The sequence below is a fragment of the Lepus europaeus genome, chromosome 18 (assembly GCF_033115175.1).
Source record: "Lepus europaeus isolate LE1 chromosome 18, mLepTim1.pri, whole genome shotgun sequence".
Classification (NCBI taxonomy): Eukaryota; Metazoa; Chordata; class Mammalia; order Lagomorpha; family Leporidae; genus Lepus; species Lepus europaeus.
The window spans coordinates 61,962,671-62,241,379 of record NC_084844.1 but is presented as its reverse complement, the minus strand read 5'-3'; the positions used below and the strand labels follow the sequence as shown (position 1 = coordinate 62,241,379).

General features: G+C 57.9%; 5 protein-coding genes and 2 pseudogenes across 14 annotated transcripts; 5 read left to right on the top strand and 2 right to left on the bottom strand.

Moving 5' to 3' along the window:
- Window positions 1-61,725: 61,725 nt before the first annotated feature.
- NT5M (5',3'-nucleotidase, mitochondrial) lies at window positions 61,726-74,273 on the bottom strand. The gene is made up of 5 exons (XM_062216656.1): window positions 74,025-74,273; window positions 70,688-70,788; window positions 65,193-65,253; window positions 62,387-62,501; window positions 61,726-62,286 (listed from the first exon to the last, which is right to left on the bottom strand). The coding sequence occupies exons 1-5, from the start codon at window positions 74,271-74,273 to the stop codon at window positions 62,144-62,146; spliced, it is 669 nt and encodes a 222-aa protein (XP_062072640.1). The 3' UTR covers window positions 61,726-62,143.
- Window positions 74,274-85,682: 11,409 nt separating this feature from the next.
- Window positions 85,683-111,847, top strand: COPS3 (COP9 signalosome subunit 3). The gene is made up of 12 exons (XM_062216639.1): window positions 85,683-85,818; window positions 89,228-89,357; window positions 91,945-92,057; window positions 92,163-92,212; window positions 94,552-94,644; window positions 96,938-97,117; window positions 100,824-100,964; window positions 103,081-103,254; window positions 106,243-106,329; window positions 109,796-109,909; window positions 110,483-110,563; window positions 111,550-111,847. The coding sequence occupies exons 1-12, from the start codon at window positions 85,764-85,766 to the stop codon at window positions 111,601-111,603; spliced, it is 1,272 nt and encodes a 423-aa protein (XP_062072623.1). The 5' UTR covers window positions 85,683-85,763; the 3' UTR covers window positions 111,604-111,847.
- Window positions 111,848-115,824: 3,977 nt separating this feature from the next.
- On the top strand, window positions 115,825-134,343 carry FLCN (folliculin). 5 transcript variants are annotated; one of them, XM_062216629.1, is made up of 13 exons: window positions 115,825-115,855; window positions 118,066-118,256; window positions 119,643-119,897; window positions 121,314-121,460; window positions 123,358-123,579; window positions 124,057-124,217; window positions 126,539-126,630; window positions 128,107-128,297; window positions 130,505-130,618; window positions 130,888-131,011; window positions 131,967-132,098; window positions 132,202-132,307; window positions 133,534-134,343. In XM_062216629.1, exons 3-13 carry the CDS (start codon window positions 119,649-119,651, stop codon window positions 133,733-133,735), a joined length of 1,740 nt encoding a protein of 579 aa, XP_062072613.1. In that variant the 5' UTR covers window positions 115,825-115,855; window positions 118,066-118,256; window positions 119,643-119,648; the 3' UTR covers window positions 133,736-134,343. The 5 variants fall into 5 exon arrangements, with proteins under 5 accessions (XP_062072613.1, XP_062072615.1, XP_062072614.1 ...); XM_062216630.1 differs by lacking the exon at window positions 115,825-115,855 and adding an exon at window positions 115,899-116,444 and having other exon boundaries at window positions 118,066-118,240; XM_062216628.1 differs by lacking the exon at window positions 115,825-115,855 and adding an exon at window positions 115,900-116,444.
- Window positions 134,344-136,702: 2,359 nt separating this feature from the next.
- PLD6 (phospholipase D family member 6) lies at window positions 136,703-137,475 on the top strand. The gene is made up of 2 exons (XM_062216657.1): window positions 136,703-137,126; window positions 137,231-137,475. The coding sequence occupies exons 1-2, from the start codon at window positions 136,703-136,705 to the stop codon at window positions 137,473-137,475; spliced, it is 669 nt and encodes a 222-aa protein (XP_062072641.1).
- Window positions 137,476-144,887: 7,412 nt separating this feature from the next.
- Window positions 144,888-259,377, bottom strand: MPRIP (myosin phosphatase Rho interacting protein). 6 transcript variants are annotated; one of them, XM_062216611.1, is made up of 25 exons: window positions 259,208-259,377; window positions 226,265-226,342; window positions 223,953-224,018; window positions 189,526-189,677; window positions 186,055-186,139; window positions 181,248-181,467; window positions 179,404-179,917; window positions 175,737-175,878; window positions 174,914-175,027; window positions 173,207-173,263; window positions 172,132-172,200; window positions 169,260-169,349; window positions 167,132-167,241; window positions 164,069-164,636; window positions 161,925-162,041; window positions 155,960-159,658; window positions 153,116-153,263; window positions 152,341-152,458; window positions 151,869-152,028; window positions 150,872-150,991; window positions 149,845-149,931; window positions 149,445-149,607; window positions 148,070-148,155; window positions 147,758-147,819; window positions 144,888-145,403 (listed from the first exon to the last, which is right to left on the bottom strand). In XM_062216611.1, exons 1-24 carry the CDS (start codon window positions 259,328-259,330, stop codon window positions 147,787-147,789), a joined length of 7,119 nt encoding a protein of 2,372 aa, XP_062072595.1. In that variant the 5' UTR covers window positions 259,331-259,377; the 3' UTR covers window positions 144,888-145,403; window positions 147,758-147,786. The 6 variants fall into 6 exon arrangements, with proteins under 6 accessions (XP_062072595.1, XP_062072594.1, XP_062072597.1 ...); XM_062216612.1 differs by having other exon boundaries at window positions 145,315-145,403; window positions 147,754-147,819; XM_062216610.1 differs by lacking the exon at window positions 147,758-147,819.
- On the top strand, window positions 196,267-196,442 carry LOC133747438 (U2 spliceosomal RNA; annotated as a pseudogene).
- LOC133777182 (large ribosomal subunit protein P1-like) lies at window positions 210,983-211,446 on the top strand (annotated as a pseudogene).
- Window positions 259,378-278,709: the final 19,332 nt, after the last annotated feature.

Sequence of the window (278,709 nt, the reverse complement as noted above, 5' to 3'; positions counted from 1 at the left end):
CTCCCCAGATGACTGCAACAGCCAGGGCTGGGCCAGGTTGAAGCCAGGAGCTTCTTCTGGGTCTCCCACATGGGTGCAGAGGCCCAGGAACTTGGGCCATCTTCCACTGCTTTCCCAGGCGCATTAGCAAGGAGCAGGATGGGAAGTAGAGCAGCTGGGAGTTGAACCGGCGGCCATATAGGATGCTGGCATTGCAGGCAATGGCTGAACCCGCTGTGCCACTGCGCCGGGCCCCATCTCTCCTGGTTTTACAGTCACAGGAAATGTACTCTGCAGCTTTGGCCCCTGGCTTTGGAAAAGTTCAGGGCCAGAAATGAGCCCTGCTACGAGTTGCAAGGGGCACCCCCGGGGGCGGGGTCAGGACCGCAGCCAGCGTGGGTCTCATTGCTGGCTTCTTAATTTTCCAGGTGGCCTTGATGACAGCTAGCAGCGGGGACTGTTGAGGTGAGTTCCCCAGCAAGGATCACAGGAGGAGACAAACAGCCCCGTCCAGGGAACGGAGACACAAGTTTTGTGGGAAATTCACAGACACCTGTTTTTTTTTTTTTTAATGTTTTATTTATTTAATTAATTAATTTGAAAGGCAGAGAGAGAGAGAGCAATCTCCCATCAGCTGGTTCAATCCAGCAATGCTTGGACTGGGCCGGGTCAAAGCCAGGAGCCAGGAACTCAATCCAGGTTGCCCACGAGCGTTAGCAGGGCTGGCATCTGGACCAGCACCAGGACTCAAACCCAGGCGCTCTGACATGGGACGCAGGCATTCCTTGTGGTGTGTTAACCGCTGTGCCGACCACCCACCCCCACAGGCATCTCTTGAAAAGCTCTTGGGAGCCTGGGATGTGACCATGTCGTGACTGCTGAACTCAAACTAGCTGTCACCCCAGATGTAAGAGGCAGAGAAAGCCCACAGCCAGCTTCATGCTCCCGGGGGACAGCAATGTCAGGGTCAGGCTAGTGGCCATGGGCTGAGTTCTGTGTGCCCGCAGTGTGACGGTGTCAGGGGGTGGAGCCCATCACATCAGCACTGCAGCAGTGAGTGAAGCCACCTTTGTGACACCAGCATCCCAAACTGGAGAGCCAGTTCAAGTGCCGGCTGCTCCACTTCTGATCCAACTCCCTGCTGATGCATCCTGGGAAAGCAGCAGAAGATGGCCCAAGTGCTTGGACCCCTGCCACCCACGTGGGAGATCTAGGTGGAGTTCCTGGCTCCTGGCTTCAGCCTGGCCCAGCCCTGGCTGCTGCGGCTACCTGGGGAGTGAACCAGCAGAAGGAGAGGCATAGCGAGAGAGAGAGAGAAAGAGAGAGAGAGAGAGAGGTCTTCCATCCACTGGTTCACTCCTCAGCTGGCCACAACGGCCGGAGCTGTGCTGATCCAAAGGCAGGAGCCAGGAGCTTCTTCCAGGTCTCCCACATGGATGCAGGAGCCTGAAGACTTGGGCCATCTTCCACCGCTTTCCCAGGCTATAGCAGAGAGCTGGGTCGGAAGTGGAGCAGCCGGGACTCGAACCGGCGCTCATGTGGGATGCCGGCACTGCAGGCAGCAGCTTCATCTGTTATGCCACAGCGCAAGCCCCCAAAAGAGCAGATTTTTAAAAAATGTTTACCACTGGCTCCCATCATCTCTCAGTCACAGTGAAAGCATATTGCAAGCTGGCGCCGTGGCTCACTTGGCTAATCTTACACCTGCAGCGCTGGCACACCGGGTTCTAGTCCCAGTCGGGGCACTGGATTCTGTCCTGGTTGCCCCTCTTCCAGGCCAGCTCTCTGCTGTGGCCCGGGAGTGCAGTGGAGGATGGCCCAGGTACTTGGGCTCTGCACCCGCATGGGAGACCAGGAGGAAGCACCTGGCTCCTGGCTTCGGATCAGTGCAGCGCCGACCGTAGCGGCCACTTGGGGGGTGAACCAACGGCAAAGGAAGACCTTTCTCTCTGTCTCTCTCTCTCTCACTGTCTAATTGCCTGTCAAAAAAAAAAAAAAGCATATTGCAGCTTCAAGATGGAATGCATCCCTGTGTGTGTCCAAGCAGCCTACGGACATGTGGCATCAGGTTCTGGCTCAGAGCCGCTGCCAATTAAGTACTGCAAGGGCACGAACCTGAAGCAGATCCCCAGCTGCTGGGGAGGGGGAAGGGGCTCGGGTGGGAGGGAGGCACTGCCCTTCCACAGCCTGGCCTTGTGGACCCCCTGGATATGATGGCTGACTTTTTGACTGAGTGTGGAGCAGCATGAGCTGTGCTTTCATACCCTCTACCAATGCCGCGGCCAAGATCAGCCAGGAGGCAACATTGCGTTGCCTTCCCAAGGCCCCAGAGAGGGCTGCTCCCCCACCTGCTCCAGCTGCCTGCTCCCCTCTTTGCCCCCACCCCCCCGCCTGCAGCCACGGCTGTTTGTTTCCCTGGAAACGGGCACCTTTGTGAAGACCAAGTTTGCAGGCAGCAAAACCCAAGACACCCACTGTGGACTCCGTGAGTTCTTACAGAAAACTCGGGTAGGACTGGGGTGGGGGGGAGGCATCCTCTTACACCTGTGCCCTTCTGCACACAACAGGAGCCGGAGCAGGCCCCTGGCAGGTGAGTTTATAGTCTAAACACCTGACCACTCACGAGGAAGGCAAGAGCAGAAATGACATCCAAGGTCGGGGGTGTTTTTTGGTTTTGCTTTTTTTTTTTTTTTCTGGAATTAAAAAAGCCACTGGAACTCTCCAATAGTTTCCCCCCAATTAAAAACTGGGTTCCCACATAAAACTCTGAGCCTCAAAATGTGGCAGTGAGGAAGGGGACAGCACCTGTGACATCCGGCATCTCCAATGGGCATTCGTTTGACTCCCGGACTGCTCCATTTCCCCTCCAGCTCCCTGCTAATGCATCCTGGGAAAGCAGCAAAAGATGGCCCAAGTGCTTGGGCCCCTGCACCCAAGTGGGAGACCCGGATGGAGTTCCCGGCTCCTGGTTTGATCCCAGCCATTGTGGCCATTTGGGGAGTGAACAAGTGGCTGGAAGAATCACTCCCCCACCCCATCACTCTACCTCTCAAATACATAAATAAATCTTTAAGAAAAACAATGTGGCTTAATTGGCAGGTCACGTTGGTGTTTTATGGGCGAAGGTACGTGGTAGAGAAACAGCTCCAACTGCAGCAAAACAGCGTTTGCTGAAAGTTCTGAGCCACGTGACTCTGACAAACAGGGTCAGGTGCTGGGATCCGGCAGACAACAGGACAAGTCCTGGTCACGTGGAGCTTAGATGCCGGCCCCAGGATACTGGAAGAGAAACAGATTTTACAGAACAACGTCCATTTCCAGCTTCTCTTTCCTGACTCAGTCGTCAGTCCCAGTCCCCTGTCTTACTCTGGTGACATCAGCTCTGTGGGTCTTTGTCTCACCTGGCGCCCAGCAGACAAGGTACGGCTGTCCACTCGGAGCCCCTGTCAGCCAGGCTCTCACCTCCATCACCCCAGGGGTGATGGCGGAGATGGCGTGGACACCACGCAGGGGGTACCCCTCACCAAGAGCCATTCACGGGGCCTGTGCTGTGGCGTAGTGGGTAGAGCTGCCGCCTGCAGCGCCAGCATCCTATATGGGCACTGGTTCGAGTCCCGGCTGCTCCACTTCCGATCCAGCTCTCTGCTACGGCCTGGGAAAGCAGTGGAAGATTTGCCACAGTAAACAGTGGCACAGCTTCTATGGGGCTTGTGAGGAAGCCCAGGCCAGCCCTCAAAGTGTAGCCCCATGGAGAGGCCCCAGTGTGGGTTTCTGCCAACATCCTGGCTTCCAAAGCCGAAGCCGCCTGGGTGGGGCCCCTGCTCAGTGCCTGATCATGCACACAACAAAGAGGCTGCTTTGCACGGCCAACAGTGGTTTGTTGCCAGCCATCGTAGCAGGAACAGGTGTCTTTTTCCTCTTTCTGAAAAGGGATTTGAAGAACAGGCAATGGAAAAAATCAGCCCTCATTCCTTCTGCTGCTGCACAGCAGGTGCTACCAAAGCCAGCTTCCAAGTTCAACGACAAGTTCAGTCCCCGGGGAGCCCCTCGGCTCTGTTCCCAGTCTGCACCCTGCAGCCTCTGGGGGCTGAGAACACCCCTGCCGGGTGCCTTGTTCTCCCTTCCCCACCGCCTGGCTCTGGCTCCTGGCTCCAGCTTCCTGCCAGTGCAGAGCCCGGCTCACATAACTGGGTCCCTACCACCCACATGGGAGACCTGGATTGCATTCCTGGCCCCTGGCTCCTGGCTCTGGCCCAGATGTGGCTGTAGCGGGCATTGGGGGTGTGGACTAGTGCTTAGAAGGTCTCTGTCCTTTCTAGCTCTCAAGTGTAAAAAGCCAAAAGCAAAGCCAACAGGGTTACACAAGCCGGTGCCACTGCCCGTCTCCTTTCTCCAGCCCGGGCTTCCTGAGTTCCTGTCGGTGCTGGGGGTCGGTGCTGGGGGTCGAGGAGGGGGTCAGGGAGGGGGCCAGGCTGCCCCCGAGACAGCGGAACAGCAGAGTTCTGCCCACGAGGGCCACTTCATCACTAACTCTTCCTTTTTTTCCCCCTGTGCACTTTTTTTTAGTTTATTTTTTTATTTTTTATTTTTTTGACAGGCAGAGTGGACAGTGAGAGAGAGACAGAGAGAAAGGTCTTCCTTTTGCCGTTGGTTCACTCCACAATGGCCGCTGCGGCCGGCGCACCGCGCTGATCCGATGGCAGGTGCTTCTCCTGGTCTCCCATGGGGTGCAGGGCCCAAGCACTTGGGCCATCCTCTACTGCACTCCCTGGCCACAGCAGAGAGCTGGCCTGGAAGAGGGGCAACCAGGACAGAATCCGGCGCCCCGACCAGGACTAGAACCCGGTGTGCTGGCACCGCAAGGCGACGTATTAGCCTGTTGAGCCGCGGCGCCGGCCCCCCTGTGCACTTTTAAAATCAATTATCGCCTGTAAGTCTTTTTAAATTCTCTTTGTCCAGGGGTGCCGGTGTTCTGATGCGGCAAGTTGAGCTGCCACCTGCAGTGCTGGCATCCCATGTGGGCACCGGTTCGAGTCCCTGCTGCTCCACTTCCGATCCAGCTGCCTCCTTCCTGGGTCTCTGATTCTTGGTGAACAGATACAGGGACAGGCATCCGAGAGCATCCTTTTAACATTTCATTTATTTCTTTATTTAGTGTGGGAAAAGGCAACGAGACAGAGATAAATCTCTCATCTGCTAATTCACACCCCCAAATGCCTGCAACAGCGGGCAGCATTGGGAAAACAGCTCTTTGTTTTGACCCTGGAAGGATACTTTGTTTTTACACTGCACACGCCCAGAAATCCTAACAGAATCTTGGTTGCCAGAAAAATAAATCTTGGGCCGGAGCCGTGGCTCAATAGGCTAATCCTCCGCCTTGCGTCGCCGGCACACCGGGTTCTAGTCCTGGTCGGGGCGCCGGATTCTGTCCTGGTTGCCCCTCTTCCAGGCCAGCTCTCTGCTGTGGCCAGGGAGTGCAGTGGAGGATGGCCCAAGTGCTTGAGCCCTGCACCCCATGGCAGACCAGGAGAAGCACCTGGCTCCTGGCTTCGGATCAGCGCGGTGCGCCGGCCGCAGCGGCCATTGGAGGGTGAACCAACAGCAAAGGAAGACCTTTCTCTCTGTCTCTCTCTCTCACTGTCCACTCTGCCTGTCAAAAAAAAAAAATAAATAAAATAAATCTTAAAAAGAAAAAAAAAAACTCATGAAGAAGTCAGGTTTCAGACAAAGAAAATTTATTTTTGAAAGATGTATTGATTTATTTGAAAGGCAGAGTTACAGAAAGAAAGGGGAGAGAGAGAGAGAGAGAGAGAGAGAGAGAGAGAGAGAGAGAGAACCTTCCATCTGCTGGTTCACTCCCCAGGTGGCCACAGCAGCCAGGGCTGGGCCAGGTGCAAACCAGGAGCAGGAACTTCATCCGGGTCTCCCACATGAGTGGCAGGGGTCCAAGTACTTGGGCCATCTTCTGCTGCTTTCCCAGGCACATCCAACAGGGAGCTGGATGGGAAGTGGAGCAGCCAGGACGCAAACCGGCATTCATGTAGGATGCCAGTGTCGCGGGTGGCAGCTTAACCTACTGCACTGTGACGCTGGCCCCTTAGGAGTTTTTAATGGATTATTTTGAATGTTCTAGATGGTCAACCACGTCCCCAGCAACTGGTGGTGAGTTTCCCTCTGGCTTTTTGAGTTTTTATAATACTTCCTGTTCCTGTTCTTTGGCGTGGGCTGGGACCTCCTGGACGGAGGTGGGGACAGATACAGAGCTTGGCTTGGGAGGAATGAGGTGATATTTACTGTTCGACTGGACATTGGCTACTGGGTTTTTTTTTTTTTTTTTTTTTCTAATTTTTGTGGCACAAGCTGTAGGCTAAGGAAACATCCATTTCTGCTGAGTGACAAACTTGTTTGTTATTTTCCAAGTCTTTCACGGAAGTGGAGCTTCTGTCCCAGACACTGGCTTAAGGAAGCACCTGGAAATTTCGTAGCGGGAGACTGGACAGATAAAGAACAGTTTGCCTGGGAACACCATTCCCTGAGGCTGCAGCTGGGAAAGTTACCTGGAAGGACCCTCAGGGAGCCCTGCTGGGGGCTTTACCCCTGTGGGGCCCCATCTGAAATCCCATGACCTCGCTCCCATCTAGCTAACGCAGGCTAACCAGGAAGGTGATCCACATTCAAACCCAAAACAGTTATTTGGTTGTAGGATTAGGAGGCCTCTTTATTTTTTTAACTATTCTTAAAAATCTATTTATCTGGGCTGGCGCTGTGGCACAGCGGGTAAAGCTGTTGCCTGCAGTGCCGGCATCCCATATGGGCGCTGGATCGAGTCCCCGCTGCTCCACTTCCCATCCAGCTCTCTGCTATGGCCTGGGAAAGCAGTGGAAGATGGCCCAGGCCCTTGGGCCCCTGCACCCACGTGGGAGACCTGGAAGAAGCTCCTGACTCCTGGCTCCCTGGCTGTTGTGGCCACCTGGGGAGTGAAGCAGCAGAAGGAAGACCTCTCCCTCGATCTCTCCCTCTCTCTCTGTAATTCTGACTTTCAAAATAACAATAAATCTTTAAAAAAAATTTAATGATACTTGGCCTTTTCCTTTTTTGAAAAAATATATCTACTTATTTATTTGAAAGGCAGAGATACAGAGAGAGGGAGAGGGAGAGAGAGAGAGAGAGGCAGAGAGAGAGAGGTCTTCCATCCACTGGTTCACTCCCCAAGTGGCTGCAACAGCTGGAAGTGGGCTGATCTGAAGCCAGGAGCCAGGAGCTTCTTCCAGGTCTCCCATGTGGCAGCAGGGGCCCAAGCACTTGGGCCGTCCTCCACTGCTTTCCCAGGCGCAGTAGCAGGGAGCTGGATCCGTTCCTGAGACTTCAGGCAGCTGCCCTTGGCGTAAAGACAGCAGCCCTGGGCACTGGGCTGCAGGACAGAGCTGCCTCAGGCAATCAAGACACAGCCCCTGCCTCCCAGCGGAACCTCCCCGCCTGCACTGCTACGTGACATGGCAGAGAGCACGTTCTGAAAGCAGGGTCAAGAGTGTCTACCTGGGGGCCAGAGATGTGGCGTAGTGGGTAAAGATGCCACCTGCAGTGCCAGCATCCTATATGGGCGCCGGTTCGAGTCCTGGCTGCTCCACTTCTGACCCAGCTCCCCACTAAAGTGCCTGGGAAAGCAGTGGAGGATGGCCCAAGTCCTTGGGCCCCTGCACCAGCATGGGAAACCCAGAAGAAGCTCCTGGCTCCTGGCTTTGACTTGGCCCACCCCTTGTTGTTGCGACCATTTGGGGAATGAACCAGAGGATCTCTCTCTGTCTCTACCTCTCTTTGTAACTCTACCTTTCAAATAAATAAAATAACTTTTTTAAAAAAGGTAAAATGAGATGATATAAACTATATATTAAAAAAGGAGTGTATGCCACTCTTTTTTTTTTTTTTGACAGGCAGAGTGGACAGTGAGAGAGAGAGACAGAGAGAAAGGTCTTCCTTTGCCATTGGTTCACCCTCCAATGGCTGCCGCGGTAGGTGCGCTGCGGCCGGCGCACCGCGCTGATCCGATGGCAGGAGCCAGGTGCTTCTTCTGGTCTCCCATGGAGTGCAGAGCCCAAGGACTTGGGCCATCCTCCACTGCACTCCCTGGCCACAGCAGAGAGCTGGTCTGGAAGAGGGGCAACCAGGACAGGATCGGTGCCCCGACCAGGACTAGAACCCGGTGTGCCGGCGCCGCAAGGCGGAGGATTAGCCTATTGAGCCGCGGCGCCGGCCATGTATGCCACTCTTATCAAGACATTTTGGCCAAATGCTCATAGGTTCTCCTGTCCCAGCCATGCAGCTCACTAGCTGGGCGCCTGGGTGCATTTGTACCTCCATTGCTCAGGGGATGTGGGTCTGACATGTACCACATCCTCCTCAGGGCTGCTGTGGGGAGGAGGAACTGAATTAAACCTTAAAGGGGCTTAGCAGACATGAGTGCTCTGGGGGTGTTAGTGGTGGTGATGGTGGTGGTGAGGATGGCGGTGATGGTGGTGATGGTGGTGGTGATGATGATGGTGGTGGTGGTGATGGTGTTGGTGGTAGTGATGGTGTTGATGATGGTGGTGGTGATGGTGATGATGATGGTGGTGGTGATGGTGGTGATGGTGTTGGTGAGGATGGTGGTGATGGTGATGATGATGGTGGTGATGATGATGGTGACGGTGATGGTGGTGGTGGTGAGGATGGCAGTGATGGTGGTGATGGTGGTGATGGCGGTGATGGTGGTGGTGATGATGATGGTGATGGTGGTGGTGGTGGTGGTGATGGTGTTGTTGGTGGTAGTGATGTGTTGATGGTGGTGGTGATGGTGATGATGGTGGTGGTGGTGATGGTGGTGATGGTGATGGTGGTGATGGTGTTGGTGAGGATAGTGTTGGTGAGGATGGTGTTGGTGAGGATGGTGAGGATGGTGGTGATGGTGTTGATGATGATGGTGGTGATGATGGTGGTGGTGATGGTGGTGGTGATGGTGGTGGTGTTGGTGGTGGTGATGATGGTGGTGGTGGTGAGGATGGCGGTGATGGTGGTGATGATGGTGTTGTTGATGGTGATGGTGATGGTGGTGGTGGTGAGGATGGCGGTGATGGCGGTGGTGATGGCGGTGATGGTGGTGATGGTGGTGATGATGGTGGTGGTCGTGATGGTGGTGATGGTGGTGGTGGTGGTGATGGTGTTGTTGATTGTGATGGTGGTGATGGTGGTGATGGTGGCGATGACAGTGATAGTGATGATGTGACAGTAATGATGATGAGAGTGATGATGGTGATGACAGTGATGATGATGATGGTGGTGGTGGTGACGATGGCGGTGATGGTGGTGGTATTGGTGATGATGGCAGTGATGGTGGTGATGATGGTGTTGTTGATGGTGATGGTGGTGGTGATGGTGTTGTTGATGGTGATGGTGGTGGTGGTGGTGGTGATGGTGGTGGTGGTGAGGATGGTGGTGGTGATGATGATAGTGGTGATGGTGATGATGATGGTGGTGGTGATGATGGTGGTGGTGAGGATGGTGGTGATGGTGGTGGTGGTGGTGGTGGTGGTGGTGATGGTGGTGGTGGTGGTGGTGGTGATGGTGATGATGGTGGTAGTGGTGGTGGTGGTGGTGATGGTGTTGATTGTGATGGTGGTGATGGTGGTGATGATGGTGTTGTTGATGGTGATGGTGGTGGTGATGGTGTTGTTGATGGTGATGGTGGTGGTGGTGGTGGTGATGGTGGTGGTGGTGAGGATGGTGGTGGTGATGATGATAGTGGTGATGGTGATGATGATGGTGGTGGTGATGATGGTGGTGGTGAGGATGGTGGTGATGGTGGTGGTGATGGTGGTGGTGGTGGTGATGGTGGTGGTGGTGGTGGTGGTGATGGTGATGATGGTGGTAGTGGTGGTGGTGGTGGTGATGGTGTTGATTGTGATGGTGGTGATGGTGGTGATGATGGTGTTGTTGACGGTGATGGTGATGATGGTGGTGGTGGTGATGGTGGTGATGACGGTGATAGTGATGATGTGACAGTAATGATGATGAGAGTGATGATGGTGATGACAGTGATGATGATGATGGTGACAGGTGGTGGTGATGGCGATGGTGATGGTGATGGTGATGGTGATAATAGTGGTGGTGATTATTATTAACTCCTTGGGCCAATTTATACACCAGGAAAAGGAGAGGAAGTGGACTAACTTCTAAGACCCATTGCAGGCACCAAAAAACCTTTCACTATCTGTGGAATTGACCACAGATATTAGCCACAGGACCAGATGTGGTCCCCTCTTCCCACTCTGAGTTCCGCTTCTGTAGCGCTAAGGCGGCAGAGCAAGCCTGGCTTTCCCAGTGGTGTGAGGTCCGGTTGCACCTGCTGAAAGACTGTGGCTCTGAACCATGCCACAGCGTCTGAGGGTGCCACGCCCACAGGTACCTGGGGACCTGAGTGAGCCACGAACCCTCCCACCTCCAGAGAGAGAGAAAGGATAATCTCCCTGGGACCCGGGCATATTGCAGCAGCTCCTGGGGGGCGGTTCCCTGGTAAGTTCATTCAAGTTCAGAGCAGTGAGTTTCTTTTATGTATTTTTTTTAAGATTTACTTATTTATTTGAAAGGCAGAGTTACAGAGAGGCAGGGGCAGGGGCCGTAGCTGTGGCGCAGCAGGTTAAAGTCCTGGCCTGAAGCGCCGGCATCCCATATGGGTGCTGGTTCTAGTCCCAGCTGCTCCTTTTCCAATCCAGCTCTCTGCTGTGGCCTGGGAAAACAGTAGAAGATGGCCCAAGTCCTTGGGCCCCTGCACCCATGTGGGGACCCAGAAGAAGCTCGTGGCTCCTGGCTTCAGATCGGTCCAGCTCCAGCCGTTGCGACCATCTGGGAGACCTCTCTTTCTCTGGCTCTACCTCTGTCTTTCAAATAAATAAAATAAATCTTTTAAAAGAGAGAGAGAGAGAGGCAGAGGCAGAGGCAGAGGGAGATCTTCCATCCACTGGTTCACTCCCCAAATGGTCACAACGGCCAGAAGTGGGCCGATCCAAAGCCAGGAGCCAGGTGCTTCCTCCAGGTCTCCCACACAGGTGCAGGGCCCAAGCACTTGGGACATCCTCCACTCCTTTCCCAGGCCACAGCAGAGAGCTGCACTGGAAGTGGAGCAGCTGGGACTTGAACCGGCACCCATATGGCATGCTGGCGCTGCAGACTGGGGCTTTAACTCACTGTGCCACAGCACCAGCCCCTGGTACTGGTTTTAAAAAGCCCTTCTCTGGGGTCTGCATTGTGGTGAAGCCGGTTGGGCTGTGCCTGCAGCTGTGGCATCCCATATGGGTGCCGGTTCGAGTCCTGGCTGCTCCATTTCTGATCCAGCTCCCTGCTAATTTGCCTGAGAAAAGCAGAAGATGGCCCAAGTTTTTGGGTTCCTGTCACCCAAATGGGAGATCTGGATGAAGTTCCTGGCTCCTGCCATTGCAACCATCTGGGATGAGCCAGTGGAAGGAAGATCTCGTTCTCTCTCTCTCTCAAATAAATAAATCTTTCAAAATAAATAAAAAGAAAAGAACAAGTCCTTCTCTGCTTCTCCCCCAACACTTCTGCACCTCCCACATGAGCCTGGGGCACCGGGGTGGGGGTGAGGCTGGGGCAGGGAGAGGGAGGGAGGCATAGATTTGCTTCCAAATGTCCCGATCCCTGTGTGACTTGGTCCCCGCTGCACCAAGGACAGCTGACATCGCTCTCTGAGCAAGAAATCACGCTCGTTTTCTAAATCCAAGATTTTTTTCCCCAAATAGAGTAGCTTTAATATACATATATATGGGGGCCAACGCTGTGGCATAGCGGGTAAAGCCGCCGCCTGCGGTGCCGGCATCCCACATGGGCGCCGGTTCAAGTCCCAGCTGCTCCACTTCTGATCCAGCTCTCTGCTATGGCCTGGGAAAGCAGCAGAAGATGAACCAAGTCCTTGGGCCCCTGCACTCACGTGGGAAGAACTGGAGAAAGCTCCTGACTCCTGACTTTGGATCGGCGCAGCTTCGGCTGTTGCGGCCAACTGGGGTGTGAACCAACGGATGGAAGATATCTCCTCTCTCTCTCTCTCTCTCTCTCTCTCTCCCTCTGTCTCTGTCTTTCTGCCTCTCCTCTCTGTGTGTAACTCTGACTTTCAAATAAATAATAAAAAAATATACATACATATGTATATTTGTATATGTATGTGTATATATATATATACATATATATATATATATATATATATATATATATATATATCTCAACCTAAACACATTTTAATGAGCTCCTCTTTGCACGGAGCTGGCAGGATGGCTCCTGTTTGCTGTTCAGAGCTTCCTTTGAAAGCACGGTCAAGTTACCCTTGAAGACGGCTAGCATGAGGTTTGCACAAGCCAGCTGATGTCCTTGGAACGGTTTCCCCGGAGGGCTGTGCTGGGAGATGCAGGGAGTTCAAAGAAGGGTCAAGTGCGGGTTAAAGCAGAGCGAAAGCCGGTCCTAGGGCTGCTGTCAGTGCAGCCTCCCCCACACCGCACTGCAGCACGTAGTCCCCACCCCCACCCCACCCCCACCCCCACTGCAGAACCTGTCTCAGAGCCGTTGGCATGAGCCGCGTGTCCAGCCTGGCTCTGGCTGGCCCCGGGCTTCAAGTCCTGAGGAACCCAGATACTCCAGGTACTGCTCCACGTACCCAGACAATGCTGAAGATGTGAATTCTTTAATCACTGTCTCCTTTATTCTCCAAACCAACCAACAAGGGGACTTCAACAACAATAAAAAATCTGTGGAGGAGCTGGCGCGGTGGTGTAGCAGGTTAAGCTACTGCCTGTGATGTTGGCATTCCACATGGGTGCCGGTTCTAGTCCCAGCTGTTCCACTTCCAATCCAGCTCCCTGCTAATGCACCTGGCCCTATCCTGGCCGTTGTAGGCATCTGGGGGGCGGGGGAGTAAACCAGGAGATGGGAGTCTCTCTCTCTCTCCTCTCTCTCTCTCCTCGATCTCTCTCTCCTCTCTCTAAGTATTAGCTTATTTTGGTGCAAAACCAATTTTGAATCCGTGCCTATGTTTTTTCTCAATACACATTTTCCATGTATGCTGGGAAAAAAGAACATTTTGTACCTCAAATTCCTTTTTTTTTTTTTTTTGGCACCAAAATACACAGAAGCGATTAACCCAGTTTCTCCAGGAGCCCTTGTCTGCCCAGCTTCTAGTCTGTGGTCAACACTGTTCTCCATCGAGGGGCTGCAGCCAGGAGCGCCACCAGGTCCCCCCGCCGCCGCCCCCCCCCCCCCAGCCTGTGGAACAGGAGAGAGAGAGAGAGAGACACGCAGGAGGAGGCTTCGGAGAGTGTGAAGGGGCTTGGAGGGCACGGGGCGAGGTGCCACCACTCTGATTCCTCCGATTGCTCTGAGCCTTGCCTACTGAGCGTGTGAGGCAGGCAGGGGACATGGCTAGCTGCTGGTGGTGGTGGCCAGGGCAATGGGCTAAGCACCCAGGCAGGCAGGAAGTCCCAGTAGTGATCAGAACCGCACAACAGAACTGGAGGTGGCCCCATTCCGTTCCCGCTGGCAACAGGACCTCGCTGTCACTCTGCACCAGCGCCTCCTCCCTTCAGGCCTTCCCTGCCCGTATTAAAAAAAAAAAAAAAAAAAAAAATCAGGTCGAGGACCGCTTTTTTGTAACAATGCGCCTGCCCCCCCCCCCAAGTCCTGCCGATCCACTGTTCTCCCCTAATTAGGGCATCTGCGGCCAACAATGCAAGGGAGGACTCTTGTCTCTGCTCCCCCGCCCCGCAGCCCCGAATTTAAGGCTGAATCACGCCTATTTGCTGCGCCCTCTCCGCCTCCCCCATGTCAGAATTTAAGTTCAATTGGATTCCTAGGGCTTGCACCCGCCCGTCCCGAACTCCCTCCAGCCTGACCCACTTTAGGCAAGTGGGGAGCGATGCAAACTCAAAACACTAGGCATAAAGAGGTGGGCCGCAGGGACAAAGGAGGTGCTCAAACAGGAGGGGCTGGCAGGGCCCGCTGGAGAGGTGCGGGCGAGGGCGAGGGTGGGGGCGGGGGCGCAGGGGCCCCAGCACTTGTGCCTCCCGCGCCGCCCAGCCCCTGGAGTGCTCCAGGCCTAGTTTTAGGCTGGGGAGAGGAACAGCCATGGGGATTTTCTCTGCTGACCTAGTTGCTTAGCAGGCCAAGGCCGGGGTGCTGTTCTGACCAAATCAGATGGCGTGGATTGTTTTTATGGCGCAGGAACCCAGGCTTGTCTGCAGTGAGTGACGGTGACAATGACGGGGACAGCGAATGGCTGGCTGGCTGGGGACCCTGGGCTTGGCTAGGAAGTGCCTTTGAAATAACAGCTGCAGGGGCCGGCGGGTAGGCGGTGGCACAGCCTACATCCCATAAGGCCATCGGTTCGAGTCCCGGCTGCTCCACTTCCCTCCAGCTCCTTGCCAATGTGCCTGGGAAAGCAGTGGAAGATGGTCCAAGTGCTTGGGCCCCTGCCACCCATGTAGGAGACCTGGATGGAGTTCCAGGTTCCTGGCTTCAGCCTAGCCCAGCATTTGGGGAATGAACCAGTGGATGGAAGATCTGTCTCTCTCCCTGTCTCTCTCTCTCAAGTTGTCAGTGCTTTATTTTATGTTCAAAGATCTTTTAATATATTTTTAAAAGATTTTATTTATTTGACAGGTAGAGTTACAGGCAGTGAGAGAGAGACAGAGAGAAGGGTCTTCCTTCCATTGGTTCACTCCCCAAATGGCCGCAATGGCTGGAGCTGCGCCGATCTGAAGCCAGGAGCCAGGTGCCTCTTCTTGGTTTCCCATGAGGGTGCAGGGGCCCAAGGACTTGAGCCATCTTCTACTGCTATCCCATGCCACAGCATAGAGCTGGATTGGAAGTGGAACAGCCAGGACTCGAACCAGCGCCCCTGTGGGAAACCGGCATCTCAGGCGGGGCTTAACCCACTGCCCCACAAGTCCCGCCCCGAATGCTTTATTTTGTTTTATTTTATTTAATAAATGTGAATTTACAAAGTGCAACTTTTGTATTATTGTGGTTCCCCCCCCCAACCTCCCTCCCTCCCGCGGCCCTCCCCTCTCCCACTCCCTCTCCCATCCCACCCTTCATTTTCAATTACCTTCATATACAGAAGAGCAACTTAGTATATACTAAGCAAAGATTTCAACAGGCTGCACTCACACAACCGCACAAGGTATAGGGTATTGTTCGACTAGTAGTGTTTTTAAGTTTCATAGTAAAACACATTAAGGACAGAGATCCTACGTGGGGAACAGGTGCACAGTGACTCCCGTTGTTGATTTAACAGTTGACACTCTTATTTATGACGTCAGTAATCACCCGAGGCTCTTGCCATGAGCTGTCAAGGCTATGGAAGCCCCTCGAGTTCACCAACTCTGAACTTGTTTAGTCAAGGCCATATCACAGTGGAGGTTCCTTCCTCCCTTCAGAGAAAGGCGCCTCCTCAAATGCTTTATTTTAAAATAGCCCGTGATCGTTGCCCAGTCATGGGCTGACGTGCATGTTGTGAGTGTGTTTAAGGCAGGCGGGGGCTGGGCTGGGTTGTGAGAGGTTGAAGGACCCCAAATCTGGGAATCCAACACTCTCGGGTGGTCGCCCAAAGCCCCAAAACTCCAGCCCAGTAGATGCAAGAGCAAGAGGATTTTTATTAGGCGTTTGCGCAAACGGGCTCCCCAGCACCACAGGCTGTTGAGAGAGCAAGAGAGCCCGAGCAGGGGTTACAGGCAGTTTTTAAAGACAATAGCCACCTGATTAACATATGTATGCGGGGCGTTTGGTGATTGGCTATTTTGAAGGGCAAACTCTTGTTGCGATTTTAGTGAGGGAAGGGGTAAGTTTATACAATGGTCACAGAACCTTATTGCAACTCTTTTCTGGACTCCTGCAAGTGTTATCGCATGAGACAGTTACACAGAGCAGTTTCACAAGGCAGTTTCCCAAGGTTATTCTGCAGGCAGGTGGAGACACAGTTATTTTAAGGAATGTCTACTGTCAGCAGCTAAACTTTTTAACCCTTTACTATAATATTATTTTAATATTTACTTTTAGCAGGGGTCTTACAAGGTCAGGTGTGTGCAATGCACCTTCAGCCCAGGGTGGCTCCATCAGGGGCAGAGCACCTGTGTAGTGAAGGACCCCAAATCTGGGAATCCAACGCGCTCGGGTGGTCGCCCAAAGCCCCAAAACTCCAGCCCAGTAGATGCAAGAGCAAGAGGATTTTTATTAGGCGTTTGCGCAAACGGGCTCCCCAGCACCTCAGGCAGTCCAGAGAGCAAAAGAGCCCGAGCAGGGGTTACAGCAGTTTTTAAAGACAATAGCCACCTGATTAACATATGTATGCGGGGCGTTTGGTGATTGGCTATTTTGAAGGGCAAACTCTTGTTGCGATTTTAGTGAGGGAAGGGGTAAGTTTATACAATGGGCACAGAACCTTATTGCAACTCTTTTCCGGACTCCTGCAAGTGTTATCGCGTGAGACAGTTGCACAGAGCAGTTTCACAAGGCAGTTTCCCAAGGTTATTCTGTAGGCAGGTGGAGACACAGTTATCTTAAGGAATGGCTACTGTCAGCAGCCAAACTTTTAAACCCTTGCTGAAATTATTTTAATATTTACTTTTAGCAGGGGTCTTACAGTAGGTCTCTGACCTCTGCCCTGGCCGCTTGTCCCAGAATGGATCCTTGAAGCGCAGCCCAGGGAGAGGGCGTCTGACTGGCAGCCCGCAGTATGGGCGGCTGGGGACCGGGCAGGCACGTGGAGCTGCAAGCTCTCTCCCCAACGAGGGAGCCTGATACAGCAGGGCTCCACAGCAGACTCTGATTAAATGTTGCTGTCAGTCTTCCTCAGCTCCCCAAGGTGGTTCTGCTGTGAGTGAGAGCTGGGAGCTGCTGCCCGAGTCTTCCATATCTGTGAATCCATGAAGGAGACATCCAGTTCTCCCTGCTGTAGGAAAGTGTCCCGGTGGGCCATGTTCAACCCAGAGTGGAAAATGACTGTCAGCTGACTTGCAGAGGGAGGCAAGCTACTGGACAAACAGGAAGTCAGGGAGCAGCCAGCTCACAAGAGGAAATTAGACAAGAGAGGAGGAAGGTAACTTTGTAACTTAGGTGACTTCGGGGAGGATTGTACACCCCACAGTACGCAGCCAATGAGGAGCTGGGGGAGGGGCTTGCAGACTGGGCTATAAATCTGCTCACCAGCCACGCCCTCTTGGAAGACTGATGATAAAGTCTCACTTTCCGCCGGTGCCGCGGCTCAATAGGCTAATCCTCCACCTAGCGGCGCCGGCACCCCGGGTTCTAGTCCCGGTCGGGGCACTGGATTCTGTCCCGGTTGCCCCTCTTCCAGGCCAGCTCTCGGCTGTGGCCAGGGAGTGCAGTGGAGGATGGTCCAAGTCCTTGGGCCCTGCACCCCATGGGAGACCAGGAGAAGCACCTGGCTCCTGGCTTCGGATCAGCGTGGTGCGCCGGCCGCAGCGGCCATTGGAGGGTGAACCAACAGCAAAGGAAGACCTTTCTCTCTGTCTCTCTCTGTAAGACCCCTTAAGCAGGCGTCCCACAAATTGACCGGACCCCAGAAACACGACCTCCACTCCTCCAACCGCTGTAATAACAAGAGGAAGTTTATTTCATTTGCAAATGGGCTGTCTCAATAGCACCCTCTAGTGTAGTGCAGAGAGAGCAGCAGCGAACATCAGTTTTTCAGGGTATTTAAAGCTTAGAACCACAACATTAGCATATTTAGTCGTGTTACAATTTCATTGGATATGTTAATGGTTACTGGGTAAGGGGCTAAGGAAGGGGGCAGTTCGGGCAGTTTCCCAAGCAAGCAGGGCGGGGGCGTGCAGTAAATACCCTGCATACTTTTGCCGTCTGCCGGGACCCACAGATAAGGGGCGGTTGGGTGCTTCCCATGCCTTTATCTGGCGTCTTATCTCAAACTGCAGCTGTCTGCCCTTGACTCATAGTTTCGGCCCAATTTCCAGGAACTGTTTTACTAGAGTTCCCTAGATCCTAGTTTTTAGCAGGTAAATTTTCAGAAGTCCTTCATTCCCCCCTTTTTGTTTTTGGCCAATTTTAATCTTAAAATTTTAGGGATCACCCTTAACCCCTGTCTCTGTTATATCCTCTGTTGAAGGTCTGAAACAAAGGAAGGGAGCAGGGTGTTTGAGATGCAGATGCATATAGTTGTCTTCTCTTTAGGCCTGTCACACACACATAAGCTCATGACTGACTTCCTACCTAACATTTCCCCTCAAGAGGAATACCCAAAATTTTTGGGATTATGGATGGAGTTCTGTCTTCTGTAACTTCTTCAAAGCTGGCATGTGGGCGTCGAGGGAGATTTGGGTATTTCCCCTTGCTATCTGTCTTATGGTATGTGACAGTAGCCTTAGAAAGGCTGTGCTGCTCGGTCCAGGGGGCTGCTCAGGTCGTCCAGTGGGATGGGCTGGAAGCCTTATCTGACGACAATTTGGAGTTTAACAGCTCTTAGTCTGCTAGAGACAAAACGAACAAGGGCATTAAAAACACACAGTCCGAAGAGAAGCAGCAAGATCACAGAAGTTATTGGGCCAAGGAGAGGAAATAGCCAAGATTTCCATGACCAGATGTTAGGCCAGAAATCCCAGCCCTGCTTGGCCTGGTCCTGGAGCTGTTTGGAATTGTCCAGGAAAAGTACAAATTTGGGTTTGTACCTGTCCAGTCTGATTGACTCAGAGACAACATTCCTCCTGGAGCATGGCACAGATACCCCCTGGAGCAGTAGTTAGTATGTTTAACACTTTTTATAACCTTTTGTGACTTTTACACACCCTCTTTAACTTACATTAAACATTTCACCATTTCCATTCCAGTCTAGAGTAAACTAGCCATCAGGATAAAGTCATTCTTACAAACCATGTCCTTTCCTTATTTAAAAAGCTCTTTCCTTTTTAGCCCTTTTTACCAACAACACTCTTTCCTTTTAAACCTTTTTTTTTTTTTTTTACCAAGTACACACTTTTATACTTGATGTTTTCCATAGAGCCTGGTTGGCTCTTCTTACCTCACCAGAAGACTAAGGTTTCCATGCAGAGTGAAGATGCCTTAAAAATCCCTTGTGTGATCTAGAGCTCTGGTTAAGGCAATCAGTTCTGCTAGCTGAGCAAAAGTTCCTGGGGGCAGAGCACGTTTCAATAACGTGCCATGCTGTAACTGTTGCATACCCTGAGAAGCAGGTCCTGTCTGACAAAGCTGCTTCCATCTATAAACCAAACTTTATTTGCATTAGTCAGGGGGCTGTCTTTTAGGTCCCTTCTGTTGGCACAGATCAAGTCTATAGCCTCAGTACAGGAGTGGAGGGGACCACTTTCCCCTGGAACTGGCATGAATTTGCTGCATAGCCCATATCCTCTCTGGGGCTGGCTTTCTCTCCCCAGGGGAGAGAATAAGGGTTAAATATTTAACACTCTAATGGACTAGCAATGCTTTGTTTTCCTCCAGATACCTAGTAGCTAGTTTTGCTAGGAAGTTAAGACTCTAGACTAGAGTCTCAGACTGGGAAAGGAGACAGACTACAAATTATTTACATTTAATCATCTACATTATGGATTATTGTGCACCCCCCCTCAAGAGATAGTCCCTTTAAGTCCTCAGTGAGGACCTGTCCAAATAGGTGCAGGACTACCTGAGTTAGCTGTTACTGAAAGTCCTGTTTTTAGGAACTGGCAGGGAGGACTTTCTCTAAGCTTAATACTATTGGATAGATGTTTAAGGCCTGGCTGGGTGCATGGGGCCCAGACCTATACAGGGGGTGCTGGAAGAGAATTGCAAGAGATGCGAATCTCCTTTAAGGGAGGCACCCTGTTGACTTGCATTACCTGGCTGGACTAGGAGGAGAGCTTTAATAGGAGGCTGGTACAAATAGGCAACTTGCGTTTCACTGACCCTAGGCCATCCCCTCAATAGCAGTGGCTGGAGCTAGAATCTAGGCAGAGGCTGGGCAGAGCTAAAGGCTTTTTAGCTCGGGGCCACAAGGTCTGTGGTTCTGAACCAGGAGTCCTTCGACACCCAGGGCAGTTCCGTGTCCAGTGGCCATGCTCTTGGCAGAGCTGACAGAAGGCAGTTTCTGTCTCGACAGCTGCTTGCCCAATGCCCTGGCTCCTTATATCAGCAACAGGTGCTGTTTGGGGTGCACTGGCCTTGCTGGGTCTCCTTGATGGCAGATCACCGTGCAGAAAGCCATAGATTAGCCTGTTGCCTATCCTTATATCGCTCCTGCTGCTAGCTTGCTCCTCGTTCTCCTGGTCTCTAATAAAATAGACCAAGGAGGCAGCCTCTATGTCAGTTAAGGGGGTGCTCAACCCAACCCTGATTTTTTTTTAATATCAGGGTGAGCTAAAAAAAAACTATGGTCATGGGCAAATTCTGACACTTAGTATTTTCCTGCGAGTTAAGACCGTGCCCATGAGGAGAACTATGACCTTTTAGGTAAGATCAACTGTGGTGACCTGCTTGCATACTTTAAGGTCATCAGTACAACTTTTTATTCATCCCTCAATTTGGTCTAAAAGGGGAGTCCTGCCCATTTACCGCATACACCAAAAAATCGATCTAGCTGTCACATTATTTTATAGTTTAACCTCTTATTTTGGCTATGCTGTTTGGTCCTCCATACTGTGGCCAGGCATTATTACAGAAAAGGTCAACCATTCCTTACATAAGGTCAGGGGATCAAACCGTACATCACAGTGGAGAGTCCTGCAGAACTGTAGTAACTTCCCTTCTGGAAGAGAAAAGAGGAGAAGTGAGGCAGCTGAGTCGGGTCTCCAGACTGACTTCCTGGGCTTCCGGGCTTTTACCGTGTAGCCTGTGGACACTAGAGTTTTCTTGGACTCCTGGAATCTGGTTCTCTAGCACCTGCCGCATAACCATCTCTCATTGTCTCCAAGTCTCTTTTGGAACACTCTCTCCCTTTTGGCTAGACCTCCCATTTGATCCACATTTAAACTAGTAATACATTTGAACTAGTAATGCCTGGTTGTTCAGCATTAGCTGGATGGAGACTTCATCAGTCCCTCTTTAAAGGATCTGGCTTCTGAGCCAGAGACTGGAGCAGCTAGAAAGAAACACGTTTATAGTTGAAGTTTAGCATCATTTTACATCTTGGCACCACTTTTAATCTAAACAGCCGATCAGTTATTATCTCTGTAAGATGAGAGATCTCTTTTTGACATGTCCAGGGGCCCTCTGGGGATGTCAAAAGTCCGGATAATTTAGAACTCTGATTTTCAGAAAGTCTGTTAAAGGTGCCAAGAGAACTTAAGAGTACCTGGTCAAAATAGAATTTCTTAACATCCTGAAATGATAGCCATTCATTAGTCAGGGTGATTTTTACACTTTTAAACCAGATCTGATCATAATACTTAACAATACTTTTCATTAATCTGAACTTAACAGAGACAGTAGAGTACACAATAGATTACTTTGGCAGAACATGAATTCTATGTTTCTTGTTTGTCGAATAAACCAGAAATAAAAACCTTAAACATAAGGGTTCACATAATTTAGAACTATTTAACAGAGTCAAAAAGAACTTACAGGACCTAACTCTAGAAATGGCAGAGCAACCGATTAAGCAGACACTGTTAAAATAGACATTACAGTTTTTGCAAAAACAGATTCCAAGATTTACGACTTAGACCATTTCCCAATATTTACTAACATTAGTGCACAATTTTTTTAAAAACCTCATTGTTGTAACAGAAGATCAGACTTTAACTTTAGGTCAATGTAATTTTGGCATTAGCACTTAACTTAAACAATTTTAAAGTTGTAAACCTTTTAAAACTTTTTATGACTTGCTCACACCTTCTGAAACTTTACACCTGTAGTTACTTTTACATAGTCTTGAATTGTTATGTATAGACAATCTATGAGAATACATGTTAACAAACTTAAACAGTCTCTCTTATCGAATTTAAGATGTGAAAAGTACAATATATTATTTTTTTTTTTTACATTTTGCTTAGCATTGATGCCTAGATGGCTTAAGACACCGAGTTATTACTGAATACCACACCATTATTTGAATTAAAAGTCAAAATTACATTTTTATGGTTTTAAGTAACATAAGAATACAGCAAACATGGACACAACTTTGAAAAGATCTTCATCGTAAAGAGAAACGTGTTTAAAGCATATCAAAGACATGTAAAACCGAGCAAGTGAGCTACCAAGCAAACCAAAGGGCTTTGGCATTAACTTAATTTTCTGAACCAATGTTAACAACATAAAGGCTTGTATACACAGAATTTACTCTTATTTTTATAAGACCACTCTAGCTGGAAAGCAAAAACATGAATACAGCATAGGTCTGACACCATTTACAACACTTTAATACATTTCACATAATCTGAATTGACTCAAGCAGCTGTTACTTTAACAAATTTTAGAGTCTCATCCTTTGAGAGTTCCAGGGATCCGACTGGAAGCCCAAAGTTGGAAGACTCGGTTTAGAATTTAAGCTGTCAGAGTCAAGCGGTTTAGCCAACAATTAGTACACTTCTGATCAGTTGGGTAATCACTCAAACACTGAAAACAGATAAACAACATAAACAACTTTGCGTTGCAGTTTTCCCAATCAAGACTCATAATGGCAATAGAAAAACGTGAAACCTTCAGGGCACTTATCTCATCAGATAAGTCAGGGACAGCAGCACAGAAAAGAACTAGACATCAGCATATGAACCATTGCTTAGGCTTCCATTAACTGCAAAGAGAAAAACCCATCAGGTTGGAAAGGGTTAATGGCTTAAGGTTCTGGCTCCCTTAGGTAAGGCCGGCAGTAGTATTGAGTTGGAAATTCCTCCAGGAGAGGAAAAAAAAGCAGCCCTGGGGGGGCGCTTTCCATAGGGATATCTGGCTATGCCTGCCTGGGTGCAGCAGGCCACGTGGACTGGAATAGAGTGCAGAGAAAGGCTGTGGTCCCCCATTTACAGGGAAAACTGCGCACAACGGGGCCTGGCAGGACTGGCCGTGGGGTTGGGTAGGTGCGCCATTTCACCAAGAGTGCTGGGAACCTCCTATAATTTAGCCAAAGCCAGATCAATTAGGACTACTGCAAACAGTCAATTAAAACAGATAGTTAACTTGAGCTCCTTTCCAGATTCAGTCCTCAGACAATCAAAGCCTAGCAACAGTAATAGCTCACAAAAACTTTAAGATGTACCAAAGCTACCATAAGCCTTCCTAATCGCCCTCCCGTTCCTTACAATCCCTCTGGAGTTTCGGCCGTAGCTAAGCCGTGGCCGGGGGGACTCCGCGTTCTCGGAGAGCTGTGGGGTGCCGGACACTCAACGGTCACTTCCACAGATCCGGTCCCGCTTGAGGGAAGGAATACTGACCTCCGATGTCTTCTCAAAGTTGCAGGGTTCTTGTCTTCACGCAAGAAAGAATTCAGGCGTGAGACAGAGAGCAGCGGGAGGCAAAACAGCAAGGTTTATTAGGAAGGAACATCTGTAAGGATGGATGGGCACCTCTCCAGACAGAGCCTGAGAGACTCGGGGGAGGAGGAAGGAGGGAGGCTCGAGCAGAGAGGCCACACCCGACCAGGCCAGGCGGGCGGCCCAGCAAAGACGCAGAGAGCTGAGTGCGCAGTCCAGCCGAGGCTCAAAGTTAGTCCCTGTCCCATGTTAATGACAAAAGGCAAGTAAACCGTAACACAGAACACAATCACAAGATAAACAGAGACACTGCGCGCGACAACAGAACAGAACAAAACTGAAACAAAAACTTCAGATGGGGTCGGCCGCTCTGTCAGCCTTTCCCAGACGAAACAAAACTGAAACAAAACTTCAGATGGGGTCGGCCGCTCTATCAGCCTTTCCCGGGGGAGGAGGGAGACAAAGTCCTTCCCTTCCCCCCAATACACCGTTGGGGGCGTCCCCCCACGGCTGAAGCCAGGGGTCCGGACACGTCTGTCCTGCCTACTACCAGCTTCCCACTCTTTCGGCGCTCTATCGCCCGGACGCTCTATCGCCCGTACAGACAAACAATAAAACACACAAAAATACACGGAACAGAAAAGACTTACCTCCGGTTGGGAGATGGAGGGTGGATCTGGGGTTCCAAATCCCGGACGAGCCCCCAAGAAATGTAAGACCCCTTAAGCAGGCGTCCCACAAATTGACCGGACCCCAGAAACACGACCTCCACTCCTCCAACCGCTGTAATAACAAGAGGAAGTTTATTTCATTTGCAAATGGGCTGTCTCAATAGCACCCTCTAGTGTAGTGCAGAGAGAGCAGCAGCGAACATCAGTTTTTCAGGGTATTTAAAGCTTAGAACCACAACATTAGCATATTTAGTCGTGTTACAATTTCATTGGATATGTTAATGGTTACTGGGTAAGGGGCTAAGGAAGGGGGCAGTTCGGGCAGTTTCCCAAGCAAGCAGGGCGGGGGCGTGCAGTAAATACCCTGCATACTTTTGCCGTCTGCCGGGACCCACAGATAAGGGGCGGTTGGGTGCTTCCCATGCCTTTATCTGGCGTCTTATCTCAAACTGCAGCTGTCTGCCCTTGACTCATAGTTTCGGCCCAATTTCCAGGAACTGTTTTACTAGAGTTCCCTAGATCCTAGTTTTTAGCAGGTAAATTTTCAGAAGTCCTTCATCTCTCTCACTGTCCACTGTGCCTGTCAAAATAAAAAAAAATGTCTCACTTTCTATGCCTTTCCTTTTTTTTTTTTTTTTTTTTGACAGGCAGAGTGGACAGTGAGAGAGAGAGACAGAGAAAACGGTCTTCCTTTTTCCGTTGGTTCACTCCACAATGGCCGCTGCAGCCGGCGCACCACGCCAGGCACGAAGCCAGGAGCCAGGTGCTTCTCCTGGTCTCCCATGCAGGTGCAGGGCCCAAGGACTTAGGCCACCCTCCACTGCACTCCCAGGCCACAGCAGAGAGCTGAACTGGAAGAGTAGTAACCGGGACAGAATCCGGCGCCCTGACCGGGACTAGAACCCGGTGTGCCGGCGCCGCAGGTGGAGGATTAGCCTAGTGAGCTGCGGCGCTGGCCAATGCCCTTCCTTTAAAGATATATATGGCAGAGTTAGAGAGGTCTTCCATTAGCTGGTTCACTCCCCAAATGGCTGCAACAGCCAGAGCTGGACCAATCCAAAGCCGGGAGCCAGGAGTTTCTTCTGGGTCTCCCACATGGGTGCAGGGGCCCAGGGACTTGGGCCATCTTCCACTGCTTTCCCAGGCCACCAGCAGAGAGCTGGATCAGAAGTGGAGCAGCTGGGACTCATAACAGCATCCGTATTCCATGAGCTTTTGGAAGTGCATTTGCTTATATCTGCAGGGTCCAGCAGTCACCAAAGTTGCAGGCATTTTCTGTAGAGCACCCCTCCCCGGCTCCCGGAGAGCTGCTGTGTACTTTGCTTTAAGTTAACCTGAGGTCTGGCCCCCAGGCTTGAGACAGGAAGGCATGGTGAGATAATTTGCCTAAGGACTTGCTAACGTCTGCTCTGCAGTGGCACTGTGACAGAAGCCATCTGACTCAGTTCTGCTGTGTCGTAAACCACTATAAATAGTTGCCAAACAAGGTAGACTTGGGAGGAAATAAAACAGCTATGTTTAGGAGCATGGTTGCCGGGCTGGTGATCAGTCAGCCATGCGGGACCAAGGTTTGAGCTTCCTGGAGCTTTGCAGGCAAGAATAAGGAAGTGCCTGAATGATAGGCAGGAGCTAATTCTGGGAGCCCAGTTGGGATTTGTTGTAGCTGGGGTGCTTGGGTGGATTATTTGCTTGTTTTTTGAATTGCTTTCCTCCAAAGGATCTGAAAACTGCCTCCGGGTGTGAAGGTGCCTGTAATTGCAGTCATAAATCACCACAACCTTGGGGCTGGCGCCACGGCTCACTAGGCTAATCCTCCACCTTGTGGCGCCGGCACACCAGGTTCTAGTCCTGGTCGGGGCACCGATCCTGTCCCGGTTGCCCCTCTTCCAGGCCAGCTCTCTGCTGTGGCCAGGGAGTACAGTGGAGGATGGCCCAAGTGCTTGGGCCCTGCACCCCATGGGAGACCAGGAGAAGCACCTGGCTCCTGCCATCGGATCAGCGCGATGCGCCTGCCGCAGCGGCCATTGGAGGGTGAACCAACGGCAAAGGAAGACCTTTCTCTCTGTCTCTCTCTCACTGTCCACTCTGCCTGTCAAAAAAAAAAAAAATCACCACAACCTTGCTGCATTGTATTCACGCACACACTCACACGCACACCCATACACACGTATGCGCACATGCACACACACACACACGCATGCACAAACACACATGCATGCCCGTGCGCACACTCACACACACATGCACACACACGGACTCACATGCACACACTTGCACACACTCGCGTGCACACACACACATGCGCACGCACACACACACACTTGTCACTGGAGTTCTGGAGAGCAGAAGCCCTAGAGTGAGACTTCTGCAGGGTTGCGCAGTCTACTGGGGAGGGCAGTGGCTGCCTCTTGGAGCTGAGGTGTCCTTGGCTTATGGCCGCTTCCCTGTCGTCTCTGCTCTGTCTTCACATAGTCTCTGTGTCCTCTGCTTCTCTCTCTCTCTCTCTTTAAAGATTTATTTATTTGAAAGGCAGAGTTACAGAGAGAGAAAGAGATCCATGTGCTGGTTCACTCCCCCAAATAGCTGCAAAAGCCAGGAGTCTGGAACTCCATCTGGGGCTCCCGTGTGGATATAGCGGTGCACCTGCCATCTTCCCAGGTGCCTTAGCAGGGAGTGTTATACCCAGTTCAGTCGTCCCCAAAGACCACCAAGGAGCCGATACCGCTGTAAAGCACACGAGAGTTTTATTGCAGGTCCGGGCCTGGTCTCTCAATCAACACCGAGCAGCGGGTCTGAGTTGAGAACCCCGACCCTTCAGTTAACAGGGTTTGTATAGGGTTTTCAGAGACATTCTATGCATCATGGTACCATTTAGCAAATCATCTCATCCCGCGGGACATTCAAAGGACATCTCCTAGAATTGATTAGCGCAGCCAGTGGCGGGAACTGACCTGCTAAAGGTGGTTGGATGGCTTTGGGGTTGATGCCTCTTGAATTGATTGGCCTAAGCACAGGGTCCGAGCTGCTGGGGTGTACGGGCCGAACTGCAGGGTCTCGGGTAGCTATCAACCACCTTATCTGCCCTGAGAAGACGCCAGGGACTCTAGGTATTTCTCTGTTATCTGTTAATTGGCTGTTGCTAGGAGAGTTTATTGCAAGGGGAGTTCATTTATTTACTTTTAGGAGCTTCTGGCTTAGGGTTCCGGGCCTGGTCAGGCCCAAGTTACAAGATGGAGGCCTAATTTAAAATAGTTACACCTTGATCCAGGCTCAGGTCTCACAGGAGCTGGATCGAAAGTGGAGCAGCCAGGACTCGAACCAGGGCTCGTACGGGATGCAGGCGTCACAGGCAGCTGCTTAATCTGCTGCACTACAGAGCCAGCTCCTGTCTTCTGTCTCTTGGAAGGACACTCATCCCCAACAAGGTCCTGCTCAGATGATCCAGGGCAATATCGTCTCAGGATCCTTCATCGATCGCCTCTGGACAGAAGCTGCCCCTGGCATCCCACGGCGAGAGCCAGGGAGCTTTGTAGAGACCTGGCCAAACTGGCTTCTGTACCAGATAACCCATGAGCCCGGGGAAAATAACACGAACGGACTCATCCATCCAGGAGAACAGAGCCTCCGTCCCCTCTTGCGATCTCGTCGTGGGATTCGACGTCACAGGAACTCAGAGGAGCCGAGCCGTGATCACAGCCCAGCCGTCCTGTCCCCAGATCACAGGATCACACGCTCGGGTTCCGAGTGACAGTTCAGCTCGCGTCGCCGGCTCTGTTCAAAGCATCTTTCTGCATTTCACCTAGATGGATTTCAGGCTTCTGATTCTAAACCTGGACCTTGCCCTGGATTTCCGATTTGGTAAAACACCACCTTCTGCATGGCTCCTCCCGGCGGCCACGTGGCCAGGCCCCAGGCCCCTACCTTCACACTGTGCTTCTTAGAAGGCCAAAGTGCACAGGTCCGCCAGGTGCATTCAAAATGCAGATTCCAGGGCCCACGCTAAGGTGCGGTGGGTTAAGCAGCTGCCTGTGGCGCTGACATCCCGTATGAGGACTAGTTTGCATTCCAGCTGCTCCACTTCTGATCCAGCTCTCTGTTATGGCCTGGGAAAACAGTGGAAGATGGTCCAAGTCTTTGAGCCCCTGCACCTGTGTAGGAGACCTGGAAGAAGCTCCTAGCTCCTGGCTTCAGACTGGCCCAGCTCCGGCTGTTGGGGTCCTTTGGGGAGTGAACCAGCAGATGGAAGACCTCTGGAGCTAGGCCGGGCCTCAAAGCCAGGATCCAGGAACTCACGTGCAGGGACCCAAACTGAGCCATCCTCCCCTGCTTTCCCAGGTGCATTAGCAGGGAGCTGGATGGGAAGTGGAGCAGCTGGGACAGGAACCGTGGCTCCGAATATGGGATGCTCATGTCGCAGGAGGCAGCTTCAATCGCTCCTCCAAGGTAGGGCAGGGCATGGGGGGTCATGCATGCATCCCCTTGAATGCGGCCAGCAGGCTGGGTGCCTCTCTCTCTGTGTCACCATTTCCCGTAAACAACCACACATTCCTTTCCGGTAGAGGAAAAGCCAGGCTCCAGGACCCCCTGCTGCGTGGCTGATTTCTTTGTGCCCTGCCCCCACCACCACGGAAACAAGTCAGTGACAGGAATTTCCCCATAGGCAGTCATCCTTTGGGGGGAGGGGGAGGAGCAATGCACCTGCTTGAGAATGGAACGCTGCGCCCAGACAGTGGCCTCGAGGATCCAGGCTGGCTGTGGGTGACTTACAGGCCAAAGGACGGGAGGAGGGCAAGAAATGACGTGTGGTCAGTGTCACGTTGGTGACTGGTGATTAGTGTCCCAAGGGGAGGCAGTGACAGAGAGGTGCAGACCGATTCTGCAAAGGACATTACTTCTGGAAGGAATGAGTGCCCTGTCACGGGGGAGGGGGTACAAGCAGCAGCAGGAGGAGGACCATCTCTGGTGACTCCATGCTGGAGAGGAGGAAGGGACCTTGACTGGACGGTGGCGCACACGGGACACCAGGGCTGTGTGTCCCATGGATGAGTCACAGGTGGCTTTCTTTTTCTTTCTTTCTTTTTTTTTTTTTAAGATTTATTTATTTGAAAGAGTTACACACAGAGAGGAGGATAGGCAGAGAGAGAGAGAGAGAGAGAGAGAGAGAGAGAGAGAGAGAGAGAGAGAAAGGTCTTCCATCCACTGGTTCACTCCCCCAATTAGCTGCAACAGCCAGAGCTGTGCTGATCTGAAAGCCAGGAGCCAGGAGCTTCTTCCGGGTCTCCCATGTGGGTGCAGGGGCCCAAGGACTTGGGCCATCTTCTCCTGCTTTCCCAGGCCATAGCAGAGAGCTGGATCGGAAGAGAAACAGCCAGGAGTCAAATTAGCCTCCATATGGGATGCCGGCCCTGCAGGTGGAAGCTTAGCCCATTACACCACAGCGCCGGCCCTGAGACTGCATTTTTAAAACCTACAGTGCCCGGGACCCTGGCCACAGCAGCCTCCACAAACAGCCCTTTCTCCCACCGCAGAAGGCAAACAGCTAACAAAAACTCAGAGGAACAAACGTACGGGAGAGCAAGCGAGTCCCAGCTGCCTCGTTGTTTGTGCCAAACCCCTCTCCATCAAGCTGGCCCTGCCTGGCTTGGCTTTCTCCTCGTCTGAACTGTCCTCAGGTTCTGGGGGGCCGGGGTGGGGAGGGGCGTGCGGAGACCGGATTTCCATAGCAGCTTCAGCAGGGACCTGCACAGAGCACCCTGGAAAATGGCTCTTCAACAAACACCCATAAAGCTTGTTTATTTAACAGCAGCACTGATGTAGAACGAGGCAAGGAGCCAAGAGCTACACCTGTGATGTCTCGAATGCTCACGGGGCACGTGTGCACATGGGGCGGGGGGGCTGAGGGGTTCTATTATTATCCTCATTGTACTGCTGTACTGGTAACTTCCCCAGGTCGAAGGCCCCCTGGAGCGGGGACCTTGTGTCTTTAACCCAGAGCATCCCCATTGCCAATGCACTGTAGGACTGCGGATGTTCCTTTGCGATGGACAAATGAGAACCTGAGGGTTTAGCCACTGCCTGGGACACCAGTGTACACAGTGAGCACCGGTTTGAGTCCCGGCTGTTCCACTTCTGATCCAGCTCTCTGCTATGGCCTGGGAAAGCAGTAGAAGATGGCCCAAGTCCTTGGACCCCTGCACCCACGTGGGAGACCCAGAGGAAGCTCCTGGCTCCTGGCTTCAGCCTGGCTCAGTCCTAGCCATTGCAGGCATTTGGGGAGTGAACCAGCAGGTGGAAGATCTCTCTCTCTCTCTCCTAATTTTCCCTTTCAAATAAATAAATCTTTAAAAAATATATGAGAGTCAGAAATGAACAAGACAAGTTTATTTTGGGGCAAAACATATTTTTTGAGATCCAAAATGCATATCATGTAAAAATTATGCATGGATTTTTTAAAAAGCCTTTTTTTTTTTGCGCCAAAATCAACTGCTCTTTTAAACACGTTTTCCCACGAACCCTTTGAAGTCTCCCAGTGCCACCAAACACACACAAACTCTTCCTGCTCACTTCCCTGGGCCAGGCCTTAAAACCACAAACAAGATGTTCTGTGTTCCTGGCCATCATCCACCCTAGTGCACCCAGGCAATGTCCTGCAAAGAGGCCCGAGCTCCAGCGCTGGCCAGGTCTGGCATTTCCCAGCCACTTGTGCATGTCTAATTGCACTTTCTGTGGTGCTCAGAAAGCTCGTTGGGACCCTGGCCAGGGAGTTGTTTGTGATTTCAGGGCTGAGTGAGGAGAGCGCCAGGTGGAGCCTTCTGTTCCCCCCGGGGCCTCCTACTGAGCAGTGAGTCAGGTGTCCAGCTCAGCACCCACCTTTCTCTCTCCCTGTTTTGCCGTCTGTTCCCCAACCCCAGCCACTGTTTGTTTTGCTCCTGCAGACAAGGCATAAGAGGATCTGTGGCTCCCCATCAGGGGAGGGGAGCCGATTTTCTCCAGTGCTTCCGGGGGCAGAGCAAGCCTGGCCGGTCCCTTCTGCAGAGGGATGGAGCTGAGTCTAAGCAAAGAATCCTTTGGCTCTCATCACTGGGTCCAGGATTGGCAGCCAACAAACCAGAAGTCCTGTGTCAGGCACCTGCCATGTGGCAGTGGTGCACTGTGGTGGGTCGGCTCACCGTGGTCCCACGGGAGACAGACCTGCATTACGAGACACCCTAGTACTTTGCTTGCAATTAGCACATCCGGCCAGCGGGTGGACTCACCACAGTACACAGGGGTCAGATAGCCTAGTACTTTGCCTGCAATTAACGCATCCCGCCAGCAGGTGGACTCACTGTAGTCCCACAGAGGTCAGACTGGCATTAGGAGACGCCCTAGTACTTTAAGGCAATTAGCACATTCTGCCAGCAGGGGGTGGGGGCCACAGAGCCTTGGACAAGACCAAAACAGCACAATTTGAAAGAGAATTACATGGGCCGAGTGCTGTGGTGTAGCAGGTTAAGCCGCCACCTGCAGTGTCGGCATCCCATATGAGTGCCAGTTCGAGTCCCGGCTGCTCCACTTCCGATCTAGCTCTCTGCTGTGGCCTGAGAAGGCAGTACAAGATGGTCCAAGTGCTTGGGCCCCTGCACCCACATGGGAGACCCAGAAGAAGCTCCTGGCTCCTTGCTTCGGATCAGCACAGCTCCAGCCATTGCAGCCAACTGGGGAGTGAGCCAGAGGATAGAAGACCTCTCTCTTTCTGCTTCTCCCTCTCTCTCTGTGTAACTCTGACTTTCAAGTAAATAAATAGATCTTTTAAAAAAAGAGAGAGAGTTACAGAGAGAGATCTTCCATCTGCTGGTTCACTCCCCAAATGGCCGCAACACGTGGACCATCTTCCACTGCTTTCCCAGGCACATTAGCAGGGAGCTGGATCGGAAGTGGAGCAGCCAGGAGGTGAACCAGTGCTCACAGGGGACGCCGGCAGTGTTGCAGGCGGTGGCTCAGCCCACTGCACCACAGCAGCGGCCCCCATCTTAACCCTTTTTAAGTGCACAGCTCCCTGTGGCACGAAGTGCATTTGCTGTCACCACTGCCCACCCCCCCACCCCCCCCGGAAGGAATCACACCGTCATCGTGCTTTTGTGTCTGGCTTAGTTCATTTATGATGTCTTGGAGGCCTGTGTCAGAATGGCCTCCCTTTGCGGGATTAAATAACATTTCCCTGCGTAGGTAGACCATAGTTTGTTTATCTGTTCATTCATCTGTGGGTGGCCCCTGGTTTGTTTTCATCTTTTGGCTGCGTTGTATCGCACTAATACACAATATCTGTTCTTGTTCCTGCTTTCGCCTCTTCTGGGTATAAACCCGCAAGTGGAATTGCTAAGTCTCACGGTAACTCTGGAAACTGCTGTGCCGTCCTCAATTCAACTTCTTAAAAAAAAAAAAAAAGTCAAGGCCTATGCTGTGCTGTAGAAGGTTAAGCCTCTGCCTGTGGCGCCGGTTCTTGTCCCGGCTGCTCCTTTTCTGATCCAGCTCTCTGCTATGGCCTGGGAAAGCAGCCGGAGATGGCCCAAGTGCTTGGACCCCTGCACCTGCGTGGGAGACCAGGGGAAGATCCTGACTTCAGATCGGCTCAGCTCTGGCTGTTGCAGTGAACCAGGGGATGGAAGACCTTTCTGTGCCTCTCCCTCTCTGTGTCTGTAACTCTGCCTCTCCAATAAATAAATAAATCTTTAAAAAATTTGTTCTATTCCTGGCTCAATGTAACACCGATCCAACAAACCTGGATTGAGCTTCTGTTACGTCTTCAGACGAGATACAATAGAGACAGAAAATTCTAGACGTGGCCGGCGCCGCGGCTCAATAGGCTAATCCTCCGCCTTGTGGCGCCGGCACACCAGGTTCTAGTCCCGGTCGGGGCACCGATTCTGTCCCGGTTGCCCCTCTTCCAGGCCAGCTCTCTGCTGTGGCCCAGGAGTGCAGTGGAGGATGGCCCAAGTGCTTGGGCCCTGCACCCCATGGGAGACCAGGAGAAACACTTGGCTCCTGCCATCGGATCAGCGCGGTGCGCCGGCCGCATCGCGCTAGCCGCGGCAGCCATTGGAGGGTGAACTAACGGCAAAAGGAAGACCTTTCTCTCTGTCTCTCTCTCTCTCACTGTCCACTCTGCCTGTCAAAAATAAAAAAATAATTAAAAAAAGAAAATTCTAGACGTGTGCGAAAATGAGGACTTGCAAACCAGCCACCGTCTGTAGTGTAATGGAGTAAGAGCAGGACCCACGCCCGCCTGGGCTTTGCCAAGAACCTCACACAAGCTGAAACTCACAAACACCAGAAATGAGTAGAGAGTGGAGAAGGATTTCCTTTCTGTAATGGGGTGTGTGTGTGAGAGTCCTCTCCTGGGGACCCTGCCTGAAGCCCTCTGGCTGATCCTTGGGGGTCTTCTCCAGTCATCTGCCCACAGGTAGTATAGCACCAGGACCCTGCGCTGAGCAGGTGGAGGCAGCCTCCAATGACCACACGGCAGGGAGCCAGCCAGATCTAGCCTCGCTGGCAGGCAGGTAGCCCTGGGATTCCTCAAGGGTGGGTATGGAGTTGGAAGGTGGCAGATAAGCTGCCTGGGACGGGGCTGCCTACAACCCACAGAAGCCACCACCTGCTGCCCCCAGCCAAGGCACCCCATCACCACTGGCGTGAGCCAGGCAGGAACCAGGGCCCAGCTGTCCCCTGTCCCTCCAAGACCCACAGGGGACGCAGTCACCCCAGCTGTCAAGCAACACTGGAAGTGAGAAGATGAATGGCTGCCTGCCTAAGACCCCAGACTGAGAAGACCAGCCCCAGGGAAGTTCGTGTGCGCACCCCCCCAGCCCCCCCCCCCCCAGGGCTGCTGGGACAAGAACAGCCACTCCTCAGCATGTCTTCCACACTCATTGTATTTTGTTCTGTCTGATTAACCCTGAATGCTGGCCACCCGTGACTCCGCCGGCCGCACAAGCCACGCAGCCTCGCCCCAAGACGTGAGTTCCGTGTCCTGATTCTTATGAATGAAGCCAGGGATGGGGTGGGGCGGGGCGGGGGAATAACCCAGCCCACAGTGCGGACCATCTCTCCGTGCCCTCTGCCCGCATCTCTGCTCCATGGGGACAAGCACAGTGGGTGTGGTGTGGTTGGGAGTCCTTATCGGTCAAGGCCAGCACCTCCACCGCTGCGTGGGGGGAGGGGCAGCCTGGGGCAGGGGGTCTGGGATGGGGAAGGGCTCTGTCTGCGTGTGGGGATGGTGGTGGTGGTGTTGTACTCTCACTGTCACCAAAAGACACCCTGGTGGCGGTGTCACTCACAGAGCTCAGAGGAACCCCGGATGGCGGCTTTGAACTTGGCCTTTCACTGTGAGCAGGTGCCGTGAGGTGCAGGGGTGCGTGGGAACGCAGCCCATCCCAGCGGCCCCTGGGCTTGTGCAGAGCTGAAGCTACAGGAAGAGCTGGGAAAGCAGTCTGCTTCCGGGCCAGTCCTCCCTTCCCACGGATAGAACCCTGGCCTTTTTAAAAAAATTATTTATTCATTTGAAAGGCAGAGTTACAGAGAGGGGGTGGGGGAAGAAAGAAAGAGAGAGAGAGAGAGAGAGAGAGAGATCTTCCATTTAGGTTCACTCTCTAAATGGCCTTGACAGCCAGGGCTGGGCCAGGCTGAAGCCAGGAGCCAGGAGCTTCTTCTGGGTCTCCCACGGGGGTGCAGGGGCCCAAGGACTTGGGTCATTCTCTGCTGCTTTCCCAGGAGCATAGCAAGGCACTGGATGGGAAGTGGAGCAGCTGGGACTTGAACCGGCGCTCCGCCGCAGCGCCAGCCCCGCTGGCTTATGTTAAAGTAAGTTTTGGACACTGTGTGCTTTTGTTCCCTGTGTGTTTTTGCACGGTGCTTCTGAAAGCCACAGTCACATCTAAAGGAATCGCCAATCCTTTCTTTGCTTTGTCAAGGGTCCTGTCCCTGGGGAGGGCTCCTGGGGGTGCCGCACATGCTTGGTGGGTGTGGCTCCGTGGGCGTGGCTTGGAAGCTCCCCCGCCCCCTGGAGTGTTGCTACTGGAAGCCAGCACCTGTTCCCCACTTTCTCCTTTGCCCTTCGCCCTACCAACAGGAAGACCCAGAGGTCCGGCCCCATCCAGAGTTACAGTTGTGTGTCTTCTTGTTCTAAGACCACGACGTCATGCTTGGCGCCTGGTGCTCCGTCCTGGCCCACCTGGAGGCACCTGAGCTCCGGCTGCCCCCAGCAGGTGCTCCAATGTTGCTGACCCCAGGTCTCAGCAGAGCAGCAACCCAGCCGGGCAGTGTAGACTTGGGGAAGATGCCCGTGTGAAGCTGGATTCAGGCCAGGGCCCTGGTGGTGGTGGTGTGGGGGGGGGGGCTTACAGAGAGTTCAGCCCACTTCGGTGACCACCCGTGCGACAAGCCCTCCACCGCGGACGGGCCTAGGCCAGCTCCCTCCCCAGAGCCCCATCCACAGCTCCCTCTCGGGATCCCCCCACGGCCTGCACCGATTCCCAGGCCCAGCCCCAGTGTGCAATGCTCAGGCCAGTGTGTCAGCCGCCTCCATGCTCTGAGGGCAAAGCTGGATTCTCTCCCCTGCTGCCCGGCGACAACAGGGGCCTGCCCCTGCGCTCCCCCAAAGGTGGCAAGAGCAGAGGCCCAGAAGTTTCCCGAAAGTGGTGACCCCCAGGGAGCAAGGGCTGTGGCTTGCTTCACGCTTGTGGGCCTTGGGGTCACTTCCTGGGGGACCCCAGTGTGCTCTCTGCTGACGCAGGCCTCGGGCAAGCCAGGAGCTTCCTGTGAGACAGCTCCCATCATTGCCGTCATCTGGCCTCCCACGCAGGCCCAGGCTCCGAGCTGTTCTCACCTCCTCCCGGCTCTCCCTCCCACTTGCCTGGACGTCACGGGCCCTGATGCTCCTCCCATGTCCCCGTGGGCTGCATACGCAGCAGCCGCGAGGGTCATCGGATGGCATCCGTCCTTGGCTTAGAGCCCATCAGCTATTTCCCTGTGGAGCAGGGCACAAGTCCTCCTGGGCCCCCAAAGGCCCCACCCTGGCTACTTGCAGTGGCTCTCAGCTCCTCCCACTATCCCACTCACTCCCCCCCACACCACTGTTCCCAGGGCCTTTGCACCTGCTGCCTCCTGTGGCTCCACCCTCTCCAGCTCTTTGCTGAGATGGCACCTCCCCCATGAACTTCTCCCTAACCACCTACTGAGAGTTCAGCCTCTGTCACCCCTCACTCGCTGCCCTCTCCCTGCCCCTGGCCCAGCTTGGATCTTCTCTCTCACCGCCACCCCCTGTCGCAGTAGCTGTCTGACCCCTCCCACCAGGACAGCAGCTTTCCCTGGCCAGGAGCTGGGCTTCTTTCCACTGGGGTGCCCCTGGCCCCTGCAATGCCGTTGGCAGACAGCAGGTGCTCAATGAGGACTTCTAGCTGGGTGTCCCTGTCTGCACCCAGGTGGCCTTGGGCCTGCAGGGCTAGGTGGGGGCGACACTGTGACAGGCATTTCTGTACCAGAGGCGGGGTGGGGGGTGCTCCTTACCCCTAAAGCATCTCCGTGTTCAGTCGTCACAAGGCTTCCACGTCCATGTTAGCTCCCTTCCTTGGGGCTTAACTCGTTCTTTTTTAAGTTAATTAATTAATCCAAGAGGCAGAGTTACAGACAGAGAGAGGGAGAGACAGAGAGAGAGAGAGAGAGAGAGAGAGAGAGAGAGAGAGAGAGAGGCCTTCCATCCATCTGCTGGTTCACTCCCCTGGTGGCTGCAATGACTGAGGTGGGGCTGATCCAAAGCCAGGAGCCAGGAGCTTCTTCTGGGTCTCCCACATGGGTGCAGGGGCCCAAGGACTTGGACCATCTTCTACTGCTTTCCCAGGCCATAGGAGAGAGCTGGATCAGAAGTGGAGCAGCGGGGACTCGAACCAGCGCCCATATGGGATGCCTGTGCTGTAGGTAGAGGCTTAGCCCACTACTCCATGGGACTGGCACTTTAACTAGTTCTTCATGCTTCTCTTTTCCTATGCAAATACTAAAATGCCAGTGTCCCACTGTTTGTATCGAGCACAGTAATGCCATCCCAGGGGACTTTAGAAAGTTCGTGGAAAAAAAACAGAATTAAAAGTGTGAGTTTGGGGCCAGCACTGTGGTGTAGTGGGTAATGCTACCACCTGCAGTGCCAGCATCCCATATGGTCGCCGGTTTGAGTCCTCGCTGCTCTACTTCCCATCTAGCTCTCTGCTGTGGCCTGGGATAGCAGTGGAAGATGGCCCAAGTGCTTGGGCCCCAGCACCCACGTGGGTGACCTGGAAGAAGCTCCTGGCTCCTGGCTTCAGATCAGCTCAGCTCTGGCCATTGCGGTCACTCGGGGAGTGAACCAGTGGATGGAAGACCTCTCTCTCTCTCTCTCTCTCTGGCTCTACCTCTTTCTGTAATTCTGTCTTGCAAATAAATAAAATAAACCTTGAAATATATGTATATATATATATGTAATATATATAATCAGAGAGATAGAGACACAAACCTTCCACTCCCTACTGTATTCCCCCAAAGCCTACAACAATCGAAGCTAAGACTGGGCCAAAACCAGAATCCAGGACCTCCATCTGGGTCTCCCACGTGGGTGGAAGGTACCCAAGTACCTGAGCCATCTTCTGCTGCCTCCCAGTTGTGCAATTAGTAAGAAGATGGAGCAGGAGCGGAGCCAGGCGCTCTGCTGTGGGATGGGGGTGTCCCAGGTGGGGTCTTATCAACCCCTGCCCCAAACACCTGCCCCTCGTTTCTTCTTTATAACAGTATTACATATATGTGGTAAAAATCCGCGTGCCACAGAATCCATCCTTTAAGCCTACAGTGCCATGATCGGTGGGGCACACTCACGGCTGTGCCACCAGCGAAGCTATGTCCAACATCTCCCAAGAGAAACCCTACACCCATTGGCTGTCACCCACCAAGTCCCGTTCATCTCTAGCCTCCCCAGCCTGAAGTGTGGACATCGCAGTGTTTTGGATTTGGAATCGTCTCAGATTTTGCAATATCTAAATAGACCATCTGGGGATGGGACTCGGGTCTAGACGCAACATTCATTGAGGTTCCCTATTAACGGGTATTTACAGAAGTCCTTAGGGCATGGGTTTAAAAGATAAATTTATTTGGGTGCAAAAAAAAATCGAAAGCTATGTATCATTTTATCATATTCCTATGACTTGATGTAGGTATGAGTGTTTACTTTGCCCCCCAAAAAGGCATCTTTTAAAAAAAGATTTTATTTATTTGAGAGGCAGAGTTACAGAGAGAGAGAGAGAGAGAGAGAGAGAGAGAGAGGTCTTCCATCCACTGGTTCACTCCCCAATTGGCCACAATGGTTGGAGCTTTACTGATCTGAAGCCATGAGCCAGGAGCTTCCTCCTGGTCTCCCACGTGGGTGCAGGGGCGCAAGGACTTGGGCCATCTTTTACTGCTTTCCCAGGCCATAGCAGAGAGCTGGATTGGAAGAGGAGCAGGCGGGTCTTGAACCGGTGCCCATATGGGATGCCGGCACTGCAGGTGGAGGCTTAGTCAACTATGCCACAGAGCTGGCTCCAACCGCACTTTCTGAAGTACCCTTGTACACCTTATACACAGAGCCCAAGGGACATTTTCTGCAGTCTCTCTCCCACAAGTATCTTCACTGAGCCTGTGTTTTATTATTATTATTATTTTTTTTTTTTTTTTACAGGCAGAGTGGGCAGTGAGAGAGAGACAGACAGAGAGAAAGGTCTTCCTTTGCCGTTGGTTCACCCTCCAATGGCTGCTGTGGCCGGCGCACCGTGCTGATCCGAAGCCAGGAGCCAGGTGCTTCTCCTGGTCTCCCATGCGGGTGCAGGGCCCAAGCACTCAGGCCATCCTCCACTGCACTCCCTGGCCACAGCAGAGAGCTGGCCTGGAAGAGGGGCAACCGGGACAGGATCGGGGCCCCAACCGGGACTGGAACCCGGTGTGCCGGCACTGCAAGGCGGAGGATTAGCCTAGTGAGCCGCGGCACCGGCCTGCGCCTGCGTTTTTATCTCATCACGGAGCTCAGGCGAGGACTCACCCCTTGGGGCATCTCAGGAACCTTGCAGATCCTGGCGCTTTGGGGACTTAGGATTTGGGGCCCACATATGCTCCACCTGCTACATCCACTCAAGTGATGTCGTCTCTTGATGGGTGGCTGTGGGCTGGAGCGGAGTCAGGGCCACCCCTGCGGAGGGGACACCTGCTCCAGTCCTTTCTGCCGGCTCCTTCCCGAGACCGAGTGTCCCTGGGCATTGATCGTTGTCCCCGGAGCCCTGTGTGTCCCTCTTTCTGGAGCTCTGTTCCCGAACAGACCTCAGTAGGGTGAGGAGCAGCAGAGAGAGCAGGTGCTCAGAGGGGCCGGGTGCCCAGGGGAGACAGGACGGGTTCCGGAGTTGCCCCGGGGAGGGGGGAGGGGGGCATGATCCAGCTTTATTTTTGAGTCTTGAGTTTCTAGAATCTGGCAGCTGTTCATCCCATAAAACTGGAACCACGCAGGGGAGGCTGGCTTTGCGGCCCAGAGCCGTGGCCTCCTGCAATTCCGATTCTGCTCTGGGTGGCCAGGAGCAGTGTTGGCAGCGTGAGCCGTGCATGCCGGGTGAGGTGAGGACAGGACGGGCCGCCAAGGCTTCTGTGTTGTAAATGACGGATTCCATTGTCCGTGTTGAGGGCGCTGGTTCGAGACCCGGCTGCTCCACTTCCGATCCAGCTCCCTGCTATGGCCTGGGAAAGTGGTAGAAGATGGCCCAAGTGCTAGGGCCCTTGCACCCATGTGGGAGACCTGGAAGAAGCTCCTGGCTCCTGGCTTTGTTCTAACCCAGCCCTGGTGATGCGGCCATCTAGGGAGTGAACCAGCAGATGAAAGACTCTCTCTCTCTCTCTCTCTCTCTCTCTCTCTCTCTCTCTCTCTAACTCCGCCCTTCAAATAAATGAATCTTAAAACAACAACAACTGGGCAGCCTCCTGGGCTCAGGGACGCTGTCCTGGGGTGGAATCATCTTTCACCGCCACAAGGGGGCGCTGTCTCCGATGTTCCCTAATTTCTGGTTTTCCGCGGCAGGTAGACGTGGAGCCCCCAGACAGAGCCGACAGCAGCCAATCCCTCATCTCAAATGCTGTGGGTTTGCCTGCGTCAGGCCCGAGCCCATCAGCTTCAAGTTACTGAGCGAGTCGTGCTGCCGGGAGGGTCCCCAGACCTGCCCACGGATGTGCACGCTGAATCGGGACCCCTGAGACCCAGGCATCTTAGAAAAGGAGCAGGCCTGGGCCGATCAGCCACTGGGAAGACTGGATACGGCGCCGCGAGCGGGACTGCGCAACCCCCCCCCCCCGGGGGGGCGGGAGTAACAGGGACAGCCTCATTTCACGGGGATGGAGTTGGGGCGGGGCCATCCCACGGGGAGGGACTTGTCCTTGTCCCGAAAGCGCTGGGTGTTAACTGTGCACACAGGTCCTCAGAAACCTGGCCGTCCACGGTGATGGACTTTTGTTTTTTTTTTAAGGATGTGTTATTATTCTCTGCTTGGCGGGGCCCCAGGGCCGTTGGCTCATGGTGATAACCTTGATGCGTAATCCATTCCCATCTCATGTCAGGGGCCTGGCATGAGCCCAGGAGCCAAGGTCGAGCCTGCTCCATGAGCCGGCAAAGTCCAGAGGCGACCTGACAGCCACCGGCTTTGCTCACTCGCCTTCATGGTGTAGGTGTGTTCACCTGTGCAAGCATCTGGGGACCTGGGCAGTGCTGTCTCGCCAGGTGCAGGGTCCCAGGTCCCGGTAACCAGCAACTCCGGGCTCAGATGTCCACAGGTCCCTGGGAGAAGAACGCTGACGCCAAAAGCCACCTGAAATGCCCACCAGCAGGGGCAGGGGGCTCGTACATAAATGGGGCGGGGTGTGTTCCGAGATGTCAGGGTGTGGCACGGGGATGAGCCTGGGTCCTTCTTCTCCCTCCTGCCCCGGGGAGCCTGGGCTGACTCCTGCAGGGCCCTGGAGGAGGGGAGGGGCGACCTTATTCTCTGAGCGACCCCCCAGGCCTGGGATAGGATAAACGCCTCTGTCAGGGAGCCCGCCTGCCGCGCGCGTGTGTGTGTGTGTGTGTGTGTGTGTGTGTGGTTCTGATGTGGTAGCCAGGGTGTCTCACTTGAGGCCTGGATGGCTCCTAAGAATACCAACCATTTCCTGGGCACTTCCCACCTGTGTGTGTTAGAACCCTTTCTCCTGCCTTGTGTGGCCGCCCACGACCATGCTCCTGGCCACAAACACACACACACACCCCGGAAATTATATTCTACAGCAACCTGGGTCGCATTATGTCACACTTGGGCTCCTGAGCCCCTCGACACCCCCTAACAGAGGTCCACTCCCCCCTCCACCGCCAGGGGGCAGCCTACAACCCGACTGAATGGGGAGGGGGGCCTAGGCCCCCTGGCCTGGAGGAGGGATCTATACCCCAGAGCTGCCCCCAGCGTGATCAGGGGCCACCCGGGGCCTCTCCCACCACCTGTGTGCCCCCACTCTCCGTCTCTGGGGGTGTCTGACCCGAGACAGGCCGGGTGGTGTGGAAAGTGAAGAGACCAAGCCGCAGCTACGGTGATGGCAAGAGGAGCCGTGGGGAGCACGAGACTCCGTGACCTCGGACAAATGGCCAAACCTCATGGGATTTTGGCCTCCTGGCTTTTTGTTTTGCTTTGCTTGAAAGATTTGTTTATTTATTTTAGAGGCAGAGTTACTGAGAGAGACAGAGAGAGAGGTCTTCTATCCGCTGGTTCACTCTCCAAATGGCTGCAATGACTGGGGACTGAGCCAAGCCAAAGCCAGGAGCCAGGAGCTTCTCCCGGGTCTCCCACGTAGGGGTGCAGGGGCCCAAGGACTTGGGCCATCTTCCACTGCTTTCCCAGGCGCATTAGCAGGGAGCTGGATTGGAAATGGAGCAGCCAGGACTTGAACCGGTGCCCATATGGGATGCCAAAGCTGCAGGCAGAGGCTTAACTCTCTAGGCCTCAGCGTTGGCCCCAATATAAATATTTTTTTAATGTAGGACATTGCAGAATTTTTTTATGTTATCAGAATGAATGAACAAGGCAATAGAGGTTTGATCGGTCAACCTTCAGGTCCAACACCCGGTCCTCAGCTGCCCTGGCTTTGAGACCATGAAGGAGGGTAGCAGGGGTTAAGGGGAGCACCAGGGTTCCTCCTGTCGCCATCTGGCCGGGAGCCTCTGCGAGCTGAGACCCGGCTCTGGCCACCTCCTCGCTAGGGACCTGCATGCAGGTGGACCCATGAGCGGCTGGGGTGGTTTTCAATCTTGTTACAATATCTGAACGCACCCCTCCCGCCCCAAGCTGTTAGCAGCCAGTCAGATAAATGATAGGGCTGCATTTCATATCAAACCCATTAGGTGTCCGCCCTTCTGTGCTGAGCCTCCCAATAACGCACACACCTCAGTGTACGTGCGAGGAACATGCCAGGCAGCCCCAGCCTGAGCCACGCGGCACAGAACAGCTGCCCAGCCCCGTGCAAGGTCACAACACAAGGAAAGGCGGAGGAAGGCGGGGAGGCGACGTCACGTCTGGAATGGGAACAGACGGTCACTGGGGACCAGCAGCTTGGTTACGTCTGTGGGTCCCCTGGGGGGCCCTCGACCAGCTCCTGTAAATAAAGCTTTATTGGGACACAGCCAGACGTGTGTAAATGAAGGGGTGTGTGCCCTGGTGGCAGGCAGCATTGATTGCCACAAAGACCGCTTAGCTCCTGATGTTGACTGGGTATCTGACCCTTGACAATAGCTGGCTGGCTCCTGGCTTGCTGGAGCGCTGGGGAGATCTGAATCAGTACAGAGTTCAGCTATGGTCTTTTGTGTTTTTCCTTAAGATCTATGTATTTGAAAGAGTTAGAGAGACAGAGGGGGAGAGAGAGAAAGAGAGGAGAGAGAGAGAGAGGAAAGAGAGGAGGGAGAGAGAGAGAGAGAGAGAGAGAGAGAGAGAGAGAGATATCTTCCATCTGTTGGTTCACTCCCCAAATGGCCACAATGGTCCAGGCCAAAGCCAGGAGCTTCTTCCTGGTCTCCCACGTGGGTGCAGGGGCCCAAGCACGTGGGTCATCTTCTACTGCTTTCCCAGGTGCATTAGCAGGGAGCGGGATCGGAAGTGGAGCAGCCGGGACTTGAACCGGCGCCCGTATAGGATGCCGGCGTTGCAGGCTGCGGCTCCACCTGCTACGCCACGATTGCAGCCCCAGCTGATGGCCTTTTAACAAGGCTACCCTGCCCCTTCTGAGAACAGTACCGTGGTCTCACCAGAAGTCAACACAGAGCCAAGTTGGGGACAGGCACACAGAAACTCCCTGTCCTGTCTCCACGACCCTTCTGGAAATCCCAAGATCATTTCAAAACCGAAACATTTTCGACACCCAGGATGTTTGGGTGGGAGAGGAGGCCAGGCTCGGGGGAGTGTGGCCAGAAGGGCACTGGGGTTGCAAGAAACAAACCCGACGCGGACGGCTGAGTGGCGGTGGAATCACTCTTCACCAGGATCTTGGGGACTCCGGCGACCTGCACCTGCGTCTCTCTCTCTCTCTCTCTCCATCTCTGACATCTCTCTCTCCCCTTTCACAGGTCAGTTTTGTTGCCATGGTAACAACCAGTGCGGGTGTAGCTGTGACAAACAGCACAGAAGACATAGCTTTGGAGGCCCGGGGGTCCCGAACGCACCTGTGCCTTATGGCAGCTCAGGGAGAAGCCATTCCCTCGCCCTTCTCTCTGCCCAGAAGCCTCCGGGCCCCCCCATCTGGAAAGCCAGCAGCCTAGGGTCTCCTCTCTCCACCCCCCGACCCCCAGGACCCCCTGCCCAGCTTCTACATCCACCCTCACATCTCCTCTCTAGGGATCCTGGTGCCTGTTCTGGAGCCCCCAGCATAACCCAGGAGCATCTCCCACCTGAAGCTCCTTCAGCTAAGCACACCTGCGAAGTCCCCCTGGCCGAGAGTGTGGGGAGGATGGGGACAGCAGAGGCCGTGGAAGTGGAGGTGCACCTTACGGTCTGGATGCTTCTCTAGGAACTGGGAGGGGCACGTGCAAATTCAGGGCCAGCAGATCTTGATCCGGGAGGGACGAGGCAGGGCCAACGGGACCATGGAGTGGCAGACCTGGGTTCGAGCCCAGATCTACGGTGCCCACGCCCTTGACCTCTCTGGGCCTCCCAACAGCTTAGCCAACAGCTTCTTAGCTCCAACAGCTCCCGGCCTCAGAGACCCTGACAAGCACACTGCGGGGTGGGGTTGGCCACTTACAGGGGAGGAACGCTCTGCCCGTCCTCTGTGGCTGGGGCTGGCAGATAGGACCTGCGGGGGCGGAGGGCGGGAAGCTGCCGATGTGCCCATTTCACAGATGGGGAAACCGAGATTGCCCAGAGTGACGCAGGAAGCGGGGGCGGAGGTCGGCGTGTCCAGATGAAGTAATCGCCTCGGCTTTGCTCTTGAGCCCACAAGCTTCCCGATCCCCCGACAGACAGGAGCCGCGGCCAACAAGGGCGCCTTCCCCGAGCGTCCATGGGGACCTGGGGGTCGGGGGAGGGCAGAAGGCAGGCCAGGGCCAGGGGCCAGGGGACAGATCTGCCCTGTAGCCAGGCTCTTTCAGGAAAGGTTCTTATGCCAGGGCCGCCGGGGCGGTGGACGCGGCTCTGTTTGTTTATTTGGCTTTTTCTCTCTTCCGCCCTGAGATGTCTTTGGCAGCAGCCCAGGAGTCGCGCCATCCTCCCTCGGGCCTCCAGGGCCGCCAGAGGTCACCGGACACATGCAGGCCTGGGGCCAGCTCGCAGCAGACCTCTCTGTGGCACCAGTGGGAGCTACATCACAGGGACCCAGGGGAGACCCAGCTCTGCAGCCTGCAATCTGCCTCCTCCCTGTTCACGCGGAGGCTCCGGGGAGGTTCTGCTGGAAGACACACGGGGCTGTGCACGGGCAGGCATGCGTGCTGGGGACAGCCTGGATGACCACGGGGTGACATGGTGCTGTGAGTCCAGGCCCAGCTCGGACGCCCAGACCTTACGCAGCTCACTTGGGAATGGAAGCTGAAGACGCCTTAGAGGCGCCAGCCTTGATTCCGGGGGTCACTCCTCCCACATGGTGTACCTGGTGATGGCCGACAAGGCCCTGCCCAGGTCCCCACTGTGGTTAAGCAACCGGCCCCTCCCTACTGGGCACCTCCAGGCACCATGATCCAGGAACCAGGCCCCCAAGGAGGGCTCTGGGTAGCCTTCAAGGACACCAAGACCCGAACTGTGCGTCCCACCCCCTTGCCCTGACTCTGGGGTCCTTGGCGTTCTCTTCCCAGAGCGGAACAGGTGTCCAGGGCGCGGCCTCACTTTCCCTCCTGTGCCCTCCTCTTCCCTCTCCGCTCCCCACCCGGTCCCAGCCCCGAGGCTGCGTTTGGAGCTGGTAATGTTAATTGAATGGCAGAGGCTGCCTGCCAAATTACCCGCGGAGCGCGAGCGTCTGGTGCTGGCTGCTGAGGGCTCCCGGTGGGTTTGGAGCTGGGACTGGATGCAGGCAGGTGCACTGGTCTTGTTTTCCAAGCCTGGCTTCGTTGCTATTCTGGGCACTGGCCAACAGGCTGCTTCCTGAGAACAGTCCCTAGGTCCAGGTTCCTCCGTGCTTGCTGGCTTCCCCCTCCTGCATGTGGGGAGGGGGCTGGCTCCACTTCACCCCGGAGAGGGGCACTTGGCCCGCTGATTCAACAGCTGGTGCTTAACCCCGAGCTTGGCTGGGACGGCGGACTGCTGTCCACACTGCCTTCTTGCTGTTTAATCTGAAAAGCCTGCTGAGCCGGAGCGCACGGTCCTGCCGCTCCTACCTGGGACCCCCAGCCTGAGCCCTACAGCGCCCCCTGCAGGACCCCACCCCACCCAGGTCTTGGCCAACGTCTCATGGATCCCCTCCCTCCCCTGCCTTCCCCTGCTCGTCGGAGTGATGTCTCCCAGTGCATGCAAGTCCTCAAGACTGGCAGGTGTTGCAGGGCGGGAGCAGGCGACACCTCTTGTACCTACTCAGCGGTCGGTGGATACCTGGGCGTCTCTGCCTTTGCTTGGTGCAGCCCTGGCTGCTACAGAGGTCCGGGTGCAGGGTTTGGTCTGAATGTCTGTGTTCAGTGCTCCTGGGCAGCTCCCTCAGAGCCGGATTTCTGGGTCCGGGTGTTGAACCTGGTTTTGCTTTTGGGAGACCTCGTGAGCTTAGATCTGTTCCACGCAGGTGTGTGTGTCCCCCGAGGCCAGGCTGCCATCAGGGCATGAGCGTGTGGACCCCACCCCACACCTGTCCCCCCAAGTGTGGTGACCCCAAGATCTTGGCTCCCTTGCAAGAGAAAACGATATGCAGAGCGCAGACACGGTGGCTGGAGGCTTGGGCACCGCACGAGAGGGGCAGCCGAGTACGGCTTCTTAGGGGGCAGGGTGGCGTGGCCGTTGCCCCTAGCAACCGGTCAGGTGTTCTACGCATGCGCCGTTGGGATTTTAGCACACGACACGCTTAAAATGGCCGCCACCCCAAGAAGGTCACTTGTCAGTGGCATTGGGTTATCGCGGGCGTGCCTGCAGGTTGGGTCTTTGGCAGTTTGGGTCCGGATGTTTCTTATTTCTGATTGGTTTGGAGCCAGAGCGGGAGACAGGCAGGTGGGGAGTCCTGCCTCTGTCCTGGCCCACTGGGGTGCTGGCCCATGGCCCGGCCAGGCACTTGAGAACCCACCTGCCTGCACATCCATTCTCTGAGCCTGTCTCAGATGGCTTCCCAGCCGCTCCGAGTCCACAGGTTCCACAGGAGTTGACCTGGGCTCCTGTGTCTCCTCGAGCCCTGACATCCACACTCCCCCCACCCCTGCCCCAGCCCTGGCTCCTCCCGGGGTGCAGCGGGCCAGGGTGAGCCCTGCAGCCCCGGCTCAGAACCCACGTGGGCTGAGGCGTGAGGCTCGTGTGTGCACAGGTGTGTGCTTGGGTGGGCGTGTGGAGCACGCAGACGCACCAGGCCCTAAGCTTTCCTTGACCCAAACCCGGTGTGGGGATGGGCAGGTGGATCCCAGGAGCACAGCCCCACCCCCAAGGCAGGTGGGGGAGAGGGCAGTGGGCTGGTGTGCCTGCGGGTCCCGCACCCCTGCAAAGCCGGGGTCCCCCCAGGGAGGGGGAGAGGAGGTGGGCGATGGGCGGACTCTGGCTGGCCCTGAGGCGCAGGTGCTGAGGGCCACTCTGCCACCAGTGGCTCTCTCTGCTGGCGGGAGGAGGGGCGGGAGGCCAGGTGGGTTTTTCACTCAGTTTCTCGGTCAGTGCCCACCGTGGAGGGCCCTCACTGGAGCCCCCAGTTTAAGAGCCCGGCTTAGGTCCTGGATGAGGGACATGGGTTTGAATCCCAACCAGTTGCTCCTGTGTCTTCGAGGGGACTTCATGGGGTCTTGGTGACTTGGATTCATCTGGTTGCTGGGACACTCGCAGGTGCAGCCTGGGTTTGTCTGCAGCGGAAACCTGCACCAGCAGAGCCAGGAGCTGGGGCCACGCAGGGGTGCGGTGGGGGGCTGGCAGCCTTCCCAGGACCACAGGGAGGGCAGAGGCACAGACACGATTCCTGGGACTGGCACCCGACTATGGGGCAGAACCCGGCCCCTGCACAGGGGGTGTGAGGGGAGAGGGGTCTCCATCTCTGGGGCGCGCCAAGTCCCCGCTGGGTCTCCACCACCTGACACCCCTCCCCCCGCCGCCGTTCTGGAAGCTTCGTCCCCACTGGGGCCCTGACCAGTGTCCAGGCAGTTCGGAGAAAGCAGGGCGCTAAATGTGGAGCTGCGGCCAGGCTGAGAACACGATGACCACTCCATTAAGAGGGGATAATCGCTATGACCTATTTAGGGCGCTGGGGAGCTGAGGGGAGTAGGGGTGCGGGGAGGGGCGGGGGCGGCCCGCAGCCCCTGCCCGTGGAGATTTGAGCCCCTGAGGAGGGGGTGGGAGGGAGGTGGCCCGAAGGCCTCCAGGCTCTGGGCTTGGCAAGGAGGCCCCGCCCACTCTGGCTGACCGCAAGTGTGTTAGGAGCCGTGGTGTTTTCAACACGTGGGAGATGGGGCTGCCGCTGTGGCTTAGCGGGTAAAGCTGCAGCCTGCAGTGCCAGCATCCCACAGAGGCGCCGGGTCCAGTCCCAGCTGCTCCACTTCCCATCCAGCTCTCTGCTGTGCCCTGGGAAAGCAGTGGAAGATGGCCCAAGAACTTGGGCTCCTGTCCCTGCGTGAGAGACCTGGAAGAAGCTCCTGGCTCCTGGCTTCAGATTGGCATAGCTCCGGCCATTGTGGCCAATTGGAGAGTGAACCAGCAGATGGAAGACCTCTCTCTCTCTCTCTCTCTCTCTCTCTCTCTCTCTCTGCATCTCCTCTATCTGTGTAACTTTCAATTCTTTAAAAAAAAAAAAAAAAGGAGGGAGAGACCTGACTTCCTGTGCCTCATTTTCCAAAAGGCCTGGGCCCTCCTGGGCTAGGGGTCGTTTGAAGGCCGTCCTGGGGCAGAGAGATGCAATTCTAAACTTGCTGCCGGCTGTCAGCGGGAGGCCTTGCTTCCTGCAGAGCCAGAATTCCAGAAGATAAAGGAGTAGCCTGGCCTTGTCTGCCTATAGAAATTGCCCTAGGCCGGCGCCGTGGCTCACTAGGCTAATCCTCCGCCTTGCGGCGCCAGCACACCAGGTTCTAGTCCCGGTTGGGGCCCCGATCCTGTCCCGGTTGCCCCTCTTCCAGGCCAGCTCTCTGCTGTGGCCAGGGAGTGCAGTGGAGGATGATCCAAGTACTTGGGCCCTGCACCCCATGGGAGACCAGGAGAAGCACCTGGCTCCTGCCATCGGATCAGTGCGGTGCGCCGGCCGCAGTGCGCCAGCCGCGGCAGCCATTGGAAGGTGAACCAACGGCAAAAGGAAGACCTTTCTCTCTGTCTCTCTCTCTCACTGTCCACTCTGCCTGTCAAAAAAAAAAAAAAAAAGAAAAGAAATTGCCCTTGGCCGCCCAGCTCACCCAGAGGCTGTCCCCGAGACCCCTCCCACCCCCAGCCAAAGGACCCAGTAAGAGGGACCCAGGTTCTTTTTTTTAAAGATGTATTTATTTGAAAGACAGAATTACAAAGAGAGAGAGCGAGAGAGAGTGGTCTCCCATCTGCTGGTTCACTCCCCCAAATGGCCAGAATGGCCAGGGCTGGGCCAGGCAGAAGCCAGGAGCCAGGAGCTCCATCAGGGTCTCCCATGTGGGTGCAGGGGCCCAAGCACTTGGGCCATCCTCCACTGCCTTCCCAGGGTGCATTATTAGCAGGAAGCCAGAATAGAAAGCAAAGCCAGGACTCGAACCCAAGCACTCAGATGTGGGTGAAGGCATCTTACCCAGCAGACCATATGCCCACCCCATGGAGGTAAGCCAGGAACTTCTGCCTGGTCTCTTATGCAGGTACAGGAGCCCAAGCACTTGGGCCATCTTCCACTGCCATCCCAGGCACATTAGCTGGGAGCTGGATGGGAAGTGGAGCAGCCGGGACTCTAATCAGCGCCGCTGTGGGATGCTGGCGTTGCAGGTGCTGGCTTAACCTGCTCCGCCACAGCGCTGGCCCCTGAAGGGGAGGAGAGGGGATTTCGTTGACAAGGGGATGGTGATGGCTCTGCAACTGCTTAGCTGGTATTTTTACTTCTTCCTGCCTCCCCAACCCCCAAGTGTCTACACAAGAGCAATGCAAAAACAGGTCCCCATAAAAGACACAGACAAAAGTGTTCACAAGAGTTTTATTCATAGCAGCCCCAGACTGGGGCACACCCCCCCCACCCCGGGGATCCGCAGGTGAACAGGGAAACACTCGGAATCCATGCACGCAGGATGGAAAGGAAGGTACCACGTACACGCAGCGACACGGACGGGTCACAGAGCAAACAGGCTCAGCGAGAGAAGCCAGCCCGCCCCCACAGACAGCGGGAACCAGAGGATGGCGAGGAGGTCACACCAGCAGCTGCAGGCAGTGCAGGTGGGTGAGCCTTCCTGAGCCAGGCCACCCAAGAAGCCGCCTCTGCACCTGCGTGCCCTGGGGGGCCACGACAGTTACCCCGACACATGTCCATTTCATTGTTTTATCATTAGATTTCACCCTAAAAAAAAAAAAAAAAAAAAAAGGCCGCTGCCGCGGCTCAACAGGCTAATCCTCCGCCTTGCGGCGCCGGCACACCAGGTTCTAGTACCGGTTGGGGCGCCGGACTCTATCCCGGTTGCCCCTCTTCCAGGCCAGCTCTCTGCTGTGGCCTAGGAAGGCAGTGGAGGATGGCCCAAGTGCTTGGGCCCTGCACCCGCATGGGAGACCAGGAGAAGCACCTGGCTCCTGGCTTCGGATCAGCGCCATGCGCCGGCCGCAGCGGCCATTGGAGGGTGAACCAATGGCAAAAAGGAAGACCTTTCTCTCTGTCTCTCTCTCACTATCCACTCTGCCTGTCAAAAAAAAAAAAAAAAAAAGACCTTTTGGGGACAGTGTTTATAGTGCAGTGGGTAAAGCTGCTGCCTGTGACTCCAGCATCCCATATGATGGGCTACGGTTCAAATCCCGGCTGCTCCACTTCCGATCCAGCTTCCTGCTAGTGTGCCTGGGAAAGCAACAGAAAATAGCCCAAGTGCCCAGCCACCTACATGGGAGACCTGGATGGAGTTCCGGGCTCCTGGCTTCAGCCTGGCCACTGTGGCCATTTGGGGAGTGAACCAGCAGATGGGAGATCTCTCTATCTCTTTCAAATAAATAATTATTTTTTTAAAAAGTCAACCTGTTAAATATGGAGTTCCAGATACTGATATGCAGGGGAGAGGGAGTATTTGTGGGCACTTACTTTGAAATACATCCAATAATAAGACAGACGGACAGAGGGACGAGGGAGGAAAGGTACCACGAGCCAGCCCGGCTGCAGGTGTTGGGACGTGAGCGTTGGCCTCAGTCTTTGCAGGGTTTGCAAATGTTCATGGATGCCCTGCCGGGAACACAGGTCAGGAAGAAAGGTTGGGGGTGGAGGCAGGTTCCCCCGTGCTCTCCGCCCCCTGAGACCCCAGCGCTCCCCTGAGACCCACACGGGAGACCCTCTGTATATCCCTGAGACCCGCAGAGCTCCCTGGAATGGGGGGGTGGGCTTGGAAGGGACCCCACGGGCAGTCTTGGCACAGCAGCCCCCGATGAGCCCATCTCTGCCTCCAGCTCCTTCTTCCTTGACATCTGTCCGTCCCTTTTGGAAATGACATCTGCCAGTGCCTGACAGTGGACAATTCCGCCACGCTGGCACTGCCAGGGGCCGGGGGTGGGGGGTGTGTCCAACACCTTCTCGCCTCGGCCCCCTCCTGCAGGCAGCCCTCCGGGACTCCCCGGCTCCAGCCTGGCTGCCGTGGGTGCCACATGGCTCCTCTCTCCACCTGCCCCGCTGTGTGGCATTCCCTCCTAGGACGAAGTGGAGCTGAGACTCCCACCCAGGCGCCCCGATTGTCCCTGCCCAGAGTCTAGTCAGGGGCCGCCACCCAGGCCCCGGCTTTGGAACCAGGGGCAAGCCTGCTGTGCCTGGGGGAGGAAGCCGAAGGTGCCAATTCCAGACCATGGGCTGTTTGTCACTCGGCCACCCACAGGGGGAAGGTGGTGACACAGCTGGGAGACCTGCCATGGCATGCACGGTCAAAGCCGGACGCACAGACCCCACCCCCTGCCCCGCGGCCCAGCTCCATCCGCAAAGTGCCCATGAGAGACAACAGGAAGTGGACAGTGGCTGCCCAGCCCTGGAGGGGCGCAGGGAGCCGGGGCTCAGAGGAGGGTTCTCCCACAGGGGTGCAGGGCGCCAAGCACTTGGGCCATCCTCTACTGCTTTCCCAGGCCATAGCAGAGAGCTGGATCAGAAGTGGAGCAGCTGGGACTTGAACTGACACCCATATGGGATGGCAGCACTGCAGGCGGCAGCTTTACCCGCTACGCCCCAGCGCCGGCCCCCATAAATAAATCTTTTTAAAAGATTTTCAAATGCACCAGGCTTGGTGATTCCATCTCCCGTCCAAGGGCCCTGGAGCTCAAACAGGAAAGGGCCCAGTGAGAATGATGACTTCGGGCAGCCCCGCCCCCACACCAGCACCATCGTCCCAGTTCCCGGGCTGTGCCTGAGCCACCGCATGTCCCCCGTGGCCCAGCCACGCAGCTGCTGCAGGAGCCCACAGAGAGCACCCCACCCCTGCCCGGGGGGCCTCGGCTGAGCTCCACGTCTAAGGAGACACCGCTGTTCCCATATCCCAGGACCGCAGAGCAGGCTAAGCCCAGAGGGAGGTACAGCACGGGCCCCTGGGGGACTGGCCGGTGTCCCTACCCCCAGCTGCAGGAGGAGCCACGTGGGGGAGCTTTGGCCACGTTCTGCATGCCTGCACCTTGGGGGAACCCGGGCATCAGCATTTGCAAAACTGGTCTGCAGCCAAGGGTGAGCCCCCCACCCCCACCCCAGGGCTTATCCTCACCCAAGGGAGGAGGATCCAAGGCCCCTTCTGGGCTCCAAATAGGAAAGAGATGAGGGAAGGGGGCGTGGGAACAGCACGAAGCAGCACAGGCTAGGCTGCACCGCGCCCGCCCCCACCTCCCCACTGCGGCGCCGGCAGCCTCTCCGCCCGCGTTCTCGGAGCCGCTGCTCTCCTGGGCGGCCTCGCCGGGAGCGCTTTCCTCTTCCAGGACCCATTTCTGTTCCACGCTCTCTAAGTAAAGCTCTCAGGGACGGATTTGGTTAAAGCCAGCCTGCCTATAACGAGCCTCCAGCCGGGGCGGGGCTCCTGGGTACTAATTACCCAACCGCACGCACATTGGGGGGCCGCTTGGCAGCTGCGGCCATTATCTCCCTGCCCCCCACCCCCACTCAACTTTGCCCTGTTTATCTGGAAGATCAGTGCCCCTGAGGCCTGGGTCGCCCAAGACCGCCCTGTGCTTGCTGCTCTCTACAGGCCAAGCCCGGGCACGGCGGAGGCGGCCCCTCACTTGGTGGGAGGCAGGGAGAAACTGGTGCAGAGGAAAATGCTCAGGAGGATGGAGTCTCCAGTGTAGACAAACACAAACTGAGTTTGGGCACCGTAAGCCTATGGCCCAGGGGGTGCACATACAAGGAGCTTTTGGGCAAATGAGGGAAAAAAAAAAAAAAAAAAAGCTTCTTCCTGGTTTTCCCAGCCTGGCAACTTTTTTTTTTTTATTTTTTGCAGTGCACAACCTGAGCAACTGTACAAGGTGGATTTTAGGACTACACTGCAGGACAGGCAAACGTGGTTGTTAACTCAGCAAATGCTCTCATCCGTGATAAGCCCTGGGGATAGAACAGAGGATTGGCAGGTTGGCTCTGTCGGCAGACGCGAGTGTGGAAAAGCATCCTATGAAACAGGTGATGGAACATTATTGGATGGAAAGCCAGAGGAACCTGGTGTTGAGGTGAGGGGTCAGCTGGAGCCGTCTCTCAATCTTCTCAACTTCGATGAAGACCCTGAGTCCACCCAGCTGGGTCCCGGGACAGCGAGTGACAGGGTGACCATTCAGGCAGCCCTGGGCTGAGGCAAGCAGTTCAGGGCGGGCGCTGGGCACAGGGACTGCTGGGCGCCATGCCCAGCTCTGCTCCTGAGCCCACGTCTTGCTGCCCACACACACCCTGGGAGGCAGCAGGTGATGGCTCAGGGGCTTGGATCCCTGCCACCCACATGGGAGACCCAGATGGAGCTCCTGGCTCCCGGCTTCCACCTGGCCCAGCCCCGGAAGTTGTGGCCATCTGGGGAGTGAACCAGCAGATGGGAGGTCTCTAAATAAAAGTCTTTTAAAAGGGTAGTCAGGGGGCTGGCGCCGTGGGTTAGGCTGCCACCTGCAGCGCCATCACCCCGTAAGGGTGCTGGCTCAGGTCCTGGGGCCCCGGTCCTCTGTGGCCCAGCTCCCCCCGCCCCATGACACCGACTCCTGGGCACCCCCTCCAGGCTTCCTGCGGCCTGCCGTGCACCCCTCTCTGCCCGCCCTCCTGGGGTCCAGCTCCCTTGCAGGGTCCTAGGGGCCTGTGTGGGGAGGCACCTGCTCCTGCTGTGGCCATCACAGCCAGTGCCTGATTCCCGGGTGCTGATTCCTGGGGACCTGAGCTGCCAATGCCCGGGATACAAACAGCATCACCAGACAGAGGTCACGCGGTTTTGTCTTCATTTTATATGCACACTGCTTGTTGTGGTACAATGTATAAGCAGAGAGAGAGAGAGAGAGAGAGAGAGAGAGAGAGAGAGAGAGGTCCTCCATCCACTGGTTCACTCCCCAGATGGCCACAAAGGCCGGACCTGAGCCTATCCAAAGCCAGGAACCAGGAGCTTCCTCTGGGTCTCCCACGCAGGTGCAGGGGCCCAAGCACTTGGGCCACCTTCTAGGCATCCAAAGCCTGGGCAGGTGCACAGGTGGATGTGGGGGCGGGGGTGGAGGAGGGGCCATCACTCCAGGGGACGCATGATTCATATTCATCTCGGGGCCTCCTGTCCCTCACTGAGCCTCCATCCCCCTCTTCAGCGGCCCACGGGGCTCCCGTCACACCCAGCTCGTTCTCTGAGGCAAAGCAGCACCAGAGATCACAAAACAGGCCCAGGGTCTCCCGTCTGTCCTGCAGGGCCCCCAGTGCCCACCACATCACAGCCAGGGAGGGGCTGGCGTCCAGCCGGCCGGTCCCTTCCTGCAGCCAGCTCGCTCACCCAGCAGGTGCACAGGGTGAGCTGACGCTCTGGGATCAGCTGCCAACCCAAGACAGAGGGTAACAGACGGATGAACGCCCGGCTGCTTCCACTTCCAGGTTAGGGAACCCCGAGGGTGCTGTGCCCCGTCTTTAGAACCCCCAGCAGTAAATCTGCTCTTCCCTGCACCCCAAAACCGGGCCACGCAGCCCTGAGCCGGGAGGGCGTGGCCAACCCTTTGAACAGAAAGCTGGACTGGGTTATGCTGCCCGAACAATTCAGAGCCAGGATGAACTGCAGGTCCACATCCCCAAGGCCTGCCTTGCCCCCCACCAGGGGCCTGGCAGGGGGCCCCCCCCACACTCCGGGGGTCCATAGTGGAGCTGTCTTCAGTCTCAGCCCCTCCCTTGCAAGCCCCACAGCCCCCGCAGGGCCGGGGTGGGGGGAGGCGGAATACGGACGCCGTCCCCTTTCCCAAACCAAACAGCCAAACCAAACACGGGGCTTTGCATCGTCTTGGTTTTCGTTTCCATCCCGACGTTTTCGTCAGCCGCCCTCCTCCTCCTCCGGGTGGTAAAAATAGAGCAGCCAGCGGCTCAGACGGCTCAGACGCAGGAGCGCCCGTGAATATTCAGCCGGGCAAGGCCCCCGGATGAGCTAACCCCGAACTAACCCCGTGTCCTGGAGTGCAACCAACTACCTCACTCACTTCCTGTCCACCCCCCACCCCCCCCAGGCCCGGTCCTGGAAAGAAATGGGGAACAGCATCCAGGAGGGTTGGAAGCTTCCCAGTGGGTGAGATGGGCCAGGTGCCTTGGCGCTGCCTCCTCCAGGGAGCCCTCCAGGTTTTCCAGGACTCCCCACTAGGAAAGCCAGACTCTCTCTCTCTCTCTCTGGCTCCTTTAAACATATCTTTTGCCTCCCAGATGCCCACCCAAGGGGCTGCCCCCACACCACCCTGCAGAGTTCAGGGCCCCAGACCCCACCTGCCCCAGGCTGTCTGATTGTCAGCTTTCGCAGGCTGTTGGCTGGAGAGTGTTTATTGTCACGTGGGGGAACAGGTGCACTCAGGTCACCGTAACAGGAGAGAGAAGGCCCCAGGTGCCCGGACAGGTGAGGCCAACATGGAGCTCCTGCCTGCAAGGTGTCTGGCACGTAACAAATCTTCCAGGCAGACGAATCAATTAATTCACAGGCTTTTACTGGGGTTCCGCTCCCGGGCGAGGTTCCACGGCCCCAGCAGAGCAACAGAGTGGGGGCCTGAGAAGTCACGCGTCAGAGATTGGAAGAGCTTCTTTTATAGATTCAGGGCATGGGGGTTAAAGGTTGAGGCAGGTCTGATCCTCATTGGTTGACCTCTAGGCACCCGCGGGGACCTTGACAAGGACTTTCTTGCCCGGAATTAGGCCTCTCCATTCCCGGAAGTGTAGGCCTTCCCTCCTTGTGGATCCCAAAGCTACCACTGCCCACCTCTGCCTCATCCCCCACCTGCCCCTGCCATGGCCACAAGCAAGACCACATCCAAGGTCACCATCCTTCTGGCCTGGGGACTTCCCATGGCTCTCCCCATCCTGGGTGGGTCTGGTGGTGCTGCTGCCCCTCCCTCTCTGTGGCATCTTGGGGACCAGGGCCACCCAGAACACAAAGCGGGCACAGCCCTGGCCCTTGGCGGGGAGGGGGGAGGGGCTGCCCGGAGCAGGTAGAAGATGTTCCGTGGGCAACACCAGAGATCTAAAGACAGCAATGAGAAGGGCTGGGAGGGGTCCGGGGGGGGAGCGGCCTGAGGTCTGACATCAGAGGGGGCGTGTGAGGGAATGGAGCAGGTGAGGACAGCCTTGGCCACAGGGGCGGGGCCCCCCCTCCTGTTGAGGGGGGTACCCCAATCGCCCCATATCTGGAGCCTCCTGGGGAAGTGTCTCCCTCCCCTGCCTGGCTGCAGCCCAGGGAGGCCCCCCCCAGGGGGCGGGGTGCTGGGCGGGCCTGAGCAGGCTCATATGGGGGGCAGTGAGTCCCAAGAGCACCAAGGCGGTCATGGGGCCTGGCCGCGTTGTCACAGGTGTCACGGGAGGTGGCCTTGGCCAGGCTTCCTCCACGGCCCCCTTGTCGAGGGCCCACGGATGGTTTTCTAGGGGCTCCCTGGGCGGGGGCAGCAGGAATCAAAGGACCCCCTGGGTGAGCAGAGCCTGTGTCTCTACCAGGGATGGCTCCTGGGTGCCAGGTGGGGCCCCGGCTAACTCAGGGTCCACATGGGGAATGGGGGGGGACAGTGAGTCGGGGTGCTCAGGCCAGTATGCTGGGGCCACTTTTCCTTCCTGGCCGGGAAGGCAGGACCGGCTGTCCCACCCAGCACACTCTCACCCGTGGGCGGAGCTGGCCCACGGACATCAGCTCGGCCTGGAGCAGAGGCTGCAGCCCAGCCAAGACCACACCCCCACGAGGGAGGCGGGTGGCTGGGTTGAGTACCCAGCTCCCAGCTTTGGCACTGGCCTAGCCCCAGCTGTTGCAAGCATTGACTACAATTTTTTAAATTTCAGCCTGGCCACAGATGCGATTCCTTCCATGGCAACTTGGGGGCGCCACAGAGCTTCAGAGTGGTGATGGCTGCGCTCAGCCTTGGGTGTCTTGGGGGAAGGAGGCAGCAGGCTGGGGGCTGCTGGGCTGCATCCTCTGCATCTCTTCACAGCATCCGGGCAGGTGCGTCTCCCCCTGGCCTCTCACCTTGATGACACAGGAACCTGCCTGGAGTTTGCTCCCCCATCCTCTCCTGCTCTCCCCAGGGTCCCTATGAAGTTACGGGGTCCAGCTGGGGCAGCCCGTGGGGGACTCTGGGGACATCAGCAGGGCCTTCAACAAAAGGCAGGCAGGCAGGAAGCAGAGAGGGCTGGGAGCGGTTTGCAGACTTGAACACAGGGCTGGGTTCAGACCTGGCGCAGGGATGGTCCAGGGCGCCCACTCCACCAGGGAAGCTGGAAAGAGCTCAGCAGGCAGGGCTTGTCCTCTGGCGCCTCCCAGTGGCCAACTGTGTGAACTGCAGCACTCCACCAAAGCCTGATTTTTTTTTTTCCATCTTTTTTTTTTTGGTCAGGCAGAGTGGACAGTGAGAGAGAGAGACAAAGAGAAAGGTCTTCCTTTACCGTTGGTTCACCCTTCAATGGCCGCTGCGGCCGGCGCGCTGCGGCCGGCACACTGCGCTGATCCGAAGCCAGGAGCCAGGTGCTTCTTCCTGGTCTTCCATGGGGTGCAGGGCCCAAGGACTTGGGCCATCCTCCACTGCACTCCCGGGCCAGAGCAGTGAGCTGGACTGGAAGAGGGGCAACCAGGACAGAATCCGGCGCCCCGACCGGGACTAGAACCCGCGGTGCCGGCGCCGCAGGCGGAGGATTAGCCTATTGAGCTGCGGCGCCGGCCACCACATCTTATTTTTCAAAAGATGTATTTGTTTGAAAGGCGGAGCGACAAATAGGAAGAGAGAGAGAGATCTTCTATCTGCTGGTCCACGCTCCCAAATGGCTGCAACAATCAAGACTGGGCCAGGCCAGGAGCCAGGAGCCAGGCACTCCATCCAGGTCTCCCAGGGGGGAGGCAGGGGGCCCAAACACTTGGGTCCCTGTAACTCTACCTTTAGGCACACAGCTGTTTGGTCACTGCGTGGCTGGTGTCTATCCAAGAACTTCCATCCTCGGGGACAGGAGAGAAGAGTCGAAGTCCTAACTACAGCCCAGGGAGCAGCAGTGCCGGCCCAGAAGAGGGAGGAGAGAACCCTGGGCGTGGGGCTCCCACTTCGCTTCTCTCCGCACAGGTGCCCCCGCGCAGGTGCACCCCCTTCGACTTCAAGGCAGGGGTGGTGCTGCCACCTGGTGGCCGCACCCTGACAGTGCCGCTGGGGGGCCTCGCCAGGAAGCCCCAGTCTCCCCTTGGTCCTGAGGCTAAGCCAGCAGCCCGCCGAGCTCGGCCCCTTGGACTCTGTCTGGGCCACCCCGGGCTGGTGCACGAGCCTCTCTGAGCCTGTTGGCTGGGGCTCAGATGTGAAAATTGAGCGTTCCTTGTTAGCTGTAATTGATTGCTATTTCCTTGTTAAAAATTCCAGGTAAACATAACGTAGGGGCAAGTGTTTTGCCCAGCAGTTAAGACACGGGTTAGAATGTCCACATTCCGTGTGCACGGTGCCTGGCTCCTGACTCCAGCTCTCTGCTATTGCACACCCAGGAGGCAGCGGATGGTGGCTCAAGTGCTTGGGTCCCCGCCACCCACGTGGGAGACCTGGATGGAGTTCCTGGCTCCTGGCTTCAGCTTGGCCCAGCCCTGGCTGTTGTGGGCACTTCAGAAGCAAGCCAGAGGGGCCGGCGTTGTGGCATGGTGGGTAAAGCCTCTGCCTGTGGCACCAGCAACCCATCTGGGCGCCAGTTCGAGTCCTGGCTGCTCCACTTCCGATCCAGTTCCCTGCTAATGCGCCTGGGAAAGTGCACGCCCACGCCGCACCCGTGCATGGGGGTGTTCAGCCACAGGTGTTGAAATGAGACCCCACCCCAAGTCTGTCTCTGCCAGGGCATTTTGTGTTCTGAGCTCAGAGCCCCCCACCCCACCCTGACCCCAGTGCGTGTCACCCTTACAGCAGCTGGGTTTGCCGCTTGCTCGGCATCGCCGTCTGCTCTGAGCGCTGTGCCCCGCTAGGGGGCGCCGAGGAGCCTGGCTGCTGCCGGCGGGCTCAGGCTCAGGGCACCGCGGGGCTGTGGGTCCCCGCTGCTCTGCCAATCAATCAGACCAATGTGGAAGTTTCGCCCGTCCGCTAGGTGGCGCTGCGTTCCACCAGACACCTGTACACTTGGAACCTGGCCCAGGTGTTGGCACGCGCAGGCCCAGGAGAGGTGGGAGGGGGCCCTGTGCCTGGGAGGGGGGCAGGTGGTGCACCTGGAGCTCAGCGGGGTTGGCCGATGGGGCTCTCTGACCTCCCAGGGGACACACGCCACTTGGAGTGGGCCAGTGCCTTCCTCCGGTAGCCAGGGGGTGAGGACGTCCAGAGGGAAGGTCGCGTGTTGCAGGGGATGTTCTAGCCCCCCCAGGCCCACAAACAGCATGGGAGGTGGGACTGGCCCGGCTCCGCCCCTGAGCCCCGCCCCCACCCAAGCAGCTCCGCCCACTCTTATTGGCCCAAGACTCAGCAGCCAGGCCTCCCTGCTGAGCCACCTGCAGCTGTGCCCAGGAAGGGATGGGGCTGCCCCTGCCCCCACCCCCGCAGATGAGCCGGGGCGGGGTCTGGGCTCAGGGACTGGCAGGGTGGAAGGCTCCTGGGCGCAAGGAGCGAGGGAAGGCGGAGAGGTCGGTGGGAGTGGGGGGGCAGCCGTGTCGGCCCCCGGTGCACGGAGCGAGCGTGCGGCATTGGGGGCTCACTCCCAAGGGTGTGTCTCAGGGACCCCCGGGGACGGCGGACAGCAGGCTGACCCAGGGTGAGCAGGGCCGATGACAAAGGCCCATGGGCGGGCGTCACCGGAGGCCACATTGCCGAAAAGGCGGGGGGGGGGGGTGGGAGGATGGCCAAGCAAAGGCCCTGGGGCCCCTCCACGCCCCAGACACCTGCTGCTGGCTGAACTGTCATGTCTCCACCTTAACAGTTGATTGACTTAAGGGCGCGGCCTGTGGGGGATCTTGGGTTTGTGGAGGGGGCAGCCCTGGGAGGGTGGTTTGCATGGTGAGAGGTTTGAGAATTTCTGAGCTGCAGTTTGGCCTAGCTCCTCTCTGGCCTTCCTGGTTCATGATGCCATCGCTGCTGCCACCGCACCTGCCATCACCACCAGGCTCCACTAGACGCCAGGCTGTGTGGGGCGGCCAGAGCTAACCTTTGTTCCCTAAAAGGCTCCTTCCAGCTACCTTGGTTAATGTACCAGAAAGTGGACGGATACACCTGTTGTCTGGCTGTCCGCCTGGAGGAAATTGTCCCTCGCTGGCCTCTGGTCCTGGGGCCCCTAAGAGTGTCTCCCGTATTTTCCAAGGGGCGAGCGGCCACTTCCAACAACAGCTGACCTGTCGTCCCAGTTCTGGGCGGGCTGAGCTCGGCTCATCTTTGGGGAGGTGGAACCCTAAACTGGTCCCGTACCAAAACACTTCCCAAGCCTCCAGGTGAATTCTGACAAACAGACCAGGGAGCTTCAGGCTGCTGGAGGGGCTGTAGCCTTCCCAGGACACTGAAGGGGCAGTGGCCCCCGTGGCAGAGCATCCAGGTGGAGACGGCGCCTCCTCACTCTCACCCCCAACAGATGCCGTGCAGGCCTGGCCAGGCTGCGCTCCCCTGCAGCTCTCGTCTGGCTGCCGCAGGGCCTTTGCACGTCCCCTCAACCTGGGACTCAGGCCTCTCTCCCACCCAGACACCTCGACATGCTGCCCGCCCTCGTGTGTGTCCTCAGTTTCTGTCTGTCCTGTAGACTGTGCAGCTCCGGCCTCAGGGCGCGTGACCACGGAAAGCCAGGGGTCAGATGCCTGTCTCCCGGGAAGTTGCATTTCTAAGCCTCACGCCAGCCTCCGGCAGCCCCTAGCCCAACCCCAGGAGCACAGGAGCCAGCAGACGGATGTGGCTGGAGCCCAGGAGGGGACGCTGTGAGGGCACCTCCCGGCTTGCCCCTGGGCACTGCCCACTCAAGGATGCAGACTGGGACCCAATGCCCGTGACTGCTGGGGCCAAGGCCAAGGACAGGGCCCTCTACTGTGCCATCCAGGAGGGAGGGGCTGATCAGTGCAGGGGTGGGGGTGGCCCAGGAGACTCCTAAGGCTGCCAGCTCAGCCTGGGATATCCCCACCCCCACCCAGGATACCCACAAGACCCAGCAGCTTCCCCCAGACGCCAGAGGGTCTCGGGGCAGGGCTGGAGGCCACACACACAGCCCCTTCGACAACAGAACAGCATTTATTTGTCATGCATTCAACAAACATCGGAGCCTGCTGACTGCTGAGCCCTGAGTGTGGCCCGCGGGCCGGAGCACAGAGCAGGCGGCCACGGGGACCTGCTGAGCGGACGGACAGGTCACTGGGGAAGGCCGGGCGGGCGCAGGGGCTCGTGTCCGCGCTCTCCCGTCGCGTTCCTGGCACTCCTTGCAGAAGGGTGCCGACAGGTGCAGACCCACCGGGGGGTGGGTGAGGACTGCCGGCCTCAGCGCCGCCTGGGGGCGCCCCCACTGCCCGGGAGCCCGCGTCTTGGTCCCCCGGGAGTCCTTCAGCCCTGCCTTGAGAACAGGTTAAGGCCTGGCAGGGCTGGAGAAGGGAGGGGCCGTGCAGCGGGACGAGGGCTCCCCGGCCCCCAGCTCCACGCTGCGCGCTCAGCGGGGCCGCTTGCTGTCCAAGATGGCCTTCCAGTCGTCCGCCCACGAGTGCAGCCGGCGGCGCGGCGGCTGCAGCTGCACGTGCTGGTTATGACAGGCCGTGAAGAGCACGTGTTCCCAGCTGGGGTTGGGCTCGGCCCCTGGGAGGCAGCCAAGGGGCGACCGCTCAGAAGCCCCGCCCCGCCCCCCGCCCCTCCGCCGAGGCCCCGCCCCGCCCCACCCCCGCCGCAGGCCACTGACCCGTGATATCCACCCGGTCATCTATGAGCAGGTCGGCGGAAACCACGGTCTTGTCTCGGGTCAGCACGATCTGGTCCAGGAAATCGGGCCCCAGGTGCTTCTCCACCCAGGCGTACTGCACCGGAGCGAGCAGAGCGACATCAGGGACCCCCGGCTGGGCACCAGGTGCTCAGAGAGACCAGGCAGTGACAGCCCCCACCCCACCGCGCGCCTCCCATTACCCAGGGCGGCCAGCAGGGGGCGCCGGGAGCACTCCGTGGGGCAGGCATAGGGCTCCAGAGCCGCCCTACCCAGCTCCAAGCTGGGGTCCCCCGATGCCCCCACACCTCCCTCCTGACATCTGAAGGTCCATGCAGGCCTGCACGAGGTCGGGTCTGCCCAGCACGGGACGGGCGGGTTCTGTCCCCTCGGGGACTCCGTTTGCCCTTGGGTAAGGTGGGGGGGGGTGTGTGGAGCCAGCTCTGCCCTGTGTGTCACGGCTTCCACTTTCTCTGCTTTCTTTAAAAGACAGAGGAGGGGGAGGGGGAGGGAGGGAGGGAGGGAGGGAGGAAGGGAGGGAGAGATCTTCCATCTGCTGGTTCACTCCTCAAATGCCCAGAACAGCCAGAGCTGGGCCAGGCCAAAGTCAGGAGCCAGGAGCTCCATCTGGGTCTCCCACGTGGGTTGGCTGCAACCCAAGCATTTGGGCCACCATCTGCCGCTTCCCAGGGTGCACATTAGCAGGTAACTGGGTGGGAAACAGAGGTGAAACTGGATCCCAGGTACTCCACCGTGGGGAGGGGGCACCCCTGGAGGCTCCCCTGCTGTGATACAACGCCCACTCCTGTCTTGGTTTCTTGATGGCTGTGTGTTCATGCACGCGCGCACACACACACACACACACACTAGCGAGCTCCCCCTCAGCCTTCCCTCCAATGCTGTCTCCGGCAATGGCCACGTTGTAGCGGTTTTCCCATTTCACATCTATGGTAAGTTCCAGCGGCCAGGTTAAAAGAGCTGTTCAGAAAAGGAACGGAGAAACCTCCCAGGGGGTGGGGATTAGGCTTAGGGCTTGGGATGCCAGAGTCAGACACCAGGATCCCATGTGAGAGCTTCCGGGGTTGGGGCCAGTTACAGCATAGCCGGTAAAGCCGCACTGTGATGCCAGCATCCCACATGGGCGCCCATTCTATCCTGCCTGCTCCACTTCCAATCCAGCTCTCCTGCCAATGCACCCGGGAAAAGCAGCAGAGGGTGATCCAAGCACTTGGGCCCCTGCTGCCACGTGGGAGACCGGATGAGGCTCCTGGCTTCGGCCTGGCCCAGCCTTGGCTGTTGCGGCCATCTGGGGAGTGAACCAGCAGATGGAAGACCTCTCTGTCTCTCTGCCTGTGTGTCTCGGTTTCTGTAACTCTGCCTTTAAATACATACATCTCTTTTTAAAGAAGACTGACAAGGCATCTTCAGCGATCAGCAATGGTGTTTTGCAGGCAGAGTGCCTGAGGTTAGAAGAGGCTGAAAAGTTAACGAGCAGCAGAATGGTATTTACGGGCTGGGCTCCGCACCGGGTGTCGTTCAAGGCGTCCGCCTCTAGGTGGCAGGACGGGCCACGTGCTTGGATTTACTGGGTTGCTGCCACGCCCCGCCCCCAGCAGGGGAAGGCTTGGGAGGCTGGGTGCACAGACTCAGGGCTGGGTGGGGGCCGGGCAGCAGTGAGCGAGCTGCTGGTTTCCCGGCCTGAGCGTGAGCCTCAGCGCCTTCGTCTGTTTCGGGGGAGCTATGGCAAGCCTTGGAGGCCACAGCTAGAGGACAGGGTGTGTCAAAGGCATCAGATGCCCTAGGGCTAGCCTTAGCTCCGTGGGCCACGCGGATCTGTCCACACGGTACGGACGCTGAGCCTGCCCGGGGTGCCAGCCTGCACCGGGCTCGGGAGATCTGTAGGCTGGCCTGCCCCCCCCCCCGGGGAGGGGGGCGGAATTGGGCCGGGCAGACCATTTAGGAAGCGAAGTTATGGGTTCTGGGAAGAAAGCCCAGATGAGAAGAGAGAAGCTGTTACAGGCCCGCGGGAGGAACAGACCCCGCAGGGACTGGGCGGGGTCAGCAGGATGGCTCCCGTGGGGAGGGGGAGTGATTCGGGGACAGACACTCCCCGGGAGTCCTGGCTGGGGCTGCAGATTGAACACCTGCTTTTCCACTCTCAAGAAGGGGTGGCCACCCTGAGCCCCACCCCACGCAGGGGGAGGGGGCGTGACCCCAGTCCTAGCGGCCACGCCAGTCCTGCCCCACCCCACCCCGCCCCGCCAGGACCACACGGCTACTCCCAGGGCTTCCGGCCCCCAAGGTCGGAGTCGGGCTGCAGCCGTGGACCTGCCCCCCCCCCATCTGCCCAGAGTGGGCCTGGCCTTTAGCCCTCCCTCAACGCACACTCATGAACGTGGGGCAGACACCTCCCTCCCTCCCTCCCTCCCTCTCTCCCTCCTTCCCTCGCAGGTGCAGAAGGGGCTGCGGGTCATCAAGCCGGGGAGGACAGGGCTCACAGCGACCGTCCCTGGGGGGGTGTGGTCCCCAACGCCCTCCTGGTCCCCCCAGCGTGAGCTCTGAGGTCTGGAGAACACTCCAGGGTGTGTGGGCCCACAAAGCAGACCGAACCTGAACCACCGCCCCTCGGGGAGTCCCCAGCACCTAGGCAGGCGGAGGCCAGAGCCCAGGTGCGCATGTGGCGGAGTGGGGCGGGGCTTAAGGAGGCCACGCCCCCGCCCTGGAGCCGAGCAGAACCCGGCACCGCCTTTGCGGAGGGGTGCGCCCTAGCCAGCGCGGGGCTCCTTACCTTCTCGTAGGGACAGTACTTGTACATCTTGATGGGGCTCGTGCAGATGAACACATCCGTGCTGCGGGAAGGGAAGCGAGCGTGAGTCCGCGTGGCCACCGCCGTCCAAGGCTGAGCCTGGCACCTGGCGCGGGAGCACTTACTGCCCCCCCCCACCCCCGCCTCCTGCCCAGAGCCCAGAGGCCTGCAACTTCTGCCCATCTGATGGCCCCGCCCCGGCCTCGCCCACAGAGCTGTCTGGGCCCCCAGTACCCCATACAGCCGGCAACTGCCGCTGCCTCCCGCACACCTACTGGCTCCAAACAGATCCGGGGGGGGCGGCTTCTGACTCTTTTCTCTGGCAGCTTGGTGCCAGGGTCTCATGAGCTCAAGTCCGACCGGCCCAGAGCTACCCCTCTCCCTCAGCCTCCCTGGCCCGGTGCACCTGCCGCTCTGTCCCTGGCTGTGAGCCCCTCCCTAGCGTTCCATCTGCAGCCCCCACTCCTGTGGTACCAGGAGTACTGGGGCTCCCAGTGCCTACCAGCCCCGCCCCTGGTTATACCCTTTTCCTCAAAGGCCAGTTACCACGCACCCATCTCAACCTTGGTGTCCCCAAAAAGGGACACATGGGGCTCGCTCCTCTCCTAGCACCTGCTACTCCCCTGGCCCTTTCTCAGTTAGTGCCCCACCCCTGTTACCGCTTATGCACATTCAGGCAAAAACCTAAAAATCACCCTTCTTTCCGCCATGGTCTCCCCCCCCCCCAGCTCCCCAGAGCAGACCGAAACTTTGTATAAATAGCAACCCGGAGGGTCCACTGCTTTTTCCAACCAGCAAAACAGTTCTGACGGTTCACAGTCATCACCCGAATCTGATTAGTAGGACATTGCCACCATTCCTGCAAAGAAAACCTGCTCCTGCCAGGCGGTCCGTACTGCCCTCCCCCCGCTCTCCCCAGCCCCCCACCCCGCAATGGGCTGGGCCATTCCAGAATTCTGCTGTGCCGGCTTCTCTCATATACTGCGCGACCCCCTATGTCTACCTTGCCGCGCTCCCTCCCATCGCCATGTGGGTTACAGCCCCACTGATCTCTGTAACTGTGTCCGTGTGGGTTACAGCCCCACCGATCTCTGTAACTGTGTCCGTGTGGGTTACAGCCCCACCGATCTCTGTAACTGTGTCCGTGTGGGTTACAGCCCCCCATCTCTGTAACTGTGTCCATGGGCACCAGGCCGTCCCTACCCGCCGGCTTTCATGACAGATGCGGACACACCTGTCTCTGTCTCTCCAGGAGCGGATCTCACTGCCACTCTACAGGAGGAAATTGCCTCCCAGAATTCTGCCCCCCGAGGCGGCACCATTTCCTGTGCCTGCTCCCGATGTCTGTGGGCTGCAAATTCCACACTTGTTGGCGGATCATTGCTGCCGTCCATCTTTGCCATCGCGGCTGGCAGGTGTGTAGCAAAAGCTCACTGTGGTTTTGACTTGCATTTCCCTAGTGACGAAGGATACTGAGCGCATTTTTATACACACTGACTGGCCATTTATACACACACACACACACACACATATATGGGAGAGACCTGGGTGGAGGTCCTGGACTGGCCCAGCAGTGAACCAGCCCACAGAAGAACTCTGCCTTTCAAATCATGAGTAAAATAAACAACACTTTAGGGGCCGGCACTGTGGCCTAACGGGTAAAGCCACCACCTGCAGTGCCAGCATCCCATATGGTCACTGGTTCTAGTCCCAGCTGCTCCACTTCCAATCCAGCTCTCTGCCACGGCCTGGGAAAGCAGTGGAAGATGGCCCAAGTCCTTGGGCCCCTGTACCCACATTGGAGACCTAGAAGAAGCTCCTGGCTCCTGGCTTCGGATCGGCCATTGCAGTCATTTGGGGAATGAACCAACGAATCGAAGACCTCTCTCTGGCTCTATCACACTCACCAAAGTCCAGCTTCCTTGGTCTCTTTCATGTGACTCAAATAAACAAAGTCCTTGCCCAACACAGGCCATTACACCTGCTGTCCCCTCTCGGCCTGCAGGGTCCTGCCCTGGCCCTCCACCGCCCCGTCATTCTTGGTTCTTTACTTGCAAGGCAAAGCAGCAGAGACAGACAAGAGTTCCTATCTGCTGGTTCACTCCCCTCGAACGCTCACAGCAACCAGGGCTGGGCCAGGCCAAAGCCAGGAGCCAGGAACTCAGTCCAGGCCTCCCATACGGTTGGCGAGGACCCAGCTGCTTGGGCCGACACGGCTGCCTTCCAGGGTGTGCAATAGCAGCACCATTGAGGGAGGATGGGGCTGCACCACACTGGCCCCAGCAAACACTCAAATCCACAGGCCCCTGGGCCGTGACCTTCGGCAACACCACAATTTTGCAAAATCTCTTAGTCGAACCATTTGCAGCTGGCGGATACCTATACTGCTACTGCTTAAAACAGGGTTGGAAGGCATGTGATAGAATACAAACCAGGAGGAGTGGGAGAAATCCACAGGAAAGAAACCTCAGGAATTAAGATGAAGAATTGGAGGGGTGGCTGTCTGTATATAGGGGTCTTGGGTGTGGAGCGGATGATGTTGGACGGATGCTACAGGAACGGCCATTGAAAAGATAGTCTGCAGTCACTACACGGCCACAAACGTTAAATGCTTATGGCTTTTTTTTTTTGGAAGGTAGAGTGACAGAGACAGAGACAGATAGAGAGGGAATCTTCCATCCACTGGTTCTCTCCCCAGATGGCTACACCAGCCAGGGCTGGGCCAGGCCAAAACCAGGTACTACATCCAGGTCTCCCACATGGGTGCAGAGGCCCAAGCACTTGGGCCATCTTCTGCTGCTTTCCCAGGCCACAGCAGAGAGCTGGATCGAAAGTGGGGCAGCCGGGACTCGAACCAGTGCTTTAGATACTAGATGCCGGCATCACAAGTGGCGGCTTCACCGGCTGCACCACAGCTCCGGCCCCAGGAAGGCTGTTTTTCTTGGGGTGCCAATACTTGCTGAGCACCTACTAAGTATAGCTGGAGACTAGAGCGAGACCTTTCTCACTTATCTTCCTTTTAACAGGTGAAGATGCTGAGGCCCAGTTTCGTCCATCTTCCTGGCTCTAACACAATGCTGCAGGTACACAGGGTTCCACAACTCGCCCAGCGTCTGAGAGCGAGAGTCCCAAGGAGCCAGGCTGCGGGCCTGGGCGACCCAGCTGCAAAGCTACTACCCGCGTCCTGTGCTCACCACTGGGCTACACGGCGCCCACAACATGGGGAACGTGGATCCAGGCCAGCGAGCAGGGTTTGAGAAGCCTGTAGTGCCAGCATCCCATATGGGCACCGGTTCGAGACCCAGCTGCTCTGCTTCTGATCCAGCTCTCTGCTGTGGTCTGGGAAAGCAGTAGTAGACAACCCAAGTGCTTGGGCCCCTGCACCCGTGTGGGAGACCTGGAGGAAGCTCCTGGCTCCTGGCTTCAGATCGGCACAGCTCCCAAAGTTGTGGCCATTTGGGGAGTGAACCAGTGGATGGAAGACCTCTCTCTGTCTCTGTCTCTCTTTCTCTCTCTACCTCTCTTTGTAACTCTGCCTTTCAAATAAATAAAATAAATCATATATATATATATAATATGTGCATATAGATTTATACACACCCACAAATGGGCCAATCATCACTCAAAAAGATTCTCAGCATCACCGGCAATTAGAGAAATGCATATCAAAGCCACAATCATAGGAAAGGCATTGAGGGCAGCTTGGGACACCCCTATCCCGTTCCTGGGGGGCTTAATCCACTTTGGATTCAGCTTCCTGCTAATGTGCGTCCTAGGGGGGAGCAGGAGGTGGCCCAAGTACTTGGGTCCTAGCTACGCAAGTGGGAGACCTGGATGGGGTGTCCAAGCTCCTGGCTTCAGCCTGGCTCAGGAGTGAACCAGGAGATGGGAGATCTCTCTCTCGATCTCTCTCTCTCCCTCCCTCCCTCTCTCTCTTTGTGCATTTCAAATTAAAAATAAAGTAAATATATAAAACTGCAATGGGTTATCACTCCATACCCACCAGCATAGCTAAAATAAACAAGACAGGAGCCGACGTGATGGCACAGTGGGTTAAGCCACCGCTTGGGGCTGTCCCATTCCATACTGGAGTGCCATCGAGTCCAGACTGCTCTGCTTCCAACCCAGCTCCCCGCCAAGGCACCTGGGAAATGGCAGGTAAAGGCTCGACTACATGGCCGGTGCCGTGGCTCAGTAGGCTAATCCTCCACCTTGCGGCGCCAGCACACCGGGTTCTAGTCCCGGTCGGGGCACCGATCCTGTCCCGGTTGCCCCTCTTCCAGGCCAGCTCTCTGCTGTGGCCAGGGAGTGCAGTGGAGGATGGCCCAAGTGCTTGGGCCCTGCACCCCATGGGAGACCAGGAGAAGCACCTGGCTCCTGCCATCGGATCAGCACGGTGCACCAGCCACAGCGCGCCTACCGCGGCAGCCATTGGAGGGTGAACCAACGGCAAAAGGAAGACCTTTCTCTCTCTCTCCCTCTACTGTCCACTCTGCCTGTCAAAAAAAAAAAAAAAAAGGCTCGACTACTTGAGCCCCTGCCACCCATGCAGGAGTTCACAGGGAGTTCCTGGCTCCTGCCTCAGCCCGGCCCACACCTAGCTGTTGGAGCCATTTGGAGAACAGACCAGTGGATGGTAAGAAGAGTTGACAAAAGAGGTGGAGAAACTGTTCCACACTGCTAATGGGGATGGGAAAATGTCAAACATAGAATTTCTCTAGGACTCAGCAGTTCCACTCTGAAGAACTGAAAATAAAGGTTCAAACCAGTTCTTAACACCAACATTCACAGCAGCACTACTCACAACGGCCACAAGGGGGAGACAGCCCCAAGCACCCATCAACTGAAGAATGGATAAACCAGACATGGGCTAGCCCTACAATGGAATATTATATAGCCACCAGAAAGGAGAATGTATTCATGGATGGTACAACATGCGTGAACCATGGAAACACAGTGCCACGTGGAGGAAGCCAGACCCGTGCCACATGACAAAGCCAGACCCAAAAGACCATGTGTGGTCTGATACCATCTACAGGAAGTGTCTGGAACAGATTACTAGGGTCCCAATGTGCTGCCTGTGATGGAGACAGCGCCAACCACATCCTGCTCCTCCCTGAGCGCCCCCCAGCGAGGAAACCCTTCCCACTTTGTGCCTGCCGGGCAACGCCCGTGCTTTGCTTGTCCCAGGACCCCTGGTGCCTGGCGGCCCGTCCTGAGCTGTTCGCTGGGTGTGTCTGTGTTGGACATCCACTGGGTTGGGTCAAACTGCCCAGATCATTCTCCCAAGTTACCCTGGGCAAAAAGAAAAAAAAAAAAAAAATTCTTCCCGCCTGCAAGCTGGGCAGGGTTTCTAGCAGGCTGAGCGCTGATCGAGCCCGCGGCGCCCTGCGTGGGGTTTGAAGGAGGGGACGGGGCAGGCAGAGGAGCAGGACAGGGCCAGGCAGCAGGGCCGGGCGGGGTGGGGGCAGACTTACTTCTGCAGGTTCACCATCTGCTTCACAGCTTCCACGGCCCCCGGCAGAGGCTCAAGTTCAAAGAAGAAGTCCTTTGACTCCCAGATGCTGATGGCCTTCTCCTGAGGAGTTGGGAGAAGCAGCTGAGCCCCAGGTGCAACCCCCCCCCCCAGGGTGCCCTCACCTGCCCACAGGAACACAGGGGCTTCCCCGTTCCCCTGACCCCCTCCCCCAGACACCCCACCAACACCAGGCGCGCCCAATTCAATTGCAGTTCAAAGATGAGCTTCTTGGGATGCAAAACCATTGTGAAATCCATGCGTGGGGCTGTGTGTGTGTGTGTGTATGTGTGTATGTGTTTCATAACACCCATCTTCCGTGAGCTTTTTGAAGGGGCTGCATATATTTTTTTGCACCAAAAAAGCTGTTGTTGTTTTTTTTAAAACTTTCATTTCCCAGGAACTCTTGGAACTTCCTGGGGTGAGGGTGGGGTGCACAAAGCTTGTGTGTGTTTGGGGTAAGGGTGGCTGGGCTGCTATCTGTCGGGGTCCAGCAGAGACAGGTGAAGTTGTCGCCCCCTGCCTCTGGGGAACTGGGGGAGACAGCTCAGCTCTCCCCGGGGCCAAGGTCAGCCAAGGTCAGCTCTAGGTCCCAGGCTAGATTGCCACGGGCACCGCTGAGCCAGGGCTGAGGGGCTGGGCCAGGTAGGAGGCCCCGTCCCCTATCAGCCAGAACAGCTCTGCTCCTGTCTCCTGTGTTGCCCATAAGGACTCAGGAAAGAATAAAAAACAAACAAACAAACAAACAAAAAAAACGCGCTGCCCTTTAGAGTTTAGAGCAAAACCGAGCCCCCTTGTCTTGCAAAGGAGACAACGGAGGCTCAGAAAGGGGAGGACTCCAACCCGACATCACACAGCAGAGCAGCGGCCACTTGTCTAGGACCAAGCAAGGGGAAAGAGATCAACGGCCTCGGGCTGCATGGTATTTAGAGGGGGGGGGGGACTGAACCCCACAGGAAGTACCTCTGCAAAGTCAAGGCCAGCACCCAGTTGATGCCCACGCTCTTATCCAACCCTCACCGACCCTCAGGGCGAACCCTCCCTGCTTCCGGACTTGAACTCAGGGCTCCTGACTCACACGCAGGCAGTGTGGATGGGTGGAGTGGATCCCCCATGAACCTCTTTCCCAGTCTATAAAAGGGACATGGGAGTTGCTCCCTCCCTTTGGAGGTCCGGGTTGGGGCATACCAGGCACCCAGCACCCAGTACCCAGCACTGGAGGTCCCTCAGCTCCACGGCATGCCTTTCCTCCCCAACAGACATGCCATGAGCCCCTGGTCAAAGCCCTTGGCTGCTCTGGGCTCGGTTCATCCGTCCCAACAGGCTAAGACTAAAAATGGAGATGGCACAAAAATGGCACAGTGGTTTAAGCCTCCACTGACGCGGCACGGGCATTCCATATGGGCAGTGGTTCACGCCCAGCTGCTCCACTTCCAATCCAGCTCCCTGCTAGTGCACCTGAGAAAGCAGTGGAGGATGGCCCAAGTGCTTGGGGCCCCTGCCACCCATGTGGAGTCCCAGATGGAGTTCCAGGCTCCTTGCTTTGGCCTGGCCCAGTTCTGGCCATTGCAGCCATTTGGGGAGTGGAAGGAAGATCTCTCTCTCTCTCCAATTCTGCCTTTCAAATAAACAAAATAAATATTGGGCCGGCGCCGCGGCTCACTAGGCTAATCCTCCGCCTTGCAGCGCCGGCACACCGGGTTCTAGTCCCGGTCGGAGCTCCAGATTCTGTCCCGGTTGCCCCTCTTCCAGGCCAGCTCTCTGCTGTGGCCAGGGAGTGCAGTGGAGGATGGCCCAAGTGCTTGGGCCCTGCACCCCATGGGAGACCAGGAGAAGCACCTGGCTCCTGCCATCGGATCAGCGCGGTGCGCTGGCCGCAGCGCGCCAACCGCGGCGGCCATTGGAGGGTGAACCAACGGCAAAGGAAGACCTTTCTCTCTGTCTCTCTCTCTCTCACTGTCCACTCTGCCTGTCAAAAAAAAAAATATTGTTTTAGCCATGCTCGCTGCCTCTGCCCTACTCACCTCCCTGAACAATGTGAGAATCAAGGCAACCCGAGAGAACGTTCTGGAATTATAAATGCCTGTGTCTGCAAGCCGGGCTGCTCCCTGTTACTTTGATTTGACCACAGACGCTGGGCCAACTTGGCCAAGAGGAACTCCCCAGGGCTGTCCTGCTGAGACCTGTGCCTTTGGCTCGGAAGCAGATCAGTAGGTCACCCAGGGCACCCTCCTCACTGCCCCCTGCCTCGTACTGAGAAAACAGGAGCCCATCTCCTCAGCCCTGGGGCCCATGAGATCGTACCAAGAGCTGGAGAAACCACAGTGCCCCTCCAGGTGGAGACGGAGGGAGGCAGGAGTGAGAGAGAGAGAGGGAATCGTCCATCTGCTGGTTCACTCCCCAGGACCCGGCCGGAGCCAGGAGCCAGGAAGTCCATCTAGGCCTTCCGATGTGGGTGGTAAGGGTCCCAGGTCCTGGAGCCCCCACCTGCTGCCTCCCAGCGTGTGTCCTGGCCAGGAGCTGGAGCCGAGATGCAGTCTTGGTGAGTGTGGGACTAAACACACTCCAGGCAGAGAGGGGCCCTCAGCCGGCTCCTCCTCTCACACCTGTCCCTCCACTGAGGCCGGAGCCAGAGAGCGCAGGGTACTGGGATGGGGAAAGCCAGCCCCCTGCGCTCGGGATGCAGGCACCCTGGGGTCTGGACCCCTGACTGCGCCCCCTAGTGGCACACTCAGGGCAAGCCTCCTCTGCAAACTGCAGCCGGCACGTGGGGGTTTCTACCCAGCCTCCGTCGGAGGGGCGCACGGCCAGATCCCCTGTTCATTTTCCTAGAACGCTGTCAACTTGCAAGGTGAGGGGGATGGGGGTGGGGTCCTCTCTCCTCTGTCCATCGCGGGGGCTGCGGTGGGGGTGGCTCAGGAGGGCCCGCCTCTCCCAGCCTGACTACAGATCCACTGTGTGAGGTCGGGGTGAAGGGGCCTCCAAATCTCTCTGAGCCTCGGATGCAAAAAAGGGGAAAAAAAAAGAGACTGGTTTAAAAAAATCCATCCAATTCCTGGGAAAGGAAGAACGGGGGGTGCGACGAATGAGGACCTAGCGCATCGCGGTCCTGAGGGCGAATTCAGCCAGGCGGCGGTTGAGGAGGGGGTGCGCGCTCGGCTCTGCGAGGAGCCCCCCAAAACGGCGGCGGCGGCCCCCGAGCGCAGGGCTGCGGCCGGCGGCGGCCTCGCTGCTCCCCCCCGGGACCCCATCGGACGAGGGACCCGCCCAAGGTCGCCGGGGCGCCCGGGGGTGCTCACGCTCAGCCCGGGCCGCAGGCGGCCGTACTGCTCCGACACCCAGAAGCCGCGCCGCTCCTCCAGCGCGATGAAGGGCAGGTCGGGGAAGCGCGCGCGGAACTTGCGGAGGAAACCGCCCTCGAAGTCGGCCAGGACGCCGTCCATGTCCACCAGCACCCGCAGAGAGCGGCCGCCCGACGCCCGGCGCCGCCCCGCGGCCAGCGCTGCGCCGCGGGGCCGCCGCGCACACCAGCCGCCCAGCCGGATCATGGCCCGCCCGCCGCGGGCTGCGGGGCCCGCCCGGGCCGGCCGGCGGACATGACGGTGGCTGCGGACGGAGAGGAGGGGGCGCGCAGGCTCCGGCCGCAGAGCGAGGCCGCGGCGCGCGCCTTAAAGGGACCCGAGCGCGGCGGAGGCGGGGCCGGGGCGGGGCTCGGGATCGGGGGCGTGGCTTCGGGGCGCCCCACCCCGCCGTTGCAGGCTTGCGGGCTCCCGGGACCTCGGGCAGCGGAGGAAGGAGGAGCGGTGATGGGGATGCTGGGAGGCGGGGCAGGGGCGTGGCTTTTGGATGTGCAGGGGCGTGGCTTCGGGGCGCCGGGGCGTGGTTTCGGGGCGTCCCACCCCGCCGCTGCAGGCTTGCGGGCTCCCAGGACCTCGGGCTGCGGAGGATGGGGAAGCGGTGATGAGGATGATGGGAGGCGGGGACCAGCGGCCGATGCTTCAGTCCAACCTGCCGGGGCCAAGGGCTACAGGCAGGCTCGGGGGCGTGGCTCCGGGGTATCCGGAGGGCGGGGTTTAGGCCTCCAGGGGCGGGGCTCCCTCTCGAGGATGGAGACCTGGTGATGGGGATGATGGAGGCGGGGTCTGGTGGGTGATGCTGCACCCACCCTGAGCTAGCCAAGGCTGCCGGCGACAAGGGCTGCAGCCTGGGAGGAGTGGGTCCCTGGGGAGGGGGTGCAGAACGCATTTTCTTTCCTGTGCTTCTTTGGCAAACGCTGAGCGCCCCCTGTGTGCCTGGCGGTGGGCATCCAGTGAGAAATACAGCAGGAGGCAGCGTGCGGTGTAGACGCACGCGCCCATCATCTGGCTCCTGGAGTTGCCTTTTTGCCCTGTTCAACATTCACTGGAGCTCCTGTCCGGGCCTCTGCCCCGCCATCGCAGAGGCTTTTCAGAGTGAGCTGTGTCTGTAACCAGTACTTGTCGCCCCCAAACACTGCGGCTCAGTAGCTCTAAATGAGTGCGGTGTATTTATAGGTAAATTTTACCAGTGAAAGCTGTGGGAGTTTTGACAAAAGCGTTCGGTGGTGGGATAACGACATGCGGCTGCTGGCCAGCATACAAAGCAATGCTGATAGAGAACTATCTCTTCTCCCCCACAAAGTCCCACCTGCCTCTTGTCCATCCGCCCCTTCTCCCACTGTTCTCATTGTTTCCACCATAGATGAACTTTGCCAGTGTTAAACTACAAGTTAGGGCCGGCTCTGTGGCATAGTAGGCTAAGCCCCTGCCTGCGACCCTGGCATCCCATATGAGCGCTGATTTGTGTCCCGGCTACTCCTCTTCCGATCCAGCTCCCTGTTTATGGCCTGGGAAAGCAGCGGAGGATGGCCCAGGTGCTTGGGCCCCTGCACGTGCGTGGGAGACCCGGAAGAAGCTCCTGGCTCCTGGTTTCAGATCCCTGCAGCTCCGGCTGTTGTGGTCATTTGGGGAGTGAACCAGTGGATGCAGGACCTTTCTGTCTGTCTCTCCCTCTCTCTGTCTGTAACTCTGTCTTTCAAATAAATAAATAAATAACATCTTTAAAAAATAAAGTACAAGTCAAATCAGATACTATGTCCGAGGAGTCTGCAGAAGGTTTGTGGGAAAGCATATTATGAAAAATCATTATGCATGAATTTCAAACACCTTGGCAGCAAAATAAATGCATCTTTTCATTCCACTTCCAGCAACTGTTTCTTTAGGTGTAACTGCCCTCTGCCACCCAGTGTAGCGTCTTTTTAAAAAATATTTATTTATTTATTGGAAAGTCAGAGCTACAGAGAGCCAGAGGCAGAGGCAGAGAGAGAAAGAGAGGTCTTCCTTCCACTGGTTCACTCCCCAAATGGCCGTAACAGCCGGAGCTGGGCTGATCTGAAGCCAGGAGCCAGGAGCTTCTTCTAGGTCTCCTACGTGGGTGCAGGGGCCCAAGCACGTGGGCCATCTGCTGCTGCTTTCCCAGGCACATTTGCAGGGAGCTGGATCAGAAATGGAGCAGCTGGGATAGGAACTGGCACCCATATGGGATGCTGGCACCAAAGCAGCGGTTTACCTGCTATGCCACAGCACTGACCCCATAAATAAATCTTTTCTACAAAGATTAAAAAAAGGAGGGAGCTGGCGCCATGGCTCACTAGGCTAATCCTCCACCTGCGGTGTCAGCATGCTGGGTTCTAGTCCTGGTTGGGGCACTGGATTCTGTCCCAGTCGCTTCTCTTCCAGTCCAGCTCTCTGCTGTGGCCCGGGAAGGCAGTGGAGGATGGCCCAAGTGCTTGGGCCCTGCACCTGCATGGGAAGCCAGGAGGAAGCATGAAAGACACACATCCGTTTTGCTTCCTGTTGCATTTTAGGCCTCCTTAATATTCCGGATGTGTGCAGCACGCCGGCCTTAGTGGCCATTTTGGGGGTGAGCCAATGGAAAGGAAGACCTTTCTATCTAACTCTGCCTGTCAAAAATAAAAATTAAAATTAAAAAATGGAGGTAAACAGCAATGAATAATTTGGTGTGGTCACTTTAAACAGATAATTCTGATACTCCTCTCTTTGACAAGTGGCGCTTAAGCCCTGTCTCATTAAGTGTGTTATTTCCCTAAGGAATTTAATGTGGTGGAAGGTAGCATTGCACGATTCTAATAACAGGTCATCAAAGACATGCGGCTTCTTAGATTTCCTTCTTTATTTGAAAGGCAGAACAAGAGAGAGGGAGAGACAGAGAGAGAAAGGATCCTCCATCCACTGGCTCACTCCCCCACATGGCTGCAGTAGGCAGGGCCGTGCCGGGCTGAAGCCAGGAACCAGGAACTCCATTTGGGTCTCCCACTTAGTTGGCAGGGGCCCAAACACCCGTGCTGCCATAACTTGAGGACACTCAAGCAGCCGTAGGAGAGATCGCCATAGAGAGGAACCCAGTCCCTCCAGCCAGCCACTCGAGAGAAACTGAGAACTTCCGACAGCAGCCACGCGAACCTGCCATCTAGGAAGCAGACCCGCTGGCCCCGGCCAAGCTTTCAGAGGGCAGCAGCCACAACTGACTTCTGGTTAAGACTAATGGGGGCCGACGCCGTGGCTTAACAGGCTAATCCTCCACCTTGCGGCGCCGGCACACCGGGTTCTAGTCCCAGTTGGGGCGCCGGATTCTGTCCCGGTTGCTCCTCTTCCAGGACAGCTCTCTGCTGTGGCCAGGGAGTGCAGTGGAGGATGGCCCAAGTCCTTGCGCCCTGTACCTGCATGGGAGACCAGGAGAAGCACCTGGCTACTGGCTTCGGATCAGTGAGATGCGCCGGCCGTGGCAGCCATTGAAGGGTGAACCAGCGGCAAAAAGGAAGACCTTTCGGCCGGCGCCGTGGCTCAACAGGCTAATCCTCCGCCTTGCGGCGCCGGCACACCGGGTTCTAGTCCCGGTCGGGGCACCGATCCTGTCCCGGTTGCCCCTCTTCCAGGCCAGCTCTCTGCTGTGGCCAGGGAGTGCAGTGGAGGATAGCCCAAGTGTTTGGGCTCTGCACCCCATGGGAGATCAGGAGAAGCACCTGGCTCCTGCCATCGGAACAGCGCGGTGCGCCGGCCGCAGCGCGCTACCGCGGCGGCCATTGGAGGGTGAACCAACGGCAAAAGGAAGACCTTTCTCTCTGTCTCTCTCTCACTGTCCACTCTGCCTGTCAAAAAAAAAAAAAAAGGAAGACCTTTCTCTCTGTTTCTCTCTCTCTCTCACTATCCACTCTGCCTGTCAAAAAAAAAAAAAAAAAAAAAGCAGCACCAGCATCACATTTAGGCACCATATTGAATGCTGGCTGCTCCACTTCCCATTCAGTTCCCTGCTAATGCACCTGGGAAGACAGCAGAGGATGGCCCAAGTCCTTGAGCCCCTGCACCTGTGTGGGAGACCTGGAAGAGGCTCCTGGCTTTGGATCAGCTCAGCTCTGGCCGTTATGGTCATTTTGGGAGTGAATCAGCAGATCGAAGACTTCTCTCTCAATTACTCTCTCTCTCTCTGGCTCTACCTCTCTCTGTAACTCTTTCAAATAAATAAAATAAATCTTAAAAATATAAAGAAAAATATATTTCTCAGGTTGCTCATTTTGCTTCCTGTTGCATTTTAAGCCTCCTTAATATTCCGGATGTGTGTCTTTCGTCTGATGTGTAATTTGCAACTTTTTTTTCTCTCAGTCTTATTTTTTTATTCTCTGAGCAATGTCTCTCTGTGAGAAAAGTTCTATGAAGTCCAATTGACCGATGCTGCTATTAGGTCACACTTCTGCTCTCAGAGCTCAGAACGTTCTGCCTATGCCAAAGTCACAAGGTGTTTTGTTTCCGGGCTGGTGCTATGGCACAGTAGGCTAATCCTCCGCCTGCAGCCCGGCTTCCCATATGGGCACTGGTTCAAGTCCTGGCTGCTCCTCTTCCAATCCAGCTCTCTGCTATGGCCTGGGAAAGCAGTAGAAGATGGCCCAAGTGCTTGAGCCCCTGCACCCGCATGGGAGACCTGGAAGAAGCTCCTGGCTCCTGGCTTCAGATCAGCCCAGCTCCTGCCATTGCAGCCATTTGGGGAATGAACCAGTGGATGGAAGACCTTTCACTCTGTCTTTCCCTCCCATTGTCTGTAACTCTACCTCTCAAATAAATAAATAAAATCTTTTTAAAAAAAAGATGTTTGGGGGCTGGTGCTGTGGTGCAGTGGGTTAAAGCCCCAGCCTGCAGTGTTGGCATCCCATATCAGTGTTGGTTGGAGTCCCAGCTGCTCCTCTTCTGATCCAGCTCTCTGCTGTGGCCTGGGAAAGCAGAAGATGGCCTAAGTCCTAGGGTCCCTGCACCTGCGTGGGAGACCTGGAGGAGGCTTCTGGCTCCTGGCTTCAGATGGGTGCAGCTCCAACTGTTGCAGCCATTTGGGGAATGAACCAGCATATAGAATACCTCTCTCTGTAACTCTGCCTTTCAAATAAATAAATAAATAAATAAATCTTAAAAAAAAAAAAGATGTCTTGTTTCAAAGCATATGGTTTTACATCTTACATTTAGATCTATTGAGTTAATTTTTAAATAAGATTTGAGATTTAGGTTCGAATTGACCTTTAAAAACTGAGAATATGGCCGGCGCCGTGGCTCAATAGGCTAATCCTCCGCCTTGTGGCGCCGGCACACCGGGTTCTAGTCCTGGTCGGGGTGCCGGATTCTGTCCCGGTTGCTCCTCTTCCAGGCCAGCTCTCTGCTGTGGCCAGGGAGTGCAGTGGAGGATGGCCCAAGTGCTTGGGCCCTGCACCCGCATGGGAGACCAGGAGAAGCACCTGGCTCCTGCCATCGGATCAGCGTGGTGCGCCAGCCGCAGTGGCCATTGGAGGGTGAACCAACGGCAAAGGAAGACCTTTCTCTCTGTCTCTTTCTCTCACTGTCCACTCTGCCTGTCAAAAAAATTTAAAAAAAAAAACTGAGAATATATATAACATAAAGTTTACCATTGTAGCCATTTTATTAATTTATTTTGTATTTATTTGAAAGGCAGGGAGAGAGAGAGAGAGAAAGCTTCCATCTGCTGGTTCACTCCCCAAATGCCTGCAACCACCCGGGCTGGGCCAGGCCAATATCAGGAGCCCTGGAACTCCATCCTGGTCTCCCCCGTGGGTGGCAGGAGCCCAAGTACTTGGGACATCATCTGCTGCCTCCCAGGGTGTGCATTAGCAGGAGGTTGGATGCAAGTGGAGGAGCTGGGACTCGAACCAGGCACTCTGATATGGGATGCACGCATCGCAGATGGCAACTTAAGACACTGGGCCTTAGCAGAGTGGCCGGGACTCAGACTGGTACTCTGCTGTGCCACCCAGAGACCCATCTGGGACAATGCTTTGTAAAGGGCTGTGTCAGGCTGAGTCTAAGGAGACTTACAAATGAAGGGGATCTGTTGGCTCTTTCTTGGCCGCTTCTGTGAGACTGGATCCAGGGCTCCAGTGCCACAGTGGGACTGGTTTCCTGCCGCCTCTCTCTCCTGCACTTTCTATATTTGAGATCTAAATTGGCCCTGTGGATCCGTTGGTTCCACCTCTGCAGATTCAGCCAGCTGCATTTTTTTTTTTTTTTTTGACAGGCAGAGTGGATAGTAAGAGACAGAGACAGAGAGAAAGGTCTTCCTTTTTGCCGTTGGTTCACCCTCCAATGGCCGCTGTGGCTGGCGCATTTCGCTGATCCAAAGCCAGGAGCCAGGTGCTTCTCCTGGTCTCCCATGCGGGTGCAGGGCCCAAGGACTTGGGCCATCCTCCACTGCCTTCCCGGGCCATAGCAGAGAGCTGGCCTGGAAGAGGGGCAACCGGGATAGAATCTGGCACACCCAACCGGGATAGAATCCGGTGTGCCGGCGCCGCAAGGTGGAGGATTAGCCTGTTAAGCCACGGCGCCGGCCTCAGCCAGCTGCATCTGTATGGAAAACATACGGGTTTTTCTTGTCACTGCTCCCTCAACACCACAGTATAAAAACCATCCACAGCTGCTGGCGCTGTGGCGTAGCAGGCAAAGCTGCCGCGTGCAGTGCCGGCATCCCACATGATGACCGCAGTGGCTGGAGCTGCACCGATCCGAAGCCAGGAGCTTCCTCCAGGTCCATATGGAATGCCAGCATGGCAGGCGGCGGCATTACCTGCGGTACCACAACGCCAGCCCCGGTATTACATATTTATTATAGGCATCGTTAGAGACACTTAAGGTACAAGGGTACCTCGAAACATTCCTAGAGAAATGGGATTAAAAGAAAATGCACCTTTGCCATGAACTTTTCCCAGGTCCCCGGTCACAGGAGGAAGTGTGCAGGGGGACAGGCAAAGACCACTCCATTGTGCAGAAGTGACTTGAACCCCTCAGACTTCCTGTCTCTCCCTCTTTCTGTCACTCTGCCTCTCAAATAAATAAATACATAAATCTTTTTTTATTTTTTTAATTTTTATTTATTTATTTTTTGACAGGCAGAGTGGATAGTGAGAGAGAGAGACAGAGAGAAAGGTCTTCCTTTTGCCATTGGTTCACCCTCCAATGGCCGCCGCGGTAGCGCGCTGCGGCCGGCGCACCGCGCTGATCCGAAGCCAGGAGCCAGGTGCTTCTCCTGGTCTCCCATGGGGTGCAGGGCCCAAGCACTTGGGCCACCCTACACTGCACTCCCTGGCCACAGCAGAGAGCTGGCCTGGAAGAGGGGCAACCGGGACAGAATCTGGTGCTCCGACCGGGACTAGAACCCGGTGTGCCGGCGCTGCAAGGTGGAAGATTAGCCTGTTGAGCCGCGGCGCCGGCCAATACATAAATCTTTTTAAAAAGTTAATTAAAAAAGAAAGAACTATGCATGGATTAACATTTTTGGAACCAAAATTATACTTACCTTTTAAGTCTACTTTCCCATAACTTTTTGAAGGTATTCATATTAGCTTCACCCTACAGATCGCTCCCCTCAGGGTGCCAAGGTGGGTACCAGAAGCCCCCGGGTTGTGTACTTCCTTCATCAACCCAGCAGGGGAGAGAGAGAGAGAGAGAGAGAGAGCGCGAGCATCCTTAACACAGAAGCCCTCAGCCTAAGCCACATGCTCACGGTGCCTGAGACCCTTCATGGTGGACATGAGCGTGGCTCCACCAACTTGCCATGCCCAGTCCTGCAGCTCGCTTCCTTGGCGGCAATGGATGTCCAGGCAGCTCCACGGCCAGTGTGGGCCACTGTTCCCTGCTTTCAGGTCCTCACTTGGTGAAGGTGTTTGATACCACTGGATCTGCAGATGCTTTGATTTTTCACGGCGGGACAAGCCATCCTCAACTGAGACATAGGCCTCTCCTCGCTCTGGCCCCACTGGCACGCCCCAGATGGCCACAACGGCCAGCACTGGGCCAAGTGGAAGCCAGGAGCCTAGAACTCCATCTGGGTCCCCTACATAGGTGCAGGGGTCCAAGAACTTGTGCCATCTTCTGCTGCTTTCCCAGGTGCATGGGCTAGATTGGAAGTGGAGTAGCCAGGACTCAAAACTGTGCCCACATAGCGTTGCAGGCGGCGACTTAACCACCGTGCCACAATGCTGGCCCCTGGCAGTACTCTTAGCTGTGTCGCAGTGAGTGTGATTTGTGTTAGGAAACTGGCGCAGTTTTAGCCAGGTGGCCGCATGGCCCAGCTACCTGAGCCAGGCTCCACCCCCACCCTAATGGGATTCACTGCTCCTGCTTCCCTGCCTGCCCTCAGGTGAAGTTTTAAAAGGGCCTGTTCCTGAATACGTGCTCTCTTGGCTCTTCTCTCTTGGCTCTTCTCTCCTGCACTCTCTCCTCTCTCTTGGCTAGTCTCTCTACTCTATCTTCTCTCCTCTGTCCCTCTCTCTCTTATCTCTCTTTCCTTCGCCGCCCCTTCACTCCGGTCTGTAGGGTGTTCCCCAATAAACCCTTTCCCTTACTCCGGTGTCCGGTGTGTTTTGTGATGGCTAACATTAATATATAACAATTTGTATGTTGGATCACTCGTGGGCTACAATCCATACGTTGTCACACTTCAACGAGCATCCAGTTATCTGCAAGGTTTGTTCAGTCGACTGGGTACTGCCTGCAGAGTTTGTGCCACAAGAGGTCTAGAATTTGCATTTCCAGGAAGTTCCCAGGTGCTGCTGGTGGGGGAACCCGATTTTGAGAGTGGCAACCACAATCTAAAGAGACAACACATTTCAGGGTACTGTTGGTAGCTGCGGCTGTTTTGAATTACTGGACTCATAGCCTTTTCTTTCCCTGTAACATATTTTGGTTTGTATTGAGGGCCATATACACCCATGGAAGTGTGTGCTAGCAATCCAAATACCTGTCTTTGGTGTTGCAAGGTTGATCAAAGATTGAGGATCAGTTTTTGCACTAGAACATCCAGATTCCTTCAGTCTCCAAGTACAAGTGTTTCCTTTTTTTTTTTTTTAAGATTTTTTATTTATTTGAGAGTTAGAGCTACAAACAGAGAGAGGAAGAAGCAGAGAGAAGGGTCTTCCATCTGCCGTTTCACTCCCTAGATGTTCACAACGCCCGAAGCTGAGTTGATTCGAAGCCAGGAGCTTCTTCCAGGTCTTCTACAAAGGTGCAGGAGCCCAAGCACTTGGACCATCTTCCACTGCTTTTCCAGGCCATAGCAGAGAGCTGGGTTGGAAGAGGAGCAGCCGGGACTAGAACCTGTGCCCCTGTAGGATGCTGCCACTGCAGGCAGAGGCTTAGCTTACTAAGCCACAGCGCCGGCCCCCCAGCACAAGTGTTAAAGTCATTCCTTTAAATACATCTCACATCCACCAACTCAGTTCCATCTCCAATTGTCCAAATGCAATCATTCAAGGTACCATCATCACTATTACAGTCCATGTCTACCACTGCAAGGGTTTCCTAACTGCCTCTCAGAAGTCAGCACATGGAGAGGGGCCGGTGCTGTGGCATAGTGAGTAAAGTCGCTGCGTGCAGCACCAGCATTCCATGTGGGTGCTGGTTTGAGTCCTGGCTGCTCTACTTCTAATCCAGCTCCCTGCTAATGCACCTGGGAAAGCAGCCCAAGATGGCTCAAGTACTTGTGTTAGGTAGGAAGTCAGTTATGAGCTTATGTGTGTGTGACATAAAGGCCTAAAGACATCTATGTCCAGCACATGCATCTGCATCTCAAAGTCATCCTGACTGTGTTTCAGGGGCAGCCTGGCCCTCACATCCTGCCCTGCCCCCTTCTACCTGATAACCTGCCGGGTGGGGGGGTCCCACTCCTTCTGCTTGACAAATCTTCCACAATCTCCCAGATGCAGCCCAGTATCTGCATTTCAAACACCCTGCTCGGGATCCCCATTCTCTAGGGGGTCCTGCTCACCCTTCCTCTGAACCCAGGATAGCGCCAGCTAGGCTTCCTCCTGTCTGATAACTTCAAGGAAAAACTCAGATAGAAGTTTTTCTATTTACATCCAAAAAGCCCTTTGTTCCAAGAGGAGCAGAGGTGGGGAAGCAAGACCCATCTCCTTAAAACCCCCAGCTTCAACCAGACTGAGAGCTCAGCCCTCTGCCTCTCTGCTGAGCCGCCCGCCTGCCTGGCCAGGTGTAATCTCTCCACTCAACCATGGAACCTTGCTCCCCCCGCCCCCGTCCGAGTGAGGCACTCTCTCCCAGGTCCTGTCTGGAGAGGTGTCCATCTGTCCTTACGGATGTCCCTTCCCTAATAAACCTTGCTATTTTACCTCCCACTACTCTCTGTCTCACGCCTGAATTCTTTCTTGCGCGAAGACAAGAACCCTGCAATTTCTCCGGTAACATTTTCACCCCTGCGCCCCCCCTCCCCATCCCCAATACGGGTGACCCGGATGGACCTGCCTTACACCCCCGCCGTCCACCACAATGACTCCCTTGAAGTCATTCAATGACTCCCTTGCAGACAGTGAGCTCCTTCCCAAGGCAGAGGCTGTCCTCTCCCTCAGAAACACCCCTTCCTTCCCCGTGCATTAACTCTTCTTTCTTCAGAGCTCAGCTGGTGGCATTTCCCCAAGAAAGCCTTCCCTGTCATGCCAGGCCAGTCCCTGGTCTCTGTTCCTTCAGATCACCCAGCCCTGTGTGCTAGGGTCTTTACGAGCTCATTTTCTACAGAAAGACCAGGAGTGTTCCAGGAGCTCAATAAATAGATGTGGGATGCAGTTTTAAAACGCCCCGCATCCAATGTAAGGCTCTTAAGAGGGACCTGAGAGAAGCAAGAATGTTTGACCTGGAGACCTGGACGCTGACGACAGTACGGACAGTGCAGGGAAATTTCCCCAGCAGAAGTGACTGCAAGACGAAAACCTAAGTGCAGGGGGGAGAGGCAGTGAAAGCACAGAACTTGCTCCAGGCGGGGCTGTGGCACAATAGATCAAGCCTTTGGCTGCAGCACCAACATCCCATATGGGCACCTGTTTGAGACCCGGCTGCTCCATTTCTGATCCAGAGCAGTTCTCTGCTAATGCGCCTGGGAAAGCAGTAGAAGATGGCTCAAGAACTTGGGGCCACCCCAGAAGAAGCTCTTGGCTTCTGGTTTGGGGTCAGCCCAGTTCCGGCTGTTGCGGCCATTTAGGGCGTGAACCAGCAGATGAAGATCTCTCTCTCTCCCTCTCTCTGTAACTCTATCAAATAAATAAGAAACTTGCTCAGACACAGCTTCCCCAGGCCTAAACCCAGACTGCCTAGCTCCAGAGTCGTGTGAGTCTTTATCACCTCACACGCAAAAGCCGTGGCAATCACCCTGCGAAGAATCTGGCAAAACAGAGACTGGAAAATCAGCGCTCCCCATCTCCACTTAAAGCGGGGGAAGGATTTCGCAGATGCACAGAAAGAAGTGAGGGAAGAAGGGAACTTCCGGCGCTTCGACAGGGCGCGGAAGTGTTTCCATGGAAACGGCAACAGGCTCCCGGCGTGGGGAGATCTCGCGACGCTTGAACCGGCGGAAGTGACGTAGCCGCACTCGAGGCCCTCCGCTGGATCGCGGCCGCCTTTTCCCGCGCGAGCTGCCTCCGCCGCTCGGGCCGCCCCGGGGGAAACATGGCGTCTGCCCTGGAGCAGTTCGTGAACAGCGTCCGGCAGCTCTCGGCTCAAGGTGAGGGCCCGGGCTGCGGGGCAGGGAGGGTGTGGGCGGGCACGGGGGACGGGCCCTGCATCCACAGGCGCCAGCGCGGACGGCAGGGACCGCCCATTGAGGCCAAGCTGCTGCTTCCCCGGGGCCGGGCGAGCGCGGCCGAATGTGGCCGGGGCCCTCGTGCTTTGGAGCGCCGTTGTCCCCGCCCGCCGGCCTCCCTGCCCTCGAGCGGCCGGGCCCCTTCCTCCCCTTCGGCCCGGGGCCCCTTTTTCCACCGGGTGCTCCGCTTGACAGTTTTGGGGGCGGGACTTCCGCCGACGCCTTCCCGAGCGCCCATTGGCTCCCAGGGCCTCCCGTGCTTTCGGTGATTGGCGCAGCGCCCTGCCGGTCTCCGCGGCGCCTCCAGGCTAGGCCTCGGGGAGCCGGCGGGAGGCGAGTTCTCCCCGGGCGCCTTGGCTGCCGGGCTCGCCTTGGCCGGCGCAGGCTCGGGAGCCTCTGCGCTTATTTTGGTGCCACGGCATGCCGAGGGAGCTCGCGCTCGTAGGGCTGCATTTCGAGGCGGCGTGGGGTTGCTCTCCCGATTTTTTGTTCTTTCACGTTTGTTAATGTCAGCGTCTGAGACAGCAGGGCGCTGGGCTCGGGGTTAGAGCAGTTAGATGCTGGCGGTGACGACCCTGTGCGAGTCCCGTTGTGAGGGTGGATGGAGAGGACCCCCGTGGGAACAGTCGGGACCTGGGGGAGGGGGCGCAGTAAATGCAGCTGCGAGTGATTGCCGGTAGCCGTTAAGTGCAGGTTCTCAGGAGCTGCGTGACCTTGGACGAGCCACCGTTAACCTCTTCAGGCTTTTTTTAAACACAGCTAGGACCTTGCACGGGCGCCTGGGGTGGGGCTGGGGGGAGGCGGCCCCGTGTGCCAGGCAGAGGGAAATGTGGGTGACCTGACTCGGACCTTCCCTTGAAAGGAACACGAGAAGTTTGGGCTTTTCTCTGTCGGGAGGCCGCATCTGTGGCTGGACACGGCTCGGGTGCGCGCCGTGGCGCCTAAGCCGCCGTACTCGTGGCTCGTGGCTCTCCCCACGGCCCCGGCGGTGATTTCGTGGGCACCCAGCGTGTCCTGGACCGCTGTGACTGCGTTTCCAGCTGTGAGCGCCCACCAGGGCCAGCTGTTCCCGTGGAAGGAGCCCTTTCACACCGACCAGCGTGGTCTTTCCCCGCCCAGCCTGTGAGGCCTGGAGGTGATGCCCAGCAGCATCGCAGCTGTTTGTTCGCTCTGGGTTTGCAAGCACGTGTGGTAGTGACGGGATACTAACTGGTTTTGGTTGACTTATTCAGTATAAAAGTGCCCTGGCCCAGAAGCCCCCGGAATTAAATGATCAAATACCCTGCTGCAGTCGCTGGTTTTAGGCTTTCTGTTATTTCAAGCGTTCTTTTAACAAAGGGAAAAAGACCCAGCTACTGTATAGACATACCGAAGCAGGAGACTTGAAGTTAATGTGTTTGGAATTATTATACACCTGCCACCACCACCAGAGAGACAGAGTGTGGCCAGGGCGCCATAAAAATAACCATTAAGGGGTGGACATTGGGGCGCAGTGGGTTAAGCCGCTGCCTGTAGGGCCAGCATCCCATATAGGCGCTGGTGTGTGTCCCGGCTGCTCCACTTCCGATCCAGCTCTCTGCTCTGGCCTGGGAAAGCAGTGGAGGATGGCCTAAGTCCTTGGGCCCCTGCACCCACGTGGGAGACCCAGATGAAGCTCCTGGCTCCTGGCTTTGGCCTGGCCCAGCCCTGGCTGTTGCAGCCATTTGGGGAGTGAACCAGCAAGTGGAAGATACCTCTCTCTCTCTCTCTGTCTCTGTAATTCTGCCTTTCAAATACATAAAACAAACCTTGAAAAAAAAATACATGTCAAATTCTATGGGTCTAACTTACTAAAGTGCCGATTCAGGCCTCCTTAGCTTCTGCAGTTGTTAAAACAGCGTAGTGGTGTGGGGGAAAGATCGATGGATGAAGCTGGTAAGCAGGTGCTGCCTTCTGACGCTGGAGGAAACGGGACAGTGCCTCCCCTGGGTTGCTCCGAGTGACTGACCACCGCCAGCCCGTGAGGTAGCAGAGAACAGCCACCCACTAACGGGAGAGAGGGGTGAGGTCACAGCTGTTGGACAGGTTGCAGAGGGTGTGGGGGTGAGAGGTGGAGACCCACGCGTGTGCACAGACTGAGAGCATGGACTCTGGGCTTTCTGAGTGTGGGTGAAGTAGAAGGAGGTAGGTGAGGCAGTCTGGGGCATTTGGACTGCTTTTTTTTTTTTTTTTTTTAAAGATTTATTTATTTGGAAGACAGAGTTGAGAGAGAGAGAGACACCCACAGAAACAGAGCTCTTCCGGCTGTTGGTTCGCTCCCCAAATGTCTACAACAGCCAGGTCTGGGCCAGGTCGAAGCCAAGAGCCAGGAGTCCCATCCAGGTCTCCCACACGGGCGCATGGGTGGTAGGAACTCGAGTGCTTGGGCCCCCATCTGTTGCCTCCCATGTATTTTAGCAGGGGCCTGGATCAGAAGCTCAGAGTGGCTGGGACTCGAACCAGCGCTCCAGTATGGGATGCAGATGTCCCAAGCAGCAACTTAACCTGCTGCACCACAGCACCTGCCCCAGGTTGGGCTTCTTAAAGCCACTGGAGTAATGTGACTGAATTGCGCTTTAGAAATATCAGACAGTGGGCCAGCGTCGTGGCGTAGTGGGTGAGGCTACTGCCTGCATTGCTTATGGGTGCTGGCTTGTGTCCTGGCTGCTCCACTTCCGATCCAGCTCCCTGCTGTTGGCCTGGGGAAGCAATCTGAGTCCCTGCAGCCATGTGGGAAGCCCAGACGAAGCTCCTGGCTTTGGCCTGGCCCAGCCCTGGCCATTGCGGCCATCTAAGGAGTAAACCAGAAGGTAGATCTCTCCCTCTTCTGACTCTCAAAATAAACAAATCTTAAAAAAAAAAAAAAAAAAAAAGTAGAACCACTACGGGGTATAGGTTGGAAGAGAAAAAGATTGAAGTGAATTAATGATGTAGTCCAAGCAAGAGATGATGAAAATCTGTGTTAAAAGCAGGGGCAAGGTGGGCGGGGCAGGAGAGAGGGAGATGGAGCTGAGGAGCTGGAGTCCATTTAAATTGTATGTGGTGACCTTTGGGGTGCAGAGAGGTGGTGACAGCAGTGTGTGCGTCTCTGGCCTGGGGGACTAGAAAGGGGGGCCGAGGAGGCACTTTGCGGGGCCACAGGGAAGTGGAGGTTTGGTGTCAGCTCTAGTTCCGAGACCATCGGTAAGCTATTACCCCCTGGTGTCCCCCCCAGCCCCGGTCCGCAGTGAAGGAGATGTGCTCCGAGACTGTGGCTTGAGCTCCTTCAGTTCGCCTGTGGCCTGACTGCTGATGAACTCTTCCTGTTTTCCAGGGCAAATGACTCAGCTCTGTGAACTGATCAACAAGAGCGGGGAGCTCCTTGCAAAGAACTTATCGCATCTGGACACTGTGCTCGGGGCCCTGGACGTGCAGGAGCACTCGCTGGGCGTCCTCGCCGTTCTGTAAGGGCCTCTTCTGCGGCTTCGTGCTTGTGAGACCCACACCTCCACAGCATCGTGCCCCCGGGCAAGGCGGAAGTTGTGTCCGAGGAATTACGTGTTACTGCTTCTGGCTGATCGCTGCACCTGATATTTTGTTTTTGTCTTCCCTGTTTAATTTTATTTTATTTTCACATTTTGTCTGAATGGCCGTCAGTTCTGAGTTCCGTAGTGAGCGCTTCTTTTCACGCGGTCCGCAGGATCATCCCCATTTTCTATCTTGGAAAGGGACAGGGAGTGACGGGCCACATTTGGTGAAGCTGTCGGTGATCCCAGACAGAGGCGCCCTGGTCTCTGTTCACCCGAGCGTGGGCCCCTTAAGACCGGGTGGCGTAGGCTTGGTTTCAGCGGGGGCTCCTTAACCGCGCTGGGCTGTAGGCCTCTTCTCTTGGTGCTGTGTCGTGCTCAGTTGGGATCTTGGGAGGAGGATGACGATCCAGTTGCGTGGGTACACCTGCCACCTTCGGGTCCTCCACAGCCACAGGCAGCTCTGTGTACCAGTGAAGATGTCCGGCCATCTGCCGGCGGCAGACAGTGCTGTGGGGCTTGCCGGTAGAGGTTTCTGTGGCCCGTGTTTTCTTATTCACGTGACAGAGGGGCTGGCACGCGTGTTTTGTGCGTGCACGTACTCCCGTGTGGAGGGCAGAGGGCGTGTACCTGAAAGCACCCTGACGCATAGCCGTCTCACCGTGGCGTCGCGGTTACCCTGGGTAACGCGAGGGGAGAAGGCAGGCCTGTGGCCAGGGCTGAGGCCGGGACCGCCGTGCCTCACTGAGCTGCGTGAATCCCTAGGGAAGTTCTTGCTGGCACATTGCGATCACGGGACGGTACTGCAGGGGGTCCTGACTCAGGTCAGAGGGTGCTGCACAGAGTCCTAAGTAGGCGTAATACCATCCGCCTCGTTTCCCTTGAAAGTAGTTTCAGGAGTTCATTGTTTTTTAAAAAGAAGAGCTTGGCGTGTCCTTACCAGCAGTGGCCTAGTGGTGGTAGCACATATGATTTCTCCAAGCCTCTTGGAACATTTCTCGTGGTAGTGATGCTCCATTGGCTGCCAAGGTGCCCGGCTCAGCTCAGCTCAGCTCTCCTCCTCCTCCTCCTCCTCACACCCCTCTCCCTCCTATGCTGCCATCAGCCGGTTCTGTTGGGCTTCCTTCCAGACAGAGTGGAGCCGCAGCTTTGTCCGAGTCCTGAGCCTGCCTCAGCCTCCGGCCAGCCCACAGCTCTTGTTCCTTGTCCCCTTCAGTACGGTCTCCAAAAATGGGGAAAAGCAGCGACTTTATTTATTTATTTTGATTTCCATTGGTTTATTTATTTGAAAGGCAGAGTTACAGAGACAGAGAGATCCTCCATCCACTGGCTCACTCCCCAGATGGCTGCAATAGCCAGGGCTGGGCCAGGCCGAACCTAGGAGCTTCATCTGGGTCTCCCACGTGGGTGGCAGGGGCTCAGGCAGCTGGGCCATCTTCCACTGCTTTCCCAGGCCATTAGCAGGGAGCTGGATCAAAACTGGAGCCGCCAGGACTGGACTGGCTTCCACATGGGACACCAGTACTGCAGGTGGTGGATTTCCTGCTATGTCACAGTGCCAGCCCCAGCAACTGATTTTTAATTAATCAATTAGCTTGAAAGTCAGAAACAGAGAACTCCCAGCTGCCGATTTAATTCCCGAATGCCTGCAATAGCTGGGTCAGGGCCAGGCCAAAGCTGGGGGCCAGGAATTCAATCCAGGTCTCCCATGTGGGGGGCAGGAACTCAGCTACTTGAGCCATGGGTGCTGCCTCCCAGGGTGCACATTAGTGGGAAGCTGGAGTCAGAAATGGAGGTGGGACTCAGCCTCAGGCACTCTGATGCGGGATGTGGGTACCCCGGCAGTCGGAACTGCTGGTCAGTTAAGTGAGCGAATGGTCCTTGCCACACTGGAGCACGGAAGAAAATATGAAGACGTTTTTGGTTAAAGGATTCTCCACAAGGGCCTGGCGTTGTGGCACAGTGGGTAAAACCACCACCAGCGACGCCAACATCACATATAGGTTCCTGTCCAAGTCCCAGCTGCTCCACTTCCAGGCCAGCTCCCTGCTGTGGCCTGGGAAAGCAGCAAAAAATGGCCCAAGTGCTTGGGCTCCCGCACCCACGTGGGAGACCCGGATAAAGCGTCTGGCTCAGCCCTGGCTGTTGCAGCCATTTAGGGAGCGAACCAGCGGATGGAAGATTGATCTCTTTCTGTCTCCCTCACTCTGCCTTTCCAATGAAGGAATGAAGGAATGAATGAATATTTTAAGGCTCCAGAAGTAACCTGATGTTTGACCTCATTTCTGGAGGCTTCTGTTTTGAAAGTTCTTAGGTTTTAGTGTATTTTTCTTAACTCCTACTGTACATGTCTGTGTCTGTGTCATACATGAGAACCAGGCCAGGAGAATCCGTGGATTCTGGTTCTTCGTTTTAAAACACACCATTGCCCCTTTAGTTTGCCCGTGTTGGAGGCAGGATGAGCTCCTGGCATGATTACCCCGTGCGCTGTCAGAGGAATGAGATTCTTTTCTGCTTCTCCTAGGTTTGTGAAGTTTTCTATGCCCAGCGTCCCCGACTTCGAGACTCTGTTCTCCCAGGTCCAGCTCTTCATCAGTACTTGTAACGGCGAGCACATTCGCTACGCAACCGACACCTGTAAGCTGGTAACACCTGCTTTTCTGTTGAGTGCATTTTCCCTTTCTGGTTATTGATATCTTCCATATTTTTGTGTTGTTTTTTTTCTTTTATCGTTCTGTCTAGTTGCCGGCCTTTGCCATCAGCTCACAAATGCACTCGTGGAAAGAAAGCAGGTAAGAAATGTCACCTGAGCGGTCATGGTTCTGTTGTAAATGTGTCTGCCGTAGGCGGTGAGCTAGGTCTGTTAGACTCGAGGTCAGCACCACACAGCCCAACACTGGACGCGTGTGGTCACTGAGGGTCCGCACAGCCTTGGCAGTGGGGACAGCCAGCCCCTGGGGTGAGAGGGGCTCAGAGGCTTGGAGCCGTGGGGCCTCCCGCGAGGACACTGGGGGTGATTGTTTCTGGAACTCCCGTCTAGTGCCCCTTTGTGTTATAATATTGGTTTATGCTTAGTTTTTTTTTTCTTCCAGCTTTTAATTATGACCTAATTGGAACCTTCCAAAAAGCTGCAAGAATAGTACAGAAATTCCCGTTTACGCTTCATCTAGACTCTCCAGATGTTAACATTTTATTTACCACACTTACTATTTTCTCCCCCACCCCATGAACTGTTGGAAAGGAAATTGCAGGAGTTCTGTCTCTTATCCCTGAAGCCTTCTAAACATCTGGCCGTTCTCACACGGCACAGTGCACTGGCCGACACTCAGGAACGGCCATTGCTGCACTGCTTGGACAGACCTGTAGGCCTTGGTCAGATGTTACCAGCCGCTCAGCTGGAGCCTTTTTTTTAGCACTGTATTTTTTTTTTTTAATTTGTTTATTTTATTAGAGAAGCAGAGAGAGAGAGAGAGAGAGAGATATCTTCCATCCACTGGTTCACTCCCCAAGTGACCACAGTGGCCAGAGTTGAGCCAATCTGAAGCCAGGAGCCAGGAGCTTCTTCCGGTCTCCCATGCAGGTGCAGGGGCCCAAGGACTTGGGCCATCTTCTGCTGCTTTCCTAGGCACAGCAGAGAGCTGGATCAAAGGAGGAACAGCTGGGACTTGAACCAGCACCTATATAGGATGCCGGCACTGCAGGCAGAGGATTTTCCCACTATGCCACAGCACCGCCCCCACCTTTTTTTTTTTTTTTTTGACAGGCAGAGTGGACAGTAGAGGGAGACAGAGAGAAAGGTCTTCCTTTTTGCTGTTGGTTCACCCTGCAATGGCCGCCGCGGCTGGCGCGCTGCGGCCGGCGCACCGCGCTGATCCGATGGCAGGAGCCAGGTGCTTCTCCTGGTCTCCCATGGGGTGCAGGGCCCAAGCACTTGGGCCATCCTCCACTGCACTCCCTGGCCACAGCAGAGAGCTGGCCTGGAAGAGGGGCAACCGGGACAGGATCGGTGCCCTGACCGGGACTAGAACCCGGTGTGCCGGCGCCGCAAGGTGGAGGATTAGCCTACTGAGCCATGGCGCCGGCCCGCCCCCTTTTTTTAAGGATTTATTTATTTGAAAGAGTTAGAGAGAGAGAGAATCTTTCATCCACTGGTTCACTCCCCAGCTGGCTGCAAAAGCTATGGCTAGGCCAGGCAGAAGCCCGGTGTGAGGAGCTTCATCCTGGTCTCTCCCACATGGCTGCAGGGACCCAAATGCTTGGGCTGTCATTTGCTGCCTTTCCCGGCAGCTGGATCGGAAGTGGAGCTGCTGGGACACGAACTGGTGCCCATTTGAGACACTGACATTGCAGGTGGCTTAACCTGGTGCACCGCAGCGCCGGCCCAGCTGGTGTCATTTCTAACAGAAAGCCTTGGCTCTCTGCTCGCTTCTGTCACCGCGTCTGTAGCCTCCTTGAATCCGGGATGGCTCTCTGGCCTTTATCTTTGGTGATGCTGACAGGAGTTATAATTTGGAAATGAATTTCATGATAAGTAGTTTGGAGGAGGTTAGAAACAGAACTGGTGGCTCTTTTGTAGGCGTACTAACTCAACTCTTTGAAAGAGATGGCTTTAAAAAAAAAAATCTTTGTTGGAAAAGTCAGAGAAGTAGGTGACTATTGTAGGGTGCCATCTTTGGTCCAGAAACAGAGTGTGCCTCACTTGAGGCCTGGTCTGGTCACTCGGGGCAGGAGACGGCCTGTTTGTAGCCGGTGGCGTTAGCAGCAGTGGTAGCTTGCTGTGGGTCAGGGCTAGGCTGCCCCAGGGGACATGCCAGCACTGTGGGCACCTGAGCCACAGGCCCTCGCCTCGTCTACTGTCAGTGACACGGACATTTTTGTTTTGGTATAAACTGAACAGCATTTGATGTCAAAATTGGAGCCGAATGACCTGTATTTTCCAAGAAACAAACTGAGATGGTGTTTTTCTGACTGAAAAAAGGGCAAGAAATTTCCTGAGAGGATGCAGGAACCTCCAGTGGCTACTCAAAGGAACCTTTCAATTAGTGTTGTTTTTTATTTGTAAGTGCCAACCTAAGATCCAATGTGCTGCCATCTTTGAGAACTTGTCTGAAAGCGATGTCGTTTCTGACAGCCCCTGCGAGGAATTGGCATCCTTAAGCAAGCCATCGACAAGATGCAGATGAACACGAACCAGCTGACCTCCATCCACGCCGACCTCTGCCAGGTGAGCAGCCGCGGGTGGGCCGCATGCCTCGGTGGCGCCCAGGCAGGTGGATGAGGCAGTTTGGTGGGATGTTTCTCTGCTGGAGAAGCTGAGATTCCCAGGAGCATCTGTCACGTCGGCAGGGTGCGCTGGACGCAGAGGACAGGATGGGGCCCGGCTAGCGTGCTGGTCCCCCCACAGGGTGATTGGTGGCGTAGTAGTTGAAGACAAAACCCCAAGTAATTCTCTTTTAGGGAAATTGTGGGAACTGACCATATACACTGGTAACTCCTGCACCTAAACGTGCCCCATGAATCTTTGCACGGTTCAAAGTCGAGAGGGCAGAGGGAGGCGACATGATGAAGACTGCCTAGCACTCTTGCCAGCTGCTCCTTGTTCAGGAAACTCGCGCCAGCTGCGGCTGCGTGTCCCCCAGAGACACTTGATGCCCATACAAGCAAATGGCGGCCGTATCTTTCTACACGGATTCTGTCTGACAGGCTGTACAAGCTCATGTGGACCTTTTGTTTTTTTTTTTTTTTTGACAGGCAGAGTGGACAGTGAGAGAGAGACAGAGAGAAAGGTCTTCCTTTTGCCGTTGGTTCACCCTCCAATGGCCGCCGCGGTAGCGCGCTGCGGCCGGCGCACCGCGCTGTTCCGATGGCAGGAGCCAGGTGCTTCTCCTGGTCTCCCATGGGGTGCAGGGCCCAAGCACTTGGGCCATCCTCCACTGCACTCCCTAGCCACAGCAGAGAGCTGGCCTGGAAGAGGGGCAACCGGGACAGGATCGGTGCCCTGACCGGGACTAGAACCCGGTGTGCCGGCGCCGCAAGGCGGAGGATTAGCCTAGTGAGCCGCGGCGCCGGCCGACCTTTTGTTTTTTGTTTTTTGTTTTTTTTTTAAAAAGATTATGTATTGGAAAAGGCAGAGTGATGGGGGCGGGGAGCGTGTACCTGTTTTTTGCCGTGTAATGTATCTTGGAGACATTTCCAGAGCTGTGCTTTATAGTTGTGGAGTGTCCCATAATACAGGTGTACCAGGGTTTAACCAGTCTGTAGTGGGTATTTCATGATACACAGGTTGTTTCAAACATATGTTATAACCACATGAAGTTATGCTTTCCTTTTTTCTTTTTAAATCTGTTTAAAAAAATGTGATTGCACACAGTAAAGCCCCGACCTCACACCTGCAGCTTGTTGAGTTTGTACACACATCTGCTCTCACCATTGGATGTACATATGCTTACGGAAGTTCCTACGTGTACCTGAAGGATGCAAAATTCAAAGCGGCATGGGCATTTGGCACGGTGGTTTCGATGCTGCTTGGGGTGCCTGGGTTATAGTCCCACTCTGCTTCTGGATCCAGCTTCCTGCTGATGGACACCCTCAGAGGCAGCCGGTGAGGGCTCAAGTCTTGGGTCTCTGCCGTCCACGTGGGGGAGCCAGATTGAGTTCCAGGGCTCCGGCTTCGGCCTGGCCCAGCCTTGGGCACTGCAGACATTTGGGGAGTGAACTAGCAGATGGAAGAGCTCTGTGTCTCTGTCTCTCTGCCTTTCAAACAAATAAATAATTTTCAATGTTTCTTTTCATCTACTTGAAAGGGAGAGTGACAGAGAAAGGGACAGAGAGACAGATCTTCCATTTGTTGATTCACTCCCCAAATGCTAAAATAGCCAGGGCTGGGCTCAGCTGAAGCCAGGAGCCCAGAATTCTGTCTGGGTCTCCCACATAGATGGTAGGAGTGCAAGTACTTTAGCCATCATTTGCTGCCTCCCAGGATGTGTTACAGGAAGTTGGGTTGGAAGTGAAGTAGCCAGAACTCAAACCAGGCACTCTGGTATGGGATGCTGCCATCCCGGGCAGTGGCATAACCCACTGCACCACAGCGCCCACCCCAACAAATAATAATTTATCACAAAGTTGAGAAGGATCAATAGAAGCAAAAGCTTCTGTTTTAGTCCCATCATGCAGGCGTGTTTCTGTTCCACCAGCTCAGAGAAGAGAACAGGATACCCGGTCTGCCCGTCTGTAAAGATGTGGGTGGTTGGATGGGTTTCTGAGCGATAACCGAGCCTTATCTGTGTAGCTCTCTATTCTCTGTTCATCTGTGGCCCTCCCTGCCTTACACTGACTAGTTGTTTTTAAGATGCTATTTTATTCTCTGTTAAGAAAGTGGAGTCGTGTGTTGCCATTTAATACTTTCTGCCAATAAGGTAGGAAACAAAGTAACATTTTCTTGGAGTTCCTAGAACTGATGTCTCCTTCTGCTAAAGCCTGCCAAGATAAAATCATGACTTAACACAAATTGTTCACAGCTTTGTTTGCTGGCAAAATGCTTTAAACCTGCCCTTCCGTATCTTGATGTGGACATGATGGACATTTGTAAAGAGAACGGAGCCTATGACGCGAAGCACTTCTTATGTTACTACTACTACGGAGGCATGATCTACACGGGGCTGAAGAACTTTGAAAGAGCGCTCTACTTCTACGAACAGGTAATCACCCCTGTGTCCCTGAGCCTGCCTTGACCCTCAGGTTCACAGTGGGTGGGGCCTCCGAGTGGGAGGCCCCTGTGGGCCTGGGAATGGTGCTGGCTGGCGCCACGCGCTGGGGAATGGTGTGATGAGTGGATGCCGGTCGAGGCTGCACTGCCTCCACCCCGGCTCACTTGGGTACGTTACAGTCTCTCTGGACCTTCGCAGACCCCTCTGCACGCAGGGAAGAGGTTGGACTGAGTCATCGCCAAAGTGTTGTCCTAAAACCACGGGCGGTGCAGTGTTAGGTTTTGTCTGCTTAAGTGTGTAAAGTGTTCTCATGGTTCACGATTCAGAGGGTGTTACAGAGCACACCCACCTTGGCTGTGTCTGCGTGATGAAACATGGAATATTCTGGAGATGGACTGAAAAAGCAGTACATGATATTGATGAATGTTAATGTGCTGGAATAAATTGGGCAGACGTTTGTCAGCTCCTGTTAATTCACAGTGTGTGTGAGACAGGTAACCTGCAGAGAGCTCCCTGCTGGGTTGGGGCGCTCCCACGTGACACTCAGTATGCACACTGTATACACACTGTGGTTGTGAGCAGTGTTCCGGGGAGTAGCAGAGGAGAACTGCCCAGGGCCTGGGGTGGTGTCCTTGCAGGCTGTGTCCAGTTGGGGTTAAATCTTCAGGCTGCCTTCTCTTCAAGTTACGGCCTTGTGTTCAGAAAATGGCAGGAACATTATATAGAGCTAATGAATGCATTATCACATTCAGCCAGAACTAGAATCCAAACAGGCTGATGATCTGGAGACATCAGGGGGATGTGGACATTGAAAAGGCAGGAGAGGGTGTGATGCAGTGTGCTTGGGAAATGCTTCCGGTTCATATAGTTAAAATGCTAAGAACAGGCCGGCACCGTGGCTCACTAGGCTAATCCTCTGCCTTGCGGCGCTGGCACACCGGGTTCTAGTCCCGGTCAGGGCACCGGATTCTGTCCTGGTTGCCCCTCTTCCAGGCCAGCTCTCTGCTGTGGCCAGGGAGTGCAGTGGAGGATGGTCCAAGTGCTTGAGCCCTGCACCCCATGGGAGACCAGGAGAAGCACCTGGCTCCTGCCATCGGATCAGCGCAGTGCGCCGGCCACAGCGCACCAACTGTGGCAGCCATTGGAGGGTGAACCAACGGCAAGGGAAGACCTTTCTCTCTGTCTCTCTCTCACTGTCCACTCTGCTTGTCAAAAAATAAAAAAATAGGCCAGCGCCGTGGCTTAACAGGCTAATCCTCCACCTTGCGGCGCCGGCACACCGGTTCTAGTCCCGGTTGGGGCACCAGATTCTATCCCGGTGGCCCCTCTTCCAGGCCAGCTCTCTGCTATGGCCCGGGAAGGCAGTGGAGGATGGCCCAAGTCCTTGGGCCCTGCACCCACATGGGAGACCAGGAGAACCACCTGGCTCCTGGCTTCGGATCAGCGAGATGCGCCGGCCGCGGTGGCCATTGGAGGGTGAACCAATGGCAAAAAGGAAGACCTTTCTCTCTTGTCTCTCTCTCTCACTATCCACTCTGCCTGTCAAAAAAATAAAAATAAAAATAAATAAATAAAAATAAATAAATAAAAAAAAGGAAAAATGCTAAGAACAAAGCATCTTTGATGTGTATGGACAGAATCCTGTTACCTGAAATCATACTTAGTCCTCAGCTGTGGCCAGGTGGTGCGCATTGTCTCGTGTCTGTTCACCTCTCGCAGCTGTGGTTTAGGGATATGCCTGCAGTTGTAGATGGTGGTAGCACCCTGATCTCTGGAAGTGATCCTGACTGTAGCTTTAGACCCATTCCTGAAGGATGTTCTTAGATCCTACAGCCCTGTGCACGGTGGAGTGTAGAAGTAGCTCCGTCTTCTCGTGCCCTCCTCAGGTGAACCCGGCTAGTTCCTGGTCCCAGAACGGCTGGAGATCTTTGCAGACACATAACTGAGAAGGGACTAGAATCCAGAGTATATAAAGGCCTCGTACACGTCAGCACTAGAAAGAGTACAATTTGGAAATGGGCAGTGGATTTGAATCAGCGTTTCTGCAGAGCAGGTATATAGATGGCCATCGTAAGCACACGAAAGGGCATTCACCATCTATTGTTATGGAAAGGCAGGTCAGAACCAGTGTCTCACACCTTGGACCAGGGGGTCTAAAAATTGTGAAGACAGCCAATGGGAAGTGTAAGTGTGGCTGAGGATGTGGCGAATTTAGAACCCTTGTGATTACCGATGCCGCTGTAGGACCTTTTGCTTTGGAAAACAATTCAGCGGTTCCTCAAAACTTTAAGCATCTGTTCCATGCGACCCAGCTGTTTCACTCCCTAGGATCTGCCCGAGAGAGACGAAGGTGTTTGTATATGCTGTGTTCACAGTGGCTTTATTCCTAGTGGACAAAAGGTGGGATGAGCCCGAGTGCCCCTCAGCTGCGGAGTGCCTAATACAGTGTGCTGTAGCCGCACAGTGGCGTGCTGTTTAAACAGGTGCAGGAAGGAGGGGCCCATCCCTGCCTCAGCGAGGCTGGGCCTGGAAGAAACCAGGCGCCAGACCACACGCTGCCTGGTGCCCTGTCCATGCGGCGCCCAGAATAGGCAAACCCACGGAGACACGAAGGACAGTGGGGGCCGGGGGTGGGGCTGCGACTGGGAGAACGGGAGATGACTCTGCTGAACAGGGGGCATGAAAATGCCCTGAAGTTAAGTAGCCGTGGAACATAGTGAATACACATGTCCTCAACAGCCAGGACTGGGCTGGGACGAAGTCAGGAGCTAGGAGCCCAAGTGTTTGGACCATCACCCACTGCCTTCCCAAGTGTGTTGGGTCAGAAATGAAATGGCCAGGACTTCATACGGGACTGGGCGTTGTAAGTGGTGACTTAGCCCTCTGTACCACAGTCCCTGTCCCAGAGTGGTATACGTTAGAAGGGTAAATCTTGGGATGGGTGTTTGGTGCTTGGGATGTGTGCATATCCCCAGTGGAGTACCTGGGTTCAGGTCCTGGCTCCACTCCTAATTCCAGCTTCCTGCTAATGCGCTCTCTGGGAGGTGATGGCTCAAGTGATTGAGTGCCTGCCCCCCACGTGAGAGCCAGACTGGGTGCCAGGCTCCTGGCCTCTGCCTGGCCCAGTGTGAGGTGTTGTGGGCATTTGAAGAGTGAGGCAGTGAATAGAAGAGCTCTGTCTCTCTCTCTCTGCAAGCTTTTTTTTTTTTTTTTAAATTTATTTGACAGAGTTACACAGTGAGAGAGAGAGAGAGAGAGAGAGAGAGAAAGGTCTTCCTTCCGTTGGTTCACCCCCCAAATGGCCGCTACAGCCGGTGCTGCGCCGATCCAAGGCCAGGAGCCAGGCCCTTCCTCCAGGTTTCCCAAGCGGGTGTAGGTCCCAAGCACTTGGGCCATCTTCCACTGCCCTCCCGGGCCACAGCAGAGAGCGGGTCTGGAAGAGGAGCAACCGGGACTAGAATCTGGCGCCCATATGGGATGCCAGTGCTGCAGGCGGAGGATTAACCAAGTGAGCCACGCGCCGACCCCCTCTGCAAGCTTTATACTGTGTGTGTTTGTGTATCAATAAACCTGGTATGAAAATAGCAGTGGGACATTCGGTAGAAGTGTTGTGTAATGGGGGCGGTACGTGTGGTTAATTGCTGTCTGCAGCCATGGTGTGCTGTGTCCTCACACGAAGCTTTCTTCTCTCGCTCAGGCTATTACTACTCCTGCCATGGCCGTCAGTCACATTATGTTGGAATCATATAAAAAGTATATTCTAGTGTCTTTGATATTACTTGGCAAAGTACAACAGCTACCAAAATACACGTCCCAGATCGTGGGTCGATTCATCAAGGTAAGTTTTCAACATGAAGTTGACTTCTTAGGCAGCGTGTGGAGCGCGCACAGGTGGGCTAAGGGCAGTCGTGTGTGATTTGTTTTGGAGGGCTGGCGCTCCCCAGCAGCCTCAGAGGAGTGACGTGCCCAGAGCGGGCGCCGGGGCTGCAGTTCAGGCAGGACCTCGTTCCCTGTGGGCTGTTTCTCCGGAAGCCGCTCGTCCTGTGGGCGCCTACAGCTCTGCTGGTTCGGCTCCTACAAGGGGCGACTTTGTTTTCTCCTTTGTCTTCATTACATTCAGCAAAGCACTGAACAAGCAGTGCAGACCAGCCCAAGTGTTAGGAGACATCATGAGAGCGCTTTTTAAAAAAATTTATTTGAGAGGTAGAGTTACAGACAGTGAGAGAGACAGAGAGAGAGAGGTCCTCCATCCTCTGGTTCACTCCCCAAATGGCCGCCATGGCCGGCGCTGTGCCGATCCGAAGCCAGGAGCCAGGAGCTTCTTCTGGATCTCCCACATGGGTGCAGGGGCCCAAGGACTTGGGCCATCTTGCGCTGCTTTCGCAGGCCACAGCAGAGAGCTGGATCAGAAGTGGAGCAGCTGGACTAGAAACAGCACCCATATGGGATGCCAGCACTGCAGGCAAAGGATTAACCTACTGTGCCACAGTGCCAGCCCCACAAGAGCTTTCGAGGAAGACCACAGCGCTGCTCACTGAGCTTTTGTCCATGTTCTCACTGCTCTGGGACAAGAGCTAAAAAATGACTATTTTATAAAAATTTCACATACATGCGCATGGTTTTTATTTCCATTTTTTTTTAAAAGATCTATTTACATATTTGAAAGGTAGAGCATCAGAGAAAGAGAGTGAGCCTCCATCTGCTGGTTCTCTCCCCAAATGGCCACAACAGCCAGGGCTGGGCCAGGCTGAAGCCGGGAGCCAGGAGCTCCATCCGGGTCTCACATTGGTGGCAGGGGCCCAAGCACCTGGGCCATCCTCTGCTGCTTTTCCAGCAGGAGTTGGGTGAGAAGCAAAGCAGCCAGGATCCGAGCCAGCGCCCAGATGAGGGATCCAGTGTCACAAGTGGCGGCTTCACCTCTGTGGCACCACGCCTGTCTCAGCGGGCCATTCAGAGGGGTCATAAGCTAATGGTCATTGTGGCGACAGTTCCGCCTGACCGTCCTTGTGCAGAATCCGGATGTCGGGGCCCCAGTCTGAGTCTCCTGTAGGGAGCCTGCGTGCTGGCCTGTTGAAGACAGCCAGGCAGCCTGAGCCCGGGAGCGGGTAGTTTCGCTCAGAGCTCGGTGCTGGGCTGCTCACAGGTGAGGGGTGGCTGAAGCAGGGCCCTGCCCTCCTTGGAAGAGCCCGGGCAGGGTGGCTCTGGGCAGCCGGGCCTGTGTGATGATGGGGCACGCCTTCGGGTCAAGCTGCCTGCTTTAGCGGGAACGCTGGGTGTCAGCCGCCCTAACTAGTGATTTAAGATGGTTTCTTAAGTGGTGAAAACACAGACTGTAGAGCAGAGAGGTGGGTTGAGTCTCGCCTGTCGCCGTGGGTGCTGCTTCCTGGGACCGTTCCACATCGTTCTGTCCCGATTTCTTAAAATTTCACACAGGGCATAGCGTGTATGAAACACCCACAGCAGCTCAGGCCCTTGGTCGGTGCTCAGCCACACCTGCGCTCATGCTCCTGTCTTCTCGTTCCCAGAAGTAGCGCCCGGGTGTGTGTGAGAGAGACAGAGAGAGACACGAGGGGAGCTGGGAATGAGCGGAGTTGGCCCGCCTTCCTCTGAGGCTAGCGCATCGATAGAACAAGATGGCTGCACTGCGGGAGGCGGGGCACGCACGCCGGACTGAGCTCAGTGGCCGTCCACCTGCCGTGCCGTTCCCTGCCCTGCACCGCAGACTTGATCCGCAGGCCATCGCTCCATAGTGTGACCAGGCATTTGCTTCGGATAAGTTACGGCTTGTTCCGGAGCAGGTGTTGCTACCTGACTGTGGTGTGGAGTGTGCTTGCTCAAAACACAGTTTTGCAAGTGGGTGGGTTTTGTGGGTTTTGTTTGTTTTCTCTTCCTGTGCACCTTTCAGTCCTCGGACGTTTTGATCTGGTTCTCTTCCCCTGCTTCCAACCCTTCAGCCCCTCAGCAATGCCTACCACGAGCTAGCACAGGTGTATTCCACCAACAACCCCTCGGAGCTCCGGAACCTGGTGAACAAGCACAGCGAGGCGTTCACCCGGGACAACAACATGGGGCTGGTGAAGCAGTGCCTGTCGTCGCTGTACAAGAAGAACATCCAGAGGCTGACGAAGGTGAGGCGGCGGCGCCTCCTCTGCCCCCTCCCACACCCCCGTGCTGAGGACGCAGGGGCGGGGCTACAGTGCGGCCCAGTGTCCCTGCTAAGACCTCCTTTCTGATTGGTTCCCCAGAGCTTGATTTGTATCTCTGGGTCTTCTCGGGGCTAGAGCAGGCTATTGGAAAAGAGGAGCTGGTGAGGAGGGTGCAAGGTCGGCCGTGGGGCTGCCCTGGGAGGCAGGCAAGGTAGCCCCGGAGAGGTCGGCAGTGCCACGTGGGCAGCGAGGGGGGTTCAGTGACACAGGCCAGGTCCGTCCCAGCAGCCTGGGAGCCTCAGCTGCGCCAGTCTCTGAACTTCTGACCTGCACACAGGATGCTCGGACTACTGTTTGCTTAGACCGCGGGTGTGTGCGCTTGATATGTAGGATATTACCTGATTTTTACTTTTCAGATGTTGATAGCAGTGGTTTTTGATTATAGAAAACATGCTTATCACTGGTGTTCAAACAGTATGGGCAACATACAAAGGAAAATGAAGCCCCGAGCATGGTGTGCGTCAAGGGACTCCCACTAAGAGTAGCTCACGTGGAGGACCACTTTTTCCTGTTGAGCCTCCTGTGGACTGGTATCCAGTAGTTCACGATGCAGCGGGAAGTGTGACAGATCTGTGCCTGCGCAGCCCCTGCCCCCTGTCAGGGGTCGTGGCTGGGAAGGGCGCTGTGTTGCTGGTAGGATGATGGGCTTGGCAACCTGAGGACCCAGGAGGGGGACCTTTCTGGAAGCCGGAGAAGAGTGGCAGTCGAGTCCTGGCTATTGGAAAAGTAGCGGAATGAGATTGCCCTCAGCTGCCCTCATGGAGAGCGCCTGGACCCACCGGGACCTACCCCATTAGGTTACTGAGTACAGGCAAGATTTCTGATCTGTGAGCGTCCAGCCCCCTACCTCTGTGCTGGGAAGGCAGTGGAGGATCCCAAATGCTCGGGCCTGGCTACCCGTGTGGGAGATCTGGGTGGAGCTCCTGGCTCCTGGCTTTGGGCTGGGCCAGACATGGCAGTTACAGCCATTTGGGGAGTGAACCAGCAGATGGAAGGTCAGTCTGTCTGTGTCTTGCTCTGCCTTTCAAATAAGTAAGTAAGTCTTTTTTTTTTTTTTTTTTTTTTTTTTTTTATTAAATGTTAAAATAGCGGCAGGCATTTAGGCTAGTGGTTAAAGACGCCCGCATCGCCCATTGGAGTGCCTGGGTTCAATACCCAGCTCTGGTTCCTGATTCTAGCTTTGTGCTATGGCAGACCCTGGGAGGCAGGAGGTGATGGCTCAAGTAGTTGGGTCTCTACACCCATGTAGGAGATCTGGGCTGGGTTCCTGGCTCCTGGCTTTGATACTGGCCATTGCAGGCATTTGAGGTGTGAACTAATGGATGGGAGGTCTTTGTCTCACTCTGCCTCAAGCAAATAAGTTAAAAAAAAATGAATGATTTGTTCATTTGAGAGAGTTAGAAGGAAAATCAGAGCGAGAGATTTACCATCTGCTGGTTCACTCCCCTGATGGCTGTGACAGCCGGGGCTGGGCCAAGCCAAAGCTAGGAGCTTCATTTGGGTCTCCATGGGATGCCAGGGGCCCAAGCACCTGGGCCATCTTGCAGCGCTTTCCCAGGCCATAGCAGGGAGCTGGATGGGAAGTGGAGCAGCCGGGACACAAACTGGTGCCCATGTGGGATGCCGATGTCACAGGCGGTGGCTTTCCTGCTGTGCCACAAAGCCAGCCCCTAAGTTAAAAAAAATTTTTTAATCAAAATATTAATGAGGGTAAAAGATGGTACATGTTCAGCAAGATGTTAAGTTGTAGGATAGCAGATGAAAATTGAATGAATTAGAATTGATGACAGACATTGAACAAGGCGACATCACTGCAGAAACCATCAGTTAAGGGTCTGGTGAACTACTGAGCAGGCGTTGCTAGAACAGGGAAGGTGTCCAGAGGTTACTCGGGCCTGGGGCCTTCACCTGCTGAGTCGTGGTGGGTTGTGTCACGTTGGGCTTATGGGCAGCGCCTAGGGGACCTGGGTGGCTAAGGGGCATGTCTCGTCCAGAGGTCGTGTCTCTGATGGTGGCTGTTACACTTGCCCTGGTGGCCTAGGGCCAGAGTCGTAGAGGGGGACGGCACTTAGCCCGATTTGCTGCACATGGGCGTTGCTGCCGTGTGCACTGCTCTGCCTCGCCCTTCTCTCTGTCGGGCAGTGTTCATGGCATGGATTCTTTCTAGTTTTTTTTTTTTAACCAATGACATTAGAAGTCCGTCTCCCTGCGGTGCTCTGTACTTACCCAGACATCGAGTAGTGTGCCGTGTTTTGTGGTGGTGAGCACCATTAACGGTGCACGCCTGTGGCCTCATACAGACAGGGAAGTGTGTGTAGGTGAAGCCGCGGCTGGTAAGGCGGGTGCTGGCTGCTGGCTGGGCATCCGAGTGGGCGTGGCTGCCGGCCTGGCTGGGGAGGTTTCCCAGACTGGTGCCAGTGTGCCATGCGGTCAGACATGTGGAATCGCGGTGCAGTGCCACGTCATGTTTTCCTGGTGATGTGAGGCAGGGCGGTTTGCACGCGCTGGAGCCCTCTGACTTCGTGTCTGCAGTCTTCGCTTCTCACAGCTGTGGGTCTGACATTTCCCTCCTGTCTGCGCAAGTGCTGTGTGCCTCCAGTGGGGGATGGGCCCTGGCGTTGCTGCCCTCAGCGCTAGTGGGTGTGTCCATCTCTAGCTGTCTGCACCTGTGACCACACGCCTTTCCTCCGTCCACACGCGTTTCCTCCGTCCACATTGACCACACGCCTTTCCTCCGTCCACACCGGCCACACGCCTTTCCCCCGTCCACACCGACCACACGCTTTCCTCCGTCCACACCGGCCACACACCTTTCCTCCGTCCACGCCGGCCACACGCCTTCCCTCCGTCCACGCCGGCCACACGCCTTTCCCCTGCTGTTTACGCAAGCGTACTCTCTCTGACTTTCAGACCTTCCTCACGCTCTCCTTACAAGACATGGCGAGTCGCGTGCAGCTCTCGGGCCCTCAGGAGGCGGAAAAGTACGTTCTGCACATGGTAAGTGGACTTCCCCTGTAACAAGTGAACCGGGGCTTCTGTGTGCTCGGGAAGTAAAGGGCGCTCGTTCTGGAAGGGCGAAACTTGAGAAGCCAAGCACCCCTTCTCACGTGTAGGTTTCTGGTCCCTGCATAGGAGGGCCAGTGTGGCGTGTGTTCTGTTTGCCATCCGTAAAGCTCACGAAATGAAAGGGTTCTGTTACGCCCGCAATCCGTGGTCCCCCGAAAATCACACCACCAGAGACCGAAGTTGAAGCCAATTAGCAGGGTCGTTTTTATTACGAGTTCGAACCCGGGCCTCTCAGTGCCTCCAGGAGAGGAAGCCCCCCGAGAAGCCCCGAGCCCAATTCTTACAGAGCTGTTTATTATCATGTACAAGCAGGCTTTAGGGGAAAGCTTAGGTCAGGTTGACACTTCTGATAAGTCCCAACATCGCCGCAGACTCCAGGGTAGGCGCTGGTTGTCATCTCAAGCTTTAAACCTCCCTTTTACATTGCTGGACCTGGGTCAGGGTAGGGGTCACATCTGGCCAGGTGGAGGAGAGGGGGAGTGTACGATAGCGAGGGCCAGGAACGGGCAGTAGTGCGGGGTCGTACAATAATCAACTTAACGTTACTGGATTACTTAGCTCAACATCTAACATAACACATATATAAAGTCAAAGACACTTAGCATTGCTTATGATTACTACTAGTTGCCTAATAAGCTAATGGGATTACACTTTAGGCTACATTAAAACAATGACAACATTTTCTAGCACTAATGTAATGGATAATGAGGGCGTAGTAACAGCTGCTTGTGCAGGTGTCTTCTCAGTTCTGGTGGAGGAAGCGGCGTCGAGTGGGGCCCCTCCCCCGCTGCAGTGCCCAGCAGAGCCAGCAGTGCCCCCGCCCCGCCCTGTCCCTGGCCGCTGCTCCGTGCTCGGTCTGTGGGTCCCTGACCACACCTCGAATAGGCATGTAGGATGCTGGAGCGACACCCGGAGCTCCACAGCCACGGACACTGACCATTCCCGCCGTGCCCCCGTGAGTGCCGCCAGGAGATGTGGCGTCACAGCCTCTGGGGGCAGCGGCGAGGGTCACACGGGGGGGGGGGGCTGCCCAGCTTGAGAGGGGCTGCAGGGGCGGGGCTCTCAGGGCAGGCAACCTGCCTGGGGAGGTGCCCAGAGTGCGCAGCCGCCCCTCGCTGAGGGCCCCCGTGAGCCTCCCACCCCCAGGAAGGGGCAGCCCCAGCCTCCGCCGATTGGAGCACAGCCCTGGTTCCTTGGGTCCTCCTGCGGTCCCGCTGTTGTTGGAAACACACAGCCTGCCCTGTTGTGAGTGTGGCCCTGGGCTCGGAGCTGTGGCTCATCACTGAGCGACCTCGCCCTTCTGGGTGGGTGGACGGTTGTCACTAGGAGTGTGCTGTGGGGCACGTAGGTCCACATTCATCTGGGTGCCCTCCATCCATTTTTTAAACATTTTTTATTTGTAAGGCAGAGCAACTGAGAAAGATAGAAACATCTTCCATGTGTTGGCTCACTCCTTAAATGGTCACAAAGGTCGGGGCTGGGCCAGGCCGAAGTTGGGAGATTGGAATGAAGTCCGGTTCTCCCGTTTTTCTTACGGACCCAAGTACTCGAGTCATCTGATGCACGCCAGCAGGAAGCTGGATTGGAACAGGGCGGGGGGGGGGCAGTGCTGTGGCGCAGCAGGTTAAAGCCCTGGCCTGCAGTGCCGGCATCCCTTATGGGCTCTGGTTTGAGTCCCGGCTGCTCCACTTCTGATCCAGCTCTCTGCTATGGCCTGGGAAGGCAGTAGAAGATGGCCCAAGTGCTTGGGCCCCTGCACCTATGTGGGAGACCTGGAAGAAGCTCCTGGCTCCTGGCTTCAGACCAGCCCAGCGACTGTTGTGGCCATTTGGGGAGTGAACGAACCAGCAGATGAAAGACCCGCTTTCTCTCTCTCTCTCTCTCTCTCTCTCTCTCTCTGTAACTCTGCTTTTCAAATGAATAAGTAAATCTTTTTTTTTTTTTTTTAAAGGAGGGGGCAGCGCCGTGGCTCACTTGGTTAATCCTCCGCCTGTGGCACCGGCATCACATATGGGTGCCAGTTTCTAGTCCCGGTTGCTCCTCTTCCAGGCCAGCTCTCTGCTGTGGCCCGGGAGTGCAGTGGAGGATGGCCCAAGTGCTTGGGCCCTGCACCTGCATGGGAGACCGGGAGGAAGCACCTGGCTCCTGGCTTCAGATAGGCATAACTCTGGCTGTAGCGGCCATTTGGGGAGTGAACCAACGGAAGGAAGACCTTTCTGTCTCTCTCTCTTACTGTCAAACTCTTATCTGTCAAAAATAATAATAATAATAATAATAATAATAATAATAATAAAGAGATCCTCTGTCTGCTGGTTCACACCCCAAATGGCTCCAACAGCCAGAGTTGGGCCAGTCCCGAGCCAGGAGCCTCCTCCGGGTCTCCCATGTGGGTCCAGGGGCCGTTAGCCGGGAGCTGGATCAGAAGTGGAGCAGCCGGGACCCGAAGAGGCAGCAGCTTAACCCACTGCACTGCAGCGCCGACCCCAGATAAATAAATCTTAAAAAAATATGAAGGGCCACTCTGCCCACGTGGAGCTGTGCGTTCTGTCTGATGTGTGCTGGCCTCTTTGGCCGGCGTCTCTTCCCAGGCCAGCTCAGGCAGCGCTGTTGCACTGCCCACGGGTGCCCCCGGCCCCACCCCCACCCCATGCAGCAGTTGCTTGGGGCCGGGGAGACCTGCTGGGGGCTCGTGTTGACCTCTCACGTGCCACCTTCGTGGGCAGGATTGGCTTTGGAGGCCCGTCCCATAGTCAGCTGTGAAAGGAACAGCACAGACCTCGGAGCCACCTTGGAATCTGAAGTGCGGGGAGACCCCTCCTCCCCTGGGGTAAAAGACGCGGCCTAGGGTCTTCTAGAAAAGCAGCGGCAGGACAGACTGCCGCTCAGGGAAGGGTGGAGACTGCCCAAGAGCATCGCGCCAGTGCAGCCAGACACAAAGGGTCCACACGATCCAGTAGGCAGATCCGGAGAGACAGAGGCAGAGGCGCGGTTCCAGGAGCTAGGACCTGGCAGTGGGGGTGACTGTTCATGGGTGTAGGGGTTCCGTCCATGGCGTTGACAAATGCTCTGGAGACGGCCATACCACGTGCCGGTGAATTGTGCTCACACGGGGCTTCAGAGTTCACCGTGGTTAAAAACAGCTCCCAGCCAAGGGGAGATAGAGAGAGAGTGTGTGTATGTGTGTGTGTACGTGTGCGCGTGTGTGGAGGGAGTGCGCTGTGCAGCCCGCAGCATTAGGAGCCCGGTGTGTGGTGGGAGGCCAGGACTGGTTGAACAGAGCCGCGGTGCCTAGAAGGCAGATCCAGGTTCGTGCACTGCTCTCTGTGCTCGCCCCGACGATGCCGCGTGGCCAGAGGCTCACGTGGCATCTGTCCACGCGGCTTTCTCTCTCTCCCAGATAGAAGATGGGGAGATTTTTGCAAGTATCAACCAGAAGGACGGCATGGTCAGTTTCCATGACAACCCTGAGAAATACAACAACCCCGCCATGCTCCACCACATGGATCAGGAGGTGGGTGTCGGCGACTGCGGTCAGCCCAGAACGGCAGTCTCAGGCCAGGCTGCTTAAGGTTCCCCGGCCGTGAGGAGATGGTTTCCAGCTGCCACCCCCACGCCTGCCGTGACGGCTGCCCCCACTGGGGTGCTTCGGTGCTGTGAAATCCCAGTTGTTGGGTCAGCAACAGCGCCCCCGTGTCAGCAGCAGGGTTGGGGGCACCTGGCGGAGGGCAGGGGCAGAGCCCGCGGCCGTGGTGCCCGGGATGTGAGGGGGCTTGTGCAGGCAGCCTGTGCCCCTGCTCTGAGGAGGGAGGTGGCTGAGCCAGAGACCCGAGGCAGCACAGGGAGCTGCCCCAGGGTGGCTCGGATGCCTCCACCTCCCTGCTTTTCTATTCTGTTTAAATGAAGAACCCTGGTACTCGTGTGCTGGCAGCTTGTCGCCACTTGGTGTGGTTAAGCTTGGGTTTCCCTGTAAGCACCCGGTGATCAGGTACTTCCTGCCGGCCTGTTGGACGGGAGGCGGTGCTCGCACGGCGCCCTGGGTGATAGTGCCCCCTGCCGCTGACCCCGGCCACCATGTGTCCCGCAGATGCTGAAGTGCATAGAGCTGGACGAGCGGCTGAAGGCCATGGACCAGGAGATCACAGTGAATCCCCAGTTCGTGCAGAAGGTGCCTCGGGTCCCTCACTCCGGGAAGTGGTTGGGGGGGAGGCCTTGCCCCTCGGGAACAGGAACTTGGTTTCAGGTTGCCCAGTGGTTTTTTTTTCTTTTGAAAGATGTATTTTATTTATTTGAAAGGCAGAGTTAGAGAGAGAGATCTTCCATCCGTGGGTCAATCCCTAAATGGCCACAAAAGCTGGAGCTGGGCCAGGCTGAAGCCAGGAGCCAGGAGCTCCTTCTGTGTTTCCCACTTGGGTGCAGGGCCCAAGCACTTGGGCCAGCCTCCGTGGCTTTCCTAGGCGCACTAGCAGCCAGCTGGGTTGAGAGTGGAGCAGCCGGGACTCAAACTGGCGCCCATTTGGGATGCTGGCACTGCAGTGGCAGCCTAACCTGCCACACCATGATGCCGGCCTGTGCCCAGTGTTCTTGGTAAGCTTGACCAGACAGTCGGCAGAGGGAAGGCTGTTCGGCACAGCAGTTAAGATGCTGTTTGGGATGCCCACGTCCCTTATCGGAGTGCCTGGTCCAGCTGCTGGCTCCTCCGAGTCCAGTCCAGGTCTTTGCTAATGTGAACTCTGCTTGGTTGCCTGCCGCCTGTGTGCGACGCCCAGATGGAGAGCTCCTGGCTCCCGGCTTCAGCCTGGCCCAGCCCTGGCCCAGCCCTGGCTGTTGTGGGCATTTGGGAGTGAGCCAGCAGATGCAAGAGCTGTCTCTGTTTATATCTTTTCTGTCTACATTTCACATAAAATGAAATAAAACAAATGAAACAAACAAACAAAAAAAACCAGAAATCCTTGTTTAAGAGCATTTTCAAAGCACAGCCTGGACGTGTGCCTTTGGTTGCCAGAGTGGCTGCGGAAGCGCCGGCTGCCGTGGTGCACAGGGAGGCTTTCCCCTGGCAGGACGAGGTGGGAGGAGCTGGCGTGCTTGCCTGGGGCTGGGGAGAACCCTTGACCCCAGCCGACCTAAACCGCTGCCCCCGTCTCCCCTTTGCAGAGTATGGGCTCACAGGAGGACGATTCAGGAAACAAACCATCCAGTTACTCTTGAAGCTCGCATCCGCCCTGGGCCACAGGGGAGGCCGTGGCCGTGGCCGTGGCCAGTATGAGGAGGACAGCAGGGAGCACCAGGCCTGTTCCACCCGGACACTCAGTTTTGTTGACATCTTCAGTCCTATGTGCTTTCAAGACAAGCATTCTCTCTGCAAAGAAAGGAAGAGAATTTTCAGTCTCTCGTGGATTTATTTATCCTCAGATTATTGTTGTTATTGCATTAAATCTGCCTTTTTGTTTTAGCTGCTTGAACACGGGTGTGTCTTCTGTAGCACTCTCTCCCCTGTGTAGTTTTAAACAAGCATTCATTGTGAACAGGAACGGCTGAATCTCGGGAATATTTGAATTGAAAAGTTGTTGCTAATGTCCTTTACGACGTGCACTTTGTAAGGGAGTTGTAAGGGAGTGGCGGCTGACCAGAGGCCCTAGAGCCTTCCGTGTGTCACATGCCCCCCGGCGGGAGGACAGAACACCTGCCCTGCGGCCTGGCCTGTTTCTGAGGCCAGCGGCAGGCCCTCTGCGGCTCCGCCAGCGTCTGCAGCTGCCTGTGGATTGTGGGATCTGGGCCTGGGCTTCCGTGCTGTAGCCCAGGACGTGGTGGAGGCTGGGTAGTGGGTGGTCAGATTGGCTGCTCCTTACCCAGAGGCTGTGTCCTGTGGTGTGAAAACAAAATCGTTCTCACTGTTTGTAAGCAAAGAAGCCAACACCTTCCTTATGGAAGCCAAACCAGAGCTTTGCGAGTCCGGGTCTGTGCGAAGGACTGGGGGCAGCTGGGAGAGCCCCGGGGCTGCTGTGACCAAGGTCTGGGAAATCCTGCTTCATGCAGAAGTGGCCAGAGGGCGGGGTTTCACCCAGAGCAGATGCTCGAGCCTCCCCTCCCCTCCGAACTCTCAGAGCATCTGGCTCCCAAATCCCCGCTGCTCGCAGCCCTGGCACCTGTGCCCCCACGGGCCTGTGCCAAGTTCTGTCCCACCGAGACTCACCCTTTGTTCACGCGTGGGAGCAGCCGCCATTCCTTCCTCGTGGGGGGAGGCCGCCTCGCACTCAGTGTGCAGGATCGCTTCAGAGAGATTTCCCGCAGCGCTGCCTGGGCCTCTGAATTCTCTTGTGCCGAGGCAGGAACTGGGAATAAACCCAGCCAGGGACCCCCGGCCCCCACAACACAAGCGGCTTAAGTAGAGAACCCCGCCTGCGCGGTCCAGCCGTGGAGAAAGCCCTGAGCGTTTCTAGCGCTCACCGGGGAGCCCCTCCTGTGTTAAGTTGGGTTCCGGTTCTCTCCCGTTAACTAGCTCTGCAGAGATGAATGCCCGGGCTGGTTGGTTCTGAGTTTCAGGATACAGGATACCATATGGCAGAGGATGTTAACTTGCCTGAGCCGTTGGCAAAGTGCCCAGAAAAATGTGACCAGGTAATTCTGGCTCTGGGAACAGCTGTCTTTTTAGGCAGATGGATGACTCAGTGATGGTAAACAGACAAAATCTCAGGGCTGGCGTGGCGCACTGCAGCACTGCCATCCCATATGGGCGCTGGTTCTAGTCCTGGCTGCTCCACTTCCGACCCAGCTCTCTGCTATGGCTTGGGAAAGCAGTGGAGGATGGCCCAAGTGCTTGGGCCCCTGCACCCATGTGAGAGAACTGGATGGAGTTCCAGGCTCCTGGCTTTGGCCCAGCCAAGTCCCCAGCTGGTGATCATTGGCAGCCATTCTGGGGAGTGAACCAGCAGATGGAAGATCTCTCTGTTCTCTGTCCTTCTCTCTGTAATCCTGCCTTTCAAATAAACCATAAAAAGAAATCCTTCTGCAACCTCTCTTAAAACTGAAACTTTTTTTTAAAGATTTATTTATTTGAGAGTTACTCAGAGAAGGAGAGGTGCAGAGAGAGAGAGAGAGAAAGGTCTTCCATCCGCTGGTTCACTCCCCAATTGGCCGTAACAGCTGCAGCTGCTCCAATTTGAAGCCAGGAGCCAGAAGCTTCTTCTGGGTCTCCCATCCGGGCACAGGGGCCCAAGCACTTGGGCCATCTTCTACTACTTTCCCAGGCCACAGCAGAGAGCTGGATCAGAAGTGGTGCAGCCGGGACTCGAACCGGTGCCCATATGGGATGCCAGCACTGCAGGCGATGGCTTTACCCACTAGCCACAGCGCCAGCCCCAGCTGTTAAGTTCTTACAGACTCATGTAATTTAAGCATCTCTAAAAGGTAGGCGGCCATTGGGATGCCGGCATCTGGCTCCTGACACAGCTGCTCTGCTTCCGATCCAGCTCCCTGCTAATGCATCCGGGGAAGAAAAGCAGCAGAATTTGGTCCCAAAGTGCCTGAGTCCCTGGCACCCATGGGGGACCTGGATGGAGTTCCAGGCACCTGACTTCAGCCAGGCCGAGCCACGGCTGTCTGGGGAGTGAACCTGTAGATTCTCTCACTGTCGCTCCCTCTCAAATACATGAAATAAATCATGTGTGTGTTGGGGAGAAGATGGCGGCTAAAGCCCGCAGAGTTGGGAAAGATACTAATGGCCCAAATCAGGCCCACCGTGACTGAATGGCTTCCCCTCATTGGGGCCTCATCAGCCTAAGGCCATGGAAATAAGTGGAATCTGAACTGAGAAAGGGAATTCCTGGAATTAAAGTTCCAAGATGGGGAAAAAAAATTGTTTTTAAGCTTAAAAAGTCACCGATGAGTGTTCGTTTCAGTAACACCTGTTGGTAAGAGAAAAACCAGGAAAAAACATTCCCAGAGTTTGAGAGACCAAAAAACCTGATGGAAACAACAGTGTACAATTAATGAATGTAGAAGTAAGTAAGTAAAAAGATTTTTGAGGTTTATTCATGTATTTGAAAGGCAGAGAGGAGAGATGGAATCTTCCCTCCGCTGGTTCACGCCCCCAATTGCATAGCGGCAACAGCTGGGCCCGGGTCAGGCAGGAGCCAGGAGCCAGGAGCTTCCTCCAGGGCTCCCACCTGGGCGCAGGGGCCCGCGCTCCTGGGCCATCTGCTGCCGCCTTCCCAGGCATATTAGTAGGGAGCCGGATCAGAAGTGGAGCAGCCGGTACCCTGTGGGACAGCCACACTGCAGGAGGTGGCTTTACCCGCTAGACCCTAAATAATGGAATTTTTAACCCTGAAGTGTCAACTTTATTCCTTGGAACAGCAGAGAGAGCTTCCATCCGCAGGTTCACCGTCTGAATGGTCGCAGCAGCTGGGGCTGGGCCAGGAGCCGCACACCCTGCGTGGGTCTCCACGTTGGGTGGCAGGGACCCTCCCCAGGCGCACATCATTAGCAGGGGAACCAGAACCCAGGCAGCGTCCTAACCACGGCTCCAAACGCCCGCCCCTCCGGGGTCTCCTGCACTCTCCAAGCATCCTGCGAGCTCCTGCGTGGCTGACAGCCGAGGAAAAGCGGAATTCCCAGCACGGCTGCGCTCGGGGGCCCGCTCTCCCCTGGACGCACGAAGCTGCGGCGGGGCTGGCCAGGATCAGGGGCACGTGGGTGGCGGCCGACCCCGGGACCCCCGCCCGGGCCCTGTCACCCCCTCAAGCCCAGAGGAGCACCGGAGGCGTCACGAGTTTTACAGACTACACTATGGAATAACTGATACTCGGTCAAAACAAACAAAAAATTTGCAAGTGTGGTTCCGACGGTTCCGCGGAGGGAACCGAGTCCCGCGCATGCGCACCGGCGCCCGGCCGCCCAAGCCGAGCACCGCCCCTGTCGCCTGACGGCTGCCGCACCTTCCACCGTCTTCGCGAGGACGGGGTTTATCAGCTATTTAGTGAAAACCGGCGGTGAAACTAGAAGGGGTTACAGCAGACTTTTACGTTCTCGTCTTTATTTTTCTGTCTTTTGTGGGCAGAAAGTCTAGGACTGGCTCTATTTCTCCCTCAAATCTTTTTGTTAGGTTGGTTTTTACATTTTAAGCACCCCCTCGCGTTTGAAATGGTTTTGTCCAGCAGCGCTCGAGGGTGCAGTTTAAACCATTCTGTACTTCTCCGAGGGGGGGAGCGGCGCAGCGGCGGTGGAAGAGGAAGGTGTCAGGTTTGAGCGATTCCCACTGCCCCTCTACTCCAGAGTTACGGGGGCGCGGCCCTTCGTTCCAGACCCAAGGACCTGGTGGGGCCTCGCTCGCCTCGCGGTGCGGGGTGCGCTCGGGCAGTCTGGGGCGCCCCCGCGGCGGGCCTGGGGCGGATGGCACGGTCCGCCCCAGTCACGCGCCTCTGGCTTGGCGCCGGGGCAGCCTGGACTGAGGGGACCGCGGGTGAGTGTGGCCGCCCGGGGCTGGGCGTCTCCCCCTCGGGGTCGGGCCCGGCCGTGCGCTGCGGCCGCGACCACCCGTCCCTCAGGGCCGGCTCCGGCCGCACCTGGGCCTGTCCGGCGGGACGGCGAGGGCCCGGCCGAGTGCGGGGCGGGCAGCGGTGGGCGAGTGGCGTGGGGCGTTGCGGAGAGCTGGAGATGGAGGGAGCGTGAGGCCCCCTCCTAGCTCCTCGGCGGCGGCGGAGGAGCCGGGGCCGTTGCTTGGTGCCGATTTGACGTTGCCCTGCTCTCTCCCGGTGCCCCTACTCCAGCGCCGGCCCGGGTTTGCCCTGGAAGATCGCAGTTCTTCCTAGGGTTGGTGGACGTGGCCGAGAATGCTTGGCCCAGTGGAGGTCAGCAGCAGGGGGTGAGAGAAGCAGCGTGCCTTGGACACCCGGCGCCACCCCGGTGTCCAGCCAGGGTGGTGGTGGTGGGGGGACCTTTGTCACTGCAGGGAAAGGCGGCAGCCGGTGGCACTGGCTTATCACTGTTGTCATCGCGTCCTTGAGCAACCCTGGCACGTGACCTTGTGTCTGCTGTCCGCGAAAACCTAGGTGAGGGCAGCAGCAGTGGTGCCCGCGGGTTCCAGGCGGAAGGAAGCCCCGTGGGAGACCGGTTAGGGGCTGCTGCATGCTCACTGCGGGTCACCTGACCCCTGGTGGATCTGCAGGGGGCTCCTTCAGCCCCTGTGGGCCTGTGGAATCCTAGGGAGCTGGGTGGGGGGGCGGGGAGAGTGTGGTGTGGCGGTCCCAGGCCAGGCTGAGGAGTCTGGACACCTGCTTTTAGGGTGATGCTGGAGCTCGCTGGGCGGGGGAGGCTGGAGTGGAGCTGGAGGAGGCAGTGGAAGAGAGATGTATTTACTTATTTGAAAGTCAGAGTTACACAGAGGAGACAGAGAGAGGTCTTCCATCCGCTGGTTCACTCCCCAGATGTCAGCAACAGCCAGAGCTGGGCTGATCCGAAGCCAGGAGCTTCTTTTGGGTTTCCCGCATGGGTGCAGGGGCCCAAGCACTTGGGCCATCTTCCACTGCTTTCCCAGGCCATAGCAGAGAGCTGGATCGGAAGTGGAGCAGCTGGGACTCGAACCGGTGCTCTTTGAATTGGTTCTGGATTTTTTTTTTCCCGAGCCTAGAATACGTTGGGGTCTCACGTCTCCGGTGCCCGCTCCGGCCTAAGCAGGCTGGAGCAGGTGCGCATGGGCTGGAGTGGAGGGCTGCCTTGGCTTGGGTGTGTGGCTGGAAGGAGCCTTTTTTTTCTCCAAGAAAGGTGTGGCCCCCTTTCCAGGCTCTGGGGCAGAGCATCTGCGTCTGCTTTTGTTTTCCATCCTATTAGCCCTGCCTTGACCTCCTGGTTCCGGTCTTGGTCCCGGTCCCCGGTCTGGTCCATGGTCACCTCCCATCCGCTGTGGGTCTCAAAGCCCTTGATGAATGTCCTTGACCTCACCGTCATGAGCCCCCTGGGTTCTTTCTATAAACAGTCCATTGGCTCCTGTGCGGCTGGGCTGTCCCCGCGGTGGGCACCTCCATCTGCTTCCTGTGTTGATGGCTGTTACCTCCTGTAGGCAGCCCCTAAACTGCTTATTTATCCGTCACATGCTCATTGGGTACCCTGTGTGTCGGGACTGCTGTAGACACCAGGGGACAGCATCTCTACCTGCCGGAAATTTTATTTTTATTTTTTAAGATTTATTTGAAGGCAGAGATACGGGGGGGGGGGGGGGGAGAGAGAGATCAGTCAGTCTTCCATCCAATGGTTCACTCCCAAATGGCCGCAACAGCCAGGGCTGAGCCAGGGTGAAGCCAGGAGCCAGGAGTTTTCTTCTGGTCTCCCACATGGGTGCAGGGGCCCAAGCACTTGGACCATTCCCAGGAGCGTTAGCAGGGAGCTTAATTGGAAGTGGAGCAGCCTAGTGCAGCAGGTGGCACCGATACGGGATGCTGGCACTACAGGCAGAGGCTTAACTCTGTGCCACAGCGCTGGCCCCAGGAAATATGATTTTTGTAAAGGGAAGTACATACAACCTGTTAGGACACGTGCGGGACAGAAATAAGGCAGGGCGGGGCGGGGCAGCTGTCCCAGATGGGCTGGCTGGGGAGGCCTCGGACCAGGCACAGGGCAGGGCAGGGCTGCGGGGTGCGCAGGACCTTCTCCCCAGCCCTGCCCTCTCATCTGCAGTTGGTGTGGCCTCGGCCTGCTCCAGGCATCCGGGCTGAGCGTCCTGCCATCTGCGCTTGCGTCACCTGCCTCCGGGAACGCTCAGGCCAGGGCCGGAACCTCCGCTCTCCACGCTCGCACCCACCTGCTTCTCTTCCGTTTTGCCTCTGCCGTTCCCAGCCCCTGCGGCGTCCGGGTCAGCTGACGGGCAGGTGGGTTGCCGTTGGCGGGCAGGCATGGTTCTGGGCTCTGTTTCTCTGACCTTGACCTCTGTCCTCCTGTTAGGGCACCAGTGACCTCTCTGTTACTTTGCAGGGGATCCCTGCCCCCTGTTTTTTTTTTCTTTTTCTGTCCAGATTGTGCTAAAATGCACATAAACATAAAGTGGACCATTGTCAGCACACAGCTGTGTGTCATTGAGTGATGGAGCCGCCAGCACAAGCCGACTCCAGCGCTATCCACGTCCCGGGCTTAAACGTGAACTGCCCAGCCCCCTGGCACCGTTCCCCCTTCCGTCCCTGTGGATCCCACCACTCGGAGTCCCCCCACCCCACACCCAACTCGGATGGTGAATTTGTTTTTTTTTTTTTTTTTTTTTTTTTGACAGAGTGGATAGTGAGAGAGAGAGACAGAGAGAAAGGTCTTCCTTTTGCCGTTGGTTCACCCTCCAATGGCTGCTGCGGCCGGTGCATCGTGCTGATCCTGAAGCCAGGAGCCAGGTGCTTCTCCTGGTCTCCCATGCAGGTGCAGGGCCCAAGGACTTGGGCCATCCTCCACTGCACTCCCGGGCCACGGCAGAGAGCTGGCCTGGAAGAGGGGCAATCCGGTGTGCCGGCGCCGCAGGCAAAGGATTAGCCTATTGAGAGCCGCAGCGCCTGCTAGGATGCGTGAATTTCAAAGTTGTTTTTGCACCAAAGGAAACTTTACCTTTCCCTTCCATTTTCTGTGGAGTTTTTGAAGTCCCCTGTATGGTCTCGTGTCATTTGGGCATCGCTTGTCCTTTTGCGACGGGCGTCTGTCACTGGGCTCGCTGTCCTGCCAGCCAGCCTGCACGGCCTCTTCTGCTGACATCCAGGTCTCCTGTGTCATGTTGGAGCCTCACTCTCCGAGGCTCCAGGGGTCTGCATCCTGGGGCTTCAAGACCCCTCCTCTGGAGGCCTCTGCCAGCCCCACTGGCCCCTCGGAGCACTGGACTGGGCAGGTTCCCGTGCCCCTCCCCGGGGAGGGCTGCTTCCTCGTCCAGGCTGGGAGGCGCTCAGCAGGTGCGTGCTGAGCAGGGGTCCACTTTAAATCCACTTTATGGACTTCTCAGTCGCCCTGGAGTTTGGGTGTCCCTGCAAGGGTAGCTGTCCTGCTCCTGTGCTGTCTGCCCCGGGGCCCTGTCTCAATTCTGCCTGGAGGGCCTTTTGTGTGGCCATTCATCCCCACGCCCCCTCTTCTCTCTCGTGGCTGCCCCTGGGCCCGATGGGGTCTGGCTTCCCGTTGTCTGTGCTGCCCCTGACATGGTGCTGCCCCAGTGGCCCAGCGGGAAGTCCCAGAGGTGCCGGGGAGGTTCCATGGGGGTGCCATTCCGCTCACGGTGTCCCTCTGCTCCCCAGGGCACCATGAACGCCATCGTCGCCCTGTGTCACTTCTGCGAGCTGCACGGCCCCCGCACACTCTTCTGCACGGAGGTGCTGCACGCCCCGCTTCCCCAGGGGGCCGGGAGCGGGGACAGCCCCGGCCAGGGCGAGCAGGCCGAGGAGGAGGAAGGCGGCATCCAGATGAGCGGCCGCGTCCGTGCCCACAGCCCTGCAGAGGGGGCTGGCGCCGAGCCGGGCAGTGCGGGGCCCAGGAAGTCGGACATGTGCGAGGCAAGTGCGCTCCATTCGGGCTCTCAGGGAGGTGCGGTCCCCTAGCAGGCCTCCTCTTGAGTGGCACCCAGAAGGCGTGTGCGTCTCTGTGCCCCCAAGTGCTGCTGTAGCTTTTCCAGCCGGCTCTGTGCTGAGTGTCGGCACCCACACGGCCCAGCCACAGCCCCACGTCCCCTGGGGCACATCCTCACCACAGCCCGGCTGTTCTCTGTCATTTCATAAGCCTGGGGGAGTGAGCCTCAGCACCCCAGCAGATAAAGGCTCTGCTGGAGGCCCTGGGTGGGGCCCTGAGGTGGACGCTGGGCGTTGGACGTGGGCATTGGACTTGGCCCTGCTTTAGGAACAGGCTGAGTTCTGTTGGTTTTTCTGAGACACAGGCGCTGTATCAGATCCTCATCTATTGCTGCTAATGCCCATGAGGGGTCCTGGGGAGAGGGGAGCCCTCAGACGCTGGCGGTGGGGGTTCTAGGGGCCTCAGCCAGATTCCGGCTAGGCCTGGAGCCAGGGTTGGGGTTTACTTTGGAGGAGGCCTGCACCTCTTGGGCAGGGGCTTGCTGTGCACGGCCCTGGGGGCCTGGATGTCCCAGGCTGCTGGTGGCCTCCACGGGCTGCATGGTCCACTCCTGCAGCAGGCAGTGTGGCAGGCCGTTCTCAAGCCTCTGCCTCCGCACCCTCTCCACGTGGGGCCCCTGCCTGTGGCTGGGCCGAGTGTGTTCAGGACCAAGGACAGAAGCTCGGCGCCTGTGGATCGCAGGGCTCCCGGGAGCGGCACAGCCCTGTGCCCTCAGGCCAGCCACAGTCCACCACAGCCTCAGTGTTGTCCTCTGGGGAATGGGGTTTCTCACAGGGTTGCAGCTTGGATAGAGCGATGGGCCTGTTCACAGAGCCTGCCGCTCACATGAATGCCTGTTCCCACTGACCTCTGCCACCTCGGGGACCTCTGGGCCCTGCTTTTCCTGTCCTGGAAACCTTTAAATCCTCAGATGAGGGCTGATGTAGCAGCCACTTATTCCTATACAAAAACTTTTCTTTTGGATATATTTAATTGAGAGGCAGAGCTACAGAGAGGTCTTGCATCCCCTGGTTCACTCCCTGGGTGGCCAGAACAGCTGGAGCTAAGCCGATCCAGAACCAGGAGCCAGGAGCTTCTTCTGGGTCTCCCACGTGGGTGCAGGAGCCCAAGCACTTAGGCCATCTTCTACTGCTTTCCCAGTCCCATTAGCAGGGAGCTGGATTGGAAGAGGAGCAGCTGGGACACAAACCGGCACCCACGTGGGATGCCGGCGCCGCAAGCGGAGGCTTAGCCCACTGTGCCACAGCGCCAGGTCCAAAATTAGAGCCTCCTGAATTCAGCTTGGCTTGAGAGTTTGTCGGCTGCCCTGCAACTAACAGGTCTTCTTCTGCGGCCGCGGGCAGGGCTGCCGCTCTCTGGCCGCCGGCCACCCGGGCTACATCAGCCACGACAAGGAGACTTCCATCAAGTATGTCAGTCACCAGCACCCCAACCACCCCCAGCTCTTCAGCATCGTCCGCCAGGCCTGTGTCCGCAGCCTGAGCTGCGAGGTGAGCCTCTCTCCCGGGTGGGCCCGCCCCTGGGAAACCCGCTTGTCCGGGTTCAGTGTGGTGGGGGAGGGGCGTGTCCAGGACTCGGAGGAGTCATGGCCGACTGGCCAGGGTTGCCGGACTTGCATCTGTGCTCTGTGTCTCATTTGCTTGTTTCTAAGGGTTATTTTATTTGAACGGCAGAGTGATAGGGAGGGAGATCTTCCATCCGCTGGTTCACTCCCCAAAGGCCCACAGCAGCCAAGACTGAGCCAGGCCAAAGTCAGGAGCCAGGAACTCCATCCTGGTCTCTCATTGGGTTGCAGAGGCCCAAGCGCTTGGGCCATCTTCCACTGCATTCCCAGGCGCATCAGCAGGGAGCTGGATCAGAAGTGGAGCAGCCAGGACATGAACCAGCGCCCGTATGGGATGTGGGTGCCACAGCAGAGGCTTAGCTTGCTACACTACTTGTCTGTTTTTGATGAGCATATATATATATATTTTTTTGACAGGCAGAGTGGACAGTGAGAGAGAGAGAGACAGAGAGAAAGGTCTTCCTTTGCCGTTGGTTCACCCTCCAATGGCCGCCGCGACTGGTGCGCCGCAGCCGGCGCACTCCGCTGATCAGAAGCCAGGAGCCAGGTGCTTCTCCTGGTCTCCCATGCGGGTGCAGGGCCCAAGGACTTAGGCCATCCTCCACTGCCCTCTCTGGCCATAGCAGAGAGCTGGCCTGGAAGAGGGGCAACCGGGACAGAACCTGGTGTGCCGGCGCCGCAAGGTGGAGGATTAGCCTGTTGAGCCGCGGCGCCGGCCTGATGAGCATATTTCTAAGATGTGAATGATTTTTTTAGGGTATATAGATAACTGTATCAAATGTCACTTTAAAAAAAAACTTTTTATTTGAAAGGCACGCAGAGAGAGAGAGCGAGAGATTATTTATCTACTGGTTCAGTCTCTAGATGCCCAGAGAGAGAGTGAGCAAGCAGAGCAAGAGAGCAGTTATCTACTGGTTCAGTCTCTAGATGCCCCTAGAGCCAGGGCTGGGCCACCCCAGAGCTGGGAGCCAGGAGCTCCATCCAGGTCCCCGCTCTGGGTGGCCCAGTCACTGAGCCACGTGTACGCCCCCTCCCTGCTGTGCTCCTGGTCGGGTGTGTTGTGCCCTCCCTCCACCTTCTCACCGAGAGCTGCTGGGCCCCTGCCTCAGCTGTTCTCGCATTTTACTGTCCTGCGGTTCATCTGTGGGCAGGCTGGTGGCCGTGTCTGCTGGGAGGTGTGTGTTAGGTGTGTATCAATGGGTGAATGGGGCGTGAGGAAGCCCCTTAAGCCCTCGGGTCGTTTGGCACTGGGTGTCCAGGTGAGTCAGTTACCACCGAGTGTGGGGCACTTATGTAAGAGTTAGTTCTGGGCACCAGGTCGTGTCCCAGCTGCTCCACTTCTGATCCAGCTCCCTGCTGTGGCCTGGGAAAGCAGTAGAAGATGGCCCAAGTGCATGGGCCCCTGCATGGTGTGGGAGACCTGGAAGAAGCTCCTGGCTCCTGGTTTCAGATTGGCCTAGCTCTGGCCACTGAGGCCATTTGGGGAGTGAACCAGCAGATGGAAGCCCTCTCTCTGTAACTCTGCCTCTCAAATAAATAAATAAATAAATAAGCCTTAAAAAACAGAACTTTCAGGGCTCAGGGTGGAGGATGCCAGGCACCCACCTCTGGTGCTGGCCAGGGCGTCCCGTGGCACTGGTGTCGTGTTGGGGAAGTCTGGTCATGGGAGCTATGAGTTGGGGTTTCTGCCCTCATCCCCACGTGTCCCACTGTCCCCTGTGACTAGTCCGGGTCAGAAACAGGCCTGAGCAGGGTGCTCTGCCTCGATTTGGCTGGCGCGGGCAAGGGGCTGGTCCCTGGAGTTCATGTGGCTTTCCCCGCAGGTCTGCCCCGGCCGTGAAGGTCCCATCTTCTTCGGGGACGAGCAGCACGGCTTCGTGTTCAGCCACACGTTCTTCATCAAGGACAGCCTGGCCCGGGGCTTCCAGCGCTGGTACAGCATCATCGCCATCATGATGGACCGCATCTACCTCATCAGCTCCTGGCCTTTCCTGCTGGCCAGGGTGCGGGCCATCATCGACGAGCTGCAGGGCAAAGCCCTCAAGGTGAGCTCGGTGCAGCCGTGGGCTCTGAGCGCTCTGGGCTGCAGGCTGCCGCCACAGCCCCTGCCGCTAGTGCCGTGAGCTCCCACCGTCTCGGCATCGGCCCAGCTGCACTCACGTGGTGGCAGCAGCGTCCCCACGCTGGGCCTGTTCCTGGACACTGTGGCTGTGGGAGGGCCAGGCATGTGCTTGCTCCGTGCGCACCGCACTGCAGGCAGAGCAGCGGGACTGGCTGGCGGCAGCTGCTTTACCTGCTGGAGCTGTGGGGCTGGCTGGCGACCCTCGTCCACGCGAGGACTGAGGCCTCTTCCCAGTGGGGATGCTTGGGGGCAGGGCCCAGGGCCACCCCAGCGGGTGCCTAAGGAGTCGTTTCAGGAGGGGGCCGGGGACATCCTGCCCCAGCTCCTGGGCTCCGCCCCCGGGTGGTCCCGAATCCGGATGGGGCGGCACACGGTGTGCTGAGGCGGGGCCTTTGCGTAGGTGTTTGAGGCGGAGCAGTTTGGGTGTCCGCAGCGCGCACAGCGGATGAACACGGCCTTCACGCCCTTCCTGCACCAGCGGCACGGCAACGCGGCGCGCTCGCTCACGTCCCTGACCAGCGACGACAACCTGTGGGCCTGCCTGCACACCTCCTTCGCCTGGTGAGCGCCCGGCCCGGCTCCCAGCTCTGGGGGGGTGGGGGGGTGGGGGGGGTCTCCCTGCTGGAGTGGGAACTGCTCTTCTCTGGTGTGTGAAGGGTTTTTCTGTGCAGCTGGTTCTGCCTCAGGGTCTCCAAATCAGTTGGCTGCTGATTTTTTAAAAATTTTTTTGGTACTTGAAAATTACATTTCTAGGATACAGCATGATGTTTTGGTCTGTGTGTCTCTTGTGGGACGGCTAAATCAAGCTGTCTGACATGTGTGTTCCCCCATGCACTTGTCCCATTTTGCGTGAGGAGAATACTTGGAATCTACTCTGTTTCCTCCTGTATTTTGTTTTATTTATTTATTTATTTTAAGATTTTTTTTTTTTTTTTTGAGAGGTAGAGTTACAGACAGTGAGAGGCAGAGACAGAGAGAGAGGTCTTCCATCTGCTGGTTCACTCCCAAAATGGCTGCAATTGCCAGAGCTGGGCTAATCTGAAGCCAGGAGCCAGGAGCTTCTTTCTGGTCTCCCATGCAGGTGCAGGGGCCCAAGGACTTGGGCCATGTTTTACTGCTTTCCTAGGCCATAGCAGAGCTGGATTGGAAGAGCAGCAAGGCGGGACTAGAACCGGCATCCATATGGGATGCTGGCACTGTGGGTGGAGGATTAACCTACTGTGCCACGGCACTGGCCCCTACTCCTGTATTTTAAAATCATTTCCTTTATGGGAATTTTCAAACATAGCCAAAGTAAACAGCGCAGTGCACATACACCATCTAGTCTATTTTTAGCAGTTACCAGCAATTAAAAAAATATTTTTAATTGTTTTATTGGAACCAGTGTTGTGGCATACAGGCCACGTCGCCCCTGGCGACAGCTGTATCCCGTATTGGAGCGACATTTCGAGCCCCAGCTACTCTGCCTCCGATCTAGCTCCCCACTATGTCCCTGGGAGGTGCCAGATGTTTGCCCAAGTCCCTGGGTTCCTGCCACCCATGTGGCAAGATGGAATTCCTTGGGGCTGGCGCTTGGCATAACGGGTAAAGCTGCTGCCTGCAGTGCTGGCATCCCATATAGGTGCTGCTTCGAGACCTGGCTGCTCCACTTCCGATCCAGCTCTCTGCTATGCCCTGGGAAATCAGTAGAGGGTGGGCCAAGTCTTTGGGTTCCTGCACCCGCGTGGGAGACCCAGAGGAGGCTTTTGGCTCCTGGCTTTGGATTGGCACAGCTCCAGCTGTTGTGGCCAGTTGGGGAGTGAACCAGCGGATGGAAGACCTACCTACCTCTCTTTCTCTCTCTCTCTCTCTGTCTCTCCTTCTCTCTGTGTGACTCTGACTTTCAAATAAATAAATCTTTAAAAAAATAAATAAAAAAAGATGGAGTTCCTGGCTCCTGTGGCTTCAGCCTGGCTATTGTAGCCATTTGGAGAGTGAACCAGTGGATGGAAGATATCGCGTGCGCGCTCGCTCTCTCTCGCTCTCTCTCTCTCTCTCTGTCTCTCTCTGTCTCTCTCTGTCTCCCTTTCTCTTTGCCAGTCTGCCTTTCAAATAAATAAATCTGTAAAAATTAATTAATTATAAGGATTTTTCAAGCTAAGGTTTGATTGGAGGAGGCTTGGCTATGGGCAGGAAGCTTTCTTTTTAAATTTTTTTTTAAGATTTATTTATTTGAAAGGCACAGTTTCAGAGAGAGGGAGAGAGAGAGTTCTTCCATCCACTGGTTCACTCCCCAAATGGCTGCAAAGGCCAAGGCTGGGCCAGGCTGAAGCCAGGAGCCAGGAGCTTCCTCTGCGTCTCCCACATGGGTGCAGGGGCCCAAGCATTTGAGCCATCTTCCGCTGCTTTCCCAGGCCATAGCAGAGAGCTGGATCGGAAGTGGAGCAGCCGGGACTCAAACCAGTACCCATATGAGATGCTGGCGTTATAGGCGGTGGCCTAACCCACTGTGCCACAGCACCGCCCCAAACTGGAGCTCAAACCAGGCACTTGATGTGCGATGCTGGCATTCATGTGGCGGCCTAATTATGGGGGCAAACACATGCCATGGCTTTTTTTTTTTTTTATTGATTTATTTGAGAGGCAGAGAAACACAGAGAGAGCTTCCGTCCTCTGCCTCACTCCCCAAAGCCTGTTGTGGCTGGGGTTGGGCCGGCATGAAGCCAAGAGGTGGGATTACAACACACGTCTCCCCACGTGGGTGGCAAGAGCCCGATCCTGGAGCCACCCCTGCTGCCTGTGTTGCGGTCTCAGGGGGACCCCTCCTCGGCGTGTCCCTGTGGACCGCAGGTCCAGGGTGTCCTTTGGCGCGGAGGCCTCATGGCTGGCGCTGTGTTCCCCAGGCTCCTGAAAGCGTGCGGCAGCCGGCTGACGGAGAAGCTGCTGGAAGGCGCGCCGACCGAGGACACCCTGGTGCAGATGGAGAAGCTGGCCGGTGAGGCTGGGGGCGGCGCGGGCTGGGGCGGCCAGCACGGGCCTCTGCGGGAGGCGGCCCCTCGCCCTCCGTGTTTCTGGTGATTTCCTGTCTAGTTTTGCTTGACGGGCACAGGAGAGACTCTGTTCCCGGGTACGCTGGGAAAATCCATAGAGAGGTGTTTTGGAGAGAAGTGAGTGAGGAAGGTGCTTTTGTTTTGTTGTACAGATTTATTTATTTGAAAGGCGGAGTTATTTAGGGTAGGGGTCGTGGCGACAACAGAGAGAGCGAGCTCCCATCTGCTGGTTTACTCCCCAGACGGCTGGGTCAGGCCGAATGCAGGAACTTGGCACTCCATCTGGGTCTCCCACAAGGATGTGGGGCCCCGGTGCTTGAGCCGTCTCCACTGCCTCCCCAGGCACGTTAGCAGGGAGCTGGGTGAGAATGAGCAGCCGGCACTCGAACCCGTGCTCTTATGCTGGTGTGGCTTAACCCGCTGCACTGTGGGTCCAGCCGAGAGTCCAGGCTGGAGCGGGGCGCGGCACCGAGGGCTTTCTCACGGGAGGCGGGGCCTCTGCTGCTTCCGTGTGCCCTTCCCTGGGCCAGTTGTGCTTGTTCTTGGGGTGCTCAGGAGGACTGTGGCTGCTGCAGGAAGGGGCGTGTGCAGCCCTGGGAGAAGCACCGGGCAGAGGCGCTCTGCCAGCGCTGTGGCTGGCCTGTGGTTTCTTTTTCTTTTCTTTCTTTTTTTAAAAGTTCGCTTGCTTGATTGACTTTGAAAGGTAGAGTAACCAAGAGAGGGACAGGAAGGTTTTCCATCCACTGGGTGGTGCCCCCACAAGCCCCATGACAGCCTGGGCTAGGCGTCCCATCTGGGTCTCCCACGTGGGAGGTGGGGACCCAAGCGCTTGGACCACCCTCTGCTGCATCCAGGCACACTAGCAGGGAGCTGGATTGGAGCTGGGACAGGGGCTGGCGCCGTGGCTTAGTGGGTGGAGCTGCCATCTGTGGTGCCGGTATCCTATGTAGGTGCCAGTTCCAGTCCCGGCCGCTCTGTTTCCTATCCAGCTCCCTGCCAATGCGCCTGGGAAAGCAGCGGAAGGTGGCCCAAGTGCTTGGGCCCCTGCACCCACACAGGAGACCCAGATGAAGCTCCTGGCTTCAGATCAGCCCAGCTCTGGCTGTTGCAGCCTGGGGAGTGAACCAGCAGATGAAGACCTCTCTGTGTCTCTCCCTCTCTCTAACTCTGCCTTTCAAAAAAAAAAAAAAAAAAAGTAGGGCGGCCAGGACCCGAGCCAGGGGTGCCAGTGGCCTAGCAGCAGCAGTAACCCACTGTGCCACATGACCGCCCTGGTGGATTTGGGCTCTTCCGGGAGGACAGCCAGGGGTCAGCAGCCGGCTGGTCGGTGCCACCATGAGCTCCGCGGGCTGGAGCGGTGGGACGGGGCGGCTCGCACCCGGAGGCCGCGGGTCGCGTGAGCAGCCTGGTCGCTGTCCTAGACCTGGAAGAGGAGTCGGAGAGCTGGGACAACTCGGAGGCCGAGGAGGAGGAGAAGGCCCCCGTGCTGCCCGGGGGCGCCGACGGGCGGGAGCTGACCAAGTGCCCGACAGACTCGTCCTTGCTCTCGGAGCGCGGCAGCTGGCAGCCCCGCAAGCCGACCGGCTTCAAGTCGCTGCGACACATGAGACAGGTAGGCGGCACCCGGCGGAGCCCCGGCTGCTCTCCTCCACCCGGCCCACCTGCCCTTGGGCCCAGCGGCTCGGAGCCCAGCAGGGAGTCCTTGGAGAGGGCGGCGGAGTGTGGGAGCCACAGGAGCGGCTGTGCCGAGGGGTTGGCGTCCTGCCCATGTCTCTCTAAGTCTTGCTGTGCTGGAGTCCTCTAAGGGGCCGCCCCGCACGGGTCCTCGGTTGCCTGCAGCCTAGACTCCGCAGTGCGCAGCGACGGTCGTCCCCAGAAAACCTGCGCGTGTGGCCGTGGTAGAGATAGCCCGACGGCGGGCACGGCGGGCAGCGTGCCGTGTGCGGGGGCAGTGTGTGCGGGGCATGCCAGTCAGTCCCGCAGGAGGTTAGCGCAGCTCTGCTGAGCGGAGTGTGGTCCCTCGCCCAGCCTGAGCAGCAGGTGTTGCCCCGCAAGCCTCCCTGTGGTTTCAGATGCGAGCACGTGGCGAGCACGTGGCGTTAGTGGCAGGGTGCCCCGGGGGCGTCTGGATGCAGCCACCTGCCGCAGGCTGTGGTCTGGAATTCACAGGAGGGGACTGCCATGGTGCTGGTGAGGTTTGGAACAGCGCAAGCAGCTTGTTTGGTTTTAATTATCCTCAAAGCTTGGCTTCCTCAAAGTTTGTCTTCCTGGCCGGCGCCGCGGCTCACTAGGCTAATCCTCCGCCTTGCGGCGCTGGCACACTGGGTTCTAGTCCCGGTCGGGGCACCGGTCCTGTCCCGGATGCCCCTCTTCCAGGCCAGCTCTCTGCTATGGCCAGGGAGGGCAGTGGAGGATGGCCCAAGTGCTTGGGCCCTGCACCCCATGGGAGACCAGGAGAGGCACCTGGCTCCTGGCTTCGGATCAGCGCAGTGCGCCGGCCGCAGCACGCCAGCCGTGGCGGCCATTGGAGGGTGAACCAACGGCAAAAGGAAGACCTTTCTCTCTGTCTCTCTCTCTCTGTCCACTCTGCCTGTCAAAAAATAAATAAAATTAAAAAAATAAAAGTTTGGCTTCCTAGAAACCATGAGATAGCAGGCCTTTTTTTGTTTTTTAAAACATTGACTGATTTATATTCTTATTTGAAAGGCAGAGTGACAGAGGGAGAGGCAGAGAGAGAGCGAGCGCACTTCCATTCACTGGTTCATTCCGCAAATGCCTGTCGGCTCCGGGGCTGGGACGACCCAGCATCAGGAGCCAGGAACCCCAGCAGGGTCTTCTGCATGGGTGCCAGGGACCCAGTCACTGGGCTTCCACTGCCGTCTCACGTTGGGAGGGAGCTGGATCGGCGTCGGAGCCAGAACTCAAACCCAGGCCCTCTGCTATGAGACACTGGCCTCCCAAGGAGCAGCTGAACCTGGGGCCGTGGCGCCCGCCCCAGGCAGGCCCCTGCTAAGAGGCCAGTGTGGGGGAAGTTCCAGGGCGCGGTGGGCTGGAGGAGGAGCTCTGCGGGATGAAGAGGCCCGCAGTCCTGCACAGGACACCGCTGGAGGTCCAGGCTGCTGCTGGCGAGGGCGCACCCGTGGCCTAGGGTGTGGGGAAGGCCAGCTGCCCCTCCCTCTCTGGTGCCGGTGCAGCTGCCAGTGGCTCAGGAAAATCGGGTGTTGTGAGGGGCTGGCACCGTGGTAGTTTGTGAAGCCGCCGCCTGCAGTGCCAGCACCCCATATGGGCGCTGGCTTGTGTCCCGGCTGCTCCAGGCCAGCTCTCTGCAATGGCCTGGGAAGGTAGTGGAAGATGGCCCAAGTGCTTGGGCCCCTGCACCCACGTAGGAGGAGACCCAGAAGAAGCTCCTGGCTTCAGATCGGTACAGGTCCAGCCGTTGTGGCCATCTGGGGAGTGAACCAGTGGTTGGAAGACCTCTCTCTCTCTCTGCCTCTGCCGCTCTTTAACTCTGCCTTTCAAATAAACTTTTATTAAAAAAAAAAAAAAAAATCAGGTGTTGTGAGAGAATGTAGATGGTGCCGAAGTTGACGGCTTTTGGCTTCAGCTTGTTAAAAATAAAACCAGCTCGAAGTTCTGAACGGGCGTCGGAGCCGGGGACCCCTCTTTTCGGTGCAGATTGGGGCACGTCCATCTGTGCGCCCTCTTGATCCTGGCAGGTCACCGGGCTCCCTGAACGGGTGACTTCCCGCGTCCTTGCTGTACAGGGCCCCCCCCGGGGGGGGCGTTGCTGAGCGGCCAGCGCTGCCTTCTGTCCCCCAGGTGCTGGGCGCCCAGTCCTTCCGCATGCTGGCCTGGCACGTGCTCATGGGGAACCAGGTGATCTGGAAAAGCAGAGACGTGGACCTGGTCCACTCGGCGTTCGAGGTCCTCCGGGTAAGCATCTGCACTGGGTGGGGGTGGTGGCACACGTCCACCTCGTGCGCACGGCACAGTCACAGCCGCCGCCCTGTCGGGGTGCGGGGGTGCTGGGTCCTGGGACGTGCGACTGCTTGGGAAGCGTGCACAGGGGGCACGCCAGGGGCTGTGAGCCGATACAGCAATGGCTCCCTCTGGCTCCCTCTCGCAGCTGGCCTCCCTTGTAGGGCGGGGCGGGGGCGGGGCTGGGGGCGGGGGCGGGGCTGCGAGTGCTGTGTCCTCTGCAGACCATGCTGCCGGTGGGCTGCGTGCGCATCATCCCGTACAGCAGCCAGTACGAGGAGGCCTATCGCTGCAACTTCCTGGGGCTCAGCCCGCAGGTGCAGGTCCCCGCCCACGTGCTGTCCTCAGGTGCGTGCCGCGCTGCCCCCCGGGGTGGGAGGGGGCTGGGCCTGGGAGGTGGCAGCACCCGCGCCGCAGGCCCAGCTGGCTTCTGTCATTGAAGCCGGCGGGGCTGGAGGAACTGGATGACCTGACAGTGGCTGCGGCTGTGGGGCCGTGGTCACAGGGGGGCACAGAGGGCACACACACCCTGAGGATGGTCCCCACGGGAGGTCGGTGTCCCGGGACGCCATTGTTTCCTGCCCCCCCCCCCCACTTTTTTTTCTTTTTAAGATTTGCTTATGTAGTTTGACTGCAAGGTAGAGTGTTGGAGCAGGAGACAAGAGAGTTTGATCTCCCATCTGCTGGTTCACTCCCAAATGGCCGCAACAGCCAAGCTGGGCCAGGCTGAAGCCAGGAACCAGGAGCTCCATCCTAGTCTCTCACATGGGTGCAGGGATCCAAGCACCCGGGCCAGCCTCTGCTGACTTCCCAGGCCATTAGCAGGGAGCTGGATTGGAAGCAGAGCAGCGGAACCGGAACCCGCTCTCTGCTCTGGGCAGTGGGCATGCAGGTGGCCCCGGCTTGCTGGGCTGTCTGTAGCAGGCCTTCCATGGTCATGCCCGTCCCTATGACGTTCCTCGATCCTAGCTCTGAGCCTCCCCTGCCTTGGCTAGTGCAGCCGGGCTCTGAGCAGGGACCCGGGAGGTGAACCTGCAGCCCTCCGCCCAGGCGTATGTGTCCAGCAGGCAGCCTGGGGCCGCATGGTGACTGCTGGGCATACCCGAGGCCCCGGACAGCCACCCCTGCAGCACCAGGGGGCAGCGTCTGCCCTGGGTGGCGTTAGGCACACAGGCTGTGGGCGCAGACACAGGCCTGGCGTGCCAAGCCACTGCTGGCTGTGGGGCCGGGTTGCTGGGTTGGTGGTGGGAGCGGCTGGGGGCTGCATCGTGCGGGTTTGTGAGGGCCATGCCGTGTCACGCAGAGTTCGCTGTCGTCGTGGAGGTCCACGCGGCCCCCCGCTCCACCCTCCTCCCGGCCGGCCGCGAGGACGAGCAGCCTCTGAGCAAGTATGAGTTCGTGGTGACCAGCGGGAGCCCCGTGGCCGCGGACCGAGGTGGGTGCGCAAGCTGGGCTGCCCTCCCTCGGGGGCGGGCAGGCCACTCCCCCCGCCTGGCCCGGGGCTCACGTGCCCCCCCCATCTCCACCCTTGTCCCCAGTGGGCCCCACCATCCTGAACAAGATCGAAGCGGCTCTGACCAACCAGAATCTGTCTGTGGACGTGGTGGACCAGTGCCTCGTCTGCCTCAAGGAGGAGTGGATGAAGTAGGTACCCAGGCTGGGGCACGGCTGCCCGCTCACCGCCTGCAGCCCGCGAGGCCGGGAGAGGTGGCCCAGGGCCTCCGCCCCTGCTGCCGAGGGCCGAGGGCCACAGCACACGGGAGAGCTCCCCTCCTTTGCAGCCCTGTTGTTCTGTGTGATTAGCTTTTTTTTTTTTTTTTTTTTTTTTTGACAGAGTGGACAGTGAGAGACAGACAGAGAGAAAGTCTTCCTTTGCCGTTGGTTCACCCTCCAATGGCCGCCGCGGTTGGCGCGCTGCGAACAGCGCACCGCGCTGATCCGATGGCAGGAGCCAGGTGCTTCTCCTGGTCTCCCATGGGGTGCAGGGCCCAAGCACTTGGGCCATCCTCCACTGCACTCCCTGGCCACAGCAGAGAGCTGGCCTGGAAGAGGGGCAACCAGGACAGAATCTGGCTGGCTCCCCTACCAGGACTAGAACCCGGTGTGCCGGCGCCGCAAGGCGGAGGATTAGCCTAGTGAGCCGCGGCGCTGGCTGTGATTAGCTTTTAAATCTTAAGTCGGGTAACAAACGTTCCTTTTTAAAAAAAAATTTTGAGACAGAAACTCCCATCCACTGGTTCATGCCCCTTGTGCCTGCAAGAGACCTGGTGGGGCCAGCCTGAAGTCAGGAGCCAGGAGCTCCATCCGGGGCTCCCATACAGGAGCCCAGCTCTGCCTGAGCCGTCACTGGTGCTGCCCCTCGCCCCAGGAGTCGGTGCTGACAGGAGCCAGAATCAGGAGCCGGAGCCGGGCACTTCCCAGTGGGCTGTGCGTGTCCCAGGCACCGGGCAGAACGCCGCCCCGGCGTTCCCTCCCTCTGGGGCACCTGGCTTTATTTCCGCCTGCCTTGAGCCCTGCGCTCTTCCAGCACACGAGTCAAATGTCCTGATTGCCCGCAGGACAGCGAGGCGTCTGGGCAGGCGGTTCTCTTCCACAAGTTGAGGGAGCTGTTTGTTTCTCGTCTCTCTTTGCTGTTTGGGTGCACCTGCCCTTATCCCCAGGGCTGGGGGTGATGGGGCTGGCTGCTCCCCGCCACAACCCGGAGTTGGAATCCCAGCCCAGCTCCAGGGCTCTGGCCGGTCCTGAAGTCGTGTGGCCCACTCTGCTGGCCGGGACTGGGCCGTGGATTCTGGGCTGGTGTGTGTTGGGCCTGCTCTGCTGGCCGGGACGGGGCCGTGGATTCTGAGCGGTCGCGTGTCTGGTCCCCACAGCAAAGTGAAGGTGCTGTTCAAGTTCACCAAGGTGGACAGCCGGCCCAAAGAGGATACGCAGCGGCTCCTGAGCGTGCTGGGCGCGGCCGAGGAGGACAACGTGAAGCTGCTCAAGTTCTGGATGACCGGCCTGAGCAAGACCTACAAGTCGCACCTCATGTCCACCGTCCGCAGCCCCACGGCCTCCGAGGCGCGGAGCTGACCCGCGTCCCAGCCGGAGGGGTGGCTGGCACGGAGTGCGTCCCCTAGGAACGCGGGGTTGTGGGGATGGGGACCGGGCCCGGCGCTGGGGCGCCCGTGATGGGGAGGGCTCGGGGGCACACGCAGCTTGTGCCTCCCCGGGACTCGGGCAGAGTGGGCCCGTGCCGGCGTGGCCGCGAGCTCTCTGCAGGGTCCCGAGCCGAGCGCGAGCTTCCTGGGTCTGCGCAGTGACGTCGTGCGCGTCCCCGCCCCTGCGCTGTGGGAATGCGCGCCCCGAGGCTCATGGACTTGTCTCCTGGGGGGTTGCCTGCAGCGGCAGTGGAGCCGCCATCCTTGCCGCAGGAGCACAGTGGTGGGGGGTGCTTGCCCCCTGTGCCGCCAGGGCTGCAGCCAGCAGTTCCCAGCAGTTCCCGCGGCTTCATGCCCCTCCCCCGGCCCCACTGCCTCCATGAGCGCTCGTGGCTTGGAGAGGTTGGCAGTTTGCTGATCTGTTTGTAGTTTGTTTTTGTGTTCTTTTAATTTATGTTTAACACGAAGATCAGGTTTATATGACTGGCTCTCTGTAGGAGGCCAAAAACATTGAAACACAATAAAGTATTTTTCTAAGCTGTTGGTTTGATGCCTACCGTTTTCAGTGTGCTCAGAACACAGGACCCCAGGGTGGCACCGTGAGTGGCCAGCTCTCTGTGGCGGGAGGGAGTCTGAGCCATGTCGCCGGCTCCAGGCCCCCAGGGAACCAGCCAGGGTTGGCCCTCCCGTCCGTGCACCCGGCCACTGGCTTGGCCCCGGGAAACGCGTTCTCAGAGAGACTGGAGCAGCCATTGCCTGAGAGGAGGGGGGCTGGACGCGCGGCTGGGTGCCTGTGGCATGGGTAGCACGCTGGAGTGACACATCAGCCATCTGCCCCGGCCCGCGCAGGGGTGGCTGCCGTGTAGCTCAGGCGGCTCCTCGGGGCAGGGCTGTCCCGGTCCAGCGGCCGGGACCCGAGACCTGGCTGCCCCGCCGCCCTGTGACCGAGCCTGGCCCCGGGATGCTGGTGCCTGCAGAGGCGGCCGGGACTTCCTGTCACTGCCCCCGGGGATGGCCGCCACTCAGGTGAGCGGGTGCCCTGGACACAGGTCTGGAGCCTCCTGCAGACGGGAGGTGGCAGTCGCCTGGACTTGACTCCTGCTGCTTAACCCTTTGTCCCCAGGTGGAGCCACACAGGGTCTTCCTGGCTTCGCTGGTGCACAGGTGGCCAGCTGGGCAGCCCGGGACCAGGAACGGATCGCCACAGCGCGGTGCTGGGGGCCGAGCGCCCCGGAGCTGCCCTCCCTGGCCTGTCCCAGCGGCTCTCCATGGAGCCTTGCGGCCCCGTAAGTGCTGAACTCCGAGTTTCTCCGTCAATTCTCCTAGGAAAATCCACAGGTATGTGGTACGTGGGGGCAGGGAGATGGAGTCCAAGGCTGTGTGTGTTGGTGCAGAGAGCTTTGCAAATCGTTTTTCTGTGAAGACACACACGCAGAGTCACTTTTTTTTTTCTTTCCTTTTTTTTAAAGATTTATTTTATTTGAAAGGCACAGTTACAGAGAGAGGGAGAGACAGATCTTCCATCTGCTGGTTCACTCCCCAAATGGCCACAATGGCCAGGGGCTGGGCCAGGCTGAAGCCAGGAGCCAGGAGCTCCATCTGGGTCTCCCACGTGGGTGGCAGGAGCCCAAGGACTTAGCCCATCCGCTGCTGCTTTCCCAGGTGCATTAGCAGGGAGCTGGATGGGAAGTGGGGCAGCCGGGACTTGAACCGGCGCCCATATGGATACCAGCATCACAAGCAGCAACTTAACCCGCTGTACTACAATGCCGGCCCCCTTAACTGGGGGTGAACACCCCCTCCCCCCTCGCCGCCTTGCTGCTGCTTTGTCTCCATCTTTTTGGTTGAAAAGGTACTCTTTAGGACAACATTTTCTGATTCTTAAGAGCTTTTTTTAAAAAATTTATTTGAGAGGCAGAGTTACAGACCAAGAAAGGGGGGGGGGGGGGGAGAGGCTCCCCAATGGCCACAATGGCCAGAGCTGTGCTGATCAGGAGCCAGGAGCTTCCTCCTGGTCTCCCATGTGGGTGCAGGGGCCCAAGGACTTGGGCCATCCTCCACTGCTTTCCCAGGTGCATTAGCAGGGAGCTGGCTAGGAAGTGGAGCAGCCGGGACTCGAACCGGAGCCCATATGGGAAGCCGGCGTCGCAGGTGGCAGCTTGAGCTGCCATTCTCGCGTGCTCAGAGCACAGCCTCACCCCGTGACACTCCGGGACGCCCAGCCGCAGTCAGTCCTGTCCTCCAAGGGGCCCTGAGAAACCGGGATGTGGGCACGGATGCGGGTCACAGCCCACCGGGGTGCGCCTCCCGGCCGCGGGGCACCGGCAGCCTGCCTCGCCCGCTCCGCCTCCCCTGCCCAGCCGCAGCCCCGGCAGCCACGGCGCACGGTGGGGAGAGCGAGCTGCCCACCAGAGCGCAGGGGTCCTCAGGACAAGGAGCTCGCAGGGGCGGGCGGCTGTGCTGGGACAGCCCAGCGCCCCAGGTTCTCCGAGGCACCCGCGCCCAGCCCGCCCGGGTGGCCACAGGGGTGCGCGCGGCTGGGTGCGCGGGGGCTGACGCGGGACAGCCCAGCGAGCCGTGGACGCCCCCGCGCTCCCTACCCCGCCCCGGGAGCGCAGGGCCTGCCTGGCGAGGGTCCTGTGGCCGCTTGTGACTGGACTTGCGCAAGGGTGCGGCTCGCAGGTGCCTGGAGGCGCCGAGCGCCTGGCGGGGCAGCCCGGCGCGCAGGGTCCTTGAGCACGTGGTGGGGCGTGGCCAGGCGCGCGGGCGGGGGCAAGGGCACAACAAGGGGGCGGGGCGGAAGAACGTGGCCTGTCACGCGCGGCGGGGGCGTGGCCGAGCACGTGGCGGGGCGTGGCCAGGCGCCAGGCCTAGGCCCGCGGTGGCGTCGTCGACGGGCATGGGACGGTTGGGGTGGCGGGCGGTGGCGGCGGCGGCCGCGGGCCTCTCGCTGGCCCTGGAGGCGCTGCCCTGGCTGCTGCGCTGGCTGCGGGCCGGGCGGCGGCGGCCGCGGCGCGAGGTGCTCTTCTTTCCGTCGCAGGTGACCTGCACCGAGGCCCTGCTGCAGGCCCCGGGCGCGGCGGCGGCGGCCCCCGCGGGCTGCCCGTGCAGCCTGCCGCACTGCGAGAGCTCGCTGAGCCGCCTGCTGCGCGCCCTGCTGGCCGCCCGCGCCAGCCTGGAGCTCTGCCTCTTCGCCTTCTCCAGCCCGCAGCTGGGGCGCGCCGTGCAGCTGCTGCACCAGCGCGGGGTGCGCGTGCGGGTCATCACCGACTGCGACTACATGGCCCTCAACGGCTCGCAGATCGGCCTGCTGCGCAAGGCGGGTAGGCCGGGGTGTGGGGGGCGCCCGGGGGGTGGCAGGCGGGGTCCGGGGGCGCGCCGAGGCCCGTGCGCCGTGCGAGGGAGGTTTGCTTGGCCGGCCCCGCAGGGATCCAGGTTCGCCACGACCAGGACCTGGGCTACATGCACCACAAGTTCGCCATCGTGGACAAGAAGGTGCTGATCACGGGCTCGCTCAACTGGACCACGCAGGCCATCCAGAACAACCGGGAAAACGTGCTGGTCATGGAGGACCCGGTGTACGTGCGCCTCTTCCTGGAGGAGTTCGAGCGCATCTGGGACGAGTTCAACCCCGCCAAGTACACCTTCTTCCCGCAGAAGCGGGCGCGCTGACTCCCGGCGGGCCAGGGGCTTCGCCAAGGCTGTGGCTGGCTCCGTGGGGGCGGGGCCGGGGGCGGGGTGGGCTTGTTAAAAGGGGTGCGGTGCTGGGGGGCTGGGCGCCCTCGTCCCGGAGCGCGCTTGGTTGGGGAGGGGGCGCCCGTGCCTCCAGGGCCCGAAGCTGCCTCCGGCCTGGCGGCCTTGACGTTGGTTCTGCGAGGTGTGCGGGGAGGTGGGGCGGGGCCGCCCCTTGGCACCCCAATAAAGCGCTCTTGTTGTCAGCTGTGTGTGCCGCGTGTTTGCCCAGCCCACCTCGTCCGGGCCCCTGCCCGCTGCGATCCTGCGCGCGCCCCCGCAGGAAGTTGGGTCAGCCCCCCGCCAGGGCCCGGGCCGCCTCTTCCCGCTTCCTGGGCTGAGGTCAGGGCGGCGCTTTGACCAGGAGGCCCGGGAAGCTCCACATAGCCTAAATGCGTTTTCAAAGATCGGTTACTGACTTGAAGGGCGGAGAGACCCGCTGGGTCACTCCCCAGATGCCCTCGATGGCTGGGGGCGGGGCCAGGGCACAGCCAGGAGCCTGGGGCTCCTCCCACCCCCTCCCTGGGCTCCCACGCGGGTGGCTCAGCAGGGGGCTGGGTTGGAACCAGCCGGGCCAAGCTTTCCTGTGCGACACTTGTGGCGGTGATGAGGCAGTTACTGCGGTGGCCTTAGCAGCCCCCGCGACCATGCAATGTGCCGGTGCAGCTAGGCTGCCTCTTCAAGCCCTGTGCTGGTTTATTGAGTTGTTTTTGAGCGGCGGGGAGACACGGGGAAGAGGTCTTCCATCTGTTGCCCATACCCCAAATGCCTGCAGCAGCCAGGGCTGGGCCAGGTGCGAGCCAGGAGCCAGGAACTCAATGCAGCGCCCCCAGGGTCTGCATTAGCCCGAAGCCTAAGCCGGCGCCTGCAGTGCTGGCATCCCATATGGGCGCTGGTTCGAGTCCCAGCTGCTCCACTTCTGATCCAGCTCTCTGCTATGGCCTGGGAAAGCAGTGGAAGATGGCCCAAGTCCTTGGGCCCCTGCACCCTCGTGGGAGACCTGGAAGAAGCGTCTGGCTCCTGGCTCCAGATTGGCTCAGCTCCAGCTGTTGCGGCCGTTGGGGAGTGAACCAGCGGATGGAAGACTTTCTCTTGCTCTCTTTCTGCCTCTCTTTCAAATAAATACATTAATTTAAAAAATAATAAGCCACCAATTTCACTCTAGAAGCGTGCAGCCCCAGGGATGGTCGGGTGTTAGCAGAATCCGGATGGGTGGGTGGTTTTGCATGGTCCATGAAAGAGGCTCAAGGACCCAAACCGCTGCCTTTGGTGGGAACACGGTTCCCATCTGTTGGGGTTCCCTCCACACCTGCCATGTGTGTCCTGGGCAGGATTCATGGCCTGGGGCGTGGCCTCTGGGGGGTCTGGCTTCTCCATTTACATAATGCTTTAGGAGTCAGCGGTCTCTGGCCCCCGCGTGGATCACGCCACGTTTCCTGGCGGGTGCTGTGGCTGTTAGAGCACTCCTGCTTACCTCTGCGTGTGTGCGTGCCTAGGAGCGGGGTCGTTGGGTCCGTGACCTGTGCTCGGTCACTCGAGGAGCTGCCAGGTGTCCGGCGGGGCCTGGTGGTCTCGCCTTCCCATCGGCACCACCTGGCTGCCTGGGCTCTGCAGGTGCTCCGGGCAGGCACCACCCCGACGCACTCTGGGTCGCTTTTCAAGGAAGGCGTGGTCTCATTCTCTGGCTTGTCTTTTTGTTAAGAGTTCCTTGTCCATGCTGGATCCGCGTCCCTTCCTTAACGGGAAAACCGCTCAGCAGCAGGTGAAGCCGCCCACGGAGCTTCCTGCCACTGTGCCCTGGCTCAGGCGCCGGCCCGGGCCAGCGCTGTGCTGCAGCAGGCTAAGCCACTGCTCGCAATGCCAGTGTCCCCGTACGGGATCGCAGGTTCGAGTCCCGGCTGCTCCACTTCTGGTCCGGCTCCCTGGTTTGCTTTTTGATTTATTTTAAAGGCAGAGTTACAGGGGCAGGGAAGAGATCTTCCACCCACTGATAGACTCCCCGGATGGCCACAATGGCTGGGGCTGGGCTGAAGCCAGCAGCCAGGAGCTCCTTTCCAGTCTTCCACTTGGATGCGGGGGCCCAAACACTCGGGCCATCTTCCACTGCCTTCCCAGGCCATAGCAGAGAGCTGCATGGGAAGTGGAGCAGCCAGGACTCAAACTGGCACCCACACGGTAGCAGGCTTTACCCGCTACGCCACAGCGCCAGCTCCCGGCTCTGTTAAGGCCACTGGAGAAGCAGCAGATGATGGCCCAGTTCTTGGGTCCCTGTCACCCCTCTGGGAAGGCAGGATGGAGTTCCTGGCTCTTTGCTGGCCCAGCCTGGGTGGTGGCAGTGGCCATTTGGAGAGTGAAACAGCAGATGGACGATCTGTCCCTTCCTGTCACTTAAAAAAATGTGCTTGGGCCCTTTGCTACCCACGTGAGAGGCAGACGGAGTTCTGGGCTCAGGGCTTCGGCCTGGCCCAGCCAGCCCTGGCTGTTGCAGGCACCTGGGGAATGAGCCAGGGTCGGACACGTGCTCGCTCTCTCTGCCATTCAAATGGATTAAAAGAAACACAGATGGCTGGCACTGCGGCTCACTAGGCTAATCGTCCGCCTGCAGCGCCAACACCCTGGGTTCTAGTCCCGGTTGGGGCGCCGGATTCTGTCCCGGTTGCCCCTCTTCCAGGCCAGCTCTCTGCTGTGGCCCGGGAGTGCAGTGGAGGATGGCCCAAGTGCTTGGGCCCTGCACCCTATGGGAGACCAGGATAAGCACCTGGCTCCTGGCTTCGGATCGGCGTGGTGCGCCGGCTGCAACAGCCACTTGGGGGGTGAACCAACGGAAAAGGAAGACCTTTCTCTCTGTCTCTCTCTTTCTCACTGTCTAAACTCTGCCTATCAAAAAAACACAAAAAAACCAAAACAACAACAACAACAACAAAACGAAAAAAAACCACAGATGGCTTGCAAGCGGTACCTCAGATTCTTTGGGCGATCTCGCTCTCCCGTGGTACTGTTTGGGGCGTCCGGGCAGTCTGCCACCTGTGCTCTGGTGTCGCATGTGAGAGGCCATTGCCCAGCCAAGACCTGCTCCTGGGTGCCCCCCGGGGGCCTCCTCATCACCTGCCCCTGGGTCTGGGGCTCATGCATGGGGGCAAGGGTGGGGGCCGACTCCACCCTTCTGCTTGCAGGAACCCGGGGCTGAGCGGGATCAGAAGTGGAGCAGCCAGGACTCGAACCGGCGCCCCTATGGGATGCCGGCACTGCAGGCGGTGGCTTAACCTGCTATGCCACCATGCTGGCCCCTTTAAAGATTTTCAGGTTTTTCTTTTCTTTTCTTTTCTTTTTTTTCTTTTTTTTCTTTTTTTCTAGCTTTTTGAATGGCAGAGAGGAGATAGAGACATAGATCTTCCATCTGCTGGTTCCCTCCTGAAATGACAACTGCTGGGGCTGGGTCGGGCTGGAGCCAGGAACCCAGAGCTCCATCCAGGTCTCCCGCCTGGGTGCTCCAACCTGGGCTCCTGGCACCGCAGGCGGGCGCTCAGTTCCCTGAGCCCCAACGCCAGCCCCAGCTGTTTGTTTTGTTAATTAGCAGGCAGAGCGCCAGGGAGAGGCAGCTCTGTATCCGCTGGTTCACGCCCCGGCTGCGGAGGCTGGGCCAGGCTGAAGCCAGGAGCTTCTTCCGGGTCTCCCAGGTGGGTGCAGGGGCCCAAGGACTGGACCATCTCCTCATCTCCTACTGCTTTCCCAGGCCATAGCAGAGAGCTGGATCGGAAGTGGAGCAGCCGGGTCTTGAACCAATGCCCATATGGGATGCCGGCGCCACAGGCAGCTTCTTTACCTGCTACACCACAACGCCAGTCCCCCTCTGCTGATTATTCAAAGTGGACTGATGGGGGTGGCGCTGTGGCGTAGGGGTACAGCCGCCGCCTGCAGCGCCCTTATCCCATATGGGCACTGGTTCACCTGGCACAGCCCCAGCCGCGGAGGCCATTTGGGGAGTGAACCAGCGGATGGAAGACCTCTGTCTTGCCTGTCTCCACCTCTCTCTGACTCTTCCAAATAAGTAAAAGAAATCTTTGGGGGAAAAAAAAAAAGAGCTGATGGATGATGGGCGGAGACTTGCTCTGCTGGCGCTGGAGCCTGGATTCGGGGGCGGCGACCGAGTCCGCGCTGTCCACTGCTTCCAAGCCCTTCTCCGCCCGCCCCTGCGGCGGCCTGCTCGCGTGTTTCAGAGCAATAAGAGCAGAATGCATACACGGTTTTTCGTAACTAAATTCCCACGAACTTTTCTTAGACCTTTTATTAAGCAGTAACCATCCAGAAACTTGGCTTTGTACCTTTGGCGATAATAAACTATTTTTTTAAAAAAAGTATTGAAAAAACCTTTGAACAGCCGGATTAGGGCTCTGAAACTACGTATCTGTGTATGCTGTGTGGGTTTTTTTGTTTTGTTTTTTGCTAGTTGATTTCTAAACCAGCGGGGTCAGACTTTCCGATTTTTTTCTATTTGAATAAAAGTTCGATGTCGACGCAGCGGGTTTCACAGGTGCGTTACGACCAGAAAACCAGGGGCAGGCACACCGCAGCGAGGACACGGTTTTATTGGGGGGCAGAGGGGAGGGGTTGGTTTTTAAACAAAAGCCAAGACTGCTGTGGGCAGGTGGGGGGCAGGCGTGGGGGCGACGCGGGGTATCCCCAGTCCGGAGTCTCCGCGAGGAAGTCCTCACTTTCCCACGCTAAGAACCCAGCCCGGGCCGCGGGCTCCCCGGTGAGGCAGCGGGCGTGCGCACCTCAGCAGGTGACGTGCAAAGGGCGATGCAGAAAAGTTTATTGTGCAAGAGCTTACGTGAAGGCCCGGGGGTTTTACAGAACACAAAGCGGCGGCCTCACCAACGCCGCCGGTCACGCGAGGGAATAAATACTTGGACACGGTCGACAGGAAGAAAACAGGCCTCAAAGGGAGTTGTCCGAGCAGAGCGAGCCGGGCGCCGCCCCTCCCCCTCCCCCCCCGCAGACGCCGCACGCGCGCCTTCCCGCACGTGGGGTGTGGGCTCCCAAGCTCCACCCTGAGCTGGCCCTGGGCACCAAGGAGCCAGGGGGCCACCCACGCAGCCGCGCTCCGTCCCGGCGGGCAGTAGTAAAGCCGAGTTCCGAGGTCCGGTAACACCCATGCCGCGGCGCAGGTGCAGGCGCAGTGGGGCCGCGAGGGCGCGGGGGGAGGGGGGGCGCATCTCCTCTCCACCCCCAACCAACTCCCTACCCAGGGCCTCGCCCTGAGGCTCTGTGGCCTCCACGGCCAGGATACACGTGCAGACACACATCTCATTTGCTGCCTCCCAGGGACCCCACCACGTCACCACGGGGCTGGGCCGCCTGACAGCGGACAGGGGCACGTGGCACACAGCCCAGCCCCTGCTCAGCCTGGGGTCCTGGAAGCCGTGAGAAGCCATGCCAGGACCCGGCGCTCCTGCCGTGACTCCACCGTCCTGATGGTTTCCTGGGTGCCCTGAATGACTCCGGAGATCAGCGACAAAGGTGACAGTCACTTCAGAGGCTCTGCGGTCCGTGCAGGGTCCAGCAGGGTCACACAGCAAGGTCAGCACCCCGGCAGGGGGTGTGGGTCTGATTCTGACACCTGCTGTGAGCAGTCACATTCCTTCCCCTCCCGGGCAGGGGCCTCTGCCCTCGCCCCAGGGCGACGTCTTCCCTGCACAGAGGACCACTTGGGCCCTAAGCCCTGCTCTCCCAGCGCCACCAGGAAGCCAAGGGTCCCGGGCTGGCTCCCGCGTGTGCATGAGCCGGCCTCAGAGCATCCTGCCCCACCTCAGGGAGCCACTCGAGGCTTCTAAGCCAGGCTGGGGCCACACAGCGGCCGCTCAGCCAGGGCCCCCAGGTCCTTGCACACTCCCCTGACACTGCCCTCAGCGTCCTCCCTCCTGGTGCCACAGGGGTCCCTCCTTTTTAGATGACATCTGATAAAGCAAAGTCTTCCGAAGCTGCTCTGGCCCGGTGACGAGCAGGCTGTCCTCGCTCTTGAGAACCAAACCCGTCTCAGGACGCGGCTGGCTGGGCTCCAGGGGCCCACACCTGCCCACACCTGCGGGGACCCCTCTCACTGCACCCAGCCACCTCCCACCAGGTGTCGCAGGGACGGGGCTCAGGTCTCAGCTGTCGCCATGCCTCCCCCCCCCCCCCCCCGCTTCTGGTCCTCTGAAAACCCGCGGCTCCCAGGCACCTGCCACCCCCACACTCCCCACGGCACAGGGTCTGATCCCGGGTACTGTGCGTGCCTGCCCGAGCGCACTGCTGCCCAGAGGACCGCCCTCCTGAGCGCCTCCCTCACCCCGACCTGGTTAGCGCTGGGGGTGCCGCCCCCGCCCTGCTACCAACACAGAAACCAGCGCCACGTCCGCAGTCCCTCTCCCTGGCATTCAGGCGCTGAACTCCTTTCAGGGGCCCTGGGGCGTGCAGGCATGTGTGGGGACCCGTGCAAGGCGGGTGGAGGCGGCCCTCGCCCGTCTTGCCTGGCTCCTGCCGGCGAAGCACAGGGCCCACCAGCAGGGACCTCACGCTGGCCCTGGCCCGGGCGGCAGCAGGCTCACAAACGCCAGGGGGCACGGGGAGCCCTGGCAGCTTGGGGCTCAGCCAGTTTCCTGGGCGCCCCGCCCCCACTGCAGCAGCCCTGGGCGGGGCCTTTGCTGAGCGGAGATGAGAGCAGCCGCGGCGGCAGCAGCAGGTGCACAGTGCCCCTCCCTGCCTGCCCGTCTCCATGGCGGCCCAGCCTGGCAGGCAGCCGGTGAAGAAAAACGAGGTGGTCTGCACTGTGGGCACGCTCGCTTTTAGTCAAAGCCCGGGGGGTCCAGAGGCAGACACAAGGTTCCCAGAGCCACAGCGCTGCTGCCCTCCGTCACCACTGGCCCCAGAGCGTGCCTGGCCGGGCACAGCAGGACCCAGCGGCGCCTCTGCACAGCCACATGCCGGTCACAGCCATGGTCGCAGCACCACCAAGCTGAACGGAGGGGCCCGGCTACCCAGCAGCTGGGACGGACATGGCAGAGCCAGGGCTGGGTGAAGCCTAGCACGCAGCGAGCGCCTCAGGCCTCTGCCCTGCTGCCCCCGGCGTGGGGTCAGGCCTCCTGGAAGCCCCTGGCCATCACTCAACCTAGAAACCGAGCCGGGGGAGGGGCCCCCAGCGCCTGACCTCCGTGCTTTGGGGGGGCGCTTCTGGGCACGGGTGCACACCTGCTGGGGTGCCCCTTGGGTCCCACACCTTTCTCGCCATCTCAGCTCCGAGGGAACCCAGCCTTGTTTGCGCTCGCAGGCACCGGAGCCCGGGAGAGGGGCGAGCGGAGGAAGGAACCAGAGGGCCGGGTTTGTGCAAGATTTAATAAAAAAACAAACAAAATAGGAATGGTTGCCTCTGACATCGTCCGGTCTGGCAGGTGCCCGCCGATTGCGGGTGTGGTCCGAGGCTCGTGGTGGAGCACACACAGAGGGCTGTCGCACGGCGCCCCCCTCCCCGCATCCGCCTGCCGCGCCCACGGGCCAACAGGCTGCTGGGCCTAATACTGAGTGCGTGCAGCGGCGCCGGCCGGGAGGGGCCCCCGCCCCGCCCCGCCGCCTCATTTCGGAAAAACCACGGGAGAAAAGCTGTGATAAAGACGACAGGAAGCTGGACTCGGCTCAGCAGGGGGTGGCGGGCGCACCCTGCCTCTCATGCATCCAACCCGGTCAGTGACAGCAGTGACAGCGACAGCAACAACAGGGAAGGCACACGCAGCGCCGGAGGGGGTGGGGGTGGCACCCGCCACTCAGTCTGTCTTCAAGTCCCTGGATTCAAACAGCTTCAACCGCTCCTGCACCGTCAGGCCTTCTTTCAGACTCTAGCGGGGAGAGAGACGCGTGGGTTAGGGCGGCCAGGCTTAGTGGGCATGCTGGGCAGGGTGCGGTCCCCGCGGGCAGTCACGGCGGGGGAAGAGGCTCCACAGGCAGCCGCGGCCACACCAGGGCCGGGCCTTCCTAAGAACTGGGAAGCGGGGGCGGCGCTGTGGTGCTGTGGGTTAAAGCCCCGGCCTGCAGCGCCGGCATCCCATATGAGTGCTGGTTCAAGTCCCCGCTGCTCCACTTCCGATCCAGCTCTCTGCTGTGGCCTGGGAAAGCAGAAGATGGCCCAAGCCCTTGGGCCCCTGCACCCGCATGGGAGACCCGAAAGAAGCTCCTGGCTCCTGGCTTCGGACCGGTGCAGCTCTGGCTGGTGCAGTCATTTGGGGAGACGGAAGACCTTTCTTTCTGGCTCTACCTCTCTTTCAAATAAATACAATAAGTCTTAAAAAAAAAAAAAACAACTGGGGAGCTGCAGGCCATGCCCACTGTGGTGTCCTGAGATGAATGTCATCTTACAGGGCCCTGCTCCCAGTCAGCGCTGTCATGGACTCCACCTCGCCCAGTTCCATGTGGCTCACGGGGGCACAGCTCACTACAGGAGCCGAAGGGATGGCCTCCCCGGGCAGGGGATGCCTGACGCTGCCACAGTTGACGTGAAGCCTCACGGTGCCCCCCCCCCCCCAAATGGCGGAGTCCCACTTCGGCCTGCAGGCCTATGCCATAGCCTCCCCCGGGCTCTCCTGGTCAGCCCGTGGGAGCCCATGAGGCCCTGGCAGGGTCCTGCTTCTTGGGCGGGTGGCACCGAGGCAGGCAGTCGCCTGACATGACTGGATGTGGCCCAGCGCCCACAGCAGTCTCAGGGATGCACAGGGCAAAGACTGCTCTGTCCCAGGGAACAAGGACCCCGTGTGACTTGGGAGAGGCCAGGCCCACCGCAGGCCTAGAGTAAGCCAGGAAGGGCCCCGATGGGAGCTGAGGGAGGCCGGAAGCAGGACAGCAGCGGGAAGACCCAGGCCCCGACACGGCAGAGCCCACACAGGCAGCCACTGGGGGGAAGCCCAGTGTCCGGGCAGCTTGGCTCCGTCCCTCCTCCTGCCCGCACGCCACGAGGCAGGCCTTCTTCCCCAAACAGCTGCTCGGACCCCTCCCTGAGTTTGAGTCCAGGCCCGCAGCCCTGTCTCCCACGTGCTTTTAGACATCCTGCGTACCTCACCACAGGCCTGACGGCCCAGTGCCTGCGTCTGCTGTCCCCCGCCTGTCACTCACTGAAAAGCCCCGACTGCCAACAGTGAACTCCCAGCCCCTTCAGCACAGACTTAAAAACAGCAGCTGGAGTCCGGCCTCGCAGAGGGAGCCATGAGCCAAACGCATCACGCTTTCTCTTGGCCGACAAAAACGCCTTTCCCATTTGGGGTCGCACTGCAGCGCAGCAGGTCAAGCCGCAGCTCGCAACTCCGGGGTCCCGTGTGGGGCGCTGCTTCCACCCCGCTTCCTGCTGCTGCGCCCGGGAAGGCGGCAGGTGGCCCCTGGGCCCCTGCAGCCACAGGCAGGCGAGTGGAGCGCCTGGCTCGCTCTGGCCCAGCCTGGCTCCTGCAGGCAGCTGGGTGGTGCGCCAGCACACGGAGGCCCGCCCTGCCCTGCCTTTCACCTGCGTCAATACTGTAGAGATGACCGCTCACATTCAGACAGGAAGGCCAAATCTGATCTAAGTGGCAAGACAAAACCCAAGTGACGTGGTCTAATGCAGGTGGACGCACTCGGTTCTTCCCGCGGCAAACGCACCACAGCCAAGCCCTGGGCCCAGGCCGCAGTCTCGGGTCCCAGGGGAGGGGCCCCAGAAGCTGCACCCCAGCTGCCGCAGTGAGGGCGAGCACAGCCAGCTCACTGGCGCCCAGCTGCAGAACGCTGCCTGCGGCACCGAGGCCTCGCCCTCTCCCGGGGCAGCACCAGCCGTGGCCCTGCCCAAGGTCAGCAGATCCTGGAATGATCCGCCCAGAAGCCCAGACCGCCGGCAAGACCCCAGCTGGGCAAGGACGCTCCCTCTGCGGGGGAGGCTGGCGGTGGGTGCCTGTGGACCCCGCCTCGCGGTGGAGGAAGGGGGAGGGAGGGTCCCCAGAGGAGGGGCGGTGAGCGGAGCGCCGTGCATAGATCGGCTGCATGCGCGCCGGCGGTGCCCTGCGTGGGGCCGCGGCTCTGTGACGGGTTAGAGTGCCCACGAGCTCCCCAGGCAGGTCCGGGCTCCTGGCCGGGGCCGTGTGTGGGACAGAGTGGCAGCGGCACAGGCGTGTGCTCTGGAGGTGTGAGCAGTGCATGCGAGGGTGCAGGCGGGCGGTGAGCGAGGTGCTTTACCTACACGACAGGGGACCTGGAAGCGGGCGCGTGTCAGTTATCCCATGAGACCTGCTCAATTACGGACTGTCAGAGGAGAGAGCACAAGTGAGACACACGCACACAGTCAACCCCAAGTGCGACATGCTGCACCCAACCCCTGCCCGCCCCTCCAGGGAGCACCCTGGGGGCCCGCTGCTGTTGGCATCGCGACGGGGACGGCCGTGCGAGGGACGCCAGGGCCTGCGGGCTGGAGCCGGGGCCTGCTGCTTGGCGCCCCGGTCCCACGGCGGATGCGACGCCGGCAGCCGGCCCGGAGGGGTTGCACCTGACTCACCTTGGACCTGATGTTCCGGAGCTGCCGGGTGACACAGGATCTGTCCTTCTTCAGGAAGTCAGGGTTGCTCTTGGACTTCATTATATCTGCGGGGACAGACAGGCGTGGTGGTCACCCGTGGGTTGCTGGGGCCTGTGGCCGCAGCGTGCTCATGGCTGGGACACAAGCTGCGTGCCCAAGGCCCTGGTCTCCTCATTCTGGCTGTCCTGTGTCCCCCTGTGCCCTCCTGACAACACAGGGGCGATTTTGAAAATGAGGGGTGGGGAGACAATGGCCCTGAGGTGCCACGCCCACATGTGACAGCCCACGAGTATACTTGAGGAAGTTCCCGCAGACAATGGCATTAAGCTCATTTTGGTGTAAGGTGTTGAAAATCCACATGGCTTCCTCCATCCCACTTCCACAATGCACCTGTGGCTTGCGTGTTGTACCCAGGGTGTGTGGAGCACCTTCCATGCCAACATGAAGCCCCAGCCTGGCAGCCCTGTGCGTAGCATGGTGCACCTTTGTGAAGACCATGGTGGAAAACAGCCCGTCAGACGTTTACGTGTGGTTAAGTTAGGGCTCCTCTCAGCACGCACGTTCCCTCTCGCCCCCGAGGCCCCCGCCACGCAGCCATGACCCCTCCGGGGTCAGCCTGCAATGTGGGTCCACGGTTCTGCTACCCGCTGCCCCACTACCAGCTGACGTGAAAGGTGAATTCGAGGGCGGTTATCCATGAACTCCAACACCGCTTCACGTGTCTGTGGGTCTTCCTCCAAAGGCCGGCTTAAGGGCCAGGTGAGAGTCTGTGCTTGGAGCGCCTGACGGAACCTCAGGCCACCGGCACCCACCGCTCCGCCATCTGGCTCTGCACAGGCACCCTCCACGGGAGAAGGAGGGTGCTGCTGCCCTCCCCGCCCCACCCACACCTCCTGAGATGTTCTCCTGTCTTCACTTTGTTTATTTAAAGACACAGAGATCGAGAGATAGGGAAGTCTCCTATCTCCTTCCCTCCCCAAATGCCCACCACAGCTAGCGCTGGGCCAGGCTGGAGCGGGGAGCTGAGAGCTCCATCTGGCTCTCCCAGGTGGGTGGCAGGGGTCCACCTGCTGCCTCCCAGGGTGCTAGGAGCAGGACGCTGGGACTAGGAGCAGAGCCAGGCACTTGGATACGGGATACAACGGGACGCGTGTGCGTGCGGTTCTGATCAATCATCTCCCAGGGTCGGGTGTGGCGCTCCCCACCATGCACCGGGTGGGCGCTCCAGGTCCCAGGCAGCACCACACAGGCTGACGGCACCCTCAGCCAGCCCTGGCTTCTGCCCGAGCTGCTGCACTGCCACCTGGCGAGGGAACACGCATGCCACAGGGCAGGGGGCAGGCCGTGTGCTCACCATATCCCGACACTGCGGCGTTCTCGGGGGGCTTCTCCCCCAGCGCTTCCGTGGCTGCCTTCAGCTGCTCTTTCAACCTGCTGATGTCACAGTCTGCCTTCGCCTTGGCGATGCTGAGCTCCGTGTAGATGTCTTTGTACTTGTCACTCGCGTACTTCTTGTCCTGGGGGACAAAGGGACAGCAGTGGGTGCGGTCACAGCCTGCACAGGGCTGTCCCCCGAGGCTGCCGCGCTGTGGCAGGAGCCTCCTCTGTGAACAGGCATGTGGACCTGGGCTGTGGGCTCCACCCCTGATTTTCTAAGGGACCAGGAACCGCCCTGTAGAGCCCGGTGTGTGTGTGTGTGTGTGTGTGTGGCCCGCTGCCTACGGAGTGCCCCCGCGGAGGGGAGGCGTGGTTACCCGCAGTGCCGTCTGCAGCTCGTCCTTGAGGGAGCTGATCTCCTGTTTCAGGTACTGTATCTCTGACTCCTTGACCCGCAGCAAGACCTGCGAGGAGAGAGAAACAGGCACTGGCTCTTGGGGCCTTGGGGCCTTGGGCAGGAACCTGGCTGGGCAGCTCAGCCGTGTCCCCGCCTCCTACCTCCTCCAGGCCGGCTGAGCACAAGCACTGACCCAGGCTCCAAGCTCCACGCGCAACGCCATGGACAGAAACAGGAAAGGGGAGGGGGGAATGGCCGCAACCCGCCCCCCACCCGGGGCTGAGAACTCCCCAGCCTGGGGCCACAGTGTGACCACGAGGCTGGGGGACAGAGCTGCTGCTGGACGGTCTGTGCACTCCCTCCGCCCCTCCTGCCCACCTCTGGGGTAAAGTCCTCCACTGACAGGAGATGCTTTAAGGAGGGGCTGAGTGGGAAAACGCTGAGCACCCTCGTGAAAGAGGACACCTGGTGCCTGGGAGAGCAGCGGGGGATGGCCCAAGTCCTTGGGCCCCTGCACCCACGTGGGAGACCTGGAAGAAGCTCCTGGCTCTGGCCTGGCCCTGCCTCGGCTGTTGCAGCCATTTGGGGAGTGAACCAGCGGATGGAAGATCTCTCTCTGGGTCTGCAACTCTGTCTTTCAAATGAGTAAGTCAGTCTTTAACACTGAAACCACGGCGTCTCGCCAGGGTCCACCACGGGGGCTTGCAGTGGCCCTGAGAGACAGGTACAGCAGCCACACGGCTGAGCAGGCGCCACTCGAAGAGGCCAGTGTTCATGGTATCGCAGAAACCCAGCAGCGCGGGCAGGATGGAGTGATGGGGCTGAGAGCCCCCAGCCGCACCTGTCCAGCAGCCGACTGCCTGCACCTGCTGTCTGGGGGATACTCGGGTCTTCCCAAGTCCTGTGGCTGTCACCGTCCTCAGACCCTGTCCCTGCAGCGGTACTCTTGGCAGGGGCCCTGTGTCGTTCCCCGGGGCTCCCGCAGTGCACGGCGGGACGGCCAGTACCTCTAACTCGTAGGCATCCTTGCCCTGCGTCAGGGGGGACCCAGCAGCCTCCCCGCCGCCATCCCCAGTCAGCAGCGTCCGTAACCGAGTGAGCTCCGCAGCCAGGCGGTTGTTCAGCTCCTGGGGGACACAGGACAACAGAGAGTGACCTCCACTGGGCCCTGGGCGGCGGAATCACCCAGTGTGGCCAAGCTGAGCACAGCCAGGTACTGAGACATGAGCAATGTGTGAGTAAGCTGTGTGTGCGCTGAGAGAGCCGTGTGTACATGTGTGCTATGTGAGCCGTGTGTGTACGTGTATGCTGTGTGAGTGTGAGCCGTGTGTGCTATGAGAGCGTGTGTGAGCCGAGTGTACATGTGTGCTATGTGACCAGTGTGTGTGAGCCGTGTCCCCTGGTGAGAGTGAATGTGCAAGGCCACCGTGAGTGGCAGCCCGGAGAAAAGCTGTCCCCGTGGGGGATCTGAGCACAGCCCTCGTCCGTCCGCATCCAAGCAGGGAGCAGCCTCAGGCGCCGCCCCAGAACATGCTCACCAGAGGCTCCCGTGCCGCCTCTGAGACCGGAGCAGCCGCGCGGAATCCACGCACACCGTCCTGGGAGCTCTGGGTCACCTCTAGATTGCTCCCCACCATTTCCCATCTAAGGCAGATCCAGCAGCTGAGCCGCCTGAGGAGCGTGCACGTGGGACTCAACCACCCTGAGCCTTCCGTGAGAACCGGGCTCGGCCGTTCCAGGCTCCGTCCCAGTGCGGCTCCTGCAGGGCCTCCCTCCCTCCCTCATGACCACCCTCAAGCTGCCGTGACGGAGCAGGCAGATTGACGGGAATAAACACGAGCCTCATCCACTCCTGACCCTGAGCGGCTTCCGGTCAGCCTTCCCTGGAGGACAGGGGGTCCTGCCCGGCAGCCACAGGGCCGAAGTTCCCAGGGGCCCGGGGAGCTCAATGCGCTGTGTGCCGTGAGTCTGCGGCGCGCGGGCTGGGGAGCTGGCCGCGCTCACCTGGTTGTGGGCGTTGAGCTCCTGGTTCTCGCGCTGGCACTGCCGCAGGGCCTGCCGCTCAGCCTCCAGTGCCTGGGCCAGGTGGGCATTCTCCAGGCACTTCTGGGAGTACTGCTCCGACAGCACCTCCAGCTCCCGCTGCACCGACTGCAGCTCCTCCCTGGGGAGAGGCGGCGCTCAGCACTCAGGGCCCAGCCTGAGCTGGGGGGTGGGGGGGTGGTGACTGGACCCCTGCGGCCGCACAGACAGCCCCCAGCCCGCGCCCATTCGGGTCAGGGAGTCTCAGAGACCTGTGGGTGGTGCCTGCCAGAGTTCAGGTGCTCGGGGACAACAGTCGCTGGGTCCCTGGGGAGTCAGCCCTGGGATCTGCCCTGGTGGGGCCTTGGCTTTCAGCCCCCAGTGCCAGCCAGTCCAGAATCAGGTGCCCTCCGCCTCCCGCAGGAGCACCGAGGCCCCACCCACCCCGACTCACAGGTACTGCCGCCGCAGCGCCTCGATGTCCGAGTTGATGCTGCTGATCTGAGAGCGCTGGCTCTTCTCCAGCTCGCGCTCCATCTCCTCCCGGTGGGCATTCTTCATGGCTTCGATGGCTGCAAGAAGGACACGACCCTCAGCCACACGGCTGCCTGCGTCTCCCCCACGCTGTCCCCCTGCCACAGGTGGTTCACGACGGGCAGGACGGTAGTGCCCGCCAGGCTGCCTCTTGCACACCTGCCTGGGAGGACTCCCAAGGAACTCCCCCTCCAGGGGTGCAGGTGCACCGCTGTCAAACAGAGCAGATGGGAGGGGTGCTGCGGGGCAGCAGGGTAAGCTGCCAGTGCTGAGGCCTGCAGCCACATCGGGGTGCCTGCCGAGTCTCGCAGCTCCACTCTGCCCCAGCTCTCTGCTAATGTATCCTGGGACGCAGCGGGTGATGGCCCACATCCTTGGATCCCTGCCACCCATGTGGGAGACTTGAATGGGATTTTGGGCTCCTGGTTTTGGCCCGGCCCAGCTCTGCCTGGTTGGTGCAAGCATTTAGGGAGTGAACCGGTGGATGAAAGATCTCTCTCTGTTGCTCTTTTAGATGAAAAGAAACACTTAAAAACAAACACAGAAGGGGAAGTTTGCTCAGGGCTCTGTGACAGCCCTCGGCCAGGGCAGCTTCAGCTTGTTGGCCTGTGATGCAGGGCGCAGCCCCTTGCCTGGCGCTGGCCTCCTGAAGCCAGCCCCTGTCCTCCAGGCAGGCGGGCCTGGCCGCGGCCCACCTGAGATGGTGGCAGCGGTCTCCTCGGCCAGGAGCCGGTCCTTCTCCTCCCGAAGCTTCTCCAGCTCCCGCTGGTGCTGCCTCTGCAGGTCTTCGATCTTCTTCTGGTGCGTCTCTTCCATGGCGGCAAACCCACGCTCGCACGTGGCCTACGGGGTGCAGAAGCGCTATCAGTCTCTCTGCCTGGCCACGCCCAGCCGTGACTCCACCGGATACCCAGGGAAGTGTGCACGGCCACACGCTCCACATCTCAGTTCTGGGATTCCTGAACCTGACCTCTCTGTGGGAGGGGCTCCTACTGTGGGTGGAAGGAGGGGGCAGTGGCAATTCAACCGGTCAATCCTGGACCTCACAGCACCACTGCCAGGTGGGCTGATGGGAGAAAGGGAGGAGAGAGCCCAGGTGCTGTCTCAGGAGAGATCAAACCACCCACAGGTCCTCACAGCCAGGCCTGGCTCCTCACAGCTGCTCCCAGCCCAGAGCAGGCGAGCAGGCGCACCTCTCGTCGAAACCCCTTTCGAGGTCCACTTCCGGGCAGGGGTTAGGCCCCTTCCTGGTTTACACAAAGTGGGAGAACACTCCGTGTCCGGAGTCTCGCCTCGCCACATGTGGCTCCTGGCCACACTCTACGTTGCCTGGCTGGCAGGCGGACTCAAAACCAAACCTCAGGCCAGGGAGTCTCCAGGTATGGAGGAGCCTCTCTGAGAGCCTCCACTGCCGCCCACTGTGGTGCTGACTGAGGCCTTGCCGTCTCCTTGCTAACACAAGCACTGAGGGCCCCCACTCTGCAGACTCAGCTGCTTCCCAGGAGAGCGCGGATGAGGGCTCTCACTCAGAAAGCTCAGTGGAAAAAACGTTACTGAGAGATGGGGACCACTGGGGAAGAAAACAAGAAATCTGTATCATGCTACACATTTTTCATCAACTGCGTAAAAGACGTTTGAATGCAAAGTTCTCAACATTCGTTTTTGGGGCTGGCGCTGTGGTGCAGCAGGTTAAGCCACTGCCTGCAGTGCCGGTTGCTCCACTTCCCATGCAGCTCCCTGCTGATGGCCTGGAAAAGCAGAAGATGGCCCAATGTGGGGCCCTTGCCAATCCACGTGGGAGACCATGGCTCCTAACTTCTGCTTGGCCGTTGCGGCCATCTGCGGTGTGGACCAGCCAATGGAAGACCTCTCTCTTGCTCTCTCTCTGTAACTCTACCTTTCAAATAAATCCTTTTTTTTTTTTTAAAAATATAATCATTTGTATGTCAACAGGTGTTCAGCCCAGTTAAAGACACCCACACCCCGTCAGAGCGCCCGGCTCCTGCACCCTGTGGAAGGCAGTGGTGATGGCTCAGGTAACTGGGTCCCTGCCACCAATGTGGACGACCTGAGCGGAGTCCCAGGCTCTTGACTCTAGCTGTGGTTCGGCTCTGGCCATTGTGGGCATTTGAGGAGTGAACCAGCAGATGGGAGCACTTCCTCTCTGTAACTGCCTTTCAAATAAATCTTTAAAAAAAATTATTTGTGCCAAAATAATTATCTTTAATTCCATCTTTCACAAACTTTTTAAGTGCTCTCAGTGTTTTAATAGTTAATTTCCCAGTCAGTCATCAGCAAGACGTGCTGACACAGGCGTGGTGGGGCCCGTGCAGGTTCGAGGAGGGCCGTGGCCCTCCGACCCACGTAACGGGCCATCCACACACAGTAGCAGCCACAGTGGGTTGCTCTCACTATCAGTGGCCAGTGACAGGTTCTGCACGTCTCGGAGAGATGGGTGTGGACACCACATGCGGGCACTGAACAGAGGAAGCCATGAAGGGTGGCTGGGACTCCCCACCTGACCTGTGTCCCCTGCATCTCAGGGGCTTCCTGCTGGCTGACTCCAGGGCCAGCACCCCTTCCTCAACTGCCTGCTGACTGCTGGTGTGGTCCCCAGAACCTGGCCATGGCCACACCTAGGTGACTCAGTGCCTCCCCCATGCTGGGCCCCCCTGGGACAAAGGCCTGTGCAATTCTCTCTCACAGGGCGCCGGAACCTGTCCCCCACTGCCCTTGGGAACTGACCGCATGGCTCCCCACGGCTCCTCATGGGCTCCTAACAGTTCTGGCTGACTTGGAGAGGAGCTATGGAAAAGTGCTCCGGGACTGCCCAAGCAGGGGTCTGTCTGGTTGGGGCTGGCGTCATGCACAGGCTCTGCTCAGGAAACAGTGCTGGCCGTACCCGAGGGTGCCAGGCACTGCAGGAGTGTGTTCCAGGGGTGGGGGTGGGGGGGAAGGAAATGAGGAGGCAGGTCCCAGGGCGGGGAGCTTGAGCGACACCCAGGCAGCCACACGCATGGCGCGGTGTGTAGGCACGAGTGCCTGACCTCTGCCCCTAACTCACCCCCTGGGGATCCCGACAGAGTGTGGAATGGAGCAGGCTGTGAGGACAGCTCCAGGAAAGCTCCCGGAGATGGCAGCAGTGGGGGCTGGAGGCCATGCTCAGGGGCAGGGCCCTTCTCAGACAGGGTACCTGTCACAGGGCTGGGACAGGAACGGGACCCTCAACTCCCGGTCCAAGAGCACTGGGCTATCCTTGGCAGGGTGGGAGAGCAGGGGCTGTGGTGAGTACATGAGTCACGCTCTCATCTCCTGCCAGGGACCCGCCTTCCTTCCTGCTACTTCTCCTTGTTGGGGTGAGGCTGAGCGGGGGCTGGGGGGGAGGGGAGCTGAGCCCCGGGCCTGGACACAGCCAGCAAGCAGAGGGACCGCGGATGGTTCTGCTGAGTCTGACTCGGCTTTACCAGGAACTGCCTCCCAGCACCACCCCCGCCCCCTGCAGCTGGGAGACCGCCCCGCGGGTTCCAGGTGCTGAGGACCTTGAGGTTCTCAAAGTCCCGCTGATACTTCTCCCGCAGAGAGGCCGCGTCGCCCTCCAGCTCCTTGTGCCCCAGCTCCTCCCGCATGAGGCCCATCTGGGCCTCCAGCTCCTGGATGCGCTCCCGCAGGCCCGTCGTGGCGTCGGCTTCGCTGGGGGCCGGCAGGCCCTCGGGCTGGGTCGGGGGCCGCTGGTGCAGGCCGAGGGTCTGCTGCAGGCAGCGCAGGCTGTGCGCGCAGTGCTCCTGCAGGGTCCTCAGCTCCTCCTGGTGGATGGTCTGCAGCTCCCTGACCTTGAGCTGGAAGCGGTCCTCCAGCGTCTGCATCTGCTGCACGTGCTGCCGCTCCATGTCCTGCCTGTCCCTGGCCGAGGCGTCCAGCTGCCTCAGCACCTGGCTGCGCTCGGCCTGCAGCGTGCTCTCGGTCCTGCTCAGCTGCTCCACCACACACCTCATCTCCTCCTCATACCTGCCCTGCAGCGCACACATGCTCTCACTGTGCTTGCTTTCCGCTTCTTGCAGACATCGCTGCTGGTGGCCCAGCTGGGTGACTTTGGCCTTGAGCTCTGCGTTTTCCCTTTCCACGAGGGCGATCACTTCCAGGTACTCGCTCTTCTGCTTGCGGAGGAGTTCCTCGTACTCCTCCCGCAGGGCCCCGACTGCCTGCGCCGCAGGCTCCTGGCAAGTGGCACCCCCGGCCTGCCAGGACTCCCGGTAGAACCGGAGCTCCTTCTCATACTCCAGCCGGATTTTGCAGGCCGCGTAACACACCTGCGCCTGGACGATGGCGTCTTGAACCAGCAGCGACGAGTACTGCCCCAGGCCTCCCAGGCAGGTGCTGTACGAGAGCTCGCGGGAGGCCTGGAGCAGCCTCCGGCAACCTCCGAGCGACTCCCAGGGCGGCAGGGAGGGCAGAGCGGCGGAGATCTCCTCCAGGAGGCTGGCCTTCTCTTTCAGCTGCTGGGCCAGCTCTTCCTGGATGGCGACAAGGGCTCCTGAGCTCTGCTGGGGCCCGCGGGAGGGCTCTGGGGAGCCCTCCACGTCTGGACTCAGCACTTCTCCCAAGGGGCTCAGGTCCCAGGCTGCGCGCATGTCGTCCTCACTGCCCGCCGGCCACCCCAGGGCCTCTGACACCCGCTGCATCACTCTCTCGAAGTCTGGGGTTTGGTAGGCGCTCAGGAGCTCCCCCAGCATGCACTTGTGCTGCCGCAGGGCCCTCTGCGTCCCCCTCAGGGTCTCCTGAACGCTCTGCAGCCGATGGTGGAATGACTCTCTCACGGACTGCGTGGCAAAGCTGAGCTCCGCCCTGACCCACGTGGCTTCCGCCAGGCCCTGGGGGACGTACTGCTGCCCACCGGCCGAGGCGCCAGCTGCCTCTCCTCCCTGTGTCCCCAGGTGCTTCCTCAGGGATTCCACCTGGCTCCAGAACTCGCCATCCACCAGCACCTTCCTGGCCCAGGCCTCTGCGGGGGCCAGGGCGGAGACGGCGCTGCTCTGAGCCGCCGGCAGCGACTCTCCTGCCTGAGACACCTCACAGAGGACGCGGGACACGTCCAGGGTAGTGCTCTTCAGAGACTCTGCGATCTGGCTGATCAGAGACGCCTCCAGGGCTATCTGGTCAGACAGCAGCTTCACCTGCTCCTGCTCGCTCAGCTCTGGCCGAGGGGCCATCCCGCTCTCCACCAGGCGTCTCTCCTCCAGCCAAGCCCCCTGGGCCCTGCCATCGGCAGGGGCTGGCCAGGGCCGCAGGGCCCGGATGGCACTCACGAGCGCGCTCTCCACGCTGGCCAGCGAGGCCGTGCTGGGGTCCTGCTCGTCCCCCTGGCTGGCCCTCGGCAGGGCCCTCAGCTGTTCTCGGCAGCTTTCTAGGCACGACAGGGCCTGGCTGTTCTTCACCTGGAAGTCCCCCAGCTCCCCGACATGGCTCTCGACACTCGTGGCCCTCTCCTGTCTTTCCTGCTCCAGCTGGGCGGCCAGGGCGCCGACCTGCAGCAGGCTGGCACGGAGCTGCTCGCGGAGCTGGGCCTCGGCGCTGGCCCACTGCTGGTGCAGCGCGAGCAGCGCATCCCGGCTCTGGCCCTGCTGGCTCTCCAGCCTCACGGTCACGTCCTTGAGCTTCTCCTCCGTGACGTAGAGCTTGGTCTCCAGGGAGTGGATGATGGACAGGTACGTGTCAGGGTCGCTGGCTGAGGGTGGGGCGCCAGGCGTGGCCTCTGAGCACATGCTCTCCTCTGAGGGCGAGCGGTCCTGACTGGTGTCGGACGAGGTGCTGCTGGCCCAGGTCTTCTCGGACCCCTCAGGGTGGGTGTATTTTTGGCACTGGATCGTGGAGAACCGGATTCTTTGCCTTTTAGCCCCAGGTGCTCCCGGGTCGGGCTTGGCTGTGCTCGGCAGCTGCCCCTCCCTGCTGGAGGCGTCCTCTGCCTTCGGTGGCACTGTGCCCTCTTCTCTGCTGGGGCTGCCAGCGCCGCCTTCCTCCCCCAGGGCAGCCGTGGGGTCCTCGTCCTCCAGCCGCTGGCCCAGAAGGGAGATGCCACCCTCCTCCTCTCCATCTTCCGGGGCAGCCGGCGAGGGCTCCTCGGTGCCCGTCGGAGGCCTGTCTGCAAATTTCCTCAAAATCTCTTCCTTTTCCTGGAGTTTCATCTCTGTCTCTTCTAAGCTGCTCCCCAAGGCAACCATCTTAACCAAAGCCTCGCTGAGGTCCTGCTCTTTCTGTTCCAGAACTTTCTCGTGCACTTCCTTGATGCGCCTCAGCTCCTCCTCCTTCTCTTGGAGCAGGGCGTGCGTGCTCTGCAGCTGGCTGGAGACCCGGCGGTAGGAGCGCTCCAGGCTCTGGCAGTCGGCCTCCCGGCCGCTCAGCTTCTCCTGGAGTGCGGCCGCGCGCTCCGTCAGCTCCTGCAGCCGCTGCCTGGCGAGGTCCCGCTCGTCGCGAAGGCGCTGCACGTGTTCGGCGAGCTGGCGCAGGCTGGCCTCCCGGGCCTCCAGCTGCTGCTCCAGCCGGCGCGCCTGCTCGCTGCCCTCACACTTGGCACTCAGCGTCTCCTTCTGCAGGGCCTGCAGCCGGTCCTCGCAGGCGCCGGCCCGGTCCTCCGCCTCCTTCAGGCTCCGCAGCAGTGCCCGCTTCTCCTCCTCGCAGCTCTGCAGCAGCAGCGCGTAATTCCGCTGCAGCTTCTCCTCCACCAGCCGCTGCGCCTGCTCGCTGGCGCCCAGCTGCTGGCTGAGCTCGGCCACGCGCGCCTGCAGCCGCTGCACCTCCTTCTGCCGGTCCCGCTGCAGGGCCTGCTGCGTCTCCAGGCCCCGCAGCTCCTGGGTCCGCTCCAGCAGCAGGGCCTCAGCGCTCTGCAGCTTCTGCTCACTGGCCCTCAGCTGGCCGCTCAGCGCCGCCTCACTGTGCTGCCGCTGCTCCAGCTGCTCACGGGCCCTGCCCTGCTCCAGCTTCAGGTCGCCTTTGAGCTTGGCCAGCGCCTGCTCCTTGATGGCCAGCTCGGCGGTGGCGCTGCTGAGCCTCGCCTGCAGGCTCCGGATCTCGGCCTCGTGGTGCCGGATCGCGTCCTTGGCCTCCCCATAGCTACGCTTCAGGGTCTGATTCTGCTGCGCGATCAGCTCCTGGCGCTGGCACTGGGCTTCCAGCTCGCTCTGCAGGTCCTGGTTGACTTTATGGAGCCTCTGCCAGGCCCCCGACGGGGAGGTGGCCACTTCAGTCTTAAAGAAACCGATGAAACACTGGTTAGTAACCCTCGGCCAGACCTCCCCATTCTGAGTGTCACACCTCTGGCCAGGGTCAGCCACAGAAAAGCTCCTTGGTCGTTTGGCTCTTATCCTTTGCACAACTTTTTTTCCCATTAAAGAAAAGAAATCCAACAAATCATCTTAATTTTTTTTTTTTTGGTAAGTAGCTGTTTCCAGGTGAACAGAAAACACGGACAGTAACATCAAAAACCAGTTCTAACCAAACAGCTTCTAGGAGAAATAAATCAAACAAAATGGAACAATGGACACACCGAGAAGCCAAACAAAGACTGAAGGGGAGAGGACGGCGGGAAGCGGGGCGGCAGGGAGCACAGCACTGCGTGTGTGTCTGCGTGTGCGTGTGCACGTGTGTGTGTTGCAAAACAAAAGTGCATGGCTCTAGGCAACAAATCCTAAAAAAGCACAGGCACCAGGCGCAGGTAGATGACGTCACTTCCTTCCGAGAGAGGATGAGAAGGAAGGAAGGGAACGGCTGGAGACCCGTCCGCAGGGGGCATCGGAACACTTTCCTCTGCAAAGGGCAGCCAGGCCTCCAGGGACGGGAGAACTAACGTCTACCTGAAAGAAGACAGAACGAGGGCGGACGGGGACTGGGGCTGGAATCACCAACAAAACAAAACAACCTTCACGGAGAGCAAAATGAGGGCGCCGAGCATGCGGGGCACAGAACGAGACACAGATGAACAGGATCCCCCACACTGAAAGGCACGCGGGGGACGGCACTGCGGGGATGCAGGGAGAGTGAGGACGGCCCTGCCCGAGGCTCCCTCTGGGTCTGCTGGTGGGAAAGCCACAGATGTGACACTCAGTTCAAGTTCAAGTGCACTCAACACCCACACTGTGCACACTCCTCCCAGCATGGTGGCGTGCCACGCCCGCCCCAGCAGCCAGCCCTCCTGACCCCTCCTCCCAAAGAGCCCTGCTCCCTCCAGCCTTGGGTGGCGAGCATTCCCGAAGCTCGTGCTGCCTGACCCAGTGCTGGCCAGCCAGAGCTTCGGGGTAGGCGCATAGGCCCAGCCTCCGCTCAGCAAGATGTCCACACCTGGAGGGCCTGCACCGTGGCTAGGACCTCACAGCGCATGCAGGCCAGGGGAGGTCTACGATCACCGGTTCCAGGGCCCCGAGAGCCACCTGGCTGCAGGGGCGGGGAGGAGGCTCTGAAACTGTGGGGAAAAAGGAAGAGGAGGCCACGGTGGAGGTGGGGGCGTGCAGCAGAAGTGGCCAGGGCAAGGCAGGAAGGCAGGCTTCGGGGCGGAAGGAGGCCGCCAGGGAGGATCAGACACAGCCATGTGGCGGCCGTCAACCCCTCGGACTCTGGGTCTCTGAGCAGCAGGGCCCTCAGGGGTCATGATGCCCAAGTCTACGTGGGCATCTAGCTCCTGCCGAGGGGCAGCGCCGGGCTCTGGGACCTTCCTCTAACACCACATCCTCGGCCTGCGTCGAGAGCAAGGGTCCCGGTTTCATCGCTTCACTGCTCTGCCCTCTAGCACTGTACTCACCCACCTCCTATCCAGCACAGCCGTGCCAGGGAGCATGCGTGCACCTGTTTTGTGTCCCAGGATGAGCACGGGGCCTGGGGTGCTGTAGGACGGCTGGCACACACTGCCTGCCCCTGCCCACCTCCCAACAGCCGTGACAGGGCCGCAACCTAGGAAGCTGCGGCCTGGACCCATCTGGCGGGGATGATGGCTTGGGCTGCCAGCTCAGGGCCTAGACTGGGCCTGCCTCCCCTCCCCTCCAGGCTGGGCTGGCTGGGTGACCACACTGTCCCCCTGTTCTTCTCAGCCAGGGCAGAAAGAAAGAAGTGGGGGCAGCAGGCTTGTGCCAACAGCCCGGCGGGCTGGCGGCTGTGCTGCTGGCACAGGCAGGGGCTCTGGCTCTAGCGGGCCTCGGACGAGCTGTCAGTCACACGCTATGCAACTCCACGGCTTCCACCTCGGCACAGCGGGCCCCATGTGGCCCTTGGGAGAACAACCAGAAGTGGTGTGTGAATCTGTGATGCTCGTAAGGAAAGTGTAACGGCCACTCTGAGAACAACCTGAAGGCGTGTGGAGTGGGGGGCAAGAGCGACCGCAGAGCCACCGGCGCGCGGAGAGCCCCGTCCTGGGGCGCAGGAGCCCAGGCCGCCACCGCTCAGCCTAGCCTTGCCTGGACCTGATCGAGGGCCTGCCACACTGACGCCCCTGAGTGCGTGGCGGGCAGCAGCTGCTCCCCCTACCTGCAACACGTAGCCCTCTCGGGCACTCTGCTCGCGGCCCAGGGCCACCCTCAGCTGGTCCTGCAGGAGCCGGTTCTGCTCCAAAAGGTCCGAGGCCTCCTTCTGGCTCTGCTCCAGCTGTTGGTAAAAAGACACCGGTTCTGAGCAACGTGACAGCAATAGACGGAAGCGGCTACATGGTGAGGGGGGTGGCAGCACTGCCGGTACAGGACTTCCGGGGTCCCCACGTGCCAGCGATGTGTATGGTCTTTATCTGCAGCACGGGGGTGGAAGGTTCTAGCTCAAGCCCACGTGACTGGCTTGTCCCCAACCCCACCCCCTGGGCACACCCCCTGGGCACCTACATCAGCTCCCACCACACAGGACCCCTGTGGATGGCAAGGCCCGGACACCACACAGCCCTTCATTTCTGGGCAGTGAGGGCTCCGTGCTGTGTCAGAAGGGAGTCCAGCTCTTTGGGTGCTGTGAGAATCCCTGGGGTGTGCTCACCCAGCTCAGGCTGGCTCAATCCAGGCCCCGCCAAGGGCTTCAACCATCTGACCAGTTTTGCACGATGGAGTCCACAGAAAGCTCCGTTTCCAAAAAAGGGTGCCTGCAGCTCCCTCAGGCAAGATGTGGAAACCCAGGAGGAAATCCCAGCCTTGGATTCACTCGCACCCCAGCCAGCTTCTCCCCCAACACCTCCTGGGTCCTGTCTGAAGCTGGGCCACGTGGGCATGCCGGGTGGGGAAGGGAACAGCTGTACAGAAGACAGCCTGAGCTGGCTGCTCCCTCTGCTATGCGAGGCAGGGAGACCCCTGGCTTTTACACACTGAAGACTGACACCCCCACACACACAGTGACCCCCCATATGGGAGCAAGGTGAGCCTCAGCTGTTGCTCGGTCCCCTCCTGCCTCTGTCAGTGTCAGTGGGCATGGAAGATGCAGGGGCCAGAGCGCCAGTGCTCATGGTGACGTCAGCCTTACACGTTCCCTACAGCACAGCAAAGTGGGAAGTGTGACGTGCGTGAAGATGGCAAGGTTCAAACGCTCAGCAGCTACTTCCGTCCACACCTCTGCAGAGTGTCCCCAAAAGGCAGGTGTAACAGGCAGCGTCCCACAAGCCGCAATGCTACACAAGACGAGTGTTCCTCGTCCAAGACCCGAGCCCCAGACCCGAGCGTTCTAGGTGCTGGACCCTGCAGCATCTGCAAACTGACCTACTTAATAAGATAGCCGCTGAGAACGGGGCCTTATGTGTCAACTCCCCGTGACGGCCACTGGCGGCGGCTAGGTCTACGAAGACGCCTACACACCTGCGCTTGATGCTGTTTCCTGGTGTGCACTCCCTGCCCGTGGCCTCACGAGGCACTGGGACTAGGGACACTCACGGCGCCTGCTCGGCCATGGGTATTACTATCCTGGTGAGATGGAGAACCTGAGCGTGGGGTCTCATAGACTGAGATGTGTCTTCCTGCTGGATCTACTTGGGGCTGCCTGGCCCTGTCGACCCCGGGCAGCTCCATCTACCAGCTGACCCACCTCGGCTCACCACGGCCCCGCCTCCCTCCCCGAGTCCAAGTCTAGCCTGGTCTCCCGCCGCCTGCCGCTACTGCTCCCCAGGTCACTGCACAAACTCCCAGCTCTTCCAGGCCTCCAGCTGCCACCCGTTTCCCCAGCGCTATCCCATGCAGATGGAGGGTTAACTCTGCGGGTGGGGTCTGCCCCACAGTTAAGATGCAGAGGGCCTGCGTCTGACTCCTGCTTCCAGCTTCTCGCTGACGCAGACCCAGGGAAGCAGAAGCGCCGGCTTGGGACAGTTAGGTCCCTGTGGGACACCTAGACTGACTTCCCGGCTCCTGGCTTCGGCCTCGGCTGTCGCAGGCATGCGGGGAATGAACCAGTGGATGGAACACTGCTCAGGTCCCCCCTGCTTAGCGTCGCTCTTTGAGGCACTGTGGCAGGCAGATCTGCAGGGCAGCACCCCTGGCTCGGTGATCTCCTCCCCTCCCTGCCGCTCCACAGGAGCCGGCCCTGTCCTGTGTGTCTGCCTCCACTGTGGGGACCTGTCCATAGGCCAGGCGAGTCCCTGAGGGAGGGCTGAGTGCTGGAACCCACGGGCCACAGCGGGCACGGCTCCCGCCCCCAAGGCCCCCTCCAGTTACCTCCTTCTCCAGCAGGGAGGTCAGCTCGTGTGCAGAGAGCCGGTCGCTTCCGTCCTCAGGGGGCAGGTGCAGCGGGGCGATGGGCACCTGCTTTTCTTCCCGCAGAGGCGTGGTCTCCACCTGATGCCACCGCTGCTCTATCTCCACATGGACGTTCTGCGTCTTGAGGTCGACGGGGCCAGGCAGCCCGGGGCTCCGGTCCACCTCCATGCGCAGGGCCGCGTCCTCGCTGCCCACCCCGTCCGGAGCATCAAGCATCCCAAAACGCTTTCGCCGCTCTTCCCGCCGCCGCGCGCGTTCCCGTTCCAGCTCGCCTGGCTCGGCCTCGGAGCGCCCAGGCTCATGCGTGTCAGGGGGCCTGGCAGCTCTCTCCTGAGCCAGGGCCTGCTGGATGGGGCGGAACTCGGCCCAGTCAAAGGTCTTGGAGCGGCCCTCGCGCCTCCGCTCCCGTGCGCGGCTCCTCCTCTGCTCGGGGTCCGGCTCCCCGGGCTCCACCTCCTGCTTCTCGCTGGGCCTTGGGCAGGTCTCAAGAGAGGAGCCGCTCTTGTTCTTCTCCTCCGGCAAGGAGCTGGGGGCAGTAGAGGGGACACAGCGTGACATTCCGGCCCGTGTCCCATCCTGCTCAGTGCAGGGCGGGAAAGGACCGACCTGCCTTTACCCACGCCCCTTCCCTGCAGAGAAAGGACCTGGTTCTGCAGGGAGGGGGAGGGAAAGAGCCTCAGCTGGCCTCAAGTGTCCGGCATGGGGGACACTAAGGGCCCGTTGACCAAAGAGACCCTGGGCGGGGAGCACCATGGGGGCTCCGTGGACCCTGCAGCCCAGACCCTGCCCACACACCCAGTGAGGCCAACTCCATGCACCTGCACGCTGGGCAGTGGTGACAAAATGAATGGAAACAGCCACTCTCCCAGGAGGGTGCCAAGATTTCAATAAGCAGATGACAAGATTGGCTCTAGCGATCTCCTGTGGTCACTGGCAAGACAGGCTGCTGAGAGGGAAAGGCCAAGACCACAGGTGCGCAACAGGGACAGGGGCCCATGTGGCCACAGGCCGGCCACGCTGGGCAGGGGGGAGGTGCCACACCAAGGCAGGTGGGTGACCAGCAGCACAGGCTGCTGGTGTGTCTGCTACCCGTGGCAGGCAGGGCTGAGCTGGATCCCCTGAGGAGTCCCTGCCTTTCCCCAACTTGCCTAAAGCAAAGATTCCAGCAAGGGAGGGCCCGAGGAGGAAAGGAAGTAAAGAGCATCGCTGGCCTCTGCGGCACCTGGCAGCGCACTGGCAAGGGCCAGAGCAGCAGCAGAGTCAGCAGGGTCCTACCCGAGTGAAAAGGACCCGGAGCAGATCACCCAGTATCGCTGAACCAGGAGAGCCTGTGGCCACACGGGGCCTTGGCGTGACACGCGAGAGCAGGCACACAGCAGCCCTGCAGCCCAGGTGCGCCAGGCCAGGCTGTGCCTCCAGCAGCCAACAACCTCCCCACCCACCACAGACTGGGGCAGCGCTGAGAACCACAGCACCGCGCTGCACACCTGCGTGGATCGGGGCGTAGTGTACTCAACAATCCCTATCTTCTGAAGTCACGGAAACCTCCCGAGGAGAACACAGGCTAAAGACAGGCTGGGGAGCGAGCACTCCACCACCTTCAAGACACACTGGGCCAGCAGGGAGATGGACAGGCAGAACGCCTGCCTCCCCATCCAATCCTGGGCATGGTCCCTGCGCAGGACGCAGCATGGCAAGTGTGGGAGGCCAGCCTGCTGGAGCCACACATTAGCACAAAGTGCATCCGAGGGCGCTTTGGAGGTCTGCCCCAGGACAGCCTGAAGCTGACCTATTCCTGCCAGGAGCCCAGGCCTGGCAGTGATGAGGTGCACAGAAGTGGGCCTCGGGCTGCCAGCCTTGCCCGCCCACTGCCCGTGAGTGGCCCCAGCAGCAGCCCCGTCTGCTGCAGGCAGCATTTCTTACTGGCTGTGGGCACCCGACGGTCTGGACAGAGTGCTGGGATCCTCAAGCTCTGGCAGAACGATGGCCTACCTTGCCGGGCCCCAGGGGCAGCGGTGGGGGCCGTGCAGGATGGCCAAAGGGGCCAGGAGCGCCTGCCTATGGCAGCTCCTGTGCCTCCTGCCCAGCCATGCCCTGCTCTCACAGAGCCCTGAGACACACAGAGCAGCTGGACCTGGCCTCACTCACGTAGAACTTTAATTAAGATCCTCTGTTTAATGAATGAGTGGCAAAGCACAGACAGGAAAGGGGACTGAGACAGAACTCAGGTTTCCTGTTTTTCCTTCTTACTCAGAGCACGGTAAAATCAGGACAGAGACAGAGGTTCTGACAAAGCCTGGGCGCGGCCTGGGCTGGCCCCTGCCGCTGCCTCACTGCCTGCACCCAGGGAGCCTCCTGGGTGCAAAGTACCCGGCTGGAGAGGCAGCCCGGGGGCTCCAGAGCCCCGAGACGGGCACAGCAGAGTCCCGGCCCCCACACTGGAACCTTCTCCCCTTGCTTTTCAAATGGACGCTGCGGGGCAGGAGGGAGAAGGCATGCAGCCCGTCGCAAGGCATACGAACCACAGAGCGCTAACACAGGAGAGAACACAGTTTTCCAACTTGGGCTTCAGCACCGAGAGTTTCAAAGAGAAGCTTTTCCTGGTTGCATAGAAAGCAAATAGACGTAGGAGTGAGGCAAACAGGAGACCAAGAGAGAGCAACGCGGCTGGAGGGGCCTGCGGACACGGCACCGCAGGGTCAACCTCGCCCACCACGCACGGCGGCTGCCCCAGAGGCTGGCAGCCGAGCAGGCCCCGGGGGCGAGCGGACCACGCACAGGCAGACGCCGACTCAGCAGAGATCAGAGCTGACAATGGCCACAGACGACACAGGTGGACTGTTCCAGCCAAGGCAGGAAAACCAGAAAGCCGAGGGGAGGGGAGATGGGGCGTGGCCGGCCAACAGCAGGGACAAGGAAAGCGGAGGAGGGCTGCAGGCCACCCAGAACAGACTTGCAAGGGCCAATCTCCCAGCAGGGCGGGAGGCCCCCCGGGGGGCAGCGGGGCTCCCTGGCACATACCTGGTCACGTCCGGGGCGGTGGCCGGGTGCACATGCTTCATGATGGTCTGGATCCAGTTCCGCCGGATCCCTGACGTCATGGCCGACAGGGTGAACTCGCCCTCCTTTGTCTACACGGAGGACAGGAGGTGCCGTCAGTGACTGTCCGGGGAGCCGAGGGGGCCTCCCACCTGCAAGGGAGATCCTGGCACGGGACATCAAGGCCACTCATGGAGAAAGGACAGGCCACGGCTGTGCCACTCTCCTCAGAGCACCATATGTGCCCTGCAGGGAACAGATGAGAGCCACGCCTGGGCACATTTCCGCAGCAAGGGGAGACGGACTGTGCACTTGCTGCACACACACAGCAGCATGGGAACAGCACAGCAGTGTTGTGACGTGGTTCCCTGGCACGTGCCTGGGCAGAGGGAAGCTGCAGCAGTCTAGGGACTGGCGCCAGGGTACTGGGGAGCGGACGGCGCCAGCCCTCGAGTCTATGCCTGGGTCTCTTCTGAGCTAGGGGAATCTGTGTCAGTCCCAAAGGGCTGTGGTTGTCAACTCTGTGCACTGTAACCCAGGCGGACTTCTGGGCCCAGAAGTCTGCATGAAGACCCTGCAGCAGGTGAGCCCACAGAAGTCCAGCTCCGGCCCCACACGTGGTAGCAGCTCTCCATCTGCCACTTGCACATTCTAGGCCTGGCCTTTGTCCTGCCTGGTTCCTAGGAGGTGACTTCTTAGCCCTGAAATCCCATGAGTGACCAGAGGGTCTGTGTGACTTCAGTGGACCCCCGGGGTTTCACCTGAGAGGCCCAGATTTGGCTCATGCCTCTCTGCTGTGGGCAGTTCTGATTCTCATCTTCTGCTATAATAGAACCAGTCCTCAATGCAGGGTTTTCCTGAATTCCCTGAGTGAGGCGGTTTTTAGAAACCCCCAAACCCATGTTGTCAGACGTGAGGGCAGACATGGTGATCAGGACTGGCATCAGGTATGGCTGACTCCGGGCCACCTGATGAAATGGCCACTAAGACCGTCTTATTTGGACATGGTATTTGTAGCACAGCAGGTTAAGCTGCCGCCTGCAAGGCTAACATCCCACCTGGGTGCCAGTTTGAGTCCTGGCTGCTTCACTTCTGATCCAGCTCCCTGCTAATGGCCTGGGAAAGCAGTAGAAGATGGCCCAAGTGCCTGGGACCCTGCCACCCACGTGGGAGACCTGGATGGAGTTCCAGGCTCCTGGCTTTGGACGTGGCCCAGCCTTGGCCACTGCAGCCTTTTGGTGGGTGAATCAGCGGATGGAAAATTGCTCTCTCTTCCTCTAACACTCTGCTTTGCAAATAAGTAATTTTTTGTTAAAAAAGAACCATTTTATTCGTGTAATCAGATTATTTCTAAGAGATTTCTTTGTTTATTTGAAAGGCAGAGCGACAGTGAGAGTGGGACACAGCCAGCTCAGAAGCGGGGCGGCCGAGACGAGGCCCGGAGGTCCGACATGGGGCAGAGGTATGGAGCGCAGCCGCACTCACTGTGCTCAACACCAGCCCTGACTCCTCCTCTGAGGGCAGGGCAACGCCTGCTCCTCTGAGTGCCTCACAAGACTCTGGGGAAAGCTGCAGACTAATCAGTGAGTGAGCAAATAAGTGAGTGAGTAAGAACCTCTCTACAATTTTAATAACACTTTCATCCTTACTCTCTGTGTCCCACATCCTTGCAACTACCCCAAACTGCAGGATCGAAAAAGAAAAGAGGAAAAGAACACTCAGGGGCCAGTGCTGTGACACAGTGGTTAAGCTGCTGCTCATGACTGTGTCCCAAATCGGGGGGCAGGGCTGCCTCACTTCCTATTCTGCCCCCTGCTAACATGCCTGGGAAGGCAGCAGACAGTGGCCCCTGCCGCCCACATGGCAAACCTGGATGGAGTTCCAGGCTCCTGACTTCAGAATGGCCCAGGCCTGGCCATTGCAGCCATCTGGGAAGTGAAGCAGTGAATGGAAGTTCTCTCTCTCTGTTTCTCTGTCACCCTCCCTATCAAATAAACAAACGTTTAAAAAGCAACAAGAGCCCCGGGACAGAGGTGTTGGGTTCTGACGTGCCGGCTGTACAGGTAAGGTCAGACCCACCCGGTGCGCCCCCACCTCTGCCCCAGCTCACATGGATCTGGAAGCCGTAATTTCTCTGGACTGGATACTCTGTGACGTCATAACAAGTGGACAAGTCGATCTCCCCGTCCAGGTCAGCAGCCTGCAGAGAGAAGCAAGGAGGTCTTCCGAGGTTCCTTACAGGAGTCTGATGTCCCTGAGCGAGTCCCAGGGACGACTGTGTGTCTCACAGCAAAGCACCCGACCTGGCCCACGGCCGTCAGCACAGGCCCCACCCAGAAGTCCCACGCCACCACCTTCCATGTATCCGGCCACAGGCCTCCCACGTCACCTGCTCTCTGGCAGGGCTGACGGCTGACCTCTCTTACAGTCTTACAGACCAAGGACCTCAAAGACTCTGTGTGTGCGTCCACACGTTTTTCCATCTACCACATGAGAAGCCAAAACTGAAAATGTAAACATGTATGAACTCATTTAGTACAAATAAGCACAAGGTCTCATCCTTGTCTCCTACGTGGGAGCGGGGGTCCAAGCACTTGTGCCATCTTCCGCTGCTTTCCCAGGTGCATTAGCAGGGAGCTGGATCAGAAGTGGAGCAGCCAGGACTCAAATTGGTGCCGATATGGGATGCTGGCATTCCAGGTGGTGGCTTAGCCCGCTACGCCACAGTGCCAACCCCAAGACTGGGACTGAAAACCAGTAACTTCTGCTGTCCCCAATGGACGTGCAGGAGTGCACGCCTTCTGCTGCTGCAGCCTGGACCATGCTGAGGTACTAGCGGTTTTACCTGCTGCTGCTTCTGTGCCATCGAGGTGGGCAGCAACATGAGAGCTGGGGCGTGCCGGCACCTCTTCGGCAATCCTGCCCAACACTCGTTCTGTGGACCACGGACCCCTTCCTGCTCCCTGCTCCAGCCCCCTCCTTCTGTGTAGTGGAAAACTGTAACTTTCACAGCTTCGCTGATTAACAAATGCCACCAGCTAACCAGTGTGGCCACAGGCTGTCCCCACAGTGACTGTCAGGTCAACACGTCATAATGGAATTACCACAGCTGACTCTCCCACTGCCACCTCTCACGCGATGCCAAGATGCTTCTGAGAGTTCCAGAGAAAAGGGTAAGGAGATGGTACCCAAGCCCTGCTCTCTCCAAACCCCACCCGCTTTCAACATCCAACTAAGCCCCGCCCCAGACACCGCCCCCTATGCTGCAGGTGGCACTGAGGGACAGCCCTGAGCCTGCTGCCTGCAGCCCTGCTGGGCCGCTGCTCCTTCATCTCCCTCTCGTGACAGAGAAGAGAACCTGGCCGCAGCCACCCCACGACACCAGCAGCGCAGACGCCAGCACAAGGGGAAAAGCCAACAGCATCTGCAGACTACAAACACGGCTTTGGCCATCACCTCCCCTGGAAGAATCCCAGGGACCTCCAGGGTCCAAGGTCACATTCTGGATGGCTGCTCTAGGCACACACAACCAAACACGTGTGTTCTCTTCTCCTGGGATTACAGGCACCCACGCTGTACTACACCTGTCTTCCCGAGCATCTTCCCCTCCTGTCCATAAAGCCCAGTTCCAGGTCTTCACTCGTTTGCATGCACAGTGTGTACACCACATGTAAACTGTGTATACTGCATGTGTGTACACCCTGTGGGTATGCAGTGTGTATATCATGCATGCATATACTGTGTGTACACACCACATGTGCAGTGTGCATATTATGTGTATATACACTGTGGGTGTATATACTGTGTACGTGTACACCCTGTGTGTGAACAGCATGTTTACCATGGATGTGTACACCCTGTGTACAGCACTACTGTGTGTATGGACACCATATGTACGTACAGCATGTCTACTGTGTGTACACACTGTATAGTGTGTCTGTGTGTATACACTTTGTATAGTGTGTATATGCTGTGTGTATATATATATATCCTGTCTATGTATATGCCCTATGTGTATACAGCATGTATACTGTGTATGTGTACACCTTGTATACACTGTTTACTGTGTGTGTATACGCCCTGTGTACAGTGTGTAACTACTGTGTGTACACCCTATGCATGTACAGCATGTCTACTGTGTGTGTGTACACCCTGTGTATGTACAGCATGTCTACCATGGATGTGTACACCCTGTGTACAGTGTGTAACTACTGTGTATGTGTACACCCTATGCATGTACAGCATGCCTACTGTGTGTGTGTACACCCTGTGTGCAGTGTGTAACTACTGTGTGTGTGTACACCCTATGCATGTACAGCATGCCTACTGTGTGTGTGTGTGTACACCCTGTGTGCAGTGTGTAACTACTGTGTGTGTGTACACCCTGTGTATGTACAGCATGTCTACCATGGATGTGTACACCCTATGCATGTACAGCATGTCTACTGTGTGTGTGTACACCCTGTGACTGGTGAACTTCTTCCTGATGTGTGATTACAAACGTGTGGGGCGACTGACTCAGGAAGGAGATGCTTGCCTAGAGGGGGTATACTGAAAGGGTTCCTAAGAAGGAGTTCCGGGGGAAAGGTAACTGTAGAGTTGCCAGGCTGTTTTTCAAAGATTATTGTGTGTAGAAGCAGAAAAGGGAGCCGCCCCTGGTTGGTCTTTGACCATGGACTCCCCTGTCGCCTCCCTTCCACTGTTCCGACAGCGTGACTCACCACATCTCATCCTGAGCTCAAGTCTGATGTTTTTCAAAGAACAAAGGAAACCACACTGCTGGAAAGCACCGCACTCAGAGGCCTGGGCATGGCCTTGGGGGAGCCCGACACCACAGGCAGGAAGCCGGTGCTCACCATTCTCCCAGAACAGGAGGGGACACACACCCTGCAGAAAGCAGCTTACACAGGAAGCCTCTGGCTCCTGGACGCTGCTTGGACAGCCACAGCCGTCCCTGCCACTGCGGGAAGCCAGGCACTCACCTCCTCGGCCACGGAATCCCTGTAGTATCTCAGGCTCTGGTCAGCAAGGACAAACCAGTGTTTCTTCCACTGAAAGGAAAGCAGGATCCAGGTTCAATCCTACACAGCAACTGGTGCTGCAGGTGAGCCCAGCCGAGGCCTGGGCCCAGCCGAGCACGGGTCAAGCAGAGGGTGGACGGCACACGCAGGGCTCTGTTTGGGCCGCAGGCAGCCATGCGCTCACCACCTGGGGGTGAGGGGGCTTGCTAAGCAGCGGCTCCTCCTGTGAGGAGGCAGCACAGAGGGAGGGGTGGGCCTTGGCGAGGGCGCTCTGTGCCACAGTGGAGTGATCAGTGCTCTGCAGGCCTCCAGCTCAGGGTCAGAGGCTGCAGACGGTAGGCTGGCCCCATCAGAACACACAGCTGGCTGTGAAAGTGGCAGCTCCCTCCACAGGTGGTGGCCCGCGAGCCACAGCCACGGCCACGTGCCCCTGCAGCCAGCAGGAACAGACTAACCAGCCAGAGTCCCAAGTCTTCACTGGGTAGCAAGCAGGGGCACTTGAGTCTTCAGGCAAGGCCAAGGGCATTTGATACGGAGGAGAGAAAAAAATGACATTTTGGCACAGTGGCTCAGAAAGCAAAAAGGGGAACCTAACAGGCCAGGCATGCGGGCTCCTGCTCACTCTCCCCATCCACAGCACTGGGCCAGGTGGGCCTGACAGGGGCAGCGGTCAGGGGCTCCTCCTGCCCGAGCCTGGCTCGTCCCAGGGCCTCCCAACGCCACTGCAGCAGAGCCAGTCTCTTAGACAAGGCGTCCTGCGGCCTGGAGCCACCGCCCGCTTGGCTGCCTCATAGCAGACGCCAGCCAGCCTCAGAGCAGAGCCATTCCCTGTGGGGGGTGGCGGCAGCTGGAGGACCTCCAGTGGGGATCGTGTTGGAGGATGTCTCCACGCCAGTCGCTGACACCCCCACAGGCCACTGGGGGCGTGGCTCTGGAGCACCTCCCAGCTCTGGAAATGGGGGCTGTGAGCAGCTGGGGTCCCAGGGAGAGGGCCGACAGGCTCCCTGGGATGAGGCCCCAGCAGCCCCACGCTCACCTGGCCATCCTCGTACTGCTTGGTCAGCCAGCCTTTCTTGAAGTTCAGCAGGTCGGGCTGGGAAAGGGAGAGAACAAGAATGATCAGAGAAAGCCCCCGGTGTCCCGGGCGAGAGTGTGCTTGTGGTGGGTAGCAGGAAGAAGGGGCGTGGCTCAGGCACACACCTCCTGGAGAAAGGAGATGGTGGGCTGGCAGGAGAGGAGGCAGCCTGGGCAGCAGCAGCTGGGCTGCCCGGCCGCCCTGCCAGAGCCCTGCTGTGGCCCGCGTGGGGGCAGAGAGCAGACCCAGATGGAGCTTCTGCGTGATGGCCACAGGGCCGGCTGCAAGGAGAACCCAGAGGGTGCTGCAGGAGCCACAGGAGACTAAAGAGAAGCCTTGTCAGCAGAGGCCACGCAGGCCACTGGTCACCTGGTGATCCAGCGCCCGCCCCCCAAGAACCTGGACCGCAGCAGGAAGGCAGGGGCCGGCGCTGCCCGTGTGCGGCGCTCCCCTACTGCTATCCACGCAGGCGGGGTGTGGCCAGGAAGGCACGCTGTCTTCCCTCCCCTGGCCCCAGGCTCTCTGTGCATCCCCAGCCATTGTGACTGGAACTGGCTTTCAGGTCCTTCTGTATACCCAGGACAGGTGAGAAGCAGCCATGGGGCTGGCACTGTGGCGTAGCAGGTAAAGCTGCCGCCTGCAGTGCCGGCATCCCATATATATGGGCACCGGTTCGAGTCCTGGCTGCTTCTCTTCCCATCCAGCTCTCTGGGAAAGCAGTGGAAGATGGCCCAAATTCTTGGGCCCCTGCACTCATGTGGGAGACCTGGAAGAAGCTCCTGGCTTCAGATTGGCACAGCTCTGGCCATTGCAGCCAATTGGGGAATGAACCAGCGGATGGAAGACCTCTCTCTGCCTCTCTGTAACTCTGATTTTTAAATATATAAATCTTAAAAAAAAAAAAAAAATAGAAGCAGCCACAGCCAGCACGCAGCGTCCGAGGCCTCTGCTGGGCGGGGAACCACTGTGGGTGCCACGCAGGCCTGGCCCAGGCCGACAAGAGCAGTGAGAAGCCCCTCCGCACAGCCCGGCTTTGGCTCTGGCTTCACACTGCACTGTTCAACCACCCTTCCCACCAGAAGGGAAGGAACCCCAAGAAACAAGGAACCGCCAGCCCCAGAGCAGAGGGTTCTCTGCTCGCCCTGCCTCACTCAAGGATCCGTGAATAGTAAAAGCTCCTGGGCCACCTGGTGGTGAGGGTGCTGGGGACCCCACACAGGTGGACCCTGCAGGTTTCTTTCTCGGCTTCGCGCAGCCGAGCTACTCAAGGAACTCGTAAGTGTCTGAGACAAGAGGTGGTGAGCCGGTCACACCCTGGGACGCTGGAGAGTGGCAAGGCGGCGGCCAAAGTGCCCAGGCCATTTGGGCAGGTGGTAGACCTGGCGCTGAGAGCAGGACATGCTCCCAGGCGCCAAGGCACCACAAAGATGAGCGCCCACACCAGGAGAGGAGAGGGTGCGCACGTGGCCCCGACTCTGGGCCAGGCGGCCTCCTCCGCGGGACCTCCTTGAAGAGCGCAGGACGCTACACGGCCCTTGGTTCTGCCAGGCCCAGAAAAGCAAGGAACCGTCTGCTCCAACGGCCAGCGGGTCAGCGGGCGGGGTCCCCACCGACACAGGGACAGAGACAGACAGCGGAGGCCTGCAGAGAAGGTGGCGCCCGGCTCACCGTCATGGGGGACTCCGTGGACCGCCTGTCCAGTGACTTGGCTCTTCGGTGTGGAGACATGGGGGAGGCTGAGGCGTCTGAGAGCGGAGCTGTGGGGGCTTCGCTGGTGAAATCCTGTGGCAGAGAGCAGCCGCCAGTCAGAAGAGCCTGGAACGGCTCAGGCAGGCACAGGGTGAAGCGAGCCAGGGCCTTCCACCCTCCAAGAGCAGAAGAGGCCTTGCCCCCAGTGAGGGAGCAGTGTGGCAAGACAGGACTCCAGTCCTCAAGCACCCTGGCCATCTATCTTCTGGACACGCTGTCCCCAGCACCTTCTGGCCCCCACCCCCCCAGCTGTGCAGGGTCACAGAAAGATGAGCCTAAGCTCCATGGCAGGCAGGTACCAGGCACCTCACAAGCAAGAGAGAAGCCAGGAAGGAAGATGGGCTCAGACCAGGCAGCCTGGAGACGACAGGACGCAAGGGCAGACGGCCTTGTGGGCGAGTGGACGAGGGGTGCAGCTACCACTCCAAAGAAAGAAGGCGGGGGCAGGGGCGGGGGTGCGCTCAGCCTCACTGCTGGCTGCCACAAACAAAGGCTGCAGGCATGGCTGGCGTCTAAGACCACGAGAGTGTGTCTCAAGGAGACGGATGAAGTTTCGGGTGAGAGATGCAGAAGATGGTTTTGCCTGCGAGAGGAGGCTCAGAGACCAGAAGCCCAGTGGATGCGTGTGGCCCGGCGCCGCGTCGGGCTGGGGACTGGGAGGTGGGCAGGGTCCTGTGCTGCCTGGAGGCGGGGCCAGCCCTCCAGGCCCCTGCCCCTACTGGCCCGGAGCCCTGGCACTCACCCGCTTCCTGGGGAACGCCCTCTTCTCGCTGCGCCCCTGGCGAGTGTCGCTGGATGGTGGGGGCATGGCTGAGGCATTGGTCTCCATGTGCTCTGCCTTCTCAATGTCCAAGGCCTCGAATTTCTCAATTACCTGGGACCTCCTGCAAGACAGGACACGGGCTGCTGTGGTGGGAGAGGAAGTCCCTCCAAAGCCCCCAGCAGCTGGGTCTCCTGAGGGGCCACCCTGAGGGTGTGCTGCGTGTCACACAGCACTGCTCCCTCCACAGCGGGGCCGAGAGCAGCTCCCACTGGGCCTGCGCTGACCCCCGCCCTCTGCCCCACGCAGGGGGCCCTCAGGCCCTGTGGTGTGGACTGCCTTGACATTCACACAGCTCGGCACCCAGCAGCCTCTCCTGAGCCACAGACATGATTGAAAGGCAACCACCACCTCAGAGGGCCCCGCTCATGGCCCCCTCCCGGATCAGGTGCAGCCCCCACCCCAGGGCGCCCACAATGCAGCGAGAAAGAGGCCCATGAATTAACGGTGCTTCTGCCAACAGTGGAAAGGAATCAAAAATCCAAATCAAAACAAAAACAAGCAGGTTGATTTCGTGGGAAAGGCTGGCGGCCTCGTCAGGCGGTGAACTGCCGGAGCGGAGATGGGAGCGAAGCGGGCGGCACAGCAGAGGGCGGAGAGGGCAAGACCTGGAAGAAAACAAGGCTGGAGAATGAGTCGTAGAAAGGGGCCGCTGCTGAAAACCAAACAACGTAAACCAATCATCACAGACCCAAGAAGCACAGACCTGGGGCGGACGCCCCGCCGTGCCAGATCGGCCTCCCTGGGGCGGGCGGGCTGCGCGCTTGAGGGTGGCACCTGCACTCAGAGGGGCAGCCCTCCTCGCGGGGGGGGCCCTGCACTGTGTTCTGGGTGGGTGGCCAGGGCTGGGGGCAGGGAGGGAAGGGCCCCACTCCCAGAAGACTGCAACCTGACTCTTGGGGGAAGAAGAACCCTGAGACAGCCATGCCTTTTCTTGGGGCGGGCCAGCGTGAGAGCTGCTCCTATGCAGGCAACGCAAGGGCACCTGGGCTCTCTGCCCCCCTCCCCTAACACCCTAGCTTCCACACACAGCAACTTCTGCAGGAAGGGAGCTTGTGCCAGGCCAGCCTCCAGTGCCAGGGGGCGTCGTGAGAGCAGGAAGCTGAGGAAGCTGCCATATCACCAGGCAAGGAGGGGGCGCTTGGGGAGTCCAGGTGAGGAGGAGGGATCTGGGTAAGACCCTAGGCCTGCTGACAGGCCTGTGTGTGGCCACTCTGGCAAGAGGACCCCTCTGCCGGACCCAGGGGCCTACAAAGCCCCTGCTGAGCACGAAGTGGTGCACAGGGCCCAAACCACGTGCCAACTGCATGCTGCAGGGCCACGCGGCTCCAGACAGAAGTCAGAGAGGAGAGGGGAGGCCTACGGGGTCACAAGTCACTGGGGAGAGCAGGAAGTCACCACAGGTGCCTGTGAAGCACCACAGGTGTGACAGCAAACGCCTCCCTTGGCCGGCACAGCACACCGGCGCCTGCCCTTGCAACGCTCAGGTGCCCAGGGCACTGCCTTAGGCACTGACGGTAGGCAGGAGGGTCAGGGCCACAGGGCCAGCCTGGCTGTCTGTCACCAGCAGTTCAGCTGGGACCATGGCTTCCTCATGCTTGGTGGCCACAGGTGACTCACTATCCAAGACCCCTCGCAAAGGGCTCTGGGAGTCCGAACAGCACACAGTGTCACAGTCCAGGGCTCAGCAGGTTGGAACAGGGACTGCTCAGAGGGATGTGGCCGTCTGGAAACCACCACGAGGATCCCCAGGGGCCTGGCTTCCGGCTGGCCCGTTTGAGCCGCCATTCGGGCAGCTGTGGACCCTCTCCTGCCCTCACGAAGCTTCTGCTCTAGTCTACTGAGCACAGGGTGGGTCGCTTGGGATCAGAAAGCAGCCAGATGTCAGCAGGCCAGAGAGAGAGCGACGTTCCAGGGTGAGCAGCAGAGCGGGTGCCACAGGACCAACTAAAACCCATCACCCCAGGGGGCAAGGAGCATGCAGAGGCAAAGCCCCAGAAACAGAACCTGTCCCTGGCTGCGAGATGCGCATGAGTTTGAAACAGAGCCCTCTGAAAGGCAGCTGGGCCAAGCGGATGCACTGACGTTAATTCTGTGGCCTGGCAGTACCCCTGGGCGCGGCTGAGCCTGCTTCAGGGCCTCGACGCGGCCCACCATCTGCCAGCGCAAAGCCCCGGCCGCCTGCCCGCCCCCATGACCCTGAGCAAGACTTCCCTAAGCATCTACTCCTCGGCTGCTCAGGACGACACCTGGCCCCAGCCCCAGTCACATCAAGAGAGCCTGCTAAGGGACACAACGCTGTTCACCGAGAGGGTTGCCCGACTGGCAGGCAAACCCCTCATGGGGTCGTGCCAGGCCAGGGTCTCCGGCAGGAGCGGCTCAGCGGCCCCTAGAGGAGTGGCCCCAGGGGTCCTCAGGCCCTTCCCAGCTGGGACACGTGGTAAAGCAGGTGGGCGGCCAATGGTGAGTTAAGAAAGGAACAGGAGACAAAAGCGTCCCCTCTGACCTGCGCTTTGCGGGACAGGAGCCCACCTCAGCCCACCTCAACCTCTGAACCCAGCCAGGCTGGGGCAGTGAGCACACTGTGGGAACTTCTGGAACTCAGCTCTGAGTCTCTTTTCTGCACAGCCAACTTTTCTGGAAACCTAACGAAAGCCACATTTTCTTCCCAGAAAGCTGCAAATACGCTGTGTGTCGTGGCTGAGGCAAAGCTCCCGCCGGCAGGTGCAGGTGGGAGCCCCCGCCGCCCTGTCCAGGTGTGGGCTCAGAGGTCTCAGAATTTAAGCTCTGCTTGGTTCTAGGTGGGCAGGGCCGGCAGCAGGCCTGCTCTTCTCAGACAGCAGTCCAGTTCTGCCCGGCCATCTGAACTCGGCCTCCCCAGGACACAGGGGCTCGGGTCAGCCCCCTTATTTCAGGCAGGCCTGCGGCACACTCAGTGCCACTGGCTGCCTTGGGGGCCTCCCTGAGGGTCTGGGGAGGAACCGTGGACGCTCCTGCCCTCCTGCACAGCTGTCTGTCCTGGTACACCCTAACACCTCTTCCCAGAGGTGTCACCATGGGTGAGCCAGAGGCTGTCATCATGGGTCCTGAGACAGGAAGGAAACCATCTAACCCCACACGGCCCAGGCAGCTGAGAGCCCGGCAGGGCCTAGAGATCTGGTCCCAGGAGGCACAGATAAAGCCACAGGTCCCTGGCTCTGAAATCCTGCAACTGGCTGCCAGGAGCTGAGTTCTCTGGCCAGAGTCTGGGACCCCCAGCCCAGGCTCCTCCGTGCCCTGAGCACAAAGTGTGCTCCTCAAGAGAGCTCAGGGACACACAGAATGTGTGTGTGTGGGTGTGAGACAGAGAATGTGCATGCGTGTATATGTACATAGTGTAGTAGCAGTGTACACGTGTATGTATGACGTGTGTGAGGGCACACATGTACACGTGTGGCCAGGGTATACACACATGTACACATGTGCCAGGGTGATGTGCAAGACCATGTGTGCACACGTGTATGTGTGTGTGTACGTGTGTGCATAAGAGGGAACACACGTAAGGAGAGTGTACATGGATGTGGCGCTCTGCCTCCCGCCCCCTCCTTACCTCCGCTCATTGCCAAACAGACGGGCCACCTCTTCCCTGCCAGGGCTCCGGGCCCGAGTCCTACGCTCCAGCCGCCTTCTCTCCACCTGGAAAGCTTCTCGGTGGCTGATCCTGATGGCCTTGGGGACGTCGGCCAGGGTGGCATACTGCCTGCTGGCTTTAAAGGCAAAGGCACTGCCCGGTCTCTCTGTCCCCTGCCCCCCAGGGTGGGCAGAGTCCGTGTGGGCAGAGGGCCGACTGGCCGTGTGCAGGGAGCCGAGGGAGGTGCTGCAGACCATCCGGCTGGGTGCTCCAGGACCTGAGAGGTGAGGGGGATGACGGAGCTCCTGGGAGGGCGACTCAGGGCAACTATACCTGTTGGTGGGGGTGCTGGGGCTGGGCGGGGAGAGCGGCGGGGGAAGCTGCTGCTCCTCAGCCTTGAGGTCCTGCTTGGTCTTCTCCAGGGAGAAGTAGCCGCTCTCCACCCGAACTTTGCGGCCACAGTCCATGCGGTCGCTGCTCATGGCGCTCTCCTCTGGAAGAGGGAGGGTGAGGGGACCGGTCAGGGTGCTGCCAGCTCTCACTGCAGCAGTTTCCTGCAGAAGCCCACCCCAGGGGCTGGGGGACTGGGGGGCTGGGGCACAGCAGGATAAGCTGCTGCCTTCGATGGCTACACCCTGTATCCGAGGGCCTGGGATCAACTCCTGCCTCCACTTCCAATCCAGCTTCATGTGAACAACCTTGGGGAGGCAGCGGGGGAGGGCTCAAGTGCTTGCGCCCCTGCCATCCACCCGGGACACCCAGATGGGAGTTCTTGGCTCCTGGCTTTGGCCTGGCCCAGTCCTGCCTATTGTAGGCGCTTAAGAAGTGAACCAGCAGATGGAAGATTCTGCCTGTCTCTGTCTCGCCCCCTTTCTGTGTCACTCTTGCAGATTCAACAAATAAATGGCCCACAATGGGATCCAATTCAATAAATAAATGGCCCACATGGGATCCAAGCAGGGGCCACCTGTCTATTCTCTGAGTCTAGCACCCAACGTGCATGCCAAGTTAGAACCATGGGACAGGAACAGAATACTCTGATCATCCACTTTTTTTTGGCTCATCTCTCTCCCGGCCTGGCTGCCGCCCTGCCAGGAAAGCAAAACTTCTGCCCAGGACAGAGGGCTTCCCACCAACAAGTGCTTCCAACAAACACCAAGCAGGTAACCAACAACCAACCAGACCTCACATCTCCAAGCACATTTTTGGCATGTGAGCGGCAAAGGAAGTGAGACAGAGGAAAGGCGCTGAGGCTTGTAGGCTGCTTGTGGAGGATGGAGATGCCTCTGTCCACAGCTCACATAGAGCTCGTGCAAAGCTGGAACCACCGGGGCCGGCCCCAACCATCTACTCGTCTTTCACAGAAATGGTCTGTGCCTCCAGGGTCTGGGGCGAGGGAGGCAGAGATAGAAACACCACCCCATAGGGCAGTCCCGCAGCATGGGGCAGAGTGACACCAGCTGCTTCCTCCCAGCCCTTTCTTCCCACTCCAGCTGGGGCTGGGCACAATGCGGGCAGAGAGGACAGCGAGGACCCTGCCCTGACCACTGCTCCCATAGGCCACGGGCCACCTGAGCAATGAGCGCCAGTGCCTAACATGCCTACAAATGCAAACACAGCGTGAGGAAGCACAGGCCTCCTCCGACACCGACCTTGAGGCAGAGTGCCCTAGACCCTCCTGGCCACTGCCTTCCTCTCTTCCAGACGGGGACTAAGGCCAACACCAGAGGCCAGACCCGACTGAGTCCCCAGCATCCGCTCCCGTCTGCTGGGGTGGAGGCCTGCTCCAGCGCCAGGCACACAGGCCAGCGGCCTCCGCTCACCTTCTCTGCTTTCCAGCCCTGGCTCCCGCAGGGAGCTGGCAGCAGGAGGCTGACTCTGGCTGGGGCTCTGAGCCGGACTCAGGCTGCTCCCGTCCGGCTGGTCCTTGGCCCTCATTTCTTCCTGCCACAGTGTGGACTTGGTGGTGGGGACTTTCTCTGCGCTGGGAATGCTGCTGCTGCTGCTGCTGCTGGTGACAGCCACTTTGGCAGGCCCGGGCTCCTGGGGAAGAGAGAGGTGTTCACGTGGGCTCAGGAGCTGGCACCCAGGTCACCCACACAGGTTGGAGGCCTGGAGTCCTCAGAGAGCTCAGAGCAGAAAAGAAGCCCCTTCCCGCCGGCCCTGCGGCCTCTCCTGTGCAGCCCCTGGTGTCTGGAAGATGCACAGGGAAAGGCCCAGGGTTCCTGCTGGAGTCCCGTCCCCAAATGCATGCAAGCTCTCAGCACCCTCAAAGCCCACCAGCGCCCGAGCAGCAGGTCGGGGCTGGCTCTGACTTTGCCACTCGCAGACTTCCAGGCACTGCGCACACCTGCAAGGGGCGACAGACAGTGCGAGTATGCAGGGTGCCCGAGCTGGGCCCACACCTCTGTGGGTCCTCAGACTGAACATAGTACACCCAGGGGCACCCACGCCCAGCCAGCCCTGTGGCCTCAGCCACCGTCCACTTGGGGGTTGTCAGAAGTGAAGTGGAGCACACAGACCCCGTGGGACGGAAAGAATCACTGGATGCAAACCTGAATGCTCCCATGCCCCACTCCCAGATGGTCGAGTTAAAATCTCAGTGCCCGGGCAAGAAGGGGTGTTGGAGCTGGGTCCTTTGGGAGGCCATCAGCCATGAAGGCGGAGCCTCAAGGGTGGGATTAGCCCTTTCTACCTGCTGAGGACCAGGAAGGGCCCTCAACACACGCCCAGATGCTGAGTCCGCCTTGACCTTGGGCTTCTCAAGCCCAAGAAATGATGGATTTGTGCTGTCTATTGTTTATGAGATGTCTCATCTTGGTGTTTTGTTATAGCAGCCTAAACAGACATGGACACCAAACATCCCAGCCAACTCAGCGCGCGCGCGCACACACACACACACACACACATTCACTCATCCATCACACATGCACAAGCTCTGGCTCACTCCCACACTCACGCACTGCACGTGCTTTCTCACTCCCACATGTATGCACGCACTCACACGCACACACACTGTTCTCATATACACTCATTGCACACTCGCTCACTCCCACATGTACACACTCACTGCACATGCTCCCACACACACACACACTGCTCTCACTGGCTCCCACACCCATGTACAGACTGCACACCCTCTCGCTCACTCCCACACACGCACAGGGGAGATGCAGACTGGGAGCTGTGGGAAGGGGTTAACTCCCGCCTTTCGCTGGGTGGTTGGAATGCCACAAGTGGGGCTGCCTGGGGAAGAAGTGCTGGGGGGAGGGGCAGGCACCCAACAGACGCAGGGAGTCCAGTTCTGGACTGTGGAAATCCTGCACTCAACCCCACAACGGAAGAGCCCAGACGAGCAAGTGCGGGGCTGGGACCCCCGGGGCTACAGCACAGCTTACGGCCAGGGCCTCACCACCCTGCCCGGGGGTGTGCAGAATGGCTTCGGCCCCTCCCAGAAGTGATGCCCACCTCAGTGCTCTTGGAAGGAAGGGGCCACACACAAATGTCCAATGCCCTCTCACACCCTGCCGCCTGGCCTCTTTCAGCTCCTGTTAATCCGGTGTAAGAGCAGGTGTGCACCGCACCATGTAGCCTCACCTGGCCAGGAGGGGGCAGCCTCTCCACCACCACACAGCCCCAAAAGGAGGAAGACTAGAAGGGAGGAGGAAGACTAGAAGGGCAGGGAAGGCCTTGAGTAGGGTGCCTGGCCCAAAGCCATCATCAGCTTTGCAAGGTCTGCAGGCCTCACAGGCAACAAAAAACCCAGAAGGCTCTCAGGCCCAGGTCGGCTGCCCAGGCAGAGCCTCTACGGAAGCTGACTTCTCATAAGCAGATGTGACAGTTTCCCGACAGCTCTAAGATCCGAGGACACCAGGCCCCTCTAGCCAGCACCAACAACCCACAGGTGTGCCGCTTCCCCGACACAGTCACTCCAGGCCCCTCTGCCCTGCCCCTCCCTGATTCGGGGTCCATCCACTCAAAGTCCAGGTGGCCGGAGGCCCTGTACCACACTTGCGGGCCAGGCATGGGGCTCAGACTCCTGCAGTGTGCAAGTGGGAGGCAGAGGCAGGACACTGTCCTCAGGAGACTGGTCCCCTCTGCAGAGGGGGAGGTTGGCAGAAGTCACCAGGAGGGCCACAGAGAAAGGGGCAGGGGGCTATGCCCATGAGGGTCACGTCCCTGGCCAGGGGCTCCTGAGACCCCACCCCACCCCACCCCCGCCCTCCACACGCACACATCCCTTCCTGAAGCCTGAGACCCCCAGGCTGTGCACACATTTCTCGGGGCCATGCTGCTGCACACCCTCTCCCCTCCAGCCCTCTGCTCCTGAAAGATACACCGCCGCCGGCCTCCCCAGGGCCTCCTCCGCTCGTCTGGGGGCCTGCTTTCTTCCACTTCTGCGCTGAACTGCAGCGGGGACAAAGCCACTCCACCTTCCAGGGGAGCAGCGTGGGTGGGTGACAGGGAAAGACTTTTCTTCTTGTGAGCGAGTGGATGAGACGTCGGCCAGGCCTACCCTGGGGCCCCTGCACTGCCCACACTGCAGGGACCCGGCCCGGCCTGGGGGAGGCGGTGAAAGCCCCCCGGCCCTGTGCTGTTTCCTGGGTGGCCAGTACAGCTGCCCTGTGCGCGGCTGGCGAGGTCACAATGAAGGCTGTGCTGTCTCCCAGAGCCTCTCAGAAAGGGGTTTCAAAGCAGAGGGCAAAGAGTGAAAAGGGGGGTCAGGAAAGCTCGCCCAGCTGAGGGCCCTCACCACTTCTTGGAGAGCCGAGGACCCCCGGGACGGGAGAGGGGCCACTGACGCCCCTGGAGAAGTGGGAAGCCCTTGGAGAGGGGCTGGGGCTGAGCTGAGGGGAGGGGCGGGCCTCCCAGAGCTAGTGCTGGCCAGCAGGCAGTCCTGCCACCTCCTTCCTGCCCTGCTCTCCTCCCGATCAGCCTTTCCTTCTGCTGGCGGCTCAGTCAGTGGCTTCCGTAGTCCAGCTGTGCCTCTCAGGCCACAGGCTCTAAGCCAGGGCTGGACCTGCCTCTTTTCTCTGTCGTGGGCTCTGCTGGGACCCTGCCCCCACAGCCCCAAATGTGGGCCCCTCCCAGAGGCCAAGCATCAGCAGTCCCGGAGGGCAGGGCTGAGCCCGTCGGTGTCCAGGTGGCTCCATGTGGGACTCTCAGGCTACGCTGGGCCACGGAGAAAGAGGCCAGGTTCAGGGCCTTGGGCTCCTGCTGCTTTCACACGGGCCTTGAACCCAGGGACAGCCTGCCTGCAGACTCCAGCCCAACCTTGGACGCGTCTCCCCTCTGCAGAAGTCCCTGTCACTAGGTGGCCTCCAAGAGGGAGCTAGGGACCTGCTGGGGCTCATGGGGGCAAGGGAGCCCGGCCCCCCGGGGACCAGCTGGCTCGTTCTGCACAGAGGGGCCTTCAAGCCGGCCGGGGTCCAGCGAGGCCACTCCTCCAGCTGGCCTGCGCCTCTTGCACCACAGTTACCTTATTTGGAGGCAGAGCTCTGTGCTGTGCCATTCCCAAGGCATCACCATGGGAACACGGCTAACGCTCAACAGCGTTTTTCTGCCCGAGGATTTTTTTTCTCAGACCAGGCGGCGTTGGGGGATTTAAGTAACTGCTCTTCCCCAGCTGGAAGCTCCATTTTCTGTCTCCAGAAGCTACTGTGAAGGCCTATTTTGCACATCGCTCTCCAGGGGATGCTGCTCTGGGCACCTAGGGTACTCCTGGGGAAGGGACGAGAGGGGACACCGGGTGGACGCCCATCTGCTGAGGACATGCCCAGCTGCACTGGGCTGGAGGGAGGGCCTGTGTGGGGAAGGGACACAGGTTGGGCACCCTGCCCCTGTGCAGCCCACCCCAGCCACCACAGCCCGGTAAGGCAGGGCCCCACGGGAGGCAGGATTCCATCAGGGGCCGACTCTCTTCATATTCGTGGGCTGCTGGCCTTGTGATGCCCAAGGGACCTCAGCGTCCACCCTGTTCACTCTTGGGAGGCTGGGATGCCCTGTAGGCAAGGCCCTGGTGAGGGTAACATTTGGCACGGAGCTCAGACAGGCTTAGTGACATCCGGGCCCAGTGTGTCCTGTAGCATTCAGGGTAACAGCAATGAGGGACCAACCAGCCCACTATGCAAATTAGTTAGCTGAGGCTCAGAAAGGTTACCCCACTCCCCTGGGGCCCTAGGAGTCGGGGGCACTGGAGCAGGTACAGATCCCTTCAGTGCCCTGAGCCCCTGCAGACTGGAGGGTGGGGAGAGGGCCAGGGAAGGAACACTCATCCTGGTCACATGGGAGAGGGAAGGGGGCCCTGAGAGCCCCTCCCTAGGCCAGGTCTCTCCAGATTCCCTCCAGTCCAACCTGCTGCCTGGGGGCCACCTCCTCCCCTGCACAGTGGCCATGAAGCGATGCACCCAGCAGGTGGCCCCTCTGGCATGCTCCTCCCTCGGGCAGCCCAGGGGCACTCCAGCGGCTGCCCTGTACCTGTGGTTCAAAGCATGTGGGAAGCAAGGAGGGGTAGGCGCAGGGCTGGTGACCGCCTCAGCCGTGGCCCAGTCCTCTCCCCTACCCTCTGGTCCCTTCTTCCCAGGTCCCAGGCCCAAAGAGAGGACGTCACCCGGCCAGCCCAGCACCTACCTGTGGTGTGGGCGGCTCCACTTTCCGTTTCTTCTTCTGGTTCTGCTTGTTGGTCCTGGGATAGACCATGAGCATCTCCAGCCACCTAGGAAGAGAAGAGCCAGGACACCAGGTGAGACCCAGGCTCTCAGGGACTATGACACCTGGCCCTGCTGATGTGGGCCAAGCTGCCGGGCCTCGGGCAGAGCCAGGCATCGCCCCAGATGGAAGTGCCTGCAGGGCAGACTCGGGCAAGCGCAGGCCTAGGATGTGGACTCCACCCTGGCAGGGCGCAGGCCTGACCACGGGCCTTGGGGCAGTATGGGAGGGCATGGCAATGCTGTCCCCAGGGCCTGGACTTGCCTCTAACGCTGCCCTTCCAGGGTAGATGTGGGCGGGTACAGAGGGGCTGCAACTGGCAGCCACCTGGGGCTAGCAAGGCAGATGCTGGCCCTGAGGCAGGAAACCAGGAGTCGCACAAGCGAAGTTCTCCGTGGTGGTCACCTTGAGGGGAGAGCAGCTGATCTCCTAGGCTGCATCCTACACAGGGAGGGTGCAGACACCCCTGCACTGGGAGAGTCGGAGAGGGCTGCTCAGGGAGCCCCCAGGGCCCGTGTGTTGGAGGCATGCTCGGGGCCAGTATGGGGCAGGGCAGGGCAGGGCGGGGCTACCGGCAGGAGGCTGTGGCTCCGGATCCGCTCTGCTAACCAGCTTCTCAGGGCTTTGTTCCCAGCATGTCTGAAATCAGGCCAAGGACCACTGTGATCACCTTTTTATGAGATTTTATGAAGGACAAAGGAACTGAACAGGGGTTTGCTCGCTGGGGCTTCGTACCAGTCCTGGGGGGCTGGAGGAAGTGGCGGGAGGCATGGAGCGAGGAAGGGCCCTGCTCCTGGAAGCTGGCTCCAGCCCGGGGTCTGGGGTGGCCAGGCAGCCCCCACATTCTCTTCAGAAGGGAAGGAAGTACAGGCCCTGCCACTCTAGGTCCTCCTCAGGGTACCAGGCTGCGGGCGGAGCCCAGGGCATCCAGGAGCACGCTGAGCAGGCCTAAGGAGAAGGCCTCGTGTCGCCTGCGTCAGGAGGTAGAGAGAGACTGCCTGGCTGACGCTGACGTCCAGGGAAGCCGGACGTGGCACAGGGGCTGCCCTCAGGCAGCTCAACCCAAGGACAGTAATGCTCCACTGGCTCAGAGAATGAACAAACAGGACAGCCAGGTCAGATTCCGGCCGAGGTCCTGCAGGGTGCTTCTCCACGGCCCCAGAGGCCAAAAGGCGGCAGCCTGGGCCCTGGGCAATCTGCTGCTCCCTCCTCTTCACCAGCGCTGGCCAGGAGCAGAGCACGGGAGAAGCTAGCACAGGAACCGAGCAGGCACGCGACGTCGGGGTACGCGGCAGCCTGCAGTAACAGCTGCCGTTCCCGCCAGGCATTCCTGAGACCCACGAACAGGCCTGACACCGTCGCTCGGCGTCACTAAGGAACCTGGCAGCAGGGCCTGAGGAGAGGAGAGGGCTCGCCACAGCACTGCCCACTGAACAGAGCGGCTGGGCTCTCAGAAGGGGCTGGCTGGCCCGCTGTTGTCTGGGAATGGGACGGAATATGTCCTCGGCACTTGGGTTGTCATGGAAGTGTCTAGCGTCACCCAGATGTGTCACAAATATAATGTAGTGAAGAGAGGGGGTTGAATGTGGCACAGCTGTGGGCACCAGACCCCCAGCTCTGGGGCAGAGCCATCTGGGTGAGCCGGGGCGACCAGCTGCTGCCGCAGGTCTGCTCCAGGAAGAACTCAGGAAGCAGGCCTGGTGGGACTCTACCGATTCCCCCATCTCCTCACCCCCTGACCTAGGACTCAGGCTGGGTGATGGCTCCCTGGGCAGCAGCAGAGGTGAGCCAGGAAGTGCAGACCTGGAGGGCACCTGCAATGGGTGGACGTGGTTTGAGCGGCCCCCGGGGCTTCACAGGTTAGAATTTAGTGCCCAATCACAGGCATCAGAGGGTGAAAACTGAATCTGACTCGGGAGGTGGTGGGCGCTGGCAAGGTCCCTAGGTGTCCACACCTGAGTCTTGGTGACGTGGTGTAACTAACTGGCTAAAATTTAGGCGAAACGGAACTCATACCCCTGCAAAATGATGCATCCCAGGACCATGTTGGTATCCGACTGAGGTACCACCCCCTTTCCTGTAAGAAGAGGTGGAAGCGGGAGGGGGCGCTCTTTCCCCCTTGGACCTGCTCACAAGCACGGCCCTAGTGTCTTCCCACCGTCTCGGGTGCACCTTCCCTCGGCTGAGTCCTCTCACATGGGCCTGGCACATGGGCTCATGTGCCGTTTGCCTGTCTCTCTCTCGTTTACACACCACTCTTTGCACACGTGCTGGGGGGCGGCCCACACTCACTGCTACCAGCCTCTGCTTAGTATCTGCATCTGTGCCACAGGGCGAGGACCTGGATCAACCTCTGTATATTCATCGCCCACACCGCTGGGGCTGCATAAGCAGAGGCAGTGAGCAGAAGAGAAAGACGAGCACCCCGTCCCTTGTCGTGGAAGCCCTGGGCTACCGGGGACTCTGCCAGTGCGAGGGACACCCCACCCCCCCAGCCTTGCAGCAGCTCCGGAAGCACGGGCCTGGGGAGCCCCAGCTCCTCACAGTTTGCCTGTCAGTGGTACTGGCGCCCAGAATGGACTGACAGCGCCTTCTAGTGTGGGCCGAGGCCACACGTGGCGGGTTCTGGAATAAGGGAGAGATGCAAATGCTCCCCTGGTTTGTCCCAGGGCTTTAGGACGTGCATGCGAAGGGCTGCCAGCAGAGGGCTCTGCTGCCCCCTCACTCAGCTGCCAGGGCTGGGGCTGCTACAGCGAGGCAGTGCTCTGGGTCGCCCGTGTGCTTGCCCCAAAGTGCTCTGCGCTGCGGTCATCAGCCTGCAGCCCAGATGTACTCTCCCCAGGGCTTCCGAATCGGCCTCACCTGCCTCCTTCCCAACCTGAAAGGGCGCCAGTGGACTCCCTGGGACCTGGGTGCACCACACACAGCTCTCCATCGCGGCTCAGGCTGCTAGGAGCAAACACCCTGCTGCTGGGCCAATTGCCCCGGAAGGCAGATGCTGCTGTGGGCTCAAAGGGGCCGGGCTCGTGCCCCCCGGAAATCAGCTTCCTTAAAACTTGGCCCCCTTCCACACTCAGGCTTCCCAGGCCTGCACACGGCGAGTGAGGGGAGATTTACTCAATCTTCCTACCTGGCCAAGGAAGTCAGGTGAGGGGCGGCTTTCTGTGCGAGACCCGGAATGTGACCAAGGCCCACACATGAGCCAGGTGGGACCCCAGGTGTGCATGTGTGTGTGTGCATGTTTATAGTAGAGAGTCCAGCGAAGAGGACATGGCAGCCTGGACACAAGAGCAGCCTGGTAGGTGTGAAGCGTGAGGTGAGGCCCAGGGAGCAGACACCTGGGAAGCCTGCGGCGCCACGGCCGACACGCCGCCGCTGCGCATGAGCACTCACCCGCTGATGGTCTCCTTGGTCTCGGCCCTGATGAAGTGCTCCTTCTCGGGCGTCAGGATGCACAGGGAGGACTTCTGGCCGGTGCGGCCCTCGCCGTCCACCACGTCTGTGCACTGGTTCATGTTGATGGTGCCTTGAGGGAGGGTTGTGGGCTGTGGGAAGACAGCAGGGTCACAGAGAGGCCAGCAATGGCTCCTCTCCCTCTGTGGAGAGCAGCACCCCGGCTCTGCCTACAGGACGGCACGGGGAGACGGGTGACCGAGAGTCTAGCCTCGAGGGAGGGGGGCTGCTGACCCAAGAGCACACTGAGATAGCTCCAGAGCAGGCGGTCTCCAGGCAGCAAGCCTACCTGAGGAGCAAGGAGAGGCCAGAGAGAAGCTGCACCCCCGAGCGCCAGCTGGGGGTGGGAGGGACGGAACCAGGCACCTGTCCCGCCAGCACTGACACGACACACCCTAACCTCCCTGACAGCCAAAGCTGTAGGACACTGAAACCAGGAACAGAAACCCAGAGCCAGGCTTTCAGAGATTCCCACGGAGTTCAGGCCAGACCAGCGGAGCCTCCTAGAGATCTGCTAGCTGTCGATGCCTGTACTCCCCAGAGGTGAGGATGCTTTGGCAGGGGGTGGGGGAGGCACGGTGGCCTCCCAGGACCTTGTCCCCTCCGCCTTCTGTGCTGAAGGGGCCACAGGGATGCCACGGCCTGCAGGGCCCAGATGCCCAGCAGCCAGAGGGAGGGCAGGCTCTGAGTCCACCTGCTCTGGGGCAGCTGGCAGCTTCGCCGCGGGGCTCACCAGGAGCCTGCCACTTCCTGGGTCTCATCCCTGGAGAAGCAGTGTGGAACTGGGAGAAGAGTGGGATGGTCGGGCTATCCCTCCCAGGGCTCTAGAGGTCCCACCCCCTACCACCAGTGGAGGGAAGGGTCTGACTCACAGAGCAGGGGGCTGGGCCTGGCACCACACACCACATACCACACACACACACACACACACACACCCAGTTCCTCTGTCAAGCTCAGGTTAGGCACAACCTCCCCGGACCCTGGCAGCTCAATCCACCTCATCTTTCTGCCATTTCCATCCAGCTGGCCTGTGGGCACCTCGACCCACCTGCACCTGCCTGAAGCCCACTGGAGGGCTCTGTGAGGCAGACCCTGCTTGCCACAGACTGTGGCTGCTGTGTGGACAAAATGACAAAGACTGTCGCAGGGCCTGACTCCCACCCCAATCTTTGGGTTCATGGTGTCAACAATGCCAACAGCATCTCATCTGTGCCATGGTGTCAGCAACCAACACCACACACACCACACACACAGACGAGTAACACCTGTCAACAGGGGGCGGAATGGTGGTGGCACTGCGGCACAAGGTGCGCAGCCACCTGCAACACCAGCGTCCCACATGGGGGCAGGGGCGGGTCTCCACTGCTCTGCTTCCGATCCAGCTTCCTGCTAATGGGCCCAAGAGCATGGGCCCCAGAACCCATGTGAGAGAGGCAGATGAAGTTCCAGGCTCCTGGCTTCGGTCTGGCCAAGCCGCTGGCCATTGTGACCATTTGGAGAGTAGACCAACAGATGGAAGATCCATCCCTCTCTCACACTCTGCCTTTCAAATAAGTAAATCTTTAAAACAAGGAAACATCCTATTATAAAATCAGATGAACTCATTTTCCGCTAGCCTGGCACCAGCTGTCCTTAACATCAGCTCCATGGAGGTATAATACACACACACACACACACACAGCGACGATGACCCAGCTCACTCACAAAGACCGTAGCACATTTCCACCGCCCCCCTGAGAGTCGGGACCACGAGTGATCACAGAGGCGGCAGCCACCAGTCTGTGCACGGATGGAGTGCGGACATCTCACGGAAACCGAGCTTCCACACTTCACTCCTTTTGTGGCCCAAGCCTATTCCCTGGTGCAGACGGACCACACTATTTAGTCAGCACTGACAGAGCCCAGCGGTTGCGAGTGGCACCGCTGCTCATGTGGACATGTGCCCGCATGCTTCTAGGTACAGATCCCGGCGTGGAAGCCCTGGGTAAGGTATCAGTCTTTGAGGTGCTGCCAAACCATTTCCCAAAACAGCTACACCACTATATGTCTGCCCCAGCAATGCAGACAGGATCTGCTGTTAACTTAAAAAAATGCTGCCAACTCTTTTCATTTGTTCATTCTTTAAAAAAAGATTTATTTATTTGAAAGTCAGAGAAGGAGAGAGAAAAAGAGATATTCCAGCTGCTGGTTCACTCCCCAGATGCCCAAAACAGCCAGAGCTGGGCCAGGCTGAAGTCAGGAGCCTGGAATGCCATCCCAGTCTCCCTCATGAGTAGCAAGCACTTGAGCTGTCTGCACTGCCTTCCCAGGCCAGGAGCGGGGAGATGGATAGGGAAATGGAACAGCCAGAATGCGAACTGGTGCCCACTTGGGATGCTCCCATCACACGTGGCGGCTTAACCTGCTACACCACACCAGCCTCCTGGTGGTGACTTTTCAACACGGCTTCCAAGCGGTTCTCTCTGCCCCTTGTCACAGTCCTCCGATGAGGACTGACACCTTCCCTATCTCCTCATCCTCTCCCAGACACCCACAGCCCCGTGCGAAGGCACCGCCGATGCTCCAGGGACTTCTCCAAGCTCACAGTGCAGGAAGCAGCAGTGTGAGGCTTGCACCCTTGGACTCTGGCTCTGGGGTTGGCCCTTTCACTACTCCACACTCAGCTGTGTCTGTGGGGCTCACCCCCAAGGTTTCCCAGTAGCCCCCTAGATGGGGCTGCTGCCCACAGGCCAGCACCTGCCCATCTGCTCACCTGCCCATCTGCGTTCTCAGCACAGAACAACAGGACAGTCTCAGGACAGAACATGTTCCAGGGAAAAGTGCTGTGACGCAATGGGTAAAGCCACTGCCTACAGCGCCAGCATCCCACATGGGCACCGGTTAGAGTCCTGGCTGCTCTACTTCCAATCCAGCTCCCTGATAATGTGCCTGGGAAGGCAATGGAAGATGGCCCAAGTGCTCGGGTCCCTGCACCCACATGGGAGTCCTGGATGAAGCTCCTGGCTTCAGCCTGGCCCAGCCTCAGCCATTGCAGGCATCTGGGGAATGAACCAGTGGATGGAAGCTCTCTCGTGCGCACGCTCCCTCTCTCACTCTCTCCCTGCTTCTCCTTCTCTGTAACTCTTTGAAATAAATAAATAAATCTTAAAAAAAAAAAAAAAAGGAGAGGAGAGGAGAGGCCGGTGCCATGGCTCACTTGATTAATCCTCTGCCTGTGGCACCGGCACACTGGGTTCTAGTCCCGGCTGGGGCACCGGATTCTGTCCCAGCTGCTCCTCTTCCAGTTCAGCTCTCTGCTGTGGCCCGGTAGTGCAGTGGAGGATGGCCCAAGTGCTTGGGTCCCTGCACCCTCAAGGGAGACCGGGAGGAAGCACCCAGCTCCTGGCTTCGGATGGGCGCAACGCCAGCTGTGGCAGCCATTAGGGGAGTGAACCAACGGAAGGAAGACCTTTCTCTCCGTCTCTCTCTCACTGTCTATAACTCTAACTCTGCCTGGCAAAAAATAAAAAAAAATTTTTTAAAAAAAAGGAGACGAGAGGAGAGGGGAGAGGAGAAAGAGGAAAGGAGGGGAGGGGAGAGGGGAGGGGGGGGAGGGGAGAGGGGAGAGGGGAGAGGGGAGAGGGGAGAGGGGAGAGAAAAGAAAAACCACTCCAGCAGGGCGCGGACCCTGAGCTGCAAGGGCAAGTATCTAGGCTGTAACCCAAATCCAGCCGGAGTGCATCTGCTTCCGGTGCTGGCAGCAGCGACGTCCGCTCCACAGAGCTCTCTGCCCTAATTCTACACCTCCAGGGGTTAGGAACCCAGGTCTTCAGAGGCTGAGCATCAGTGGTTTTGATTCATTCATTTTCCGAAAGAGATGGCCATTCACAGGCTATGGACCCCACCACCACCCCACATTACGGCTTCCCTGGTTCCCCTGGCCACAGCTAGGATGGCAGAACTGCTACCAGGAGGGGACCACACGGGAAAGTACAAGACAAGGGTCTCTCTGCAAAGAGGTAGCGCACCCAGTCGGGAGCCTGGCCCTTCCGCCTGTCCTACACCTGCTCACCCACAAGAGCAGGAAGCCCTGGTGCCCTGCGGCCAGGTGACCTGTAGGCAGTCACCGTCACAGTCCACAAAACAGTGGGACCGGCCCGGCCGCAAAGAACAGCCCCGATACTGTCCTCATCCAGGCCGTGTCCACACCACACTGCCTCCTGCAGAAGGCGGCCCTGGTTCTGCACCCCTCCCCAGCCATCAGCAGCCCTCATGGGAACAACCGGGAAGAAGCCTGGCCAGCTGGGTCTGCAGGCTGCAGCCACGGCATGGGCTGGGGAACCTCCTCACTGGGCTCCGTCAGCACAGGCTGGGGTGGGGAGGGGCTCAGGACCTCCTGAATGCTTGAAAGGAACAGGCTGGAGCCAAACTGGCTCAGGCCCAGACCTCACCACCACAGATCTCACCAGATCATCCTCTGTCAACTGCTCCTGCGGCCTCCCAGCCCCCATGACTTAACCTTGCTGACCACCCCCACCTCCCAGCCTGCCTGCTGGCCTGGGGGCCTCAGGGCCCCCCCTGCTCTGTCCTCACCTCTGTGATTCCTGAAGGGGCGGGCCCTGTACAGTGCCTACAGGTCACACACGTGTTCTGCACACAAGGCTGTCAGGGACCTGACACAGGTTAATGGCACTCACTTCTGCACATCCCAAATGAGCCCCAGAAAGTATCTATGAGTGACAACCGTCCAGATTTCTACTTTAGACTGATTTATTTATTTTAAAGATTTATTTATTTATTTGAAAGGCAGAGTTACAGAGAGAGAAAAGGAGAGGCAGAGAGAGAGAGAGAGGTCTTCCATCTGCTGGTTCACTCCCGACATGGCCACAACAGCTGGAGCTGGGTGGATCCGAGGCCAGGAGCCAGGAGCTTCTTCCAAGTCTCCCATGCGGGTGCAGGAACCCAAGGACTTGGGCCATCTTCTACTGCTTTCCCAGGCCATAGCAGAGAGCTGGATCAGAAGTGGAGTAGCCAGGACTTGAACTGGTGCCTACATGGGACAGTGGCACTGCAGGTGAGGCTTTACCCACTACGTCACAGTGCCAGCCCCTAGACTTATTTATAGGACAAACATTTGTATATATATACATTACATATAAATGTGTTTTAGATTTATTTTACTTATTTTGAAAGTGTTAGAGAAGGGGAGAGACAGAGAGTACTTCCATCCACTGGTTCACTCCCCAGCAGATCTCCCACATGGGTGCAGGGGCTCAAATACCTGGGCCATCCTCAGCTGCTTTTCCCAGGCCATCAGCAGGGAGCTGGACATGAACCGGTGCCCATATGGGATGCCAGCATTGCAGGCGGTGGCTTTACCCACTATACCACAGCGCTGGCCCTGTAAGTGTTTTCTTTATAAAATATCAACAACAAACTTCGCTAAAATCTGATTCAACAGGACGAGGTCTGTGCGAAGCCCAGAGAGCCCCAGGCTCTGTTCTCACACAGAACGCAGGGCCTAGGGCGGGCCTCACTTCCAGGGTCCCTGGCCTTCCCTAGGGCGCCTAGGGCCACGCGTCATCTGCAGCCCCCACTGTGGCCTCAGGCAGGACTTCAGAGCTCGAAGTCAAGAGGTGGACGTGGTGCTGAGTCCAGGACAAGATGGTCGAGAGAGGAGGGCCCAGATGAGTGGGTGTCAGGGGCTGTAACTGGGGCGGGGGGTGGGAGGGGGTTAGGGGGTAGATGGCCAAGACTGCAGGGCCTCATCTTTTTTTTTTTTTTTTTTTTTTTTGACAGGCAGAGCGGATAGTGAGAGAGAGAGAGAGACAGAGAGAAAGGTCTTCCTTTGCCGTTGGTTCACCCTCCAATGGCCGCCGCGGCTGGCGCACCGCGCTGATCCGAAGCCAGGAGCCAGGTGCTTCTCCTGGTCTCCCATGGGGTGCAGGACCCACACACTTGGGCCATCCTCCACTGCGCTCCCGGGCCATAGCAGAGAGCTGGCCTGGAAGAGGGGCCACCGGGATAGAATCTGGCGCCCCGATTGGGACTAGAACCCGGTGTGCTGGCGCCGCAGACGGAGGATTAGCCTACTGAGCTGCAGCACCGGCCGCAGGGTCTCTTTTAAGAGTGATGAAAAACATTCAAAAATTAGATTGTGGTAATGGTTGTACAACCCTGAGGTTACCTAAAAGACAATGACTCCCTACACTTAGAACAAAACAAAGTCCTGCACACATCAGAGCCCCGGGGTTTGAATCCCAGCTCTGCTCTCAACTCCAGCTTTCTGCTAATGCCCCCTGAGAGGCAGTGGTGATGGCTCCAGTGCCTGGGCTCCCGCCACCCACACAGGAGACCTGGGAGTTCCGGGCTCCTGGCTTCAGCCTGGCCCAGTTCTTGCTGTTGTGTCCATTTGAAGAACTAACCAGAAGGAGGAAGATATCTCTGTCTTTCAAACAGAATGAAAATAAATTTTTTTTAAAAAGTAAAACACTGCACAGAGAAGACAGCCCAGGCCCCGCAGCCTGGAGCCTGGCCTGAAAGGACTGCCGTGCTTGCCCCACATCCCAGGACTGGAAATGAGACCTAGCTGCCACTACTGTGTGTGACGGGAGCAGCCAGGGTCCTGACAGTCCATCCACAGGGCTCTGACCACAGAGGCCTCCACAGAGCGGAGGGCCCCCTTTGAAAAGATTCAGCCCCATCAATTCTCGGCCTTTTGGCTAAGATCAAGTATAGTATCTATTCTTATCAGCTTAAAAAGATTCAGCCCTGTGACAGTTTGATACCTGACTGCTCTACTTCTGATCCAGCTCCCTGATAAAGACCCAGCAAAAGCAGGGGAAGATGGCCCAAGTGCTTGGGCTCCTGCAACCCATGTGGGAGACCCGGAAGAAGCTCCTGGCTCCTGGCTTCAGCCCAGCCCCACTCATTTCAGCCAGGTGGGAGTGAACCAGTGGATGGAAGAGCTCGCTCTCTCTCTCTCTCTCTCCCTCTCCAACTCTTTCAAATAAATAAATAAAAGCCTCAAAAAAAAAAAAACAACAACAACAACAACAACAAACCACCTGTCCTGTTCAGCTCTTGTCCCACTCAGAGGCACCTCGGTCTTTGTGGAGTAACAGGTTAAGCCATTACCTGCAATGCTGGCATTCCATATGGGTGCTGGTTCAAGTCTCAGCTGCTCCACTTCTGATGCAGCTTCCTGCTAATGATGTAGGAAAAGCAGAAGACGGCCCAAGTGCTTGCACCCACAAGGCAGACCTGGATGAAGCTCCTGGCTCCTGCCTGGCCCAGCCCTGGCCACTGTGGCCATTTGGGGCGTGAACCAGCGGATGGAAGATCAATCAAACACTCTCTCTCCCCCTCTCTGTAAAGCTGCCTTTCAAGTAAGTACATCTTTAAAGGAAAGGAAAGGGATGCCCTGGGATCTCCGAAGCACCTGGGCTTGCAGGGATGGACAGAGAGGGAGCGCTGGTGCTCAGCCAGCCCCTGGAACGGCGGTGGGTGGGCCGTGCCTGTGGCCGCACACACAGTAGTGGTCTGGGAGGCGTTCTGGAGTGGTGTGGAAACGACCCATTCAGGGCTTTCGGGGGTGTTATCAGAGCCAGCTGAACTCATTTTTTCAAGAAAGAACAGAACACAAGGACCCTTTTCACTTGCTGCCAAGACCAGGAAGTTCCTTTGTACACCTGCTGTGCCAGACCTGCCTGCCGGCCGCTGCTGGCTGGGCAACAAGATGCTCGGGCCCCTCCACGGGGCCAGGGGCCTCTGCCAGAGGAAGCCCTCGCTCACCTGCCACGGCCCGCCCTCCTCCTACCAGGGAGCAGGGCCTCACAGCTGGCTGGCAGGCTCTGTCAGAGCTACACCCCAAGGCAACCATGACCTCAGAATGGGACAAAGACCTCAGTGTAAGAGCTGCTGAGGGGAAAAGCTTCATGACAGTGGGCTTGGCGATGATTTCCTGGATACGACACCAAAAGCACAAGCAACAAGAGAAGAAAATAGGTAAGCTGGACTTCATCAGAATTCAAACGTCTGCACATCTAAGGGTGCTGTTAGGAGAATGAAAAGGGAAGCTGTCCAAGGGAAGCACCTGCAAATCATCTCTCCAGTACAAGACCAATGCCCACAAGTCAGAAAGAACTCCTCAAATCAACAAGCAACTACAAAGTGGGCACGGGCACAGGTGCTGTGGCACAACACATTACATGGCTGCTTGGGACGCCCACGTCCCATACTGGAGGGCCTGGGTGGAGTCCTGGCTGCTCTGCTTCCAATCCAGCTCCCTGCTAATGCACCTGGGAAAGCAGCCAAGGCGGCTCAAGGAACTGGGCTCCTGCTACCCGTATGGGAGACTGGGATGGAATTCCCAGCTCCTGGCTTCAGCCCGGCCTAGCCCTGACCATTGTAGCCATTTTGTGAGTGAACCAGGGGATGGGAAAAAAAATCTGTCATTCTGCTTTTCAAGTAACAATAAATTTTTTAAAAAAGGGCAGTGGCAGGGAGGCAAAGGATGAGTAGACAATGAAAAGACATTCAAATCTCAGGTCATTGGGGAAGTGCGAATCCAAACTATACAACAGAGAGTGCTTCACACCCACTATGGTGGGATTAAACACACAGTCAGAAAGCAGAAAGTGCTGGTGAGGACCCCGTGCAGAGGTTCCTGGGAACAGAACCTGCCCCATCCAACACGGATTTACTGTATTATTGAGCAACACTATTCTGAGTACACACCCCGAAGAACTGAAAACCAGGACCTAAACAGGCGTTCATACATCCACGTCCACACTGCAAAGCTCACAACTGCCAAAAAGGAGAAGCAACACACCTGTCCATTACAGGTGAACGGGAAGAGGTGGTGTGTGTGCACCACAGGTAGACAGCACGTCACCTCACCAGAGAAGAGACTGTACATGCGTGTAGATGGCATGCTAGCCTACCATAGAGAGAAGTGAGACTGTGGTCATGTGCCAACACAGACACTCATGAAAACATTGTGCCGTGGGACAAACCAGTCACCAGAGGGCACACACGACGTATGCCACGGCCACGTGGAGCCAGGAAGACATGCAGACACAGAGCAGAGCGGGAGTTGGTGTGTAACAGGGACAGGGCCCCACTTAGGAAGATGCAGAGCTGCCCGGCGCGTGGACGGACTCAGTGTCCCTCAACTCCCAGAAGCAGTTCAGACAGTAACTTCTCTGTTGCGCACAGCTGAGTCCCCCGACACGGCCCAGTGTCCAGGCCACTTTGGAACCCCAGGTTGGGACAACAGCAAAGGCGGTGGGCACAGAAAAGGAACAAACAGCGCCTCCAGGCCACACACAGATGCCAGTATCCAGACTGCCTTTGGGCGCTCCACACTGGGAACAGAACAGAGGTCCTGACCAGCATGGGCTCCCCCTCCCCAGGAGACGCAGGCCCCATACCACAGCTCAAAGTGAGGAAGTGACCACATGCTGACGGAGCAACAGCTGTGCTGGGCATGTGGTGGTCCCACCAACCACACCCAAACCAGCACCACAAGGCCCTTCCACCTGAGCCCCACACCCTGCCTGGTTCACCCAGGGCCTGGAAGCTGATGACCCCAGCGTGGGACTGAGGGACACCTGCCTCCTGGTGAGACGCAGCCCCAGGGCCATCCCATTGCAGGCCCCAGCCCCGCCTCCAGCTCCACTCCACACCTCTAGTGGGGCGGGGAAGGAGTCTTCACAGTCCCTCACACGTCACTGAAACTATGGGGCTTTCAGGGGGAGGGGGTGCAGCTGGCTCCTTACCTGGGCTTGTGTCGCTGGACCAGAGCCTCCCACGGTCCCTGTGCTGACGGCGACCAACAGAAAAGGAGAGGCGGGGCCGGCGCTGTGGCGCAGTGGGTTAACACCCTGGCCTTAAGCGCCGGCATCCCATATGGGTGCCGGTTCTAGTCCCGGCTGCTCCTCTTCTGATCCAGCTCTCAGCTATGGCCTGAGATAGCAGCCGAAAATAGCCCAAGTCCTTGGGCCCCTACACCCGCACGGGAGACCCGGAGGAAGTTCCTGGTTCCTGCCTTCAGATTGGCGCAGCTCTGGCCATTGCGGCCAACTGGGGAGTGAACCATCAGATGGGAGACCTCTCTCTTTGCCTCTCCTCTCTCTGTGAAACTCTAACTTTCAAATAAATAAATAAATCTTTAAAAAAAAAAAAAAAGAAAAGAAAAGGAGAGGCACAAGCAGGCTGGGGTGGGGTTAGAAGCTCACGGGGGCTGCGTGGAGGAGAGGGAGGTTGAGGCTTCCAGACAAGCTGCCTGGTCGGCCTTGAACAGCCCGGGCAACACAAGGGCTATGACTACTACAGATGGGTAAGGCAAGCCTGCGGTGGGTGCTACGGTGCTCGGGCAGCAGCAGTCGGAGCTGGGATGTGTCCCACTAGCCAAGGGGAGGGGGCCATACAAAGGGATCCAGGTGAGTCTTAAGGGAGAGAATAGGGCAGCCAGAGACAACTCTTAGGGTTCTGGTCCCTACGTGGGCTCAGGAGGACACACGTGGCCAGCTTCACCCTCCTCTGTCCCTGCATGGGCTCAGGGGACACGCGTGGTCGGCTTCACCCTCCTCTGTCCCTGCGTGGGCTCAGGGGACACGCGTGGCCAGCTTCACCCTCCTCTGTCCCTGCGTGGGCTCAGGGGACACGTGCGGCTGGCTTCACCCTCCTCTGTCCCGTGTGGGATCAGGGGGACATGAGTGGCCGGCCTTACCCTCCCCTGCCCTGAGTGCTACTCTCAAATGGCCTTGCCCATTCTCTGGACGCCATCCCTGCCAGCACAGCAGGGCTTCCCACCAAGGAGCACAGTGAGGGTGGCCTGGGGATGTGGTGCACACGGGAGAGGACTTGACAAGACTGGAAATGATGGAAACTGGGTCACAGGAGGGAGGAATGGGGGGGGGGGGTCCCCTGGGGAAGCCCCACAGGCAGATAGGAACTAGAGCTGGGGATATAGGACAGCCTCCCCATACCCTGCAAAATTATTAATTCCAAGCCAGGCCCAGGGGCCACGGGGAAGAGTGACGTGTGGCCCCTGCCTGAGATTGCTCACAGTCCAGAGGGAAAGAGGGTGGACGCTACCACTCAGAGGTGCAGTCACAGCAGCCAGGAGCTGAGAATTCGACCATCTGAAGGCTGTTCGTGCACGAGGACAGGACCCGTCCTGCAAGGTTCTGGCAGGAAGAGCCAGGCCCAAAGAGCAGGGGTGCGGAGGACAGATGAGGGAGTGGGTCTCCGGGGCTGGTCTCTGGTCCTCATGTTGTGAGGCAGCGCCACCTCCACTGCAGACACGCACCCCACTCTGAAAAGCAGAGCGGGAGCAGGCACTGGGCATGAGGGTTTAGATACCAGTTAAGATGTCTGCGTCCCATGGCCCAGCACCTGGTCTGACCCCTGGCTCTGGCTCCTGACTCCAGCTTCCCGCTAATGCGCACCCTGGGAGCCAGCAGTGATGGCTCAAGTACTGGGGTCCCTGCTACCCACGTGGGAGACCTGGACTGAGTCCCCAACTCTCAGCTGCGGCATGGCCCAGCTCTGGGGAGTGCATCAGCAAGTGGCAGTGCTCTCTGTCCCTCTGTCCATCTACCTCTCAAATAAATGCAAGAAAAACACCCCTAAGGCCAAACTGGCTGCCAGCAGCATTCACTCATGGGGTACATCCCTGTCAGGCACCTGCTATGCGCCAGCACTGCCCTAGGCTGGGAACACGGCAATGAAGTGAGCTGACTAGACCCTGGCCACAGGAAGCTGACCGTCCAGCCTCAACGACAAGGCAGATGGTGCGTCCAGGGACGTGAGGCCGGGATGAGGCGGGAGGGAGGTCAGGCCGAATGGGCTGACCTTGGGAAAGGTCTCTGGGGACAAAAGGCAAGTCCAGCAAACGCATGACCCCACCAGAAGAGCCTGGTGCAGGTCTAGGAACCAGGGAATGGGGAGGGCAGGGGAGCCTCCACATGGGTGCCAGAACCAGCCCTCAACTCAGAACACACAGCCCGAGTTCCGGCCAGTGCTCCCAGCACGTTTTCCCATGCTGCCCCTCCCTGGCTCCTCTGCAGAGACAGAAGAGAGGGACCTGGACGTAAAGGCCACAGGGACGCTGGGGAGGTGGAGGGCAAATCCTTGTAGTACCCACCACGGCCTGGTCCCCCTACTTCCTATCTTCCCTCCCGTGAGCTGCCCCCTTTTTCTGCCTCTGGACACTGCCTGCACCCTCCTGGCCAGGGTGCCAGGTCCTCCGCATCTGTCTCAAAGGTCATCTCCTGGCCCTGCAATGTTCTCACCCAAGCCTCTATGGCAAATTCTTTGTTTGTTTGTTTTTCCAGGATAGATTTATGGAACAGTGGGGAAGACTGTGAGACAACCCCACACCTACACCATGCCCAAGCTGTCTCATCCATAGCCCCACTGGGCTGTGACGCCATCTCAGACGTTCCTTGATTCTGAGGCTCAGACAGCTTGGAGGGGCACGGGTCAGGTATTCTGCAGACACCTTTCACTGGGATTCAGCTGCCGCTTTCCTCACGACAACACTGTGGCAGGAAGACAGAAACGGGGGTCGCCAGGCGGTTGGGGCCATCCAGGTTTCCCACAGGGGGAGACAGGTGGGTCGGAAGAGGCCTCCAGCAGGGATCCTTGGGGCAGCTGAGGCCTGTACACCAGGACCACCTGAATGCTGACCAGCCCCAGACCTGCACACCAAGACCGCGTGAAAGCAGACCAGCCCCACACCTGTACACCAAGACCACCTGAACGCAGACCAGCCCCACACCTGTGCACCAAGACCACCTGAACGCAGACCAGCCCCGGGGACACCAGGTCCAAAGGAGCCACTGTACCGACAGCTCCCGGCCTTCAGATCCTGTGCGTTCAGAGAAGGAAAGGAGCCTGGGCCCAAGCTCTCGGAGGTCAGGTCCTGTGCCTAAACACCAGACACGGGAGACACCTGAACACTGCCTGGTCCTAGTCTGGCTCCTGTCCCCACATCCCCATCCCAACCTGAAGGTGACAGCAGCCCTGATGCCCCCACTCTGCAGGCTCCTCCCTGAAGACTCAGGGATTGGTCACTGGGAGAAGCTGGACCCTGAAGTGCAGACCCTGGTGAAGCACCCTGGTGCTCTCAGATCCCGATTCCCACAAACACCAAGCCTCTCATCCTGGGGACGGTGGCGGGAGGGCGGGGTGCGTAGAGCCTGTTAAATCCCCACTCCCTCTGCACTGTCTCTCCAGAGGGCAGACAGAGCAGGAGCAGAGACTCACCCACAGGAGCTGAAGACCCAACCTCCCCCAAGAAGGAGTTTTAAGGTTCCTGAAGGCTGCCCCGCCCCCAGGAAAGGACTGGGAGGACGCAGGCTCCCTGGTCTGACCTGAGTCTTTATCCAGCACGCTGCCCCAGCCCCCCTCTCAGGGAGGCCTCGCCTTGACAGTGATGTCTCAGGACCCAACCTGTCCTCCTGCGGCTGAGAGGACGTACAGGCTAACAGGTTATCCAGGAAGGCTCAGCGGCGACCATCACCCGTGTGGGGGTCCCTGCCTTGCCACGCCTCTCAGCCTAACCAAGCCCCACCCCCTGGGCCTGACCTGCCTCTGCGGGTCTCCAATCGGCCTGGCTGAGCCCTCAAACAGGCACAGTCGGGGCACCAGGAAGCGTGACGTGCTTCTGCGAAAGGGAGAGGGGACCTCACCAGGATCCTGTCTGTGGGGGCTGTGTCCTCTGTGGGTAGGGTCTCCACATGCATCCCGGACACCCTTCTCAGAACCAGTCACGGCTCTCCTGTGGCTCTGCTCGCCCAGGCCTGGGTGTCCCTGCTGCCGTGGGCCAAGACCAGGTCCTCTGGGCAGAGGCACCTCTACAAGCTGACCTTGAGGGGCCAAGAGACGGAAAAGACCAGGAATGGTCCCTCTGACAGCAAGGGTTTTCTAGAACTGACCATTCTGGTGGACCCAGAGCTGTGAGCACTGAAACCCCTGGAGCATCGGCTGCAGGTGGGAGAGGGTACGGAGCAATGATTATGTTTCGAGCTGCTCACCGGAGAAGACTACTTGTCGCAGGCAGTCACATGGTGAGCAGGCTGCTGAGCCAGTCGGGGGTGAAGGCTCCAGCCACCCCCTGCCTCTCCCTCTCCGGGCACACTGGCTCTTGTTCCTCTGGTAGCTCCACGTACCAGTTATAAGAACTTGGAATGACTTATGCCAAAGAGAAAGTCAGAAATGCTATGTTTGCTGACAGGGGTATTTTATGTCACGAAACCAAAACCTCCCATCCTGAGCTCAACCACCGTGCTAAGTGGCAGGTGGGGTCCTGGACCCCCACCCTCCTCTGCAGCAGAGGAGCCTGATCCCGGCCCAGGACACAGTGGCCGGGAGGAGGGAAGGTGCAGAACCCACACACTCACACAACACCCTGCTGTCCCCAAGATGTCCAGCGAGGTCAATGACAAGGACCCCCTCCCTTCCCACACAGATGGCAGGACCCAAGGCTCCAGACCAGACCAGTCATTTGGCCCCTGGACTGAAAGCGCACGTCTCTCCAGAGACCTTCAACTCCATGCAGGCTGACTGGCCTCACCTGCGCCCACCTCTCCCCACCCACCTCTGTGCCTCTCCCCTGGGATCCACACAGTGGCTATGAGTCTTGCCCTCCCAGGTCACGGCTCCAGGTAGAAACATGGCACATGCTCAGAGACATGCGATGGAAAGCAGCAGCCAACAAGCAGAGCAGTCCCATCCCAGGGCCGCCCAGGCCCATTACTGGTCTGCAGGCCCACAGGCATCAGCTGACACCCACCTCCCACCTTCAGCTGCCCAGGACCCCTCAGCCCAACGACAGTGTGTGTGTGTATGTGTGTGTGCACGCGCGTGCACGCACACCAGCACAGTCAGCAAGGTTAGGCAGCGGTTCCCAACTGGCGGACCTGTTACCACGTGCCCACTGTACCTGGTGCCTTTGAACACTCCACAAAGCTGATCCTGACAAAAACCGAAGTCGGCAGAACACATAAGCCAGAAGAGACGGCCCGAGGGCCCCGCCAGCTCAGGGCCTGGTCTTTGATCCTCACACCAACGAGCAGCCAGGACAGGTTGTGTCCCTATTGCCTTGTTCAGAGCGGCTGGCCCCCACCTGATGCCAGTGAAACTCCCTGCCCAAGGGCCCTCCTGTGTCACAGGCCCAGTGTCCCCCTGACCTCTGGGGAAGGTTCCTCCCACCTCGGCTGTGAAGCCAATCAAACGACTGTCATTTGCCTTCAGCCCAGGATGCCCACAGTGTGGACGAGCTGAGGGGCTCAATTTGCAGGACACCCTCAACTGTCTCCCAAGCACAGGCTCCCAACTCCAGATGGGTGTCCCTCAGGGGGAGACGTGACGACGACTGTCCTCACACCCTGGAAGACGCCCCTTGGACTCTCCCAAGTTACAATCCGACGGGGCCCGAGGGGCCAGGGAGGCCATGGGCAGGCCGTCGCCCAGGGCAGGGTGTGAGAGCACACTGGAAACCCATCTCCTTCCCGCAGAGGCAGCATCCGTCTCCTCAACCTGCTCCTCCTCCGTGCTGCCCTCAAACAGCAGGTGAGACACGTGTTCACCATGGGACTGGCAGGAAGGAAACAGCGACTTCCCGGGGACGCAGTGGCCATGGAGGGAGGGGCCGGGGCCAAGACAGGGAGGGTCTTTGTCCCCTGCCTGAACAGATCTGCTGTGGTCAGAGTGTGAACTTCAGCTCTCCCTGTGTTGAAGGAGAAACCAGACAGAAGGCAAAGCACAAGGTGAGTGGGGTGGCTGTGCCAGGGCCTCCAATTAAGCAGCTTGCTAAAAATAGAGCACCGCTCCCAAACAGCCATGGCAACCGGGTACCCAGCTTTCAGCAAGGAGAGCCTGACCCGCCTTTCCACCTTCAGGACCCCAGGGCCAGGCAGAGGAAGTGACGGCAGAGCCCTGGCCTCTCTGACTCGGGGCTCAGCGCTGGCTCCATAGCACCACCCTGTCTGGAGGCTACGGAAACAGGTGGGCTATGGCCGGGCGCAGAGGCCGGGGTCTCTCAGCCCCCAAACACAGCTCAAAGTGTGTGAGGTCCACACGCCCTATTAGCTCTCGGGGCACATGTGAGCCAGAGGTGGCTCCGAAAGTGATAAATACAGGATGTTGACCTGCAGAGGTCAACTCACACTGCCCAGCACAGCCAGACAACCCAAGGGAGAGTCCCTCTGGGAACAGAGCCCACTAAATAGGCGGGAAATGCAGAGGGTGGGTGGGCCTCAGCTGGGCCTTTCTCAGGGTCAACTACATGACCCGAGGGCAGGCTGGTGGTCAGCAGGTGGCCTCATGGACCCGCCTGCCCTCCTCACCACGGTTCTGGTGCTGTGAGGTTGTCACTGCCCCATCACAGCCATCAGCCTTTCCGAAGACCCTGGACACCACCCGCAGTACCGGGCACGGTGCGGAACAGGAGGCAGGTGGCCAAGGAGGCCAGGCCAAGAGAAGGGGCCCTGGTGAGCTCACAGTGTGGATGGCAAGGCCTGACCTTGACTCCAGAATGGCCATGAGAGCCGGGAGGAAAGTGTCCTCCATCCCAGCCCCTGTCCTCCAGGGTCTCAGCCACAGGGACTTGGAAGAGGAACCGGGGGAGGATTTCACACACAGCACAGCGGTCTGGGGGCTGAAGAGCAACGCAGAAGCCAAAGGCAGCCCCCACAGCCCCCTGGCCTTTTAAATTCTATTTCTAGAACCCTACATTCAAGAAATAATTCAAAAACACCAAAAATGTGTCACAGCTGGAGCCCTCACTGTTGCCTACACTGCTGTCAAAACGTCTCTCAAGTTTCTTTCTAGTAACGTGGACCACTTCTGAAACGCTAAACTCTGCTTCCTGGGGAGGGCGACTGGCCTAGTGCTCAGGGTGTCCGGAGGCCATCTCCTGGTCCCAGGACTTGGGTCCCTGCCACCCACACGGGAGACCCAGGACTGAGCTCCCTGCCCCTGGCAGGCCTTGAGGAGTGAGCTGGCAGAAGGGAGGCTGCTCTGTCTCTGTGCCTCTCAATAATTTAAATTCTGCTTCTTAACCAGTTGGCGGTGCCCTGGGCCGGAGACGTGGGAAGGGGCATCCTGAGGGCACACATACACAGCAGGACAGAGACAGGTCCCCTGTGTCTCCTTTGTCCTTGGTATAGATTCTCTAAACAAAACAGGCTGGCAGAAAAGACGGGCACTGCTGAGAGCTGGTTTAAGGTCCACAATCATCCTGAAAGCTGTGCCCACCTCCCCTTTCAATGGACTACATCGAACTAGGCTCAAGGTCAGCCAACAGTGGGCAGAGCCGAATTCCAGAACACTCGCACCAAGCCATGCGTTTCCTGACCAAGTGCTGAGGGCACGCCAGTTCCACGAGGAGGGGAAAAAAATCCCCGGCTGTGTTGTGCCCCCTCCCCACCCCCACCCCCACATACAGAGAGACCCTGTGTGCTCTGGACTCCAGCCCACATAGGACTGGCCTCGGGCAGTCAGAAGGAGGGGCGGCGGGGATCCGGGCAACCTGGATGGCTGAGGCCAGAGTCCCCGATGGGGAGGGTAGCAGGCTTCCAAGGGAACCCCACACCCCTATCCGCTGCCCAACCTTCTGCCCAGCTCCGTGCACAGCTGGGCGCGGCCCTGCCCAGAGAGATGCCAGCATCCTTGCCCGGGGCTGTCCAGTAGGGACGACACCTGAAGGACTCCTCTCCAGGGACTTGTGCTATGCACGTGAGGCAGAGAGGGCCTGTCACCACTCAACCTGCGTTTTCACTGAGGGGTAGGAGCCGCTCAGAGAGCTCAGATGCCACCCTGCTCCCTGGGAGTCTCTGCGGGGCCTGGTGGGGCAGAGCGGGCAGCCCCGCCTGGAGAAGGGGACGGAGAAAGAGGAGAGAGTCCGGGGAGCAGCTGGGAGCAGCAGGGGCTTGCAGCCAGCCCTTCCTGCTCATATGCCGCGCTGGTGCCTTTGACATGGCTATTTTTGGGCTTCTGAGTGAGGGTAAAAAGAAAGAAAAGAAACGGTTTGCACAGCCGCCTCACTGGGCAGCTCTCCCTCGCGCCCCTCCCCCAGCCCCCCCAAGGGACGCAGACCCTGGGGTATTCTTCCTCCTCCGCTGCCCCCCCCCCTTTTCCCGGGTGCTTGTGAAGTATCCGCAGGCCTCGCCCACTTGCTTGTCTCTTTATACAGAGCTGGGAAAATGCAGAGATAAATAAAGCCTCAATTAGGCAGGCGGCCAAGGCTGGGGGCGGGGCAGGGCGGGGCGGGGGCTCTGTCCTGGCCCAGGAATGCCTGAGAAAGCTCCAGGGGCCCGCGGCAGCCTCGAGGTTGGAGGCTTCCCACAGCCTTCCTTTCGCTCTGCCTTGACCAGGCGCGGCCAGGGGCTGGGAGCCGGCTCCATTCCCACACAGGACCCCTCCAGGCGGCCTTGGCCTGTGCTGGGAGCGCCTGGCATCCCTGGCTGCCCACATGACAGGAAAGAAGGTGTCCCTACTCTCATCCCCGCCCCCACCCCCTTCCCACAGAGGGAAGTGGGGTTGCCCCCCCCAGCCCACGGGGACCGCGTGGGGGGAGGGGAAGCTGTGGGCCCAGCAGAGGCGGTTTTCTGCCCCTCAACTTCGGGAAAGGGAAGAGCATTTCTCATGGGTTCCATTCTGCGCCTGGAAGCAGCAGTGGGAGGGAGATCCTGTTTCTTCCCAAGTCAGGGCAGTGGGGTCGGTGGGAAGGACTCTGGGAATTCAGCAAGCAGGGACCTTCCGGGGTTGAAAAGCATTTGTTTTGATCCCAATTCCAAAGGCCGGATGGGTGGTAGAGAGTCAGGAGCGGGATCAGATTCTAGGGAAAAAGTGATGGAGACCAAGAGAGAAATCTCATAGGTCACGTCACCTCATCTATCCAAAGGCGGGTACAGAGGCCACCCCAGCAGCCCGCCCTCAGCCCCAGTGCACGCCCTCAGCCCAGCTTCCTGAGCTGCTGGCTCTGGAGGTCAGTGGATGGGGACCCAATTATCTGCAGGCTTCCAAGGTGTGCAGCCACCTCTGTCCTTGAAGACTACAAACATGGTCCCACAGCAACTGTCTCTCCACACCTCACCAGGCTGGGGCTGGGTGTGGAGAAGCAAGAGAGAGGCCCCAGTGGCCCCTGCTGCTGACCCTCAGCTGCCTGGACCATGCAGGCCCGAGAGCACCATCATAGAAAGGGAACCATGGGTGCAGTGGGCGCCAGCCACACAGAACAGACAGCGGGAGTGGGTGGACTAGGGCAGTGTGCAGTTCACACAGACTATGTTCCCAAGGACGGCACAGAACTGGAGGGCAGGATGTTCTGATTAAAGATGAAACTCTTTAAGTTTTTTATGTGTTTATTGAAAGGCAGAGAGACAGAGAGAGATCTTCTATCTGCGGTTCACTCCCCAAATGCCCACCACAGTCAGGGCTGGCCAGGCTGAAGCCAGGAGCCAGGAGCTCCATCTGGGTCTCCCACGTGGCCGACAGGGGCCCAAGGACTTGAGCCATCACCTGCTGCCTCCCAGGTGCACTAGCAAGGAACTGGATTAGAAGCGTAGCGGGACTGGATCCTGGACGCTCTGATATGGGATGAGTGTCCTGAGCAGCAGCTTGTCCCACTGCACAAGGAAAACTCCTACTTCTGGGCCTCACCTCAGCATACAACTGCACGCCCTGTGAGGACGCACGAGCCATGAGAGGAGCCGCCACCACCGCTGTTCTGTCCCCGCTGGCCTGGTGCTGGGCTGCAGCGGGCAATCACTGTCAGCCCCACCACTCCCTGCTTCGGCCGCACCTGCCTCCTGCAGGGGGCGCTGCGCCTCACCCCTGTGTCAGATCCGTGCCCGTGCCCCTGCCCCTCCCCAGAGGGCACACGCCCTGACCCATCCTGATTTTCCCAACTTCAGGCCCACTGAAGCACAGCAAGCATGGCGAGGCTGGACAGGGGGAAAACAGACCAGGCTGTGTGGCGGGCAGGAGGGCCCGGCCAGCTCCCCTACAGCGTTTCTCAAGGCAGCGGGAGTGCCGCTGGCAGAACCTGCCCGGTCCACAGCAAGGGTCTCGTTCTGGGCCCCAAGTGGGGGACTGGGGCTGTCAGCAAAGAGCCTCTTCCCCAGGGGAGGCGAGGCAAGATAAGCAAGCGTCTTGGACTGAGACATCTGGTTTATGAGAGTGTCCTTCTCACAAGAGGTGTCAGACAGCAAAATGTGGACGTGTATCTGACTCAGGACACACACGAGACCCACTCGGGACCAATCAGGGACAGGGAAGAGCAGCGCAGGGAGAGGCAGGCACCTTGCCTGTGGCGGAAGGCGGTGCGCTCCACAGCGTCAGCCCCACTCCCAACACCACAGGCCTCCAGTCACATGCGGCCGCCCCAGCGGCAGCACGCGCCATCTCCCGCTGACGTGAAAAGGACCATAAAGAAGAAAGTGCAGACTCTCAAGGACCGACAGCTGGAGGAGAGACGACAACAGCCACGAGCTGTCCGTTCAAGGCTGGACACACAAGGCTGGACACACACAAGGTGGCCAGGTGCGGCAGCGGAAGCTTCCGGAGGGCAACCAAGAGGAAGCAGGCTGACATGCCCCCATCACCGAGAGCCCTGGGCCTGGGGGCCGCAGGAGGAGCGGTGAACGCCTCTCCAGAGGTGGCCGGGTCCCTGGGTCTGGGCAGAGAAGCTCTAAGGGTGCAGCAGCTGCCACAGGGTCCCCTGGACGCAGGGGCAGCAGGCACAGCACGCAGAGTCCACGGAGTCCACAGAGGAGAGGACTCACATCTGGAACACCAACAAGCCCAAGGGAAGACCCTCACACCGGCGCCCTCCAGAGAGGGAGGGAAGAAGGTTTGCATGTGGGGCATTCAAGGGCCCTTCCCCATCTGCCTGTCCCTCCAAGGTAGGGCCTACTGGTCAACACCCCCATGCACAGCCTGTTCTTCGAGGTCACCACTCATTGAAAAAGCCAACTTCGGCCGGCACGGCTCACTAGGCTAATCCTCCGCCTTGTGGCACCGGCACACCGGGTTCTAGTCCCGGTCGGGGCGCCGGATTCTGTCCCGGTTGCCCCTCTTCCAGGCCAGCTCTCTGCTATGGCCCGGGAGTGCAGTCCTTGGGCCCTGCACCCGCATGGGAGACCAGGAGAAGCACCTGGCTCCTGGCTTCAGATCAGCGCGGTACACTGGCCGCAGCGGCCATTGGAGGGTGAACCAACGGCAAAGGAAGACCTTTCTCTCTGTCTCTCTCTCACTGTCCACTCTGCCTGTCAAAAAAAAGAAAAAGAAAAAGCCCAAGTTCAAAACAAACAGGGAGCCAGGAGAATGAGAGTCGCAGAGAGTATAAGAATAAAAGTTAGAATTAACCATTAAAAAAAAAAAAGCTTTTCCTCAGCTGCCGCCAAGGTGCTCGGTTCTTCCGAGGAAGCTAAGGCCGTGTTGGGGTGAGGCCCTCACTTCATCCGGCGACTAGCACCGCGCGGGCAGCGCCAGCCCACCAGCACCACACCATGGCCTCCGTCTCCAAGCTCGCCTGCATCTACTCCGCCCTGATCCTGCACAGGACGAGGTGACCGTCACGGAGGACAAGACCAACGCCCTCATTAAAGCAGCCTGCGTCAACGTGGAGCCCTTCTGGCCTGGCTTGTTCGCGAAGGCGCTGGCCAATGTCCACATTGGGAGCCTCAACTGCAATGTAGGGGTCGGGGGCCCTGCTCCAGCCGCTGGTGCCGCCCCGGCAGGAGGCCCTGCTCCCGCAGCCGCTGCCACCCCAGCTGAGGAGAAGGTGGAAGCCAAGAAAGAAGAATCTGAGGAGTCTATGACGACATGGGCTTCGGGCTTTTTGACTGAGCATTTCCTTGTTCAATAAAGAGCTCAACTCCTCAAAAAAAAAAAAAAAATCCTCAAAATAACTGAAACCATGGAACTCGGATACGGGGCTACAAACAGGCACGTGCAGAGAACAGAATGTAGGTTCTAAGAAACTCAGACTGTGACAGCTGGAGCCACAGTCCAACAGGAGGGCTACCAGGCAGGGATGACACAATTCCCTGCCCAAGAAGCCACGTGGAAGGGCAAGGAGGAGCTCCAGAAGCAACGACCAGGGCAAACAAAGCAAAGGAAATGCCACAGGAAGAAACCAGAGAGAATGTTCTGGACCTGCAGCGCAGAACTTTCCACACTGAGAGGCACACAGGCTCCCAGCACGATGAAAGAACACAGGCCCACGCCAAGACACATCTTCGCCGAAGTCTAGATCTCACAGGAGAACAGAGGGGCTCCAAAACTTTTCAGAGAAAATGTGGCTCATCTACCAAGTGAATCAGACATTTGTACGTGAACTTCTCAACAGCGACAGGGGAAGCTGAAGACAAAGAACAATGCCTCTGAAGTCCCGGAGGAACGCTATTTCCAACTTAACATTCCACAGCCAGTGCAGCTGCCAAGCAGGCCCGGCCAGGGGCGGGCCCTTTCCTTCCCCCACGGAGAAGAGCCGGGTCTCAGGAAGCTGGGAGAAGGCAGGTACTCCCAGCAGGACAGGGCGGGCCAGGGCACAGAAGGACCGTGGGGGACGCCGTCCTGGGGGCCGTCCCCCTGGAGCAGGTCCACACTTCGTGGCCATAAGGGGGTCATTAACACAGAAGACCAAACAAATATAGCAGGGAGGTGGGGGTGATGGCCGAGGGGAAGAAAAGCCAAACGCTGTGTGAGCGAGCAAACAAAATCAGTCTACACACTTGCGTGTGCACCTTTCTCACATCCTCCCAAGAACGCGAGCACTTTTGATCTAACCCAGTGTTTTGTTGTAAGATTTTTTTTTTTGACAGGCAGAGTTATATAGAGAGAGACAGAGAGAAAGGTCTTCTTTTTCCGTTGGTTCACACCCCAAGTGGCTGCTACGGCCGGTGCACTGTGCCGATCCGAAGCCAGGAGCCAGGTGCTTCCTCCTGGTCTCCCATGCGGGTGCAGGGCCTAAGCACTTGGGCCATCCTCCACTGCCTTCCCAGGCCACAGCAGAGAGCTGGACTGGAAGAGGAGCAACCAGGACTAGAACCACAGGCGGAGGATTAGAAAAGTAAGCCGCGGCACCAGCCAATTTTTTTCTTTTATTTGAAAGGAAGAATTAGAGAGAGAGAGAGAGAGAGAATCTTCCACACTTCTCCAGATGGCCACAACAGCTGGAGCTGGGCCAGGCCAAAGCCAGGAGGCAGAAGCCTCTTCCATAAGCACTTGGGCCATCCTCCACTGCTTTCCCAGGTCATTAGCAGGCAGCTGGATCGGAAGTGAAGCAGCCGGGCCTCAGACTGGTAACCAGATGGGATGCCGGCGTCGTAGGTGGCGGCTTTACCCACTAAGCCACAACGCTGCCCCGTCCCGGTGTTTGGCTTAACTGTATCAGCTCGTGCGCACATACAACGTACACACACATGGTGGGTAGGGTCCAGGTCTGGCAGGTGGAAGATACAAAACCAGTAGAAATGTCATTTAAGACGTGGAAGCAGCAGCAAAAGCATGTCACTTGCAGACACAGAGGCAGGCACTCAGAATGCCCCTGGGAGCACAACAGGAAGCTAGGGAGCTGGGCAGTGGGCTCTTCTGTATCGCAAGTCTGCAATCGCCTCTCTCACTTTTTTTTTTTTTTTTTTTTTTGACAGGCAGAGTGGACAGTGAGGGAGAGAGAGACAGAGAAAAAGGTCTTCCTTTGCCGTTGGTTCACCCTCCAATGGCCGCCGTGGCCGGCATGCTGCGGCCAGCGCACTGCGCTGATGCGAAGGCAGGAGCCAGGTGCTTTTCCTGGTCTCCCATGGGGTGCAGGGACCCAAGCACTTGGGCCATCCTCCACTGCACTACTGGGCCACAGCAGAGAGCTGGCCTGGAAGAAGGGCAACCGGGACAGAATCCGGAGCCCCAACCGGGACTAGAACCCGGTGTGCCGACGCCGCAAGGTGGAGGATTAGCCTATTGAGCTGCGGCGCCGGCCTCTCTCACTTTTCAATGGGCCCGTCCCACTCCCTACCCGACCCTGGGATGAGCAGACAAAGGTGCGAAGTGGCCGCCTTCCTGACCTGGTCCTGAGGACATGGCTGCTCGCGTCCAGCACAGCAGGCACTGACCCCTCTGTGTGTGCCCCCCACGCGCTCCCCGAGGCCCTCTCTGTGGCCCACAGACGCATGTGTCCTGCATAGGAAGCAGAGGATGCTGAGTGGCAGCTCCTGGCTGCGTCTGCCCATTCTAAGAACACATAGCCACCCCTGGGAAGGGGCGAGGACGCTGAGAGATGCTGGCAGAAAGCAAGGCCATGATGCGGGCAACTGACGCAGAGCCAGGCAGGGCCAGGGGACACACTGCATCACCTCCCGCCAACACTCCCAGCAGATGCTCAGTTCAGCACCCCCGCCCAGTGTGGAACCCCACGGGGTCACCACTCAACCAAAGGTCAGAGGGCAGGCCCAGGATGCACCACTGACCCAACCTCTCCTCAGGGGGAGTTAACAGTGCCCTTTCCTCCATCCTGGAAGGGAGAAGCAGAAAACCTAAGAAACACGACATGTCCCCCACCACAGCCTCCCGTGTTCCCCTCGCCACCCTTCACACCCTCAGCTTTTCCTGGGGTGAGAGCATGGGCGGCCCCACTTTTCCCCAGCCAGGGGGACGGGGAGGCTGCACGTCGCAGGGCCCTGACACGGCCAGCACGCAGCCCTGGATGTCACAGCCACCGCGCACCAAAGCTCCCCGGCTGGCTGACGACACAGTCACACAGAACCACAGCCACCATGGGGAGGGGGACCCTGTCTCAGACGCCACCTGGCAGGTGACCATGGATACCCTCTCCCCTTTCCCCTCTTGGCTTCCGTTCCCTCCGCTGTCACAGGCCCTCTCCGACAAGCTTCCGCCTAACTCCATATGTATCATCCTGGTCCCTTCAGATACAACATGTGACTCCAGCTGCCCGGGGCTCCTGCTGAGATCCCACACAAGGTCAGGGCCAGGCAGCAAGCCCTGCCCACCAGGCACGAGCCGTCCAGACCCGCCCCAGCGGAGTCTCCACATCTCAGCGGCCTGGACCTTGGCTCCCACGCCTCCTGGTCCTCTCCGTGCCAGCTGAGCACGCCCTGGGCACTTCCCACACTGGCAGCACAGCTGCCGATCACCTGGCAGAGGTGTGAGGACTCATGCTCTGGTTTACTCTGGCATATCAGAGCTCTCCAAACATTAACCAGGTAAGGCTGCAGAATCCCCAGGTTACAGGGGTGTCTGGGCCTCCACGCACCTTCAAACCCTGGCTCCACCTGGACAACTTTCTGCTCTCCTCACAGGACCGTTCTGAGAACTGAGAGCAAACGCAGCGAGAGCAGCCAGCCCTGCAGCTACGGCATGATCTCCTTCCACCTCTGCGGCGATCAGGAGGCGAGCTGGCTCTGAAACCTGCTGGCAGTCCCCACAGGAGGACAGCTGTGCGGGACACAGCAGGGCAGAACCCAAGCCCCTGCCGCAGACGACAGCTGCAGGGCGCTGGTGAGCACTAGCACCACTGCTTCTGTGCTGGGGCTGGTGGCCAGGGCCAGGTGCAGCCAGCATGAGCTCAGGGCATGAGCTCAGGGCGACAGCGTGCCTCACCACAGGCAGTGGGGACATCCTGCCCTCGGACCCTCCTCCCCTCCTGGAGACAAGCCTGCTGCAGTGGCGAGGTGGGAGGGCAGGTCACAGTGAGGACTGCAGCGAGGGCTGAGCCTCGTGCTTCTGGGGGTGTCTGTGCTCTCCCCAGCTCTGTCCCTGGACCTGCCCAGCAACACTACAGACAGCCGTGAGCCAGGGAACGAAGGCGGCCAGGGCCTGTGGAGGCTGCACAAGGCAGGCCAGGGAGTCGCCCCCAAGCCTCAGGAGGAGCCCCCCCACCCCAAGGAGGGTTCTTGGCTTCTGGGCTGCTGACCTTCAGGACCAAGAGAGGGGAACTGTGCCATCTGAAGCCACAAAGTGTGGCAGCTGCCGTGGCCGCAGGGATCTGCACCTCCCATGCTGCGTGTCACAGCAGTGAAGGAGAGGCTCGCTGATGAGCGACGGTGCGTGGGCTGCACTGGTCCTCCACACAGGACCCACACAGTCCGACTGCGGCTCCTGCGGCCGCTGCCAGGGTCACGGGGCTCTCCCACCTTGGACATCTTTCTCTTCCCAACCAAAGAATAACTTCTTCGGGACAAGGCTTTATGGGGCAGTGCATGGCAGGAAGGGAAGGCAGGAACCCTGGACACGGCCTCCCCACCGTGAGTGCCTTGGCGGGGGTCGGCTGAACAGACTGGCCTGTGACGGACAACGTAAGTTACTTCCCAGGGCAGGGAGGGGCCGAGTGTGCAGGGCCCACGGGTGGAGGTGCAGAGGATGTGCCTCTGCAGGCTCCAGTGAGTGTGCAAGCATGTGGGCGTGCAGCACTGCACGCTCACACAGGCACCAGCCGTTTGGCTTTGCTTTTTGAACTGCAAATGTCTGCTGCAGCAAGCCTCCATCAGATGACTCTGGCCTTGCACCTACTTAATCGGCTTCCTCACCGAGTGCTCCGAGCTGTTCACTTTCCTAGCACCCAAGTCACCTCTCTCCCAGCAGGAGACACTGAGCCCACTGCCACAGTCGCACAGCTGTGGGGAGGCCCTGATATGGCCTCCCAAGCACAGGGCACAGGCTGCACCGACTCCGGCAGCACCCCACACAACTGCCACTGCCCGCCACCTCCTGCTGTCACTGTGAGGTGTGTGTACAGCAGAGAGCTGGGCAGGTGTCACATGGACACAACACGTGGGTGTCCACAAGCCCCCGCCACAGCAGCTCTCAGCACACGGGGGAAGGCAGAAGGCAGAACGCAGGGCTGTAACCATGGCACAGACACAGGTGGGCAGCCTGGACTCCCTGTGCCGTTAGCAGGAAGAAAGCACGCAGGACAGGCCCAGCGAGGCCAGGGCACCCATCCCCGCGGAGCAGTCTGAGTTCAGAGCTCAGCTCAGCCCATCAGAGCAGAGGCTGCAGCGCCCGCCCACACACAGCCAGGATGACTGCACGTTGTCACCAGTGTGCCACGCCCACACGCAGCCAAGGGCTGTCCCAGGGACGAGGGACACGGGGAGTGACTCGTGTCTGACTCCGACCGCCCGTGTCTTCTGTGGGCTCTCACAACGGCTCCAGGGTCACCTGCAGAGCCCACAGCCCACCTGAGTCACCCTTAATCCCTCCCACACATTCTCCTCTGCCATCCCCAGGAGGCTCCAACCCTGGAGGCACAGAGGCAAAGTGCCCTGTGCAAGGCCCCCGCCCAGGAAGCAGTGCCAGAGGGAGCTCACAGGCTCGCCCCACGCGTGCCACACAGCCCCTGCTGGGTCTCCTCGCCACACCCGGAAGGTCTGGATCAGCTTGCAGCTGGGAATCCCATCATCTCCGGGACCCTGCCATGGTCTTGGTCCACGCCACCCCGACTCGTCCCCTTGTGGGAAACACCTCTGGGGCCGGCATGCAGAACAGTGATGAGCTAAAGGTGCTGCCAGGGGCTGAGCCGACCCTGCCTCTTTCCCACAGCGCTGCACAGGCCTGTGGCCAGTCCTCCAAACATGCCAGTAGCTCTCTCCCCACCTAGGTGGAAAGGAGAGCGGGGAGGAGCTTGGAGCTGGAGAACAGCACTTCCCAAGGCCCTGAGGCCACGCACTCCGGAGGGTGATGCCTCACTCCTCACAGGAAGTCAGCCTCAAGGGAAACCCACGTGGCACTCACTAGCAACGACTCGGGCCTCCCCTCTGACCTCGCCCACCGACAGTGGCTAGGAGGTCTCCACCGCCCCCACCCCGTGCTCCCCACAGCACTCCCTGCTTAGCCACAGTTTGCCCATGGTCCCCCCAGGGTGAATCTTGTTCCTGGTGCATGTCTTCACAGACAGAAGAGTCGTCCTCACTACATCCTGGAACCCCCAGGTTTGCTAAGTTGGGGGCTTTGGCTCCCTGTCGTGTGCACCTGCTTCACCAGCATCACGACTCTGGTGCTTCCTGGCCAATGCTGAGCAAAGAAAGGACTACTTAACACAAGCACAGCAATGTCCCACGGCCTGGTCCTGAGGCATACGGGGGTGGAGGAGGAGAGGGAGACCACATGCACCTAACTTTTATCACAGTTCATGGGTCACGCTGAACTCCATCATCATCAGTGCACGGGAACCACAGAGCTCAGCATGACCGCAGCTGCAGCCTCCCTGGGGGTCTGGGGACGTGTCCCTGGGGTGAGGAGGCCTCGTCCCTCATCTAAGGCATGGACCCACACCTTGCTCACGCACCTTTAACCTGCAATAACTTACACTTGGCCCAAAGATGCTCCATGGCAGTGCAGCCTGCAGGAGCCCAAAGGCAGAGCCGGGGGCCCTCCTGGTGTCCACCTCTGATCCCCACCCCCAGACTCCCAGCCGCCAAGGGAGTACCACAGACCCCAGGCTGTGCTAGCTCCGCACCTGCCAGCCAAGAACCCCAAGCTCACACACATATGACAAGTCAGCAGATTGTACTGTCTTCAAAACACGCAGAAAGGAAGGGGGCTCGCATTGTGGGGTAGTGGACCGCCTGCAACACCAGCATCCCACGTGGGCACCGGTTTGTGGCCTGGCTGCTCTACTTCCAATCTAGCTCCCTGCTAACACCCTGGGAAAGCAGTGAAAGACGGCTGAAGTGCTTGGGCCTCTGCCATCCATATGGGAGACCTGGAAGAAGCTCCTGGCTTCAGTCTGACCCTGCCCTGGCCATTGTGGCCATCTGGGGAGTGAACCAGTGGGTGAAAGACCTCTTTCTCTTGCTCTGTAATTGTGACTTTCAAATAAATAAATAAAAATAAAAGAAAAAAAAACTAAAACAAAAAAACATGCTGAGTCACGAGGCACTGACTGTCACAGTCGCCCCTTCCAGAGAGACAGACAACTCTGGGTGCCGATAACTGAACAAACGCAGGGTGGGAAAAGACAAGAAAACTGTAATCCCCAGAAGGATCTTTTGGTAATATTTATTTGAGAGACAGACACACATGTGCGCACGCACACACACAGAAACAGAGTAATCTTCCACCTACTGGTTCACTCCCCAAATGCCTACACAATAGCCAGGGCCGGGCCAGAACAAAGCTAGGAGCCTGGCACTCCAACCAGGTCTCCTGTGTGGGTGGCAGGGACCTCAGCACCTCGGCCATCACCTGCAGCCTTCTGGGGTGTGCATTCGCAGGAAGCTGGAGCAGAAGCAGGAGCGGGACTCAAAGCCAAGCACTCCGACGCAGGACACGCATCACCAGAACAAGGCTTGCCCAAGAGGAATTCCTTCACCCTTCCACAATTGAAAAAAATACTAAAAAAGCTTTAAAAGCAACCTTGTATTCAGGTTCCCTGCAGGATTCCACTGGAAGACAGGGTCTCCCAAATACAGGCGGAAAGCACTGGAGGTCTCCGGCGAGGACCTCGTGAGGGGCCCCCAGGGGATAACAGCGCAGAGTTCAAAGCTGCCTCTAAACATCACGGTTGTTACAACCGAGCACCGGCCTGGAGCAGAGCAGCTGGGCAGAACGAGACGGCTGGTGGGCACCTGGCCCTCATCCAGGCCCAGAGGACCGGGCTTAACCCGTGCCTACCCGCGCTCAGCCCAGGTGCCAGCACCCTGTGCAAAGCAGAAAGGCCAGAGAGAGGGCAAAACGACAGATTTAAAGAAAATCTAAAAACCCATGGCCAAGCCACAAACTGTCTCCCCAGAGTCCTGTCTTGCTCCTGCCCTGGCTGGGGGAGGTCCCCAGGGCTGGGAAGCGCCTCTGACTCCTGGTCAGAGCTGTGACACCTGTGCCATGAACAGGCAGGCAGACCTACCGGCAAGCTGCAGACTCAGGGAGGCCACTCCCAGGCCGTGAGGAGCCGGAGGCCCCTGGGGACACACCTCCCAGGTCTCTACTCCTTAGGACTGCTCCTCTGTGATGTGAAGCTGCTGGGCAGCAGGGTCATGAGGACCATAAAGGCCACTCAGAGAGCCAGCCCAGGGCACCAGAACGTGCACCTTCCTGGATCCCAGGAAGATGAGAACGCAGCTCGGTGCTGCCTCTTCCTCCAGGAAGGCTCCTCGGCCTCCCCATACCACCTCTGCAGCCACTGCACGGTGCTTCTGCTGTGCATTTAATGTCCCCATGGGTCCTGCCAGCCTCCTGCGGCCTGGTGCCCTTCCCTCTCTGGTCTTTGTTAAGGGCCACACAGTCACTGCGGTGACCCAAGAACCAGCCAGGGTGTGGCCCCAGCACCTGGAGGAGAGCTGGCTGCTCCTCCTGCCTGCTCAGGCCAGGCTTGCAGCAGTGACTGTCAAATGCCACAAGTCACGTGGAGCTGTTATTAACCTGGATCCCGCCTCGCCCTTCAGAGGCTGATGCAAGCAGAGGTGTGCGGGGGCGGAGACCTCAGGGTGACAGTTGCTAAGAACACAGGCCCAGCCCCAGGAACCTAGGCACTGTACCAGCAGCAGCCCCAGAGGCACGCCCGACCCTCAAGAGCTCTGAGGGCTGAGGCAGGAGAGCCACTCCCATGGCGAGGGCCAGCCCTCGGCACCACAGCCTGCCCAGAGCCGGCCTCGGCACAGGTGACGGCAGTCTATCCGCCCTGCGACAGACGGGGTTCAGGAGCATTAGGCCTGCCACAGGAAAGAGGAAGGCCCTGCCCCGTGCTCAGCGCTGATGTGCCCTGAGGATGCCAGACAGAGACACGCGCTAGAGGGTCTCCCCAGACTGAGCACCCCGACCCCAAAGGCTGAAGCCCAAGTGCTCCCAGATCCCGAACTCTGCAAGGACCTGAGTGCTCTATACCCACACTCCTGTGACAGGCAGGCCACAGAGGGAACGCAAGCACACTAAAAACATGCACTCAAGTAAGCCAGGGCTCTGTGGACAAGGACCGCGAGAAACGTACAGCACCGTCACATTTACACTCGCATCCCACACAACGCAGATGCAGACAGTCCAAGGTTCACAAAACCCCAAAACCCAAAACCCTTCTGTTCCCAAGCTTTCCAGGCAAGAGATGATCAGCCTATAGGAGGTGCCCAACATCCCTGAGTTCAAAGAGTGGAACAGTGGTTGTGGGAGCTGGGGGAGGGGGATGGGAGGGGGTGGGAGGGTTTAAAGGCACCACACTCAGTCTGGGAAGGTGAGCAAGGCCCGGAGATGGACGGTGGTGATGGCCGCACAGCCCTGGGAGTGTCCACACGTTCAAATGGCTCGAGTGTGGAGGTTCACGTAACATGCGTTTCACCACAATTAACAACAAAAACAGGACATCACATCATCTTTCCCTTGGTCTAGGAGGAAAGGGAAGGGGGCAGACCCGCCTGGGCGCTCCTGAGCCAGCCGCAGGGCCCGGCCTGCCCCGCTGCCTGCACACACTGCCTCTCTCCGAAAGCCCCCATGAGCTCAGGGGGAAGCGGCCAAAGCTGGTCAAAGCCCAGGGCGGCAGCGGAGCAGCCGCACGGAGGAGGCAGCGGCTCGAGTTTCCAATTCTGCAGTTCCCCTGCTCCTGACCAACCAGGGGCCCAGCCAAGGTCCTCAGGCTCCTGCTTGTCTGCGAGGCGGCCGCGAGCCCACCTCACCTCGCTTGCGCTGGGGAGTCTTTGCCTTTTTTGGGAAATCTGCCTCTCCTCCACACCCACCAGTTACAGGGATGTGGGTGTATCGAGAGAGAAAATTCCCAAAAAAGGAAACGAGATTCCCAAAAGCCAGTCCCATCTCAGAGCCACCAGGAAGGTAGTGGTCGGCCGGGAGCTGGACTAGGCCCGCAGGCCCCAGCCCTGCACACGTCCCGAGCAGCCCTCGATGGGACAGGGACCTCTCCCCTACCCAACCCCGTACACTGTGACCCCTGACACCCACCCTGCCTCTCCTGGTCCCAACCCACTCTGTTCCCGGAAGATCTTCTCCCTTCTGCCGTGTCACCGCTTAGGGTCCCCCCAACTCCTCCGTCTCCCCTGAGCTGGGAGCAGGAACTCTGCGGCAGTGCATCTATGACTGGCTCCACTCCACAAATATTTACTGAGCACTCACCAGGCCTGGCCCACCCACAGCCAGGCCAGACGACACAGGGAGAGACACCCAGAGTTGTAAGGGCCCTCGGATGTGGAGACAGAAGGTCATAATCTGGCTGGTAAGATAACACGCAGACAGGAACGCTGTACAAAAGCCAACCAGCAATTCAAAACAGGCTGTGGCTAAGTGAGGAAGGGGCAGGCCGCTGCTTATTATGGGCAGATAATAAGCAGAGGGCTAGAGGCCCCGAGCCTGCACGTGCTGCGCTGTGAGAAGCACCGTGAGAGACGCACACGCAGATGGGGCCACTTCACAGGCGGGGGGGAGAACACGCGCGGCAAGTGGTCCCTGTGTGGTCCCCAGGTGAGATGCATGCAGAAGCCGCGCTCCCAGCCCTGTGTGGCCACCAGAGGTGTCACCGGCACTGCCGCGGGCCGCGGGGCACTCAGAGAAGAAGCTTCCAGCCAGTGAGGTTCAGCCACTCGGGAGCCTGACAGCTTCTCCTGCTCCAGGGCGCAGGTGTCTCCCGTGCAGGAGGGCTGAAGGCAGAGCTGGAGCTCCTGGGCTCTGGACTGCCCTGAGAACAACCCCTACGGAGACCCCTGGGCCTAGGGGAGCCGCCCACCTGGCTCCTCCTGCCGGCCCCTAGCCCGACCCAGCACGGGGCCCCTGAGGAGCCCGAGGGGTGGCTACACTCCTCGGCCACTGTGGGGGCAGGCAGAGAGCGGCCCACGGCAAACCCTTCCCTCTCTGGGTGCCCCTCAGTGTCCCTGCTCCTCAGTCCAGGCCCTTCTGGGCTCCTCCTGGGAGAGCAGTGCAGGCGGCGGGGTCTCCACCCCCCAGGAGCAGCTCTGCAGATGCAGCACGTACCACACATTCCGGCCAAGCCCAAGAGCCACCGTCCCGGTGCTCGTTCAACTGAGCTCAAGGGCGGAAGGCTCCAGCAGGACTCCGCTAGGCTTAAAGACATCCTCCGCGGAGTAACGAGTCGCTGAGGACAGTCCAGGTTGGCTCACGGTCCCAGTGGCCTCCTAGGTCCCCTCTAGCCTGTCCATCTGTTGTGGGACGCAGGAGTGGCTCAGCCGGCCACAGGAAGGGCAAGCTACAGCCAAAGGCTCACAGCGGCCCTCCTACTGCCAGCTCCTGCCCGCCCACCCGCGTGGTGGCACACAGGGCAGGATGGGGTTTGCCCCCGTGCCCCAAGGAAAGCAGCGTCCACACCCATCACTTCCCTGCCCTGCCTCCAGCTGGGCCTCCTCAAACTACCCGGACCAGAGCGGTCTGCATGCCTTCCACCCACAGGAGGAACGAGAGGGAGACGAGTCTCATCAAGCAGGAGTCTGTGAGGCGACAGGACAGAAGACCATGCCTGTCACCTCACCTCACAGGGACAGGGCAGCGTCGCAGACACACGTGCCCGGGCCTTCCCTGTGCCATCTCTAACCACCACCCCCGAACCCCAGGACCAGCAGCCCGAGGGCCCCTGGCAAGCATGGCTGCCTCTGCTCATGGTCCAGGAGCCTGTCTCACCCGCAGCAAAGGACAAGCTCCACACAGGGGGCACGGGGGTCAACCCATCTCACAAAGGCTCACTCAACCGTCGAGGACCAGGACCAGGACCAGGACCGTCCACCACTGAGGCGCTGCCACAGGCCAGCACAGCCACAAACGCATCAGGAAACAGCAGTCCGATCTCACACCTCCCCCTCTACAGTCAGGAGTGTGGTCATGCTGTAGTCGAGAGCGCATCTCCTCTGGAGAAAAGGACATGAGGCAAACGGAGGGGAAAGAAAAGCCAGAACGTCCCAGCCGTGGGCTTGGGGGCTTGGCCTCTGACACGACTACAGCAAACACGGACACAGGTGGCAAACCAGGCAGGCGGTGAGCAGGAAGGCCACCGGCTGAGTGACCAGCATGCTGCCCACGATGGGGGCCTCTGACATCAGCTAAAATACTCCAGGGCGAGAGCCAACAGAACGAGCAAAACCAGTTACAGCCAAGGATCTGAGAGGCAGCCCTGAGATGACAGCCTACGAGCAAACATGTGCCCACGCCACACTCACTGCCCACGTGCCCGGGGGCCACGCCAGTGCCTGTCTCCGCCTCACTCCCTCCTAACAGGAACAGGAAGCGCTCTCAAAGTCCCACCCCACCCTCACTACTTCCTGCCACCCAGGACCACTGAGGAACAGGCCTCACACCAAGCTCTGGGCTTTCATGGCCACGCCCGCCAGCTGCCACAAGTTCACAACGTTCCAGACTCTCAGACAGAAGCCCAAAGCCGCCACCGCCGCCAGGACGCAGGCCAGGAGGACACTCACCATCTCGTCCAGGGCGTAGCGCAAGAGGCCGTGCTCGTAAAGGATGAAGAAGCGCCGCTGCCATTTCTGCAAGAGAGCACAGAGGGGCGATCAGGCAGGCCCACGGGCTGGCAGCTTGACAGCCGCTGCCCCCCGTCTGACAGACCCATTTCTAAGGAACGCTGGCTCCACAGCCTCCATTTCTGGGGCACACGGCAGGAAAAGAGGGGCCTGAGGATGGGCACTCGCACGGGAACTGGGCCGAGAGGCCCATGGGAGTCACGGAGGTTAAAGCACCGAGGAAGCTCCTCAGGGCAGAGACAGCACAGCGCGCGGGCGGCTTTGATCACCTGCGGCTCCCAGCGCAGGGCTGACCCCAAGGACGAGGCTGTTCTCAGGCCAGACACCCTGAGCGTGCCAAGGCACCGACTCACCACACTCAGAGACCTGGAAACTGCTGCTCTCGTGGCCCAGTGGGAGATGGGCAAACACAGCTCCAGAATTCACGGAGGGGAGGAGGGAGTGAGCTGATAAAACCCTGCAAACAAGTCCAACACCCAGGGAGTGGCCAGCCGGCAAAGGGCCCTACTCTCCACCCAAAGGCCAGGCCACAGGGCCAGCGCTGTGGAGCAATGGGTTAAGCCACTGCTTGCAACACTCCCACCCCACGTAACAGTCTGATTCAGGTCCCGACTACTCTGCTTCTGCTCCAGCTCCCTGCTAATGCACCTGGGAAGGCAGCAGATGTTCCCCAGGTACTTGGGCCCCTGCCACCCATGTGGGAGAACTGGATACGGTTCATGGCTCCTAGCTTCAGCCTGACCCAGACCTGGCTGTTGTGGGCACTGGAGGAGTGAACCAGCAGACAGGAGCTCTCTCTCTCTCTCACTTGCTTCGTCTCTCCCTCTCTGTCACTAGGCCATTCAAATAAATCTTAAAAAATAGGCTAGTGTTGAGGCTGGCACTGTGGTGAAGTCGGTTAAAGCCCTGGCCTGAAGCATTGGCATCCCATATGGGCGCCGGTTCTAGTCCTGGCTGCTCCTCTTCTGACCCAACTCTCCGCTATGGCCTGGGATAGCAGTAGAAGATGGTCCAAGTCCTGTACCCACGTGGGAGACCAGGAAGAAGTTCCTGGCTCCTGGCTTCGGATGGGTGCAACTCCAGCCATTGCGGCCATCTGGGGAGTGAACCATCACATGGAAGACCTCTCTGTATCTCTACTTCTCTCTGTAACTTTGTCTTTCAAATAAATCTTAAAAAAAAAAAAATAGGCCAGACGCAGGGTGGTCAGAGTGGTCAAGTGCTGCCAAGAGCAGGCGTGAAAAGGACCCCAAGAGTGAAGAAGGCCTCGCCTGCCACACAAGGCCCCTGCCTGCGCTGCTGTGATGGACAGGCACAGCTCCAGAGCCCCAGGTACCACCGGCAGGGTCCAGGACCTACTCTCCACATTCCAAACACCCAACAACGCAAGGTAAGACCACAAGAACTACAGTGTCATGTCTCCCTGTCTGGGCCAGAATCACAGCACGATGACAAGTGGCTCTCCCACCAGAAGATGCAAACAGTAACTGAGCACAAGCTTAGTACAGACCAGGACCCTGGAAGCCGCCGGGGGACTGCCCTGTCCTCCCAAGCCCTCCCCCCCGGGCAGTAGGAACAGAGTGTCTGCAGGGGCTCCCAGCTCGCCAGGTACCCAGGGTGAGCCAAGCCTCCTAGACACAGCTCCATAAACACTTCCAGGACTTCCGTTGTGTTGCCTTGGAGATAGAAACCTCCTCCAGAAGGGAAATCAGAGAGCAGAGACAACGTGGAGCCTGTGGGGCACAGCCCCGCAGTCCCAGAGCAGGAAGCTAGGACAGGAAGGGAGTAAGTGACAAAAACCACAGGAGAGGGAGCACCTGGGTCAAATCCATAGGGGCTTCACTGGCAAGGACAACACTGGGGCGGGGTGGGGGGTGGGGGGGGCACACCCTGCCTGGGTAGCCCAGGGAGATGGGGCAACGCGAGGTTCAGTAAGAGGTGAGCCTGCGTTCTGCAGCCCCTCACCCCCTAACAGGTGCTCGGTGCTAAGGCCTTGGCACTAAAGGAACTGCGGCATAACTGGCACAATGCACTCACCGAGCGGCCCTTTCACCTTCCCCATTTAACCATCTGTGGGTCGAACCAGCCCACCAAGCAGGTGACGCCCACAGGAGAGCACCTCACTTTGAAGGCATTACTCCACGTAAGGACGAGAACTGAGGTTTGCCCATGGGGACTCTGAGCTCACCGAATGGTCCCTGCTGACCCTGCTGTCCACCTCCCACCCTGGGAATCCATTCCCGCACCCTTACCCGAGACCGGTGCACAGGGTTGTCAAAGTCAGTCCCATCTGGAGCCAGGAGCAGCCAGCCACCGTAAATGGGCTTTGCCTAGAGAAGAAAAAGGACCAGAGCAAAAGAGAGCAGGTTAAGGTGATGACAGGCCCTGGCTGACACTCAACTGCCCCCCCCCCCACTACACACAGGCTGGGTCCCCAGGCCAGGGCTTGGCGTAAAGGGGCTGTGGGGACTCTGCAGAGCACAGGAACTCCTAGACACAGGCTGCCTCACGCGAGCTCCTCATCAACACGCCAGGCTCAGAGAAACAATGGGATTTCATTCAACAAGCACGGGAGTGTGCGTGGTATACCAGGAACACAATGTGAAGACACAAAACAGCCCAGGAGAGACACTGCTTTGCTGATAACCGTCCTGGAAGCAGCTGGGGGATGAGGCAGGTCCCCCGCCCAGTCCCAGCCCTTCCACACAGAAGGTGGGGGCAACGACGACGCCATGCACACCTCCGGGTGCTCATGGGAGAAAGTGCCCATAAAACCTGACATAGGAACGGAGCACAGCACAGCCACGGTGCAGCCCAGGGTGACAGACCCAGCAGCTCCACTCCCAGTTATAGACCCCCTGAGGAAACTGAAAACAGCATCCAGTAAATTTGCCTGATGTTACAACTGCCAAAGGTGGCCGCAGCCTTATGCATCCATCCAGTGACAGGTGGGTGAGCTCGGCCCACGCGTGCCGAGAAATGAGACAGCCCTGCATGCTGGGAGCCGGATGCAGACGGAGCTCCACTTGCCGTGGTGTCCACTTCGGTGGATGTGCAGGACCGGGAAATTCATAGCAGAGGCAGACTGATGGCGGCTGGAGCTAGGGAAGTGGGGGCTGGGGGCAGCTTGCTCAGGGGCGGGGTTTCTCTTTGGGGTGATGACAATGTCCTGGAATGAGACAGTACACATTCGCGCAGAGCACTGCGACTATGCTAAAAACCACTGAACAGGAGCCAGCCTTGTGGTACAGCAGGTCCCCTGCTACTTGCAACACCATCATCTCAAATCAGAGGTCCAGCTTCCTGCTAATGTGCTTGGGAGGACAGCAGAAGATGGCCCAAGCACTTGAACTCCTGCCACCCACACGAGATGCCCGGATGGAGTTCCTGGCCCCTGGCTTCAGCCTGGCCCAATCCTGGCTGGCTGTGGGCATTTGTGGAATGAACCAGCAGATGGAAGAGCTCTGTCTCTCTTTCTCTGTCACTCTGCCTTTCAAATACATAAAAAATTAGATGAATAAATAAAAACGCTGAATTGTGTATCTTAAAAGGGTGAATTTTGTGGTGTATGAATTATGTGAAATGCATCTTGATAAAAGAAAACAGATGAGGTTAAAAAAAGAAACAAGTAGAGTGTCTGGCTTGTGTATTCTCAAAACATCTTGGGCATGGTTCTATTCTTATTACCCAGAGTCCCCCACTCCAGAGACCCCGAGGGGAGGCTCACAACACAACAGACCCTCTGGTTCCCCCCACCCTTCAACCTCACTCAGCTGGCAAGAAGGGGCCAGAAAAGGTGCCACCAGGCCATTTTGTCCACTACACTTTGGGGAGTGCTACCAAATTAAAACCCAAACCACCCCCTTGACTGTTGTATACACACAGATGTCTGGATAAGCCTTAAGGTGCTTTTCACTTAACTCTCAGGTGAGGGGGAGGGAGGTGAGGGGTGCCTGGTCACACCAGCTCCACAGGACGGCTGTGTAATGCTCACAGAGGGCCTGCTGCCTGCAGTAGGACACATAGCCTCCAGGCCAAGCCAAGAACCCTCTTTTCTCAGCTTCTCTCTGAAGAGAGGTTCCTCAAGGGCCCGAGGGAGTGCTGGCTTTTCCCACGCCCAGAGCCAGCGTGGTTGGGAAAGACCTACCTGATACAACAGGAACAGGAGCCAGCAGAGGGGCCTGGCAAGGCAAGAGCCAAGGAGGGCAGAGGTCTGGTTTCTCCACCAACACCAGAGGTACTCAGCTGCCCCCATCCCACTCAGGTGCCCGGGGCTGGGCCCAGACAGTGCCCTTGTGTACCCCATTTGGGGATCCTACTTAGAGTCAGCCAGCCAGCCCCAACCCACAAGGCCCAGAGGGCAAGCTGGAAGGCCATCTCTCTCCCAGGTCTGGCCAGGAGCTGCCTTCCGGGCCTCTGGATGAAGGGCTCTGGGGTGATGGTTAGATTATCTGCAGTGTCCACCTGCCCTTCACCAGAGGGGACAGCAGGGAGCTCCCAGGCCTCTGTGTCCACGCTGGCATCCTTATCCACTCAACAAACACGTGCCAGGGCCTGTGTGCTCCATACGAGGGAGCCCAGGGCCCTAGCTTCCCACACAGCAGCGCAGGGGTACTGGTCCAGGGGGGCAGGCCAGAAGACACAGGGCCTGGGGCACCAAGAAAGGGCTCCGGGAGGAGTCAGCAGGGAAGCAGGTGCAGTCACCACGGCAAAGCACGGGGTGGCCATCGGGGGCTTTGAGGTTGGAGGGCTGGGTGACAAGCGGGGGGCACAGGGCTTCTCGGGATGATGAAATGGCCTACAGGTCCCGCAGGGACGGCTGCCCATCTCAGGGAGGAAATGACCCTCAAAGGGTCCACGGGAAAACGGAGCCAGAAATAAAATAAAACTTATTTTGGTACCAAAAAAAAATTCTGAAATCCACACAGTTTTTCATAATATACATTTTCCCTGAACTTTCTGAAGACCCCTCATACACTTTACACAGGTCACCTGCATGGAGGTTGTGAATTTTATCTCAATAAAGCAGCTAAAAAAAAAAAAAAAAGCCAGTTCACCAAGGCCTGTGCTGGCAGTGGAAAGCAGGGACAAAACACCACCCCCACCCTGCCGGCCCCCAAGCCAAGGACGAAGAAGCCCAGGTCTGGAGAGGGCGGGGCCTCTGCCCGAGCTCCAGGTGACTGCCCCAGGCAGACTTGGGAAAGGCGACCAGAGAGGCTGGTACAGGTTACAGGTCAGGAAGGGCAGTGACCTGAGGCCCTGTGGAGGCCAGCGGGGAGCAGGAGGTCCCGGGGCTGAGCAGAGAGCAGGGCCGACTCGGGGCCTGTAGGCAGACCGGACAGGAACCCTGGGGCCACCCAGCTGCTCGAGGGTCACCTCCACGGGCACCACACAGGGGAGGCACACAATCCACACCCATACAGGAAGGTGCCCCCACCCCCTCAGACAACCTGTGGCCCTGACGTGCCCGGAGATGCTTCCCCCTGCGTCTGCAACTAAGCCAAGGGCCACGTCCCCCCAGTCCGTAAGACCAGAAGAGCCCGCCGACCGGAGGTCCACAAAGAACGGGACAGCAGGCAGTGCCCACCCTCTCCTACCTCATCTGCTTCCAGGGCGGGACCTCTGACAGGTCCCAAAATACCCTGAACCTCAAACTCCAAGACACACAACCCAAAAGGAAGCTGGCGGAGAAAAGTGCCTTGCAACAGAGCTGTGGGCTTGGTCTTACTGTTTGTGGTTGCATGGCTGGTTACAGAAGCGAGGTGGAGGCAGGTGGTCTGCTGTGGACAGGGGTCTCAGCTGGACCGTACGGACCTAAACAACAGGGCCTGAGCTTTGTCGCCACAGCCCTGGGAGCCCGGCCCCATGCCGACCTAGGCTATCCCAGAGGAAGCGCATGGCTCCTGCCCTGTGTATAAGCCACTGAACAGAGCCTCCCAACCCACACAAACCTGAGGCTGCGCATCTTGGTGGTCTCTGGAGGGGCTACTGGGGATCTGGGTGGCTCCTCCACCCAAAGCCCTTCCAAAAACTGGGGTGAGCTGCCACGTCCTGGAGAGACGGAATCTGCTGCTCCCTATCACTCTTACAAGTACAAGCAATGACATGGGTGACTTCCCTGGGCTTTTTTAAAAATTTTATTTATTTATTTGAGAGATAAAGTAACAGAAAGTTGGGGGGGGGGGGTCTTCCACCCACTGGCTCACTCCCCAAATGGTTGCAATGGCAGGAACTGAGCCAATCAGAAGCCAGGAGTCAGGAGCCTCTTCCAGGTTTCCTATGTGGGTGCAAGGGCCCAAAGACTTGGGCCATCTTCCACTGCTTTCCCAGGCCATAGCAGAGAGCTGGATCGGAAGAGGAGCAGCCAAGATCAGAACCTGTGCCCATATGGGATGCCAGCACCGCAAGTGGAGGATTAACCTACTGTGCCATGGCGCCAGCCCCTGGGCTTTCTTTTTATCTCATTAACCAGGCTGGGTACTGGAAAAGCTGGCACAGGAAACACCAGCAGGCACAGACAAAACAACGACAGAGCTGCTAGTTCTGGCCTAAGAGCCACAGAGGCCATCCTGGAAAGTAAAAATCTCAGACGCTAAATTCCTACCCCAGTCCAATGCCACAGGAAGCTGGCAGCCCCCGCATCCACCCAGAGTGGGGTCAAGGGACCCCAAGCAGGGGGCGGGGTGAGGACCCTTTCATCTGCACTGCACGGGGCTCCTGCCGGGGAAGCAGCAATGAGGGGCTCCCCCTGCAGGGGTCAGCAGCGGCCAGGTGGGGTAACTGGGCGGCAAGTGTGGTCCCTTGTTGGAGAGGCACAAAGCAACTGACTACAGGAACAGGTTCACCCGACTCTGCCTCCGCACACATACAGGGAAGTAGCTAGGCTTCCCTTCCCTGAGTTTCCTAATGACTTGAAGCAGCTCGACATAAAGCTATGCACAAGACTACTGTTGGGGAAGCAGCAAAGGGGCCAGTCAGTGACACCACCACCGACTGGGTGCGTTAACACAGGTGGAACAGAATGTCTCCGTACCAGGCAGAGGACAAGAACCCACAGGAGAGGATGAAATTCTAAAAAGGCCAGCGCCGCGGCTCACTAGGCTAATCCTCCACCTGCAGCACCGGCACAGCGGGTTCTAGTCTCCGTTGGGGCGCCAATTCTGTCCTGGTTGCTCCTCTTCCAGTCCAGCTCTCTGCTGTGGCCCAGGAAGGCAGTGGAGGACCTTGGGCCCTGCACCCGCATGGGAGACCAGGAGGAAGCACCTGGCTCCTGGCTTCGGATCGGCGCAGTGCATTGGCCGTAGCAGCCATTTGGGGAGTGAACCAACGGAAGGAAGACCTTTCTCTCTGTCTCTCTCTCTCTCTCTCTCTCTGTCTAATTCTGCCTGTTAAAAAAAAAGAAAATACGCAAAAAACCCACAGGAAGCAGGAAAAAGAAAACAAACTCCAAGAGAACAAACAGAAAACAAAAACGTACAGACTAACATGTAAAATAATTTCAGTAACTGTAAATGATCTAAACGCAACAATCAAAACTGACTGGCAGACTGTAATAAAACATGGCCCGGGGCCAGCACTGTGGCCTAGCAGGTAAGGCCACCACCTGCAGTGCCAGCATCCCGTACGGGTGCCGGTTCGAGTCCCAGCTGCTCCACTTCCGATCCAGCTCTCTGCTATGGCCTGGGAAAGCAGTAGAAGATGGCCTAAGTCCTTGGGCCCCTGCACCCGCATGGGAGACCCAGAAGAAGCTCCTGGCTTCAGATTGGCACAGCTCCAGCCACTGCAGCCAACTGGAGAGTGAACCAGCAGATGGAAGACCTCTCTCCCTGCCTAGACTCCTTCTCTGTGTAATTCTGACTTTCAAATAAATAAATAGATCTTAAAAAAAAAAAAAAAATCTCTCATTTTCTTTGGCTCCTCCTACACACTAAATAATTGTAATGAACAAAAGTTGACTTTCTCACAGTACCGGGAGCTGGGAGGTGCAAGGTCAAGGTGCCGGCACCGTCAAGGTCCCCTTGCTGTGGTCACGTGGCAGGAAGGGCAGGAAGGACAGAGGCAGACCAGGGCATTACCCCACTGCACAGTGCTGGCCCTGAAAATGAGTATTTTTAAAAAAGAATTTTGTGCAATGGACCAAGCACCAGGCCCGGAAGGCAGAGCAGCGATTACGCCCGCAGTCACTGCTCTGGTGCACTGGTCCTGTTAACTGGCTTCAGCCTGCTCCCTGGGGCATCTCAGAAGCAGCCCCTGCCCAGCTCCCAGCAGGCTGCTAGGTCTGACAACACTGGGAAGGATTTTCCGGAACTCTACATCCAGAAACTCCCTACCCACAATTCCCCAGAACAGGGAGGAGGGGAGAAAACAACCAGGACCTACACTCAGGTCCATAGAAACTACGTGCTCTCCCCTCTCCTGAGACAGACCCCTGGCTTACCAGGAGCACTCTCCTTACATCTCCCTACCGCGCTGACCCCTGCTGTATCTCCTGTCTAAAGTCTCTGGCGCGTGCACGTGTGCAGAGACAAGAACCCGAGCCGCCCACCTCCAGGAACAAACGTGTTCCCTCAGCACAACCGGAAAAAGATAAAAAGAAAATCTCCGAACACTTGGAAACTAAGCAGCACACTTCTAAGGAAGCCATGGTCAAAGAGGAGACCTCAAGGGAAATTTTTTTAAAAATTTTTGTTATTTTTTTAAATGAAATAAAGGGGCTGTCACTGTCATGCAGTAGGCTAAGGCTCTGCCTGCGGCACCGGCATCCCATATGGGTGCCAGTTCATGTCCTGGCTGCTTGCACTCTTCCGATTCAGCTCTCTGCTTATGGCTTGGGAAGGCAATGGAGGATGCCTAAATTCTTGGGCCCCTGCACCCACGTGGGAGACCTGGAAAAAGCTCCTGCCTCCTGGCTTTGGATCAGCTCAGCTCTCCGTAAGTCTACCTCTCAAATAAAAAAATTAAAAAAAAAAAAAAAGAAGAAGAAGAATCAAGGGAATAAAATACAATGTATCAAAATTTTGGAGGTGGGCACAATGATACAGCAGATTAAGCCTCACTTGTGACACCCATACCCCATAGAACACTGATTCCAGTTCCAGCTACTCTGCTGCTGATCCAACTCCCTGCAGATGTGCCCGGAGGGGCAGTGGATGTTGGTCCAGTAACTGGGCTCTTGCCACCCATGTGGGAGGCCTGGATGGAGCTCCTGGATTTGGGCTGGCCCAGCCTTAGCTGTTGCAGGCATGGGATTGGATGAAAGCTCTCTTTCTCCCTGTCTCTCTCTCCTCCCTCCCTGCCTTTCAAGTACATAAATCTTTTTAATTTGGGGACATAATTAAAACAATCCTGAGAAGAACTTTACAGCACTGATATGCTCACATTTGAACATAGAATCTAAAAAAGGAAATATGAAATATACCCAATGCAAGACAAAAGAGGAAAATAAGAAAGACGACGACTCAGTGACACGTGCAGCAGGCACTGGATGTCGAGGTCAAGACGGTGCCTGGGACATCAGCATCCCTCACCGGAGGCCCTGGGTGCAAGTCTTAACTCCGCTGGGGGGCAGAGGGTCACGGCGCAAATCCTTGGGTCCCTGCCACCCACATGAAGACCTAGGCTGAGTTCCAGAGTCCTGGCTTTGGCCTGGCCCAGCCCTGGCCACTGAAGGTATCTGGGGAGTGAACCAGCAGATGGAAGATTGAGTTCTCTCTTTCAAATAAAAATGGAAATAAGTTTTAAAATTGTTTTTAAGCTTGAAGGTTTTTTTTTTTTTTTTTAAAGAAATATGTTGAAACAGAAAAACAATGAAACAAAGGACTGGTTTTTACAGAAGTTCAATAAAATCAACAGACTCTGATAAAATCGACAAAAAGAGAAAGCAGAAACTAAACAGGAGGCATCGCCACAGATCCTGCAGACATGAAGGGTAACAAGCAATACCACAGGCAAATCTACAAATATTAATCTGACAACTTGAAGTGGGCCCTGAATATGAAGTTTTGGAACTTCCAAAAGCAAAATCTCCAGCCCCAGATGGTCTTACTACAGAACTCTACCATATGTATAAAGAATTGACACCAATCCTTCAGAATCTTTTTAAATTATTTGTTTGTTTTCTGAGAGGTAGAGAGAAAGTTCCCGCCCATTGGTTCATCCCCCAAATGCCCACAGTGTCCTTGGGCAGAGGCCCAGGCTGAAGCCAGAATCCAGGAACTGAATTTGGGTCTCGCCTGTGGAGGCAGGAACCCAAGTACTTGAGCCAGCGCCGCTACCTCTCAGGGTCCGCACCAGCAGGACACCACAGTGGGGAGCCATCGCCTACTCTGCTGTGCCATGTAGGTGTCATAACCAGCATCTTAACTGCCAGGTGAAAACACACCTGCTCCTGCAGAATCTCTTTGAGAAACCTGAAATAACCCCTTCTAGTTCACGTTCTAAAGCTAGTATCGGGGCCGGCGCTGTGGTGTGGTGGGTGAAGCCACCATCTGCAGTACCGTCATCCCATATGGGCACTGGTTAGAGTCCTGGATGTTCTCTGCTATGGCCTGCGAAAGCAGTGGAAGATGGCCCAAATGCTTGGGTCCCTGCACTCATGTGTGAGACCCGGAAGACACTCCTGGCTTCGCATCCACACAGCTCTAGTTGGTGCGGGCAACTGGGGAGTGAACCAGCAATGGAAGACCTCTTTCTCTCTCTGCCTCTCCTCTCTCTGTGTAACTCTGACTCTCAAATAAATAAATAAATAAATCTTAAAAAAAAAGGCTAGTATTACCCTGACACCAAAGGCAGACGCCAATACAGAAGCAAGTGCACGGAGAAGGGGGTGGGGTGGGGTGTTAAAATCCTTCATAAACATAGATGCAGAAATCAAAATATCTGTAAACAGAATTCAGCAATGTGTTTATAGGCTTACAGACCATGAGCAAGCAGGGTTTACTGCAGGACAGCTGGCCTAACATTCAAAACCAATCAGTGTAATCCACCCAGGGACTCCAATACGGAAGCCGGGAGGCCCAAGGGCCATCTTCATTACTGCACCAAATGTCTACCCCAAAGTAGTTTTTGTTTTGCTCTTGTTTTTGTTTCAATTTAAAAGAATAAAGAGGGGCAGGTGCTCAGCGCAGCAGTTAGGATGCCTGCTGGAGTCCAGGCTCCGCTTCAGACTCCAGCTTCCTGCCTACACACACCCTGAGGGGCTCAGTGCCTGGTGCTGTTGCGGGTTGTTAGGGAGAGAATAAAGGATAGTGTCTGTGTGTCTCTCCCTCTCTTTCCCTCCCTCCCTAATAAAATGGAAGAAAAGATAAAGAGGGACTATCTATCAGCACAAGACTCATATTCACAGTAACCAAGACTGTGTGGCACTAACGAGGAACAGATTACAAAACCCAGTGACTGGGGCCAGCATGCAATGCCGGCATCCCACATGGGTGACGGTTCATGTCCCAGCTGCTTCATTTCCGACCCAGCTCCCAGCTAATGGCCTGGGAAAAGCAGCAGAAGATGGCCCAAGTGTGGGAGACCCAGATGAAATGCCTGACTTTGGCCTGGCCCAGCACCGGCCACTGCAGCCAGCTGGGGAGTGAAACGGCAAATGGAACATATCTCTAACTCTTTCAAAATAAATAAATCAATCTTTGAGAAAACCCAGTGACAAACCCACACAAACATGCATGACTTATTTTTTGACAAAGGTGCAAAAACAACTCAGTGGAGAAAGAGACATCCTTAAATAAACTGCTTATCCACAGACAAAAACAAGTAAGCCTAAAGCTGAGGCAAAAATTAACTTAGCACGAACTGATCGATTGGACTTCATTAGAATTCGAAGATTTGCTCTGCAAAAGGACGTGAGGGGTTAAGAACAGCCCCGCAACAGAGGAGGATGAGATATTTGCCAGCTGTGCACTGGACAGAGCATGAGTACCTAGAGTCACCGAGACCTCCCAAAACTCAACCGTGAACACCCAAGACTCCAATGAGAACACACGCAAAAGGCACAGATGCTTCTCAGAAGACACACAGGCAACAGCAACAAGCTCATGAAAGGCGCTCAGCATCCCCAGCCTCTGAGGAAACCCCATTTTAACAGCAGGAGATAGCACTCTGGCTTCTTAGAACTGCTGAATGTCCACAATGTCAGAATCAGCCAAGTACGCAAACACAAGACAGCACTCACTCCGGCAGTGAGTTAAAAACTGAAGACACTAGATTGGATTAAGAAGCTGGGATGAGGGGTTGGCACTGCGGCACAGCAGGTAAAGCTGCCACCTACAAGGCTGGCATCCCATATGGGCAATGGTTCGTGTCCCAGCTGCTCCACTTCCTATCCAGTTTCCTGCTAATGGCCTGGAAAAAAAAGAGGAAGATGGTTTATGTATTTGGACTCCTGCCACCCATGTGGAAGACCTAGATGAAGCTCCTGACTGTGGTCTGGCCCAGCCCCAGCTGCTGCAGTCATCTGGGGAGTGAACCAGCAGATGGAAGGGGTGTGTGTGTGTGTGTGTGTGTGCGTGTTTCTTTGTGTAACTCCTTCAAATAAATAAATAAATCTTAAAAATAAAATAAGATCTTGGGGTGAGCCTATGATTGAATCATGGTGGCTTAATGCATGTGGGCAAGGAAAAAAAACTGCATATGGGGCCAGCGCAGGCAGCATCCCAAACGGGTACCAGTTCCAGTCCCCATTGCGCCACTTCTGATCCAGCACCCTGCTGATGTGCTTGGGAAAGCCGCAGAATATGGCCCAATTGTTTGGACCCCTGAACCCACGCGAGAGACCCAGAAGGAGTTCCTGGCTCCCGGCCCAGCTCTGGTTGTTGTGGCCATCTGGGGAGTGAACCAGGGGATGGAAGACCTCTCTCTGCCTTCCAAATAAATAAGTCAGTCTTAGGGGGAAAAAAACAAACATGCAACTCCCATAGATCCAGGAACTCACTCCCAGGCACTGACGCCAGAGAAATGAAAACACATTCACACAAACGCTGACGGCAACTAACAGCCAACCAGAAACCTCCGGGGGGCCTCCAGTGGGAGAGTGGCTAAGCCGATCACAGCAGGAAAGAGGAGCCCAGCGGGGTCGCCAGAGAACCACGGTGAGGACAGCCGGTCCCAGCGTCACCTGCTGCACAGCACTCCCAATGCAGGCAGAGCACGGGCTTGGAGCACAGACCCGGGGCTACTGGGGGCCCATGGTGGGGAGGTGCTGCGATCCCCACAGCACCAGCGCAGGCCCTGTGCTGTGACGTCGCCCCGGTGCTGTAGGACGTCACCAGTAGCAAACAGGATGAAGGCACATGGGTTCTGTGTGATTTCTTCCAACTGCAGAGGGCTCTGTCTTCTCAAAATAAAAAATACTGCACAAAACTCAGACCTACTCCTCCCACCTTATCCCCACATGTGTGGCACGTGTACAGCACAAGGGAGACCCACCAGTCAGGCTGGCCTCTGTGGACAGTCCTTGGGGGTCTGTGGCTGATGCCTGAGGGCCTTCCCCAGGCAGTGCTGGCATCTGTGGTCCTGGGCCACGGGCATGTGCACACACGCACGTGGTCTCCCTCCCTCCCTCCCTCCCTAATGCCCACTCTGCCACCCTCCTTGGGCAGATCTGGGTTGCATGGGGCTGAGCATACCTACCTCCACTGAGGCTAAGGGGGTGGACGAGGCACAGCACCGGGCACAAACCTCCACACCTACTTCACACAGCACACCTACACAGGCCTCTGCACACAGCCACCCCGTCACAACCAGCCTCGACGCAGCAGTAACACGACGCGCTCGGCTCCCGGCACCATGGTCCCTGTGTGCAGCTCAAACGGGAGGGAGCAATGGGTGTCGGGACCTCTCACAGACTGCCCGCTGAGACTCACCCACCACGAGTGGGCCTGGAGAGAGGCAGCCAGGCACCGTGTGGAAGGGCAAGAGGGACGACAGCACCCGGGTACAGAGACACAGGTCTTGCCGCCCTGACGGCCCCCGACGGCCCAGGGTCCCAGTCCTCACACACACAGGCGTCTCCTGCTCTGAGGAGCCAGTGATTCACAGCAGAGGCAGAGCCTCCAGGAGTGGCGACCCGAAGCCACCTGTTGACGGAGCACCACCCGCAGCTGCCTGGCCACGGCTGCAGCACCTGCTACCTCCCTTCCTGCTCCTGGGCTCCACACTCTGCACAAGCAGTTCCTGTGTGGCGAGGGCTCCCAGCCCATTCTGCTGGGCCCTCCCAAGAGCAACATGTGCCCAGCTGGGTGCAGTGAAGTGCCCATCCACAGACACGTGTGTGAGTCACCACTACACAGCTGAGAACGCGGCTGAGCCCTAATCCCTGAGTACTGACAGCGAGGCCTTCCCTGGCCGCCCCGGGCAGGCCCAGGCTGCACCTGACCTCTACCCACGGAGCTCCCGGGTCACCAAGACAGCCTGGGCAGAGCCAGCACCGAGGGGACAACCGGCGCACTGAAGAGCAAGCCAGCCCCTCGGTCGGCCAGGTCTAAGCTTGTGCTTCTCCCTTCTCTGAGTCCCATGCCCCAGCTGGGCTGTGGGGAGCACTCCTGGAAACACAGTCAGAGCTCGGGGGAGGCTGCACCCTCAGACAGAGGTCGAGATGCCCCACAGCGAGGACCATGGTATCCCCACACCCCTGACATGGTAAGCAGGTACAGCCAGAGACTGAGCCTAAACCAGCAGCACAGAGAGAGGCAGGAGGCCCACCTGCACGGTGGGAAGAGCTCACAACTACACAACCATACCCACAAATCACCATGAGGACTCAAGAAACCTCAGGGCACACCCAAGTTACCCCACCAAGACAGCACCCCGGGGGTGCTCAGCACGACCTCCCCAGCAGCCACTCTGGAGCCAGAGGTCAAAACATGCAGCAGTGCTGGCATCCCATGTGGTTGCTGGTTCAAGTCCCACCTGCTCCACATCTGATCCAGCTCCCTTGCTAATGGCACCTGGGAAATCAGTGAAAGATGGCTCGAGTCCTTGGCCCCTGCACCTGCATGGGAGACCCAGAGGAAGCCACTGGTTCCTGGCTTCAGTCTGGTCCAGCCCTGGCCATTTGGGAGGGTAAACCTGCTGGTAGAAGACATCTCTCTCCCCTCACCACCACCAACTCTACCTTTCAACTAAAATAGATAAATCTTAAAAACAAAAACATGTTCAGCACAGGGCCTGGCATTTTGCCTGCTGATGCCTGCATCTCCAGTGGGAGTTCCTGGGTTAAGTCTCAGCTTCTGTTTCCAGTTTCCTGCTAATGTGCAGCCAGGGAGGCAGCAGGTGATGGCTCAAGTTCATGGGTCCCTGCCAGCTATGTAGGAGACCAGGGCTGAGTTCCAGGCTCCTGGCTTCTGCCTAGTCCAGTTTCAACTATTGCCAGCATCTGGGGAGCTCTTGCAAACAAACTTTTTAAAGCCATGTGAAATACACACGAGCCTCCCTCGAGAGGGCTGGTCTAATGAAGACAGCAGACATGTGGGTGAGATGGGAGAGTCTATCATTACAAAACACGAAAGGATGGACAACACTCAGGAGTCTAGAAATCAAGCACTGGGGCCGGCGCTGTGGCCTGTGACGCTGGCATCCCACAGAGGCACCGATCGTGTCCTGGCTTCTCTGCTTCCAATCCAGCCCCCTGCTGATGGCCTGGGAAAAACAGGGGAAGATGGCCCAAGTGCTTGGGCCCCTGCCACCCACACCAGAGACCCGGATGAAGCTCATGCCTCCTGGCTTAGGCCTGGCCCAGCGCTGGCCTTTGCAGCCATCTGGGAAGTGAAACGGTGGATGGATGATCTCTCTCTCCCTCCGTCTCTGTAGCTCTGCCTTTCAACATAAATAAAATAAATCTTAAAAAAACAAAAAACAGTGATGGTGCTGACTGCTGTGATAAGAAGCAGGTTTTAAAGGTTTGTTTGTTTTTACCACTTCTGTTGCAAACAACGCTGCCACAGAGCACGTACCAGACGTTACATGATCCCTGCCTTCTACCATAATCCTGGCAGGATGGCTCCAGAAAGGGGCCCAGGTCATTCCTAGCAGGACACAAGGTGGAGTTAGGGAACCCCGCACCCCACTGTCGGCCAACACAACCACCCGGCTCTGTACATGTAGTTTAAGGAGCCTGGGCCAGGAACGAGCCAGCCCCAAACCTGAATTCAAGTCCTGAATCCACAATTTATTCCTGTGTGGCCTGGGGCAAGACACCATGAATCTGTCTCATCCTCACACCAGACACACACACACACACACAACATAGAAAACCACACCCACACACACACACACCCCTCTACACCATGGGGAGATCACAACATACACACACACACAACAATACAGAATACTACACACACACTGCTTTGCACCACAGAAGATCACAGCACGCACACACACACACACAAAACAATACAGAATACTACACACACACCCCTCTACACCATGGGGAGATCACAACAGACACACACACACACAACAATACAGAATACTACACACACCGCTCTGCACCACAGGAGATCACAGCAGACACACACACAACAATAAAGAATACTACACACACACCACTCTGCACCACGGGAGATCACAGCGCGCGCACACACACAATACAGAATACTACACACATATCGCTCTGCACCACGGGAGATCACAACAGACACACACATACCCCTCTACACCATGGGGAGATCACAGTGCACACACACACACACAATACAGAATACTACACACACCGCTCTGCACCACGGGGAGATTACAGCGCACGCACACACACACACACACAATACAGAACACTACACACACCGCTCTACACCACGGGAGATCACAGCACACACACACGCAGTGAAGAATGTCCCAACAGCAGGAGTCTCCGTCCCAGCACTGACAGTGCCCAGCACACAGCTGGCGCTGAGATTCCACAGATGCTGCTCACGGCTCCGGATTCCAAGGCTGGAACAGGACACACAAACCCTGCACGGCTCCCACGCTTGGCCCTGGTCTGAGACTCACACAGTGCACCTACCCAGAGAAGCTACGGTGTCCTGAGGAGGGGCCCCCGTCAGCTCTGGGAGACGGCTGAGACACGGGCTCCAGGCAGAGGTGGGGGTCGGGGTGGGGGAACAGCACTGAGTCCAGGGGTGGGCATGGGTGGCCTTGCTGGAGTGGTCACACAGGGGCAGGGCAGCCAGTGCATCCCTCTTCTGTGGTTTTGGGGTTCTTCCTCCTTGTTCCCCAAAAGCAGTTCTGGGCAAACACTGGGAGGACACTGGGAGGCACACAGCAAACAACCTATGTGATGTTTCTGCATTTCAATCCTTGGGCAGCAGCCACGTGGCCATCCTCACAAGAGGGGGGCAGGAGGTGGCACTGTCCTCCCTGGGACATTCACATGTAGGGCAGTGAGGTGGTGAGGGCTGGAGCCTACTCTGCCAGGAACTCACAGAGTCCCATCGCCACCAGACACATTGCGACAGGACCAGACAGCTCTCAACTAAGCACCCCATGGAAGAAGCATCTCAGGGGAGCTCTGGGTTCACTGACCCTCCCCAGTGGGGTCAGCACACCCCCTGACCATGCCCAGAGGGGCTTCTCTTGCAGCACCTGCAGACCCCTTGAGAGACCCAGGTTTATGCCACAATGCTGTGTGGACAGAACTGCGCTGGACTCCTCTCAAGAGCTGGCCACAGGGCTCTGAGCAGGGACACTGCCCTGACTGGCACAAGCTTCCAGGGCCCATCGCCTCCTCCGGAGGCAGCAGGGGAGAACTGGGCTGTGAAGATACTCAGATCCTGCTGCAGCCTCCGCACGGGGCCCAGGACACATGCGGGAAGGAAACCCTCCCAGCACAAAGGCCGGTGCTCATTGCTCACGCCCACCAAGGGTGGGAAGGCAGGCGAGCAGGTGGGTGCTCCTCAGGGCCAGCGCCCAGGGCTGACAGCGCCAGCTGCTGCGCCTGGTGTGTTTTTTTGTTTTGTTTTTTTGTTGTTGTTTTTTGTTTTTTTTAATAGTGAGAGAGAGAGACAGAGAGAAAGGTCTTCCTTCCATTGGTTCATCCCCCAAATGGCCGCCATGGCCGGCGCTACGCCGATCCGAAGCCAGGAGCCAGGAGCCAGGAGCCAGGAGCCAGGAGCCAGGTGCTTCCCCTGGTCTCCCATGCGGGTGCAGGGGCTCAAGCACCTGGGCCATCCTCCACTGCCCTCCCGGGCCACAGCAGAGAGCTGGACTGGAAAAGGAGCAACCAGGACTAGAACCGGCGCCCATATGGGATGCTGGTGCCACAGGTAGAGGATTAGCCAAGTGAGCCCCGGCGCCAGCCCCTGCGCCTGGTGCTTCACAGCAGGGACCGGCACCACCTCTGCTTTATATACGAGGGCACAGAGGCACAGCGGCCCAAGTGGCCTGTCCAAGGCCACAGAGATAGCAAGTGCCGGAAGCCAGACCAGAGCCGAGGCCGCCTGTTCCACTGCTGGCCCTCACCTGCCCGGACACTGCCTCTCCACACCAGCAAGCCACTCCTGCAGGTGAGGGCTGCCGCAATGGGGCACTCTCCCAGTGGGACCTCCTCCCCAGGACACGCCGGGTCTCACCCTCACCAGCACAGCACTCGGGTCTTCCCCCAGACACCTGCAGCCGGGGCCATGGCCCTGGGAGGCTTCAGGCCAGGACCGGGGCCTTCAAGGGGCCACAAGGCATGTCCCCTGTGGGGTGCTCACGTAAACAGCCAACCACGGTGGAAGGGACCCTGCTAATTACACCAGGACCCCCCGGTTCCAGAACTCAGAACCATGCGGCTGTCAGATTCTGTGCGGGCAGGGGTATCTGCCACCTGCTCTGCCCTGCCGCACAGAGCCAGGGGACAGGCCATCGACGTGCAGACCACAAAGCCCCTGAGAACATCAGAGACAAGACAAAGCACAAAAAGGGGCACAAAGAGAAGGGCACTCCCACAGGGAGAGGAAGCACACTGGGGAGGCATCTGTGGGGGAGCAGAGGACACCGGCCCCAGCCAGCGGGAACACACTGCACTTCAGGCGGCCCCCTCTGGGGCTGCGGTCAAGGCACAGAGGGCACATCCCACAAGGCCCACCGCCCCAGAGCCACTGCTGACAGTCCCAGCTCCCGCTGGTCCAAGTGGCACAGGGTGGGTGCAGAAGCGCCCGACCCATACCTGCAGAGACAAGGACTAGCGCGCTGGATCCCGCACCCATGGCCACTGGTGTGTTCCGCACTGCACGCGTGCACCTGAGCAGAGCTGCCAACCTGAGGAGAAGAGGCAGATTCTGAGTCAACCCGAGCCTCCTCGGGCCCAGGGCAGGCATCTGGCACAGGCGGAAGCCACTGCTTAGGACCGCACATGCCCGCCTCAAGCCCCAGTTCCACTTCTGATCTGGCTTCCTGCTAATGCACACCCTGGGAGGCAGCAAGTGACGGCTCAAGTATTTGGTGCCCTGACACCCACATGGGAGACCCAAATGGCTCCAGTCTGGCCAATGTGGCCATGTGGAGAGTAACTACATCCATCCATACATACACACACCACTTGAGTGACCTGGGGGCTTCCAAGACTCCCCTTCCTGTCCCCATGCTAAGCAGGTGCAGGATCCAACAGTCACTCCAGAGGGAGGAAAACAAATCGCTCCCCCACCCCCACTTCCACTCAAGCCCCAACCCCGTGTCCCAGAGAGAGAGGGTGCAGCAGCTAGCCGCCCCCCTCCCCACGCCAAACTCCCGGTCAGGAGGTGGAAATCACCAAGGTCTCCCCAAGTGAACGGACAGACAGGGGTCACTGTGCCTTCTGGCTGCGATGCCTAGCAGCAGTGGGACAGCGACGAGAACCAGCCCCAGGCCAGGAGCCCTCCCCTCCCCTAAACCACCTTGTGGGCCTCCACTCAGGCAGCCGCAGCACACAGTGCTAAACACTGTAACTGCAAACAGACTTCTCCAAGCCTTAGGCTTTTTTGGCGATGAAACCGACCTCAATGTCTTCAGATTCTTCCTCCTCCTCCAGGGCCACAGGCCCTACCTGCACCTCACCAATTCCTCAAAGAGCCCCAGAGGCAACAGTGCAGCGGGCATGTGTCCCCAGTGCTTTTGCCACCCCCCTACTGCTCGCCAAGGTGCCCCAGGACTACAGCCGCCCACCTTCTGCACCCCAGTGGACCCATCCTGCTGTGAGTTCCTGCCAGCCACACTATCCAGGCACGTGAGGTCTTCAAGAGTGTGGCCCAACTGTGACAGACCAGCAGTTCTCAAAGGGTAGGGGTCCAGTAAGGCCCTCCTGGGCGTCAGTGAAGAAAAACAATTTTTATAAAAACACTCAAACATGGGGCCAGTAGGAAAACAGTGGAAGATGGCCCAAGTCCTTGGGCCCCTGCACCCATGTGGGAGACTCGGAAGAAGCTCCTGGCTCCTGGCTCCGGTTCTGCGCAGCTTCGGCCATTGTGGCCGTCTATGGAGGGAACCAGCAGATGGAAGACCTCTCTTTCTCTCTCTCTCTGCCTCTTTAATAAATAAACAAATCTTTTAAAAATAATTAAAAACACAGGGCCAGCATTGCGGTGCAATGGGTTAAGCTGCCACCAGTGCCGCTGGCATCCCATGTGAGCATCAGTTTGAGTCCCGGCTGCTCCACTTCCCATCCAGCTCCTTGCCAATGTGCCTGGGAGAACAGTGGAAGATGGTCCAAGTGCTTGGGTTCCTACCACCCATGTAGGAGACCTGGATGGAGTTCCTGGCTCCTGGCTTTGGGCTGTCACAGCCATTTGGGGAGTAAAGTAATAGAGAGAAGACCTCTGTCTTTACCTCTCTCTGTAACTTTGGCTTTCAAATAAATAAAATACATCTTTAAGAAAAATACTCAGGGGGCCGGTGCTGTGGCGTAGTAGGTTAATCCTCAGCCTGTGGCAACGGCATCCCATTTGGGTGCCAATTCTAGTCCCGGTGGCTCCTCTTCCAATCCAGCTCTCTGCTATGGCCTAGGAAAGCAGCAGAAGATGGCCCAAGTGCTTGGGCCCCTGCACCCACATGGGAGTCTCGGAAGAAGCTCCTGGCTTCTGATCAGTGCAGCTCCAGCTGTTGCGGCCATCTGGTGAGTGAACCAACAGAAAGAAGACCTTTCTCTCTTTCTCTTTCTCTGTCTATAACTCTACCTCTCAACTAAATAAATAAATAAATAAAACCTTTTAAAAAAAATACTCAGGGGGCTGGCTCCGTGGTGCAGTAGGTTAAACCTCCACCGGCATCCCATAAGGGCGTGGGTTCTAGTTCCAGCTGCCCCTCTTCCAATCCAGCTCTCTGCCATGGCCTGGGAAATCAGTGGAAAATGGCCCAAGTGCTTGGGCCCCTGCACCCACATAGGAGACAGGGAAGAAGCACCTGGCTTGGCTTTGGATCGGCACAGCTCTGGCCATTGCAGCCATCTGGGGAGTGAACCAACGGAAGAAAGACCTTTCTCTCTGTCTCTCCCTCTCACTGTAACTCTACCTCTCAAATAAATAAATAAAATCTTTTAAAAAAATACTCAGACTTCATATGTCTTTCTAAAAAAATTTTACTTGGGGCTAGCGCTGTGGCGTAATAGGTTATGCCTCTCCCTGTGGCACTGGCATCCCATATGGGCACCGGTTCAAGTCCGGACTACTTCTCTTCCAATCCAGTTCCCTGCTAATGACCTGCAAAAGCAGTGGAAGATGGTCTAGCTGCTTGGGACCCTGCACCTGTGTGGGAAACCCAGAAGAAGCTCCTGGCTCCTGGCTTCAGATTGGCCCAGCCCTAGATGTTGCAGCCATCTGGGGAGTGAACCAGTGGATAAAGACCTCTCTCTTTGTCTCTCCCTCTCTGTAACTCTCTCAAATAAGTAAATAAGTCCTTTAAAAAACATTTTTTGAGAGTCGAAGAGATAGACAAAGTTCCTATCTACTTGTTCACTCTTCAAATGCCCACAACAGCTAAGACCAGGCTGGAGTCAAAACCAAGAGCCAAGAACTCAATTCAGGTTTCCCGTGTGGGCAGTAGGGACCCAATTACTTGAGCCATCGCCTGCTGTCTTCCAGGGTGTGCCTAACCAGGAAGCTGGAATCAGAAGCAGAGCCGCGTCTCAAACCCAGGCACTTCAATATGGGATGCGGGCACCCCAAGCGTTGTCTTAACCAAGCACTTGTCTGAGGGATCAGAGTTTAAAGAAAGGTAAAACATGGATGTTCTCTGCTAAGCTGTTGTTTGTTTTAACAGTTAATTTTCAGAATACATGGTACTGATGTGAATGTGTAACAGTGTACCATTACCCTTCAAGTGAATTCACTCATACCTTGAAGTTTCTCAGCTTTAATTTGCAATGCAATAAATACCAGTGGATAACTCGCATAAACAAAGGTCCTCCCAGGGCCTCCAAAATCAAGGGACCAGAAAGTCCGAGGACCACGAACCCCCGCCCGCTCCCACTCCCCAGCACGGCTCCGCCTCTCGTGGCAGCCACAGATCTGCCCTTTCTGGCTCCTCCAGGCCTAACCCAAGTGTGCCTTTACAGTGCCCTCCTGACTTCTGGTCAGTGTCCTCTCCACTGCCAGCACTGCCTTAAAAGGCAACACCCTACCCCAGATTTGCTCCGGCTGGTGGCCTGGAAATGAAACAGGCTCCGGCACACAGGCATACAAGCAAAGCTTCCTCTGCCTGGGAAGAGAAGGCCGGAGGGAGGAGCTGCACCTGCTTGCCACAACAGGTAGCCCGCACAGGACCCCCACAAACACAAGGCACCCTTGTACCAGAGGATCTATTTCCCCTAGCCCCGCCCCCAACCACAGCAGGGGGTGTCAAGGAAGACAGAGAGCAGGGGACTGTCACCATTCCACCTTGCAATATTGGGCACACTAGCCTGGCTTCAGCTTTGGCCTCTGAGAGCCACACAGGGTGGATGACCTCTGGGAGAAGACACGCCAATCTGAGGAGACCCTGGGGACACTCCGACAGGACCACCGAAGTTGGCTTTCTCAAGTTAGGTTGCAGATTCATGAACATTCTTTTTATGATTTAATTTATACTAGATGACATTGCAGGTCCATGCTACTTGTATTCTTTTAGATAAACTATGCATTTCAGCCCACTGAGAGCACAGATGCAAAGTAGGGGTGGCTCCGGGGGCAGAGCCGAGCCTCCTGCTGCCCTTTAGCAGGGGCACTTTCCCTCACAGAGGTGCAGCTCCAGGTTAAGTTTCCAGGGCCAAAGAGACAGTGTTGGGAAGCTGGTAAGACAGCAGCCAACAGGACAGGGAAGGCCTTGTCCCAAGACCCTCTGGGCCCCTCGCCTGTTAGGCGTTGTGGGGCCCTCACCAGCGGCTCCCCATCACCTCGGCTCCCTAGGTAGTCGGCCTTCCACGCCCACGCAAGACCTAAGGCTTGGCCCGCCGCCTCCCTGGTAGCTCTGCGACCCTTCGACTGAGACAGGGGAGATCGGGCCACGGCTGCACACAGCATGGCTCCTGTGCTAAAAACCCCCAAGGGGTGACCCAGACCCCAGATTTCCATCCTGGCCTCATCCAGGTGAGGACAGGGCTGTGGGCTGCTCGATACGGGGTCCCCGGCCCCTGCACTCTCTCACCTAGCAGGGCAGAGCGGATCACAAAGCTCTCGCAGCCAGTCCTGGCGCAGTGCATCAGCCACCCTGGGTCTCTACCCAAAGCAAAGGCAGCAGGTCTTCAAACAAAGCCCGGACATGGTGTTCACAGCAGCACTGCTCTGACAGCCTAAGAACGGGAACGGCCCACTTGGCCACACACCCGAGAACCAGGCAGTTGCGGGACGGCCACGTGACGGGATGCTAACTCATAAATGGGAACACGATTCCCACTGCAGCTACCAGGTGAAGAACGCGCTGTGTGGCTCCGCTGTGATGACATGCTCTGAACAGGGGGCAGGGTCACAGGAGGGAGCGGCGGCTGAGCATCGGGAGACGCTCTCCTGGGATGAGGGGACCATCCTCACCCAGAGGCGCCGGCGGCTGTGCTAACTGCGGCAGAACTGTAGGCTTGCTACAATGGCCGGCTTTACGTCATGTGAATTGCACCTCAGAAAGAAAAAGAAAAAAGCCCACCCCGGCTGGCTCCTCGGCTGCCATGGAGCTCTCAAGTCCTCCTGCCCGCCCCCAGGCCCAGCCAACAAGCCCAGCCCCTGCCCTAGCCTCCTCCCTGGACCCCCAGGGCTAGGGGAGGAGGTGGCTTTTCTAAAAGCTGCTTCCCTGTTTGGTCTGACAAGGCGCCCATGCCACGGGATGTTTGGAACATGACGCCATCGTGGGCGAGGGAGGAATGCTGGCGAGCGCACAGGGCCAATCTGTGGGCAACGGCTTTGCAGGAAGTCACTCACAGGCTGGGAGAGGCCACCCTTCCCATTAGGGGGCAGGTAGGGCAGGGAGTGGGCCAGGCAGGAGGAAGGGGACAGGAAGGCTAAGCCAGGGCAGCCCTGCCCTGCTCGGGGACAGGCGCGGGCCACGTGACCACAGGGCAAGCATCCAGAAGGCCCACCCAGTCGGTGCAGGGAACAGGGTAAGGAGGCCTTGACTCAGGTGTCTGGGTTTCCGCCTGGCTCTGGCACCGCAGCGCTGCCTCTCCCCGTCCAGCCTCCTTATCTGTCTGCCTCCAAGGCTGCTGTGGACCTAGGAGTTCCGAGGGGCCTGGCACCGAGCAATTCCGCCACGGGCACGGCAAGTGTCCCAGCCTTTTTGGCACAGGAAACCCCCACCCCAGGCAGAGGACTCCAGAACTCACGGGGCGGGGGGGATAGAGGACGGAGGCAGTGGCTCCATCTTCCCCAGGACACCTGTTGGTCACAGCTCTGAAAAGAGGAGCCCTCGGCAGGGGTGCCACTCCCTAGGAGGGCACTCCTTGAAAAGCCACTCCTCTGTAAAGGCTGCAGCGGGGTAGGTGGACAGAGAGGCCAGAGGGCCCACCTACCGCAAGGGGCCCGACAGCACCGGTGACCAGAGGGCCTCGCTGTCTGGCCCAATCTCTTGCCCGCCCAGCCCAGCTGTGGCTCTGGGCTGCTCCCTGCAGGCCCCAGGAAGAGGCTCTGGCTTTCCAGACACCTGCAAGGCAGCCATGCAGCTGCCCCCAGGAGGCCAGCGGGTCCAGCACGGCTCCTCCCATCCCCCTCCCACCTCGCCAGCAGCAAGGCACCCACTGCCTTGCAGAGTGACTTCCAAAACTCCCTCTACTTCCTCTCCCTAGAAATCCCAAACACCAGTTCAGTTTGCACACTCATGTGTCCTGGAGCTCAAACCCACGCAAACCAACCAATTGCGGGCCTCCCAGTCCTTTACAGGCCCCCGTGAGGAAGTTGCCAGGTGGTTCAGAGGCAAAGCAGGCAGCCTGGCTTTTGTCTGGGGTCCTGCTCTGTGGGGGTGATGGGGGGCCAAGGCCTGAGGGAAAGGCAGGGCCCCTCCTGGGCCCGCTTCCTCATCTACAACTCCTCAAGTGTAGGGGCCGAGATCTCCCTCCGGCTGGAACATGCCATGATCTGCTCAGCCCCGGGAGGGATGTGGCTCGAGCCACTGTATCGCACCTGTCCAAGCAGGGAATCCAGGATGGAGCAGACCATCCATGTGCTGCTAGTGAGAGGGGCCCTTGAGCAGGGCCTGTGCCCCACGTGCAGCTCCACTCTGCGGGGCCAGTGCTTGCAAAGCAGACCCCATTCACTGAGGGCCCACTGCATACAGCCATCTTTACAGACACAGGCCTGGTTGCCCAACCCGCGGGGCTACACAGCGTCTCCCATCATCCTCCCCAGGCGCCAAGGATGTGGTGTTACCATAACCCCCAGCTTTCTGCTAAGGGCAGACCGAAACTCTAAGCCATGGGCTGAGCCAGCCCGGGAAGGGCAGCCTGGCAGAGGCTGGGAGCCCGAGGGAAGCCCACTGCTCGGCCCCTCACCTGCATGAGGAAATAAGTGAGGCTGTCAGATTTCTAGGTCACGGCCCATCCCCAAACGGAAGTCACGCGGCCGCCCTGGCCCCACTGGGCCCTGAACTCCCGTGCCCCAGGCGGCTCGCCCAGTCCTGCTGGGGAGGTTTCTGGGCGCGGCACTGGGAGACTCGGGAGACCTGGCCTCTTTCCCTGCACGCCCGGCGGCTGCTCCCCCTTCCCCTGGCCCGTTTAGCTGCACAAGGACCACGTGGAGGTCAGAAACCGCACGTGGAAAAGTGCATCATGGATTCTCAAGGGTGTTAAGCCAGTGCTTCAGAACCCACAGAGATCAAGGACACAGCTATTTCCTGAATCTGAATTCCTCGTTCAGGGGAAAAAATAGTGCTTCCTGTGCAGGGCTGTGCCAAAGGTGTGGTTCCTGCCACAGGCCAGCGGGCAGGCACCCCGAGGCTGAGGAGGGGTGAAGACCTGCGCAATGACCTGTACGACGCCCTGCAGCGCTCCCACATCCCACATGCACCACACACGCACCACACCCATCCCAACACACACCCTGGAACTAAGAAATCCAATCAGGGCAAGGTCCTGCTCCTGATAGCCAAGGCTGGCACCTGTCAGCGCCAGGGCGGCCAAGCAGGACTCCGGAAAACCCCCGCTGGCCTTCCGGGAACCCCGGAGGCTGCTGAACCTCTCAGGGTCTCAGCCACTCACCTGCTGTCAAGTGGGGGTGGGGCCCACAGCCAAGACTTATTCTGCAAGAAGCCAAACAAGAACAGCACCAAGTCTGAGCCTTCCCAAGGGCGGGGAAGAACAAATTCAGCCCTGTGGAACCAAGACTGGACCACGGCCCCACTGCCGAAGCAGAGGCCTGCGTGAGACCACGGGTCTCATGGCTGACTCCATGGGGAAGCTCAGAAGCGAGGGGCAGGCACATCCACTCGGACTCCCTCTGCAAACCACGGTCCCCAGCAGCGTGCAGCCACCACGCCAGGCCCCCAGGGAGGAAGGAGCGGGAAGGGTTACAGGCTCCAGGCAGCGACCAGGCTGTGGTTTCATGTGAACTAGGATGACCTTGCCTGAGAAAGGCAGCAAGTGGTTTGGAAGATTCCAGTTCCAGCCTCCAGGGACGAAATGCCAGCAAACCACCCCCGGGCTCTGGCCCCCAAGGGGCCGTGACAATGTTACAGGGCAGCAAGGCTCTCCTTCCAGGGCAGCCGCCAGACCGCCTCAAATGCAGAATCTAGGGCAGATTCAAGCCTGCCCCAGTGGCCCCAGAGATGACCCGGTGTTGGGGGGGGGGGGGGGGCCTTGCAGGTGGGAGGCACTGCAGCCATACAGGAGCCTCCCGCATTTCTGAGTTGAGATTCCTCTGAGTAAAGGCTCCAAGATTTCACGAGAGAAAGCCAGCTTCCCAGGCCTCAAGAGCCGGTCTTCTCAAGTCAGATGCTCCCACTGAGCCCCCGACAAGCCTCCCACAGTTCCCGGGCCGTCACCGCGCCCCATGGCAGCCCATGTCCAGGAGCGGGGAGTTCCTCTTCTCATTCAGGACGACCCGGCAGCTCGGGGATGACTTAAAGATGGGTGTTCTACGCCCGAGTTCTCAGGGCCCTCCCACAGAGACCCGTGAGGGCTCAGGCGCACCGCCCACTGTCTTAGCCTCCCCGGGTCGCCTGCCAGAAGTGGGCGCAAGCCGTGGACTGGAGTCCTTCTTGCAGCATGGGAAACTACCGGAGGAAAAGACCGACTAGCAATTCAGCACCCAAGGGAAAAACCAGCAGCAAGGCTCGGCACAGCACAGGAGCAAGAATGCACCTGAGGGGGCCACACCAGCTGCCCCCCAGGCTCCCTTTCACTCCCCAGGGTCAGGCCTATGGATGGGGGTGGGGATCAGGGCCTCCAAAGAGAGCTACCAAACAAACACCAAGAGTGAGCAGAGACGGGGGACCAGAGAGAGGGCCCCTGCAAGTTGACCCAAAAACATCAAGGGAGGTGGGGGGTGGGAGGGCTTCAACCAGGAGCAGAGAGAATGAGCGCTACTGGAACCCTCCACACCACTGGCCGTCTCCACCCGCATCTCCAGAGGGAGGGAGGTCTCCAGGGTCACGGGCCCAGGCCAAGTGAGCTACTGAGCACGGGGACAGCAGCCGTGACTTCAAAGTAAGGAGACGAGTGGAGGTTCCCACACGGGAACGATTCATGCCAGCTGAGGAGCCGAAACGCCAGTCACCCCAGTCGGATGGTCACACAGGGTATACACATTATCAGAGTGCTGCACGGTGCCTTGTGAACACGCCCAAACACTGTGTGCACAAGGATGCCCCAGTCAGCCTCCCCATGTGAGATGACAGTAGTCTGGATACGGCAGGGTAGGCCAGGGATAATCACCAGTTAATGTGGCCAACTCCAAAATTTAAAATCATGTACACCTTCCTATGTAGCTTCCGCCACAGTTCTACTGGACAGGGCTGGTCCATCTCAGCCCCCGGCAAGCTCTGCCCTGCTTGTCCAATCTAGCCACCATCTACTTTCTAAAGGCTTGAATACCAAGAATGGCTCTGACATTTTTCAATGGTTACGTCAGCAACTACCTAAACTTCTCAAGTTTGCCTACTGGCTTGCAAAACCTAAAATACCTGTATTTACGGTCTGGCCCTTAAAGAAACAATTTCCCAGGGCCAGTGCTGGGCGCAGCAGGTTAAGCCTCTGCCTGCAGCGCTGGGGTCCCTTATAGCTGCTGGTTCAAGTCCCGGCTGCTCCACTTCCAATCCAGCTCCCTGCTCATGCGCCTGGGAAAGCAGTGGAGGATGATCCAAGTCCGTGGGCCTCTGCACCCACGTGGGAGACCTGGAAGAAGCTCCTGGCTCCTGGCTTCAGTCTGGCCCAGCTCCAACTGTTGCAACCATCTGGGGAGGGAACCAGCAGATGGAAGATGTGTCTTTCTCCTTCTCTCCCTTTCTCTGTGTAACTCTGATGTTCAAATAAAGAAATAAATCTTAAAACAACAACAGAGCTTGTAATGTCTGCTCCCAGCTCTGGGCCCCCTTCTCCTGTGCTGTTTGGGGGTGCTGGGAGGGGAGGAGGGCCAGGCTTCCCTTGAGCGAGAGGGGAGCCGTTAAAAAAAAAAGAAGAAGAAAAATTACAACAACAACAGGAAACAAGAAAAGAAACAATTTCCCAACCACTGGTCTAGGATCAGATATCCACTCCGTGTGGCACGAGGAACAGAGGACGGGTCTGGACAGTGTGTAAGGATGTCTGATTCTTGCACATTCTTTCGTTTGTTTTTATTAAGCTAAAATTCACAGAACATCAAATGAACCTATTTTGAAGTGAACGATCCGGTGGCATTTTGTAAACTGCACCATGTTGCGCAACCGGCACTTCTACTCAGTTCCAGAACGTTTCATCACCCCCAAAATAGAACCCCGGCCCAGCAACAGTCACTCCTCATCACTGCCCCCCCAGCCTCGGCACCCACTGCCATGTGAGGCGCGGCTCTGCCCACCCCGCAAGGCCGTTCGCTAGGTGGGCTGCACCAGCCCTCCCGCTCGCGCCCATGCCTACGGGAGTGTGTCTCCCGCACACGCCACCTCGGTTCCTCTGTTGGCCTCTGCTCATGGCGCTCTCAGAGCCGTGCGTGTACAGAACTGTTGGTGGCTTTCTTCCGCTCTCCCAGGCATCTTCCTCAGCGTGGAATTGCTGGCTCGCGGGTGATTCCGCTTCACTGCCGGGGAGCTGCCAGACTCTCCCATATGGCCCACACCATCTTGCTCTCCCCAGCAACACCAAGGGTTCCGACCCCTTCCTGCCTTCCTGAACCCTAGACACCTCAGTGGGCGTGAAGCAGCACCATGCTGCGGCTGCACCGTGCACTGCCCTGGTGACTGTCGGCTTCTGTGTGCTTCTTGGCCATCCTGGGATGCGAGCCTGTGTGTCTGGGGCCTCTGACACACCTAAGTTCCAAATCTTCTCAAAGAGCCAGGCGTGAATGCTCCCTGCTGCGTCTGAGCTCAACGTTAAGTAACAAAGCAAGGTGCCCTGGCCCTCCTGAGAGGGTCACAGGAACAAAGGAAACCAGAAGGGCTTCACTGAGGCCCAGTGCCAGCACGGCCCCCCTCTCTCTCCAGGACTCCTGCCCTGAGGCCCAGCGAGGGCAGAATTAGACCAAGATTGAGATCCAGGGCAGAGATCACGGTGAGAGAAGCGAGGCCAGAGGAAGGTCCCACAGCAAACAGTGTAGACGCGCGACAAATGGAGCTGGAGCACAGTGGTCCCTGCACAGACGCACAGTCAGGTCAGCCGAGGCTGGGCGGGGACCTGAAGCAGACACCCACGGCCCAAGACCTGCCTCTCCCACAGGCTCCCCCACCCCCGCCAGCCCTTTTGCCTTGGACTCCTTATAGCTCTCTCCCCCGCCCCGGGACTGCACTCACTCCCACAACCAGCAATGCTTCCACAGATGGACTCCTGCCCCAGTCCTACCCGGGTCCCCACCCCCACAGGCACAAGCTGACCAGGTCATTGGCACCCCCTCCACGGGCCCAAGTCTACTCCAGGCCTGTCATTCTCAGCCTCTGCCACCCGGCTTCCTCAAAGCCCCCTCTGATCCCCAATAACACACCCTGCAGCCTCACCAGCACTGACACAGAGAGGACCTCATTGTTAATTCACCTGGGCCACGTCAACAGCTTCTAGACCTTCCGCCTTTAGCCAAGAATTCTCTAAATAACAAGTCTGACTCGGAGCCTGCGCTGTGGCACAGCCGGTAAATCCACCATGTTCGATGCCAGCATCCCAGACGGGCACTGGTTTGAGTCCTGGCTGCTCCGCTTCCGATCCAGCTCCCTGCTAATGCACCTGGGAAAGCAGAGGAAGATGGCCCAAGTCCTTCGGCCCCTGTACCACATAGGAGATCTGGAAGAAGTTCCTGGCTTCAGATCAGCCCAGTTCCAGCCATCGCGGCCATTTGGGAAGTGAACCAGCGGATGGAAGGCCTGCCTCTCTCTCTCTCTCTCTCTCTCTCTCTCTCTCTCTCTGCCTTTTCCTCTCTCTCTCTGTAACTCTGCTTTTCAAATAAAAAAAAAAAATTTCTAAAAAAACAGAAACAAATTCTGACCCATTAAAAAGCTAAGTAAGCATAATCCTAGTAAATAATGGAGAAAGTATTAGACGCTATTTTAGAAATCCTGGGAAGAAGGCCTTCTTACATGAGAGTTAAACTATAAAAGAAAACAGAGACTCGACTCCGTCCTTACGTGAAGCCAGCAAATGACAAAGAAAAGCGGCTGTGCATAAAACTGAAAGAGAAGTGACAGGGGGGAAATACCTGCAGAAATATGACAGGTGTCAGACTTAGTGCCTATAGCGGGCTCCACAAACCATGGCTCCCAGGCCCCATCCTGTCAGCTGCCTGCGTTTGTATATAAAGTTTTATCAGGTCACAGCCATCCCCATCGGCTCACGCACTGTCTTCAGCAGCCTCTGACAGGTGCGCCATTGCCACGGAGACCAGGTGGCCTGCAAGGGCTAAAATATATCCCACCTGGCCCTGGGCACGGGAAATTTGTGGACCCCTGACCTAGAACACGCACAAAAATCAACAGGGAGGACGGCACACAGTAGAAAAACCGGCAAGCAAGGCACAGAGGCAATCCACGGGAGAAACGAAAACACTCAGTAAGAACTATAAAAAGAACCTTAACCTCCCCGGCCATTAGGGAAATTATTAAAGAATTAAATCATCTGATAGCATCCAGCCCTGGAAATGTCACGACGCAGCCTTTTTTGGAAGGCAATTTGGTGGTATCTGTAAAAAAAAAAAATGTAATGTGCTTGCTGTCAACCCAGCCCTTCTATTTTTAGGTATCTGCCCCAGAGAAATACTTGCATTTGTGCACGCACGCAGGCACGCACGCACACCCAAAAGCATTTACAAAGCTGTTCACCCAGGCATTCCCTGTTTATAACAGCAAAGCCCACCCGTGATCTTGGTGCTCAGGTTAACCTACAGGACCATCCCGAAAGATCCAACACACACAACGCCTTTGGTATACAACGTCAGCACCACGGGAAGAGCTCTAAGGCCACTGTCGTGCAGCAGAAAGAAAAGGCCCTGCAGAGCAAACCCAGATGCACACAGTTTAGCAGAAAACGGGCTGAACCGTGTTTTTTCAGTCCTACGTAGAGAAATGCAGACAATGCCACCCTGCCAACAGACTGGAACACAGGACAGGCCATAAAGAACCGTCACTAGGGGCCGGCGCCCGTAGCACCGGCATCCCATATGGGTGCCGGTTCGAGTCCCGGCTGTTCTACTTCCGATGCAACTCCCTGCTATGGCCTGGGATAGCAATGGGAGACGGCCCAAGTGCTTGGACCCCTGCACCCGTGTGGGAGACCTGGAAGATGCTCCTGGCTTCAGAATGGCCCAGCTCCGGGCATTGCTGCCATCTGGGGAGTGAACCAATGGATGGAAGACCTCTCCCCTTCTCTCTCTGATTTGAAAGGCAGAGTTAGAGAGAGGCAATCAATCAAAAAAAAAAAAAAAAAACCCTGTCACTAATCACTGATCCCAGGTCACTGCGAATTCCAGTGGCAGGGAACTCCTCCTACAACACAGCCACCCTTGACACGACTGTCATGACATGCTCACGGCACAGCCACTGGAGTCCCCAGACAGGAGTTAAGGGCAGAGAACGGTGGCTTCAGAATCCTGGCTGTGTCCAGCGCTGAGCAAGTGGCTTCCCATCCCAAGGGGGCGGGGGGTGGTGCCTTCCCACCGATAGAAGGAAGTGGTCACGTTAGCTGGCCTCCGAGTCCCTTCCAGATCTCACAACCACAGTGCAGTCCCTGGAAGAGGCTTCTGTCCCTCTGGGGGGAGGGGGGCGGGGGGTAAAGGCCAGCAAGCAAACCCCACTGCTGAGGCCGTCAAAGTCCGGTCGGAACGTTCGGAGAAGCGCCTGCCCCTGGGAACACGACATCCCAGCAGCAACAGCTCCCCCGCTGCCTGGGACTGGCGTCCTGGCCTATTAGAGAGCGGTGGCCTGGACTGGCCACGACTGATCTATCTTCCAGCTTGGACGCTCTAAAATAAGCACAGGGCGGGGAGGGGCGGCAGGAAGCAGGGGCTGGGGGGGGGGGGTGGACTGATGGGAACCAATTGGCTGAGGTTCCCTAATGCAGGCAGAGCGATGAGAGAGAGAGAGAGAGAGAGAGAGAGAGAGACAGAGGCAGGCTGGGGGAGGGCCGGATGCAGGGAGCAGCAGCACGCAGGCTGCTGGCAGCGGCCCTGGGTCTCCTTCCTCTCTCTTTTCAAGAGCAGTTTCTTCCTGAAAGATCCCAGGAGGTAGAAGGCCGGGGCTAACCTCTCCCAGCACAAATAACCCCACTCGTTATTTCAAAAACTGCCATCCCAGTCAGGCCCTGGAGGTCTTCGGGCCTGTTTCAAAACCCACAGTTCAACTTTGACATGCGGTATTTTAAAACTGCCTCCCCCTTGAATCCAATTAGAAAGCAACAGATTGGTTTTTTATTATTATTTTTAACAGATTCTACTCACACAGGCAGATTCCACTCCAGCTGACCTAAAGCTTTAAGAATCAAACAGCCCCATGAGGTGTGAATACCTAATTCACCGGTTTCCTGGCAATGGCTGAGAATAACCAGGAAATGGACAACCCTCTTCCACAGAAGAGCCCTGGCCAGACCCTCAAACTTTTGAAATCAAAGCTGCCTCTTCTGCGGGGGGCTATGTCGCTTGGTTTCTTAAAATTCTAAGAGAGAAAAGTTTCAGGCGCGAGTGTTCCTTGGTCCCTTGCCTTTCACAGGGCCGGGAGGGAGGTAAGCCAGGGACCTTGGTGCCAACCCACGGATAAGGAAATCCAAGCTACAGCGACTTGTTCAAGGTCACATGGCTCAGGGTGACAGGCAGGCCTGAAAGCAGAGGTCCCAGAAATCGCTCCCCAGAACAAAACGGCGATGCGGGCACCCAGCGTCTCCCCCGTCACAGTGCACACCACCCTCCAGAATGCCCGTTCCAGCCGGCCTGTCCCCAAGGCCCTGGTGCCCTAAGCATCCTCTGTGACTCTGCGGCCTGGAGTGTTCAAGCCTTTCCGTTCAGTCTCTGGAACTCTGACCGCAGAGATGGGCCCCGCGTCCCAGGCCATAACCCCTGCCCCACCAGCCCACTCCGGGCCGGCCGTGTAAACACGTACAGCCCGCGTGCACTTCAGCGGCATTAGAAACAGCCAGGCGGCTGCACTTCAAAGCCATGTTTCTGTCGAGAGGCTTCTTGTGCGAAAGCAGTGGCTACAACTAGGTCACACCGGCCTGGAATGTGACAAGCTCTCCTGGCGTCATGAGGGGGGGGTGACAGCTGGGAAGAGGACAGAGACCAGAAGAAGGAGGGCGAGTAGCCTGCAAGCGCGGCTCCCAACCCCAGGACACTAGGAGCTGGAAAAGCAGTCAGCCCAGGGGCTCCCGAGGGCCAAGCGGGGACTGCGGCCAAACCTAGGGGGCCTTTGACCAATGCACATTCCTCATCTCTTAAATTGCGCCAGGGCGGGGCCCCTGGACGCTGTGTTTTCAATGCCGGCGACTCTGAAGCAGGCTTGGAAACCCTCATTTGACAGATAAGGCCAGGGGAAAGGAACCAGCCTCCTTCCAGCCCCCGCACCCCCCTCCAAGCCCTCACTCCCCGGAATCCACAAGGCCTCACCCCTGGATCAGGGACACGAGTGGGGGGGGGGGGGCGTCCTCCCTTCAAGGTTTAGGTTCCAGAGCAAGACCCTCCTGCCCGGCCTCCTTGTTCCCTGGCCGGGGACAAGGATTTATCCAAAGGGCAGGCTGAGTGTGACCAGAGTGGGTGGGGGGCCCACACTCCCGCCCACGGAGGCCACTCCGGGTGCCAGAGGCTGGGTCCCGTCCCAAGCCAGAGTCCGAGGTAGAGGATGAGGGTGGGTGGGGGTCCCAGGAGCGCCAGGCAATGCCTCCCCCGCCCCTTCCCCGCACAACGCTTTGTCCCCACTCTAGAGAACCCAGGCGTATTTGAGTCACCCCAAATAGCATGAATCACACCGCGGGGCTGTGGGAACGGGAAAGGATGTTAATTTTCGGCATACTTCAGGATCTCGCCTTTGTCCCGGCTCTGCCCGTCCACTCCCCCCCCACCCCGCCCCGCTCCATCGCTAGGTCCCCCGCCACCGCCGCGGCCTCCTCAGGCGCCCCCACGTCGGGCCCGCCGCGCCCCCCACCCCAGTCCCCGGGCCTCCGGGGGCGGCGCCCCGGCCGGCCGCTCGCTCACCTGCGTCAGGTCCTCGTCGTTGAGCAGATGCGACTCGCGCGGCTTGAAGCAGTTCTGACACTTGCTCTTGTTGAAGATGTTGGCCTGGAATTTCCTGCACGGGTTCTCCTTGGCCGCCGACATGGTCGGCGCGGCGGCGGCAGCAGCAGCGGCGGCGGCGGCTGCGGCGGCTGCGGCGGCGGCGGCGGCGCTCAGGCCCGGCCCGGCCTGGCCCCCGGCGCGCTCCCGGCGGTCGGGGTCAGCGCGGCCGCGGCCGCCGCATGTCCCGCCGGCCGCCGCAGGCCCGGCCCGGCCTCGTCCCCGCGCGGGCGGCCCGCTGCACGCGGGAGGCTCCCGCGCCGCCCGGGCCTCACAGCGCGCGCGCCGCCCCGACGCCGCCGCCGCCGCCGCCGCCCGGCCGCCGCGGGCCCATGGACGCGGCCTTCGGGCCCCGCTGCCCCCCACGCGCCGGGTCGCCGCCGGCCCGCTCGTCCGCCCGCCCGCCCGCCCGCCCGCCGCTGCTGCTGCTGCTCCTGCCCTGGGCGCCCGCGGCCGCGGCGACTGGGAGCCGAGCGCCTCACGCACTCCGGGCGGGGCGGACGCGGGCGGCACGGGGCGGGGGGCGGGGGAGGGCGCACGGCCGCGCGGGGCGGGGCCGCGCCGGCGCGATCGGCAGCCCGGCCGGCCAGTGGAGGCGGCGCGCTCCCGCTAACAAAGGAAGGCCTGGGCCAATGGGCGTCGGGGGCGGGGCCGCGCGCGAGGTAACTTGCGCAGGCGGACGGAGGTGGGGGGGCGCCGCGACGGGACGTTCAGGTTTGGCCGACTGGCGCCGAGGCCGGCCGGCCTGACAGCTGCAGGGGCCGGGCGCGGGCGGCCGGCGGGGCGGAGCCGACCTCGGGCTGGCCCCGGCGCACGCCCCTGGCCTTCACGGTCGCCTTCCCCCGCCGCGAGCCGGGCGGGCCTGCTGTGTGCGGGCCGCGCCGTCGTGGTCGTGGCCGTGGTCGTGGGCCGCCTTGTGAAACAGGGCCCCGTGTGCTTGGGCTCCACCCGCAGAAGCCCGGAGGACGGCGTCAGTTCTCCAACAAGGGGCATCTAGTGATGGCTGCCCGCCAGCCAGGTCCCCGAGCATCCAGCCTGGATGCATTGAGAAGATCCAGCAGGGTCAGCCGGCTGTCGCTGCAAGTCCCCCACTGTCGAGAGGGCAGCCCGAGGGGCGCAGGAGCCCAGGGCGGGCCGAGGGTGGAGGAATGCACGAAGCCACATCGTCCCCGGCCTCGGATTCCAAGCTTGTAAATGTCATCGCGACGTTCTCAGCTAAAGCCAGCCCGCGCACGGGAGGTGACATTGAAGCGTGTGGTAGCAGCAGCCACAGCAGCTGTCGCTCAGGGAACCGGGAGCTTGTAGGAGCAATGCTTCCCCGAGCTGTGTACTTTTCCACTCAGTAGTCCAGGGAGGTGGATTTCCGGAGAGCGGACGGGCCCAGCCCCACGCCTGCCGGCTGCCTCCTGAGCTGAGCTGAGCTGAGAGCACTGTGGCCTTGGGCAAGTCCCTTAACCTCTGCAAAACTTGATTTGTGTGTTTGTTGTGACTGCTGGGTGCTCTCATGCTTGAAGAGTGTTTAGCACAATGTGGTGAGTCAGTGCCGTGAATCCAGACAAGGGGTGTTTACTGTGCTGTGCTTGCGACTTTCCTGCTTGTTGAAATTTTGGGCCAAAATCAAAGGATGGGGTGGGGCTGCAGCAGACCCAGAAACTGATACCAGTGGTGGCCTCTGGAGAGAGGAGTCTGGTAGTTGGGAGGTGACCTACTTTTAATTTTCATTGTAAGCTCTTTTGTTCCCTGTTGGATTTCTGCCTGTGCACATGTACCACAACCACGACGTGTCTTAAAAATAAAAGGTTTAAAGGGGCCGGCACCAGGGCTCACTAGGTTAATCCTCCGCCTTCGGCGCCGGCATCCCGTATGGGCGCCGGCTCTAGTCCCAGTTGCCCCTCTTCCAGGCCAGCTCTCTGCTGTGGCCCGGGAGTGCAGTGGAGGATGACCCAAGTGCTTGGGCCCTGCACCCGCATGGGAGACCAGGAAGAGGCACCTGGCTCCTGGCTTTCGATCGGCGCAGCACTAGCCGCAGCGGCCATTTGGGGAGTGAACCAATGGAAGGAAGACCTTTCTTTCTGTCTCTCTCTCTCTGTAACTCTACCTGTTAAGTAAAAATAAAATAAAAGGTTTAAAGTCCTATCCATGCCTCAAGGCAAAGACCACCGCACCCCACCCCCCCGAAGAAAGTGCTTGGCCATGTTCTGCTCAGGTCAGACACAGCCTGCACCTGCCCTGGACCACAGGAGTCCACGGCTGGGCTGCACACAAGAGTTTGATTCAGCTGTCAGAAGCTGCGTGTACACCCCTCCAACAAGCCAAGATGGAAATTGAAAGCAAACAGGAAAGTTCAAGCTGGGGTGTTTGGGGGGACCCCAGCCAGGGGAGGGGGATACTCAGCCCCGTAAGCAGCTTCAGGGGGCAGTGCCTGGGGCTGAGTCTAGAGCTAAGACCCCGCCTGGAGAAGTTGGGGGAGAAGAGAGAGAGGGGGAGAGAGCTAGGTGCTGGTATAGACTGGGGGAGAGGGCTAGGTGCTGACATAGACCGCTGAGTACCCTGAGGGCAGGCCAGGGCTGGGTCCCGCTCTACTTCCTGTGGCCAATCCAGTGCCTGTGTTAGCCAAAAGACCACCCTAAGATTCAGTGACTAGATGAAAACCTACCGTTCCACTTTGTACCCCCGTGGCTCCACACTGTAGAGTTAAATCCACACAGGCAGGGTCGGGGCTCCCTCTGAGCACTGCGCACGCGATCCAAGACTCAGCGTCAGAGTGTGAAGCTTCATGAGGCTGTGCATTAAGACTTGTTTGCTGTGGCGTAGTGGGTAAAGGCACTGCCTGCGATGCCAGCATTCCATAGGGGCACCGGTTCAAGTCCTGGCTGCTCCACTTCTGATCCAGCTCTCTGCTATGGCCTGGGAAAGCAGTGGAAGATGGCCCAAGTCCTTGGACCCCTGTAACCCACATGGGAGACCTGGAAGAAGCTCCTGTCTTCAGATCGGTGCAGCTCCGGCTGTTGGGGCCAATTGGAGAGTGAACCAGCGGAAGGAAGACTCTAACTCTGACTTTCAAATAAACAAATAAATATTAAAAAAAAAAAAAGACTTGTTTGCTGAATCGGTGGGTAATGTGCACCTCCAATAAGCAACTCCACAAACAAGCAAGAACACTTCTCTGGTAGGCCTGGTCCCAGATATGCCCTACTCTGTGGCCCTGGCTGCCCCGGAGGGAAGCCTTTCCCATATCCTCACACACATGCACACACAGGTAACCACTACCTTGACCTTCATTACCACAGATTTTGTCCTTTATTTCTTTTAATGTGTGTTTGTGTATCTAGTTATTTGAAAGGCAGAGCAAGAGAGAGAGAAAGAGATCTTCCATCTAACTGGTTCACTCTCTCAAACAGCCAGGGCTGGGCCAGGCTGAAGCGAGGAGCCAGGGACTCCATTCAGGTCTCCCACATGGGTGGCAGGGGCCCAAGCACTTGAGCCCTCAGCCGCTGCCTTCCCAGGCATGTTTGCGGGGAGCTAGATGAAGTAGAGCAGGCTGGGCTCTAACTGGTGTGCTAATATGGGGGTGTTGGCATTGCAAGCAGCGGCTTAACACCCTGCACCACAAACATCGGCCCCAGTCTTCTCTGTCCTTGAACTTGACACTGCCAGGACAGCCCTCCACACCTGAGAGCCAGCCTCTCCTGCTGCCACTTGATCCCGGAGTCCTTCTGGAAGAACGTGTTTGTGCTACAGACCTCCAGGGCCGTCCGTGGAACCAGGCCTCTGTCAGTGGATAGCAGGAATCTGCTTTGGAAAATGAGCATGCCAGGAATCTCTGGTCTTTAGACAAAAGTTTTGGAGACAGTGGGTGGAGCCATGATTCTGAAATCCTGAGGGATTTAAAGCATTCCGCCTGCAGACCCAGTGCCCAGCTAAACTGAGTTAACTGGGTGTCTGTAGAAGCTCCCTGGGGATCCTCGTGTCCACACAGAGGGGTACAAGGGAGGGTTGGAAAGGAACAGGCTGTGGGTGGGCCTGGGAAGGGTGGTTGTCAGCTGGCTGTTGCCAGACTAAACCACCCCCAACACCCACCCAAAGGCTGAGTCCCATCCGCCAATGTCCGCATCTCTTGCCGATCTGAGAGCGGACTGGCTCTGTCAGAGCCGTTCTGGTCTGACTGAGGTCTCTCCTGCAGGTGAGTTGGGTGGGCGCCAGGCTGAGCCCGGTCCGGCTGGGCCCCTGCCCTCTCTGCATAGCCTCAGAGCTGCTTCCCTTCCTCTGTACTCTTCCATAGTATCTCCGCCATCCCAAAGTGCCCCAAGAGGGAGGAAGCGGAGGCTGCCTGTCACTCTCCCAGGAAGCCGATTAGGCCTGCCACCGCCCCACGTTCTGCAAGGCACAGACTGTCCCAGACTCAAGGGGCGAGAAGGGACCACACTGGGTGTGCATCCCGGGGCCCCCTGGGGCCGGCTGAGACTCACTGCCCTAAACAAATGATTGCACAGGCTCAACAAGCCAGTCTGGGTGCACTGTTGAGGACAGTCCCCAAGGCAGTGTTGAGTGCTAGGCGCCAGCGTTCATTCTCATGCCCATGACCTTGGTGCTAGGGGGCTTGGCAAACCATCTTCTGGAAAGGGCCAGATAATAAATATTTTAGGCTTTTCAGGCCAGATGGTCTCTGTTGCCACTCCTGGAGCCTGCCTTTGTCACATGCAAGTATTCGTAGATAATACATAAATGAATGAGGTGGCTGGGTTCCAGTACAGTCTTATTTACAAAGAGGAAGTGGTGAGCCGGATGGGGCCCTCTCTTTTGGATCCCCGATTTCCTGTTGCTTGGGCGCCCCTGTCCTGGCCAGTGTCTCCCAGAGGTTGAGCTCCCAGCCTCTATCAGTCATCCGTCAGCTCTGGGTTGGAATTCACTGGCCTGGAGTGCTGGGGCAGTTGTGCCGGCTCCGTGCCAAATGCCGAGCCTCCAACCTAGACTCCTTAAACCCCACTGTTAACCATTTGAAGTCAGCCCTGACCGTGCCAACTGGTACCTGACTGGGGGCGGGGAGCAAATCTTGAGTACCCCCCTTATTCCCTCCATCAGCTCCCCAAAAGTCACCCCAAATGAACACAGACTTTCATCAAAATGGTACAAAGACAGCCTTGAGAAAAATCTGGCCCCCCAAGATTAGTGTGACCCATTGTTTATAGTTTTCATATTTATTTATTTAAAAGGCAGAGAGAGAGAGATCTTCCATCTGCTGGTTCATTTCCCAAAATGCCTGCAAAGGCTGAGAATAATCCAAGCCAAAGCCAGGAGCCCGGAACTCCACCTGAGTCTCTCACGTGGGTGGCAGGGGCCCAAGTCCTTGGGCCAAGATCTGTTGCCTCCTAGGGTGCACAATATTAGGGAGCTGGCTCGGGAGCAGAGTAGCCGTAACTCCAGGCAGCCCGCCAGCATGGAATGTCTGTGTCTACACAGCGGCTTCACCTGCTGTGCCCCAACACCAGCCCCACCCGTAGTTTACAGGTGAATTAATCGAGGCACACAGGGGTCAAGTACCCTCTTCAAGGTCGTGCAACCAGTAAATGCTAATTATGGGGTTCAGCCGTGGGCAGCATCGCCTAAGCATTGCCCTGCCAGGCCTCCAGCCAAGGGAGCTACACAACCGCCCTGGCCGGAGCGTGCCCAGGGTGCTGCTCTGAGAACAAGAGGGAAAGATTCCCAAGGGCCCTTGCAGCTGGGGTTCCATGATGCTTCCCTACAGCAGTGGCAAATGACAGTAGCGCTCAGGCATGCACCGGGAGGGACAGTCACACGCTGGACGTAGAAACTCCACCAGAAGGCAAGTGAGCCATTCTCGCAGAATGCGAACTATGCACGCCTTCGCCTGCGCGTCCACTCACACAGGCACACCAGGGCATCTTACGTACGAGGGCGTGCACTGCCTCTTTGTTCTGCATAGTGGAGAACTGGAGATGTCCCAGCTGTCCCCTGTAAGCAGATCAGCTAAATAAATGATGGTTCTTTGATACCGGGCGGTACCACGAGGCTGTCAGAGACTGGTGACAGATATTGTGATGCACAAAGGCTAGCAAGAAAACAGAGTCCACGGGGCTGGCTTGTTCCTCTTTTTAGAACGTGTCTTTGGGGGCTGGTGTTGTGGCATAGCGGGTTAAGTGGCCACCCGCAATGCCAGCATCCCGTATGAGATCTGGTTTGAGTCTCGGCTACTCCACTTTCGAGCCGGCTCCCTGCTAATGTACTGGGAGAGAAACAGGAGGTAGGCCAAGGCCTTGGGACCCTGCCACCCACATAGGAGGTCGGGCTAGAGTTCCTGGCTCCTAGTTTTGGCCTGGCCCAGTCCTGGGCATTGCAGCCATTTGGGGAATGAACCAGCGGATAGAAGATCTCTTTGTCTCTATGTCACACTGCCTTTGAAACAATACAATAAACATTCAAAAACAAACAAACATAAGGAATATGTGTCTTTGAGGTATGGAGTTAGTACCTGCACTGGAAAAGCCAGGGAGCTCCTACAGCAAGTTGTCCATTGTAACCAAACCCCAGGAGTGAGAGAATGGGGACTTTCACTCCACCTATAGATGTATGCCATGTTTAGATTTTTTTTTTTTTTGACAGGCAGAGTTAGACAGTGAGAGAGAGAGAGACAGAGAGAAAGGTCTTCCTTCCGTTGGTTCACCCCCAAATGGCCACTCCGTCTGGCGCACTGCGCCAATCCGAAGCCAGGAGCCAGGTGCTTCTCCTGGTCTCCCATGCAGGTGCACGGCCCAAGCACTTGGGCCATCCTCCACTGCCTTCCCAGGCCACAGCAGAGAGCTGGCCTGGAAGAGGAGCAACCAGGACAGAACCGGGCCCCAACCGGGACTAGAACCTGGGGTGCCGGCGCCGCAGGTGGAGGATTAGCCTAGTGAGCCACGGCGCCGGCCAAGATTTGTTTTTACCAGCGTGAAGATCATGACAGCTGTCACAGTCCTGTCACCCCATGCCCCGACACTCCACCCCTCCTGTATTTTATTTTACTCTTTTAAATATTTATTTATGTATTTGAAAGAATTACACAGAGAAGGAGAGGCAGAGAGAGAGATCTTCCATCTAACATATGGTTCACTCCCCAATTGGCCACAATGGCCGAAGCTGTGCCGATCCGAAGCCAGGAGCCAGGAGCTTCTTCCGGGTCTCCCACGTGGGTACAGGGGCCCAAGGACGTGGGCCATCTTCCACTGCTTTCACAGGCCACAGCAGAGAGCCGGATCAGAAGTGGAGTAGCCGGGATTCGAACCATATGGGATGCCGGCACTGCAGGCGGCGGTTTTACACACTAGGCCACAGCACCACCCTCCCTGTATTTTATTGAAGCAAATCCCCAAATCATCATTTCTTCCATACATATTTCAGGGCGTGTCTATAAAAGATAAGGGCTGTTTTCAGAAAAGTAGACAAAATATCGTTATCACTCCTCCCCCGAAACAATAATTCTTTAATATCATCGGGTGTCCACTGTGTATTTTCCAGTTATCAAAACGTGAATTATTTGTGTAATAAGAAGGGAAAACAGAAGGTTGAGAATGAAAAAAAAATGTTCATCCAGAGAGGGATTGGGACAACTTTCCCAGAGTTTTGCATAATGAGACTTTCTCAAAAGCCTCAGGGCCGGCGCTGTGGGGTAGCAGGTGATGTCGCCACCTGCAGTGCCGGCATCCCATATGGTCACCGGTTCGAGTCCCGGGTGCTCCACTTCCGATTCAACTCTCTACTATGGCCTGGAAAAGCAGCGGAAGATGGCCCAAGTCCTTGGGCCCCTGCACCCACATGGGAGACCTAGAAGAAGATCCTGGCTCCTGGCTCCTGGCTCCTGGCTCCTGGCTCCTGGCTCCAGATCAGCTCAGCTCTGGCTGTTGGGGCCAGTTGGAGAGTGAACCAGTGGGTGGAAGACCTCTCTCTCTCTCTTTCTCTCCCTTTCCTCTCTGTGTGTAACTCTGACTTTCAAATAAATAAATAAATCTTTTTTTTTTTTTTTTTGACAGGCAGAGTGGACAGTGAGAGAGAGGCAGAGAGAAAGGTCTTCCTTTTTCTGTTGGTTCACCCCGCAATGGCCGCTGCGGCTGGAGCTGCACTGATCCGAAGCCAGGAGCCAGGTGTTTCTCCTGGTCTCCCATGCGGGTACAGGGCCCAAGCACTTGGGCCATCCTCCACTGCCTTCCCGGGCCATAGCAGAGAGCTGGCCTGGAAGAGGTGCAACCAGGACAGAATCCGGCGCCGCGACTGGGACTAGAACCCGGTGTGCCGGCACCACAGATGGAGCATTAGCCTAGTGAGCCACGGCGCTGGCCTAAATAAATCTTTAAAAAAAAGCCTCACCATCCAATCCCAGAATGCATTCTAAGGAGGAAAAAAAAAAGGAGAACGATGGATATAAACACTGCTCCAGGGAGCTGGTTTCAAAGCATTTGCTGAAGTGGAATTTCTGCCCTGCGGTTTGCAGCTTTGTCTGTGGAAGGAAAAACCACAAGTGGCAGCAGTGTCTGACGTGAGAGTACCAGCCACATACGTGATGGCAGACCCCTGGATGGAACCTGGTGGTCCTCGGGGCCAGCGTTGTGGCCCCGTGGGTGAAGCTGCCACCTGCGATCCCACATGAGCACCGGCTCTGCTTCCAATCTAGTTCCCTGCCATTGTGCCTGGGAAGGCAGTGGAAGATGGCCCAACTCCAGCTTGGGCCCCTGTCACCCAGGTGGGAGACCTGGATGCAGCTCCTGGCTCCTGGCTTCAGCCTGGCCCAGCCTTGCCTGTCGCAGGCATCTGGGGGAGTGAATCCGTGGATGGGAGAAGGTCTCTCTCTCTCTCTCTCTCTTATTCTGTCTCTCTGCCTCTGAAATAAATCATTTAAAAAGTTGCTTCTCCAAAGAAAATAAAATCGGGTCCTAAGAATGCACACAGGTCCCGCCCCCTCTCTAAGAGGCGGAGCCTAACCCTCCTCCCTCCTGAGTGTTCCACGGACTCCGTGGTTCTTATCTGGAGAATGAAGCAGAGAAAAGAGAGATGTGTGTGTTTGTAGTTGAGCTCCCTTGTTTTCGCCTGGGATGTCACATGGGCACCAGGCCCCTATGGGATGTGGTGAGGAGGCCTCTCCAGGCTCAATTCAGAGCCAACCAAGAGCACCCGGCAAAACACCTGAGCCTAAGCAGGACCGGCCTTGTGGCTCAGTAAGTCAAGCTGCTGCCTGCAGCGCTGGCATCCTGTATCAGAGCACCAGTTCAAGTCCCGCCTGCTCCCACTTTTGATCCAGCTCTTTGCTATGGCCTGGGAAAGCAGCAGAAGATGGCCCAAGTGCTTGGGCCCCTGCACCCACGTGGGAGACCTGGATGGAGTGCCAGGTTCCTGAGTTTAGCCCAGCCCAGTCCTGGCTATTGTGGCCATCTAGGGAGTGAACCAGCAGATGGAAGCTCTCTCTCTCCCTTCCTCTCTCTGTCTCGCTCTTGCTCTCTTTCAAATAAATAAACCACGTTGTTGTTGTTTTAAGTTGAGGTTTTTTAAATTTATTTATTTGAAAGGCAGAGTTACAGAGAGGCAGAGAGAGAGAGAGAGAGAGAGGTCTTCCATCTGATAATGGCCACAATGGCCAGAGCTGGGCCAAACTGAAGCCAGGAGCCAGAAGCCATGACCCAGAAGCTTATTTTGGGTCTCCCACGTGGGTGCAGGGGCCCAAGGACTTCCGCCATCTTCTACTACTTTCCCAGGCCACAGCAGAGAGCTGAAGCAGAAGTGGAGCAGCCAAGACTCAAACCGGCGCCCATATGGGATGCCGGCACTGCAGGTAGTGACTTTATCCACTACACCACAGCACCGGCCCCAATAAACCATGTTTTAAGACACCCGAGCACATTCTGCAGCTGTGAGACATGTTTTGTGATAGAAAGAAACAGCAATTATCAGAGACCAGAGGAACAGCAGGAAGCCACACATGGGACAGAAAAGCAGCATCAGACAAGAACTGGCAGAATCCCAGTGCAGTAGATCTATCAGTTTGCAATATGTTAATTAATAATATTCACTAATAATACTGTATTAGTGTTAATCTTTTAGCTTTGGCAAACTCACTGTGGTGACGTTCAACACAAACATTAGGGGCAGGTGGCAAACGTTTTGTGCTTTGTAACTTTGCTGTAAATTCAAAATCACCCCCCTAAATTTAAAATTATTTAATAAAGCAGGATGTCAAGACTTACTAGTGCCAGCGCCGTGGCTCAACAGGCTAATCCTCCGCCCAGCGGCGCCGGCACACCAGGTTCTAGTCCCGGTTGGGGCGCCGGATTCTGTCCCAGTTGCCCTTCTTCCAGGCCAGCTCTCTGCTATGGCCCGGGAAGGCAGTGGAGGATGGCCCAAGTGCTTGGACCCTGCACCCCATGGGAGACCAGGAGAAGCACCTGGCTCCTGCCTTCGGATCAGTGCGGTGTGCCGGCCGCAGCGCGCCAACGGTGGCGGCCATTGGAGGGTGAACCAATGGCAAAGGAAGACCTTTCTCTCTGTCTCTCTCTCTCTCACTGTCCACTCTGCCTGTCAAAAAAAAAAAAAAAGACTTGCTAGTGTCGGAATGGATGCATGACATAGCACAAACACGTGGGTGGTCTTCTACAAATGTGGCTGAATGAGACTATTGGTGAAAAAAATTTACGAGGTGTGCAGCTGTCCACGGACACATATTGGGGGGAAAGAAGATTCTAGAAGCCGGGGTCTGCACTTCCAAAGTTGCAGGTTCAGAAGCGTGCAGGGGCCAGTTCGGGAAGTGCAGCAGCGGCTCCAGCAAGCTGGACGGCCCGTGCTCCCAGAGTGGACAGCCACGTATGGCCCTACCAGTTGCTGTCTTGTTAGGCCTGGGACCCAAACCGATCATCTGATTTCCGAAAAGAACCTAAAATCTAGGTTATGACCTGAATCTTCGGGGGCCCACTCAGCTGTGGGGAGGGGTGTCCTTCGGGGTCACATAGCTAAGGAGAAAAAAGGCTGAGACCACAAAAGGCAGGCCCTTGCAGACTGTCCGCAGGACGGGCCCTGCCCTGGCCCTGTCATCTGCACCAGGCCCTGGAGAACAGCCAGCTGGCCCTGGGAAGCGGAGGCTGCTGCTCTTCCGGCCCGCGTGCCGCGTGCAGCCGAGTCCGTGTGCCTGGGTTCACCAGCCCACTGTGGGGCTGCAGCTCTGTGTGTGTGTATGCGCACGTGTGTGTGTGTGCACGCATCCATGCACAGAAGCTACGGCTGCAACATCTTACAGGTCCGTGTCTGTGCGTGTCTGAGGGAGGGCTGGCTGTTTTTTTTTTTTTTTTTTTTTTCTTTTGACAGGCAGAGTGGATAGTGAGAGAGAGATAGAGACAGAGAGAAAGGTCTTCCTTTGCCGTTGGTTCACCCTCCAATGGCCACTGCGGCTAGCACATCGTGCTCATCCGAAGCCAGGAGCCAGATGCTTCTCCTGGTCTCCCATGCAGGTGCAGGGCCCAAGCACTTGGGCCATCCTCCACTGCCTTCCCGGGCCACAGCAGAGAGCTGGCCTGGAAGAGGGGCAACCAGGATAGAATCCGGCGCCCCAACCGGGACTAGATCCCAATGTGCCGGCGCCGCTGGGCGGAGGATTAGCCTGTTAAGCCACGGCGCCGGCCAGGGCTGGCTGTTTCCGAGGGGGCATGCAGGGGCCACTACACTACACGTCTCCGTGAATGCCTGTTGGGGTGTTCACCTGCGGGTCTGTTCCTGGGTGGGTGTGCACGGGAGCGGGACGGATGTGTCCATCTTTGCATATCTGTTGCACAACGTGTGAGAAGCTGTTATGAGTTCATGTGTGCCAAGCCTCGAGGCAGCCCTGGCTGAGCAGCTGAGCCCCAGGTCTCTGTGGCTGCACTATGCATGTGTGTGTGTGTGTGTGCAAATGTGTCCTGTGCAGCCGAGTCACGCTTATTTGTGTGTCTGTGTATCTGGGTGGCTGTGCCCATGCCTCTGTGCGTGTTGTGTCATTGACTTTATATGTATGTCTGGGCCGGCGCCGTGGCTTAACAGGCTAATCCTCCGCCTTGCGGCGCCAGCACACCGGGTTCTAGTCCCGGTCGGGGCACCGATCCTGTCCCAGTTGCCCCTCTTCCAGTCCAGCTCTCTGCTGTGGCCCAGGAGGGCAGTGGAGGATGGCCCAGGTCCTTGGGCCCTGCACCCCATGGGAGACCAGGAGAAGCACCTGACTCCTGGCTTCAGATTAGCACGATGCGCCGGCTGCAGCGGCCATTGGAGGGTGAACCAACGGCAAAAAGGAAGACCTTTCTCTCTGTCTCTCTCTCTCACTGTTTAACTCTGCCTGTCAAAAAAAAAAAAAAATATATATATATATACATATGTGTGTTGCACGCACCTGAGTGTATGCATGCCTGGGTGGGCATGTGTATTGTGTACAACTGAGTATGCATTACATGTGTATTCTATGGCTGAGCGTATGTGTGTGTACGTATGTATATGTGTCGTGTGCCGTTGAGTGTATGCACATGTGTGGATGAGTGGTGCAGGTGTGTGTCATGTATGACTGAGCCTGCATTACATGTATGGCTGAGTGTGTGCCTGTGTGTGCGTGTGTGTGTTGTGTGCAACTAAGTGTATTCGTACATGTGTGTGTTGCATGCTGGGGGCAGTCACAGTCCACGTCCCTCACGGTCGGCGCCTGGTCCCTACAAGTCCCCACGAGAAGCCTGCCGCTGCCCAAACCCCAGTCACGCACGGGCACAACGAGGAGGCGGGCCTGCAGCGGGATCCAGCCTCAGCGGCCCTGGGTCCACTCCCCGGGCACACACGCTCTGCAGCCACCAGCCTGCCCTGGCCTGGCTCCTGGTGCCCCTTGCCCCTGGCCGGCTGCAGAACTGTGGCCACACCTGCTGCCCCTCCATCAAGGCCCACGAACACTGCCTGAGGCCATTTGCTTGTGGCAGATGAGCACAGAGCAGCTTGCTTTGTGGGCCCAGGAAATCTACCTGCTCCCTCTTCCTAGGAGGTGGCTGGGGGCGGGGGAGGGGCCTAAGCAGAATAGGGAAGCAGGAAGCCTCAGGGCTCTGCTTTACAGATGAAGACACAGAGCCCAGAGAAGGCAAGACACTGGCTTGAGGTCACACAGCAAGTCCTCCAACAAAAGTTTTGCCTTCTTTTCAGAGAGCTGGGTAACTCCAGAATCTCACCTCCCCAAGGCAGCTCTCCCCACGAACACGGTTTGCTTATATGTATTCTCTGTCCCTCCCACTGCAACCCCACCACCCTCATGTTCAAACAGAGCTGGGCACCAAGTGGGGCACCCCCAGGTTTCAGGAAGGAGTGGTACCAGGGTGAGTGTAGGGGGGCGACCACCACTGGTGCGTGCTCCTGCTGCACCCTCCCAATGTCCCCGCCCCCCTAAGGGAGGGGCATCCCGACGAGGACATTGGGACAGTCGCTGGCCATGGCCTGCGCGGGCAGCTCGAAGCACAAGCGTCCTTGACAGCTCTCCGCCCACCCACAGGCTCCGCCTCCCGGGTCCCGCTCCGCCTGGGGCATCCCCTCCAGGCAGCCCAAGGCTTGCTGTGTGTCTGTGGCTCCCAGCGGCAGGCCCTGCAAGCCCACAGTCGCCCAGCCGCCAGCTGCCGCCGAGCCCGGTGGCCTCAGCCAGGCCCAGCTGGGCTGCCCCGCCCCCGGCCCGCACGCAGCCCCGCAGGGCACCGGCACTGGGCAGGCAGACCTGCCCCCCCTGGGTGCTCCCGCCACGCCCTGGGTTTACATCAGCGGGTGGACCTGGGCGTCCTGTTGGAAGAATGCGCTCATTGTTAGCCTTGTTCGCGGTGGGCGGGGATTCCTTCCTGGCTGGCCCCGCCCAGAGGCGGAGCAGCCAGGAGCTGCACCGAGAGGAGAGGCTGGAAGCTAAGCCGGCCTCCGCCCCCACCCCCGTGCCCTCCAGCCCTAGGACCCCAGTGGAGTGGCTGTCGCTATCCATGCAACCACCCTCGTGTATGACTTCTTCGTTATTATTATTTTTCATTTGAAAGGCGCAGCTACAGAGAGACTGACAGAGTGGTCTTCCATTTACTGGTTCACTCCCCAAATGGCCCCAATGGCCGGAGCTGCGCCGATCCGAAGCCAGGAGCCAGGAGCTTCTTCCGGGTCTCCCATGCAGGTGCAGGGGCCCAAGGACTTGGGCCATCTTCCACTGCTTTCCCAGGCCATAGCAGAGAACTGGATAGGAAGTGGAACAGCCAGGACTCGAACCGGCGCCCATATGGGATACTGGCACTGCAGACCTCAGCTTTATCTGCTACCCCACAGCGCTGACCCCATGTATGACTTCTTTAATGAGAAAAAAAAATACCCATCTCTAGGGATTCGGTTCAAGTCCTAGCTGCTCCGCCTCTGATCCAGCTCCCTGCTAGTGCACCCAGGAAAGCAGTGGAGGACAGTCCATGTGCTCGGGTCCCTGCCCCCATGTGGGAGACCCGGAAGAAGCTCCTGGCTCTTGGCTTCAGCCTGGCACAGCTCTAACAGTTGTGGCCACTTGGGGAGTGAACCAGCCGATGGAAGATTCGCTCTCGCTCTCGCTCTCACTCTCGCTCTCTCCCAAATCAGAGTGCTGGGGTTCAATCCCCAGCCCCTGGCTCCGGACTCCAGCTCTCCAGCTTCCTGCCAATGGAGGTAACAGTGATAGCTCAAGTAATTGAGCTCCTGCCACCCACGTGGGAGACCTGCATTGAGTTCCAACCTCCTGGCCTCATTCCATTCCAGGCCCAGCTGTTGCAGGCATTTGAGGAATGAACCAATGGAGGAGAAACCTCTCTTTTGATTTATTTGGGAGGGAGGGAGAGAGAGATCAAGAAATGACATGCCAAGGGGAGCCAGTCTAGTGGCCCAGTGGGTAAAGCCATCACTGCCAGTGATACCAGCATCCCATAATATAGGTGCCAATTTGAGTCCTGGCTGCTCCACTTCTGATCCAGCTCCCTGCTTATGACCTGGAAAGGCAGTAGAAGATGGCCCACGTGCTTGGGCCCGTGCCATCCACTTGGGAGACCCAGATGAAGCTCCTGGCTCTTGGCTTTGTCCTGGCCCAGCTCTGGCCATTGTGGCCATCTGGGGAGTGACCCACAGTGTGGAACATCTCTCTCTCTCTCTCTCTCTCTCTCTCTCTCTCTCTCTCTCTGTCTTTCCCTCCCTGTTACTCCGACTTTCAAAATACATAAATAAATCTTTAAATAAGAGAGAAGAAATGAAGTGCCAGATATAAACTGTGAAGTGCTGTGCCCAAGTGAGGGGTGCCATTGACCAGAGTCCACTATGCCTGGTACATGAGCAGCATTTCCCCTTGATTTTTTAAAAAAGATTTATTTTTTATTTATTTGAAATGCAGAGTTACAGAAAGGTAGAGTCAGAGAGAGAGAGAGAGAGAGAGAGAGAGAGAGAGAGAGAGAGAGGAGTCTTCCATATTCTGGTTCACTCCCCAATTGGCTGCAATGGCCAGAGCTACACCGATCTGAAGCCAGGAGCCAGGAGCTTCTTCCAGGTCTCCCAAGCGGTTGCAGGGGTCCAAGGACTTGGGCCATCTTCTACTGCTTTCCCAGGCCATAGCAGAGAGCTGGATCAGAAGTGGAGCAGCCAGGACTCGAACCGGTGACCATATGGGATGCCGGCACTGCAGGTGGCGGCTTTACCTGCTACACCACAGTGCTGCCCACTCTCCCCCTCGATTTTAAGTTCCTTGCACCCAGAGACCACATCAGAGTCACCTACCCTTCCCCAGGCTTCATCCAGAATGGTGGCCAACCACTTTGGAAATATGCCTGGTTGCATCTGCTGAGGTCACACAGATGTGCACCTGGTGATGGCCCTTCCACTCCCAAGTAATCACCTGACAAAAAGGACCGCTCATGTTCCATAGCCATCTTCGTGGTGGCTTCACTGGTAGTAGCCAAGATGGAGTTAGGGAATGAGTTCATGGAGCTGTACGGAACACACAAGCCAAGCATAGATAACACCACCCCGGAAGAAGTTCAGAGGCATGTTGAGTGCAAGGAGCTACATCCAAGGAAAGCATCATCAAAGAGAATGGCAGGCAGAGGAAATGTCTGGGATTCAATGTCAAGATGGAGGCTGCCTCTGGGTGGTGGGGAGCAGGCTGCTGGGGTGCTGGTGGGATCTGTCTTGATCCTTGCGTGTGTCCAAGTGTTAAAGTGTATAAAGCCATTCCTGCCCAAGGTATGCCCTTTACAGCTTGGAAGTTACTCATAATTATAAAAACCGAGTGAGGGGCTGGTGCTGTGGCATAATAGGTTAAGCCTCCACCTGCAGCACCGGCATCCCATATGGTCACCAGTTCGAGTCCCGGCTGCTCCACTTCCGATCCAGCTCTCTGCTATGACCTGGGAAAGCAGCAGAAGATGGCCCAAGTCCTTGGGCCCCTGCACCCATGTGGGAGACCCAGAAGAAGCTCCTGGCTCCTGGCTTTGAATCGGCACAGCTCCGGCCCTCGTGGCTAATTGGGGAGTGAACCAGCAGGTGGAAGACCTCTCTCTCTCTCTCTCTCTCTCTCTCTCTGCCTCTGGCTCTGCCTCTGCCTCTCTGTAACTCTGCCTTTCAAATAAATAAATAAATCTTTTTTAAAAAAAGGTTTGTGGAAAAAACAGAAGTAAAAGATCAAAACAGAAACTTTATTTCTCAACACGAGCTTTGTCAAGTTCTAGATATTTCGGTCAGAGATGAGGCCGGCTATTTGGTTCATCCCTAAGCATCAAAGCCCCTGAGAGCCTCACCACATCAATGCTGTCTTTTTTACATTATTATTTTTTTTTGGAAATCTATTTATTTGAAAGGCAGAGTGACAGGGAGAGAGAGAGAGAGAAAGAGAGAGAGAGAGAGAGAGATTCCACTTATTCAACAGCCAAGTGTGGGCCAGGCCTAAGCCAAGAGCCAGGAAATCCATCACATGTGTGAGTGACAGGAACCCCAGCACTTGGTCCATCTGCTGCTTCCCAGGCACATGAGCAGGGAGCTGGATCTGAAGTGGAGCAGCCGGGACTCGAACCAGCGCTCTGATAGGGGTGCTGACTTTGTACGTGGTGGCTTAACCGGCTGTGCCCCAGCACCAGCTCCTGGTTTACGTTATGAATGGAAGGAAAACAGATGCCCTTGAAAAGCAGGAGCCAGACCAGAACCTCTGCACGCTTGCCCGTATCTGATGACAGGGCTGAGTGAGAGAGCGTCGCTGGGGCAGAGGAAGCACTCTCTGCTGCAGGTTTGCCGGGCATTGCTCTAGTGAAGCGCTGGCCTCTGCCAAGCACTGTGCTCATAAGCAGATGTTATCATTCTTCGGCCCTGCAGAAAGACCAAAAGCAAAATGCCTTGATCTTCCCAAAACAAATGGTTGCCATGACCTTTGCTCGTTATTTTTTTTAAATATTTAAAATTTATTTATTTATTTTATTTGAAAGGCAGATTTACAGAGAGGCAAAGGGAGAGAGAGAGAGAGAGAGAGAGAGAGAGAGAGAGAGAGGTCTTCCATCTGCTGGTTCACTCCCCAGATGGCCACAACATCTAGAGATGGGCTGATCCAAAGCCAGGAGCCAGGAGCTTCTTCCAGGTCTCCTGCACGGGTGCAGGGGCCCAAGGACTTGGGCCATCTTCTGCTGCTTTCCCAGGCCATAGCAGAGAGCTGGATCGGAAGTGGAGCAGCCGGAACTCGAACTAGTACCTATATGGGATGCTGGCACTGCAGGTGGTGGCTTTACCTGCTATGCCACAGCGCTGACCCCCGACCTTTGCACTTTCACCTCTTGGTAGCCATTGCTTTGATTGTGCTATGTCTTCAGGATTGTCCTGGGAAAGCCACGTCTTATCTCCTCTTCCAATTCTCCCAGGAAATGCTTCAGGATTTTTTTTTTAATGAAAGATTTATTTTATTTATTCTGAAGGCAGAGTTACAGAGAAAGAAAGATAGAAAGAGAGAGATCTTTTACCCACTGGTTCACTCGATAAAGGACTGCAATGGTTGGGGTTGGGCCAGGCTTTAGCCAGGAGCCTGGAGCTTAATCTGGGTCTCCCACATGGGTGGCAGGGCCCCAAGGACTTGGACCATCTTCCATTGCTTTCCCAGGTGCATTAGCAGGGAGCTGGATTGGAAGCGGAGCAGCCAGGACTTGAACCGGTGCCCATATGGGATGCTGGCTTTGCAGGCAGTGTTTTAATCCAATGCACCACAGTGCTGGCCCCACTGCTAATTTCTTGGGGGACATTCTCTCCATAAACTTTTGGCAAGCATCAATGATTTCACTTGGCAAGCATCAGTGATTTCGCCATCCTTCCAACCAAGTTTCACAATAAATTTGATGCTTGCTCTTACTTCAATTTCAGCTGAATTCATGTTGCTTTGCTAGGGTCTCTTCTCACACCAATGTCTTATCCTCAAATAGGATTTTGTTCAGACCTGTTAGAACAAGTTAGTTTGAGTTTCCTTAGGTGCAAACAAATTTTGAAATCCATGCATAGTTTCTTCATGAACTTTTTGAAAACACCTACAACATCTTTATTGATATATAATTCATACATCAAAAAATTCCACTTAAAGTGTTCAATTCATAACTGGTCTCACGGCATCATGGGTTACATTGCCACCTGCAAACCAACATCCCCTACCGCGTGCCTGTTGGAGTACTGGCTGCTGGTCTGCTTCTTTTTTCTTTTTTTAAAGTGAGCAAAAAAGACAGCTCACTTGGCTAATCCTCCGCCTGCGGCGCAGGCACCCCAGGTTCTAGTCCCGGTTGGGGCGCTGGATTCTGTCCCGGTTGCTCCTCTTCCAGTCCAGCTCTCTGCTGTGGCCCGGGAAGGCAGTGGAGGATGGCCCAAGTGCTTGGGCCCTGCACCTGCGTGGGAGACCAGGAGGAAGCACCTGGCTCCCGGCTTTGGATCGGCACAGCACACCGGCTGTAGCGGCCTTTTGCGGGGTGAACCAACAAATGGAAGGAAAAGGAAGAAAACGAAGACCTTTCTCTCTGTCTGTCTCTCTCTCTCACTGTTCAACTCTGCCTGTCAAAAAAAAAAGATTTATTTATTTATTTGAAAGAGTTACACAGAGAGAGGCGTGACAGAGAGAGAGAGAGAGAGAGAGAGAGAGAGAGAGAGAGAGAGGGAGAGAGAGAGAGAGGTCTTCCATCTGCTGGTTCACTCCCCAAATGGCCACAACAGCCAGAGCTGCCCCAATCCGAAACCAGGAGCCAGGAGCTTCTTCTGGGTCTCCCACATGGGTGCAGGGGCCCAAGCACTTGGGCCATCTTCTACTGCTTTCCCAGGCCATTAGCAGGGAGCTGGATCGGAAGTAGAGCAGCCGGGACTTGAACCAGCGCCCATATGGGATGCTTGCACTGCAGATGGCAGCTTTACACACTAGGTCA

Excerpts from the sequence above, each read along its gene's own strand:
- MPRIP (XM_062216610.1), bottom strand. The coding sequence starts at position 259,330 with ATGTCGGCGGCCAAGGAGAACCCGTGCAGGAAATTCCAGGCCAACATC. Across the intron at positions 162,042-164,068 it reads CCTCCCTGCTGGAGAAGGAG|CTGGAGCAGAGCCAGAAGGA; the intron begins GTAACTGGAGGG and ends TTTTACCAACAG. Across the intron at positions 159,659-161,924 it reads GAGAGGGCTACGTGTTGCAG|ACTGAAGTGGCCACCTCCCC; the intron begins GTAGGGGGAGCA and ends GGTTTCTTTAAG.
- PLD6 (XM_062216657.1), top strand. The coding sequence starts at position 136,703 with ATGGGACGGTTGGGGTGGCGGGCGGTGGCGGCGGCGGCCGCGGGCCTC. Across the intron at positions 137,127-137,230 it reads CGGCCTGCTGCGCAAGGCGG|GGATCCAGGTTCGCCACGAC; the intron begins GTAGGCCGGGGT and ends CCGGCCCCGCAG.
- COPS3 (XM_062216639.1), top strand. The coding sequence starts at position 85,764 with ATGGCGTCTGCCCTGGAGCAGTTCGTGAACAGCGTCCGGCAGCTCTCG. Across the intron at positions 89,358-91,944 it reads CTGGGCGTCCTCGCCGTTCT|GTTTGTGAAGTTTTCTATGC; the intron begins GTAAGGGCCTCT and ends TGCTTCTCCTAG. Across the intron at positions 92,213-94,551 it reads CACTCGTGGAAAGAAAGCAG|CCCCTGCGAGGAATTGGCAT; the intron begins GTAAGAAATGTC and ends CGTTTCTGACAG.
- FLCN (XM_062216629.1), top strand. The coding sequence starts at position 119,649 with ATGAACGCCATCGTCGCCCTGTGTCACTTCTGCGAGCTGCACGGCCCC. Across the intron at positions 128,298-130,504 it reads CGCTGCGACACATGAGACAG|GTGCTGGGCGCCCAGTCCTT; the intron begins GTAGGCGGCACC and ends TCTGTCCCCCAG. Across the intron at positions 132,099-132,201 it reads CCCCGTGGCCGCGGACCGAG|TGGGCCCCACCATCCTGAAC; the intron begins GTGGGTGCGCAA and ends CCTTGTCCCCAG.
- NT5M (XM_062216656.1), bottom strand. The coding sequence starts at position 74,273 with ATGATCCGGCTGGGCGGCTGGTGTGCGCGGCGGCCCCGCGGCGCAGCG. Across the intron at positions 70,789-74,024 it reads GCCTGCGGCCCGGGCTGAGC|GAGAAGGCCATCAGCATCTG; the intron begins GTGAGCACCCCC and ends CCAACTCCTCAG. Across the intron at positions 62,287-62,386 it reads TGACCGGGTGGATATCACGG|GGGCCGAGCCCAACCCCAGC; the intron begins GTCAGTGGCCTG and ends GCTGCCTCCCAG.